Source organism: Uloborus diversus, chromosome 5, assembly GCF_026930045.1.
Source record: "Uloborus diversus isolate 005 chromosome 5, Udiv.v.3.1, whole genome shotgun sequence".
NCBI lineage: Eukaryota > Metazoa > Arthropoda > Arachnida > Araneae > Uloboridae > Uloborus > Uloborus diversus.
The window spans coordinates 71,566,408-71,854,765 of record NC_072735.1 but is presented as its reverse complement, the minus strand read 5'-3'; the positions used below and the strand labels follow the sequence as shown (position 1 = coordinate 71,854,765).

The 288,358-nt window shown below is 33.8% G+C and overlaps 7 protein-coding genes across 9 annotated transcripts in view; 3 read left to right on the top strand and 4 right to left on the bottom strand.

The window, feature by feature from the left end:
* Nucleotides 1–59,623: 59,623 nt before the first annotated feature.
* LOC129222965 (uncharacterized) lies at nt 59,624–66,745 on the top strand. Its single transcript, XM_054857527.1, has 2 exons — nt 59,624–60,423; nt 66,715–66,745. Exons 1-2 carry the CDS (start codon nt 59,624–59,626, stop codon nt 66,743–66,745), a joined length of 831 nt encoding a protein of 276 aa, XP_054713502.1.
* Nucleotides 65,078–111,327, top strand: LOC129222018 (40S ribosomal protein SA-like). The gene is made up of 6 exons (XM_054856433.1): nt 65,078–65,184; nt 66,715–66,881; nt 100,286–100,650; nt 101,561–101,689; nt 101,768–101,887; nt 111,106–111,327. Exons 2-6 carry the CDS (start codon nt 66,749–66,751, stop codon nt 111,286–111,288), a joined length of 930 nt encoding a protein of 309 aa, XP_054712408.1. The 5' UTR covers nt 65,078–65,184; nt 66,715–66,748; the 3' UTR covers nt 111,289–111,327.
* Nucleotides 85,878–87,189, top strand: LOC129222019 (symplekin-like). Its single transcript, XM_054856435.1, has one exon. The coding sequence runs from the start codon at nt 86,235–86,237 to the stop codon at nt 86,883–86,885; it is 651 nt and encodes a 216-aa protein (XP_054712410.1). The 5' UTR covers nt 85,878–86,234; the 3' UTR covers nt 86,886–87,189.
* A 23,263-nt stretch (nt 111,328–134,590) lies between the features above and the next one.
* On the bottom strand, nt 134,591–202,305 carry LOC129222052 (uncharacterized). Its single transcript, XM_054856474.1, has 18 exons — nt 202,221–202,305; nt 200,428–200,609; nt 194,736–194,863; nt 180,950–181,094; nt 180,752–180,863; nt 177,259–177,319; nt 175,146–175,270; nt 172,595–172,708; nt 166,663–166,737; nt 165,311–165,434; nt 163,238–163,333; nt 163,068–163,166; nt 152,597–152,727; nt 147,325–147,460; nt 145,845–145,929; nt 139,516–139,601; nt 135,007–135,126; nt 134,591–134,923 (listed from the first exon to the last, which is right to left on the bottom strand). The coding sequence occupies exons 5-15, from the start codon at nt 180,779–180,781 to the stop codon at nt 145,925–145,927; spliced, it is 996 nt and encodes a 331-aa protein (XP_054712449.1). The 5' UTR covers nt 180,782–180,863; nt 180,950–181,094; nt 194,736–194,863; nt 200,428–200,609; nt 202,221–202,305; the 3' UTR covers nt 134,591–134,923; nt 135,007–135,126; nt 139,516–139,601; nt 145,845–145,924.
* Nucleotides 202,306–202,848: 543 nt separating this feature from the next.
* Nucleotides 202,849–263,391, bottom strand: LOC129222963 (uncharacterized). The gene is made up of 6 exons (XM_054857526.1): nt 263,244–263,391; nt 222,445–222,490; nt 218,241–218,311; nt 213,421–213,520; nt 207,887–208,021; nt 202,849–203,047 (listed from the first exon to the last, which is right to left on the bottom strand). Exons 1-6 carry the CDS (start codon nt 263,389–263,391, stop codon nt 202,849–202,851), a joined length of 699 nt encoding a protein of 232 aa, XP_054713501.1.
* LOC129222051 (translocon-associated protein subunit delta-like) lies at nt 237,927–238,618 on the bottom strand. The gene has a single exon (XM_054856473.1). The coding sequence runs from the start codon at nt 238,507–238,509 to the stop codon at nt 237,997–237,999; it is 513 nt and encodes a 170-aa protein (XP_054712448.1). The 5' UTR covers nt 238,510–238,618; the 3' UTR covers nt 237,927–237,996.
* Nucleotides 263,392–265,740: 2,349 nt separating the features above from the next.
* Nucleotides 265,741–288,358, bottom strand: part of LOC129222050 (uncharacterized) — a 147,409-nt gene continuing 124,791 nt past the window's right edge. For all 3 annotated transcript variants that reach the window (XM_054856471.1, XM_054856470.1, XM_054856472.1), the window contains exon 6: nt 265,741–266,050. In XM_054856471.1, the coding sequence (XP_054712446.1) occupies nt 265,818–266,050 (233 nt within the window). In that variant the 3' untranslated portion in view covers nt 265,741–265,817. The remainder of the gene's footprint in view (nt 266,051–288,358) is intronic.

Genomic DNA, 288,358 nt, shown 5'->3' with positions numbered 1-288,358 from the left:
AAAAACTTGACGACTATCCCAATGTCTGAATTATTGCAAAAGCAAAGCAAAGAGCGAAAATTGAAAGTTATTTTAAAAGCCTTGCTTGAATGAATTACAAATATTTTATTTGTTAACAAACATAAGATGGCAACCGTTCAAAATTTTAAATCATTGAGATAATATTTTCGATCATTTCCATACAATTACTAGTATGTTGTGGCCATCACGAAACTTTCTTCTATATTTTTCTTTTTTTTTTCTGATCCCTCCCCATACTTGAAGAGGAAGCAATATTCCCAACAAAAACAAAATTACACATGCAAAAACTTGACTACCATCCCAATGTCTGAATTATTGCAAAAGCAAAGCAAAGAGCGAAAATTGAAAGTTATTTTAAAAGCCTTGCTTGAATTAATTACAAATATTTTATTTGTTAACAAACATAAGATGGCAACAGTTAAAAATTTTAAATCATTGAGATAATATTTCCGAGATCCGGTGATGGTGCTGCCATCTATCGGTATATAAAATAATGGAGGCAAGGCACTTAGTATGCAGTCCTCGACATAAATACAGTTGAAGTCAGTTGTGACTCTAGAATAGAATAGAATGATATTTCCGATCATTTTCATTCAATTAAAATCACGAGAAATACGCAGACGACAATCTATTACGATTTATCTTTCTTATTGTTGCATTAATGAAGCTATTTTTATTCAAAAAAAAAAAAATCAACACCTCTTGGAGCGATTGGCGTCAAAATTGAACCAAAGCCTGTTTACATATGGATTCACATATATTCCAAATTTCAACCAGAACGTAGCATTACTTCTTGAGATAGGGCACTCATAATGGAAAAAAAGAACGGGCGATTGCGCTACCCCCTTTTTAACTGTTGACACCAAAATAAAATCAGCTCTTATACCCACTAAGGACTACTTGCCGATGAATTTTTCTTTCATTCTGTTCATTATTTCTTGAGATACAGCAGTCACAATTGACGACAAAAAACGTTCTATAGCTCAACCCCCGTTTGAGTTATTGACACCAAAATTGAATTAGCACCTGTTCCTGTTAATGGCAACATATGGACCAAATTTTGTTTGATTCCGCCAATTACTTCCTGAGGAATAGCAAGCACGCGTAACTCAAAAAACATCCCATTGCTCCACCCCCCTTGGAGGAATTCGCGCCAAAAACCAATGGGCACAAGTTCACATAGGGGCACATATGTGTACCAAATTTCATTCGATTTCATGCGGTAGTTTTTGCTGTAGAGCGGCCACAAAAAACTGGTCACACACAGACGTGACACACACACATACACACATACATACACACACACATACATACACACACACAGACAGACAGACATTTTCCAAAAATAGTCGAAATGGACTCAGCACACCTCAAAACGTTCGAATCCGTCAAAATTCGAAATTCGAAAATTTGCACGAATCCAATACTTTCTTCTATGTATTAGATATAGAAGAAAGTAAAAATCACGAGAAATACGCAGACGACAATCTATTACGATTTATCTTTCTTATTGTTGCATTAATAAAAATATTTTTATTCGCAAAAAAAAAAAAAAAAAAAAAAAATCAACACCTCTTGGAACGATCGGCGTCAAAATAGAACCAAAGCCTGTTTACATATGGATTCACATATATTCCAAATTTCAACCAGAACGTAGCATTACTTCTTGAGATAGGGCACTCAAAATGGAAAAAAAGAACGGGTGATTGCGCTACCCCCCCTTTTAGCTGTTGACACAAAAATAAAATCAGTTCTTATACCCACTAAGGGCTACTTGCCGATAAATTTTTCTTTCATTCCGTTCATTATTTCTTGAGATACAGCAGTCACAATTGACGACAAAAAACGTTCTACAGCTCAACCCCCGTTTGAGTTATTGACACCAAAATTGAATCAGCACCTGTTCCTGTTAATACCAACATATGGACCAAATTTTGTTTGATTCCGCCAGTAACTTCCTGAGGAAAAGCAAGCACGCGTAACTCGAAAAACGTCCCATTGCTCCACCTCCCTTGGAGAAATTCGCGCCAAAAACTAATGGGCACAAGTTCACATAGGGGCACATATGTGTACTAAATTTCGTTCGATTTCATGCGGGAGTTTTTGTTGTAGAGCGGCCACAAAAAACTGGTCACACACAGACGTGACACACATACATACACACACACATACATACATACACACACACACATACACACACACACACACACACACACACACACAGACAGACATTTTCCAAAAATGGTCGAAATGGACTCAGCACACCTCAAAACGTTCGAATCCGTCAAAATTCGAAATTCGAAAATTTGCACGAATCCAATACTTTCTTCTATATATTAGATATAGAAGAAAGTAAAAAGGGGGGTAGAGCAATCGCCCGTTCTTTTTTTCCATTGTGAGTGCCCTATCTCAAGAAGTAATGCTACGTTCTGGTTGAAATTTGGAACATATGTGAATCCATATGTAAACAGGCTTTGCTTCAATTTTGACGCCAATCGCTCCAAGAGGTGTTGATTTTTTTTTTTTTTTTTTTTTGAATAAAAATAGTTTTATTAATGCAACAATAAGAAAGATAAATCGTAATAGATTGTCGTCTGCGTATTTCTCGTGATTTTAATAGAATGGAAATGATCGGAAATATTATCTCAATGATTTAAAATTTTTAACTGTTGCCATCTTATGTTTGTTAACAAATAAAATATTTGTAATTAATTCAAGCAAGGCTTTTAAAATAACTTTCAATTTTCGCTCTTTGCTTTGCTTTTGCAATAATTCAGACATTGGGATGGTAGTCAAGTTTTTGCATGTGTAATTTTGTTTTTGTTGGGAATATTGCTTCCTCGTCAAGCATGGGGAGGGATCAGAAAAAAAAAAGAAAAATATAGAAGAAAGTTTCGTGATGGCCACAACATACTAGTTTTCAATTGAAATGAACACTGAAAAGGAAATTAAATCAAAATTGTTTAAAAATAAGAACCTTCAGAGGCGATACAGTGGTGCAACCTAGTCACGAAGCCATCAGTAACTCGATCAATTGTTTATCTTATAGCAATTGCAAATAAATCAGTTATGGACTCCTTGGGGTTGCTGAGGTCTGTTGGCACCTTCTTTTACACAAAGTCCTTCATGAAGCACCAAAGATAGAAGTCGCACGGATTCATATCCGATGAATACGGTGGCCAATGTAATGGACCAGGATGGTTCTTCGGGTATTGGTAAGCAATAACCCTGGTTCCAAATACGATGTTAATGGTATCAAACACTTTTCACCACATAAATACCAATTTTTAACTATGAATATGCTTTGGGAGACATTTTCGTAATGGCAAGAAACCAACGTGAATATCCGTCTGGTATATTGCATGTAGTTCTGCCTTAGTCCTGGCTTAAGTATGGTAACTTACCGATAAATACCCAAGCTTTGCTTTCAATTCACGAGTCGAACCGCGCCATGCTGTATACACTCGCTGGTGAGATAATGTTACAAATTCTATAAATAGTAATTATTTTTGTGATTAATTTGAATAATCTGGTTAAATTAGGCGTTTGCAACTAAAATTATCTTAGCAACGTAACCTGTAAATAGTTTCTTGTAATGTACATACAACCCCCTAACATTCGACTGAAGAATTTGGTCCCCCTATTTTTCATTGGATAAGATTCGTGAATTTTTGCGTATTTTGATGTAAATACGTGGTTGATCGTTGAGTTTACGGTGTTAATCGATACTTGTATAATTGCTATGGTTAATTTAGCAGTTGTAAATATGCTTCCTGTACATAGCTGTAAATAAATCTCCTGTGTTTTCTCATGAACTGTGTCGTCATTCAAGAAAGTTTGAAGTTGTATCGTGAACTCATAACAATACTTTATCTATACCTGTTAACACTTTATTTACCAGTTTGTTGGCACTCTCAGCTTCAATGAGATATCATCTGCCTCCAGCTCGGTTATTCCCTATTCCTGACTGAGGAGCTCTGAAAAGAACGAAACTGCAGTCTCAGGATGGTCTGGTATATTGAATGCAACCTGAAACAGTTTCCTTTTATACCCTCCGCCACTGCATTAATCGACAACGCCATGTAGCGAGTCTCTGCGATGTTATTTCATTTTAAAGTTGTGGGTTCATTACAAGATACCCTGGATAAGTCCTAGTGTTAGACTATCTGCCATTTGTCTGTTTCCCAAAATCAGGTCTGCATCGAAAAGAATAGGATTTCAACCTGTTGAAACTGAAAGTAAGAGTGACATGCGTCATAAAAGATGCAGTCTTCCACTCTGTTTCTAACACTGGAAAATCCGCATGAAGGCTGGGTGCTTAGAAGCACTGAAGGTGGTATTTATTGTGTATTGAATGTTATAAAAACTAAAAGTATGTAAGAACAAGATAAAATATTTTTTAGCGATTTAAATATGTACAGTGGAAGCCCTCTGTCTGAACACTCCCTAATGTGAACACCCCAATATTCTGAACACATTTTGATGGTCCTGGCAAAACTCCACAGATTTAACATAGGCTGACCTCTCTGTACTCTGAACACCGTATAATATCAACATCCCAGTATTATGAACGCTGTTTTTAATCCAGTTCGATTATTGCCTCTATATATACTGAACATGTTCACAACCGGAACTCGGGAATTCCAATGAATCAAATTGGCAAGTTTTAAATACGTCCACTATCACGATAAGGAGGAAGATGAAGAGAGTAAGAAGAAAAAATTACTTTCCTGGATATGACTGCAACACACACAATCATTCAGCTGAGCAATATGGGACTGAAGTTTCTGCTTGTTGAACTATACTTCAAGAATCCAACTTTTGCATCCTGCAGGTTTTATTCAAGAACTTTAAAGTATGGTTACCTTCAAACAAAAAGCAGTTGGGAATCACTCGGAAACATTTTCAGTTGGTTGATAGCAAGTACTTTGTATGAGAATACACAATGCAAAAACTGGTTGAAAATTACTCTTTTTTTTAACTCGGGTACTGTATCGATAGTTGATTGCAACATTTTATTGTTGAATGTTACGTAAAACTTTTTAAATTAAAAAAAAGAAATGCAAGAGTTGTCCTACTGAAAGTTGAATTAGACATTGCACTAGCCACCAATCCAATCTCAGTATCCTCAGTAATCACCTCTATCTCAGTAACCGATATAGCTCGCTAGGCAAAGTACTGAACATAGTCCATTAACGCAATAAAATACATATACATGAATTATCCAGTCACCCTCTATAATGAACACTCAACGCCCCCATAGTCGGAACACTTTTGTTCAGTCCCATGAGTGTTCAGAATAGAGAGTGTTCACTGTATATGTAATAATATAGTGTATCATCTTAATTTTAACACCAGCATGTTTTTTTCCTTTCATTTTTTTTTCTTTTTTTTTTCTTTTTTTCTTTTTTTTTTAATAATTTTAAAGAGGTTGATGGTTATTTTAATCTACCAGCCAAGTCTGCAATGACACCAATCATTCTGTGTAAAACACTGAAAAGAATGAAACATTGCAAGGCTTTTTGTTTTTCTTACCTCTATTTTCTTTCGAAAATAGACTTAAGTCGTCTCAACAGAATACATCTGGTAAAGTTCTATTAAAAAGCTCAAGAAAATCTTTTGGCATTAAATGAGTCTGAGCTGAACAATAAAAATATCCTTTTTCTTTTTAGATCTACTGTAGGGTTTATTTCTGGAAGTTTTAAAATTTGTTCTTTGCATAAGTTAGTTAGAAGACGCATTTTATAAAGAGATACATTCTGTTTATGTAACCTTGGTCAACGTAATAACTGTCAAATATATATTATACTAGTTACAGTTTAGAAATCCCATTTTCGTAAGCTACAGGCAAAAAAAGACACATTTTCATCGATTTAATGTCATAAAGTGTTTAGAAACTTTCTCGGGTGTCTAGACAAAAACTGTTTTGTTACTTTTGAAACAGAAGATGAAATATTTTATCATAAGTCGATATAATGCTGAAGTCATTACTGTAATATTTAGAACACCTGTGGTTCTGGTAATATTACCTTTAATAAAAGTACTTTTGATTAACGGGCCAAATGAAATGTCTACTCATTTTTGGTTTTTATCTAAACGCAGCCTTCGATGCATTCCATCCATATCCATGTGTGTGAAAAAAATAATCAGCTAGCACAGTTCCTGAAAATTCGTTTCAAGAGAAATAAGGAGTTTTTATACGCTAATGTTCTAACTAAGGTCAGTGCGCAAAATAAGGGCAGCCTTAAGGCCGATTTACATGGCGACCGATCCGTCCGCCCATTCCGATTTATCGGAAGTGACGGACGGGGGTGAAAATATTGCAACATTCATACTAGCTCCGTCCGATAGCCACGTGAAGCTGTTCACCCGCTAATGGTGAAGAGCGAGCATCTAATGCAGTTCTTTTGTCGCTCTCCTAATCAAAATAAATTTAACAAGAAGTTATAAGCGCTGTTGCTGTGATTGCAATAAGCCTTTTAAAAATACATTATTGTTTGCCACGAACGTCAAGCAAGAGGTTAGTAGGATCACTTTGAACGTTCAGAAGAATTTGGGCCAGTAGAAATTAAAATGGCCGAACGATAATCAAGTAGTGTAACAGAAAATTTATCAAATTTCTGTCGACAACATTTCTGTCAAAAACGTGACTACACACCTCCCCCCCCCCTTTTATATGAAAAAGAATTTATGAGAGAAATATTATTATTATTATTATTATCATTATACTTTTTCTTTCGGAAAAACTTGTTGGTTGAAGCAAAAACGTAAAAATTGAATGAGAATTGTACATAAATACAGTAGCGGATTTTAGGGGAAGCACAGGGGGCACGTGCCCCCCTCAAAAGGATTAATTAATTTCACTATTTTATTTATGACTTTTTAACTGACCTTTCCTTTGCACTTTTTTTACGTAGCTAATTAAAAAGAACACAAAACACACACACATAGCATATTTTGAATAAAAGCATTTTTGTTTGCTAAAGAAGTATTACTGGAGTCAGAGGCCCAGAGTTGCAGAATACATTTAACTCATTGGCTTCAAATTCAAGAGACCGCATTATCGCGATTCGTCCATTAATTCTTCTTTGATGGAATCAATACTTAACATTTTGTTTAAATGTGTAGGCGCACCTAAAAGAGTCATTTTGATCTAGGAACCTATTTGCTAAACAATAGATTTCTTTTTCAGCTAATAAAAGATGCAAAATGAAAGAAATCATGTAGTAGTTTCTTAGAAAAACAATGATTTTTAATAGAAACGGCATGTAGTATCAATATGTTATCTCAACTGTATCATGGCTTTAAGACAAGGTTGGCTTTCTGCCGGCAGAAACTAGTTTTTGCCGTGCCAGTGGCATAAACTGGTTATAACCGGTAAAAACCGGCAGAAACTGCCAAAAACTTAAAAGTGTCTTTAAGACCTTTAACTTTACTTAACTTTTGAAGTAATTACTAAATGATATTCGTTTAAATAAACTGAGATATCAAACATCATTTCATCATTGTAAAAAATAAAATACTATGCTTGTGCCCTTGATTTAGTTCAAAAAGGGAACTTTTCAATTGCAGATACTTGTAATAAAGGACAAAAATTAGATGGGTTCTTGGAAAAGAGGAGTGACATACAGAACTAAAAACATGAAATTATTGATTGTAATTTGCTCGCTTTATATGCTTCATCTAAATTGCTTGTGATTGAAATTATCACATGCTTCAAGAAGAAAGTGTCAGAATTTTACTTGCCAATATTAACCTAGATTTTGTATGTACCTAATGTCACAGCTTTACAAAATAAATTGGCCCCATTTCTCCAAACTTATTTTTCCAGTCAAATTTTTACCATTTCCCAGTTACTAAATGGTGAACCAGTTTGAAAAAATATACAACAGGTGAAAGTTTCACGAATATTGCTTGTTCTTTGATGCATTGCCTGCTAGCTCTTCTGTTGCAAGAATAGTCCTAAGTTCTTCATTTGTGCACATTAAATTGAGAAAACTGTTTGAATTTTCGAAACCACCTTTTCTAAGAGGCAACTGCAGGGTCCAAACAATGTAACATTTGTTGCAAAGTAACAATTGATTGTGCTTTAGTTAACAAATTAATTATTTTTCCCATATATTTTCTACTGTGTGTCAATAATTAATTTTTTGTCATTTTGTGAGTTTTTGCCAGTTTCTACCGCAAATGTGGCAGAAACTGGTTTTTGCCATGCCGGTTTTAACCGGTTTCTACCAGTGGTTTTAACCGCCTTGGCAGAAACTTGCCAACCCTGCTTTAAGAACAAATCAGCAATTGTTTTGAAATTTACACAGAAATAGTTTCTGAATTCTTCAGTGAAACTTATATACGTTATGAAGTTATGATTAAATTAATTTTAAAAAACTCAAGAGGTATGGGTTTATTTAATAACCTTGCCCTCGTGTTATAATCATTATGACAATGTTCCTAGGTAAAACCGCTCATTGTCTAGCATCTTGGTGACATTATATTGGGTTTAGTATTTAAATGGCTTGAAACGTTAAAGATGTATTCCGTCCACATTCAAAGTATATTAGTGCATAATATTCATGTACTTAGAAGTAGAATCATTGACCTTAAGGAATCCTAAAAAAAATAATAAATAAATAAACACGCACATTTAAAAATAAAGTCGTCAAAACTTGGTTATGAAACATCGAAGGCGCGGGGGGGGGGGGGGGGTATTCAATTTTCCGTGCCCCCTCCAAAAGATTTTTCTGTATCCGCCCCTGCATAAATACATAAAAAACATTTGTACCACATTCCACTCCTCCCTCCCCCCCCCCCTTGATCTTCAATAGAATATATGAGAAAAAGATTAAATGTTCAAATATTTTGAAAAAACTTGCTGGTTGAAGTTTTCGCAAAAAAGTAAAAATTTAATGACAATTATACACATTTTTTTTTTATTTAGTCTGAAAGGAATCTAGGCACGCCACAGATGAAACTTCGACTGGATGCTACTGCAATAGGTGTTGATATTTCATATAAGTTCAAGCTAGAGCACTCTTCGTCTCTTAAAACATTTTTAAAAAATTTTTGGTCTAAGATTTCAATCGTTTAGTAATAACTGAGCGTTATATAATTAGGTCCCGGACTTTGATGGCCTAAAAAGTCTTTAAAAATGCTCTTAACTGAAAAATTGTTGTTAAAAATAGCAAAAAAAATGTCCTTAATTATATAAACATTGTTCTTTAAATAAAGGAGTTTTCTCTATATTTAAACATAGATTTTCACTTGAATTACTATTTATTTATTAAATTTACAAAGAGTTGTCTTAAAATATTTATATTGAGATAAATTTGGGTACAAGTTTCCTCTTTTTACGATTCAGGATGATCGATAAAAAACTTTAACTTCTTCAATTTGTTGTTGGATTCGTTCCCAGTAAAAACGTTGCGTAACTAAATTTTTACTGGGAAGTGAGCTAAAGCATACTCTTAAAATGACAAACGTTACAAAAGAATTCGATTATTAAATTTATCCAGAAATCCAAAAAAGTGTCAATTTTTGAAAATGTCAGGCTATTTCTGGCAAAATAGCACATATTATGTTCATGAATAAGTTCGTGGCAAAGCCTATTTATTCAAAAGTTTGAAAAGTCCAGCAAATGTTTAAGACAGTTTAATATCATTAGGATCTGACGACTTTTGAAGCTAAGTGCCATAATATAGCAGGATTAAACTGAATTTTAACGCATAACCATAATAGATTTAACTTGTATGATTTTTTTTTTTTTTTTTTTTGCTTGGTTAAAATATGAATTGTTTCATAACATTTTGAAACAATGACTATTCAAACAAAGATTCAAAAACTTCTACTGACTAATTTAAATAATAATAATAATAATAATGGGTTTCGTTAATGGTCTCACTGCTAATGTTTAGCGTTAGGAGCTGGTTATGCAAGTTACTATGAGCTGCAGGGTTATTTTTGACCAAAAAAGAAATTGCAAAACTAAATTTTCACGTAATTATATGTAATTAAGCATTCCACGCAAAATAAAGATAATTGAGTAGTAACCCTCATATAACTTCAAAGCATTCTCATTTTGAAAAACATCAGCTGTCTTTTTAAAAATAACCTCAAATTTTGTACGAAATTAGCAGTAAACAAAACGAGAAACATTCCCGCAAAAGTTAAAACAGCGTCTCTCCTTTGATTGGCTATCACATTCGCTCCCCGAATCGGACGGCCGTCAAAATCCAGCATCGCCAGAACGTGACGGGAGCCGAGAAATTCGGCGTGCTGTCATGGCAACGGATTCGAAAACCAGTTTGGCAGCAAAAAAATCGGAACGGACGAACGGATCGGTCGCCATGTGAATCGGCCTTTAGCCCTTTAGGCTTAATATATCGTGCATTAATAATTCAATTAACTCGGTTTTTTTTTTTTTTTTTTTGAATATTCATCAAACTACAAAATCGCTCGTCAAAATATGACGGGTGAAAATTGCTTCTACATTTGAACGAAGCAATTACCTATTTGGTGATATTTTGATGGTTGAAATTTTAACCTAAACTTCAGTGGATTAACCCTAAACTCTAGTAGATAGCTTATCATTGTTGACCACGTTTTCGCTTCTCCATTCCCTTGAAATGAGTACCAGTAAAACAGTTCAGTTACCGGATCCAGTTCAGCCTCGTCAAAATAAAGCCTTTCCCTGCATTTTAAACATTGTCAAAACATATTATCAAATTATCATGTCGTGGAGCGAATTTCATTGTTGATGTCGTCAGGAGCGTTACTCGACATTGGCTATTATATATATGAAGATTACTCCCAAAAAATAAAAAAACATCACTCCATGTGAAAGTTTAAATTTAACTTATGTTTGTTGGTAGTTTAGTCCCAAACAAGGACAACTCTGAAAAACGTCAAAAAAGTCTATCAAGTCAAAAAAAAATTGGAATATCCCTTTATTGTCAATATAAAAACATAATTAACTAAATTTGATAAACTCAGAATAATAATCGAAATTTTCGTATTTACTTCAATGGAAAGGAGAAAAATCAGTCGTCGCCTTCGGGGAACTGATAAGTAGTTAATTTATGTTTTTGGCAGCGTTGAGAAGGAGAGTTGCTACTCAAAAATGACGAAACTCCGCGGCTCCGCAAATAAGTTAGTTTGCTCCGCATTTCCCGCCCGAACGTTTTCAAGCTTATATTTTGCTCTTTTATCATGACAAACATGTAAATATGAGAAAACAAAGATCCTTATACTCAAAAATTGAAATATTGTTTAAGGTTGTTTTCTCAATTTAAAAATAATTGTTTCTTGTTAGTGCTTAAAATGATTATTAAAACTTAAAAACAATTTTAGGTAAGAGGTTTTAGTTATTTTTATTGATTTTTATACAAAACACTGAACTGCTCTGCAAAATTTTAAATTGTTCCTCAAAACCACCACAGATGCTCCTCAAATTGTTCCTCCAAGGTTGGCAGCCCTGTTTTTGGTCACTCCAGGGCAAAGTTCATGCTTATCAAATCATAGGAAAATGCGCGGTACACTGCGACCTTTTCTTTTTTTTTTTTGTATTCGCCAACTCTATAAATAAGACTTTACCGAACAATTAACACCTTTTTTTATTCTAGTAAAATAAGATCAGCAATTTTCACAAGACTATTTCATAATAACAGTTTTTGTGGTTTAATACTTTTGCCTGTTGATAGCAAAATGCTTGTTGATGATACTTTGTCATCAGTTTTCGATAACAATAAAATCTTGCAGGCAGATGCATCCTCCCACCGCACCGGTGGCTCCTTTTTTTTTTTTTTTGTGTGTGTGTGTGTGTGTGTGTGTGTGTGTGTGTAAAGGCGCATGTGGTTGCATCTGTGTGTGTGTCTTCAAAGCCGCGCGTGCATACACACAAATATGTCTTTTTTTTTTCTTTTCTTTCTTTTTTTTTTCCCCCGACCCTCTTGGAGAACTCAGTCCGCTCTTGTTTACACTGTTTTATTTAACGCACCCACGCTATTATTTTTAGGTCAGTTCGTACTAACATTCTATTGGCGAAAATATTGTGCTATTGGGAAGTATATGTTGTTCTAATTGTCGACGATAGAAGAATATTTCGGAACTGTGATAAAGCGCAATAACTAATAATGTAAACTCGGAATTGAATGCTCTTTCTTTTCAGAATATTGTAAATGCTAATTTACATAACTGAAGCGTGGTAGCGTATAACGGGGTAATCAACAATAGCACATCGTCGCTTCAGAGCAACAGTAAGTATCTAATAAACAGTATGTATCTAATAAAAAGTATGTATCTAATAAACAGTATATATCTAATCCCAGAAATAACACTAAGATATCTTACTATTACTCTAAATCGACGACATATTCAACACTTCCTAATTTAGGGGACACTTTTGCGAGTTTTAATTGAAGCAGTAAGAACCAAAGGATGTGACTGGGTTTTTTTAAATTATGAGCAAAACATGTGTTTAGTTTAAACCTTAAGTAGGCTTTCATTGAAAAGTTCTTCTAAATCATGCTGCACCTAACAAAACCACTAATAATGCCATCTCTTGCGGCAAAACATTGAAAGTTTCATCTACCGTTTATTCTATAGTTGAGGCAAACCTAATCTTGTAGCATTGTAATTCGTAATGCTGTGATTAGGATCTGCTTAACGTTCACAATGCTGCAAAGTTAGATTTTCCCCAACTAGTAGTTATCTTCAAAGTTTTAAATTTGACATGTTAGTCTTTGCTTTTACGGTGCGTCAGTTGTAAATTGTTAATTTAACCTGCAAAAAGCAATTAGTAATCATTTTATGTAATTTTTTTTGTGTATATTTCAGAGCTTGACCATAAATTAATAAAAGCAGTGTAATTTAAAATTCTGACTTTCTTCCTTTTTTTTCCCCCTTTTTTTTCCCTCTCTAATGTGATTGTTGCTGGCGAGCGATATGAACCAAAAAACTCAAGCTTCTATTTCAATTTGATTTACTTTCAATAGCTAATCTTCGAGAATAATGAAAATACATGCCACTCATATACACCAAGGTTTTACAACGAAAAATCTTTAAAACTAAACGTCAATCAACCTGCAACATGTTCGCAAAACGTATACTTTTATTTTATTTTATTTTTTGTTTTGTTTAAAGTACGTTGCTTGGAGAAACTTTATCTTTCCCGTGTAAGTGAGCTAAATATGTTTACCTGTTATTCGTAGGCGATTTTTTTAAACCTACGTATGTACAAGGATAAAGTTTAATTACATTTTTAATATATACTGTCAAGATGACAACTCTCAGCAGGAAAATATTACGTAAGAATTAAGAAACCGTAGCATATTTTTTCCCGAACTTCGTGTATTAAAATTTTAATAGAATTCAGAACCAAATATTTAAGTCTGATGTTAATTACGTTCTTGTTTAAAAAGAAGCAGGAAACATAATCTAGTGTGATAACTAACATTGGCGTAAAATTTTCTTACATAGAAGAGACCAATTTTCTTGATTACTTTTTTCTCAAAAGACAGCCTTTGTGAAGATAAAAAATGTAAAACACGTGTGTGCAACAAAATTTTCACCTAAGACATCTTATCCTTAAATTTTCTATTCAACTGAAACTTAATAGTAAGACAAATCTATTTTTTGAATTGTTCTTGAAATCTATAAGGGCTCTGTTGCAGCAAAAATATTTTTAAAAGCACTATATTTTATATGACTATCGACAAATATGATAGTATAGCTTTTTAGTAAGATAGTTTTTAAATTAAAATAACTTAAATTACGTTACGGTAAACTTACGTTTTTAAATTAAAATTAATAGATAGTTTTTAAAATAGACTTTGTGAAAATAAAAATTTAAAACACATGTTTGCAACAAAAAAAAATTCTTTTACATATTAAAACCTTAAATTTTCTATTTAACTGAAGCTGAATAGAAATTAAAATCTATTTTTTAAATTGTTCTTGAAATCTATGTGGGCTCTAAAGTAGCAAAAATATTTTTTAAAGTACAATATTTTATATGACTATTCGACATATATAGCATAGCTTTTTTTAGCGTAGCAATAGCATAGCTTTTTACTAAGATAGTTTTTGAATTAAAAATTACCAAACATAAACCAAAAGTGAGCTTAAAGTTACTAAACAAAAATTAAAGTGTTTGAGAAGTGCGTAAATAAAGATATTTTCTTATTTTAACCTTTAATCAATGGGGTTGTTTCCTTCAGTGAAAAGTACTACTTCTAGTCATTGAAATGGATAGAATGAGAAAAAAAAAATTACATGGACCCAAAATACTTTCAATTTCCAAAGAGGTTTTTTTTTTTTTTTTAAATGTCCGATTTTTCAAACAAGGCGTGGTCTTTATGACGTCACAAATGATGCAATTTGGCGCATCTTTCTACTACGTTTCCACGTTATGATAATCAAGCAACGAATTAAAATTGCGCTCTGCGCTTGCTATCAACCATGTCGTTGCCAATACACGTGAATAAAGATGCGAATTAAATATTTTGTTCTGTGAATGGCAGCATTGAATGGCATTTCATCATTTGTGATGTCACACGACAGAAGTGTAGAAAAAGAAAGCGCGCCGATTTAAGTAATTTTTAAAAAATATTTAACTTAAATAAATTATTTAAAAAATGGTCAGATCCTATGTTTTTGAGCATGCTCTTTCAGAAAAAAAAAAAAAAAAAGACTTTTGAAATTTTGGAAACGACCCCTATTGTCATCGGTAAATCTCTCTGCGCAGCCTCAAAATTCTATTTCGTGTGTCGAATTTTCGTTTCGCGTTCAAACTTATGTAAAAAGTATCGAACGATAATTTTTTTGAATTCATGTATGAATGAGGTTGTTTCCATCAGTCAAAAGTATTACTTTTAGTCTCTGAAATTGATAGAATGAGCAAAAAAAAGCATGGAGCGAGGAAAATCTTTTATTTTCAAAATAATTAATTTTTAATTGATTTTTTAAGAGTTTGATTTTTTAAATAAGACGTGGTCTTTATGACGGCACAAGTGATGAACTTAGGCGCGCAATCCACTGGCGTGCTGAATGTTTACGCTTGCTGTCTACTGCGTTTCCAGGTTATAATAATCAAGAAGCAAATTAAATATTGCGCTCTACGCTTGTTATCAACCATATCGTTGCCAATACACATGAATAAAGATGCGAATTAAATATTTTGCTCTGTGAATGGCAGCAGTGAATGACATTTCATCATTTGTGATGTCATCGGCAGAAGTGTAAACAATAAAAACGCACCGATTTAAGTAATTTTTTTAAAAATATTAAACTTTAACAAATCATTTAAAAAATGGTCAAATCCTATGTTTTTAAGAATGTTTTTCAGAAAAAAATACTTTTAAAATTTCGGAAACGATCCCATTCTTTTGCTCGTAAATTATCGCTGAATTGTTCCAAGAGACCTGCCATTTTAAGTTTTACAAAATTCTTCAGAAAGATTTAAAGCTGTCCCTAAAAATTAAATGAAAAGGATGCTGTTATCGATCGCTTTCGAAAAATAAATAGCAAAGAAATATAAAAAAACAAGAAACACAATGATAAAACAAATTATTTTTAAATGCAGAATAAGCTGAGAGTGGAAAGGAGCGAGAGCTTTTTCGCAAGAATTTCATCTTGAATTTAATGCTAGAATTACGGGAGGAGTCATTTTGACCACAAGCAAACCTTTTTTTGCTAACTACTTCTCTGTATTTTCGCGAAAAGCTTAATCCTTTTTTAACTTTTCTAGCACCATCGTGCTGTGTCATGATATATAAAGTTTTCAAGAAAATTGTGTTTTATTTAAAACCCAAACTAAATGGTTGTAATTAAAATGAGGTCAGGGGTCATTTCGTCCCTTTCGAGCAAAAAAGAAATGCAAGCACATTTACCGATGCTGAAACACAGTAGAAACTTAAAAATCGTCCTATAACATATCATTTCACGAACCTGAAGCATTCATAATGTTTTTGTACATAATAAAATAATAGTTCAGAAAACTAAAAAACACGCTTTCGTAGCAAAATGAACTTAAAAGTGAAAAATAATCTTTGGATGATAGTAGTTGACTAATCACTTAATTTTAATGTAATACAAAAAAACCGTGGGGTGCTGTCTATTTACATTTTTGCATGGACAACAAATGGAAGAAATTCAAGACAACTACTATCATCCAAAGATTATTTTTCACTTTTTAGTTCATTTTGCTACGAAAGCTTGTTTTTTTAGTTTTATAAACCATTATTTTATTTTCTTATTTTTAGTTTAACTTGTTTCACAAAAAAATATTCATTTCAACATTGTTCAAAATCTTTTATATTCATGAAATTTGCCCAAAAAAAAAAGCTACTAAAGGTCTCGGGTGGCATTCGAAACGTGGTCTAACGAGCTCCCAAAAAGAGCAACTGCACCCCTTAAAGTGTAATAGCCGAGCTCTAAAAACATTCAGCTTCGCTGATAAATTGCCTGTGGAGTAATTGTCTAATCCAGCTAAACCATCTCAGTCATCGATGTATGTGTGCGGAAATCATATCTACATTACTTTGAAAGTTTGAGATGCATTTGAATAAAAGTTTTGTTCAACAATGGTCTGATCAGCAATGAATTTCCAATTGAAGGCTCACCTAAATTTTGGCATGAAATTAGTTAAAAACAATTATCTTTCATGTTCTAATTACCTTGAACATTGGAACAAACTTTGTCTGATGCAGAAAAATTAAAGGTTTTTGTATATATTTTTAAATAATTTTTGCGAGCATTTTTTAATGTATTTTCTCAAATTTTTCCTTTTTCATATAGTTGGATTTATGCCAAAATATTGATTAAAATTGGAGGATACTAGCAATTAAAAGAGTTAATTAATTAATTTAATTATAGAATATTGCATTGTCATCGGGTATGTGGTCGTGTGCCAAATTTCAAAAGAATCCGATCGCAGGAAGTGGGCGAAATTTGAGCTGCAAGATTTCGTTACAAGATACATATACATACATACATATATACAGGTGAAGCTAATAAAGCGTGTTAAAAAGAGCTCTGTTTTCAACGAAAGTTTAGTTGAAAGTGTAAAATTGGTGCCATTACTCAGAAAAAATTATATCCCTCAAATTTAGAGCCGCTACATATACATGCCGGTGCATCAGCTTAAGTTTAAGTATTTTGGATCGAATTTTTCATTGTTGCAGAGTTTGGGTTACCAGAACAATGTTTTGGGTATCGCCAAATTGACCAAAAATAATATTTTATATAATAAACAATTCACGTGCCGCTAATAATTGCTCGCAGTGAAAAATCACCAAGCACGACAACTTGCCAGAAAAGGCAACCACTCGAACACGCGCTCCGATCCAAAATGGCTGGTGCATCGGCTCGAATTTTTAGGGGTCTTAGCTCAAATAGCTACCTCCCGAGTTGATGCAGAATTGCGCTCTTTTTACTGCATTCTCAACTGTTGCTCGCAAAACATCTGGCTCCAAATCGACGATTTCTACTTCAATGTAAGCTTTCAAGAATTCCAAGGTTCGTAGTTTGTTGTGCTAAGTCCCTTAACTAATCGAGCGCTTGGGACCCGACGACAGGGATAACGACGACGAAATTCAGGCTGCGTTAAAACAACAGACTTAAAATTTGTCAAAAGAGCCGTAACAGTAAATCCACGTTCTTGATGTGTGTCGCTCCATGGCTTGTTGACAACTAATTCGCTATTTATCTACATCATAAATATCAAAGCACAGTGACATTTGGCACCATCTGCAAAAATGGCGATCAATTCAAATTATGACATTACTTTTGCGCCACCCTGTACATTATTCCCTGTAATTTATGAGCTAATAAGGTAAATGTCCGGCACAAAGATGAAACAAAAACAGTAAAGGCACTCGACAATATTAAGGGCTACTAAGGCACTCGACTATAATGTCAAAACTGCTTTCTGCAGTATTTGTCACAAATCCTTCAAACTCTTGCGCTACGAATAGAAAGTACTCAAATAAGGTACACAAAATAAAAAAAGGATTATCTGCCGTAACTACTAGATGCTATCTCAGAAAATCGACCGCCGCTTGTCGTAAATACAAAAATAACTGATTCCAAAGCACCATGGTCATCGGATAACAACCGCCCAAATCGATACTATACTATTCTTACCTCATAATATAAAGTGAATAAAACTTCGTTGAGAGAGCTTGATTGAGTTGAATGGGCTATTTATAAACGAAAGCGGGTTATTAAATTAGGAAAAATCCAGAATTTGTATTTGAAACATCTATTGGATTTTTTTCAGGATTAATTGCTACTTTAGAAATAAAATATTGAGAAAAATGGAGTCCTTAAGATTCCAAAAAAAAAAAATTGGGATCAAAGACTGATGCAATATACAATTACGAAACATCGGATTAAATACACTTTAAAGCATTTCATGTAGTTTAAAGATAATATTCATTTGTTATCTGTAAATTGCGTCATAAAAAGCATTCATTTCCAAAATATCTAACATGTAACGAATAAATACCTTTGTGCTGAAAATTCAAAAAATCAGTAATCCAACGTCAGAAAGCACAAATATTGCAAAATATTGCAGACACGTGTTTCGGTGTTACAAGGAACACCTTTTTCAATGCAAAGAAATGTGAGCTTCTGGATGAAAAGTCATCCGAGAAAAGCAACACGGTGGAACAGGAGATAGTATAAATATCAAAAACTAGAAATTAAACAAAACAAAAAAGATAAAATGACACCTGGAGGCAAAATTTATTATATAATTCATCAGGAAAAAAACCGTTAAGTAATAAATTTTCCAAGAAAACCTATAAACAATGCAAAAAGTCCAAAAATGAAACCACTCCGAATAAATTAGCAATAAATTTACCAGCGGGAAAAACTATGTATGAAAGCAATGTATCAAATGGAGAAATGCATTTAAGAACAAAGTGAAGGATAAACATATTGGAATTAGTTAATCACAAAACGAAATAAGAAAGCAAAAAATGAAAAAAATAAAAGTAAGAAATGTACGACGTTTACATAAAAAAATAATATAAAAACTAAGCCAATTTTAACAAAGGAGTCCACACAGAAGAAAAATAAGGAATTGCAGTAAGATCATTGACTAAATTAGAACGGTTCCTCAGGATGTGGAAAGATTCCCAAAAATCAAGATCCAACGAATTGGGGCATTTTTGGATAATTTGATAAGAATTAAAATCAAAAGAATGATTTGATTCCCAACAGTGTTGGGCAATACTGGATTTATTCAGCTGTTGTTTCCTCACATAGTTTTGATGTTCTTTTAACCGAAATTTCAAAGAACGGCGGGTCTGTCAGATGTATCCGAGTCCGCAATTGCAAACAATTTTATAGATCCCACAACAATTAAGAGGATGAATAGGATCTTTAAGAGAAGAGAAAGAAAGTTTATTAACATCGAAACACGTGTCTGCAATATTTTGCAATATTTGTGCTTTCTGACGTTGGATTACTGATTTTTTGTATCTAACATGGTTTTGAATTGCATTTCAGAAGTTGTTTTTTTTTTTCCTTCTTATAACTACTTCATACTGATGAAGTTTAAACATACAAAAAATAATGATGTGAAAACTTTTTCAAGCCACGCTTCGGCCAGGATAACGGTATCACAAAATCTACATACACTAATGATGACAAAGTACTAGAATATTAGAAATTCATTGCTTTAAGTATTAATTTTTTTCCACATTCTGAATATTTTTCAATCATGACTTAATATCATAAATAACTGAATAATTTGTTATTCCACACGAATTGATTCACATTGGCTCATTTTCCAGAGAAAAATATATTAAACTAACATAAATTAAGCATGCTGTAAAGAGATATAATTTTCTGAAGTAATAAATTTGATTAGTCTACCTTACGTGAGACATTTCAAATGAAAAGACTTGCTGTAACTTCGCAAATGCATGATAAAATGTTCAACTGGTTTCTCTTATTCAAAGCTTACCATCGTCTTAATTTCTGAGATAAACTGACATAAGTGTTTCATTTTAAAAAAATTAATGCGTAATGAAGCGAAACAATTATAAATAAAAGCTATATTATGGGTGTTGCGTGTTTATAAATATCAAGTGCTGGTTAATAAATATGCATATTTTTCATCTATTGTTTAATATGTGATTATACTGTACAATAAATTACTCGCTTAAAATTGTTAACTGCGGATATATCCTACGTACCATTAAAACTAACGTTGCTTCATACATGCAAAAACATGTTTTTCCACAATAGGGTTGTTTCCTTCAGTAAAAAGTAGTACTTTTAGTCACTGAAATTGATAGAATTAGCAAAAAAAAATAGCATGGACCCAGAAAATTCTTTCATTTTCTCAACAGTTATTTTTTAATTAATTTTTTTAAATGTCCAATTTTTCAAACAAGGCGTGGTCTAAATGACGTCACAAATGATGCACTATGGCGCATATTTGTACCGCATTTCCACGTTTTGATAATCAAGAAGCGAATTACAATTGCGCTCTATGCTTGCTATCAACTATATCGTTGCCAATACACGTGAGTAAAGATGCGAATTAAATATTTTGCTCTGTGAATGGCAACACAGAATGGCATTTCATCATTTGTGATGTCATCGGCAAGAAATGTAAGCAACGAAAGCGCGCCGATTTAAGTAATTTTTTAAAAATATTAAACTTAAACAAATTATTTAAAAAATGGATAGATCCTATGTTTTTAAGCATGTTTTTTCAGAAAAAAATACTTTTAAAATATTGGAAATGACCCCATTGTGTTAATCAAATTGTTTGCTCTTGTAAGCTGTGGTCATGAAAAGGTAAATTTTTATTACGTGATTTAAATATAGTCTATCTAAATGTCTTTTGAGAAATGTGAACTTCTAAAACCTAATTAATATTTCGTTATACTATGTATGAAATTCAGGTTGCATTATTAATATTTTATGCAATAACTTATTTGAGCATCACAGATTAAGTATTAGTTTACCTTGTCTACATTTGATTTTACTAAAGCCCTGTACATTCATTTATGATTTTAATTTGCGCATAAATTGAATATCTAGTCCTGATTATGATTGTGACCCACTAGTGAGTCGATTGTAGTTTTCAGTGGGTCATTACTGCCTAATGATCCGTTGTTTTTTAGTATTAAGATTGTTGTACAACTTATCATGATTTTAAAATTAATTCTGGATCGAAAAATACATTCAAATAATTTGAAGTTCAAAATAATTTTTGAAGTTTGTGTAAAAAATTTTTTAAAAAAAACAGAAAAAACCATAAGCATTTTAGCATTTTAACTTTTTGTTTTTGATCTTAAAACTTTATAACATGCTTGTTTACTAATTTATGCTATTTTCCGTAAAATTTCTTAAAAAGGAATGCCGGAAAAAGTGAATTTTCTAAAATAACAAACTTATGTGGCAAGAAATACATTTTAACTCAAGAAATGTTTACTACTGTCTGACCACGGATTGTATGGAAAGATAAACATCCGTTTTACAGCCGGAAATGGACAAATCTATTATTTTTTTACCGATGTTAGCTTTTGCAGAAGCAGAGTCTCATTCAAATGAGCGGAATACGCTCATCAAGTTTTTACTTTTCTCCTCATTCAGATAGATTCGTCTCATCTGGACGTTTGAAAATTCCACACAATCCGTGGTTGGATAGTATCTTATATAATTAAAATCTGAGCGTGTGTCTCTATGTATGTATGTCCAAGTAACTTCTCCCGAACGCCAATGAACTGACCATCGAGACAGGTATCGATGGATTAGTAATATTTCCGTCTTCATGTTTGGTTATTTAACATAATCCTCCGATAATAATTAGCGGAGATATCAATTAAAAACTATTTATTATGACTCTTAGATTTCAAAATAAAATCCATATTTTTCGAAGGCTTTCCCCAATTCAAATTATTATTCATTGCTTCATCTCAACTTTCCATAACAATGCTTTCATTAAAATTAGTAGTTGTAAGCGTGAAGAGAGAAAAAATCGTTAAATCAAAGATCTGTTGCCCTTTTGATTCTCGAATATAAACAAATAAAATTTTTTTATTGGTTTTGAGGCTTTTCCTGCTACCGGTGGATTTAAAATGTTTACTTTTTCGTTATTTTTCCCACAATCTGCCGGGTTTTTTTTTTTTTTGTCCCCCCCCCCCCGCCCCAAGCCTGAATTGTTGAACTCGCGTTACTTGACATAACTTTTATTTTCGAGGTGGACCGTGCGAAACCGGACGATGCAGCTAGTATTACTTGATTTTTAGAGCAGGAAATATCAGAAGTAGTTTAATATGGGATTAACTGTTATGCTTTGATAGTGTAATAAAGCATGTATTATTCCCCAACAGCATTATTTTTTGATGGCTTTGATTAGCTGGAAAAAATAAATAAATAAAGCGATGCAGCTAGTATTACTTGATTTTTAGAGCAGGAAATATCAGAAGTAGTTTAATATGAATTGTAAATTGAGATAAAACTTTTTATTTGGAATTTTCATATGAATTTTACAAGAGCACAACAATTAAAAAAAAAACTGATAAATAAGAAAAAAAAAAATCTCCGAAACTGTTCAGTGAACTGAATTTCATTGAAGTGAGGCTTCACTCTTAAAAAGGACGTGTAGTATTTTAAAGCGCGCGTACCTCTGACATAGGGCAATTCTCGAAAAAATGTCCCTTGCGTAACGCTAAGTTTTTTATTTTTTCCAGCTAATCAAAGCCATCAAAAAATAATGCTGTTGGGGAATAATACATGCTTTATTACACTATCAAAGCATAACAGTTAATCCCATATTTAATTAATAGTTACTTGAATAAAATAAAAAACTCATCGTCACGCACGGGACATTTTTTCGAGAATCGCCATATAGATGAATAGGAAGAGAGAGAGAGAGAGAGAGAGAAATATTTATTTTAGCTCATTAAACCCTTTAAAGACTAAACAGCATCTCATTATCAGAATGTTGAAACTTATTTTATAAGTTATCGAATTTAAATAATGGGGAGACCGGAAAGTAATGTCGTTTTTTTTTTTCAAACTAAATTTTTTAAAGTTTTAATCTTTAATCAACGATGTAACTATACCCGCGTTATCAACATTTCTTCATTTAATATGAAAAATTTTCACTCCCGGATAGATGAAAATCAATCGATTTTTGGAGAAAAATATCTGGAAATACCATCTTGGATGCATACCACGTTTTCGTCTCATAGAAAGTGTTTTGCGATCAAAAGAAAATGAAATCAATGTTGTGATTTGTGGTAACAATATTTCCAGTATTATCAGTATAAAAGGGGTCATCCTAAAACATGATAAGGCAAGGCTACACTACTCGAGGCAAACCCTGTAAAAAATGCAGGGTGCGGCAAAAAAACTCGGACAAAGTTTGCATCATCGTTTAGAAATAAATTAATATATTATCAATGAGTGTATTTTTTTTCTTTTTGTTTCTCACTTTAATTGGAATAATTATAACTTTTAATGTATCTCCTAATTTATGTATTATTTTGGCTGTTTCACAATGTCAAGCAAAAGATCTGCTAATTTAAAGTTGCTTTAGCTGGGAGAACGAGTTTGCTTAGTGTGCCTCGGCAAGCAGTATCTGATGCAATCTGCCGTTTCAAAAAGCTTGGAAATGACAATCGACTTCCGGGATTCTCGGGATTCCATGAGGTAGATTGATTTTCAAATGGGAATATATGACCGATCAGGGTGGTTTGTGGAAAAAACAGAGCTCAGGCAAAAGTTTTACAACTTACAAAAAGTTCAGCCTTTCACTGGAGTAAACAAGCTCGAGCGGCTCTAAAGTTGCCAAAAACGTTTGATATGGGCCGCAAGTTAGCGCTAGGAGAGATTCCTTTCACTGATGAGCAGCGGGGTTGTGAGGGATGCGTTCCAAGACCCCTCGCGCAAGTCGGAATTTCGCGTTGTGGAACAACGTATGTTTAGAAAATTTTTAAAAGTATACTCAATTATTTCAGACATGTGTTAACACCCCTCAAATTGTTTCAAACCATTTCTTAACTATATATTACCGTATCTTTTATAAAAAACTGACTTTTTACTGTATTTTAGAAAAAGCGTTACTATTTAACATGATTAGTTTTAGAGCACAAAACCTATGATCAATAAGATACATATACTTAAACAGTAGGGTACTTACATTAAGTACATTACTGTATTATAATATCACTGAACAGTAGATATCGTAATTTTAATTATAATTTTTAAAATGATGAAGATGATGGTTTATGCAGAGTGGGAATACTCCTATATCTGTCCTCGCTTCCATTTTCATGATGTTTGTATTTTGCTCACACACGAGCTTCACTATTTAAGATGAAAGTGCTCGTTTGGGAGCCATTCTGTTTTATCAACGTTCATACGTAGAAGGAAAGAGATCCGTTAAGAATCGGAGCGGTTATTTGTATGAAACTAAAGCAAAACGTTGTTTAGACTAAAATACAGTGTGTGAACTTTCGCTTTCAGTGATGCTAAATTGATGAAAGTCCATTCACGAAACCAATATTTAGTGTCAACGAAGCCCATTCTAATGCTCCGCCGCTCCTTTCCAAAAAATTTCGTATTGCAAGCGAGTAATTTGCGTCAGAAATAAAAAATTCATTACTCATGAAAAACTCGCGTTATAGCCATTTCGCGTAAGTCGGATCGCGTTGTAGCGGGATCCGACTGTAGTTATTTTTTAATTAATTTTTTTAAATGTCCGATTTTTCAAACAAGGCGTGGTCTTGTTTCCACGTTACGATAATCTAGAAGCGAATTAAAATTGTGCTCTACGCTTGCTATCAACCAATCGTTGCCAATACACGTGAGTAAAGATGAGAATTAAATATTTTGCTCTGTGAATGGCAACACTGAATGGCATTTCACATTTGTGATGTCATCGGCAGAAGCGTAAACAATGGAAGCGCACCGATATTAAGTAATTTTTTAAAAATATTAAACTTAAACAAATTATTTAAAAAATGATCAGATCCTATGTTTTTAAACATGCTCTTTCAGAAAAAAAAAACGTTTAAAATTTTGGAAACGACCCCATTCCTAGAACGATAGGATCTAGTCTGTAGACACTTCATGCACCTTGACCAATGCTGAACATCGACAAAATCTGAAGTTGGTCTGGGTCTGTGGAGCAATTTGCGGAAGCTACAAATAATCTCTGGACTTTGTGGATGAGGGCGTTAAATGAATCAAAAAGTGTACCAGAACATTTTAGAAGCTGTTGCGACTTATGTGGGCCAACAAGCACTTCGACCATGTTATAGACTCCAGTCTAAGTCTGAAACGGCCAGGGACGTTTCAGCATTTTCCTGACATATTATCTGTAGAGGGGACACCTTCCTCACTCCCCCTCAATCCCATTGATGGCAGTGTATGGTCTATTTGAGAGTCTTGGTTCTACCTTAAACCATACAAGAATTTGAACTCTCTAAAGCAATGTCTTTGGTGTGAATAGGATCTCATCAAAAACAACCCTGTTGTAAAAATTTCCCCGCCAAGAAAACCTTTAACTTTCCCGCACAAAAAAGAAAACCTGCATCCTAAACCCAAAAACCCTCAGCCATAAAAAGTTATGATATCTAGTTCGCCCGCCAAGTATCTGCCAAACTATCATCCTCCCTCTGCTCCTTTTTCATCACAGCTACTTCCATTAGAACCTCCTCCCACCTTCAACTCCTCAGAAATATGGATAGATCTTTTAAATTGTTTATCTTGTTTGGCACTTCACGGCAAAAGGTAGTTGATAACGACGGTAACTACATCGTTGATTAAAAATTAAAATGTTGAAAAAAATTTTTTTTTTGAAAAAAACATTACTTTTCTGTCCCCTTTAATAATTTATGAACTTTTTCTCCATGTTTCTGAGTCATTAAAATCTTAATATTAGCTAAAAAATATATTATTCTTTAAAAAATATTTTGCAATTTCATTTTGAAAACATCTCAAATGTTTCCAACACATGCTCACATCTGACTCATACTGTCACGTTTCTACTTAATTTCAAAAATACTTTTTAGTTCAATAATAAATGAATAATGTCATTATTTTTCTAATTTTTCTAACTTGAACTATAAATTTATGAAAGTTTGGAAAATAGTTGCAAATTTACATTTCAAATGAACCATTTTGACTCATATGTCCCATTAAATAACACAAAATCTTCTGAACCAGTTTTCACAAAACTTACGTCGCCATTTAATGGTTTTATGTATAAATAATGTGTATACAATACTCTCCCGAAAAGCTTAAGGTCTTTAAAAAATTACTACGATTCATGAAACTAAAACATAGGAAATAGTTACTGAATGCTTCAAATAATATTGCCGAAAATAACAATTCGAAAAAATATTTCATCATGTACGTAGAAAATTTATTTAACCTAAAAGTTCAAACACATAAGACATGTTAGTTGCGTTATCAATCAAAGAAGCAACAAAGTAAGATTTTTTTTTTTTTTTTGAAAAATCCGTAATCTCCTTTTTCATAAAATATTCCATGCAATTTTTCAAAGTGCTTATTCTAAGCAAAATATTTCTTGCACCTGCAAGCAAAAACTAGCCGCCGTATTTTTATAATACTTTTCTCCGAGTTTTTACGTATTCTTAAAGCGCATTTAATAAAGCGTTGCAGCAAAAAGATTAAATTACGTTTTTTTAGCATTTCTTACTAAAATTATGTTTTGGTACTGTTATGATTTTCGTAACTAACTAAATGTTTTTCTCATGTGCTTATTTTGTAGTAATCTTGCTGAATCAGGCGTTTATTTCATTCATTTTCGCTATTTTTTGATGCTTTATCTGGATGTATTTTTTCCTTTTTTTGCACCAGTTTTGACATAGTTAAAACATAACATAGGCGTGGCAAGAAATGTAGCTAGCTTTTTATTTGGTGTCTTATTTTTAGCAAATATTACCAAGTTTGGCGACATATCGAAGACCAAATCGGACCCCTAGTAATTTTGGTTATTACTCCATTCTCTAGCTTTTGACTAGGTTGATATGACCTCTCGTCGGCCCAGTTTCGAACCTTGCAGGTAGCCCTGGAATTGCCGGAATATTACTGAATTTTCTTAAAAAGACTGTAAATATAAGCTTCTCTGATGGGAAATTAGGCAGTTTTGGCTTTAAATTTTAGTTGTCTATGAGTGTGATTTTATTAGCAAGGTTGTCTGCGTGCTGTTTAAGCTGCGATTTTTGTCTCAGTGTTTTAACGAATTCGGAAAAAAAAATGCGTGTTTACAATGCTGTTTACTAAGGATGCACCGATTAACCAGCATTGATCGGTAATCGGCCATAGTCGGCTCCTTTGCTTATAAGTTATAATCGGCCAATTTTCACCAGTTAATCGAACGAAATGTTTTATAATTATAATTACTTTAAGTATGTCCAGAACTAGAAATTATTCTCAATGAGCTCAGAAATAATAAATAAATGTAATTTTCTCCAACAAAAGGTAACATTTCTTTACAAGTTATTAATAACAATAATAAAAACATAAAATAAAAAGGTTAAATCATTCATTTTTTTAAATATTTATTAAGCAATTGCATTTTAGTAGGAGGTTATGAAATGGTAACTTTTATGTATGTCTGTCAGTTCCACCACTCGCCCCAGAACGTGTGATCCTTCACACGTTTAGGGAGAAGTTTTAGACTGAAATATTCCGGTTCAAACGCTCAAAGTTTTTTTTTTTTTTTTTTTTCTAGTTACGGTATTCACTGTTTATGCATACAATGACAACATAATTTGATAATTTTCCTTTAAAATCACTAACTTTTTAATTCAACAAAAAAACTATTATTATAAAATATCCTTTTTTTTTCAACACTTGAAGCAGTATTAATTTATTAATTTACATTTTCTATTTCCTATTTATCTGCACATCTATCATGTGTACAAATCGGCACAAATCTCGTGTGCCAAAACTTTTCACAACACCTTACCTTTACCATCGTCCTTTAAGATTGACTTATAATTTTCGCGAAGAAAAAAATATTTTATTAAATAGCAACAAAAAGTAAAAACGTCGATGCCAAACTAAATTTGTCAAAAGATAACTACTAACTAAATATTTGAATTTTCATGTTTAGTTAACAGCATAATATAATTTTATTTAGAACTAGTTGCGTTGCATGGTGTACCTCGAAAAGAAAAGTTGTGATGGATGTTCAACAACCAAGCTTAAATAAAAGAAAATAACAATGTACAATTTTCTGTCAACGTATAGAAAACAGCAATTTTATGACTCAAAGTTTTAATTTAGTCCTCTTTGGATTTTTCTAAAGATTCAGTCATTGGTCTTAAAAGGTGTAAACATTCTGTTTCACAGATTTTCTGTTGAAAACCCCCAATGTGAATTCCTGAACATCAAAGGACTTTTACTAAATTTGTAATGATCTGACGCAAACTATTTGTAAATGGAGGCCCCACCCCCCTCCTATGAAAATCCTTGAGCATCAAAGGACCACTGTGCGAAATTTGGTAAAGATTCAAGGAAAACTGGATTTGTAAAAGGAAAACCCGACTATGGAATTCTTGAGCATCAAAGAACCTCTTTGCCAAATTTGACACACATCCAACGTAAACTGAATTTTTGTAAGGAATATAAACACAAATGCACACACATGCAATCATTGCTGTATATATAGAATGCAATTTGGGACAAGGAATTTCAACTTTTCAAATATAATTTTGAATATTAAATAGAGGATCAAATTCTACGGGAAGTCTTAACAAGAGGAAAGGGTTAAAAAAACCTTAACAAGAAGAATGGATTTCTTCGAAAGATTTATCAAAATAAAAGAAATTATCGAAAAAGACAATTATTTTTAAGAACGTGTTTTTGTTTGCACGAAGATTTTTCCAGCAACAATCTGTAGTTCCTACCATTTTAAAAAGGAATACAAATTGAATGCAAAAGAAGCTCCAAGTTTTCATGCCTTGCTCGTCGAACACATGGAATGAAGAAAAAAAAACGAATATCCTGTTTGAAATTCTACGCGTGAAACATCCACGGAAGCACCAGTAAATATGTATTGATTTTTCAAGTAGTCAAGAAAATAGAAAATGAGTTGTCACCAAACAATTCTCTAGGAAAGTATTCCTGGAATAGTCATGTTGCAAATGAAAAACTGATGCTGCATAGAAAATTTTGAAATTGCGAAACTACTACCATTTCTTAGGAATGCAAATTTGAAACATGGAAATTTTACTGCTGGTATTTTTCTCCGCTATGAAGGATTACATGTGTGTTTCTTTTTTTTTTTTTTTTCATATGAATAAAATAGGGTAAAGAATTATCAAATGGTGAAAAAGAAAATCAAAACAGCAAGAGTTTTTATCATTGGTATCACTCGATGAAACCTTTTGTTTGCACTTCTGAAGAATACTAGTTTAGAGCGTTCAAAAAGTTTTTAGCTCTTTCACATAATACTTATTATTTTGTGCTTTTTTTAAAATTATTATTATATAAATTATTTTAAAATTATTTATTTACTGGCTGTAGCGATAAGATAAAAAGGCGGGTTAAGAAGTCGCTTGTTTCATTGGTGTCAAAAAGAAAACTGTGGAGCAATTTGTCGACTTCATAATGATGGTTTCAATAAGGAAAGTAGTGTCTGGAATCCAGTGAAGCCTTGAAATATTCGAGTTAAAAACGCAAATATCTCCCGCCGTAATTAAGTTAGAGAATTTGAACAATTTTTGTAGAACGCAGTAAAATATGCTCTTTCCAACGGTATTTAATATTAATATATGCAAGTAATCCCCCTCCCCCCATATTCGGGGATTTATGTGAAAATTGGTCTTAAATTGGACAACTGTAGACGACAATTCCACTTCTCCCCCGAATGGTAACAAGACCTTCTCGGTTTTGGTGGGAGATGTGGAGTGACTTTCCATCGCCGTCCAACAAAGAAACCCTGAACAACAGCTAGCTTGATTGATATTTTGACAACACAAAATACAGTAACACCATCAAAATCAGCATTTTGTGTACATAATTAAGGTTAATTGCAATTTGGTCTTAAATTGGAATAAAAAAAAAGAACTCTTTCTCGAACTTTTTTCGAATTGGTCTTTAAGCCTTTACCAGGATCAGAAAAAAACTGAAACTTCAGCGAAATCGACCGAGTAGTTACCTAGTTTTCCGCATTAATTGCATATACCATAATATATCCATCATGACTAGGTCATAAACAGTGGCGCCCTGATAGTACGTTTAGGGATTTATCACTGTGATCTTCCAAAAAATTTCTCTACTCGGCGACTTTTGTCAGACGATTCGACAAATTATGGGACAACAATTTTTAAAAATGCATTTTTTATTACTTTTAACTGGAAAAATTATGTTTGCAATTTTTTTAATGATGCTTTTAAGTCTTTTTTCATCAGATGCAGTGCAAACTCTATGTGTGCATGCTCATATTTCATCATTCCATACAATTCCCAACTTTCAGAAATCGGTTTGGCGCACCCTGGTCATAACAGCAAACATTTAAAACCAAAGAAATGTTTCGTTTTAACTAATTTAGATCACTCTTATGTGACGTATTCATGTCGCGAATCATCCCTGAGTAAAATTCACTAAACAATTACCTTTTGAAAAAAAATAATAAAAACAAGAAAAAAGTCCAGAAAATTCATTTGCAATGCAAAAGTAGTTCCTCTACTTATTTCTCTGTAAAGTGATTAACTTGTACGTCTCCCACTTTGTCTCCTCACAAAATCCTGGTCTTCAGCTTTGGCTTTTAGCCAAACTTTTTTCTGAAAAATGTACAAAGGGTTACCTTAAAACTCTATTGATCTGAAGACAGATACATGCCTTCTTAAAAGTTCGTTGTCCTTGTGATGCGATGCGCAGAGAAATTACTTGCAAATGAGGAGCTCCGATTAAGATAAAATGTATCGATTTCAATAAGAAAGTTTATATTTTTCATGCATATATGAAAACATACATTGCGTGAATTAGGGTGCTTAGCCACAAACAGATATTGTTTTATCTCTGATTGAAATGCTGTTATGTTCAACATTTTAACTCAAACAATAGTTTCAGTGATGCACATTTTTTGTCTTTTTAAGGGATTGATGTAAAGCGATGTATAATCGAAAAGACATATATGATAGAGAATTTAGTTTTCTTCATTCTGATTTTTTCAATTTTAGAAAAGAAAGAAACATTTTTGATAGAGTAGCGATTTTAATGGCCATACAATAATGGAAGGAACGGTTTTAGAATGCCAAAACGTACTGAATCGTTCCAAATTTAATTTTAAGACCCAAAAAGGGCGTTTTTCTATAATATGAGGTTGAAAAAATGCTCACAAAAATTAGAATAAAATATCCACAGAAACCCATGATTTTTCTACATCAGATAAAATTTGTTCCAATGTTCCAAGGCAATTAGAACGTGAATTATAACTGTTTTGAACTAATTCCATACTAAAATGGAGGTAAGCCTTCAACCAGAAATTCATTGTTGATCACTGGTATTATTGAACCAAGCTTCTATTAAAATTTGTAGCGTGAAGAAATCATTGAGAAGAAACATAGAGTAGACTCTATGTAACAATAAGACTCTAATAATTAGTCATTGAGAAAAAAGATATGTTGCCATTTTTTTCTGGAGTATGAACAAACAAAATTCTGTCTTTTGTTTGAGGCTTTTCCAGTAATCGGAGGAATATTTTTTTTTTCCTTTTTGGTTATTTATCCGCATTCTGTAGGGAAGCCTTACGGATTTTTTTTTTCTTTTTTTGGTTCAAACCTGATTGTTGAACACGCGTCACTTGACCTAACTTTTATTTTCGAGGTAGACCGTGCAAAGCCGGACAACGCAACTAATTTTTAATAAAAACAGAAATAAACATTGGAACGGGCTTCAACAAGCTGCGGACTTATCTGATTTTTTTTTTTTTTTTTTTCCCCAAGAACTGCTTATTATTCTCACTTGACCAAAGTTGATGTTGCTCTGATTTTCAGGTAACAAAGACAACGAGAATAAGCTTAGCTTGTTGATTTTACATTTATTCAAAAGACAAATTTTCTTCGCCACAGTTCGCCACAGTTACAAATCGTTTGCGTTCATTCAATTTTAATCGAAATCTTACAACGAGAGATATCGAAGAAATACAATGCAAACAAAAACTTAATACTGAAAACTGGATTATTTCTGTAGTGTGCAATACTTTTAATAAATAAATAAATAAAACTTAACTATCAGCAATTTTTTGCCACAGTCAAAAAGTGAATCTTTCACACACACACACACATGTATCAAAACGAGATTTTACCAAGATCAACCCAAGCATCCACAACTGTATTTAATAAAACTCAGCTATTTCCACAGGAGAACGATTTTAAAAGCTTCAGTCCCTTAATTATTACTGCATCGGTAGTTTACGTTTGCTCTTGCGAGAGTTAATGACATTAGGCAACCCTTGCTACTCATTAGTAAAACAACTCGTCCGGTGTAGCTCCCGGAATATTAAGTAATCCCAGCTCATTAAGTTGCTTTTATATCAAAATCGCACTGAGTCTTTGCTCGAAGCTTGTGATATATATCCCCTGTGATTTGCTGCAAGCAACTAATTGCTGTATTCGATGTATTTACTTATACTCTGTTTTTCGGCAAGTCGTTTTGATCTAGAATAGTTTAAAAACTGAAAACCTGGCAGTATATCCCCCCCCCCCCGAAACAACAAAAAGAAATACGGAAGGTTTTCGCCCCCCCCCCCAATTCCATAATAAAAGCCTGTGTGTGTTTATTTTATTTTATTTTTTAAATAGTTTTTTTTTTTTTTTTCAATACTTACGATAGACCAAGGCGTAATTGCCGACAGTCTCAGTCTTTGTCGGTCAGTTCAATTTTGTTTAGAACTCTATTCGCTCTTTAGCGCCCGTGTTAAATTAATGTAGCGTTAGAAGCATGTGACACAGTTATGAATACATTATGAAGCATTTTACTACAAATCAGACCCGCATTCGTTCGCTTGTTTCTCTCAAGGTCGCGCGGATCCAGTACTTTCGCACTTTAAGGTGTAAAAAATTAAAAAGCGGAACACATTGGTTTGGATCAACTCTTTTCACAGTCAACGATTAAAATACCATTAATAAAACAGTACAATATACAGTGGCTCCCAAAAGTGTTCGTACACTTTGAAATTTTTTAGTAAAACCAAAATAACGCAAAACTGAATTTGAATATGAAGTCCAATATTTTTTCACATAATTCCTATATCATTCTAAATAAAACCCCATAGTTTTTTCAAAATATTGACGGATCTTCTTTTTGAAATGGGTCAAAAAACGAAGAGACAGAGAACTAATACGACACGAAAGTCAAGGTACTCAAATATTTCCGAATAAATTCATGATTAAAATTATCATATGTCGTTTTTTTTTATTATTTTTGCATTGTGTTGACCCTTAAAAGTCATTTGGCTTTGATTTTTTTGTTTTTTATTCCTTAATATTGTGCTTATTAATAAAATGGCTGGTATTCGTAAAAAACCACAAATACCATTCGAAATTTTTTTTCTCACAGTAATGGTAAATTGGTTTGAAATGTCTCTAAATTAGTTAATTTATTCCATTCTATAGTAGAGTACTTGAAAAAATTCTTTAAAGAAAAGAATCTCCCCGAAGACAAGGTAAGAAAAGGTCAACCGGCAAAATTGACAAAGCGTGATCGGAGATTTACAGTTTAAAAAATTATGAAAAACACACATTTGAATGCTGTAAAAGTTTCTGCAGAGTTAAATGAAAATTTTTACCTTTAATTTTCACCTAACATTGTTCGCCAAGTTGTCTGATTAGCTGGATTAAATTGGACCTCTTCCCGCAGAAGTTTCCTTGGCCGTGCGAAAAACAGAAAGCTTACGCTTTTCGTCGCAAAATGAATGATAAATAAGCTCAAAACGTTTTGGAATTAAATATGAATTCAACATTTTTGGTTAAATTGTTGCATAATTGTAAAAAGAAGAAAAAATTAGGAACTTAATCTTAAGAACTTAGTTGGACCAGTTAATTAGGACGGTGAAGGTGTTTTTGTGTGAGGGTGAATATCAGCATCAGGACTTGGTAGTTTGGAATTTTTCGATGAAATAATGAATTACGCTGTTCATTTTAATATTTTAAAAACCAATTTTAAACTCTTAGCCAAAAATTTGGTTATCGGAAACAACTTTGTTTTTCATCAAGATAACGATAAGAAGCACACTAAAATTTAGAAAATACCCCTTCAATCTTCATATTTGAACTTAATGTAACATATCTAGAGATATTTGGAGGCGAGATTACGAAAATAGAGCTAGAAACAATAAGACTCGAAGTGTGGTTGAACACTTACTCAGAAATTACGCAAAAAAAAAGAAAAAAAAAGAATGAAATTTATTCCCAGACGTTTAAGAGGTGTTGTTGGTACTGCATGATATTCTACTAAATAATAACTTAATAAAAAGTTAGATTATTCAATAATATATAGACATTTTTTAAAGTGTACAAAGACTCTCGTGAGATAAAATTTCTGGCACTTTTTAGTCTTTGATTTTTTAAAATTTAAGTTTTAATATTTTTTTTTCAAAAATTCATGTAGTTTTGTTGAAAATTGATCATAGATATTATAATTAAATACCTATTCCGAAATATTAATTCTAACCAATGGATAGGGTCCTATTTCATTGAAAGTCGTAGGTGTACGAACAACTTTTGGGAGCCACTGTATATTTATAATACATTTCATATGTACCACTTAATTAACTGCTTTACCACTGTAGTAACATTCATTAGAATAATTTATTTTTACTATTTCAATAAACAATTATTTTTAAAAAGAATTTGTTGCTTGCTTGCGGAGGAGAAGGATCTGACCATTTTTTAAGTCATCCGCGCAATGATATTTGAAATATATTTGAATTTCTTTACCTTTGAACCGTTACTTTTATTTATTTATTTATTTATTTATTTTATTTTATTTTATTTTTTTATTTATGCTATTATTCTCATATAAATAATAGCCGATGATCGAGTAACCAGTGTGTTTCAACAATGAAACTCGCGTCACGCCATGAAAATTTGATAATTTGTTTTGGTAATGTTTAACATGCAGGGAAAGGCTTAATTTTGACAAGGCTGAACTCGATCCGGTAACTTAACTGTTTTACTGGTAAGACTGTGTCATTTCAGGGGAACGAAGAAACCAAAACAATTAACGCTATCTACCGGAGTTTAGGGTTAATCCACTGGTGTTAGGGTTAAAATTTCAACTATCAAAATTAAGGCCCCTATATACACGAGCCGACGCATCAGCTTAAGATTAGCCATTTTGGATCGGAGGGCGTGTTTGAGTGGTTGTCTTTCTGGCGAGTTATCACGTTTGGTGATTGTTCACGTTGGGCAATTATTAGCGGCACGTGAGTTGTTCATTAAATAAAATATTATTTTCCCAAATTTGGCGAACTTTGCTGTGATAACCCTAGCAGTGCAACAATGAAAAATCCGATCCAAAATGGTTAAACTTAAGCTGATGCGTCGGTCTATCTATATAGCGGCTCTAATCAAAATATCAGCAAACAGGCAGTGGCTTCTCAAATGCAGAAACAATTTTCACCCGTCATACCATGACGGACGATTTTCTGGTATGATAAATAATTATAGCATACTTTTTTTTTTTTTCAGTTTTTAAAATTGTTTACACTGCACTTGGTAGAATAACTCTCATAAAATACGCGTTCCACCAAAAAAAGTTCCTTTTACTGCTTGCAGTTTTGAAAGGTGTAACGTATTAAAGGGGAATTCTTCGAAAGTTTTAAGGGTCCGAACTTATTATTCTACAGTGCTTTTTTTTTATAGAGAAAAAAGAAAATTTTATACCCGATTCTTAATTTTGTTTCTTCTACCGTAAAATGCATGATAAGAAAATTGACAAAAAATTGAACTAAGTGCGTGAATCAAGAAATTTATTGTTCTTAATTTAGTTTTGTTCCATTTAAAGTTTTATCAAATAATCTAACTTTAGATGCAAACAGAGAGAGAGAGAGAGAGATAAATGTATTTGGTCTTGCAATCGCCACCGAAATTTGTGGGCATATTTTGGGGAACTTTATGGCAGCGTTCGTAACGTGTTTATGCTTCAAAGTTCAAAATACATTTCCTGTTTTATATATTTGCTACGTTTTATTAAAAATAAATATTCAAGTCATAGCAGCTTCGGATAAACTTTGCTTCTTTTTATTGAAGTTTAAAATTAGACCCATAAAACTAGCAGATTTTAGTACCAACAAATATAAAAGTTTCTGAATAGTACTTTGAGTAATACTTACTTGGTTTCATCTAAGTGGGGTCGTTTCCGAAATTTTAAATGTATTTTTTTCTGAAAAAGCATGCTTAAAAACACATGAATCTGACCATTTTTTAAATAATTTGACTAAGTTTAATATTTGTAAAAAATTATTTTAATCGGTGCGCTTTCATTGTTTACGCTTCTGCTGATGACATCACAAATGATGAAATGCCATTCACTGATGCCATTCGCAGAGCACAATATTTAATTCGCATCTTTACTCACATGTACTGGCAACGATATGGCAAGCGTAGAGCGCAATATTAAATTCGCTTCTTGATTATCATAAAGTGGAAACGCGGTAGACAGATGCGCCAAAGTATACATCATTTTTGACACCATAAAGACCACGTTTATTTTCAAAATCTCACATTTAAAAAAAATAATTAAAAATCAAGCGTTGAGAAAATGAAATTTTTTCTCGCTCCATTTATTTTTATTTTATTTTTATTATTTTTTATTTTTTGCTTATTCTATCAATTTCAGTTACTAAAAGTAATACTTTTCACAGAAGGACACAACCCCATTCTGAACAAGATGAGTTTATTTAACATTCATGCTTTCAAAACTATTACGGTAATAAAATTTAACTTATAAAAAATAAAATGCTTTAAAATAATATTTGGATAATCTGAGTTCAAATTTTTAATAACCATTGCCGACCCTCTTAGTTTTCTCTCTTTTAACCTTTCGCTGAAAAGGTGAGGTGTCTTTCACACCAGCAGTTGGCATTATCTCAGAAGTTGTGCGAGATATGAGGGAAAAGTCGTCTGCAAAATTGTTTAGAATCATCAAATTAAGAAAACACTGACGTCTTCAGCACAGTACCTATTTCACCTAAACCCCACTTTTATGACTAAAGCAGGGACGTATTTAAGGGGGGAGCCGAGGGGGCCCTGTCCCCTCCTAAAATAAATTTGAAGTCACTTATTGTGAAACATAATTTAATATTTTAAAACTTAAATTTCGAATTTTCTCATAACATTCGGCTTGAGACCCTCCCAAAATAATATTCATATATGCTCCTGGACACAGGGTTGACGTTTAGAAGTTATTGGGGAGACAACGGATTTTAGCCGCACCCTTGTCTTCTTCGCTACGTTCCACAGGGGTGCTCACATGGGGGGGGGTCATGGCGCAGACTACGCCATTTTAGAGGGGGAGTGTTTTGAGGGGTATTTTTCTTATTTTCAGGGGGAACTCTTGCTTTTGGGTGGTCTTCGCGATATTTAGGGGGTTGCGCCCTTAATCTTAGGGGGTGGGCACCCCTGTGTTCCATATTTCCCTCCTCTGGCCGTTTCTTCCTTCCTTTCTTTATATGGTCTTGCCTCAATCAAACAGTGATTTCAAGCTAGGTAGAGATAATCGCATATCATTTAATCTTATTTAATTACCATATTCTTGTTGAAAATGACTGGAAATTTATCAAACAAAGGCATCCTGAGGAACGCAGAAAAGAAAAGGAGCGAAGCAGAGTTACGGTTCGTAATCCTCACATTTTCAGGGTTAGCATAAAAGAATATAACAGTTTTAAAAATTCATATTTCATAAACTATTACACATTTACCACTATAAATGATTCATAAAAATAAAAATTGATTGTATAAGTTTTTTTGAACGTATGTAACTACTTAAACGGGGCCACTACACAGTAGTTACTACACGCATAATAACTACTGTATTAGGATTGGCAACAATAACAATGTTAAAGGCAAGACCTCTTAGGGTGTTTTCCCTCCCCCCCCCCACACACACACACACTTCGCTGCGCCACTGACGTGACGTTCCGCAACGATGGATTGGCCGTGCGGGTGATAATGGTTTACCCTTTATGGCGTTAGCCAGACAGATCCCCAAACCTAACCCCATGTATTTTTTTTTTTTTTTTTTTATAACGGGGTTTCGTCAAAGACAGTGTTTATGCACTACCGTTGCCTACGACATTGCAAGAGCTAAAAAGATCGCATATGTGTTACATTACGAAAAATTGACAGTGAAACACTACAAAATGTATGTTAGATGTGTGTCGCGTTACGAAAGGCGGACACATTAAACATTTGTGAGTAAAAAGAAACTTGGACAGTTTATCTTTTTTTTATGTATTATCTATAGTGCTAAGTGTAATAGTTTATGAAATATAAATTTTTAAAACCGGGATAATATTTTATGCAAACCCTGTATTATAAATGCGGAAGTGAGTTTGTCTGTTTGTAATGATTTCACGCTCGTTAATTACTGAACCAATCATATTTAAATTTTGCATACACGTTTCCATGGGTGTAGAATAGAACGCACGGTACTTTTCATTTGGAAAAACGAATCTGTTCGTTTCATCGTATTCATTAAAATGCACTTTGTCACAGAACATAAGACGCACCCAGAAGAAATTGAGTCACATTCACGAAACTCGGCACAAATGTAATCTGGTCAGAGACATGTACTGTGCGCATATCAGATGCGCAGCTACATGAGTTTGAAAGCATGATTGCTCTTGCTGTTTGGAAATCATGCTTTCAAACAAAATTCTAATGAATGTGTCGACTTGAAAGGACGCTATTGTGATTAGAGGTGTTTTTGAGGCGTACAGGATATAGGTTCTAATACGAACAATTGTTGGGTTTTGAGAGGATCGTACAGTAGGTTACAGAAACGTAGGTTGATTGTAGTATCGAGTTGCTTTGTGTTGGTGACATTAGTGGATTACATAAGCGGTAGTTTAACATTGCGGAGGGTTATGGGCGTCTTAAGAATAGAATTAAGAGGGAGGATCGTGCAGCTAAAAAGCGGCTACTTCTGGCCCAGCTGTGTCACCAGTATCGATTCGATGCCATTTACCACCTTCTAGGTGTCCGGTGCAATCACAGAAAACCATTCGGAGCCAACTGGTCAACGTTGATTTACGAAGCAGCGTCCAATAAGACGCCTACCTACCCGACATCATGGGCAGCGTCAATTTTATATTCGCCCAACTTAGGAAAAACTGGCTGTTACCTACTGGAGGCATGTGATCGTCAGCAATGAATACCGTTCTTTTGAGCAATTACGATTGCTTATTTGCTTTCCATTTGACTGTTTTGAGGTCCTTTCATTCCGCTCAAAACTACTTCTATCCGCCGGGTTCATAGCATACGAAAAGACTACAACCGGGCGAATTGCTTTTCTGGTCGAAAAAGGGAGACGAAACTCGCAAACGGTCGGAATTGCTTGCGTGACGTCATGATTCCGACCCGCTTCGCTTTCCGCCCAGACGAACTTCGGCAAAGTTCTTTCGTTTAAGGACTCCTGTAACAAAATAATCGCTTAAACCGCTGGCTCATAAGATGCAGAGAATTTGAATTCGATCATCAGAACTTAAGCTTTAGGTCATTTGAACTTCAGAAAAGATTTCTGCTTTCAGAAAAATTTTCATTTTTTAAATTATTTCAATGGGTATGTTCGAGTACAGCAACCGATTATCTGGTTGGTTCATTTGCTGACGTCATCGCTGATTGTCCCAATAACGTTTACATTTTCAATCGGCGAACCGGTAGCTGAATCAGAACGCACTAGATAAATTAATGAAGGACGCCGTATGTATCGCTCGTCTGCGACTCATCGGCTAACCATGGTTGATCGGTTGCTCTGTTAGATTATATCCAATGATAGAAGTTTGGCTTCGTTCGCATGGAGCTACCGGTCAACCGCGGTTGGCCATTGATGACGTCAGTGGATGATTTGATAACATAGCGATTTGTGTCCATAAGTTTTTTTTTTTTTTTTTCATCAACCGATAACTCTATGCTTACGTTCGACGAGCAGGACCGGTAGCAACAGGTTGGTTAATCACGTGACAGCAATGACGTCAGCGGTTACTAACCGGCTGTTCACGAACCAATGCTTCATCGAACGCTTTCGGTTGCTCACCGGTTACTTGCGCAGACATGACGCAGACGCCCAGTAAGCAAAATATCTTGCCTCAGCATTGCATAAAGTTTGACATGCAAGAAAAATCATCTTGCATTAATGCTGCCTCTATATTGTTATGTTACTCCATTTATGCTGTCGGCAGGCTGCCACAATATTGACTGACAAAGTGTATGCAGCATAATATCAGGAAAATATCAAGGTAGGCTGCTTTTGTAATCTTGCGTATTGATATGACAGGATAATATCAAGATGTTGTCATGACAGCATGAAATCAAGGTCTAGGCAAGATGATCTTGCTTTTGTAATATTGCATACGTATTGATATGACAGGAAAATGTCAGGATACATTGACGTGACAGTACGAAAGCAGTACGTTTGCAAGGTGTTTTATCCATTCATTTATTTGTATTATTTTCACTTTAAACTCGAGAATTAAATTTCATTCTTTGATTATTTCTGTTATTCTTCAAGATCGTTTTCTAGCCTAAGAATATTTTCTTATAGCTGACATCTGATTGGAAATTCATATAAAGGTTTTAATAGTACTCGCAATTTAATTTAAAAAATGAAAGTTTCTTCGTTTTGCGTAATACTTGACTCTTTTTTTTTAATTCATGCTTCTAATCTTTATACATAAAGGACTAATCTCTGTCCGGATGTACGGGGTAAACTTCAAAACTACTGGAGGATTTTAACCATTTTTTCACCATAGATAGCTACATAATTGGGGAACAACTTAGGCTATAATTTATCGCTAAAAAACTTAGTCTAAGAACGTTGTGATCGAAAACAGTAAATGTCATGTAATTTCCACATCAAATGATTAAAAATTAAACCCATTGTTTCGAAAATTCGTTGCCTAACAACAGCAATATTAAAAGTAATCATAATGTAAATTTTGAATCAAGGCCTCTCTGGAGCAAGCATGACATTGCTTTCTTAGGAATTGCATCCTCATATTTATACATAAAGGACTAATTTCTGTCCGGATGTCCGGGGAAAACTTCAAAACTACTGGAGGGATTTTAACCATTTTTTCACCATAGATAGCTACATAATCGGGAAACAACTTAGGCTATAATTTATCGCTAAAAAACTTAGTCTAAGAACGTCGTGATCGAAAACAGTAAATGTCATGTAATTTCCACATCAAATGATTAAAGATTAAACCCATTGTTTCGAAAATTCGTTGCCTAACAACAGCAATATTAAAAGTAATCATAATGTAAATTTTGAATCGAGGCCTCTCTGGAGCAAGCATGACATTGCTTTCTTAGGAATTGCATCCTCATCTTTATACATAAAGGGCTAATCTCTGTGCGGATGTTCGTGATAAACTTCAAAACTACTGGACGGATTTTAACCATTTTTTCACCATAAATAGGTACATTATCAGGGAACAACTTAGGCTATAATTTATTAATTAAAAACTTAGTTTAAGAACGTCGTGATCGAAAACAGTAAATGTCATGTAATTTCCACATCAAATGATTAAAAACTTAGTTTTAAAAAGTTATGTTGGAAAACAGTAAATTTCATGTAATTTCCCTTATGTTATGATTAAACATAGAGTAAAGAAATATACATAGAGAGGCCCCGTCTATGGTAAAAAGGAGATGAAATTGAAACCGGAATTATGGGATACAGCGGTGCAATGATGAGCGGGGTTATGATAACGTGATCGCTTCGCGGGTATAGTTTTCACCAATCTTGCAAAGAGACCGTATAACGTAGCTGGCCAATTGGTTTGCATTTTAATTCATGTTTTAATGCAATTTCAAAAACGTGCTTCATAAATTTGCACTAATATCTCAGTTTAAATTAACAACCAATTCAGATTCAGTAATGGAATGTTTTGAATCAAGATATATCGTAAAATACTTAGCAAAAAGCTAAGGATCTTGGGATACAGCGGTGCAACTTCCGGCTTCAATTTCTTAGCATAGCAGGGTCTCTCTATGTAATTTCTTTACTCTATGGGATTAAATATAAAATCCATTGTTACAAAAATTCATTGCCTAACAGCAATATTAAAAGTAATCATAATGAAAATTTTGAATCAAGGCTTCTCCGGAGCAAACATGAGTTAAAAGTCATTTAAACATTTGGAAACTCTACTTTTCGCACCCTGATCGAAACATAGTAGAGAGTTTTTTTTTTCTTTGAGTGTGTTTACTATTTAATTAAATGAAGCAAGCGCACGGTTTTTTTTATTGATCTTTGTTTTTGTTAGTTCATATTTTGGAAATTCTTTAAATTTTTATATGCTTAAATTCGCGCTTTCGTTTCTAAATGAATATTCGTTGGTTCTTTATACTTGTTGCTATTTTACTTTTATGGGTAAGGAAGAAGTTCGATTTTTAATCAAGTCAAAGCGATGTGTTTTGAGTTCTTTCAGTTAAAACAGAAAACGAAAGAAAGAAGCGATTGTTTCTTATAATTATTACTGACCCTGGCAACGCCAGGTATTTTTGCTAGTTGTATTATAAAGACATAAATGCCTAGTTAATAATAATTGCGGAAGTTTTTATAGCACATTTAAGAGTAAAAATAGCAAAATAATAAATAAATAAATACAATAAAGTACATTTTCAAATGGATGTCAGCATTGAAAATATCCCATGGACAAAACATATGAATTTATCTTAAAGAATAACATAAATAACCGTTGTATAAAATTAATCTTACTCGTGAGATTGAAGTGATAATAAGAAACTCTGGGCTTCATGTCCTTTGTTTTAAAGTCTAGGGACGAAAAAAGTTATTTTCGGCCATTTCTAACATTGATCGCACATCGTCTGCGATATGTCTTGTTTAGTACTGTATTAATAAACAAATGCAGTTATCAGTCATTCATAAGTTATTCCTAAAACAATACTATTCCACACTAATAACTAAGCAACCAACTTAACGAAGCCTAAAGAATGCAACGCCACGTGCATCTCCTATGAACCGACTGAATGTGCTAGCAATGCGAGGGACGCTGGGTAGAAAGAACTGTGCGCATGCGCAAGTATCAACGAAGGTCCACCTGTTTTATTGTGTACTAATAACCTTCACGGCGACAGCATGAAATCAATATCATCTTGACGGCGTCAACATGTATGCAATGTTGTTATTGTAAGGTAATATCAATATTGATATTTTAAGATGAATGCAATGTTGCATACGTGTTGTTATTGTAATATTGCTTTTTAATCTTTATGCAAGCTTTATGCAGTATGAAACACGTCAATATTGAAGCCGTCAGTATAATATCAAGATCTGTCAAGGTTGATGCAAGAAATTTTGCTAGTAGGGCGAATAACAGGCAGGTAAAAAATACATATTGTAACGGATTCGGTGCGACTTCCACTTTCTTGAAATGAAGACACAGTTCTTGATAAAAACACAGGAAATTTATTTACACTATGTACAGGAAAGATCGTCAACAACTGCTAAATTATTCATCAGCAATTAAGCAATTATCACAAAACACCGTAAACTCAACGTTTACACACGTATTTACTTCCAAATACGAAAACAACACAGCGAAATGCCTCGCAATAAAGAGAGCAAAAATGCTCTCAGTTCGAAATATCAATCGAAACTCCATCGCTAACGGCTTTTCCATCGGTTTATCCATCGGTGTTTCCATCGCTAACGGCTTTTATACACATCGAAGAATTTTCCACAACATTCTTTCTGCTTCGAGAAATGCGTAGACCGTTATCAAATTTTATCAATGAAAAGAAAAGAAAATAGGGGTCGTATACTTTAGCCGAATGAAAAGGGGTTGTATATTCATTACGGGAAACTATTTACAGGTTACGTTACTACAATAATTACTATTTACAGGATTTGTAACATTGCCCCCTTCCTAAGGACTGCACGTCCCGGGCAGTACAATCCCCAGAAAGGGTGCCAAACTTCTATCACAAGTTTACAAATATACACATTAATTAATAACTAACAGATACAGAAAACACAATAATAACAAGAAATATTACTAAACATTAAAAGCAAAAATTATCTACAACTTTTATGTGATCAACCATGGTTGCTTACGTAATACTCATGAACTATGGCCATAGTATGGGGCTAACCGATCATAATGTACAACCCTAGGTTTTGCATTAGGTGATTTTTTGATCCTCACTACGACGTCATTTAGTCGGTTAAGGACTTTGTAGGGTCCATCCCAATGCGACTGCAATTTGGGTGACAGACCTTTCCGTCGGATGGGATTCCATAACCAAACCTTGTCGCCTTCGTTGAATTCATGTCCAGTAGACCTTGTGTCGTATCGGGTCTTCATCTTCTCCGCCGCGATGTTGATTCGCTCTCGTGCGAAGTTATGAACGTCTTCCAATCGGTCCTGGAGATCCCGGATGTACTCCTCAGGCGATGCAGGCGCATCCGGAGGACGACCGAAGACGAGATCACAAGGTAGCCGAAGCTCTCGTCCGAAGAGCATCTGAGATGGGGCAAATCCAGTTGTCTCGTGGACAGCACTGCGGTAGGCCAGCAGGAACAAAGGTAGCTTCTTGTCCCAATCCTGTTGATTTCTGGATACCATAAGCGAGAGATTATTTAGGATTGTGCGGTTAAATCTCTCCACCATGCCATCCGATTGTGGGTGTAGTGGTGTTGTCCTAGTTTTCTCAATTTCGAAAATTTTTCATAGGCCCTTAAACACAGCAGAGATGAAATTCCTCCCTTGATCGGAATGAATCTGCAAAGGTGTTCCGTATCTCGAGATCCAATGTTGAACTAGAGTCTCTGCTACGGTGGTAGCCTCTTGATCTGGAATGGGATATGCTTCCGACCATTTGGTGAAGTAGTCGATGGAAACAAGAATGTATTTGTTCCCATCAGCAGTTCTTGGTAGAGGACCCAGGATGTCGATCACAATTCGTTCGAAAGGAGCTCCAACTTTGTACAGATGTAGCTTCCCTCTGCTTCTTTTCTTCGGTCCTTTACGAGCAGAACAGGCGTCACAAGAGTGGCACCACTTCTCCACGTCATCCTTCGCCTTGCTCCAGAAGAAGCGCTCCCGAACTTTATTGAGGGTTTTCAAGACACCAAAATGTCCTCCAGTCGCACTACTGTGTATTTCTTTCAGAACATCTGAAATCCTTGATCGGGGAAGTAGTAACTGCCACCTAGATGTTTTGCCGTCGTCAGATTCCCATTTTCGGTGTAGCACGCCGTTCCGTAAATGGAGCGAGTTCCATAAAGCCCAGTATCTTTTTGTTGCAGGACTGAAGATGGAAACGTCCTGCCAGCTAGGTCGCCGACTGTCACTTTCCATGAACTCCAAAATTGGTTTTATGTCGGGGTCATCAAGTTGATCTTTTCGAACTTGGTCGTCACTCCATGGATCAGGTTCTGATGATATTGGAGTCACTGTCACCTGATAGGCGGTAGGGTTAGTCGTTCCATACTGTTTCTCGATTCGGGAACAATAGTGGCAGTTCTCAGGACAGGGTCTCCTTGATAAAGCGTCAGCATTACCGTGAGATAACCCTTTTCGATGCTTGATCTCCATGTCATATTCCTGGAGCCGCTGTATCCATCTGGCTATCTGACCTTCCGGATTTTTGAAGTTCAAAAGCCAAGTTAATGAGGCATGATCTGTCCGAAGCAGAAATTTTCGGCCGTAGAGGTAATGATGGAAGTGTTCTACAGCTTTCACTATGGCCAGTAACTCCTTTCTGGTGACGCAGTAATTTCGCTCCGACTTTGATAAGCATTTGCTCCAGTAAGCGATGACATGTTCATTTCCGTCAATTTCTTGGGATAAAAAAGCTCCGATACCCTCGTTGCTCGCATCAGTGTCTAGGATGAAGGATTTTTCAGGCTGAGGATAGGCGAGAATAGGCGTTGATGTTAAAGCCTCCTTCAGTCGTAGAAATGCATCTTCGCATTCTTTGGACCATTCAAACTTTTGCTTGCTCTCCCTCAGCTTATGCAAAGGTCGTGCAATGTTGGAAAAACCCTTTACAAACTTCCTGTAGTACGTGCAGAGCCCCAGGAAACTTCGCAGCTGATGGATGTTTTCGGGACGACTCCAACTCTTGACTGCAGATACCTTTTCTGGATCGGTTTGTACACCTTCAGAAGAGATGATGTGACCAAGGTAGCTAACTTCCCGGCGGAAAAAATTACATTTGGACGGGCTTAACTTCAGATTGGCTTCCTTAAGCTTTCGCAGCACCTTCCTAAGATTTGCCAGATGTTCTTCGAAACTGCGTCCCACGATGATGATATCGTCTAAGTAGACCAGACAGGATTCGTAGGAAAGTCCTCTTAATACTGTCTCCATAAGACGCTCGAACGTAGCTGGTGCATTGCAGAGGCCGAAGGGCATCACTTTGAACTGCCATAAGCCTTGTCCAGTTGTAAACGCTGTCTTCTCTCGGTCATCAGGGTGTATCTCAACCTGCCAGTAGCCGCTCTTCAAGTCCAGTGTCGAAAACCACTTGTGTCCGGAAAGAGTGTCCAAGGTGTCGTCTATCCGCGGAAGAGGGTAACTGTCTTTCTTGGTGATTTCATTCAGCCGCCGGTAATCGACACAAAATCTGGTGGAGCCATCTTTCTTTCGGACCAAGACGATGGGAGACGCCCAAGGACTGGATGACGGTTCGATTACATCGTTCTCCTTCATCTCTTTCAGGAGGGTCTCAACCTCTTTCTTCTTGGCGAACGGTAGTCGTCTTGGATGCTGTTTAATAGGGGGGTGTTCTCCAGTGTAGATCCTATGCTGCGTTAAATTTGTCCGGCCAACATCCTCCGATGTAGAGGAAAACAGATGCTTGAAGTCGTCCACCAATTGTTCCGCAGCAGTTCTTTGATCTTTCGATAATGACGCACTCCCAATTAACTTTGATGTCAAGGACTCAGAAGACACAGTTTCGGGGGAATTGATTCTCCTAATGATGCAGTTTACTGGAGTACAAGTTGCTAACACTTCACCTTTCCGAATATTCCTTGGTCTTTCACTCACGTTGGCGACTCTGACAGGAATTACATCCTTAGAAAGGTCCACAAGCGTAGATGCTACCAGCACTCCTTTTAGGTTATTGCTTAGGTTAGGGTATTCAATGAGTCCAAATCGAAAACTATTGCTTTCTTCAAGGGAGCCAGGTATTAATGATTCTGACCTTGAGGGAATCGATAAATCTGTTTGGGCTATTATTTGATGAGCGGATTTTACATCACTTTCTGCAGGGAAAACCGCTATGTCTTCTCTCATCGAGTGCAGCTCATTAGTCTTGAAGTCGAGAGTGAAGTCATATTTCTTCAAAAAGTCCAATCCGAGAATGAAGGGGTCCGTGATATTAGCGACGAATGCCGTATGATGGTAGGTGGCATTCCCAAACACTATTTCCAGTTCCACTTTACCGTCAATCTCGATTTTGTCACCTGTCACAGTCTGGAGACTTACGTGTGGCGATGTCCACAGCAGTTTCAATCCAAATTCACGAGCCACATCTGTCCTAATGATTGTCACATTGGCTCCAGTGTCAACAATCAGTCTGCAGGGGTTCCCATTTACATGTGCGTAAATGAAAAGTCCATCACTGCCACTACTAGAAGAGGAAATCTGCAGAGCTCTGGTGGTGGTGATTTCCTTCCCTCGTGTAGCTTGGCGAGCCGGACAACTCCTTCGCAGGTGTCCTTCACTACCGCATTTCCAGCACTTCTGCTCATGTTTCTTTTGGGCTGTTATGCTGCTCAGATGTCTTGCCAAGTCACCGAGTTGTCTCTCAAGTTCAGCGAGGTGGGAGTACCTGGAATCAGCCTCATCAGCTTCCTGAGTCCGGATTAGATGGCGATACACACGGGTTGCTTCTTGGGCGGCCTCGTATCTCATCGCATACACAACAGCAGAATTCAGGTCTTTGACATCCGCCATCCGTAGAGCTTTCTGGATTTCCGGATCTCGAACCCCGTCGATGTAGTAGTTGAGTGCCAGGTTGTCTCGAACATCCGCTGGACAGTCGCAAAAAGCAAGATGAGACAGTCTCTCGATGTCCGCCGCAAGCTCTTGCAGGGTTTCCCCGGTTTTCTGGAAACGGGACTTCAACTGGAGTCGGCTGAAATCTTTCTGGCACTTCTCACCGAAGCGAAGCTCCAACGCAGATGTGAGGGCGGCGAAATCCAGGCGCTGGCCGTCCGGAAGGGTCTGAAGAATGTCCGCTGCGTCACCTCTCAGGGATGCTGCAAGATGGCAGGCCTTGGTAGCAGAGTCCCATCCGTTCGCTTCCGCCACTATCATGAATTGGGTCTTGTACACCTGCCACGAAGTTTTCCCATCAAATGTGGCAAGTTTAATCGACGGTCGAGCAACCGATGTGGGAGCGCCGAACTGTACAGAGCTGCTTTCCGCGGTCGCCAATCTCCTTTCCAGGTCTTTAAAGATGTCTTCTTTAAGTTGATGAAATTTTCTATCTTCTTCTTCCAGTTTATTTTCTACAGCATTGCATCGGCCTTCAACGTAACTTAATTTTTCTTCAAATTTTTCTTCGATTTTATTTTCCACTGCGATGAATCGGCCTTCAACAGCCTCAAACTTTCCTTCAATAGCATCAACTCGATGCTCTATCTCATTAAATTTATTTTCCATCACAGTCTTTACCGAAGTAAGATCGTTTTTAATTTCCTCTTGGTTAGAAACTAGGTCATTTTTCAGCACCGTTAAATCACTTTTCAATTGGTTTTGATTAGCCGCCATATCATTTTTTAATTGTTCTTGATTAGCTGCCATATCATTTTTTAATTGTTCTTGATTAGCTGTAAAACTTGCAGTCAAGTCACTTTTTAATTGTTCTTGATTAGCTGTAAAACTTGCAGTCAAATCACTTTTCACAGAGGTGATTGCGTCAAGAAGTTGTTTTAATTGTTCATCCATTGCGTAATCACCATAAAAACAAAGTCTATAAATTCAAACAGTCTTTATGAAAAAAATGTCCAAAGTCACACTTACTCCAAGAAAGTCCCGAAGAAGCCCCACGTTAGGCGCCAAATTGTAACGGATTCGGTGCGACTTCCACTTTCCTGAAATGAAGACACAGTTCTTGATAAAAACACAGGAAATTTATTTACACTATGTACAGGAAAGATCGTCAACAACTGCTAAATTATTCATCAGCAATTAAGCAATTATCACAAAACACCGTAAACTCAACGTTTACACACGTATTTACTTCCAAATACGAAAACAACACAGCGAAATGCCTCGCAATAAACAGAGCAAAAATGCTCTCAGTTCGAAATATCAATCGAAACTCCCCTGTTTATCCATCGCTAACGGCTTTTATACACATCGAAGAATTTTCCACAACATTCTTTCTGCTTCGAGAAATGCGTAGACCGTTATCAAATTTTATCAATGAAAAGAAAAGAAAATAGGGGTCGTATACTTTAGCCGAATGAAAAGGGGTTGTATATTCATTACGGGAAACTATTTAGAGGTTACGTTACTACAATAATTACTATTTACAGGATTTGTAACAATATAATTGGTCAAAAATGTCACGTGGTTCCATCAACCAATCAACCAGCTAGAGTTGCGGTCGACCGTAAGATCAACCGGTGAGGCTCATAAAACCATAGACTAATAATTAAAAATAGACCGAGCTATGGCAACCCTTTTGCTGCTCATAAACCAAACCATGTGACTGGTGGATATCCTAGCAACAGCGGGCGTTGATCGTAGCTGACGATCAACGCCCGCGAGAAATAAAATAAATAGTATCTCATCAAAAACAACCCTGTTGTAAAAATTTCCCCGCCAAGAAAACCCTTAACTTTTCCGCACAAAAAAGAATCACACATCCTAAACCCAAAAACCCTCAGCATTAAAAAGTTATGATATGTAGTTTGCCCGCCAAGTATCTCAGCCAAACTATCATCCCTCTTCTCCTCTTTCATCACACCTACTTCCATTAGAGAAACTTCAGTCATTCATAAGTTATTCCTAAAACAATACTATTCCACACTAATAACTAAGCAACCAACTTAACGAAGCCTAAAGAATGCAACGCCACGTGCATTCCTCTGAACCGACTGAATGTGCCAGCATTGCGAGGGACGCTGGGTAGAAAGAACTGTGCGCATGCGCAAGTATCAACGAAGGTCTACCTGTTTTATTGTGTACTAATAACCTTGACGGCGACAGCATGAAATCAATATCATCTTGACGGCGTCAATATGTATGCAATGTTGTTATTGTAAGGTAATATCAATATTGATATTTTAAGATGAATGCAATGTTGCATACGTGTTGTTATTGTAATATTGCTTTTTATTCTTTATGCAAGCTTTATGCAGTATGAAACACGTCAATATTGACGCCGTCAGTATAATATCAAGATCTGTCAAGGTTGATGCAAGAAATTTTGCTAGTAGGGCGAATAACAGGCAGGTGAAAAATACATATAATTGGTCAAAAATGTCACGTGGTTCCATCAACCAATCAACCAGCTAGAGTTGCGGTCGACCGTAAGATCAACCGGTGAGGCTCATAAAACCATAGACTAATAATAAAAATAGACCGAGCTATGGCAGCCCTTTTGCTGCTCATAAACCAAACCATGTGACTGGTGGATATCCTAGCAACAGCGGGCGTTGATCGTAGCTGACGATCAACGCCCGCGAGAAATAAAATAAATAGTATCTCATCAAAAACAACCCTGTTGTAAAAATTTCCCCGCCAAGAAAACCCTTAACTTTTCCGCACAAAAAAGAAAACCTGCATCCTAAACCCAAAAACCCTCAGCCATAAAAAGTTATGATATCTAGTTTGACCGCCAAGTATCTGCCAAACTATCATCCTCCCTCTTCTCCTTTTTCATCACAGCTACTTCCATTAGAACCTCCTCCCACCTTCAACTCCTCAGAAATATTTATAGATCTTTTAAATTGTTCATCTTGTTTGGCGGGAAGCTTTTTGCTCACCAAGCAACCACTTCACTTTGAAAAGCTTCCCGCCAAACAAGATAAACAATTTAAAGGATATATTAATATTTCTGGGGAGTTGAAGGTGGGAGGTGGTTCTAATGGAAGTAGGTGTGATGAAAGAGGAGAAGAGGGAGGATGATAGTTTGGCTGAGATACTTGGCGGGCAAACTACATATCATAACTTTTTAATGCTGAGGGTTTTTGGGTTTAGGATGTGTGAAGGCCTTTTTTGTGCGGAAAAGTTAAGGGTTTTCTTGGCGGGGAAATTTTTACAACAGGGTTGTTTTTGATGAGATATCACAGCTTTTTGCATTGATATTATGTACACGTAACTATTTAAAAAAATATCACAGTTCGTAACTTTAAACATATGAGAAATAAAAGCAAAGGTTTCCTATTATACTGTTTGTATTAAGCACGTTGTGGGGGGGGGGGAGGACATGACCTTATATATGTGTTAACCACACGTGAGGGAGGTGTGACCTTATGTGAGTCTTCAAAGGGGGTGCAGAGCCTGAAAGTTTGAGAACTCCTGTTCTACATTACTAATTAAAATGATATCTCATCTGCGAAAGTAGAAATTTGATAAGTAGAAAAGACTAGGGTTAAACAAGATTTTTTTTTGGGGGGGGGGGGGGCAGTTTGAAAACTTTCAGAACATGAGAATATGAACTCTTACCCTTTCCCCCTTGGTTCAAAACGGTTTCTGTATCAACTGTTTTTGTTACCATAAAGACTGAACAAAAAAATTGATAAAATTCATGACCGATAAAGATAGCGACTTATTGATCGATATGATTGACAGTTGAATGGTCTATGTTCATTAGAATGAAACTTCGACATATGGACAACGTACGGAGCATAAAATTAAGATTGTAGTTTTGGAAGTAACTTCATCTCAAAACAATGTAAGTAAAAACGTTTACGTAAAAGATTAGCAATCAAAGTCGCATCTAAAACAAAATTTATCATAAAAAAACTATGATACTTAGTTGTGAGCTAACTAGCGTTAGATATGAATATGTTATGTAAGCTCGTCTGTATTTTCAAAGTTTTTTCGGTGGGAGAAGGGCATAGGATTTGAAATTCAATGCATTTTATAGGAAAAAAGCATCAAAATACATAATTGCATTTTTTTTATAGAAAACCTGAGAGGTCAATTGCCCCCCCCCCCCCCTCCGACCGTGATTGCCCAAATGACGGGTCTGTATGTAGGTATATTGAAATTGTGAAATGGGGGCTGTCATGAAGATAATATTAAAGCTTTCAACAAGGATATTAGTAAACGATGAATAAACTGAAATGGAATTTGTAGCTACGTAATGCAATTTTGAAAAAAGTCAGCACCACTTTAAACAAGCAATAAATATTGGTTTCCTAGAATAGAAAACCCAAGAAATTAAATTTTTCGTTATAGAGGCAGTAATAAGTAGTGGTACCAACAGTTGAAATAATTAACCTTAATAAAATACAGGCTTCTTGAACCTTTGGTGAAACAAATAGTTTAGCATATTGAGCAACAGAAAGAAAAACCACAGGTTAACTCATTGAAATAACTTGAGCTAACGGAACTATTGTTGTATCGTATCTCAATACCTTACAATTAGAATGTTTATTGCCGAATGAATACTAATTGAAATCAAATCATTTGTTTAATCAATTTCATTAGCGTATGATAGTTTGATAAGAAAAACGATAAATCGCCACTAAGTAATGACATGTTGACTATTAGAACTTATTTTTCTAAACGCAACGATGGACTAAATTTACAGCACCTGTTTTCGAGAATTCTAAATTAAAATCAGCATTAGAAGCAGTAAAATGACGAAATGACTATATTTGTCGAAAAAACGATAACGCAGAAAATTTAAACATTTTTCAGAAGAAATAACACATGTTAGAAAAGGAATTTTTACTCAACACTGCTAAGTTGTCGCTGAATTTCGATACTTTATTTTAATTACTATTTGATTAACTTAACTGTTATTAAATGATAATTGGGAGTAAGTAAATGAATGTGTGGGAATGCATCAATTCTGATTTCAAGTTATATATACAGTCGGATCCCGACTTACGCGAGGAATGCGTTCCAAGACTCCTCGCGTAAGTCGGAATTTCGCGTTGTGGAAAAGTGTGTTGTGTATATGGTTTTTTTATTGAAATACTCAATCATTTTAGACATTTAAACACCTTTTAAACTGTTTTTGACAATTTTTTAACTATACATGAACGTTTCTAACATAAAAAGCTGAATTTTTACCGATTTTTTAAAAAAAGTTGCATTGTTCAACATAAAATACTGTTACGATGCACAAAATGAATCATCAACGGGAGAGAGCGACATAAAAACAAAACTACGGTACGTACAGTATGTAGTAATAATAAAGCACTGCACTGTAAAAGTACTATACAGTAGATACAGTCTCATCAAAAACAACCCTGTTGTAAAAATTTCCTCGCCAAGAAAACCTTTAACTTTTCCGCACAAAAAAGAAAACCTGCATCCTAAACCCAAAAACCCTCAGCCATAAAAAGTTATGATATCTAGTTTGCCCGCCAAGTATCTGCCAAACTATCATCCTCCCTCTTCTCCTTTTTCATCACAGCTACTTCCATTAGAACCTCCTCCCACCTTCAACTCCTCAGAAATATGGATAGATCTTTTAAATTGTTTATCTTGTTTGGCGGGGAGCTTTCCAAAGTGAAGTGGTTGCTTGGTGAGCAAAAAGCTTCTCGCCAAACAAGATAAACAATTTAAAAGATCTATACATATTTCTGAGGAGTTGAAGGTGGGAGGAGGTTCTAATGGAAGTAGCTGTGACGAAAAAGGAGAAGAAGGAGGATGATAGTTTGGCAGATACTTGGCGGGCAAACTAGATATCATAATTTTTTTATGGCTGAGGTTTTTTGGGTTTAGGATGCAGGTTTTCTTTTTTGTGCGGAAAAGTTAAAGGTTTTCTTGGCGGAGAAATTTTTACAACAGGGTTGTTTTTGATGAGATATTACCTCTTTTTGCAGTGATAATATTACTTTGTATTTTTAGAATTGCGAACTTCAAGTCAGAAAATTTTCAATTGAAACAACGCTGTTTTGTGTTTTTAAGGAACAATAATGGCTAGCCTAATTTTACGTCAAGTTATTTTCTGACTATTAAGATTCTATGTTCATTTTGCGAGAATTGGACGGTTTAAATTTTATTGCAATCCTTGTATCCTCTCTGTTGCAAAGAAAACTTCTTGGATAATAAAATACTATATTTTAAATTATATTGTTTTCGAGTATTCTACAACTTCGCAATTAATTCTACTAGTTTCTTTATTTGACAGATTATTCAACATTTTCATGATGGTTTCTTTAAATGTTTTACAGCTTGAGGGCTATTTTAATCTAGCTTTTCACTTTCTTGTTTAATTACATTTTTTCTTAAATCGTGGATTGTTTTACGTTTTATGCGATAATTTCAATTGTTTGGTGATTGATCTTTTTCTTGATAGAAGTCTTTGTCTTGTTTAATACCTAGTTTTGTTTAAAAGTTCATTTAAAAAACGAAATAACGCATGTTATCATCAAGCAAAAAAAAATACTAATAAAAGCTAAGCCATTAAATATTTTAAATTTAAATGTGTCAGAAGATCTATACAACTTTACTCGATGTCAAATCGCGGATATCCCAAATTTGCCATAGCGAATGCGCATGTTGCGCGCGGACTAAGCTCATTAAAAGTCTTGCTTAAATTAATTGCAAAAATTTTTTCAGCTAACAAATTACTGCAAAGCACGGATATCCACACACGTATTTCTTATATTTTCGATTCATTATGTGTTGTTTGTGAAAAATCCATTAATTTAGAAAATAAGCAAACCATTAAAAAAGTGCTATTTTTCGCTTTCAATTAAAAAGTTATATGTGCCGAATTCATATGCGTACTGTTTCATATAATTTGTCACGTAAAATATTGTAATGGTTTAACCCCAGTTTCGCGCCGACATTTAAAATTTCTTCCCTCCATAAATATATAAAAACTGAAAAACAGGGGGAAGGAAATTTCGTATCGGCAAAACCTCGTTGGGGGGGGGGGGGGGGGGGGACAGCATTCTAATATCATTCATCAACTTGTTTCTCTGCTTAAGTATAAAAAAACAACATGGAATCTGAAAACAGAAAACCCAATGAGCTAAGTCTGCGCGCATTCGCAGTCGCTGTGGCAAATTTGTGATATCCGCGATTTAACGTCTAGTTGCAACTGTTGGATATGTTTTAGTCTTGACTGAATTTCATTTCCTAAGACAACTTTGGAATAACTGTTAGATCTGTTCTAACCTTGCAATTGCAGTCCGAGATAAACAAACCCTATGAGCTGAGAGTAAGTACATAATAATTTAGGGAAAATTAGTGATTTTCAAACTTCAGTTACTCCTGCCCATAATGTCCCGGGGGGTTGAATTTTTGTATATGTACTCAATGGCCCCCCCCCCCCTCCCGCCCCAAGAATATGTATACAAAAAATCATTACCGTAGCCCCCCGGGGGGCTGTGTTAGAACCCCGGGAAGGTACAATTTGGGGGGTAAAAACGAGGAGGGAAGGGGAGGGGGTCAAATGGCACAAAAGGCACATCAGTAGGGCACAAGGAATGTGTGTGCGAAATTTCAGCTTGATTCCTTTTTTCGTCTGGGCTGTAGCCCTGTCAAAGAAAGCGAAAACTTTTTTCAACAGCGATTTTATAAGTTTAATACCTCCTCCCCCTGATGGTCCAGGGGATTGTATTTTGGTTTACGGCATCAGGTGCCACTAGAGATTGAGTGTACCAAAAATCAACTCCGGGGGTTTTCATGGGGCTGAGATACAGAGGGGTGAAAAACCCAAAAAACCCCAACTTGTTCTGTCGTGTAATCTTGGTCTTGTTCGCTTTTGTTTCCTTTTGTCTTTGGCGGTGGATTTGCTTCTGTTGGCTGCTGACGTTTGGTTTCCTTGGCGGGGCGGGACGCTCCCGCGTCCCGTAATAAGTTACATTTATAGCCTTAAAATTGAAGATGATTTATCGTGCGCAATCTGATCGTCATTCTAATATATTTTTTAATACAGTAGCTTCGCGTTTACTTTTATAACATTTACATCTATGGTGACACCCCTCTGGGTCCTCTGGACTTATACGGATTGCCTTCTCCCCTTCTTGACTTTTAATTATACGTATGAATGATTCACCCATACCTAATTGTCGTGCTACCTTCGACCAACTTTCTAGTTGTTCAAGCGTATCAAGAATATTTCCCTTTTCTTAAATTGTCTCAAACTTACACTTTTTGTTTCCATCTTCAAACTTTAGATGAAACAGCTTGCCTTAATGCCACAATATTTCATACCTTTCATATTTAGAATAAATAAATGATAAATGAGGAGCGGGGTGATACATGCAAACTAACAATGCTATGTTTATAGTGCGGTATGTGGGAACTTGCGCAGTTAGTGGTGTTGAAAAGATGAAAGTACATCCACGAATTTTTGTTTAGTACTCAATAACAAAGCCGAAACTTTGCATTACGATTCCTTTCCAAATATTTTCGTGTTGAGAGCGAGAAATTCGCTTTAGCTCTAAAATTCGTTGCTCCTGAAAAACTTGCGTTTAGCCATTTCGCGCAAGTCGGATCGCGTTGTAGCGGGAATCGACTGTATACTATTTATAAGTAGTTTTATGTCCTTGTGGCCAACTACCGGAGACTAGCCGACTACTGGAGCACTTACCTGCTTTAAATTCCCTATTTTAAATGTGTCAGAAGATCTATGCATGGCCACACTTGATTCGCTTACGCTTCAGCGTTAGGGGAAATTAGTGATTTTCAAACTTTATTTACTCCAGTCCATGATGTCCCTGGGGGTTGAAATTTTTTAGATGTCCTAGGGGGCTGTTACAGGGGGAAGGGGTATGCCTGCAACTGTACTCGACGTCAAGTCGTAGATATCACAAATCTGTCACATCGCGGATATCACAAATTTGCCACAGCGACTGCGCATGAACGCGAACTTTGTCGCGATCAAGGTTAGCTTGAACTTTTATTTTTTGAACTTTTCCTTTCGCTCACCGCTTTCCTGATTTGAAGTGAACTGATTGAGATAAAAAATAAATAGAATCGTTAGAACACCGAAGATGATTTTTCAGTACAGTCCGATTTTTAGAGCATGTGCTCTTTGAATTTGTAAATATTGTTAATATACTGATTGTTTTTTCGTTTTGATAGTACTGTGAATTTTTTAGTCAACTTTAACAACTCTTCATGAAGTCAAAAGATGCAAACGCCCAGAAAGAATCGGAAAATGGTAAGATTTTTACCTGAAATTTAAACTCAAGATATCTACATTTTTTGGCGCCCCCGGGTAGGCGTTTGCAATTATATTGAACTAAGTTAAAAAACTAATAGTGTTTGATTAAGATAGTTTTTTCTTAATATAAATGATGGAGAGTTTGAAGAAATTTCGCACTCCATTACGAAGTGGTTTTTCGAGAATCGCTAACCAACTGGAAGAGTACTTAAAAGCTACAGATTGTAGTCATGATGAAATAGAAGTCTTAATTAACCAGTTGAGTGAGAAATGGTGTGCACTTGATATGAAAGAAAAAGAAATTCATGAAATATTAGCTAATGATTCTGATTGTGTTCAAGAGGATTTTCATGTTGAATATAATATGTATGAGTCGTACAAAGAAAAATTCATACGACTTAGAACGAAAACTGATAAAATGCTGCGCAGTACTAATAATGACAGTTCAACTTTTGTGACTGAAACGGAGTTAAATAAACGCCGATTTAAGTTACCGCGAGTAGAGTTGAAAAAGTTTAATGGGGATATTAAGGAGTGGCTCGGTTTTTGGGGTCAGTTCAGAAAAATTCATGAAGACATAAATATAGCACCTGAAGATAAATTCATTTATTTGACTCAAGCTACTGTAGAAGGCTCCCGTGCCAGGGAACTCGTTGATTCGTTTCCCCCATCTGCGGAAAATTACGAACAAGCAATTGAATGCTTGACTGCTAGATTCGGTAGGGAAGACTTGCTCATTGAAGTTTATATAAGAGAATTATTAAGTCTAGTTTTGACGAATTCAGTGGGTCAAAAGAAGATGCACCTGGCCAAGTTATATGATAAAATGGAATCACATATCCGAGCATTAAATTCCCTAGGTGTTACTTCCGACAAATATGCTTCGATTTTGTATCCATTAGTTGAAAGTTGCTTACCAGAATATATTATTAGAATATGGGAAAGAAGCATGACTTTAAAAAATGAAAATAATAAGGAATTAAATAAATTGACCTCTCTAATGAATTTTTTGAAAACAGAGGTTGAAGGGGAAGAAAGAATTTCCTTAGCGAAAGAAAGTTTCAGCTTCGATTCGAAGCGAATGAAGAAACATTCCTCACCACCTCGCCCGAGTAGAAGGGAAGAAGAGAAAATTCCAACTGCAGTCGGACTTTTTGGTTCCACAAATTCGAACACGTGTGTATTTTGTGAGAAGAAAAATCATGAATCATCTGCTTGCCGATATGTGCTGAAAATGAGTTTAGATGATAGAAAGAAGATATTAATGAAAAAGGGCTGTTGTTTTTGCTGCCTTAAAGTGGGTCATAGAACTCGAACGTGTAAAGTTAGAATTAATTGTGAACGTTGTAATGGAAAACATGCAACTATAATGTGCAACGAAAATAAATACCAAGAGCACGATAAATTGAAAACAGACGTGCTGAAAGAGAATGACAGTCAAAATGCTATCAATGACACAGTGCTAAGTAACCGCACTTGTAGTCCGAACATTCTATTGCAGACTTTATACGTCAGATTACGAGGTAATCAGGGAGGGAAAATCGTTAGATGTGTTATTGATTCTGGCTCCCAACGGTCATATCTGAGTAAACGAGTCGCTGAAGAAATGCAGTATGACCGTCTTAAAGAAGAGAAAGTTATACATAATTTAAGATAAAAAAAATACCTTTGTGCTGAATAGTAAAGTCAAACCAAACAACGTAAGTAGAAACAAATTTGTAAAATACAGCAGACACGTGTTTCGGCGTTAAAAGAACACATAGAAAAACATTACCGACACAGAGTATTTCAGCAGTATTAACAAAGAATATCACTGCAATTTTGAGGTACTTGACCAAGAAAAAATATGTTCTAAAATACCAACTTTGAAGTTAAATCCATGTGCGCAAGAATTGAATAAAAGAAATATAATTTTGACAGATCAATTGATTCCAAAAGAAACAGAATCTCAAGACATAGATTTATTAATTGGAGCTGATGTAGCAGGTAAGCTTCTCTCTGGAAAAGTCATAGTTCTGCCATGTGGACTCGTAGCTGTCGGAACACATCTTGGATGGACCTTGATGGGGAAGATGTCGATTGATTATCCTGATGACAATTCTACAATGGTGGTAACAAATTTATTTATGAAAGATTTTACCATTCCAGAAACGTGGAACTTAGATGCAACAGCGATTACTGGTCCGATCGCTAAAAAAGACATGGAAGAAAAAGAAATAAAAGATAACTTTGAATCTAAAAAAGATGAAAATGAAGTAAAAAAGACCACTAATGAAGATCCGGTGGAAGTTGATGACGTGCAATCAAATGAAGAGGATGCTTCAGAAGAAAGTGCAAAACCTGTTACTCCTGTCGAAGAATTGATGGATACTAAAACAGAAACAGATGTAAAAGAAGAAAATATAGATGAGAAAGAAGAAAGTATAGATGAAGAAGAAGATAAAGAAAATGATACATTTTCTAAAGAGAAAATAGTTACATCTGTTGAGCACGAAAATGATGCCAGTGTTGAGCATTTAGATAAAAATTTACCCATCTCTGACCCCGAGCATTTCGATGAAAGTTTACCCATCTCTGATCCTGAGCAGGAAGGCCGAGCTAACCAGTTGCTTTCTTCTGATCTAGAAGACTCTGAAGAAGCAAAAAGGGTTGAGAATCCAGACGACCTTCTTTCCAGGAGCTACCCAGCTAAACAGTTGCTGAAAATGAAATGGTGGGAGAACCCAATTCGGTTAAAGAAGAATGAAGACGAATGGACACAATTTGATTTGGTTTTCAATGATGAAGAAATTTCCCGAGAAAAGCGAAGGAGTGCTGTGATAAATACCCAAGTCAGTGTGGAAAGCGAAGATATGTTTCACAGGTACTCAAAGTATCCAAGACTCATTAGAATCATTGGATGGATTTATAGGTTCTACTTGAATTCGAAGTCTAAAAATTCTAAACAAAAAGGAAATCTAAGTGTACAGGAGATGAAAAATGCGGAAAAAAGTTTACTGAAGATGGTACAACGAGAATCATTTCCAGAAGGAACCTATGCACAACGAATTAGACAACTTAATCCCGTGCTTGATAAAAGTGGTCTCCTAAGAGTAGAAACGAGAATTTTTAGAAGAAAAGATAAAAAGAATTTTCGATTGCCAATAATTTTGACATCGCAACACCGAATCGTAAACATGCTCATAGAAAGTAAACATCAGGAACTTAGACATGCTGGAGTTCAGGCGCTGATGAATCATCTCAGAGAGAACTATTGGATTATCCAGAACCGGAAAACGGTTAGAAAAGCTAAGCCTCCTTCTGTAGGTGAAATTGTTCTCATAGGATCAGACAACCTAAAACGGTTGCAATGGCCACTTGGACGAATCCTTGAAGTCCTACCAGGCAAGGATGGCATTGTCAGAGTTGTCCGCATAAAAACTAAGTCCGGAATAGTCACACGTCCTGTGCAACGTGTATACAGTTTAGAAATAACAGAAAACTATGAAGGTACACTTTTGAGAGATAAAGTCACTACTCGGAAGAACCAGGAACCAGTGGTAACGCGAAGTGGACGAATAGTAAAAGAACCCAAGAGACTAGGCTTCACAGCAGATTGAGTTCTTCATTGGTGAAGAGCTCAAGGTGGGAGGATGTCGCGATCAAGGTTAGCTTGAACTTTTATTTTTTGAACTTTTCCTTTCGCCCACCGCTTTCCTGATTTGAAGTGAACTGATTGAGATAAAAAATAAATAGAATCGTTAGAACACCGAAGATGATTTTTCAATACAGTCCGATTTTTAAAGCATGCTCTTTGAATTTGTAAATATTGTTAATATACTGATTGTTTTTTCGTTTTGATAGTACTGTGAATTTTTTAGTCAACTTTAATAACTCTTCATGAAGTCAAAAGATGCAAACGCCCAGAAAGAATCGGAAAATGGTAAGATTTTTACCTGAAATTTAAACTCAAGATACCGATTATTACAAACTTAGATCATTTCAAAAGTCTTGCTTAAATTAATTGCAAAAATTTTGTCTGTTAACAAGTTACTGCAAAACATGGATATCCACACACATATTTCATAAATTTTCAATTCATAATGTGTTATGTTTGTGAAAAAGGCATTAATTTAAAAAATAATCAAGCCAAAAAATATGTGCTATTTTTCGCTTTCAATTATAAAGTTAAGATGTATCATATTCATATGCGCACAGTTTCATATAATATGCAACGCAAAATATTCTCCCAGTTTCACTGACATTTAAAATTTCTTCCCCCTGAAATATATCAAAACTGAAAAACAGGAAGGAAAAAAATTTCGTATCAACAAAACTGGGCGGGGGGGGGGGGGATTGCATTCTAATCTCATTCATTAATTTGTTTCTGTGCTTAAATATAAACATAGATCATTGGGCTTTCTGTTTTAAGATTTTAAGTCCGCGCGCAATGCGCAGTCGCTGTGGGAAATTTGTGATATCCGCGATTTAACATCTACTTGCAATTGTTGGATCTGTTTTATTAGTCTTGATGGGGGAATTTCATTTCCTAAGAGAACTTTTGAATAATTGTTAGATCTTAGATCTGTTCTAACCTTGCAATTGCAGTCCGAGATAAACAAACCCTATGAGCTGAGAGTAAGTACGTAAGAGTTTAGGGAAAATTAGTGATTTTCAAACTTTAATTACTCCAACCCATGATGTCCCTGGGGGTTGAATTTTTGTATATGTACTCAATGGCCCCCAAGAATATGTATACAAAAAATCATTACGGTAGCCCCCCCCCCCCCCCCGGGGGCTGTGATAGAACCCTGGGAAGGTACAATTAGGGGGGTAAAAATGAGGGGGGAAAAGGGAGGGGGTCAAATGGCACAAAAGGCACATCAGTAGGGCACAAGGAATGTGTGTGCGAAATTTCAGCTTGATTCATTTTTTCGTCTGGGCCCTGTCAAAGAAAGCGAAAACTTTTTTGAACAGCGATTTTTTAACTTTAATGCCTCCTCCCCCTGATGGTCCAGGGGATTGTATTTTGGTTTACGGCGTCAGGGGCCACTAGAGATTGAGTGTACCAAAAATCAACTCCGGGGGTCTTCATGGGGCTGAGATACAGAGGGGTGAAAAACCCAAAAAACCCCAACTTGTTCTGTCGTGTAATCTTGTTCTTGGTCGCTTTTATTTTCTTTCGTCTTCAGCGGTGGATTTGCTTGTGTTGGCTGCTGACGTTTGGTTTCCTTGGCGGGGCGGGACGCTCCCGCGTCCCGTGATTGATGGAACACGGAAGAATGATCTTTTATGGAGTCCGATTTGTAAATTTGTTACTCTAAGTTGTAAATATTTTGTTAATATAGTGAGTTTTTCGTTTAGATAGTATTGTGCATTTTCTTTATTCAATTTCAATAACTCTCTGAGCAATTAAAGATGCAAGCGCCCAAAAAGAATCGGCAAACGATAAGATTTTTACCTACAATTTCAATTTAAGATACCGATTAGTACATTTTTGAAACGTTTATACGCCATTACGTTTACCCCCAACGCTGACGTAGCAGTTGCGAATGAAATAAAAGTTACTGAAAACTGTGATCAAAAATTAAGTACTAATGTCAAAATAATGCATAACTTAAAGAAAAACAGTTCAATCTCGCACCTGGAAGAAAAATATAATAAAAACACATGTCTTAAAATTCATTTCGAGTGCCAAACTATAGATAATCCTGCTATCTAGCAACCATGCTGCCAAAGTTTTCGCCAAGCCTTCCACCAGTCACATGATGTATCCATGAACTAATTTTTTCGATTCGATTCGATTCAGAGTCACAACTGACTTCAACTGTATTTATGTCGAGGACTGCATACTAAGTGCCTTGCCTCCATTATTTTATATACCGATAGATGGCAGCACCATCACCGGATCGAACAGTTAGTGAGAATTTTGAACTAGTCCAGGAGCTAATAGCTACCTAGTACTAGCACCCCCAGAGGTATCGTTTCACTTGGAGGACATTGAGACCACGAGCATATTTAACGTCGCCCAGTCCCCATTAATGACGACGGTGGGTCTTCGACCAGCGAGGATCGAACCCGAGGCCCTCCGGTCCCGAGTCCAATGCCTTACCAATCAGGCTACCACGGCCCTAATTTTTAACCGACTTCAAAAAGGAGGCGGTTATCAGTTCATACCGTATGTATGTTTTTTTTTTTTTTTGTTTGTCCACTCATAGCGTCCCACCTAGTGAACCGATTTTGATGATTCTTTTTTTAATGGATAGAGGATGGCTCAACTTAGGTCCCATTACTTTGTTTGACCATATTTGTTCTTTAGAAAAAAAGTTATGGGCAAAAAACAGTAAATTTCCCTATTAAATGATTAAAATGATATTGTAGCGAAGTTCGCACTTTTCATCCGTGGATAACGGTGGCTCAGTGGTAGAATTCTCGTCTCCCACACGAGCGACCCGGGATCAAATCCCGACTAGGACAAAGTGAATTTTACTAAAATTTCGTTTCTACTGTTTCCCGTATTTTCTCGAATGTTCTATTAATTTCTGTATCTTTTCAAGTCTGGAAAGTTCCAGCACTTTTTCAAGTTGTATATAAGGAGATGTAACGTTCATTCGTGGTTCTGAATAAAGATCTCGAGTTGAGACTAACGAGTATTTGCTTAATTTGGCTTTCACATTGTCTTCGCTATCTTCATCTACGCGACAATATAAAACTCATTGTTATAAAAGTTTGGTGCCATATAACTGTAACATTAATAGTAATTGTAATGATAATTTTGAATAAAGGCTTTTCTAAAGCAATACAGTGATATAGAGCCGCACTTCTTACTAGGTAACTTCTTACTTTTACCGAAATATCTACATTTACACTAAAAAGAATGAAATAAAACAATTTTGAAAAAAAAATAGAACCGACTTCAAAATTGCTCTAAAAAGTGAAAAATAATTTTATTCTTTAAACACCATCGATAATACTTTTAAACATAATTTTTGAAGTTGGCGCAAAAACAAAAAGTAAAATCCATTGTAACCATGCTTCGTTCATATTTTTATCAAAAAATCATCCAAACTTAGGAACGGAACATTTACATCGTTACTCAAATATGCTGTCATCAATGCGTAATGCATGTGGTAGTGAAGAAACTGGACGTGGTTAAATTTATACTTGTAGTTGAGTTATGGCTGTGAATGATTTTATCGATCGTTTTTGCGCCAACTTCAAAAATTATGTTTAAAAGTATTATCGATGGTGTTTAAAGAATAAAATTATTTTTCACTTTTTAGAGCAATTTTGAAGTCGGTTCTATTTTTTTTCAAAATTGTTTTATTTCATCAGCAAGTCTGAGAAAGCTCGGTCTATTCTTTATTATTAGTCTATGCATAAAACGACATCGGAAGCAACCGGTTAACCGGTAGCTCTCAAGAACGCTGCGGTAGCAACTAGAGGGACTCTAGTAGCAACCCATTACTCATCGGTCGACCGGTAAGGTTCGGATCAGTTGTTCTATGCGAACGTAGACATAGATTTTTTTTTTTTTTTTCAGTTAAGCTTAACTAGCACTATTCGTTTAAAAACCGTGAACCGCGGAGTGCTTTCGCCTATTCGCCGCGCTTTATCATCGTTACGGCGTCATCTCCCAGTGGCATTATTGAGGGTAAGTCCAACATATTGCAAAAGAATTTGTAAAAATAGCAAGGAATATTTTGCCAAAATGCTATCACAATTTCTTCCAACGGCTTTGTTTCAAAAAATTACTATACTGATCTTTTCTGCTTAGCATAATCTTAATTTCAACGATGTTACAGCATCCACGTGTACCAATTGCTATGTCTCAATTGTGACATGAATTTTCTATTTGATTTCTTGCAACTTTTAAGTTTCATGATAATCCTTTCGAAATGATTATTTTTAAGTAAACATAATATTTATGCATTCTTGAATGTTTATCAATCTTAAGTAAGAAAATAAATTACTATATTAGGGTTAAGTCAACACGCCATTTTCATAGATCCATTTAAAGAAGTTATAAAAACAAAAATAGTTCAAATGCAAATGAACTCTAGATGCAGCGAAATTGTAAGAGGAAGTGGAAAGATGTTCGCTAAATTTGCGACATTTTGAATGTAGTGGATGTTAAGAAACTTCGTGTGTCCTAAATGATTTAAGGACATACGACATACATTCGATAACTTGAAACTTTTTGAGCTAATTGTTCAAAAGATCCATAAACTATTTAGAAGAGACACTGGACACTATGGATCAATGCACCTTGTATTTTTAAACAAATTTCTGTATTGCTCTTGTTTGGTAAGTTACAAATGCCGGCTGCATATTTTAACGTTCCCTTAGATAATGATATTGAAAAGATGCAAATACAATTGAAAGAACATGCTGGTTTATTGTGGTACTGTACTTGCTTTCAGTTTGAAATTTTTGCTGTTAGAATACTTGAAAAAAACTCAATCTAACTTAGTAAATACCACAATAGTAAGCTTTTTAAAGCTTACTACTGTTTAACAAAATGAGAAGTTGGGAAAGGTATTAATTGCGTACTCTAAGTATAATTAAAGCCCATTTTCCACTGCAAAATTCTTTTGATAAAGCGCCCTTTTTTGATCTTGAGGAGACATTGATTATGTTAAAAATCATCAAGCAAACAAGAAATGCATGTGGTTTCCACCTTTTCTCTCTTACGATTTCAGTTTACATATAATTCAGAATTTTACCAAAAATAAATCTAACGAGTGGAGTTCTTAAAATAAAGGATGTGCCAGATCTACTGTTTTTTTGCCAAATACCAACAAATATTTGGTTTACATTCTACCCGAGTATTTATTAAGTATTGTAAACTGGTTTATTATATGAATTTAAATTAGAGAATGTTTTCCTGTTAACTGTCCTTAACATCTGCATTATGTGTAGTTAAATTGTAATAAATTATTTTAAAGGTGTTAAGCAAATTAATTGTGAAAAATTAACATTCACGTAATTTTCTGCCCTTGAATGCTTATATGGCCAATAAATACTTTTATCAAAAGGGTTAGTGCAGAAACAATACTTAACTTATACTCGGTTTGTGTGAGGGGGGGAGCAACCTCTGGATTAAGTGTTGCTGAAGTTCATTTCAAAGCAGTGATTTTATAACTTCAAGAATTTTTATTGATATTGTTTTACTAATCTTTAGGTCTGCCAACGTAACTCAAACGGCAAACTGAAAGATGTCGGGAGGAATTCCATCTTTAGCATTGAAAGATGAAGATGTTACGAAGTTTCTTGCTTCCGGTACCCATATTGGGGCAACTAATTTAGATTTTCAAATGGAACAGTATGTCTTCAAAAGAAGATCAGATGGTTAGTACGTCTTTATTTGTCCTTAGTCGTTATGTTTTTTCCCAGATTGTTACATCCTTGTTATATTGTGCTTTTTGTGGGACAAAGAAAAAGCTTAATATAACCGAGGTCATAAAAGATAGTTATCCACCCAACATTCAAGTTAATTAGCACTCGGTTTTTTTTTTTTTTTGGACATGATTTGCAATGTTATTAACAGATATACTGTCACACGTAGGTATTAAAATTTACGTAAGATTGAAATTTAATTTTATTTTAAGTGTCAGAAAGGTAGAAAAAGCAACTAAATATGATCTGTCTTAGATACTGTGAGATAAAAATTCCAATACCCTTTTGCTTCAATTAGACTCTCTAATTGTTTCCATTACCTGTAAAAAGGATGCAGGGCTCCGCTCCCAAATGGTTCGCTTTTTCCGCCTAAGTCCCCTTTTCAGGGTAAAGTCTGCTTTTTTACAGTGTTCTTACGCTCCTTCATAACTCCTCCAATACTCCTTCATTTCGGAAATTTTTTTGAAGGGCCCTTCAAACTCCTTCACTTTGGTTTGAACTCCTTTTTTTATTTCAAGACTATAGGCTTCTTCTATGACAGAAACTTAAAATACTTCGGTTGACAAAACTTACCTTCATCACAAGGGCGATTTTGATGTAGTAATTTCGTATATTTATTTTTTCATAAAGATATGATTTACAAATTGATCATACAGGGCTTATAGTCCTCCTATATTTCCTATATTTTCACAATTTGTCAGATATTCTCCTATATTTTCCTACTAACTCCTATATTTTTTTTGTCTGATGTTAAATGCTACCCAAAAACCTTTGATCCATTTTTTTTCTTCTTTCTCCTCTGTACTTTGCACTCTTATATCTTTAATGCATATGTTTTACACTTCTGTTTGATTATTTTTTATAAAACATACAAAATATAGAATGCTTTACTTGCAACTTTTAACTTGTTTTCAATTAATTCTTTTTCTTTTAATGAGTTTACTTTGTAATTTTAATAGTATACATGTTAACTTTAAGTGTACTGCTGTAAAGATTTTTAAAGCTTTTAATTTTGTCACATATAATCTTACATGTAATTCAAATGACCGATTGTAGCTCAAACGATTGTTTTTGAAAATGCCCTGTACAGATTTTGGTACCAATTCAACTTTGAGTACTTCAAATGTTTCAAAGCTTGTAGCTTGCTGAAAAAATAACTATCTCAATGAAATAAGTTTCATTTTAGGCAGTGGTTGCGGCACCGACCGCCGGAAATGCAATGAAGTACCGGCCTCCTTCTGCGCATGCGCAGAGTAGAAATTAATGCCTTGGGGTCGGGATTGTTTTATGAACTCGACCAAGAGGGCGTTACGATGGGCGGGATCTAATTTCAACAGCCGACCAATGATATTCTATGCGGTCGGACAAATTATGTATGGCCGACCACACAAATTAAGATTCTTTCCCAATGACCATGCTGAGCGGTTGGACGAATTATGTATGGCAGACCACCTTAAATTAAGATACTTTCCCAATGACCATGCTGAGCGGTCGGACGAAATATGTATGGCCGACCACACAGTCTAAGCGGTCGGACAAATTATGAGGTCTAGTCTCTGCCCATACGTAAATAGCATACGTTAATCGTGACGTCATCGCACGAGCACATCGTATCGGACGCTAGCAACTTACGCACTCACCGTACGTACGGTAACTGCGGTAGTCTCTGCCCAAAAATACCGGAAGTTCGTTAATACTCGCTGGGATAACGAACGTACGGTAAGCATTAAACCACGCCTTTCTTCCTGTCCCTGTAAGCCAATGGAAAATTAGAATCGTTGACATGAGAACGCTCAGGAGACGAGGCTAGCCTCAGTTGTTTTGTTTTGATTCTCCTTCCGACGTCTGCTTTCAATCATAGAAAGATGGAAAAAAAATTCTTGTTATTACTTACACCACTCGGGTACCCAAATCAGAAAAAAAAGGGGCACAAAAGAAGAACCTTTTGACCTAAGAATCATAATGATAATAAAAAAAAGCATTTTTGTTGGAGTTTTTACCATTTTTTTTTGGAGCATTCAGTAACAAATTCCTAAAATTTAAAATATCAACTAGCAAAGAAAACAAAGCAATGGAAGGTTCTAATTAAATTCATTTTTAATATTTCTTCATTGATCTGTCAATATGATAATGAAATTACAAAATATTCCTAATGTAGCGAAATATCATTCTTTGAAACATTATTTTGAATTGTTTTGTAAATTATCAAAATAGCTTTAACACTATAATATTTTTTAAGAATTTGGCTCAAAGTACTTTTGGACCAACTCTCAAATAAAAAACAGGCATTTCTGGCACCATGGACATATTCACCGGGGGGGGGGGGGGCATTTGTCAATGGAGTTTGAAAGTGTATACATCTTCTTCCAAGTACATTAAAAAAGAAAAATTACTGGTGTTGAGTTAATACTGCTATCATTTCAGAATTGCATTGCTTCCAAAATCTTGGGGGGAGGGGGGGGGCTAAAAGACCAGTCCCCAAACTGTGCAAATTATGGCCCTGCCCAGGAGGACACTGAACTTTAATCTTTGGGAGGAAAAAAAGTCTTGAATTATTTGCCGAATGGAATGCCACAAATATTGTCGCTGAATGAGGATAATTTTACCTAATAAAACTCCTAATTTTGCTGAAGCGGCAAAAAAATTTATCGAATTAGGAAAATTTTGGGAGGTCACAACGACTTTGCATTGGGACTTTCCTGGGCCTGCCCTCCCCTTCCATGTTGAGATGGTGACACCCTTGTCTGGCTCTGATCTATAAATTTTAGGCCCCCCTGGCAAAAAATTAGCAGAGCCCCTAACTGGCTACTGGAGTTCTAAGCCACTGAAAGCCGGGGGCCCATTTAGTATAGTGAGCCGCCCCGCGCTGCAGGTAAGTAGATCTGGAGCAGGGGCTAACTGAGCCCAGGCCCAAGGAGTTTAGAAACCCATTCTCTTTAAGTATCCAATGAATGAAATTTAATTTGTATTTATTAGGCTTTACATATGCAATTACGAAAAGAAAAATAATTGCTAAAATGTTTTTTCGTGAATTTCTTTCTATTTGTAGTTTGAAAATTAAAACATCATTCAGAACAATTTGCATAACAGATTATCTAATAGTCGATAATATTAATTTCTGTGACTGCCTGTCCCTAAACGCATCTCCTCTGAACTGGAAATATCTGCCAAGTCAATACTGGTACTGTTGAATACATCACACTCTAGGATTCCCCGTACCTGCCATTTTTGTTCTAAACTGTTGGATGGGGACCTGAAGACAGCTGTTTTTTGATCCAGGTCAGAAGACGAGTAATCTCTGGTCTAGCACTCCCAGAGGTATTAATTCTTTGAAGGACTTTGACTGCGACATATTTAACTTGCCCCAGTCACCATTAACAAACATGGAAGATCTTTGACCGGCTGACATCGGACCTTGGACCCTTCGGGTAAGCAGGGGTCCTCCCCCAAGAGCAAAAGCACCCCCCAAAAAATACCTCTCAATTTTCTTCCCCCCCCTTCCCTTAGAAATTCTATTGGCGTGGTCTGTACCATGACCCCTTCCAGGTGGGCACCCCTGAGTTAAGAGTCTGACACCTTACGAATCCGGCCAACACACCCCACCTTTGGATACGGGTTGTTAATCTCTGTATTTATTGCACCCTGTCTCACCCCTCTGAACCTTGAGGGGCCAGATATCCAGTACTGATTATGTCTTGAGGATATCCAAGGATGTCATGATACCCTAAAAAGCATAAAATCTTTGAGGCGAATGGCAAACGAGTTGGCGTGCAAAATGGGCAGGGGAGTTGGGCCCCCTAGTCTAAACTATTTATTTCTGTGTTTATCTTCTCCGGATTGGCCGTGTCTACCTGTACCACTGGATACAGGGCAAATAGGGGAAGCCATTTCCACTTTTTAACGCCCCTCTAAACCTTTAGGGGCTTCCATTTCTGAGGATATTCTGGGATGTCTCGACACCCCTAAAATCATTAATAGTCACCTGCTGCAAGTGGCTTTGAGCGCCCACAGGTGGCAACCGGGGGTTGGCGAGCCAAACGAGCAGGAGGCAGAGCCTCTAAAATTCCATTACAACTATACTGCAGTTTGTACAGAATATGTTTTAATATTCCTTTTTATAATAAAATGACAGCTTAAATAAAGAAATTTGTTTGAAATCAGTCGAAGGTATACAAATAAAGTGCATATTGAAGAAACAACAATGAACATTGATGTAAATGTGCATTTATTGGTTCCGCAACTGTGTAAAATTTTGTGATGTGTATTATGGGAATGATGATATGTATAGTGAAGAACAGGAATTCCAGATCCATCAATTGGGTGGTAAGGGAACCCTCTGAATTTTAGAAACAATCAAATTTGGCACTATTGTGTGTACGCAGTTTGTTTTCTTCCTATATAATCTATTGCGCACAAATCTTTAGACCCCCCCCCCCCCCCCCCACCATGGAAAATTGTGAAATGAGACCCTACTGTAGCTTAAGGGAGTCCTACGGAAGTATACATGTGTACCTGAGCTTACAGCTATTATGTGCAAAGTCTATGATGGCTGCTGAGTGATGAATTTGCTGCTTTGAGTGTTCAACACAAAGAAGCAGAAATATTGGAATGCATCAAAAGACAAGTATTTCAGGAGTCTTATACAATGTGTTGAATAGTTTAGATGCAAAGTTTGTCAAACTTTTTTTCTGACCAAAATGTTCAGATTAACCTCACAGCAATGAAACATTGCTTTCCATCAGCAATATTACCAGCTCATTTGCTCATTCATCATTATGGGATTACCAACTAATTTACCTCATCATTCGGCAAACACAACATCATTTTTAATTCCTAGTATTCATTTATATTTACTGATGGGAGTGAAGTAACAGATCTTGCAGCTTGGCCCTAGAAACATTGTTGTTTATTTTATTTGTACAAATTAATATTATTCGACACGCAAATGGATCATATATTAAACCTATAAATAAATAAAATTCTCAACCTGACCGTCTCAAATTTCATGAAAGTTTCAGAAGCCCTACTCTCTGACATCTTAAATGTAACAGTAAAACCCCTCCAAACGGCCACCCCACTGATGTGAACAATATTTTATTCTCCGATTTCAAAGAAAATAACATTGTTAAATCTCTGACCTGCGGACACCCCTCCATTGCCGACAAAAAAATTGTCCCATTAGTGTCCGTATTAGAGGGGTTTTACTGTATATAATTTTTAAAAAACTTTCATACATGATTAGTAATTAATTTCTGAAAGTTGTTAAAAAGCACAGACTTCTTTCTAACTTGCTGGCAGTGCGTAAAATTTTATAATTCAAGCTTTATGAGAGCTACAGAGCTGTATTATAACTCACTTTGAAGAGAAAGACATGCACTTCAGTTAAATGTGTAACTTAAATACTTTACGGAAAAAAAATCCCCTTTCCCAAAATTTTCAAATTAAAAAAAAATTGAGAATAGTGTCATTTTTTAAAAAAGAGTATGATTTTTACTGTATTTTAGTGAATAGGGCCAAACATTTTCAGAGTGGGACTACAACAAAATTTTAAAAAGTACATAATTTTAAAATTATTGGAATAAAAAAATGTTTAACTTACAAATCAGAGATGAAAGATAATGAAATTATCTTTAAAATGCGCTATTGTACAGCTCTGTAGTTCAAAAAAAAAAAAATTTATAACTAGTGATGTGCTGGATCGTTAAAAGTTCAGATCTGCGGATAGGGATCACTAGTGTCTAGATCCGTGAGAACTACTTGTGGGTCAGTACACGCCAGAAACTGAAAGTAGATAAATTTTAAATCGTGGAACAACAAAGAAATTGCTATTACTCGCAAGCATAAAGGTTTAACATTGAACTCAAAATTTTCTTTTATTGTGTAAACAAGATTATAACTCCTACTTGGAAATTCCTAACAAATATTCAACGCAGAAAATTTTATTCTTTCAACTAGTCCCAATATTTAAACGCACCTATATAAGATCTCGCTGTTCAAACTGCGAAAAACACTACGTTGGTTTTTAATTAATATCTTCATTAATTCATAGGTGTCCACCAAGGGAAGGTCAGACTACGGCATTGAAAATTTTAGGAAGGTTTGTTTTCAAGGGTATTTTTCTCTGTTGTATTTGGGGGAAGAGGTGGACACCCCTGAGTAATTAGTGTTACAAAGATGAGACCAAGCTAAGAACACAAAGGTCAAGTCACTTTTTGAGCGTAAAAAAGAATGAACAAAATCGTTTCATCTGTTTGGGAGCTACGATTCCACAAACACACACAAATATACATGTCAAACTTATTATCTCTTTCCTAATAGAGTCGGGGTTTAAAAATTAACTTTTTCAATTTCTGAAATGATACCTTATTTAACAAAATGAAAACACTTAACTTACATAGAATTTAAGAGTGTTTCATGCCTATCTATATTTAGAATTCAAATATGTGTTGAAATTTAAGAATATAAAAGATTTGTTTAAGATCTGGAAAAAACAGATAAGGATACACATCTTTATCTTCCCTCGGACATCCAGCATAACACTAGTCAGGATTTTTTTAAGCCAATTTTTTGTAAAAATTATCCTACAATATTTGTTGCAACTGTTCTGAGCCCACTCTGAACATTTGGGATGCATTCATTATAATACATTACAAAAAAAAAAAAAAAATCCTGAATTTTTGAGACACAATGTCAAAATATAAAATTGTGAAAAAATATTTTTATCTGAAATTATTGTGTTGTTACACATCAAAGTAAGGCATATGCAGTTTTCTTTAAAATGAGCTATTATGCAACTCTGAAGCTCCCATAGAACTTGAGTTAGGTATAAAATTTCAAAACACTGCCGGGAAAATAGTGTTTTACAAACTCAGACATTAGTTACTGATCAATTGTGTAAGATAGATTTTTTTTTAAAGTTTATATACATTTGAGGTGTCAGAGAGTAGTAGGACTTCGCAAAGTTTCTTGAAAATCTGAAACGATCAGCTTGAGAATTTTGTTTATTTTATTGCTTGGTTTAAAATGGAATGACCCACATACCTGTCGGAAAATAATTAATCTGTACAAACAAAATCAACAGCAAATTTCGTAGGGCCATGGAGCAAGATCTTTTACTTCACTCTTATCAATAAATATAAATGAACGCTAGGAATTAAAAATGACGTTGTGTTTGTAGAACAGTGACGAAGAATGTACTCGCAAATTAGCTGGTAATCCTCTATACAGGAGGGAAAGCAATGTTTCACTTCTGTGGCGTTAATCACTTAACTTTTGATCTATTTATATAAAGTTTGACAAACCTTGCATCAAAAATATCCAACGCGTGTGATGATTCTTCAATACTTTTCTTTCGATAAGTTCCAATAGTTCAGCAAGTCTCATAAAACTCATTGCGCGGCGAATACAGCAGCCATCTTTGTTTTGACTCTTAAACGTACGTACGAAAGGTTTACGCCAGAAAAATCATGGCGTTAATTTACCGTACGTTCGCGTTTTGGCAGCTGCCTTTTGCGTCCGGTAAGAAAGGGCAGAGACTAGCGAATTTTGTTGCGTACGTAAAAGTGACATCACGGGTGGGCGTTGCATGCGTTAAATTTTTACGTATTGGGCAGAGACTAGGCCTCTATGTATGGCAGACCACACAAATTAAGATTCTTTCCCAATGAGTCTAAGCGGTCGGACGAATTATGTATGGCAGACCACACAAATTAAGATACTTTCCTAATGACCATGCTGAGCGGTCGGACGAAATATGTATGGCCGACTACGCAAATTAAGATATATACATCGAGCGAAATGATAGTTCTGGAATTAATATAGATATTAAAACGGCATACACGATCTGTAATTATGCTTTAATCATAATTCAATTATTCGATGCGATACATCGACCATCTCCGACCCATGCCCTCGAGTGACGCTGCTTTGGGTCGGACATGATTCAAATAGACCTTATGAAATTCTATGGAGGTCGGATGTATAATATGAGACTTAATATGAATTTCCAGTGAAATACTATATTTAGCGATAATTTAATAAGAATTAAGGTAGATTTACGGCGACTAACCGATGTGTGTCACCGCCGGTCGTATAATACGGCAGGAATTCTTTTCCAGGGTGGCGACAGATCAGGGAAAATTGATTTTGTGAAGAAAAAAAAAATTTTTTTTTGCTTTACAAAATTAAGTACTTTAATTCCCTACGCACTTTCCGCCAATTATCTGTTCAAAAAAAAAAGTAAAATTAATGAGGTGCGATTATACACTGCCGCATATTTGTGCATCTTTTTTCCTCAACATCAAATTATTGAATCTTACTTATTAACCACAGGATGAACTTCCTAGGATTGCTTCTGTGTCTGTTAGGTTGTTTATTTTACCTAGCTTAAAATTTCCTTTTACGCTTTCAATGCTACGTAAAATAAACAACCATACAGGCAAAGAGGAAGCCTTCATTAATGCCTTAGCTCCTTTGCCTTTATTCCATTGTCTCGAAGTAATTAGTGTACTGTAATCACGATTTCAAGAAGAAATCTTTGGTTTTTGAATTAATGCTGATAAAAGCTTAAAAGTTATTACTTCTTCGCGTTTTTAATTTAATTGCTAAAATTGAACTAAACTTTTGTTTTTTGCCGTTATACTATTTTTTGTCACCACAGATTATAAAGGTTTTCTTTTCTTCAGGCTTAAGTGATTCTTTAATTTTATAACCAAGTTGTATTTTTCTTTTATATATTTTGAAATTGTTTTTTTTTTTCTTTTATTTCAAAGTTGTTTGTTCCAAAAGCAATCTAAGATTTTTTTTCATTACATACTGTTAAAATCATTTGAAATAGAGTTAACTTGTGTGCTTAAGTAAATATCTTTTGTCGGATGTCTTGATGTCTTTTCGTTCATAAGCTCATTACTTTTTGCATTGAGAAAGGCTTTCCCTGAAACGCCAAAACATGTGTCTGCTGTAATCGGCAATTTGTGCTTTTTTGACGTTGTTTTTCTTACTTTAAATATCTTTATTTTTTTATTGTTAAAATGTTGTATTCATTCATTAAAACCTATATTCTTGATTAGAGAAAAGTTCTCTATGGGATGGATGTCAAATGGTTTCATCTGTTTTGCATAAATATGTCAATTAGTTATATAAGAATAACTACATTACTTCTATTTTTTTCACTAGTACTTGTTATTATTGCAACAATTATTATACTGTTCGGAAACTTAGTTCAAAATAATTTCAATTACTTTTTAGTTCTATCATAAATACACATGTTTTTGAGGGAAATTTTAATAGTTTCTTAAAATTCTTATGCTAAGTGGTTTCTGGAAGTAAAGTATTTTTTTTTTTTTTTTAATTTTCTCTGATCTTTCCATGTAGAAAAATTTAATATACTGTTTTGTAGGGGTTTTTTTTCCAAAAAAATTGACTTGATATGTTTTTTTTAAATCATTTTATTAAAAAAGTAACATCTTTTAAAAATATATCTTTAGTTCAACAACTTTACACAACTTAAAACATTTAAAATACTGCATTTTATGCAAACATACAATGGATTTCAAGTAGAGCAAAGAAAAAAACCCATTGTTATTGGTAACGTAAATCAGGGAAATTTGGTGAACTTAATCAGGGAAAAGTCAGGGAACTTTTTTTCACAATTCCTGTCGCCACCCTGTTTTCCGAACTCTGACTCATGCCCTCGAGCGCGAAATTCTAGGGAAGAAATCCGTAGACTATTCATTTTGAATTCTTTTAAACAGTTTTCGAATATTCAATGTTCGATTTGAAACTCGCACCGCGTTCCATGATGCTAGCCATTTTTACACGAACCACGCACGCACGCACGCACATGGTCGGAAGTAGTTGGAACTAGTGGCGTCGCTAGCTGGAACCGCCACGCGAAGTGAAGGAGGCGTGTCAATCCGTAACGTTGACGGACCGTTGAAAGTGTCAGATTTGCGCATGCACAAGTTTCTAGGTCGGATACCGAATCCAGCTCCGACGGTCGGTGCCGCAACCACTGCGTTCATTTTATAGGATTTTGTCTGCTTTTTTCAAATATGTATCCATGGAAAAACATTCCTATTATTTTTCCATTTTATGTGGAGATTTTCCAAAAATGTCAGGAATTGGTCCTCATCTCAGAAATTTGGTTTTTTTTGGCTCATTTTTTTTATCTTCTCGGTTACGGTTACAAATTGCAGAGGATAATGGATAGTTCTATGTTCCACTTGGGCTCTTCTAACACTCCTTTCGTCTGGCATATTAGGTCAAATTCAAACTTGATACATGTGTATACATATATATACACACACATTAACTGTAAGTTATGGATAATGTCATTAGAATGAGTGACGGGTAATTGGATCGGCCACTTTAATGAAGCAAATCCTTAAAAAAGAATTAAAATCAAACATGCTGCTTAAATGAATTGAGCATATGAGACTGATCATTTCTCTCTCTCTCCGACAAACGTGATGCATTAGAGCAGTCTTTTTTTTTTTTTTTTTTTTTTTTTTTTTTTTTTTTTTTTTTTTTTTTTTTTTGACTTTGTTTAGTAAAATAAGTTTTTTTTCTGTAAATAGTGGAACAATGTTGCACACTTTTTGTAACGATTGTCTCGAGACATGGAGTCGACGGGACTTTTCGTTAATGTTAGCATTGAAACGATGAGGTACCAATACCAAGGACTACGGGTAGATTGATGACATTGAAAAAAGGGTGTTTAAATTAATTACTACCTAGTTTTAGCAATTAAAAAGAGATGCATTTTTCGAAGCACATAAATTAAAATCTAAATTTTGTAATTGCTTTTTTATACTGTTTTGTGATTAAATTTTTAAAATAATCTGAGAATGGATATTTTGGGTGCGAGGTATAATCTTCTAATGATATCTCGTAAGTTCTCTGAAATTGTATGTAGAATTCCATGTTAAAAAAAAAGAAAACTGCACACACAGTTTTTAATTGAATTAAAATTTTCTTAAACAAACATGATTCTTTTTAGTGACGGTGGGTACAAAAATTCATTTACTCTCACATCTGTGACTCATGCAAAATAAAATTGTATTGATACTGTCGCTTTGTTTTTTTATACAGTGCTCCAAACATATTTGATACTACACTTTTTCAAAATTCCTATATATTTTTCTACAAAACTCCTATATTTTTCCATTTAAACTCCTATATTTTTCCTTTTAAACTCCTATATATTTTGCTATCAAACTCCTATATTTTTCCTTTTAAATTCCTATATATTTTTTCTCACTTGCTATGAGCCCTGATCATAGAAGTTATACAAGTTGAAGGTGAAAATATTATTAGATGACTAAGACATATAAAGTAGACCATGCTTAAATGGTGCTTGGCTGATTTTTCCCCTCTCCATACTCTCATCTGCAAATGTCAGTGTTTCTAATTATTATTTAAATACTTAAAAAATACATAAGCAGATGTACTACATTAAGAAGTGATTGTGTTAAAAAAAAAAACAATTGTTTAGCAAATCGCAGTTATGATATTGTAACGTCCAACAAGTGATGTCATGCCTTGAGAGGGGTGGATGAGTTCATGAAATTGTGACAAGAAGAAGAGGGTGACAAAAAGTAACATCACACAGTTATTGTAACAGTATGTTTATAAAAAATATGACATTGTGACAAGAGGAGGAGTAAGATAAAGTGTGACACTTTGTGACAAAGAAGGAAGGGGTCAAATATTTGAAAAGAAAAAGTGCAACATCATTTAAGGGCAGCCCATTAGTACTCCTTCAAAACTCCTTCATTTTATTTCCGAAATTGAGTACAAACCCTGTTTTAAAGTTTTGGTCCGTTTAGTCCGCTTTTAAAATTAATTGTTCTTAAAAATCAAACTTTAAAAGTTTTAATTAGGTTAAAAAGTACTGTGTCTGTTACTTCCAAACATGCGACAGAGGTACCTTTCTTCTTTTCAACCTGACTTTCCGGTATTATTTTGCTCCAGATTGATGTCATTGCTCCTCCTTTAAACTGTTGCAGCATGGAAATCTAGCAAATGGAGAGGTTTGGGGGAGGAGTTATGACTTCAAATTATTTTTCCAGGGATTGTATGCATTGGAAAAACCTTGAAAATTGCTTGAAAAAGATTAAAAACTTTTAAAAAGAGAGTTTTTTAGTGCTTTAAATTGGCAGAAAATCATTAAATATGCTTTAAAATTTTTTAAGAAGATTTCATCTGTGCATTTTTCTGAAATTGTTTTCAACATGAAGCATCACGAAAAATTGCTTCCTGTGTTTGCGAGTGTAACCTTTCTGCATCTTGTTAATATTTTATTTTGCCAATCAGAAGTTATTTTGAAGTATTTTATGTTTGATTTCAATAGATAACTTTTTTTTTTTTCGGAACCATGGCAACATCAAACTTACCACCGAAAAATGCTTGTCGTTTTTAAGATTTCAATTTCTTTGCAGTTTGTAAATATTTTGATACTTTTGGCAATCAGAAGTTATTTTGACACACAACACCACCTCAGATTTGCTTATTTTCTGTTTGATTTTAATGATAACAAACTTTCTTTCTTTTTTTGGTACCAGCACTTACTCAGACTTCAAAGAAAATTCCTTGTTGTGTTTGAGATTTCAATCTTTTTGCATCTTGTAAATATTTTAGGCAATCAACATATTTTATGTTAGTTTTAGTAAACAATAAATTTATTTTTGGAAAACATGCCAACAGTGAAAGTCAGGGTTCGTACGGGTCATGGAAATCCTGGAAAGTCACGGAAAAAAAATAACAGAATTTCAGGCCTGGAAAAGTCATGGAAATTTTCATTGAAAGTAGTCATGGAAATTTATTTCAAGTCATGGAAAAATTTCTTGGATAAAGAGAAAGGAACAGTAGCTAAAGGAGCATTAGAAATCTTGAGTGATTTGACAGTATAGCGCATAAAAGCTATTAAAGGTGGAAAATTGAATGATCCAAAAATCAAATCTGAATTTTGAAATCTCATTGCATCCACTTCTGTTGCAGCCGCTTTCCATTTTTTGCGATGTGATTTTACTTCCTGGACATCACTTATTTTGAATTTTCTGTTATTTTCAACACTTCTTATGTTTCATATTCTGTAGTAGCAAAATTTCATGTTCTTAGTTTTGCTACTCCCACTCAAAAAAAAAGCAATTCAATTGCATGCGAGTTTGATTCCATCACTCGTAAGGACTTTATTATTAAATTTATCAGAGTTTATCTTAATTTGTTGAATGTTTTAGAAAATAAAGATCTTAAGTCAGGAGATAGAATACAGAAAAAGAAGAATTCTGATGCTCTAAAACAGGAGTGCCAGACATAGGGCATGCAAAACTATTCCATGCGACCCACTGCTAAGTTCAATGTCCGGAATTAAACGTGTTCTGGAATTTCTGAACCTATTAATTTATATGCATTTGAAAATATGCAAATTTGTAAACAAAACAAATATACTTTTGAATCAGAAGATTGATTCATTACTGAATGGTTTTTTCAAAAAAGATCTGGTTTAGAAAAACATAAAGAACTAAACTATGTGGCTTTAGTTTAAAGAACCAAAATACTGTCAAGTTACGTGGATTAAAGGCACTGTTGACACTAAAAGGTAACTTTTGAAGCAAATTTATTGAAACTTAGTGATGACTCATTCAACCTTTTTCACATTCAATATCATTCTGCCTGTTTTTAAAGAAATATCAGACATTCAAGCATCATCATATTCGCTTCACTGCATTTTTGCTTTACTTAAATTTATATGATGAAGACAAATAAGAATAGTTTAGTTTTTTAAGTGTGCACTTATATTTTTTCCATTACGAGTAAGTGCTTCAATGAGGCTGAGGCATTCGTATAGATGTTTTGCTAATGCTCATTTCCATATATTGCTAAGTTTGAGATTAAATAGCAGAGCTGCCAAGTGCTCCGTTTTTCCCGGAGTTTCTCCGATTTTTATTGCGTACTCCGAAAATCCGATTTATTCCAAAAAACTCCGATTTTTCGACTTTTCTTCACTTTTCGTTTTCAGATGAAATTTCCTTATCCTTGAAGGCAGGAATTATGTACAAACTCAACAAAATAGAAGACAATTTGATGCTTTGGAAGCATTAGTATCAGGATAAACACTGTTTTTGATCGAGCGTTTCAGCTTCACGCGTGTAAAACATTGCCGCCATGTTTCGTCATTCACAAGATGGAAGTCGACGGTGCTAAGTGCCTAAGTTTTCAAAGACAGAGGAGATTTGGGTGTTTTCCTTAACTGAAAAATCATTAAAGTAAAGTAAAATGTGCTACATTTTTTTTTTAAATATTTTAAATAATTTTCTTGAGAAATGAAAAAAATCATTCTATTTAAAATTTCATCTTATCCTCACTGCTTTGGAAGTTATTGTGCTAAATATTCTCAATTAAATTGTAGTTTCATGAGGATTTAAGTTATTTGTATGGAACAAGTTCAAGCATTTCTATCCTAATTTTTGACTTAGTCGCCATATTTGGTCATTTTGTGAGATTTAAGCACTTAAGTCTCTTTTAATGACCTAGTTTCCAAAAACGGAATAAGATGCATTTTGCAATGCAAACTATTGAAAATAATTCAAAATGGGCCTTTTTTTTTTCAGAAAAATTCTTAATTATTTTCTTGAAATATTTAAAAAAAAAATTTCAGAATATTATTTTATCCTCATTGGTTTAGATGCTAATCTACTATATACTGATTATTTTGTCTAAATTATAGTTTTTAAGGATTATTAATTATTGATAGTTACTTTTTTGCAACTAACTCAAAAATCTATTACCCTTTTTTTTTTTCGTAGTCGCCATGTTTGGTCATCCGCAAAATGTAAGTAGACGAGACTATTAATCGCCTAAGTTTCCGAAAATAGAATTGTATATTTATCTCAATACAAACTATTAAAAATAACATACAATGCAAAGAAAAAAATGTTTTTTTTTAAGGGAAATTTTATCTGTATTTGATCCTCATTGTCTTGGAGGCTTTGTAGAAGCTATTTCATTTGAACTGCTGTTTCCTGTTGGCTTCTCATTTATTTATTCTTTTTTTGCAGAAAGATCAGAAACCTATTTTAACTTAAATTTTCCATGTGTAAAAAAAAGTATTGAATAATACTCTTTTAGAATGTGCTAAGTCCTATTCATTTATTTATTTATGAAAGTTTTAACCCCCCCCCCCCCATTTTGTATTTCAAAATTTAGCGATAGTGTTGGAAACTAAAGTTTTGGGGTCTAGTGGCCACTTGGAAAATTCCTGAGAATTGATCTTTACTATGAAGTTATACATAAGAACTCTACTTCCAAGCACGAGAAGTAAATTATGTATTTTATTCTTCAATATGTTCTTATGCAATGCATTTTTAATACACGTATATGCATTAAAAATATTTAAAAAAGAGATTGCAGTTTTATTAAATCAAACAGTTATGTTTTTTTTACTTTTCATTATGTAGCTACGTGGACGATGCTTTTTTTTTTTTTTGGTAAAATAATTTTATTTTAATCTTGGTTGTAGCTTTGCTGAAAATCAAACATGAAAATTCAGAAAAGCATCATAGTGGTGTTTAAAACTTATAGAAGGTTGTGGTACAGAAGGAAGGCTTAGCAATGGCTGCGATTTCTTGCTCCTATTTTAACCCTCGTTGCTCCTATTTTTTCCCTTCATTGCTCCTATTTTTTTATCTTGAGGTTGGCAGCTATGAAATAGTGCTATTCTCTTTGTGTAACAAGGTCATGAAAAGTTTCATTGAAGTCATGAAAAAGTCTTGGAAAAGTCATGGAATTTTTTTCATCCAAATAGAGTATGAACCCTGGAAAGTACTTGGAGAAAATTTGATTATTGGAATTATTTTGATACTTTTGGAAACTGGAAGCTATTTTGACACGTGCTATCACAAATTATAATATTTTATTTTTAAAAACTAAAAAAACTAAAAACTGAATTGCTTTAATATTTCCTTGTATCTTTATTATTGAAAATACTCATTGAGTCTTTTCATTTTGAAAATATAGCTGTATGAATCTGAAATTATACATTTGTTGATTACATTAAGTTATTCAGTAAATCAGGTTCAAATTTACATTCATTGTATTTATCACTTAAGCAGCATTTGCATGGTTTTGGGTGTGGTGACTTCGATAAAATATTTTCTTACTCATTTTTATACATACAGACCAGCCCGCTTATTGGAATATTGGATAAAAGAGTATCCCGCTTAATATAATAAATTTCCAGTGCACTACACCGTTAATTTGTTGTTTTTGCCCCGGATAATGGAGCATTCCGCTTCATCGCATTGATGTGCCAAATTGCATATTCCATTAAGTAGGCTCAACTGTACTTGAAGACAGTTACAATAACTTGGTGGCAGAACAACTAAATATATATGTATGAAGAAATGATTTAGACATATAGCATACTAATAAATGATTTGGGCAAACCTCTAATATTTTTGAACTAAGGCTGTAGGGTAGCTAGAAACTACCATATTAGGGTTGAAAATATGTGTTAAAAACAAGCGTTTAGGGTGGAGGGGAACTACCGTATGACTTCTAAGTTATGCATTCTTTATAAACTGGTTTATGTGAAAAATTTTGTTTAATGGCTATGTTAATTGTAATGAATATCGAAAAGGCTTAACTAGGTATGCAATGATTCATCGGTCACTTAGCTGATTATTTATAATCAGCCAGTTTTCACCTGTTAATTAGAAAAACTAAAAATACTTCTTATGGTTAGTTAGCAAATTGTCTTAATTTAGCAGCAGGCAGCTTATTTGCCTTGGGTGCTTCTCTGGGTTTAACTATGAATGGTCTTCCCAAGGTCCTCTTTTTAATTTAAATCCTCTTATCCTTTTTCTGTAGCTGAAAAATCTTTCGCCATCCTGGTCATTCTTCCTTTCTTTGTTGCAAATCCTGAGTTCTACAACCAAGCACAAACCTTTTTTGTTTTAATATGGATGCATTGAAAGAATAATATTCAGAAAACCAGAAAATTATTTTGGGCAGTTTTTAAAAACTTTCATGCTGAGATTTGTGGAAGGTAGTAAATTATTGAAAACCAGGCTTGACTCACTGAAAGCGTTTCATGCAATTAATATACATATGACAGGCATTTTGAAGTTTGGAACAATATTTTTTGGAATTTTTTTCAAATATAAACCAAACCGAACTTTAAGGGGGGGGGGGGTTGAACCCTATGGGGGATCCCCACCCCTTGTATAGAGCCCTGAAGGTATTTAATTTTTTGAAAAATACTTGAATGAATAATATTAAGCCCCCCTGAAAATGGAGTAATAGTTAATTTTTTTTTAAATATTTAAATGAACTCATTATTTTATCAATAAATTCTTAACTACAGCTAACCTGATGCTCATATGCATCCTCACCTAGAACACCTTCACTGTCCTGATTAACTGATTCAACTAAATTCTTAAAAATAAATTACTCAATTTTGCATCTCTGTACAATTTTACAGCATTAGAACGGAAAATGTTGAATTTATTTTTTATCTGTAAATAAAAAGTTGTTCCAAGAGGTTTCGGGTTTATTTATCATAAATTTTACAAAGAAAAGCCTAAGCTCTCTATTTTTATTACAAACTAGTGTCACCCGCAAGGCTCTGCCTGTAGTAGAAAATTAAAAGGTCTTTTGGTTCGCCTGGTATATTTACAAATAATGGATGACGAATTTCTCGCCCATTGGCTATGTTCATTTGCTCTCCCATTCGACGTCATAATTTCGTAATTTACTCGTTCATCTTATTATAACTTTGCTCTGGAAAATGTTAAAATTGAAATAGAAAAAGAACAAAATTGAATTTTCAAAAGATTGCTTTGAGGTGCACACCCCTGTGGCTACAAACTTAACTTTGTGCCTAATTTCATGAAAATCGATCGATGGGTCTAGGCGCTATGAGCGTCACAGAGATCCAGACATCTTCCAGACAGAGAGACTTTGAGCTTTATTATTACTAATGAAAATTTATAATTTTTTAAGTGTTTATTGAACAGCCAACTAATTCAGGTCCCTTCTCTTTCTTGTGGTAAACCTGAGATTTTATAATAAATTTGGAAAATGCTAGAATATTGTGTTTTGAGACAAACAATGCAATATTAACACAATAGGCAATTCCATGGTAACTGAATGCCATTTTGAGGCGCTCATAAATATTTTGTTTTACACACAAAACATTCATTACTTTCAAAATCTTTTCCCCCTGTTTATTGTTCTTTTTAAGCTGATTTTTAAATATTAGTTGAAAACATGTAACTGACTGACATGTTGATTTGCATTCATGTCATTCAGTTACAATGTTATAAATTATTTTTCAAACATAAACCAGAGTATGTTGAGAATTCAGTTACATCATTAAATTCAGCCTAAAAAGAACACTGAAGCAAGTTTTTGAAAATAATGTATATTTTGCATGGAATATGACAATGCTTATGGTTTTGCTTTGAAAAATGTCAGTCAGTTGCCTGTTTAATTGCTCATCTTTAAAATTAGTAAGTCTGACTCATGTTGAATTTTTTTAGTGTAGTCCCCTTCTGGGAATTTTTGATGAGATTTTCTTCTTTTTTTGCTTTCTGGCCACTCATTCCTGAACTAATCTAATATTAATACATTTAATTATTTCTAATTCTTATGTATTGATAAAGATAATTTATTTACAAACCACTGCTTTCTAACAGGGTGCTTCTTATATTTTTATTGATTGATTTGCAGTGGCTGACAAAAGTCTTGGCCATTTTTGTTTTAAAATATATAAATTGTTCCTGCAACCAAAATTTTGGAAAACCGAGATTTTGTCAGGATAAAATTTATAACACCTTTAGGTTGGAAGCAAGAGCTTGGTATATGGTGCAGGACTTTTGTAAGCCCCTGTGTATACCATGTGAGCTTCCATTTTCCTAACAGGTGTTATATCTTTTCAGCTGAAGGTGAATCCTCCCATAAAGGAAAAAAGAAAGCTGTTGATTGTCGTCGTAGCACTGCCGCACAGTTCTTTGTTGAAGAAGAAACTGTTGACGAGGCTGCAACTACCGATAGAATTGTTCAGCTTCTGAATGAAGCTATTGTTCCCAAAGAGGAAGGAGCAGCTTTGAAAAATTTAAAAATTGTACATGAACTGATCATTCACAAGGAGCCAAAACTGCTGGATAATTTTTTTAGATGAAGTAGTAAGTTTTCTAGCATGATCAAAATGCTGAAGTCCGAAAATTTGTTGTTAATTTCATTGAAGAAGCTTGTAAGAAAGATCCCCAAATACTGCCTAAAGTGATTGGAAATTTAAACTTGATGTTGTTGGACAAAAATATTAATGTTCAGAAAAAAGTAATACAAACAACTACACAGTTATATACTGTTGCAATTAAATGGTTATGTGATGCTAAAACTGTTGATGAAGTAATGGAAGCTACTTGGGCTTCTATGAGTGAACTTAAAGCAAAAATAATTTCCTTGTTAGATTCTGATAACGAGGGTATTCGAGTGTTGACAGTGAAGTTTATGGAGAAGGTCATTCTCACACAAACCTTTAAAGACCAATACACAGATCCAAAAGTCAAGGACTTATCTTTGGATGACATTCCAGTAATATTAAAAATATTTAGACCGAGAAAAATGGAAGAAGAAGCTAAAGACATTTTTTTAAAAATTGTTGATTTCCATGGAGCTTCACATGTTTCTTGTGTTAATTTGACTTCGTGCATGCAAGTCTTAGTTACGATTGGAAGAAAAAGATTTGAATTCTTCTCAAAAGTGCTCCAAGCATTTGAATCATTACATGCAAATTTGCCTCCAACACTAAGCCAATCTCAAGTTAGCAGTGTTCGAAAAAATTTAAAATTACACCTTTTCACACTAGTAAAGCATCCCGGTGCTGTTGAGTTTCATTCCACGTATATCAATCATGCTATCAGATTTAGGAGCTTACTCCACAGCAAATAAGTAAATGTTTTCCTGCAGTAGAATTGAGCAAAAAACGGTGTTGCGAAAGATCCCGAGGTTTTCAATAAGAGACCCAAAATGGAGGAAGAAATAATTGGTAAAACTGATCCTAAACCTAAAAGTTGTTGATAAAAGTTTGAAGGCAAAGAATACTGCCATAGATATTACTGCTGAAGGACTTGGTTCCAAAATTTAGCAGTACTAATGTTGCTGATTTAGTCCTGGTTAGCATGCTAAACTTACCTGATATGATGCCTGCTCATTTCCAGTCAACATATACTCCAATTGCTGCTGCTGGTACTGAACCTCAAATACGTCATTTATCTCGCTTACTAGCTACTCAGCTTACTTTAGTTGGTCTGGGTAAAGGTATTGATGAATATAAGCTAGAGATGGAAAATGAAAAATTAGAACCTAGTGATGACGACGACGATGATGATGAAGATAAAGCTTCCACAAAGCAAATTCAAACTGTTCTTGGTCGAAAGACAGATCACAAACCTAAGAAACAGGCTCTTGTTCTGTTACCTAGTGGGGGTTCCCAATCTAAATCAAACAGATTTTCAAAAAAGCTCGACTTGCAGCTCGTTGGCAAGCCTCTTAGTGACACAGAAGCGAATGCCTTCTGCCGGTCTGCTTATGGTAGAATTTTGAATGCTGAAAAAAATATTGCTAAGCGAGGTGCTGCTGCTGTGAGAACAAAAATTCTAACAACATTAGCGACTCAGTTTCGGGGTGATTTAGAAGTGGATTTAAAACATCATATTCTTGAAAACCCACGTGGTAGGTTGGAACTAGCTTTTAGTTGGTTATATCAAGAGTATGCATCTTATAGAGGATTTGAAGGATCACAGGAAGGGCCTATTGATAAATGTGAGGTGACCGTTAATAATCTGGTTGCTGGTGTTCTTGAAAATGATGAGCAAAATCGCGTTCTTTTTAGCCGTTTCTTTTTGGATTCACCTTTCATTACAGAAGGCATGGCTGAATCATTAAAGGTGATATGTGTTGATGAGGGTGCTACTACTTTAGCTTTACAAATAGCTAAGAATATGACGATTCGGAGGCCACCCAAGAAATTGCTTTTCCTAAGTGTTATTTGTGATCTAACTCTTCATGAAAATGTTGATGTACGTTCAAAAGCTGTTGAAACTGGAGTAGAATTGCATGAATCTGGTCACATGCAATCATTTATCGAAGCTTTTGCTTTAAGAAGCTTAAAATTTTTTATTGCTACCTCAACCTCCTGCATCTGATTTCATGTTGTTTGCCCAACCTCCTGTTGCATGGTCAGAAGAGTTGACAAAAGTCTGTTTACATTTATATTTAGCTTTGCTTCCCATTAATCATCGTCTTATTCACGATTTGGGACAAGTGTATGTGGAAGCCACTGCAGATATTAAGAGGACAATTCTTCGTGCGCTAGAAGCTCCCGTCAAGGGAATGAGCATGGCATCTCCCGAGCTTCTGTTGTTTGTAGAAAATTGTCCGAAGGGTGCAGAAACTTTAATCACTAGAATCATTCACATATTAACTGATAAAGCACCGCCATCAGCTGAACTGGTTGACAGAGTCCGTGATCTCTATCATAAACGTGTCCCAGATGTTCGTTTTCTCATTCCTATTATAAATGGTCTTACAAAGCGAGAAGTAATAGCAGCATTGCCTGAACTTATCAAACTAAACCCAACTGTCGTTAAAGAAGTTTTCCATCGCCTTCTTACCAGTAACTTCTCCAGTCCTGTGTCTCCTGCTGAACTGTTGGTAGCCCTTCATAATATTGATCCTGCTAAGTGCAATCTAAAGATCATTATTAAAGCAACCTCATTGTGCTTTGAAGAAAAAAATGTTTATACTCAAGTAGTTTTGGCCATGGTTATTCAACAATTGATGGAACAAAATCCATTCCCTATTTTATTGATGCGTACAGTTATTCAGTCACTCGCCAACTATCCCCATCTTTTGGGATTTGTTACAAATACATTACAACGCTTAATCTTGAAGCAAGTTTGGAAACAAAAGCGAATCTGGGAGGGATTTATGAAGTGTTGTCAAAGAACTAAGCCACAGTCATTTCAAGTTCTACTTCAGTTGCCAGCTCCTCAGCTGGAGGAAGTTTTGCAAACTTGTCCTGATTTACGGGAGCCTCTTTGTCAGCACGTTGAGGCTTTCACTGAAAGTCAAAAGGCTCATATATCTCAGGATATTAAGGATGTACTTGCTGTTTTTCAGCCAAAAACTGAATCTGAAAGTGTTTTTAGATGCTGGTGAACCTTTGCCTCCTGGCCAGGAACACATTTAAATTTTCATTATTATGAACTTTCTAACTTTGTTCCATTTGTAATACATTTATTCATGCATTAGTTAAGTTTGTAGAACCATTGTAGTTGTAATTCTAAATAAGTCATTCAAACGTCATTAAACTTCTGTTCCATTAGAAGCTTAGGATTCCTTATATTTATAAGGTGACAAACTTTATTTGCTTGTGAATAAATTTGTTACATTTAACTAGTTTGTTCTGTTATAAATATTGAATTGCCTAAATTCTACAGTAGTGTATTTAATTCTGCGATTAAAATTGCACATGTATTTGTTATTTAGAAATATATATATGACTGCATTCTTTGCTGGCTATCCCCTTTTTTTAGTGGAAGAACTCCCCATCATCAAGTTATTTTTCACCCTCTTTAAGTATAGATATTGTCCTAAATTATTTCATTTTACTATTTTTCTAATTCCAGTACTAATTATGCATCTGAAGTTTCATAGTCAGCTGTAATAAAAGTTCTTTTTGAGTTCAAGTAATTGACAACTGCGTTCAAATTTGTTAATTTTAGAAATGTGCTTTGTTTTTAGTAAAATAAGAGCTTTAAAACAATAATTACTTTTCTGAACTTTGTGACATTGTTACATAATTAATGTATAAATTTATTAATAAAAAATAATGTTATTGAAATTTTCTGGATAGTGAGTCGGGAATAAGCTCAAAAGCTAAACCCAATTCCAGTTTTATGTTCTTCACTTGGCAAATTTTTCCATTAACTATCAGCATCTTAGCAAATAATGTTTTTACTGGCAAAGGAATGACATTGTTTCATATTGCATAGTAAAGTCCTTTTAAGTTAATACCATTTTCTCTGAGGACTACATAAACTTTCATGGTCATTTTTCTTTCAGGACTTAGGGGTTAAAACCCCTCCCAGAATACAAGCACATTTATTTCTTCCATCAAAATCAAGGGAAAAAAGCAGAGTATTTGAGCTTTTCCAAGCGGAATAGGTTTAAACAAAATATGGTACTGCTTTTAATGATCAGGAAGCAGTCAGAAATAACTTTTCCATTCTTAAATATAAAAAGTTGTATTTCATGATGATCACCTCACTGGTATAAGATAGCTAAAATGATGTCAATAAAGCTCTACAGGGTATCATGGTGCCTCAGCACTTCTATCACTGTGCAAATCCGTTTTAGGGACATCTTGAGAGAGGAGCCTACTGCACCGGATTTTCTGAGGTTCTTAACCAATTCTCATTGAAACAGTTATTAGCTTGCATTTGACATTCATAAAGACGTGAATGTATTTGAGGCGGTTTTAAATGATGTCGTGAAATACACAAAACATGAGTATAAGATTAAAGTAAAACTAATAAATATTCTGTGCTTTTCCCACTTTCTTAGTTTTATAGTGCTATTAATGCAAATTGTTTTTATGCATTTACTTTGAATAATAACTAATCTGTAAAAATTCTTTGATATTGAATAATTACGCGTTGTTGCTTTCTTTCCCATTCATTTACAATTTTCGGTTTTGAAAACCCCTCCCAGAAAAATTTTCTGCCTATGCCACTGGTTTAAGTATTGTTTAAAATATTAGTCTACCTTGCTTATAAAGATAAAGAAACATAAAAGTTATTAAATCTATAAAAATAAACTTTTAATGCCTAAGCAGGCCCGCGCCAAGCCTGATCGGCGCCGTCGTGCAAATGTCTATTGAGCCCCCTTATGCAGTGGTGTTCGAGGAAAATGTAACTAACATCTGGAGTGAGGTTTTGTGGACAAATATGACGTGGAACAAAATACTTTTGGCATTTAATTTATTTAAAAAGCAATGAGTAAATATTTAAATTTGGACACTAGTATATGTTTTTACTTCATGTCTCAAAGTTATTTCGAGTTCAGTAGCTCCTCCGATAATCTAATGCGTTTTGGAAAAAGAAAATATTCTAAATATCAAAGCTCTAAACTCTCTCATCTCTTAATATTAATCAAATGTTTGTGCTTGTCAAAACATGACAACGAGATTCTGATTTTGTATTCAAATTGAAGTATAGAGGATGTTTCACCTCGACATCTGAAACTGAAATCCTTTCCGGTAAAATCGTTATAAAGGAAATGTACAGAATCGTTTACAATGCAATGGTTTGATACCTGATTCTGAAACAAATACATTGTCCAAAGCTGTTGTAGAAAAGGGAGGGGGAATCGAGTAATTATGGTCAAGTCGTTACTTCTGAAACTAAAAAGTTTACTTAAAGTGTTGTCAACAATACATAAATATTACGCACAAGTAAAAAAAGCAAGTTGGCTTACTGTATTATTTTCATGCAGTGGTTGGAAGTAGCGATGCTACTGTAGTAGCTACATTTTTTAGTAGTTTGTAGTGTAGCGCACTACTTTTTTAAAAAAGTAGAGTAGCGAGTAGTTCGCTACAAAAAAAAGTAGTTTGTAGCGATTTCTGGAAACTACTTTTGAATCAAGTTATTTTAAAAAAAAACGCATTTTCATACGAATCTGACTGGTGCAAGTCTTACACGAGTAAAAGTTGCACCGATCAGATTCGTAAGACTGAAAAATTCGAGCTGACCTCTAACATATAATTTTGACGTCATGTCTTGTATCTGTTTGACGCCATTACTTTGTTTGGCATAGAAACTTTCACATTTTCCCAATATTCGCCTTGAATAGAGCATGGCTTGAAAAGAAAGAAACGATTTTTTTCCCGTTTCCTGCAAACTTTGCCCATTAAGCAAAAAGCTTTCGGTATTAATGCTATTTGCACATGCAGTCGAACTAATATTTAGTACCCAAGAAAGAAGGTGATATAAGCCCTGCGCTTGCGTTAAGAAAATGTTCGTGTAGCAGGTGAGGAATTCGTGTCAGCTGCAAAATTCGCTCCTCGAGTAAAACTCGCTCTATATAGACATTTCGCGTTAGTCGAATTGCGTTGTGGCCCTAGTCCACTGTTGTTAAAAATTGCACATTGAAGTAAAGTAATCATTTTTAGTTATGTTTCATGTTTCGGATAATTAGTAGTACCGATTGGGATATTTTTCATTTTTCTTTATTTTGTTTTTTTACTGATTGAGTGTTGATATATTAACATATTAAAAGTCAATTATTAAATGTTGTGAGTTTTTTGAGGTTATTGGCAAAATAGAAAAATGCTGTTATTTCATTTTATCAGGGGCATAAGAAAACAGATGGTGTTCAGGTCTGGAACCCTAGCTTGAAGCTCAAAAGCAATCAATTCCTATGAAATAACTAATGTTATCCTATGAATCCCTAACTATGAAATATAAGTTCCTTTAAAATTAACTCATATAATGAAAATTTAAGTTTTTCTCTTTTGTTGATGCACTTCATCATCTAAATCAATTTCATGTATATGTATGTCTAGTCTATGTAAAATTTAAATTAAATTACGATTGGATTTATCTCAATTTCAAGTAGCCGAGTTGCTCATCTTGAATGAAATACTATTTACTGTCAGGAAAGGATTAAAAATTTGAAGGTTGAACTCCTTCCACTTTTAAATCCTTTCTTGCAGGGAATATTCGTGCAATTGGTAAAAAATGTTTCGATTGACGAATCGTTTCAGTTAAGGAAGAAAGAATAAATAATTTAAAGCTATATTCCATGTTCAAATGAGCCAATATATCAATCTGAAAATTCTGTTAATATTTTCATTCAATCTCAAACGGTGTGTATGTTATTTAATTTTTAAAAAGTAGCGAAGTAGCGACTACATTTCAAAAGTAGTTTGTAGTTGCTACATTTTGAAAAAAGTAGTTGTAGTTAACTACATTTGTGTTAAAGTAGTTGTAGTTCGCTACAAAAAAAATGTAGTTTTTTCCAACCACTGATTTCATGCATGATAACATGAAGTAGAATTGCCCCGAACAATAGTTAAAAATCATGAAAAGACATATTGCACAAATTATAATGCATCCTATTCACCGCGAGAACCAAAATGGAGGAAACACTAATTTCTTCCGCCTCATGTGCTCATATATGTTCAACCTTCAGTGCTATAGACATTTCGAAATAGCATTCATGGCTCCACATTAGGAAGAAAAATTCTAGTATTATACACAAATTAGTATCGCATATTTTCAGGGAAAAAGACTTAGTTGCTTTTGAATAGCATGTTTAGACACAAGGCAATTTTTTTTCTTTTTATATAGGCGGCGAGACGGATAGCTAGTTTTAAGGAGCAGTATAGTTTCAACATAAGAGAAAATGAAAAAGTTCAAATTTATTTTTTTGGTTGGAGGGATTTCCCCCATTTGGAGCATTTTTAAAGGGTAGATCTCGGCGCCGTCGTGCGCCGCCACGACCTTGCACATAGGGACAGCTCGGCCCTGTGCCTAAGCCTAAATTCCTTATCATAAGACTTAATCAGAATTTGTTCAAACTTACAGGATATTTTATTCATGTTTTGGAGTACACTTTGTAATTTTTCAAGTCATTTCCCCCAGAAATAATGGAGTTAAAAGCTGCTGTCCATGGACGGTTGTCATCTGAGCTTATTGTTGGTGGGCATTACTAAAGTCGCAATTTTGGTCTTGAGATTATATGAAATACTTAACTCTCAAATTTAGTGTGTGCGCAAGCAGTATTTAAATTAATGTAACAGATTTCTACTATTATTTATTTGTTATAAAAAGTGAAGAAAAATATTCCAACAATGCATAATTTAATAAGTGTAAGTATCAATAGAAGAAATTGATTAACGCATTACAATTTGGTCTATTGAGGCTTCCGAAAAAGAAATTAAGAAATGGGTGCAAGAGTAATTTCTGAAAGTACAAATTTTCCAATTTTGGAGAAAGTGCTGAAAAAAAAGTTGGTAAGTTATTAATGTGCTACCATCATAAATCATCTTATTTAATAAAATTATTTCAACTGTTTTCAAGAAAATAGCATACTAAATGCTTTTTATTACGAAAGATTACCAAATATAGTAAAGCCTTAACACAGCCATTGCTGCTGGAACGTGGTTATGGTCTCAACACAGTCGTTATTAGGAAACTTGAAGTATAGTTCAGATAGTGGAAATGCACAAGATGCTTGAAAGCAAATGGGTTAAATATACTCCAAAAAAAATCAATCTTGTGGCCGATTTAATTCTGTTTCAAAAGAATTGAGACTGAACTAAATAAAAGTAGTCCACTGACTGAGATAAGATAATGAAAATTAAGATGTGAGCTTTTTATTTAATTTTCATTCTATGATTATGGATACTTGCCAACTCTACTGTTTTTAACGGGAGACTCCCGTTTTTTACGATCTTCTCCCGTTTTTTGCAGTTTTTTTCAGTCAATCATCAAAAAGTTTCACTTTCTTCTCAGATGGCGCCCTTTTCTAGTCTACCAATGTCAGGGAATAAGAATTTTTCCAATTAATAACTCATTTAGTAAAAATTAATTTTTTAGAAGCTTTCCACATTGCATGTTCAACAAAGCACGTGCTTTGCCAAAAATTGCAGCAGATTTCAATCTTTTTGCATCTTGAAATTATTTCAATTATTTTTAATGTTTGAAGTTATTTTAACATGTGCTACCCTATACCTACTACCTACTTATTTTATATTGTATTTTCAATATATATTGATTTTCTTTTGTGTAGGATTTTAGTAAGTAAATTTTTGTAGCTACTTTTCTGGTACAGACTGGAGAATGCACGAAACTTTGAGCAAATTCACTCCTTATTATTTAGTTTTTCCTTTGCAGTATATTTTTCTTGCTGCTACCAATTTGCTTACATCTACAAAAATCCCCATTTCACTTTAAATTTAGTATTCATGTTATTTAAAAGCATAATTTAATACAGGGTTGCCACGCACCGGGAAAACCTGGAATTGTCAGGGAAAATGAAAATGGTCGAAAATCAGGGAAATGTCAGGGAAAATGAGAAATTGCATATTTCCGATCGTTCTTAGCGCGGCCCGCGGTCTATGACGTCAAAAAAAAAAAAAAAAAAAACTTTCAGCCTTGTTTTTTTTCGCCGCCATTCCCTTCCCATTCGTCATTTTGTCATTCCCCTCTTTCTTCTTCCCCCTGCAGTTCTTTTTATCAACTCTCTGCTATTGACACGTGCGCCATAGCAGTCGGCGGCGGACATGCGCAGAAGGTTTTTTTCTTCCTCGTTTGAGCGGGCTCTGTTTAAACGCTGCTTGTTTACGTCAGCAGTTCTGAAGTTGTTATGATGCATAGTACATTGTTTTGTCTGCGAGTGCGACTGAAGTTTTTAATGAGCTGCAATAATCTTTCATATTTTATATTATTTCTTTAAATTAATTAATGAAATCGTATTATTCTAAACAATTTTGTTCGGTAAATTTAGTTCATTAGACAATTTTAAACTTGGAAAGTTTCTTTTTTACAGAAGTATCGCTAATCTTTTAGTATTTTGGTAGTGATATTTAAAGACTTCCTTTGCGCTTCTTTCTTTCAAAATAAAAGTAATCCGATTAAAAAAAATTTTGCACATCAGAGAAGTTTCTGATCAATGCTCAAAATTTAACTTTATGACTGGGTGCCCACAGGAGTGATTATGGCGCAAGTTGCGCCATCAAAATTTTTTTTTGGGGGGGGGGGGGATTTTTTAATTATTTTACTTTTTTTTCAAATTATTTACTCATATTATTTTACTTTATTATTTTCATCTGTGTGTGTGTATTTTATTGGGGAGCGAGCACACTTTTCTTTCAAAACAATAATAATTAAAAATAAATAAATAGGTTAAAAAAATAAATAGGAAAAGAGGGTTAAAAATAAAAAAAGCGCTAAGGCATTCAGAAATATTGGGGGGGGGGGGGGTTGTGCCATTGAACTTGGGGGGGGAGCACTCCTGTTTTATGAGCAACAAACAGGGGAAATATGTGAAGCTAAAAGATGCATGATTTTTTTACAGGCCAAAGTCTAAAAGCACTTTGAGTTCAACGGATTGGAGGGGTAGAAGGCAATAATTGAAAAAGTTTAAGATTTCATAAGTTTTTAGTTCAGATTATTTTAGCAATTAACTTTATTTTTGTAATACAGATATCAGTGGCTCCTCGCTATTGAAAATTTTAGGGTTGCCATTGGCGACTAAAAAGGCGACTTTTGCGACTATTTCTTACCTTAGGCGACTATGGCGACTTTTTTTGGCAAAAAAACAGGCCATAAACGACTATTTTTAAAAAAACGGCGACTCTTTGCTATAAAAAGCGATTATTTTTTCATCTTTTATGAAATTCTCTGAAAAAAAATAGAAAGAACGATTTTGAGCCAATCAGTTGCATTCCAACACACTATGGAGATTGCATCAGACAGTTTTCAGCCAATAGCATTTCGCCGCACGGCGAACGTGTCGATCTACTGAGGTCGAATTCAAATGCAAAATGCATTTTCTGTAATAAAATTGCATTATTAATAATGATCTCCAGTGCTTTGACTTAAGTTATCCTAATATGTACGGCAAAAAACTAAAGCCGTTCTTATTTGTTAACATTCTAGCGTTGAACACGTGCTTCGCCGAAAATTGCATGCCGTGTTTGAAATTGAAATCTTTTAGCATCCGGTTAGTGTTTGAACTATTTTAAAAGGTCTTAGATATTTTAAATTATGCAATCTTAGGGCAATTTATTTTGGTTTTTATTTCAATAATTTCTTAGTTTTTTTTTAAAACTTTGCTCTTAAGTTATTAGTTACGTATTTTCGTAAAAATACGAAAATTAAAACTAGCAAACTTCCTTACTTTTAAATTTATGTCAAAAATAAATATTTTCAAAGCTACTTGAACTGAATTTTCCTGTTTTTAAGTTCACATAGAAATGAAAATATAGAGAACAAACACTCAAGCGTTGAACACGTGCTTCGCCGAAAATGTCTTGCCGCGCTCGAAATTTTAATCTTTTAGCATCCAATTAGTGTTTTAATGTTTTTAAATGGTCTTAGATGTTTTAACTTATGGGGTATTCCAAGGTATTTATGTAGAGTCCGTAACGTGACCTTTTTCGCCATAACTTTTAAATTTACTGTTTGATTAGCATATTATTTTATTTTGATCTTTTCCTACCAACACACCAAATCAAATTAAAATAATTTGCAAATCTAACGGTAAATTAAAAAGTTATGGCAAAAAAAGGTCACGTTGCGGACTCTACATAATGTCCAAAATACCGTGGAATGCCCCTTATGCCATCTTAAAGCAATTTATTTTGATTTTTATTTCAATAATTTCTTATTTTTTTAAAGCTTTGTTCTTAAGTTGTTATTAGTTACGTATTTTCGGACAAAAACGAAATTTCAAACTAGCAAACTTGTTTATCTTCAAATTTATTCCCAAAATAAATATTTTCAAAGCTACTCTAATTTAATTTTCTTGTTTTTTGAAGTTCACATAGAAATGAACGTAACTAAAAATTGAACTCTAGGAGAAATTCATATGAAAATGAAAATTTACTCCTTTTAGCTGGAAACTGCTTCAAGTGATCACTAATAGCACTAAAATATGAAATATAAAAAAATGTAATGAAAATTGATTTAACAATTAACAACTCATAAATTTACTTGAATGTTCATGTATTGGTTTGCAATAATTAAGTTTAGCTTATTAGGTAATTTAAAATATGTTTTCACATGTAGAAGTCTGATAACATTACATCAGCATCTGCTAAAACAAAAAACCTGTCACTACAGGAACATAAACTGGGTCCTTGCCCTAAAAGTTAGGCTAAGAAGTAGAACTGGCCCTGCCATTATTTAAGAATTTTTTAAGATGTTTTGCTTGACGTTGTCATGGTGCCATGTTCACATGTGCCCCCCCCCCCCCTCCCCTATACTAGTTTGTTGTTTACTTGGCTTATTTCAGAAGCCATTTTACCTATTACATTAATTACTCTCCCTATACAGCTATTGCTTAATTATTACATTTAAATAGTAGTATGAAAAAACTGTCTCATTTTAGTTCACAGTTCTTAATTTTTAAAAACGACTAGACTTTGAAATACAGAAAACAACGATCAGCATTGAAAAAAAAAATCAACATTTAAATGTATTGACAATTTAAAATGCATGGGAAAGTGTCGATACTGTCTCCTAACTTAAATACTTTGAAGACTCATGACTATGTTTTACAAGTTCAAACTCAATTTATAATTCCTTTGTCTTGACTTTAAAAAAAAGATCTTCATTAAATTGTATTATTATTAGTACCATTAAAAAATGCTGAATGAACCAAGTTAATCTTGAAAAAAAATATTATGTTTGGGAAAATAAGTTTTTATTTTCTTGTAGTTACTATAGGTAGTCATCTTTTGATTGTGTGACACAATGTATTTTTTGAATTTCTAAGTATTTAAAAAAAATTTAAATACCAACTTCAAAGTAGTAGTTCCAGTAAAAAATGTTGAATGATGTTAAAACACATGTTAGATCTGAGAAATTAAGTTTTGATTTTTTTATTTTTTTGCATTTACTATAAATAGCTATGTTTTAAGATTTTCTGTTGTGTGATTTTGTTACACTAAGTATTTTTTGAGTTAGTAAATAGTTAAAAGAAATTGGAAAAAGCAACTAAATGGGTGAAAAATGCAACTTAATCATTGTGCTGAGGAGACTATTTAGGCAACTTTTTTTTACAAATTAGGCTACTAAAGCAACTATTTTGAAGCAAAATTTGGATGGCAACCCTAAAATTAGATATGCTACATTTACATTAATTGTTTATTACAGTGATTTGCTTCACTTGTGTTAGTACATTAGGGTAGGGGGTCATGGCACACTAACGAGGTACGGGGAGATATACCGTATCTCACGGTGAGCAAGACCCACACATTAAGGGGTAAACTCCCAGCTGGGCTGACGCCCAGCACGGGGACCTTCCCCGGCGCAATAAGTACCAAGCGCGTCCGTAGCATGATACGACTATCGACCGCCGCACTCAACCGTGCGGGGGGCCCGCTACGCGGACCCCCCGGGCGGTGGAACCTAAGGCCTACGGCTAAGAGGTGGGGTGCGTGCGGAGAAAAGTACATTAGGGTAGTTCAAAAATACACTTTAAAAAAAAGGTTTCTCCTAGAAAACAGGACAGCACTCAATGTTTTTAGACTTGTGGATATTAAAATACTGGAAGAATTTTAATTTCCTATTCCAACTGAAAGAGGGTGCTCGACCCCCTCCCTCAAACTTCATAAGTATGAGGAGGGGGTTAAAAAAATACATTGAACTGAAAAAACAATGTTACATACTATAATCTACACGAGTTATATGCATATTCATTGCAATCAAATAATTACTTACATAAAAAAAACAGCTGGGGAAATTAAATGTTTCTAAATTTGTGACTTTTTCTATTCTAGGGCTAATGTTAAATGAAGGGGTCATTGAGCAACCTCTTAAAATTTGAGTAAGAAGCTAAAACTTTTACAGCACAATACTATTAGTAAGTCTAAAAAAATAAGGGGTGTCTTGGACTCGAGCTCAGAGAAAAAAAAAATTGAACCACCGTTAGTACATATTTTTGATTATTTCAGCTTGAGTAAATTAAATTTGGTAACCATTGTTTGTAAGGTTTGAAAATGAGGAAAGTTTTATCAAAATTTGAGATGTATATACTAATGTTGCAAAATGAAGGTGGAGATCGATAACCTGGAATTTTTCTCAAAACCACCTGGAAATGTCAGGGAATTTCATTCTTGAACTTCCGTGGCAACCCTGTAATAATTCTGTAGCGAGAATATGTCGATAGTGAATCACCTATATGACTAGTAAAATCTCCTGTTTTTTTCTCTCCGAAAGTTGGCAAGTATGATTATGTTAATGAACAACTACTCATAACCTGAAAAAAATTTTTTTTTTTAATCAAGTGGAATTATTTTAATTACTTATTTCTTAAGTAATTATTTAGTAAGTTCAATGTTAACACATTCATTTTGGGACACTTTTCAAATAAAGTCTGAAACTCTTATTCAATCATTTTTTTTACTTAAAATTATTTTGAGTAGCACTCATTGTATTTCAATGAAATTCAGCATTGGGAATTCTTGCAACTTTCACCCAAGACTAAACCACTGTTCCAGTACTTACTATAATATCATTAAAATGCTTACCATGTTTAAATCTTGAATTTTTCAGGTGTTTATTTAATAAACTTGAAAAGAACATGGGAGAAACTCTTGCTTGCAGCCAGAGCCATTGTTGCTATTGAAAATCCTGCTGATGTATGTGTCATCTCTGCTAGACCTTATGGGCAGCGAGCAGTGCTGAAATTCGCTTCTGCTACTGGTGCTACACCAATTGCTGGACGATTCACTCCTGGAACATTCACTAATCAAATCCAAGCAGCTTTCCGTGAACCTAGGCTTCTTGTTGTAACGGATCCACGTGTTGATCATCAGCCTTTGACAGAAGCTTCTTATGTGAACATACCTGTAATAGCCTTTTGCAATACAGATTCACCCCTAAGATATGTTGATATTTCAATTCCGTGCAATAATAAGGTAAGAACTTAATTGTATACATCCATGTTTAAATTTTATATAAATCTTTTTTTTTTTTTACTTTGATTTTTATGGTAGACAGGGGTGATTGTGAGTTCATCAAAAAAATACCTGAAAGTTTCAAAGCGAGAAGGGGAGGGGGGTAATCTTTGACCGCTATATTACTTAAGTACACCTTTGCCATAGTTTTAAACAGTTCCGAGTCAAAATATTGTGTATACGGTTAATTAAATTTTTAATGGATAAAAAAGTTACTTTTGAGCTGGTTTTATACAAATTGTCTTGACATTTGTTCATCTTAAAGTGTCCATCTTAAAACTCTTGCAGGCATATTTGATAAGTACTATATAATTCAAAAAAAAAAAGGTAGTAAGATAAAAGCATAACGAAAAAAAACAAACATAATTCCGGTATTTTCGGACATGAAAATACCGGAAATATGTCCGAAAATACCTGAAATTCGGTAAAGTACCTGAACACGATCACCCCTGGGTAGAGTTAAGAATGAAGCTTTTACATTGTTTAATGAATTTTTACTGAACCCAAATCATGTGGAGAGAGTACTAGAAACTGCGATTGAGATCCTTCCCTCCATTTCATAATTTTTGTGAAACAGGATTATAAAATAAATAATCCTTATTTGTAGTAACTGGTTGTTGGAAGAAGATTTTTAAATAAAGGAAGAACTAATTGTATTTGAAAAAGAAATCCTTTTTCATGCTGTTTAAATTATCATTTTCCAAGTTTTTAGTATTTTTCCCTTCTGTTCTATTTACAGCATTTGTAAGAGATAGAAAAATTTTCTTTCAGAGCAAAATTCAATCTTCAATTGAATATTAACAATTGCCTTGCTTCATTTTCTTGTAATATTCTAAATTAACCATTAAAATACTTGATTCTACTATTTCAGGGCTCTCATTCTATTGGTTTGATGTGGTGGATGCTTGCTCGTGAAGTCCTTAGAATGCGAGGGACCATTAGTCGTGAGCTCAAATGGGATGTAATGGTGGATTTGTATTTCTACAGAGATCCTGAAGAAGTAAGTTCTAATCTGTTTTCATCGTACAGAAAAAGTAAAAAAAAAATCCCCTGTGCTTATTAATCATTAATTTAACAGGCTGAAAAGGAAGAACAAGCTGCTGTTCAAGCTGAGAGACCAATGAAGGAACCAGCTGAATTTCCATCTGAACCTTGGGGTGGTGGAGATGTTACAACTGCACCAGCTGATGTGTCTGATGTAAGTGTTTAATAATAATTTGTTAATTGTGCAATTTGTTGGCTTTTCATGTAGAAGACCATTATAGTGCACCAGGGTTATATTGCCTGACATGCCCAGGGCATGAAAAAATTTCTAGCTGGCCGTGTACATGCCCAGCTAGGTATGTAATTTTTTAAAATGTTTTGTATTGAAATGACTCTTGGTTCAGACATAAAGCTGTTAAATTGATTTTTTTGTATGATTAATGCCATAAAAACATATTCAAGTATTTTTATAAACTTCTCAAAATTTTAAAACCCAAAAATGGGCTAAATAATGGGTTTTTTCAAAAAAAAAAAAAAAAACCATTGGGTTCAACCCAGTTGGGTCCAATAGGGCCAACCTTGACTGGTTTTGGCATTATACAGATCATTTCAAATTTTGAAATAATATTCAGAATATGTCTACGTTAGCAGTTCAGATTAAGTTTTGACTGCGATGAGACATAGATAAAATTAAGTCTGTGAACTCAAATAAGTGCTTAAAATTTTTCTGCGAAAAACGCGGCACTCCTGCCAACAGAAAAATTAAAAGGCAGTCGAGTACTACTTTGTGAGCAAAATGTTTTTCAATTATATTTACTCCTTTTAAAATACAAATTGGGGTACCTCAAAATTAGAGATCAACCTTTGTTTCTCATCAAAAAGGAATACAGAAATTTTATTTTAAAAATACCAAAAAGAAATTTCCAGGTTTTTTGGTTGTTGAAATGGAAAAGAAAATCCAGACATTTCGTCAAGCTCTGCGGTTGAGTTTGATGAGGCTCATGGAACTGCTCTGGTCGTGTTGGGTACCGGTTAATGATTTATATTCGAATTTGGAGCAGACGACAGTCTGTTTTCGACCTTCATGGCGTGTAGATATAAGAGCAGGGTGTGGCTTATTTCTTCAGGGTTCATACTTCCTTAAGAAACCATTTCAACAAACAAAATTAAGGTCCCTAAAAAACCCTTTAAAAGTCCTTGATTTTCTAAAAATTTCCTTAATTTTATTTGAAGTTTGGTCTCGGTTTTCTTATTTTTTATATCCCCCCCCCCCCCCCAAACATTCATCCTCTGCGGTATCTACCAAAAACGTATGTTTGGGAAACATGCCAACGATGTCAAACACGTTTCGCCGAAAATTGCATGCTTTGTTTAAGGCAGGGCGCACACCTAGAGGATATTTGTCTGAAACATGCCCGTGACTTTTGACTTGCCTGCTTCATGTCGACGACAAAACATTTTTCAGCGCACATTTGGCAGACAAGCAGCAGGTAAGACGGTATCGAGCGCACATGTGCAGTGCTACATTTATCAGTTGTCAACCAGGGTTGGGTTTTTTTGCCGGTAAAAAGGTATTTTTCCCGGGACAGTGGAGAAAACCATGGAAAAAATGGGAAAAACAGCAAAAACCTAATTGCAAATAAAGTAGCATTTTTATTATTATGAATTATATTATTATGAATTATTATATTATTATTAATGATAATATATATTTAAAAACCATGGAAAAAACGGCAAAAACCTAATTGCAAATAAAGTAGCATTATATTGAGGTCATTCCACAGTATTCACATGTTTAAGTACCTTCAGTCAATTGGACTTTGCTCTGAATTTATCAAATATTTTTACAAATAAATATAGTGAGTGAAAGCAGAAATATACCTGCTAACAATTACCTCTTTAGTTATTTCTGAAAAATGTCTCATTAATTAATAAAAACTAATTATTTTTGTTACGTATGGGACAAGGCTGTTACGTACGGGACATATGAATTGAGATCTCAGTTCTATGAAGATTTTTTATCTAAAATGAGCATAAATCTTGTGAACTTAAAATTTATTATTTAGCTAGTTTAAATAAAAATAAGTAAAATTTTCTTGATTATTTTAATTGTTTTTCTGTTAAAATTAATAAATTCTAGTCTACATTTGAAGAAGAAGAAACATTAAAAAATAAACCAGTACATTTACACAGTATAAATTACTGCAGATCTGAAACATTTTTTTATATTAGTCCTAAGACATTATTAATATGTTCAATCTTTTTGACCTCGTCTACTGGTAATGAAAAATGTCCACGGCTATTAATTGGACTAGGTGCATTGCTAAATTTTGCCAAAATATTTTTTTTAAAAGATTCTATCCTTTTCTTGAACTTGCAGCCAGAAAAATTTGTGTCCCACAGGTTTCATGAAGGATACATACAAATACTGGTTGTCTATATCTTCTACCATCCCTGGCCACCAATTATCATTATATAAGACTGACACCCAGTCTGACTTTTCAATTAACACAGAAACGCTCTGTGATTTCTTCATCAGGAATTTTTTAATGGGAAAAGAAGAATTTATCCAAATGCCGAGAGTGTCTGAGCTAATTGGTTGGGCGAAATGATTCCGGTGAATTCCCGATATTGAGGTGGCAATTTCCCACTTTTCACGTAAACCATTCTTTACAATACACCTTTGAATATCATCTTCACTTATGTATTTGATATTTATATGGGGTGTCTCCTTTTTGGCAGCTTCAAAAAATTCCATTGCTATATTTATTATATATTGCTTCCGTAATATGCCGAGCGAAATGTTCCTTTTTACCACAGCCCCTAAACCATCCGCTGCACCTTTTCCATGTGCAGTTCCAAAAAAGTTCCAGTCTGCTGAAACACCATAATAATGCATGTGGAGCATTAAATTTTGCATATTATATCTGTTTTTAAATTGTGCCCCACAGCCATCAGACCAAAAATGAATATGACTAAATGTCAGGGTCCATTTAATATATGCAATTATTGTATAATTGAAAGCAAATACTGCATCCTTGGTGTGGTTTAAGTCATCAGAAACAACAACATAGTTTTTATGTTCCAGTTCCAGAGTTTCGCTGTTTTTATAGTATATAATACACATAAATATAGTCACTTGGGATGAGTTCCAATGAGCTGCCAAAATCTCTTCTTGTTGCTTCAAAGTAAAATTTTCAGCGAAGTCTTCATGAATAATTATATTTTGAGCTTTAAGATTTTCTTTTAGATATCTGAATTTGGCAAGCTGCTTTTCAGCGGTATAAACATGCATGGCAAAAGGTTTTAAAAGGCTAACCAGTTCTTTTGCCTGGAGTAAGTCACAAACAACTAGTTCTTTTTTCATTTTTCCTTCAATTCGCTTCCATTGATAAAATTGGATATCCATTTCTTCGTCCAAGTTATCACAATTTATTGTCTTGCTTGTCCAAGAGTCCACACCACATTCTTTGCAATTTCTGCTGCAACAATTCAATGGTTTGCTGTCATTTAAGTTGAAGCAGCATATTGTTTCTTTCACTGCAGTTTCTGCATTAGTTGGTAATTTTATTGAGATCTTCTAACAGCATCTCAACATTTTCATGTTGCATGCACATACAAACTTCGTTATCTCTCTGGGATACGGAAATACTTTAGCAGTTCGAAGTTCCGCAAATGTACTAAACCCTATGGATAAATTGGCTTCTTCTTTAAACAGTTGATATGCTTCCTTTAGTTTCATTATTAATATTCGTTTTTGATACTTGGTTCTTTTGCCTGAAACAAGGTCTTTTACAGAAACATATTCATTTTTTTCTGGCAAGATTCTACTTATGGAATATTGTCTGTAAAAATCTATCACTTCCTGTTTTCGGTAAGTGCATCTGTCTTTTTTTTTCTAACATCCTTCTCTTTATTAACTCCCTCAAGACATTTAATGTTAATTTCCTTTGAAAGTACCTTAATTTTTCCTGGTGACCAATTTTTTTATACATTTTTAAGAATTGGTATTTGTTTGGTTGGTGTTGATGGTAGTACACTTTTGACACGCTTTAAAGCTTTACCTGAAACTTGGTGTCATCATCGTAGAATTTAAAGGTTGTTCTTCATGTACAGTCATATTTTGACATCTCTTGCTTCTTTCAATTTCTTTTTTCTGAGCTCTTTTTCTTTCAGTTTCATATTTCCTTTGTTGATAAAATTCTTTTTTAGTCATAGTGGACTTTTTCTTCTCCCTGTATCTTCTAATTCTTTCCCTTTCTTTGATTTTATCAGCCAAACAGTTATCTACATCATTTTTTCTTTTCAGTCTGTTTTCTAACTCTCTCTTTTGAAGTAGGAGCCATAATTAACTTTTATAAATTATAATTATTCTAATATACTTTATATTAAAATCAAAAATATAATCAAGATGTATTTAAATACCTATTTTGTAATAAATAATCATACATATATAACTTTTTGAAGTTAAATAACTGATCAGTTATGATTCCTAAGTTTCTTTTCCAGTTTTTCAAGCATTCTATATTCCAACTAAAAATTATATTTTATCCAAATTTGAAATTAAAATTCTGCTTTTTGTCCCGTACGTAACACACTTTTAATTATTATCTCCTGGTTCTAAATTAACAGTTAGAACATTTTAATTGAATAAATTAAGAAGTTGGTTCAATAATAGTTGAAGAGAAAACAAAAAACTGTTTTGTTGTCATCAGTATTATTGGTAATAAGATTAAAAATAAGCTTAAAATTGTTACGTACGGGACAAAAAAAAATTGAAAATTTATAACTAAATATTTTTTAAATATGTTTCTTATTACTTCATTTAATGCTACTATTGTAGAGGTTTAATAAATTATAGGAACTTTGAATTAAAATTAAATATTTTTTGAGTTATGGTTAAAAATAAAAATGTCCCGTACGTAACGGACTTTTCAACAAGTCCATAATAAAAGCTCAGTAAGTTTTTTGGGGGTAAAAATAATGATATTATTTTAATAAAATTTAAATGTATAGATTTTAAGCTTTAAAATGATGTATAACACTTCAGTAAAAGTTTTTTTGAAGCTCTGAAGCCAAATACTCTGGAATGAACCATTGTTAATCAAGAAATAGTGACAATATAATATAAATAATGCACTTTAATATTTTAGTTATGTCTCTCCATGTTACTTCTAATTTATAAGGTGAAAAATAAATAAACAAATGTTGGGATTGCAAAACTTAAGATTTTAATTGTTTGCTGAAACAATTTTTTCAGAATGAGCAAATTCCTTCAATGCTAAAACAAAGAATGTTTACTTAAGCTCAGTAAATTAATAAAAAGATTGAATTCTAATTATATATATACATATATTTAATTAATCACTTTTTTTTTTTGATCCCACTAAGATTTTTAAGCTATTTAATTAATAACAGAATATTTGGATACAAATGAAACAACATTTAAATGCACAGAAAGGATAAAAAGTTTATAATATGTAAGATTGGAGAAAAATGCAGAACAGCAAAAGATTCATTGCAAAGATTATTTAAGTTTTTATGAATGTAAAAGGATTCCAAAAAATCTAATTCACCTACTGTTGTATTTCTGCTAATGATCTTGGCTTCCGAAAAGAGAAAATTGTGCCCTGTGTCCCAACAATGTTTAGCAATTGAAGATTTGTTCAGTTCCTGTTTTTCAACGTGGTTTTCATATTCTTTCAAATATGACGTGTTAGAATACGTCATATTTTGCCTCAGCATTCGCTGATATCTGATGGTCAATGTTTTTCCGTTTATGCAATTTAAACTTTCCCTTGACCTTGATTCATCCATTTGTACATTTCGCACTGAGGAAGGAGGTTATTGCCTCCGAAACATGTCTGCGTTTTTATAAACTTTTTATCCTTTCTGTGCTTTTAAATGTTGTTTCATTTTTATCCAATTTACCTGCACAGAGCTATCGCTTTTCAACAGAATATTTACTTGAATATAGAAAAATATTAACTTTTCCTCACTAAAGAAATAATGCATTCTTTCTTACTTACTGGGAACATGGATAGCCAAGAGAAGAATTTAAAAAGAAGGAAAAAAAAGCTGATCAATATGTGCATTCTATATTTACTCTACTTTTTAATAATGCTTACTAACTCACTCTACAGAAAATGGCAAAGCCTTTTATCAGTAAGAAGTTACCCCTTTTCATTGAGTTAATTATTTGTCTTAGATGTTACAAACTGAAATTTTATGTTAATGTTTAAAAATTTAAAAGAAAAATGCTCCATAACTTTAAAAGTAAGTTAAACCTTAATTTTTAACTATAAAAATAATTAAATTAAAATTTTATTAATCTTTTCATGCTTTTACTTTTATATAAAAGGAAAAAAAACTGTCCGTAAGTTGTTAACTCAAAATCTATTTTTGCCACTTTGCCAAAGACTGGCTAAAACCTATTTTTGCCTGGCGGTAAAAACCGCGGTTTTTTCTGCCCCCAGCAAAAACTTGCCAACCCTGTTGTCAACAAACATGGCGACGTTTCGCGGGTGAGATAATGATTCATCTGATGATGAAGCTTTGTTTTAATTGTGTTTCGCAGCCGAAGAAGAAACTAATATAAATTTCAGACTGAGCTTTTTTTTATTGATGTTTTCATTTTAAGGTTTTTTCGTGTTAAGTACCTAAATTAAACTTAATCAAAACCTTTTGTAATATCCTATGAATTTTCAAGAACTAATCAATTGTGTGTTGAATGTGGGTCAAAGTGAAATAGTTGAGAAAACTTTCAAGATGAACAAATTGGAAATTTGTCCTGAAAATGGCGATACATAAGAACAAACAATAAATTTTACAATAAAACTTGCACCGAAACATATTTTTTTTAAATTTTTGGCAGTAAATTTGTACCTCTAAAAAAAAAAAATTTCTGATGGGCAAAGAGAAAAATTTAATATTTTTCTCAGGAAACGTTTTTTATTTAATTATTAAAGTTATTAAAGCTATCTTTTATTAAACAAATATGGACATAAAAGAATGCATCAATAAATGAAAAGAAAATGAAACAGATGAGTGAATAAAATAATGAATGAATAAATAAAGGAATGTAAATGAAATAATTACGCAAGTCGCATGCACTTAACTAACTGTACGAGGTATTTAAAGTACTAATTAACTTAATATTAAACAAATAAATTCGGCACCGAATATTAAATATTTGAAACGTTGATAACAAGAACTTTATCATTTGATAATAACAATAAAAATGTTTGACTTACAAACAACGCAATACATTACAATTTGAGTATCAAATTTCGAAAATTACTTTTATTTTAATGAATTTTCAACACTTATTACGCAATTCATTTAAAGATATGAAGGTGCTAAAACGTTTAATATTAAAAACATTTAGGACAATGTTATTAACATTTAATAGTTATTCATGTAAAACCATATCAGTTATCTATTTAAAAAATATTATTATTCAATAATACAATGATTTTAGTTAGTTTTCAACATTTTTGATAAAAGAGATACTAAATTAAGCGCAGAAAGATATTTTTCTCTAAAAAGTGTGAAAAATTGATAAAATTGAGTGATGTGGCCAAGATTGAATTCTGGCTCCCTCAAAGCTTTATTCGAGGACTCAAGGGTTACAAAATGCTTCTCTTTATATAAAAGTAAACAAACGTGCAAAAAATGGTGCAATGCAGCAAATTTGTACCAACTAGTATGTTAGTAACAATAACAAATGAAAAGCAATGGCAAAACCATAGTCATAGTTCAAATATCTTGAAGAAAAGAGATTTTTTAGTTCTTTTCAATTTGCCTCTGACTCAAATAATGTGTGCGGAAAAAATAATGCTTTAATTTTAATATACAAATGATTTTCCACAGTTATCCCCATTTTCCTGATCTTTTTTATCAATGAAATTGGAGAAATAAAAATTATGCGTTGAGAACAATATGAGCCATGTATTGTATTTAGGGTTGTCCTATTTTGAAATGTGATTTTGTCCACTTTTTCGGTAAACTGAAAGTTTTTAGTTAAAAGTTAAAAGTTTGAAAATGATAGATATCTTATATAAATATAGTATTTAAAATAATAATTATGTAGAGTCTTCCTATTCAAGTAATATTTCAATATAAAAATAGCATACATAAATATGTATATAAACAATTTATTGAAAAATATTCTAAAGAGAAAATGAAAAAAAAAAAAAATCTGTTGAAGTTTATGTAAGTATGTAATTCAAATGAGTGTTAATAAGTTATAATGCATGTAATAGCATTTAGTGAAACACACATCAGCTGTACATTTTAAGATGTTTAACTGATGTGGAGGTTTATTGCCCATAATAAATGCATTTATAAAATTAAAGGTTGTAGTCTCAAAACATAAAAAATCATATTTAAAAAAAGGGAGTTGAAGGATTATACTAGATATTAATAAAGGAAATGTTGACCTGAAGTGAAATCTGTTCTTGTAATACAAATGTGATGATCAGCAACAGATTCTGAACCCAGCTAGACTGTTCCTAGTCAATTTATTAGTCCCCAATAAAAATTAATAGCCAGACCAATGTGTAATTAAAATTTTTTTGGATTAACTGAATTCTAAAGAAAACTATCATTCTATTTAAATTAAATGATTAATTCATAAACCACTTATCCGTGTGATGTATGAAATTTTAAAATGAATTCATTGATAATGGGGGCATTGCAGTCAATTGTGCCTCTCCCTGCATTTTGGGAACCATGTTATGCATTTGTGTTTGTGTATATATAATATGTATGAGGTACTTTACCCCGCCCGCCTGGAAAACTTTGGAATGATGATCCTGAAGTTACCTAATTACTTTCAATGAGTCCTTTAAAATTTTTGAGTCCTTAATTTTCACTTTTAAAAATGGGTATGAACCCTGTTCTTAAGTTGCTCCAACATATAGGATACTTTCATCCAAATTTTTTTCAGACCTCAATTAGAACAAAAGCTAATGACTCATTGAATATTAAAGACAATCTTATGTATTCAGTAAGTTACCGCCCTAAGCCAGGGCTAAGGCAGAAATACGTGAAATGCACCGCCAGCTCAGTCATTTCATCAGTTTGTTTGGCACTCTTGGCTTCCTTAAGAGGTTTTCCATCTCCAGCTCAGTCACTTTCCTATGCCGGGCTGATGAGTGCTAATAAGCACGAAATTGCAGTCCTCGGCTGGAAATGACTGAGCTGGCGGTGTATTTCACGTACAATCTTATATGTTCCTTTTTTCAAATTTGGTTTTTTAACTTTTCATCATACATACATCCAATTCTCTGCTAATGGATTGTTTGTTTTTTGTGTTCTTAAAGTTTACTTCCTTATTAAAACCTTTTTTGACAAGAATTTTTGTGCATGTGATTTAACTTTTTCATAAGAGTATTTATTGCATGTTTTTTTTCTTTCCTCATATTTTAGTGGGCTGCAGATCCACCAGCTGTTGGTGGTTACACAGATACTACTGATGATTGGGCTGCAGCGCCAACAGACTGGTCAGCTCCTGCTCCTGTAGCACCAGCTGTTGGAGCTCCTACACCAGCCGCTGGAACTATTCCTCCTGTAACAAACGACTGGAGTGCAACAGATGCTAGGTGGCCATGAGTGTACTTGATAGAAAATAAATGATTACTTGGACTGAAACTTGCCTTTTCTGTATGTAACTGATTGCATAGGATTTGATTCAGTGAAAAGCAAGCATAACATGGCTGTTGTTTTGAACATTTTTTCCACACTTTAAAATTTTAGTATAGAACAGATAAACAATAAAATGAATAATTAAATTTAACTGTTCTTTTGGGACTGACTTATTGCAAGTATAGGAATTTTTTTCTTTTTTTGAAATGTTATAAAAGTGAATGCATTTAAAATCGCAAAAAAAATGATAAAGATTGTCTAGATGAATTAGCAAGTGCTTACTTTATATTTTCCTCAAAAAAATATACATTAGGTAGGAAATAATTAAAATGCTGATGTAGTCATTTAAACAAGTTTGTCCCCCCCCCCTTTTTTTAATTATGAGAAATACATTTCTCTACACATGTTCAATAGTGTTTTCTAGGAACAAAGCTAGTGTCCGACCTACGAAGTCTGATAATAAATTGTAAAGAAAATTCTCTTTTCTGTAAAGCCTTTATAAAAAAATCAATCACCATGCTATTTCTGTTGTAATGAATTCTTTATTTCCCGTTACTTAGTATTTTTAACCCTGTAATGCAGCGGTTCCCAACCTTTTTAACTGTACGACCCGCCTGTTTTATAGAAAACACGATTGAAGTCCACAAACTACTTATACATTACTTGCACAGCCAAAATTTATTCTCTGGGGGGGGGGGGGGGGGTTACCTGTTCATAACTTTTAAAGTGTAAATAACATATGGTATTAGGACTGAAAGTGCGTTAAAAACTAGTTCTGGAGATGTAAATCCCCTTCACCTCTCATGCTGCATCACAGATACAAATATACTGTACAAGAAAAATTTTCAAAGTCATTTTTAAGGAAGAAAATAACTTAATTGCATTTACTTAGCTGGCATAGCTGTAAGAAAATTTAAAGAAAAGTCATTGAGGTTAGTTCAATGGGATTTTTAGCGTTGTTTTTCTTTTACGAGAGAGTTGATATTTAGATTGAAACTAGATAGTTTCTCAAATAATTCGCATCATTCAATGCATTTCTATGTTGGTTCTTTTTTAACTGTAATGAAAAGTCGCATTCAAATGGGTAGGTTGTCGATAGTCATGCCAGTACAACTAAGGAGAAGCATTTTAATTTTAAGCTTGATTTTAGCACTAGTTTCTTAGGCAATTTTCATTAAAGGAGTTTCAGATTCATTAATTTCGTTTTCAATTAAAATGAAAGTTCGTAAGAAATATGAAAAGGACTTAATCCTAAAGTTACCCATTATCGATGAGCCAGGGAGAGCTTCTGAGTGTCGGTATATCCATAAATTTTCACAAAAAGCCGTAATTAATGCCCCAAGATTAATCTTGATTCAGATTCTGGACCATTGGTTGGGAGCCGCTGCTGTGATGAAACAATCGGGATGTTAATGTTCGTTTTCAAACTGGTGTTCCCTTGCTTGTAATGCTGTGTAATACAGGGAATATTCTTTCCAGAATTGAGCAGCAACCCTGATGATTCTCATTTGACTTCTGAAACTTTTCCAGCTAAAAAAATTTGACCTGATAATGCATTTTCCTTTTCATCTTCTTTCAGAATATCAATTGCATTTTTTTCTTCTTTTTTTTTTTTTTTGGCAAATCTTTTCATTTGCCATTTCAACTTGAAATTTTACTTCAGACTGAATCGACTTGTTTTTAGAAAAGCTACACAAGGATACTTTTACCAAGCAGCTGCAGTGCAAGAACAGGGTTGCCAACTGCTCCGCGTTTTGCGGCGGTTCTCCGCAAAAGTAGCGAAACTCGACATTTTCTGTTTGGTTTTAATTGTGACCAAGCTTACCAAAGATATAAAATTAATTTTTATTATATTTTGCTGGTAAATTAAGACAGGCATGCAAATGTGGGAAATTAAAGAAGCTTATACTCAAAGCGGGACATAGTGTTTAAAGCTGTTTTATTAATTTAAAAATAATTTTATGCCAGTGCTTAAAATGATTATCAAAGCTCAAAAACAGTTTTAGACAGACATGTGATTTTTCAGTATTTTTACTGAATTATGTATTTTTTGAGAAAGCAAAATACTGTATGCAGAAAAAAGAAAGGGGATTGGAAGCTAAATTTAACCTGTTCCCAGTTAATTTCATGCGTCTAATAAAAAATATTCTGCTATATAGACACAAAAATTCATGGGAGAGCTTTCAGGTGTAATACAATATACAGTGTTGTGTTAGTTCACACAGCCATGATTTCAGTATTTTTTATCCTGTTTGGATCACATGTCTGTTTAGATATGAGGTTAATTTTTTTTACATTGATTTGTATACAAAACTAGCTGCGTTGCCCGGTCTACCTTGAAAATAATTGTGTCAAGTAATGTATATTTCACAATCAGGCTTAAATAAAAGAAAAAACATGCAAAATTTACTTTCCAAACAATGACGACAGATATTGAAATACGTTTAAAATGAGAAAGATGGATTCAAAAAGCGTAACCTTGGAAACGCGAAAATAAAATGGTTAACTTGAATGGATATGAGACTTTCTGAACTTGATTTAAAATGACTAACTTTTTCCCCCCTTGGAGATAGCAGCTTAAATTTTCGACCATAGGTCGAGATAGATCTGGAGTAAAAAAATCTCTTTCCAGTGCTGTCAAAAAGAAAATTGTGAGATAATTCTTTCACTTTTTATTGATAGATTTAATGAAGAAAGAAGTGCCTAAATATCAGCTAAGCCTAAACAAATTCGAGCTAAAAAAAAAAACCAAATAACTCCCGCTGCAAGTAGGTTAGAGCATTGAAACAAATTGCGTAGAACGCGGGAAATTTTAATCTTTCCAACGGTATATAATATTAATATGTGCAAGTAATTTTTCATCCCCATAGTCAGGAATTTATATGAAAATTGAGCCTAAATTGGAATAAAAAAACTATTCATCGAATATTTTTCGAACCGGTCTGCAAACCTTTTCAGGACTAAAAAGAGCAAACGGTGAAAATTTCAGTGAAATCTTCCGGGTAGTTCTCGAGTTTTGGAGTTCAAACACACAGATGCGTTTTGTAGACTTCATTTTATACTATGTAGAGATACCGAGATGCTCCTCAAATAGTTCCGAGAAAGTTTGCAACCCTGCAATAGACAGATTTAAATAATGAAGTGGGGAGAAAATCGGAATATCCGAGTATGAGGTTGACGAATAGGAATTGTAAAACTACTTTGTACACTGCTTGACAATTGCTAAGGAACAAGTGATTTATACAAATTTGTACCTCAACCAGCTGGCCAATGGAAACAAATTCAAGTTCAGATGACGTAGTAGATCACGACTCGTTATCTGTATAAAAGACTGCATATAAGCTCAATGTTCGTAAAAAAAATTCACGCTATTTGGTGTTTAATAAAAATAGCGCTGGGGGTTGAAAAAGTTTTTTCTCAGAAATTCTGTTTGGTTCTTAAAATATTTAAAAGTAAAATGTCAGAAAGACATCATTTGAGTACCTACGATCGTGGACGAGCGGTTGGACGACTAGAAGCAGGTCAAAGTGTCACCATTGTATTGTGCGTTTATGAGGAGAAGAGACTTCGGAACGCCTTCCCGAAAGCAAAGCTAAGTTTAGCGCGGGGGTGATCGCTACCGCTTTCAATTGAGACAACCCTAAATTTGGCGGGCATTTAAATTTGTAAAAATGTCTTTGTGTTCTTTCCTTTTGTTTCTAGCTTCGCGTAATTGTCGTCTACGGGGAATCTATACTTTTTAAACTGAAAATTTCAGAACAAAAATATTGTATTTCCAAAAAAAGTAAGGTATTTTGTTTTCCGAATGAAACATTTCTATTAAGGATAGGCTTTCTGAATTTTGAACGATATCCTTTTAAACATTAACGTCCTATATTCGAAATTGCAAGTGCGCTGATGAAAAAAAAAGGGAGGGGGGGACAGGAAAACTTCATTGCCACACAGACTGTGGCATTGAAATGCTTAAGGGTTGCGTTCGTTATGAAGACTTAATATCTCTCTCCATCTCCCTTTTCTTGAGGGGGGGGGTGACTCAGTAGCTCTTACGGGTTGGGTCTTTTTGATGCATCTGTATGGATTGTACAAAATTTCAGATCATATAGAGCGGATATACAGTCAGTAGATCTACAGTAGCAGTTATTTTTGAAAAATGATGAAACCATTATTCGAACAAAAGTTGCCTCCCCCCTCTCCCCCCCCCCAAAAAAAAAGAAACTTGGTTGAACCAAAAGCGAGGACTGGGCAATTGTTCCAGAAAGGATTTACATGTGAGAAATAAAAGTAAATGAGAAGACAATAAAAAATCAATCTGAAATATTTAAAGCAATTGACTATTAAAATCAAGGCTATTTCTCTAAGTATTGCATGAATATTAATGTTTAGAAATATGTAATAATTTGCGATGCGTTATAAAAAGTGTCTTTGGTTTGAATACTGTTTTAAAATTATAGGTTCATCGGTTGGGCCGGCTTAAGAGATGACGACTACCCCCAGGGCGAGTATTTTCAAAGCGGGGGGGGGGAGGTAACCAACTTCATTTCTGGGGGGGAGGCAGAAACGAAGTTAGTTATAACACTTCAGTACACAGTAGCCTAACGTAAACACGGATTGTCCATAAAGGACGTTACACTTCACCTTAGCCTCTCCCCTCGTCACATCTCACGCAATGTTCGATGAACATATTGCTATAACGAACGCTTTTATTTGGACCAAAATATGTGAAGTCATATTTTTTATGATCTCCCTCCTTCCCCCTTGAGACCAGGGGCGTAGCTAAGGGGGGGGTTTCGGGGACAAAACCCCCCTCGAAACGTTAGTCTCAAAAAAAAAAGGAGAGAAAAAGGGAAGAGAAAGAAAAAAAAGGAGAAAAAGAAAAATAATCAAAACGACTTTTTCCTGAGTAACAAAGGTCAAAAATTCATTTCGCTCCCCCCCCCCCCCCCAATGCCATTGAAAATCTGCTCCATGTGTGACCCTCAAGCATAAAGACGCCTTCCTCTGCTGCGACAATTTTTTGATAATTGAGTGAAAGTTGACCACTTCGCTTTAGAAATGAGATTGATTTGTTAAATCCACGTATATGCAGCCTTTGTTTGTCATTGATTCTGCAAATTGTTAAATATGTTTAATTTTATGAGCCGCGCAGTGGGAATATTGCATACAGTCGAATCTGTATATTTCGAATTTCACATTAAAGAAAAAAAATCGAGATAAAGACGTTTTGAAATACGGGGGCTTTAAGAGACTTTTTATAGAAATTTGAAATATGATGGTGAAAATTTGAAATCGATACTAAAGACAACGTGGGCTCTTGATTAAAATTCCTCTTTATTAGTTTTGTTAGGTATTTATTCTATTATTACATTATTTAGTGCTTTATTGAGAGTTTAAGGAATCATTTTGACAGTAAAAGAAACTTTAAGCATATCTTTTTCAAGAAGAAGTCTTTTATTGCTTTTTGGTCCCTGATTTTTTTTTTTTTTTTTTTGGATTCATTATTTATGCTCTTGAGGTTAGCAATTGCAGCAAATCTAACTTGGTCAGTATTCTACAATTTCCCTTTTTTCATCACTTAAAAAAAACTTATACTTTCTATCAAATGAACCTATCATTTCGGTTTTCTAAGGAATCACAATTTTAAGAAAGAGAGCTACCAAAGAACAGTACTAATCCGGATAACAGAGCGAAATGGTTTTTAACTTGAATGATCTTTAAACATGAAATTGAAATGTTCATCTTAACATTTCAAACCTGTGAATTTCACCCCTTTACTCTTCTTCCAAGAAAGTGCGCGAAACGACTGTCCTTTGGTTAATCTTCCTGGAAAGCCTATTCGTGGAACGCATTTCTCCCTTTTTTCCACTGCCTCCTCAGCTCTTCAAGACAATTCCTCTGTTTCTGAGTTGAAGAAAATGTTTTTGCTTACTGCTTTAAAGATCATTGGGCTTTGAATCCGAAAATGATAGCATAACCGGAATTCGAGACGATAGAGGTTTTTGTTGGTCTGATCTCGTGTGTGTCATAGGTCATAGTCAAAACGACCTTTGCTAACCAGAGTATCCATTGCAATCACATTGATTTTTCATCCAGTATTTACTGCATATTCTTTTGGAAACGTACAGTCTGTTTAAAATAGTACATTCTAAGTGAAAATTGTTGCATAATGAAGCGAGCAAGACCGATAACAAGCTTTTTTCAACCAAAAAAAAATTTAAATGACGAAAAGTATTGCTCTAATAAAAAAAATTTTGAAAAAAAAAATAGAACCGACTTCAAAATTGCTCTAAAAAGTGAAAAATAATTTTATTCTTTAAACACCTTCGATAATACTTTTAAACATAATTTTTGAAGCTGGCGCAAAAACGATCGATAAAATCATTCACAGCCATAACTCAACTACAAGTATAAATTTAACCAGGTCCAGTTTCTTCACTACCACATGCATTACGCATTGATGACAGCATATTTGAGTAACGATATAAATGTTTCGTTCCTAAGTTTGGATGATTTTTTGATAAAAATATGAACGAAGCATGGTTACAATGGATTTTACTTTTTGTTTTTGCGCCAACTTCAAAAATTATGTTTAAAAGTATTATCGAAGGTGTTTAAAGAATAAAATTATTTTTCACTTTTTAGAGCAATTTTGAAGTCGGTTCTATTTTTTTTTTCAAAATTTTTTTTATTTCATTCTTTTTAGTGTAAATGTAGATATTTCAGTAAAAGTAAGAAGTTACCTAGTAAGAAGTGCGGCTCTATATCACTGTATTGCTTTAGAAAAGCCTTTATTCAAAATTATCATTACAATTACTATTAATGTTACAGTTATATGTCACCAAACTTTTATAACAATGAGTTTCATATTGTCGCGTAGATGAAGATAGCGAAGACAATGTGAAAGCCAAATGAAGCGAATACTCGTTAGTCTCAACTCGAGATCTTTATTCAGAACCACGAATGGACGTTACATCTCCTTATATACAACTTGAAAAAGTGCTGGAACTTTCCAGACTTGAAAAGATACAGAAATTAATAGAACATTCGAGAAAATACGGGAAACAGTAGAAACAAAATTTTAGTAAAATTCACTTTGTCCTAGTCGGGATTTGAACCCGGGTTGCTCGTGTGGGAGACGAGAATTCTACCACTGAGCCACCATTATCCACGGATGAAAAGAGCGAACTTCGCTACAATATGATTTTAATCATTTAATAGGGAAATTTACTGTTTTTTGCCCATAACTTTTTATCTAAAGAACAAATATGGTCAAACAAAGTAATGGGGCCTAAGTTGAGCCATCCCCTATCCATTAAAAAAATAATCATCAAAATCGGTTCACTAGGTGAGACGCTATGAGTGGACAAACAAAAAAAAAACATACATACGGTATGAACTGATAACCGCCTCCTTTTTGAAGTCGGTTAAAAAGAGAAAGTTAACGTCGTCTGAAGAAAACGAAGTACAGTCTGCAAAGCAACATCAGTCCCATCGGACCCTTCTGAAGGTAATTTTATTTTAATTCAAAAAAAGAACTGCATAGCATTACATGAATAAAATGTTTAAAAACGAGATGAATCTAGATTATTTCTATTAGCTTGGTTCGGATTAAAAAGTAGAAAAAAAAAAAAAAAAGACTTCTGTTTATAATACCCGAAAATTGCTGTTGCACTCTCAAATAGATATTTATGTAAATTCTAAAGCGGCTAATAAAATTAAAAATAAAGACTTGAGAGGAGAACAGATGGTATGCACTTAAGCGAATAACTTTCTACCGCCTATATTTCTTCCCTAACTTTTACTCAAATTTTATTAACTGCTTTAGATTTAGCATAAATGTAAATACATAAAAAGCAACATATAAATATAACGATATGAAAAGCAATTTTATTTTTTGTGGGTTATAATTCAAGAAGTCTTTTTTTTTTTTTTTTTTCATACTTTTAGTGCAAACCAAGTTAGTAAAAATAGTCTTTATAGTCTGACCACCGATGAGATTGAAAGTGAAACATCCAATTTACAGGCAGAAATGGAAGTATCTATTAGCTTTCAGGGATGCCAGCTTTTGTAAATGTGTGTTAGCCTCTAAATTAAGCAGTCACACTGAAATGAACGGAACACGCTCATCAGATATTTGATTTCCCCTTGATTTGGAAAGACTGGTTTTGACAAGAGAATGCTAGAAAATTTCACTTTAAATTAAAGGAAAAAGAAAAAAAAGTTGAATTTTCCACAACATTAAAAAAATAAAAAATTCCTTGCTTTTGTTTTGTTTGACACAAGTATCGGAATAGGGTCACCCCTTTCCAAAAAGTATGTAAGATATACCTCCCTCTCATTTCTTTAATACTAAATATATATATATATATATATATATATATGTAAAAGAAGAACCCCCCCCCCCCGAAAGTCGGGTCTAGCTACGCCCCTGCTTGAGACTAACTGTCCGAAGTTCATGAACCCCGAACCCTCTCTCCCTACCCCTTTCAAGCGTTACATCATTTGTGAACGACTCCTTAGGTTTGCTCTAAGTCACCAAAATCGCAGTAACAATTGTTTTAAGGGAAAAGATCGGCTCCCCCCCCCCTCCTTCCTGGATAGCTCTAGTCACAATTTGTTTATGATCATGTATGTTTTTAATAAAGAATCATATCGCACTCCGGCAAGGAAAGTGACACAATTCAAAATCTGGGAAAACCGTACCGGCTATTGATTTAAAATCTAAATTTAGTGCTTTTTCTCGACACAAAAACCGCAAAGTTAGCTCACCTAAATGGTGTGGGGGGAAGGGGGGGGCGTAGAAACGATTTCATCAATAATGACACATCATTAAAATTTCATAATTTGGAAGAATATTTTTCGAGCTTAAAATATGCATTATGTATCTATACTTCAAAAACTAATTAATAAACATCACATAATAAGTTGACTGCGCATATTGTAATGTTTGAGACTAAATCACTTAAAATTACTATTGCGTCAAACCTTAATTTTCTCCATTGCTGTTTTTTTTTTCTTGTGGTTGAATCAGTTTCCTTGCCAGTGTGAGATATGTTGAACAACTTAATAGGTGACTATAGCAACGTTTCTTGATAAAAATAACGCATTTTACATTCAGAGCCAAGGACAGATCCAGAAACTATTCAAGGAGGGGGCGATTGATTTTACACCCTTACCCTTTTATAAATTCGCAAACCTCCGCCCCCCCCCTTTCCAAACATCATGAAAGATCGTCTCATTTCAGTTATTTTGGGAAGGGGAAGGACTTCCTTTTCTACAAAATTGCGGAGGAATGTACCAAACCCCATCCCTTACATTAACGCCATCAAAGGTGTCCCATTAAAGTTCCTCTTTTTTTTGGGGGGGGGGGGACTTCAATTTTCCAAACTTTCCTGAGAAGAGCCCTTGAACCCTATAACCCTATTTAATATCATTTAAAATCTTCTAAAATTGAGTTTTTGGAACTTTGAAATACTTCCTATACAAAGTTCAGATCTCTATCAGTAATGTGTTAAGAATAAGATACAGTGGCTCCCAAAAGTGTTCGTACACCTACGACTTTCAATGACATTGGCCATTATCCATTGGTTAGAATTAATATTTCGGAATAATTATTTTATTATAAGATCTATGATATATTTTTAACAAAACTACATGAAAATTTTTAATAAAACATAAAAACATAATTTTTAAAAAAACAAAAACCAAAAATTGCCGGAAATTTTATCTCACAAAAGTCTTCGTACACTTTGAAAAAATGTCAAAAAAAAAAAAAGTAAATAATCTAACTTTTTACAAAGTTATTATTTAGTAGAATATAATGCAGTATCAACAACAACTTTGAAACCTTTGGGAATAGATTTCATTGTTTTTTCTTTCTTTTTTTATGCATTTTCTGAGTAAGTGTTCAGCCGCTCTTCGAATCTTAGTGTTTCTAGTTTGCTTTTCGTTTTAATGGTGTATTTTCGTAATCTAGCCACCAGATATTTCCAAATATGTTCCATTAAGTTAAAATCTAGCGATTGAGGAGATATTTCTGAGTTTAAAGACAATTTTTAAGGCACCAAACACAAACGTGTACTTTTTATCGTTATATTGATAAAAAACAAAATTGTTTCCAAATACCAAATTTTGGGTTAATTGTTTAAAAAATTTAAATGAACAACATGATTCATTATTTCTTCTAAAAATTCTAAATTTCCAAGTCCTGTTGCAGTTATGCACCCTCACACAAGAACACCTTCACTGTCCTGATTAACAGATCCAACTAAGTTCTTAATATTAAATTTCTCAATTTTTTTTCTATTGACAGATTTACAACAATTTAAGCCAAAATATTGAATTTATTTTCCTCTATAGGTAAGACGTTGTTCCAAAACGTTTTGAGCTTATTTATCATTGATTTTACGACGGATAGCGTAAGCTTACTGTTTTTGCACGAACAAGAAAATTTCTGCGTAAAGAGGTCATCTTTAATCCAGCTAATCCGAGAACTTTGAGAACAATTTTAGGTGAAAATTAAACACAAAATGTTTCCTTCAATTCTGCAGAAGTTTTTTCAGCACTCAAATGTGTATTTTTCATATTTTTTTTAACTAAACCTCCGATCACGCTTTGTTAAGTTTGCCAGTTGACCTTTTCTTACCTTGTTTTCGATCCGTTTCTTGTCTTTAAATCATTTTATCAAGCACTTCACTATAGTATGGTATACATTAACTAATTTAGAGACATTTTAAATCAATTTATGTCTATTGTGATGGAAAAAAATCAAATTTCGAACCGTGTTTGTTATTTTCTACGCATACCTGCCATTTAAAAATAATAAGCAGAATATTAGGGAATAAATAAACAAAAAATTAAAGGCAAATGACTCGACAGTGTCATTACAATGCAAAAACAATAAAAACACCACATATGATAATTTTAATCATGAATGTATTCGAAAATATTTCAGTGTACGATGACTTTTGTGGCGTATTTTTTCTCTGTCTCATCGTTTTTTGACAAATTTCAAAAATAAAATCTGGCAATATTTTGAAAAAAATTGCTGGGTTTTATTCAGAATGGCATAGGAATGATGTGAAAAAAAATTGAACTTCATATTCGAATTCAATTTTGCGTTATTTTGGTTTTTCTACAAAATTTAAAGGTGTACGAACACTTTTAGGAGCCACTGTATGTGCAACACTTTCATTTTCCAGACAGCAAGAGCTTCGTCAAACTATTGAAGACAGGCTAAAACAATTTTCAACTTCAGTATCAAAGACATGCCGTGGAAGAGTTCTGCATCTCGACTCAAGGAAGGGGCGGTCGCCCCATCGCTCCTCCCCTGTGTCCGTCCTTGTTCGGATCTGTATTAGAATACGGGCAACAAACTTTTGCCTATTTTATGATCCACACACGTAACGCTGTTCCGTAAAAGTACTGGAAGAACTGAATTACTTTTAGAGTAATCGAAAAAACTTGAATAAAAAAAGCATGTATATTTTTTCGTATTTACAAAAATAAATAGGTTAAAACAGTAACATAAAACGTTGTTTCAGGCACTTATTCAATTATTCTGTAGATAACCATATTGGCATGTGAAAAGCTTTAATTTTTGTTTTGTTCCTTTTTTCATTTCTGAAGAATAAAAGCCATATTGGAAAAAAAAATAATACTAAAGTATTGAAATGTGTCACACAGAGTGCAACTTACCTACTGAGGCTTCCAAAATTGTTCGTAGGCTTTAAATGTGTACGGTTAAAAATGAAGTGCCTAGGAATCGAAATAGTAGTTCAATACTTTTTCATACTGTCTCCACATGATTACATCAATTCAACATTTTTTTTACAAAATATTGACTGTTTGAAATGGGCCAAAAATGAAGTGACAGAAAAACATTTTCAGAAAAATTCGAAATTAAAGTTATCGTCTGTCGTTTTTTTTCTTTCTTTTCTTTTTTCTTTTGTTATCTTTTCAATGCGGTGATAGTTAAAAAATCTTTTGGCATTAATTTTTGCTTGTTCACTTTACAAATCTACGTATTATTTTAAAAATGACTCGTATTCGCAAAGTAACAACAAACACAATTCGAAAACGCATTAATTCTTCATTATATTTGAAGTAAAACAGTTCGAAATATTGCAAAAGTAGTTCATTTATCCCTAAGCACTGTGTAATATTTAATAAACGCTTTAAAGAAGAAAATCGGATCGAAAATAAGGTGAGAAATGGTTGACCAGCAAAGTTAACAATATGCGATTAGAGATTTATAATTAGAATACCTATGAAAAACCCACGTTTGAGAGCTGTGAAAGTTTCAGCAGAATAGAAGGAAAAATTTTCCTTCCAATTTCACCTGCAACTGTTCACCGTGTTTTCAGAAAATGTTTACTTAGCGTGAAAAACAGAAAGTTTAGGATTTCCTTCGCAAAATCAATGATAAATTAACCCAAAACGTATAGAAATACACTGCAAATCTTAAAATACTTTTAAGTCGAACAATTGTCTTAGTAGCACACCTTTTTTTCGTGAAAGAAGGTGGGAGGTAATTTCTTAGAAAATTATAGAACACTCGTCTTCTTACAGCGTGATAATGATGGCCAATTGCAACCTTTCTCAGTGTTGGTCTGAAGCCTATTCCCCAAACATGCATATAGAATCTTCCGATACCACGTATTGGGGGCGTGGCCAAGTCTCAACTAGTGAAAAACGGACAATAGCTACTACATTGGGTGTATCAAAAAGTGTCATCTCGCGATTACAGAAGGCCGCTGAAGGTGGAAATGCTTTGCGAAAGCATGCCGGGGGGTCGTGGTAGGAACACCACACCTTCAGAGGATTGCTATGTAGCCCTCGTGGCAAAAAGGAACAGAAATTTCACTCCAGGAAAGATAGCTGCAGATCTTGCAACCGCTACTAGTACGTATGTTTCACGGGGATTGAATAATGTTGGTTTGTATGCACAGAAGCCCGTACGTTGCATCCCACTGCAACCATACCATCGTCGCGAGAGATTACACTGGTGTAAGAAACATGTTGGTGGGATCATCAAAATTGGTCTAGAGTGATGTTCTCTGACGAATCTCGTTTCAGTGTGACAAGTGATTCTGGTCACCAACTACTGTGGAGAGAGCGTGGAACACGTTATGCACAAAAATTTGTTTGTGAACGTGATCGGTACGGCCCAGACGTGATGGTCTGGGCAGGCATCATGCACAATGGCGAACACCGCTTCACATTTTTGAACAAGGAAGCGTTACGTCGCAAAGGTATTGCAGAGAAGTTATACTGGATCATGTTCGTCTTTTTAGGGGAGCTGTAGGTCCAGACTTTCTCTTTATGGACGACAATGCACGGCCACACAGAAGCATTGAAGTATCAGACACTCTGCAAAGTGAAAATATTCTTCGTATGCGGTGGCCTGTTTACTCTCCCGACTTTCAATAGAACATGCCTGGGATGCTCTTGGCAGACGTGTTGCACAAAGAACCGTCCCTCCCAGAACAGTACAAGAACTCAAATCCGCTTTGAGAGAGGAGTGGGAACAAGCACTCATCGATAGTTTAGTGAGGAGTATGGAAAACAGATGCAAAATGTGCATTAGTGTCCATGGTAATCACACATCATACTAAGGTACTCATGTCTCCATCATTTTGACCTAGATAAATTTTTTGTGGTTGTTTGATAATCATCTAAGTAGCCATTATTTTTTATTTTAAAGTTTATACTTCATCGATGTGGTATTATCTGTACTATTTTGTACTTATAATAAGGGCACATCCTCCCTACTATGTACTTAGTTCTGTTTCTTTAATCATTGTCTATTCTTAGCAATTCCAAAAAACGCAATTGTCAAGCAGTGTATATGATTAGCTTATAGAATATTTTGTCAAAGCAATTCCACAAAAATATTTTCTGTCAGGTAGCTGTCCGTTACTCTGAGTGTCCGCTATTTAGAGTTGATTAGAAAGAAAAATTCAAGATCGAGGTTTTGATAAAAATTAGCTACTGGAACAAAGTCAAAGTTTAGCATTTTCTTTTGCATTGGTAAGTGTTCAACGTTTTACAGTAAGATGCTTTAAACACACTTACAAATTTTAATCATTGTATCTTTCAAAAATATTGAGATTTTTACTTTTTCATTAATAAAAACATTTTAAACATTTGTAGGATATAAACATGGAGAACACAAATAAAAAATTATTAAATAAAAACAAAAAATCCAACTGCGTAAAAACCAAAAAAACTAAAAAGGAAAATGTATAAGCCCAGTAGTTTAGAGTGTATTAAGTACTACTGAATAACTGCTCCGCTGAAATAGTTTTATAACCGTACACAGATAAGACAATTCATAAATTCAAAAGCAGAATAGGATCAACAGTCGGGGCCATTCAAATTTTACGGGGTTCCTTGAATCAGAAAGGAATGGGCCCCGACTGTTGATCCTTCTATTCTGCTTTTGAATTTATGAATTGTCTTATCTGTGTACGGTTATAAAACTATTTCAACGGAGTAGTTATTCAGTAGTACTTAATACATTCTAAACTACTGGGCTTTTACATTTATTTTCCTTTTTAGTTTTTTTGGTTTTTACGCAGTCGGGTTTTTTGTTTTTATTTAATAATTTTTTATTTTACACTTTTTAGTTAACTTTCATTAACTTAGTTATTATGATTACAGTGGTGGACAAAATTATAGACTCAATTTTTTTTTATTTTGTTTCAATTACAACATGACTCAGTTTAAATTATTTTCATTGAAGTAAAGATGAATAGTTGAAGAAATAGTTCTAAAATTAGTACATCTTATCAATTAAATTAAAAAATTCATAAAATTAGAAAATTTGCAAATTTAATATTTTATCATTACGTGAAACCTGGACAAAAGTATAAACTCAAAGGTAAAAAATCCAGGATTACGAGAAAGTTTCGTTCGAAAATGTTAATTTAACGCCATAGAATGAATAAATGTTGCCATCAGTGATTGCTAAAAGTTTTGTTTTTGGAAATTTATGAGAAACATATAAATGCATTGCTGGACAAAATTATAAACTCATTTTTTTATTTTTTCAATCAAAATTTAATTCAGTTAAAACAATTTTTGTTCCAGTAAAGATTAATAACTCTCTTAGCATGGTAAAGCAGGATTGGCATTTCTTAATGGAAGATAGAACGCTGAAGATTACCAATTAATACTGGAAGATCATCTCTTACCTTTTGCTCATCTGATTCCTGGAGGTAACTGGTTATTTCAGCAAGATAACGCGAGTGTACACACAGCGAAAAGTACAAAAGAATGTATTCGGTAAATTACCGCCATTAGCCAGGGCTAAAGCAGAAATACGTGAAATACACCACCAGCTCAGTCATTTCAAGCTGAGGACTGCAGTTTCGTGCTTATTAGCACTCATCAGCCCGGCATAGGAAAGTAACTGAGCTGGAGATGGAAAATCTCTTAAGGAAGCCAAGAGTGCGAAACAAACTGGTAGCTAATAAAGAATTAGCAGACCAGACGAGTGACCGAAGCAATGGTTTGGTTCAACTCGAAGATTCAACGCAAGGCAATGTATATTCAGTAAATTACCGCCCATTAGCCAGGGCTAAAGCAAAAATACGTGCTCTTGGCTTCCTTAAGAGGTTTTCCATCTCCATTTATATGTTTCTCATAAATTTCCAAAAACAAAACTTTTAGCAATCACTGGTGGCAACATTTATTCATTCTATGGCGTTAAATTAACATTTTGGAACGAAACTTTCTCGTAGTCCTGGATTTTTTACCACTGAGTTTATACTTTTGCCCAGGTTTCACATAATGATAAAATATTAAATTTGAAATTTTCTAATTTTATGAATTTTTTAATTTAATTGATAAAATGTACTAATTTTAGAACTATTTCTTCAACTATTCATCTTTACTTCAATGAAAATAATCTAAACTGAGTCATGTTGTAATTGAAACAAAATAAAAAAAAATTGAGTCTATAATTTTGTCCACTACTGTATAAGACGGTACATTTCGGAACCTTGTCATTTCATTGAGAGAGTTTGTATCGTGAGGTTTATTAAGTAACTTGCGGTTGTCTAAACTACTGATAACTAGTCTCTCTAGGGACCTAACTCGACTTAAAGCTGCATGTGCTTGACCTTCGGCTAAAAAAATAAATACATATAAAGAACACATAAAAGAATTTATATCAGAAAGAGGGGAAAGTACATCCCGAAGCGAGGCTGTCTTGACCCACCGCCTCAAGTGGGAGAAGCAATCGCTTAGACCACTCGGCCATTGAGACGCTAATTAGCAGACTTGGTAAACAAAAAAATTGAGGCAGCGAAAACTACCTGCATTTGTCATAAGCAGGTAGCGTGCGACACAGTGTGCAACACCCAATGTTCGCTGATGCCGAACTGACAAAATGGCAACCGGTTTTTGAAATGGTACTTTTGATTACTGTAATGTGTTTAGTGACACTCCCAAGGTTAAGACAAATCGATTGACGTAAGAATTACCGAAATTGGTCAAGGCGTTTAGCCTGTAGAACGCCACATAGAAAGTGACATACATACATAGACTGATAAACACATTACCCTCCTTTACATCGCGCACGCGCAGTCAGGTAAAAATAACCAAGTATCAGTGGAAGCATTTTCACTGTTCAATAATATCCCCTTTCTCTCAGTTCTTGAGTGGATGAACTTTCTTGAAAAGTGATCCTTGAGCTATGTCTCACAAGATTTAGAGGATTTTATGACTGCCTATATCTGCACCTCGAAATTAGTTTGTTATGGAGCTCTACTAGTGGTCCTAGCATGCAATAGAGCAGTGGTCTCAGTGCTAGCTTCAAGCGCCCCCCTTTTTCACTTCACATATCTAGCTCGGAGCCAAGCCGACTCAAGTCTAAAAAATTGAGTTTTTTTTGTTTATAGTGTATGTTCAGTAAATTACCACGCGTTATAGTGTATGGTATAGTATGTAGAAGCCTATTCCAAATCGAGCCATGTGAACATAATTCTTAACACAAATACTTTTTTAATTATTTACCAGAGTTAAAATAAGAGCGAGTGTCATATCCTTTGCTTGAGCCAGAAAAAGTTTTCCCTCTCTCCTGTAAAATTACCATAATACGACTTAAGTCCTTATGGCTCTGAGGTACAGATATTAGGAAAAATGCTTTCTTAAGTTCCAAAGCTGATACATTTCTGGGAATGGAATTTAATATATGTAATGCAGTCTGAATTCGAGATTAAGAGGTTTTCAGAAAATTAACTTTGGGATAAACGTTGGTGTTTTCAATTTCAGGAATAGCAAAAAGGATTAATTATTGGTTAATTCTCTGATAGTTTTATTGACTAAAACTTTTACCAATCTTTTTTTTTTTTTTTAATTTCGGCTTTTTATTGCATCACTTGTGCATAAGTGTTTTTTCAGTTTCTATTGTTTTTTTTTTTTACATTTAGGAACTAATTTACAGGGTTCATATACTTGTGGTCAAAAAAAATTCCATGACTTTTCCAGGTTGTTTTTTAGAAAATTCGAGGTTACTCGCTTCATTCAAAATTAAGTTTAAATAGCAATTTTTTCAAAATAATTAAAATTGTTTAGAGTAGCAATGTTAAAGAACTGAAACTTGAAATTTTTAAAAAAATTACAGATTTTTTTTTTCTTTTTTCTCTCAAAATTTCAAGTTTTTTTAAACATTTTGTTCAAAATCGTTTTAATTTGTTTACTACTTGTTGAAAATAGAGTGCTTTCAACTTATTTTAGCGTTTCTTCGATGTCACGCATCATGCAATCTTTTAGCATCTGCTGTTAGTTTACAATACTTCATTTTCTTATTAGTATATAACACAAAACATATTGAGTAAAATACAAAACTAAATTTCAGTATAAATATGATTAACTTGTTGCATCGATCGGCATACCATATAATGCATAATAACAAAAATAAACATCCGCCAATCATAGGCCAATGCCAATAATCATTTTTGTTCTTTCCTTCCGCAAATTACAAGATACTTACATTAAAATTTCAATTTTTCTTTCCCAGAAAGTAATGGTTCATTTTCAAAACTTCATAACTTTTTACACATGTTTTTGCTTTCAACAATTTACATTGATATAAACATCCAATTCTGTTTTTGGAAGTTAACGTCTACTTCCATCAGGGCCGATCCTAGGGTGTCTGCCGCCTGCGTGCAAAGACCTGATGTGCCGCCCCTCAAGAGTAATTTGCATATTTTGACTAATCTTTAACGTGTATATAAATTTTTCTTCAAATTTCTGTACCAAGTTCTAATTTAAAAAAGAAAGGGGGGGGGGGGGAAACAGAAGAATGATGAACTTATAAAAAGGAAGAAAAGTTTTATAATAAAAAACTCCTTAGGTACAATTTATATCTTTGAAGAAAGTAATCGATACCGAAATTTACTAGTCTTAAAAACGCATTTTATAGTCTGTCTTCGGTGACATCAGAGGAAGGACGGAAGAGGGGGAAACGAAAAGGGCGAGGGGATTGCTCCGAGAAAATTATCGAAATTAGCGTATGAAAAATAGTTTTAGTTAATCTTTGGTTGTGTTCGGTTGCAAGGACAAAAGAGTCCGGTATATGCAGGGTGCTTGGAGAAATTTTTGAAATTGACGTCAAATATCGCAATTTTAGGAACTTTTTCGAGACTTCAGGTAATAGTAATGTTGGAGTTCTTTCCTAAAATTCTTCAAAATTGAAATCAGTTTGAAGCTATTTTTGTGACCGTAACGTAGGAAAGATTGGCGCTCTTCCCGAAAATTTTCCGAAGCTGAAATTTTAAACACGCAATTTTGAGTTACCTTTTGTTGACGTTGCTAGAGGGAGGGAGATTCAATCGTCTCCCATCGAAAGTTTTCGAAATTGAAGTTCGCAAATTTAGGCTGTCTTTGGTGATGGTAGGGGATCTAGCGGCTTTCCTCCGGTAATTTATCGGCACTATTGTTTCAAAAACCCATTTTTAACTATATTTGAAAACAGTAGGGAAACGTGAAAATATTTCGAACCGAAATATCTTTCAGAACTAAAATCCATTATAGGCTATTTTTTAGAAGGAAGGGTTTTGGGGCTCCCAAGCGGATGTTTCTAAAAGCGCAATTTTATCTACTATCTTTGGTGACGTTAACGAAACTGGAATGCTTCGGCGGATCTTAACAGATGTTTTTCGATATTAATATCGGAAAAATACAACTATAGACTTTTGTTCACCTCACCTTGACGATTGATGGGTATAGCCTACTGCGGTAGAAAGTTACATAAGCCAAGCGGTTCTCCTCCGGAATTTTTTAGAAATTGAAGTCCCAAAAAGGCATTGCTTGATAACGATGGGACTAAGAGCGGGCGGGTGCTCGGTGTGCTCTCACGAACTGTTTTTTGAAACTGAAGTCAATTTCAGGCTAGTTTAGGCAGGAAGGGTTCTGGGGCTCCATGGAACCGTCTAAAAACGAAATTTTGGGGTATAGTGATTGCATTGGAGAAAAGGGGGATCCGGGGTCCTTCCCCGAAAGTTCTTGAAACTGGTGTTTGAGAAACATAATTTTAGTTTGTTTTTCAATAAATTAAATGAGAGGGGGTGGGATTAGGGGCCTCTCTAAAAACGCTAGTTGAGACTGTCTTCAGTAATAATCGCAAAAAGTTCATCGCAAAAATTTCGGAAAAAGAAATCCGATAAATGTCATTAAGCAATTTTTGATGACAGTAGGAAGGGCTGTCCTCTAAAATCATATTTTGGATTTTGGAGCAAACATTTTTAGGCTATGTTTGATTAAGTTAAGGTGGAAGGGTTAATCAAAGACTTAATAAATAATTTTAATTGTGTATCAGACACTTAAGATCAGTCCTAGAAACACAATTTTGAGCCTTCTTTAGTCTCGTCAAGGAGGTCATGGCATCTTTTTGGATCTTCGTTTAAATTTGCTACCCAGGACAAGAGACATGTCCTCCTACCTGATCTAAAACCGAGCAGTTCATTCAGCATTATAATAAGAAAAAACTGCCGTAAAGGGGGGAAATTACAAAATTTTAGTTCGTCATTCATATGTTTGACTCTCAAAGTTGTCGCAATTTTTCACTTTCTTTCCACGCATCCACGATTGTTGAATTCAGAATTTGTTGTTTGAAATGCTTTCGAGAGTATCTAATCAGTATAGCTTCTTTTTTTTATATAAATAAAATATGCCTTCATTGTTTATGTCTATAAAAGCTTGGGGGGCAAACATTAATGGCCGCCCTCGGTGCTCCTTTTAGAAGCCACCCTTTCATGCTTCAGGAGGAGGCCATTTCCCCTCCCCTGTATCCATGCCTGTTTACCGGTTCTGTCACAAATTTTGAAGCCAAATGAAGCATTTGTGTAAAGAGTAAATTAATGGTTACTGAACCAACACAATATTCCCAAACATTCTATTTTTCTTAAACTATGCTATGCTGTCGGGAAATCGACACTTACTTTGATAATTGAACATTTAAAATTCAGCATATTTATTCGACTTATTATAAGTTATCTTGTGAGAAATTCTTGAGGAATTTTTCTTGCTTATAAGAACTACATGATGCGGCATGAGGCCGCCCCTTGCTTTGGCCGCCCTTGTGCGGTGCACACTCTGCACACCTGCTAGGATCGGCCCTGACTTCCATCGTGCAAACGATCAAATATGGTGACTAAGTAAAAATTTTAATAAGTAGATTTTTGAATTTGTAGCATAAAAGTAGTTATAAATAATTAATAATCCTTAAAAAACTACAATTAAGACAAAATAGTCAGTTTTTAGCACATAAGCGTCTAAATCAATTAGAATAAAAAAATGTTCTGAAGATCAAATTTTGTATTTTTCCAGAAAATAATTACGAATTATCCGGAGAAAAAAGGCACATTTTGTGATGTTTTCAATAGTTTGAATTGCAATTAACATCCATTGCCTTTTTCGGGAACTTGGGCACTTAAAAAGTGTTGTGTACTTCCATCTTGGGAATGACCAAATATGGCAGCAACGCCCAAAAATAAGAAATAATTTTTTGAATTTTTCGCATGAAAACAATTAAAAAATAATAAATATTCATGAAACTACAATTCAGTTGAAAAGTTTTTATCACATTTGGGCCCAAGGCAATGAGGATAAGATTGAGTTTTAAGAACACAAGTTTTCATTTCTCAAGAAAATTATTTAAAATAATAATGAAAGAATTTGCTGCTCATTTGGTGTTGTTTTCATTAATTTGCAGTTAAAGAAAACATCCAATTCTGCTTTGTTTTTGGAAACTTAGGCATTTAAGTTCGTGTCTACTAACATCTTGTGAATGACCAAAAATGGCGACTACGTTTCACACGTAGCTGAAAAGAATTTCCGATAAAAAAATTAAAAAAAAAAAAACGATTTTTCCTGATCGACCCTCCCATCTTCAGGTTGTGCTTCTGAAGCAGTAAGTTGTATTTTTAACCGACTTCAAAAAGGAGGCGGTTATCAATTCATACCGTATGTATGTTTTTTTTTTTTTTGTCCACTCATAGCGTCTCACCTAGTGAACCGATTTTGATGATTTTTTTTTTAATGGATAGGGGATGGCTCAACTTAGGTCCCATTACTTTGTTTGACCATATTTGTTCTTTAAAAAAAAGTTATGGGCAAAAAACAGTAAATTTTATGTAGTTTCCCTATTAAATGATTAAAATGATATTGTAGCGAAGTTCGCACTTTTCTTCCGTGGATAACGGTGGCTCAGTGGTAGAATTCTCGCCTCCCACACGAGCAACCCGGGTTCAAATCCGGACTTGGACAAAGTGAATTTTTCTAAAATTTCGTTTCTACTGTTTCCCGTATTTTCTCGAATGTTCTATTAATTTCTGTATCTTTCCAAGTCTGGAAAGTTCCAGCACTTTCTCAAGTTGTATATAAGGAGATGTAACGTTCATTCGTGGTTCTGAATAAAGATCTCGAGTTGAGATTAACGAGTATTCGCTTCATTTGGCTTTCACATTGTCTTCGCTATCTTCATCTACGCGACAATATGACACTCATTGTTATAAAAGTTTGGTGCCATATAACAGTAACATTAATAGTAATTGTAATGATAATTTTGAATAAAGGCTTTTTTAAAGCAATACAGTGATATAGAGCCGAACTTCTTACTAGGTAACTTCTTACTTTTACCGAAATATCTGCATTTCTTCTTCTTCTTCTTCGTGGGTTTAATAAAAATAACATAAAATGATGAGGGCTGCGTACGTAGCGCTTTGCCTCCATTACATATAATCGTAAAATTTCATAACATTTAGTGATAAAAGGAAACACTTTTATATGTTAATGCATTTATATATAATTTTTTTTTTCCTCTATTAGTAATATATAAAACCAAATAAGTTCATTTTGAAACAATATCTGCATTTACACTAAAAAGAATGAAATAAAAAAATTTTGAAAAAAGAAAATAGAACCGACTTCAAAATTGCTCTAAAAAGTGAAAAATGATTTTATTCTTTAAATACCAACGATAATACTTTTAAACATAATTTTTGAAGTTGGCGCAAAAACAAAAAGTAAAATCCATTGCAACCATGCTTCGGTCATATTTTTATCAAAAAATCATCTAAAGTTAGGAACGAAACATTTATATCGTTACTCAAATATGCTGTCATGAAGAAACTAGACCTGGTTAAATTTATACTTGTAGTTGAGTTATGGCTGTGAATGATTTTATCGATCGTTTTTGAGCCAACTTCAAAAATTATGTTTAAAAGTATTATCGATGGTGTTTAAAGAATAAAATTATTTTTTACTTTTTAGAGCAATTTTGAAGTCGGTTCTATTTTTTTATTTTATTTTTTTATTTTTTTTCCCTGTTGAGTTTGTGCATATTTCCTGTTCACCCGAGGAATTTTTTCCTTGGGAACTATTGAGGGTCAAAAATGGCGGCTGCGAAAGTTTTTTGGGTCGCCACTTTTTTTTTATCGCTAGCATCATTTTGCCTCAAAGTTTTAAAGTTTTTTTAAAAGAAACATCGATAAAAGTGAAGATTAGATCGCATACAATAAAACTCCCTGGGAAAAAATTGTTGAAAAAATTTTTGGGGGCACATTAGGAAAATTCCCTGACTTTTCCCTGACATTTTTGACTATGTCATTTTCCTTGACAATTCCCGGTTTTCCCCGAGCATACGAACCCTGTAATACCAGCAAATATACTTCTTTCCAGGCAGTTTGCTAGTTACATAAATGAGCTTGTCGACATTTTTACCAAAAAATATTTTTTATTAAAATTTCATTTTGTAGCAAAACATATTTTAAATTTTTAGCACATTAATTATGGATATTGAGCAATATAAAAAATGGTCTATAATTACTTTCAAAAACATTGCAAATTGGCAGTAATAACACTTTGTTGATATATTTTATCTTCCAGGACAATTTAGACCACACTCTTTTTTTTTTTTTTTTGAAACTTACAATGTATGTCATGAACTATTCTGAACATAACTAGAAACGAACTGTTCGACTTGAGACAATAAGTTGGATTCTGTTGCTTCTACTACATTTCTTTCAACGTGAAGAGCTTCAACAGTTTCTTTAACTTCTTTTGAAATGTAATTTTCATATGCTCCCTTACATAGCTAATAAGTAAAACAAAAGTTACATCTTTGATGAAAGAAAGTGAAAAATAGAGGGGGGAAAAAACAATTCATGTGCAACTTACTTTACTTAAGCTTTCTTTCATGGCTTCCTTTATTTCGGTTCTTGGTTTCTTGGCAACTGTATTGGCAAATTGTTGAATTACTCCTATTAGTGATTCATTTACTTTTCTGTAACTAAACCACTAGAAAAGAAAAACAATAAAACATAACTAACTTAACCAATAAGAATTAGCTATAAATAAATGCAGGATAAACGACTGAGAAGATTGTCTTTCTGGCTTTAATTTAGCAAACTATGAAATGCTTTTTTGCAACATCATTTGTGAAACTAAAATGTCTATAGCCCAGTAGCAGAAATAGCACGATACTGCAACAGCCATCACAGATCCTTAGGAAAGGCAGTTGATACTATATTGATTAGGACTGATAAAAATAATTTTTTTATCTTAATGTGAAATAACATCTGAAAGCTGTTAATTTAAATCCAATAAATTTCCAATCACTTGTGTTTTTTTCTTTTCTACATTCATCCCAAGTATTTCAATATTGTTTATTGCTACTTTGTACATGTGTTATCTGCTCTTAATCATCTCTAATCTTGCAATTGATTACATTGTGCACAAACATCAATAATTGTGCCAACATTTATTATCTCTATATATTAAAAAAAGTAATGTCAAAGAAATAGTGAAAGGAAGTCTGTGTGTGGGGGGGGGGGGGGGGTCTATTAAGGGATGAAAGATTTACCACACCTATTAACATTTTATGTTGTTCGAAAGAGACTTTCTCTCTGCATCAAATCAAGTTTGTTCCAATTCTAACAGCAGATATCAAGAGGATATCAAACGAGAGAAATTACAGGACATCGCAATAGCAACCGTCAATGCTACTGGAACTGGTTTTTCGGACGGAAAGTTGCCTACAGGGTTGCTGCTGATTGTGCGTAAGGTTGCTCGAGTTGCTCAGAATCGAGGCTACCATTTTCTAGTCTATATCCATGGGGGTGTGCTTGTTCATCGCTTTTTGTCAGTTCCGCATTTGGTTATCACACTGTGTCTCAAATTTCTGCATTTATGGATGAAATTAGTAAACAAGTACTTAATGCAACTCTTGTAGCTTTAATTGTAGTGGAATTGGTCAAGGCAATGATTATTATTACATGCAGTTTCCAAGGCTCCTCCTGTTAAATTCTTATTTGAGTTTTAACAATAACTTGTAGAACTCTTAAGGTGAATGTTTCATTTAAAGTGTGATTACTCTTGTTACATTTTAAGACGCCTTGAGACTTCTCTTCATGCTTTTAAAATCAAAGGCGATATCCCAATAATTTTATGGCTCAACTTCAATTTGTCTAATCTATTCAGTGGAATTAAACCCCAATTAAATTAACTGCAGAATAATATGATTTGGAGTGTGGTTCGAATATGGTTCTTACCGCACCAGCAGCAGATCAGTTGGCTCAAAAATTTCTGCATTTCAGTGTTACCTTTTCCAATTTAAATGATTACAATATCCCATAAAAATTTCTTATGCCATCTCCATAATCAAACATACAACTATACGATACGTAGACATTTACATTAACTTTACATTAGGGGAGATTGTTTTGTTCAGTATCAATTATATGTTGGTCTCTCTTGATCAGGAAATGAGGTAAATCAATTTGTTTCAAATCTCATAAAGACGAAACAAGAAAATATTGCTTATTATTAACTTTCAAATTAAAAAGTACCTTTATAATATTTATTTAAGATAGATATTTTTTAACCCGAACTAGGTCCAGACGGGTCTGTCCGAATGTCTGTAGGATGTCTGGATCTCTGTGACGCGCATAGCGCCTAGATCGTTCGGCCGATTTACATGAAATTTGGCACAAAGTTAGTTCAGCATGGGGGTGTGCACCTTGAAGTGATTTTTCGAAAATTCGATGTGGTTCTTTTTCGATTCCAATTTTAAGAACAAAATTATCATAAGATGGACAAATAAATTACGAAATTATCATAACGTGGAACCGTAACATGAGCACAAGCCAATTGGCGAGATACGAAATTATCATAACGTGGAACCGCAACATGAGTACAAGCCGATTGGAGAGAAAATTCACCACACATTATTTGTAAATATACAGGCGAATCAAAAGACCTTTTAATTTTTGTATTACGGGCAAAGCCCGTGCGGTTACCACTAGTTGTTAATACAAAGAACTTTATCTTTTAATAATACCAAATGTATTTTTTGACACACAACAAAATATTACAGTATGCATATTATTATTATTTTTTCTTGAATGGAATAGACTACAAGTGTTAATACGTAGTTAAAATATTACTAAGCCAAACTGGTGCCCAGGTCCTGAGTAGATGTTGATGCCCCCCCCCTCCCATGAGAATATCCGCGCAATTTTAAAGTCAATGTTTCATACTAGAGATCTAATTACTAGAAACTACGTTTTAAAGGAACATTACTATATTTGGAAGGAAATCTGGGATTTGAATACCAAACACTTGATAGTCACCAAACTAATCACAGTTAAAATTGCCTCTGAAGGCGAAAAAGAGTTAAAAAACAATTAAAACTGCAAAAAAAAAAATCTTACTAATTCTGACATCAAGCTTTAAAAAAGCCTCTCTCTGGCTTTGAAAGAGGCAAATGTGTTGATCAAATAATTGAAATCTATGTTTGATGTCACAGAATTTTCAATGGTTAATAAGGAAAATGCCTGTAAATCATCCTGAGAAACATAGCTTCTCAAATGATTTTTTATTCTTTTCAAAAATGAAAAGGAACATTCACTGGAACAGCTGCTGATAGGCAAGGTAAGAAGAAGCTGCAGGGGTGAATCCACATTCGGAAATGTATGTGTTAATGTTTAGTGATCTTATCCTTTTAAAACATTCTCCAGGAGAAGGGTTACCTTTTGCAAAAATTTAAAAGTGTGTTAATTCTTCTGAAAAATGTTCATTTATGTCATCCGAGTAATTATTTTGAAATTCCAGAGCTAAGGGACAACGACTTCTTTATGTGAAATGTTTTTAACTTTATGAGGTTTTGAGCTGATTTTTAAAAAAATTTGAGCCTCCTCTCCCTTAAAGTTGAGAAAAAGTAAAATGAGCTTTAAAAAAAAAAAGTAAGTAAGTAAATAAGTGAATTTAGGCTAGGCTATTTTGGTGCCCCTAAATTTGTGGTGCCCAGGTCCGCTGACCCGCCGGACCGTGCGTTAATCAGGCCCTGATTACTAGGTGCTAAAAGTACAGTAAATATTTCACCATTTTGCTTTGCCTCACATTTCTTTACATTTTAAGTATTTTTAAATGGTAAATACTGCATGTACCCATCAGTTTGAGTTTAAAAAAAAAAAAAAATCAGCTTCAATACCATGATTTTTAAAATGAATTTTCACGTAACGTTTTCAAGGAAAAAATTTACTGAATTGTTCAAGTATCATAATTATAACATTTATGCAAAACAATTTTCAAATAACCCAATGAAAATATATATATATATATATATATATATATATATATATATATATATATATATATATATATATATATAAAATTAAGAAATGCATAAAATATGCATTTATGTTAACTAAGACATAAGTAGCAATTTAAATCAGATGCAAAACCAAACATTAAATGTCGCTCATCCGTTTTTTAAAGTGTAACTGATAATTTTTGAAACATACAACCCACAAAAAGACAATAAAAAGGAATTCCATTATTTCTGTCACCACAATTGCAAATGTATATACAGCGACAGTGCTTGACATCATGAAATTCCAGCTTCCTGATTGGTTCTTTTGTAACTTGCCTAAAATAAGAGACAATTTTTTTCTAGCAGAGGAAAAAAAAATCCTCCTATAGGAGCAACTGCGAATATTTTGGAGCAGTCGTTGGTGAAAGTGAGTAGAAAACCGGTTAAAGATAGCGATGAAAGTTGCTATCACGGTTGCGATGTCCTGTAATTTCTCTCGTGTGATATTCCCTTAAGGGTTTCTATTTCAGCGAAAAGTTCTAGGTTCAACTCAATTTAAACTCATAGCTAAAGAGCAAAACATGTTACTAAAGACCATGAATTAACACAACTTTTCAAGCATACAAAATTGCTGTTTTGCTATGCTCAGGAGCCCCTTGGCACCTACAGTTGTACACATTGGTACAAGTTAGTTTCGAACCCGGGAAAAAAGTACTCTTCAGGCAGCTGCGTTTTTTTTTTTAAATATATTGGTTATGTATATTTCAGTCAAGTTCTTTTTGTCTTTGGGTGAGCAGGATTGTGCTCTCATTATGAACTCTTCACTTAAGTTATATTTTTTACAAGAGGGAGGGGGAAATTTCCATTTTGTTCGAAACAGAACTCAGAATGCTGTCTGTAATCCGATTCTTTCTAATCGGCAATTTAAATCTTTGAGAATCAAACAAGCAGGGGTTGGTGAGCATCAGGGATCAGGGGGCGGAGTCCCCTAGTATGATAAAAAAAAATAATGCTTGTATTATTTTAAACATACATGATTTAAAAAACAAAGTAGTTGAATTTGTCATGTTTTCAGTTATTTAAAACTAATTTACCTTTTCAAATAAAATAAATGCTTCAGTCATATCCAGTTTAGATTCCAGCACAATTTTTATCCATGGTTGAAGCATTACATGGTCCTCTGAAAATTCGAATAACATTAATTAATTAAACAGTCTCGAAGAAAGAAAGGGAAAACAAGTTCAATACTCTTAAAATTAATTAGAAATATACAGTACTAGCTGTACCCAACGCGCGTTGCTAGGCCAACAAAAAAATACTACATTATACTGATTTTCATGACAATCGATTGAACAGGGCAGAAGTTGCTACTCTGCAGTGCCACCTGGTGGCCAGTGGCTTCAATGAGCATATTATGCACCTTCTCCGTGGAAAAATACATATATATAGCAATTTTCATAATAATCGGTCCAGGTATCAAGTGAAGCCGTGACTATACTCAAATTTTGTACTCACGCAGTTTGCAAGATCAATCAATTGCTAAAAATATCAAATAGAAAAGTTTTAAATCCCCCCGTTGCATGAAAAGCCATAAAACAATAAAGAAAGAATTTATTTGTTCAAACTCAAGAAAAATGGCAACAGCTAACTTCTTATCAATGAGGTCTTTCACGCGAATTAATTTCTTCAGCCGATAATTTTATTCGTATTTATCCAATGGATTGTGACTTAAATTGGAATAAAAAAGGGACTATCGATCGGATTTTTTTCGAACTGGTCTATAAACATTCCCAGTACCAAAAATAACAAACAGTGAAAGTTTCAGCTAAATCTGCTGGGTAGTTTTTGAGTTCATGGATGACATACAGACAAACATTCATTTTTATATATATGGATGTCGCTTAACGTGCAAGACCACTATTTTTGTAAACATTAGATTTTATTTTAATGTTTACATCTCATGTTCTCATCTCATTCCGCCGATAGAGGGCGCTAGTGTTGCTGGGGTGATATTTTGCTGCTCCTGAGATAAGTGATTTTTTACTGTAATTGTTTATTTTACTGCTTTAATTTCAGTATTTTTCTTGTATTTTATCATATAATTAAGTATTTTTGTGCTTTTATGTCTTATTTTTGATTTACTTGCTTTCTTAAAGTGTTTTTCTATTCTTTGTAGCTAAGCCTAAAATGTGCTGATTTCTTGTTGTTAAGCCTAAATGCTCTGTTAAGTGTGTAACTTGTTTATTTTAATTTACTGCTTGTCTTAGGATTTTGTAATTTTTGTAACTTTTACTTCCAATGCTTTCTAATTCTAATAATTAGTTTTATTTCTTCACTTTTGCATTTTTGTATTGACTTCTAAGTATCATTTTGAGCTAGAATGGGGGTTATATGCATAATGAAGGAGGTTAAAAGTGGTAAAGGGGACAAGTGGATTTCTTGTGACCTATGTCAGAAGACCTTCTGCTTGTTTAAGGGAAAGGATGAGTCTGAGAAGGATTTCATGTGCACAAACTGTGTTGAACTCTCAGAAATCAGAGTTAGAATGCTTATTTTGGAGGGTGAGTTAGCATTAGGCTGTAGGAGTGTAGATGGGGTAAACACTCCAGAGGGAAAGGGGGAAGTTAGTAAAAAGGAGGTGGGCATTAGCTGTGCATTAGATAGTGGGAATATTCCAGAGGTAAAGGAGGAAGTTAGTAAAAAGGAGGTGGGCATTAGCTGTGTGTTAGATAGTGGGAAAATTCCAGAGGTAAAGGGGAAAGCTATTGCTGAGGTGACAGACTGGGAAACTAAGGGTATAATTTTGGGAGATTCAATGCTGCGTGAGGTGGGAAACTCAATAGGCAGAGTTAGACGTAAGGTGGCTAGATGTTGTTTGTCAGGGGCTCGGGTGAGAGATGTAAATAGGGTTGCTGAAAAGAAGGGGGTATTTAATAAAGAGGATGTAGTTACTTTGTGGGTGGGAACTAACGATGTAGGCCATAGTAACAACGATGAGTTTACAAAAGAATGGGATTCCCTGTTGGTCAAAGCAACCAACTGTTCGGCAAATGTCCAAGTGGTTGGTTTGCTTCCCAGGTATGGAGTGCATAGGAGTTAGTTAAACCAACGGGCTAGGTGTATGAACCTGGTACTCAAGGAAATTTGCGTTAAGCGTAGTATCAGGTTTATTGATGTGTGGAGTAAATGTAAACGTGATTGGATTGCTAGGGATGGCTTACATCTGAGCTCTACAGGGGTCAAAATGGTTAGTGGTTTGGTTTTAGAGGATTCAGAATCAAAAAACTAAGTTGGAATGGGGGGCATGCTTTAAGGAGCAGAATTCGAATATGTACTAACCATTGGGATTTTAGTAGAAACGGAAATAGGGGGCTAGTAAGAGAAAAGATTTTAACAGTTGGTATTCAAATAATCGCGCAGCATTAAATAAAGGTAAGATGGGTTTACTTAAGGTTTTTTATACAAATGCTCGTAGTATTAGGAACAAAATGGAAGAATTGAAAAGCATAACAATAGACGAGAGGTTGGATATTATTGGAGTTACCGAGACATGGGCTACCGAAAGTGATGATGATTTATTATCTATTGCTGGGTACAATTTGTTTAGACAAGATAGAGTAGGTAAAAGAGGTGGTGGGGTTTTATTTTATGTCAGAGACACTTTAACCTGCAATGAATTGGTAATTAATGATAAACCTAATGAGATTGATATGATTTGGCTAGAGTTGATGAGCAATAAGGGCAATAAACTACGTTTAGGGAACATTTATAGGCCACCCAACTTAAGCCAGGGTCAAGATGAACAGATGTTTAGTATTATTTGACATTTCAAGCAAGGGGTCAGTCATTATAATGGGAGATTTTAATTTTCCAGGAATTGATTGGAATAATTTTTACCATAGTAATAGCAGAGAATAGGAATTTTTGAAAGTAATTGGTGACTGTTTTTTAGATCAAATTGTAACTCAAGGTACTCGACAGGACGTGATTTTGGATCTAGTTTTCTGTGATATGGAAGGTTCTGTTCAGGGGTTATGTGTAGGGAAACACATTGGAGACAGTGACCACAACAGTATTAGGTTTGGGATTAAATTTGATACGCACAAAGTAGAGAATTTTAGGTTTGTGCCCAATTTCAGAAATACTGATTTTGTGGCACTTAGGCAGAGTTTAAAAGCAGTTTTTTCTCCTGGATTGGACAATAGCGATGTGAATCTTCAGTGGGCAGAGTTTAAGGAAAAGCTAGCGAAAACGGTTGGGGATCATGTTTCTTTAAGAAGAAAGGGTGTCAACACTAAAATTTGGCCAATGTGGTTCTCCAGAGAAACTAAAGACGCTCTAAATTACAAGCAAGCTGCTTTTCATAGGTTTAGAGAAACTGGTCACAGTGCAGATAGGCTCCAATATTGTAAGGCAAGGCGTAAATTTAAGTATTTGGTACGGATTCAGAAAAGAGAGTTGGAGCAAAGACTGGCAGATAACATAAACAGGAATCATAAGAGGTTTTTTTGCATACGCTAATTCGGGGAAATTCCGAAATAGTCATATTGGGCCACTGGTTGATGAGCACGGAATTTTAATTCAAGACGATAGTGATATTGCTAATGTTCTTAATAACTTTTTTCGAGTGTTTTTAACGATAACTGTATTTCAACAGTTGACACCAACAAGACACAAGCTATAGTACAGCTCGAGGACTTTGTATTTTCCAGGGATGATGTTTTATTTCATTTGAAAAAATTAAAGAGACTAAGGCTCCGGGACCTGATAATATTTATCCAAAAATTTTAGTTGAATGTGCGGAGGAATTAGCAGATGTAATCGTAAGTATTTTCAATGCTTCTTATAACTCGGGGACAGTGCCAGAGGATTGGAAGCTGGCTAACATTACACTGCTCTTCAAGAAAGGGTCTAAAGGGAGTGTGGGAAATTATAGACCTGTGAGTCTAACTTGGGTTGTTTGCAAAATTTTTGAAACATTGATAAAAATTAAGATATTAAATTTTCTAGAGACTAATAATCTATTGACTAGTTTTCAGTACGGTTTCAGGAAATGTAAATCTTGTGCAACTAATTTATTATATTTCTATGACAAAGTTACCATGGCTTTGGACAAGAAGAAGCCTGTAGATGTTGTTTACATTGATTTTCAAAAAGCTTTCGATAAGGTATAGCATGTTGCTCTACTTAGCAAATTAGCTGATATAGGAATAGGAGGGAAAACTGTAATTTGGGTTAAAAACTGGCTGACCGGAAGGAAATAAAGGGTAGTTGTAAGGGGAAATTATTCTAATTGGAGTGAGGTTTTAAGCGGGGTTCCTCAAGGATCAGTATTAGGGCCTGTTTTGTTCATTGTTTTTATGAACGATATTCACAAAAATATTTCTGGGAACATGAATTGTTTTGCTGATGATGTCAAAGTTATGGGGACTGTAGAAAATGAAGAACAAGCAAAACAGCTGTAAGAGGATCTAGATCATATTACGGAGTGGGCTGATAAATGGGGTATGGCTGTTAATGTTGGGAAATGTCAAGTGCTACATTTAGGGCATGGAAATAAGTGTTGCAAGGTTCACTCATTAGTCAGGCAGACAAAGTTACTGATCTGGGGATCTTAATAAGTCAGGATTTAAAATTTAGCCAACAGTGCAGCATTGCTAGTAACAAGGCCAATAAGATGCTTGGGTTTATCAATAGATCTATTTCAAACAAATCTAAAGAAGTTCTTCTGCCCTTATATAGAAGTTTGGTAAGACCTCATTTGGAGTATGCTGTTCAGTTTTGGTCTCCTTATCTTAAGAAAGACATTAATGTATTGGAAAGGGTTCAAAGGCGAGCTACAAGGCTAATAAATGGACTTTCTCACTTAGACTATGATTCCAGGCTTAGAAGGCTAAAAATGTACAGTCTTGAGCAAAGAAGAGACCGAGGGGACATGATTCAGTTGTTTAAATGTATTAAAACGAAAGATGTTACGGGGCTGAAGTTTAGCACTGAAAACAGGACAAGGGGTCATTGTTTTAAGCTATTTAAATCTCAGGCTAACATGGATGTTAGGAAAAATTATTATTTTAGCAGGGTAGTAGAACCTTGGAACAGTTTACCGGAAGAGGTGGTAATGATCAAGGGAGTAGATAGTTTTAAGAGGGCCATTGATCTTCACTGAGGATTGTAAATTGACTAAGACCAGTCTAGCTGGGCCCAGAGTCTGTTGCTGGTCGTCACTTTTGTATTTGTATTTATTTGTATTTTGATCATTTTTGCAACATGAAGTATGCAACCTAAGCAGGGGTTCTCAACCTTTCAGGTTCTGCGCTCCCTTCGGACACAAGTGTGAGGTTACCTCTCTCCCCGTTAGTATGCACAACCTGAGTAAGACTACAAAAATTTGTGTAAATAAAAATAATTTTATAATTTTAAAATTAGGAGTCAAATGGTACTTTCTGTACCAAATTTGGTGGAGAATTTAGAATATGTAAGGAGCATATATGCACATGACTATATTTAAGGGGTGTGTTTTTTGGGTTCAAATCTTCCTTCACTGTTTCAAAGCTGCCCCCCCCCCAAAAAAAAAAAAATTTCATTATATACTATAATTTGCTAAAAAGGTTATGCTATCTTTTATTTATTTTTCTCACTCTTTTTTTTTTCAATTTCATTCATAAAAGGAAACATTTTTTTTAAAGCTCACGTGCCTTGTCTGTTTATCTGCAGTATTTGTTTGTACTGGAGTTGTTAGGAACATCATTTCTTACAAATAATACCTGTAGATTTTGAATAGTTAGCGCTAACAAAAAACGGTTTCTACATTTAACATATAAACAATGTCAAAAAATATGAATTTAAGAAGTATTACTTTGAATGCTCTTATATGAGTAAATCCATTGTTTCTTTTGAGTTGTCAAAAATACATTATATATTTAACAGGGATGAAGTTATATAGTGTGCTTATGAGATTTATTTTCTTGATTTAAGAGATACATCATCTTTTTCATTTGCACATGTTAATGCCTGCAGCACTCCCCCACCCTCATAATATCATAGTAACAAAACAAAAAAAATTAATATACGAATGAAATCAAATATTAGTAATCAAAAAGATATCACATGTAATGTGTTTGGTAAAAAAACTCCCCAAAACAAAAATCTGGTTACTTCCCTGTAAATGCACATATGCTTTCAGTGCTATTTATAAAAATGGGATTGAAAATTCAAAATAATAGCAAATGTTCAGCTTACGAAACTTTTTATGTTTTTACGTTACTTAAAGCTATGTGTTGCTCAATAATGGGTTATAATTTTTTTTTTAACGTTTTGTACATAAATGTAGTTGACTGAGATACAGTTGGCTAAGATAGTATTTATGACTTGATTTATAATTAAAAAGAAACAGTTACTTGTTCTTCGCAGAAGACATGCTTACCTAGTTGAACATTATTCTTGCTGATGAAGCTTAAAAACTTCAAGTAGTTATTGATTAATTCATCATTATGACTTGTAGATTCAGTCTGAAAACAGAAAAATGTGTTTTTAAACAATTGTGTAAAACAAATGTGATTACCAGCAACAGGCTCTGGGCCCAGCTAGGCTGGTCCTAGTCAATTTATAAATCAATAGCCTGCAAAGTCAACTACACCCTTTCTTGTTATAACCTATTCTGGTAAATAGGGAAGTTGTAACATATTAAATGTTCATATTTTGACTATTGGATATTGTTAATTGACCCTCAAAACTAAAAAATTCACCATCGCCGAATTTTAAAACACCGTGATTGATTTTTAAAAATCCACGCGCAAAAGTGTGCTCTTTTGAAACGTCACGAGCTTACGTCACAGGGCACTAATGGGTAGCCTTCTGCCGAAGATCCCTTGTTTTCGCTACGGACATTTTGAGCGCGCTGATATTTTTATTTTTAGAAATTCAATAATCTTTTTGAACACTCTATGGAGGCCGGATTCATTAAAGCACAATCTAATAATCTTCCTCAAGTAACATCAATGATGGTATTCGAATATTTCCGAGAGGATGAGAGGTTTAATGTTCCAGAAACACGAGGAGTTAAATGCGAGGAGGTAAGCCTTACGTTTCGCCTTCGAAGCCAACTGAACGTCCTTCGGCTTCTCCCACGGAGGAAGAGCGCATGACGTCACTTCCTGTGCCATTTGACGTTACAACGCTTGAAAGTTAAAAATTAATTTAAAAAAAAACTACTTATCGTATCGCAAAATTTTTTTTACCTATGATGTTCATACATGTTACTCTATCATATAAAAATAAAATTGAAAAATTGAAAACTTCCCTATTGTTCCAAGAACCCACAACCCTACTAAAGCAGTTATCACAATTCAAACAAAATTTGAATGGATTACTAATTAAATGAGTTGAAATGGCTAGATTTTAAACAAAAAATACTTTTCAGGTTAGAAGAAAAAATTTATATGCTCTAAATATCATACTATGATAAGAGACTTATTAAATCTACATTCATTAAAACTTCTGATGAAATTTAATGCATTCTTTTTGCTGAACATATCAAAATTTTTAAAAAATCTAAAGATTTACCCATAAAAGTATTGTTTAAAAAAAAATCACATTTAGAGATAAGTTTTTTCAGATATAAAACTGTAAGATTCAGAGAATTAGTTTGTTAGTATAATTAATAAAGAAAATAGAGACATTTTAATGGACCTTAAAAAAGCGTTATATAGTGACTAAATGTACTCTTAATTCTATGAAACCTCTTTTAATGGCATTAAAAAAATACTAGTCAACATGTATAGATTTAAACAACAAAAGCAAATTTAAACATACTAAAAGCATGGAGTTTTGTAAGTACATAATTATTAATCTTGTTTCTATTATAGGAAATGGTTTATTAGGTATCCAAAGCACATTTGCTTTACTTGTAATCAAAACAAATGCATCTTTGAACTCAAATTTTATCAGACTGCTGAGCAAACTGTATGCAGGGTGTCTACTTTTTGGGAAGTACAGCCATTTCAAAAATCTGTTGAAGGAAATATTTATGTGTTGAGAACTCTGAAAAATAAGAAAACCAAATCAATTTAATAACATTTACAGAAAATATCATGCATCAGAAAATAATACATTAAAATCCTGCAACAAATACCAATACAATGAAATAAATTTTGAGCCCCAATTTAATTCCCATCACATTGCTTGAACTCCATTATAATGAAATTCCCCTTACAACGAACAAAATTTATTCTCCCTTGAAGTTCGTTGTAACAGGATTTCGTTGTATTTTACGATGAAACAGAGAAATAAGTTACTGTACTAGATTTTAATGAAAAAAAGTTCTCTTTTTTAGCATATTTTACTCTGAATTTTTCTCAAACACAAGATAAATGAAAACATAAAAATTCTTTTTATCATCCTTTTTAAAAATCATTAAAATATAGCTGTACCAAATTTCATTATGAGTTGCTTAATAAGACTATATTCTACCGATGAAGGATAGTAATTGAATGCCTCCATTGCTAAATTGATAAACTCCACTTTTTAAAAAAATCCTCATTTCTGCTTTAATAGTGCTTTATCAATGCTTAGCATGTGAATTCATATTTTTGGTTCAGTACATTACTGACCATGTGATGGCAAAAAAATGTAACGGGTATTCACTCCTACGGATAACACTATCTTCTTCATAACTTCACTTTTTGTTTAATGGAATTGATCGATTTGGCAAGTCCAATTACAACAAATAAAGAGCTATGATTGCAACTTTGTAAAATCATCATCATCTTTTTCATTCATGATCTGCATCAAATGATATCTGATGCCTTAAGTAAAATGCAAATGGAGAGTCTTTTTTCTTATAATTCATTCAAAATGGTCGAAAAATGGCAGGAAACTCAATTGGACATTCTTGCGACCGTTATAAAACTGGTAAAGTAGAACACTTTTTTAGTAGAATTTAGTAAATTGTAAGTTGGCATTGGCATAGCAACTATAACAGAAAAAAAAAGAAAAAACTATTGGTTAAATAAGGAAAAGTAGCAGAAAGATTTAACAACTCATTGTGTATCACCCATAAGAAGGTGACAGACAATTGTGTGCAGTGGGTTCCAAGATAATGCAGTCAACATATAAATGTCCTTCAAAAAATGCAAAAATCAACCACCATAATGACTTTTTTCTTCTCTCAATGTGAAGAAAAACTCTTGTACAAAAGTTAACTTTAGATCAGAACTGGCAGAAAAAGCTGCAAATGTAATTCAATAGCACTTATCAAAAAATGGTTTCAATTTAAAAAAAATCAATAGTTTCAAAATCGAAAACTGGAATGTAGTTGTGACAAATGTATTTGCATTGGAAGTTTGTGAGATTTTACTGAAAATTGCTTTTATTACTTTTTTGAAGTTTGTGACATGCATTGATATGAAGTACACATATGCACATACATTAAATGAAGACATTAAAAAAAAATTACTTAAACATTTCTCCTAAATGATAGTATTGTTCTTACAATTCTGCTCTGCGCAAGGTTCCCATTAGAGGAAAAAATGTTGGTAAGAAAATCTCACCCTCTGTTGAAATTAGAGTGAGATTTTTTAAAAATGAGAGGTATCTTTTATTCAATTGAACAGACGTGACAAACACGCAAGAAAATATTTTTAGAGTGAGATTTTTTTTTAAAAAGTGCGTGATTCTATCGGTCTCACGCTCCTTGTCCAGTGCATACATTTGCACCATAAGTGAGAAAAGTAGCAAATAATTACTTAAATGTACAAGGACAGTAAATTATCCTACAGGCTTTCAGTATCAGAGTTCGTTTTCATGTGGGATACTGAACATAAAAAAAATATTCAATGACCAAAAACTTCATATACCTTAATGTGACAAAGCACACCAACAAACATAAAATTACACTCATGTTTGTTAAAATTGCAACAACATGAAGGACTCACTGGAAAGAAATAAAATTTATTGCATATATTACTCATAGTGCTACAAATAAACGATCAAAACTACAGATCAATGAAATAAAAATAACAGGTGTGAATCAATATTCAATGTAGCTACCACGCAAAGGTGGGAGAGCCTGTAAACATTTTGGCATCAAATCATAGAGGTGCTGAATGTCACATGTGGGAATAGCATCCCACATTGCTTCAATCTGAAGCCAAACTTCATCCGTACACATTGCCAGACGAGACATATTGGCGATTCTCCGACCAATGCAATTTGAGACTTGCTCGATGGGCGTCATATCAGGAGAATTCAAAGGACTAGGAAGTAGCGTAAACTGTTGCCCATCGAAGAATACTTGTACGTTACGTGCAGCATGTGCATTGCCCTGCTGAAACACTCCACCAGGTATGCTCTGAAGAAAGGGTAGTACCTCTGGCGTTACAGCATCCCTGAAGTAGCACTCGCTATTAAGGTTACCCGTAATTCGGAGTAGATGGGACTGCCCCTTGATATTCAATAGTGCTCCAGACCAAGACACCAGGCTGGTATAACATTGGATTACACACTCTGGGAAATGACGTTTCCATGTGTAATGCCCGACGCCTACACTTCCATCGTTATAGTGCAGATTAAATCTGGATTCATTTGAGAAGAAGACCTGTTGCCAGTCCGCATGCCATTGGGCGTTTTGGCCGACCTATTGAAGCTGGAATAAACAATGGTTGAGGGTGAAGAGAATTTCCATCAAGGATTCCCTCTATAGGGAATCCTTGCATGCAGACCCTGGTGCAGCAGACGTTGATGAACCGTGGATGCAGCTAGTGTGACATCTGTAGCCATATTCCAACGTTGTGCTAGGATATTAAAGGAAGCTATATGAGCCATCACAGCTAAGTGGGTGAGATGTTGATAATCCCATAGCATCGTTCAGTTTTGTGGGCTGGCGAGAGCTCTTTGGCTAATTTCATCATTCTCTGTCCATCTTTTACAAATACTAATCACAGTTGAGGCATTAAGCCCCATCCCTACTAGCAAAATTTCTTGCATCAACCTTGACAGATCTTAATATCATACTGACGGCGTCAATATTGACGTGTTTCATACTGCATAAAGCTTGCATAAAGATTAAAAAACAATATTACAAAAACAACACATATGCAACATTGCATTCATCTTAAAATATCAATATTGATATCACCTTACAATAACAACATTGCATACATGTTGACGCTGTCAAGATGATATTGATTTCATGCTGTCGCCGTCAAGGTAATTAGTACACAATAGAACAGGTGGACCTTCGTTGATACTTGCGCATTCGCACAGTTCTTTCTACCCAGCATCCCTCGCATTGCTAGCACATCTTCGACCTACGATTCAGTCGGTTCAGAGGAGCTGCACGTGACGTTGGCGTTGTGTTCTTTAGGCTTCGTTAAGTTCGTTGCTTAGTTATTAGTGTGGAATAGTATTGTTTTAGGAATTACTTATGAATGACTGATATTTGCATTTGTTTATTAATATAGTACTAAACAAGTCATATCGCAGACGATGTGCGATCAATGTTAGAAATGGCCGAAAATAACTTTTTTCGTCCCTAGACTACAAAAGAAAGGACATCAAGCCCAGAATTTCGTATTATCACTTCAATCTCACGAGTTAGATTAATTTTATTCAATGGTTATTTATATTATTCTTTAAGATAAATTCATATGTTTTGTCCATGGGATATTTTCAATGCTGACATCCATTTGAAAATGTACTTTATTGTATTTATTTATTAATTATTTTGCTATCTTTACTCTTAAATGTGCTATAAAACCTTCCATAATTATTCCTAACTAGACATTTTATGTCTTTATAGTACATTTAGAAGCATGAATTTAAAAAATAAGTCAAGTATTACGCAAAACGAAGAAAGTTTCATTTTTTAAATTAAATTGCGAGTACTATTAATATCTTTATATGAATTTCTGATCAGATGTCAGCTTTAGGAAAATATTCTTAGCCTAGAAAACTATCTTGAAGAATAACAGAAATAATTAAAGAATGAAATTGAATTCTCGAGTTTAAAGTGAAAATAATACAAATAAATAAATGGATAAAACACCTTGCAAACGTGCTGATTTCGTACTGTCATGTCAATGTATCCGGACATTTTCCTGTCATATCAATACGTATGCAATATTACAAAAGCAAGATCATCTTGCCTAGACCTTGATTTCATGCTGTCATGACAACATCTTGATGTTATCCTGTCATATCAATATGTATGCAATATTACAAAAGCAGCATACCTTGTTATTTTCCTGATATTATGCTGCATACACCTTGTCAGTCAATATTGTGGCAGCCTGCTGACAGCATAAATGGAGTAACATAACAATATTGGGGCAGCATTAATGCAAGATGATTTTTCTTGCATGTCAACCTTTATGCAATGCTGAGGCAAGATATTTTGCTTACTGGGATGCGGACACTGATTTCTCTATACGTAAGATCACCCTCATGTATGCCAATCATGTGGCCCTATTCGAGCTCCGTTGTTGGTTCAAATGCGCTCTGAGTTTCAGACGAAACATAATGAGTACTAGAGAAACATCTACTATCGGCAGAAGATCATATACTGATTTCAAAAAACCTTAACAGGCCTTTATATACCGAGTCTACGCCACAGTTCAGAGGGCGATTCTCGGTCCATGCATTCACGAGGTTTTTGTAATTTCAATCATTTGCATATCTTATCCTGCTATATATTTCATGTGAATTTCGATGCTTTTGCATAATTCCTTCTTGGTGTTGCAATTTTCATAAACACGAGTGTATACACATGTAGGCTGTAGGGCCTATACTGATAACATTTTAAGGAAAAATCATAGCTAAAAAACATTTAGTAGCTTTGTGAAGTTCATACAATTTTATAAAACTTAAGATCATTTGCATCTTTTATTGCACAGCTTATCAATTTAATGATACTTCAAAAATAATATTGCTTAGTAATATTTTGCAATTTTTATGTTAAGTTTCTATTTGAGAACATGCTAATTTATTATTAAGTAAAAAACTGTGCATATAAAAGGGATAAAATTGAAAAATTCATTTTTAAAAACTTGAAAATTATCCTGAAACCAAACACATCACTAAGTCTCTAAACTTATATACAAAATGTGAAATTGACATCAAAAGTTCTTTTAAAGCAATAATTTACTAAATTTAATCAAAAAAAAATTTGGTAACACTTACTTTTAAATTTTTGTTTACTTGACAATGTAAAATAGACTCCAGCAAGCATAGAGTTTCAAGTTCAACTTCTGATTTAAATGTATAGTATAAGAATTTGGATATTTTGGAATTCCCAGTTAGAATATGCCATGCTATAAATTGTGGGGGGAAAATGGATTTTCAACTTAAAGAGTTTTACAAATATATTTTAAAATCACAATAAAATATTTTCTGCAATAGTGAAAAAATAAAATTTTAAGTCTAGACTTCATCCTCATTCACCCATACCTCCTGTTCTATAAAACACAGTCTGATCTATTTCAGTCCCAAATCTATAAATTTTGGGCCCTCGCAACAAAATCTATAAGGCCTATCTCCAGGCCAGCAGTGTATATTTGCAACATTAATAAGTCTTACGGCTGTAGTTTTTTTTTCAATTTATTGGGTTGTTGGGCCCTTTAACAACATGTTCCCCCAACCCCCTCCCGCAGAGCGGATTTTATAGAAAATCACAGAGTAAAAAAGTCCATCGAATGAGATAAACAACTATTTATTAGGTCTGGGCAATATCAGCATTTTAATGGGAATAGTATATTTGCTTTCCAGGTATCCTTAATTTTTATCTATCAATATATTTTAATTAGTTTGTTGTAAAGACATTTCCACTTATATTCTGAAGTGGGTAGCCAACAGTATGTATTGAGTTGCACTGGGTGGCCATTACCATCCTGTATTCTATCTATGTGTGATTAAAAGAAAACTAGTATGTTGTGGCCATCACGAAAATTTCTTCTATACATCTTTCTTATAATTTTGATCCCTCCCCACGCTTGATGAGGAAGCAATATTCCGAACAAAAACAAAATTACACACGCCAAACTTAGCGACCATCTGAATTCCCAATTTATCTCAAAAGCAAAGAATGAAAATCGAAAAATGCCTTACTTAAAATAATTACAAATATTTATTTGTTAAAAAACACAAGATGGCAACAGTTAAAAAGTTTAAATCATCGTGATTTTCTGGTCATTTTCCAACAATCAAAATCACGCAAAATACGCAGACGACAGTCTATTATGATTTATCTTTCTTATTGTTGTAATTATAAAGCTATTTTAATTCACAAAAATAAATAAATAAATCAGCCCCCCATGGAGCGATTGGCGCCAAAATTGAACCAACGTCTGTTTACTTATGAATTCACGTTTATTCCAAATTTTATCAAAAACGTAGCATTACTTCTTGAGATACGGCACTCACAATGGAAAAAAAGAACCTTCGATCACGCCACCCCCCTTTTCAGCTGCTGACACCAAAATAGAATCAGCTCTTATACCCTCTAAGGGCTGCTTATCGAAAAAATTTTGTTTAATTCCGTTCATTATTTCTTGAGATACAGCAATCACAATTGACGACAAAAAAAAGTTCTATAGCTCAACCCCTGTTTGAGCTATTGACACCAAAATTGAATCAGCACCTGTACCTGTTAAGGGCAACGTATGGACCAAATTTTGTTTGATTCCGCCAGTTACTTCCTGGGAAATAGCAGGCACACATTACTCAAGAAACGTCCCATTGCTTCACCCCCCTTGGAGGAATTTGCCTCAAAAACCAATGGGCACAAGCACACATAAGGGCACATATGTGTAAGAAATTTCGTTCAATTTTGTGCTGTAATTATTGCTGTAGAGCGGTCACAAAAAACTGGTCGCACACATATGTGACACACACACAGACATTTTCCAAAAATGGTCGAAATGGACTCGGCACACCTCAAAACGTTCAAATAATTCCTATTTCAAAAATTTGATGAATCCAATACTTTCTTCTATATATTAGATATAGAAGAAAGTAAAAAAACTAATACCACATACATTTTTTGTGCTAGATGTTTCCAAATAAGTTGCTAATACACTTTCACTGATACAAGGGAGTTTATGAAATTCCATACGATCCTGGCAGCGGTTAGGTAAAAGGGTATACACCCAAAATGTCGCGGCCAAAATGTCGCGGGACAAAATGTCGCGGCCAAAATGTCGCCGGTCCAAAATGTCGCCGTCCCAAAATATCGCCGTCCCAAAATGTCGCCGTCCCAAAATGTCGCCGTCCCAAAATGTCGCCGTCCCAAAATGTCGCCGTCCCAAAATGTCGCCAGTTCAAAATGTCGCTGTCCCAAAATGTCGCTGGTCCAAAATGTCGCCGGCCCAAAATGTCGCCAGTCCAAAATATCGCCGGTTCAAAATGTCGCCAGTCCAAAATGTCGCCGGTCCAAAATGTCGCCGGCCCAAAATTCGCTAGTTCAATTGGTACGAAAAATTTAAATGTACGTCGATGCTTTTCAGCATAAAAGTTGCGAAAGAATATTAATTGCCTTTCAAAGTAAGTTCCTTCAAAAATTCCAAACGTTTTCTCCTGTCTTAATTCGTAAACATCAGATTAATTCCAGAAAATTAATAGTTTTCAGAATAACATACGTTTTTCTGCATGTTTTCTACGTTTTTCTACATGTACAAAGGTAAACATGCGAAAGGCTGCTGCATCGGAATTCTCTTTCTCGTTTAATCTGATTAATAATATTTAAGATGTAACGCAAAGGATCAAGACGTAACGCAAGGATTCAGACAAAAAATTGGTATAAAGAATAGTGAGGCGCAATGTGAATATGACAAGAGAATAGGCGGTTTGTATTTTTTGGCGTAATGAAGTAAAAACAAATAACTCCTTCACTCTAGCATATTATTACGGTAGCGACAGGTCAGTCATTTAGGGGATCAGGCGGAATGATCCCCGACTTTGAATTTTTTTTTATATACAAGTGGAAGTGGTTTTTATAGCAATCCTATGAAATTTGCATTGGTTATACGCCCGTTATCCTCCCTCTCCTCTTTCACTGGAAAAATTCGAAAACACGGGCCAGGGTGGAAATTAAGCAGAAAAGTATCTTAATGAAATTTAATTTTCTCATAGATTTTTTAACATCACCCTAAGAACTGTAAAAAAAAAACCTGTACGTTTTCAGTGAGATATACGTTGGTTAAAGTAAGATCAAAACTGTTCTGAGACTTTTTCTGGAAATGAAACTGAAGAAGTTTAACAAGACTGCTCGAGACCTTCCTCTGAGAGGACATTTGTATGTCCTTTGCGACCGGGATTTGGGGACAGCAAAACAAATGTTTAACAGAGATGACAGATTATTGTCGTGGGAACTCCCATGTCTTATGAGTAAAATTCTGAAATTACGTCGAAATGTTCACTGTGAAATATTTTGAAATCAATGAAACCTGTAACTGCTAAAACAGATGTCTTTCACTCAGATTTTTGAAAAACGACTCTACGCGATGACAAATATTTTCAATTCTCAACATTCATGAAATTTATATATTCGATAGAACATCAAGGGGGACAATTTCAGAACAGCTATTTTATTAGAGGTTTTCAAGAGGATACTTTCATGCTTGCGAAGTAGCGCTTGTCAGCTGAATCACATTTTCCAATTTTAAATAGAAAAGAAAAAATTTCATAATGTAGGGTGAAATAACTGATATCAATGAGATTATTCAGATCAATTTTGACCTAGACTTATTTTTAAAATGAGTTTCAAAAAGTAATAGTTCCAGCTCAATATAGCTTGGTAATTCAGAAAGAAAAGAATATTGATAATAATAATAATAAATAAATAAGTTTTTCCCTCTCAGAAAAAATTGCTGTTTTAATTAGTGAATTTTTACTACGCAAATTGTATAAGAATGGAAACTCAGTTTTTATTTAACACTCACGCTAGTTAAAGTGCTACAAAAATGAGAGGAATACACGGCTAATTTAGATTTTATTGATATCTTGCTCAACCTCTAATATTTAAATTCAGTATATTTTTCATTGTTTATTTGATTACACTGACTCACGTAAACGATTGCGAAACTCAACTTAGAACGAAAATAAGGTTTGTTTTCGTTTGATTTCACTTGCATACTACATTTTTGTATGAATTCTCGCATTACTTCTTGAGATATAACAGTCACATAAAACGATAAAAAATATTCGGTGATCCATCCTTTTGGGATGACTAAAGCCAAAAATAAATGAGCAACTCTTTAAGATGTACCTGTATCTCCCTTTAAGATATACCTGTAGACCAAATTTTGTCTTAACCCCTGTACAGTAGACCCTCGTTTTACGCGGGTGTAATGTTCCACGGAAATGCTGCGTAAATCAAAACCGCGTAAATTGAGACCTAATATTAGTGTCAAAATAGGGATTAGGTTCCGTAGATAAAAAATACTTCATTCTAGTGATGACTAATTGTATAATAAGTTTAATGTGTACTTATATCGATTTTTATGCATAATATGCATAAAGAAAACAAACTAATTTCGTGTTCTGTTTATGAAGAAGAGCTGGCTATAATAGTCTTTTGGTAGTCATTAAGAATTTTTCCTCTAATTCTTTGCGGAACATTAACGCATCCATGATCACTTGCGTCATTTCCTTGATAAAATCTTCCTTTACTAACAAATCAGAAAAAAAGATCATTTCTATTGTCTACGAATGGTTCAAAATCTTCAATGTGAGCGTTTTTGGTTGTGTGTCACCGGAGTCGGTATCCTCGTTGGTTTTGACCTCCTTTGTCACTCCTAAAAGCTCTTCTTCCAGTGAGTTCTAAACTGTGTGAGTTTAATCACTTTACTTCTGATGGAAAAAGCTCTGGAACCAATCGCATAAAATGTCTCCAAGGACCCAAGTTCGATTATTAGCACGCCAAAATGCGTTAGTTACGAGTAATCTGCAATCTATAGCGGCTTGGGTTTTGAAAGAGAGGAAAATGTTACCTGTTTGCATTGCCGCATCAGCGTAAAACCGAAACTCATCTGCTTAAATAAAATAAAGGTGTCAAATCTTCAACCGCGTATAATCGAAACCGTGTAAAATAAACCCGCTGAAAACGAGGGTCTACTGTATTACTTTTTGAGACATATCAGTCACAGATAATAAAAAAGAAAGGAAAGAAAACATTCGATTGCTCCACCCTCTGGTGTTATTGGCCCCAAAATCTGTCCCCCTGCTGCTTCCTAACATTTTATTTGATTCCGTTCATCATTTTTTGAGCAATGACAGTCACGCATATCGATGAAAACGTTCAGTTACTCCACTATCTTGAACGAATTGACGCAAAGAAACCACGCAGCCCTAAATCATATATGGGTACTTGCGGGTATCGTTCGAATTCTTACTACAGGTTTTGACGTAGAATGGCCCCAAAAAATCGGTCATACAAACGCACACTATTCTTGAAGAAAAGTTTAAAATAATTTATCGAACGTCAGAACTGAACGCCGTCAGAACGTTTTACAGTTGGTAGATAGCGAGTCACAAGAAATAAGCTAACGTAACGCTTGTATTCTATCTGCTTGCTGAAAAACAGCCGAGAGTTGCGCATCAAAACGGAATAATCTTTTTAGAATTTATCAAGAAACTCAGTTAGTCCAGTCACATTTTTAACGGAGACATTCATTAAAGGCAGTAATTATTTATTCTGCAAATTTAGTGTTAAACAGCATTTTTGTACATTTGCATTTTTCTTACCAACTGAATGAGCGAATTTTGGATCTACGACATTTTGGACAGGCGACATTTTGGCCCGGCAACATTTTGGATCGGCGACATTTTGGATCGGCGACATTTTGGCCCGGCGACATTTTGAACAGGCGACATTTTGAACCGGCGACATTTTGGGCCGACGACATTTTGGACAGGCGACATTTTGGACCGGCGACATTTTGGACCGGCGACATTTTGGACCGGCGACATTTCGGCCCGGCGACGTTTTGGGCCGGCGACATTTCGGCCCAGCGACATTTCGGCCCGGCGACATTTTGGCCTGGCAACATTTTGGACAAGCGACATTTTGGACCGGCGACATTTTGGCCGCGACATTTTGTCCCGCGACATTTCGGTGGCGACATTTTGACCCTAAACCAGGTAAAAGAAAGGTAATTATAATTTTCATACAAGAAGATATTGGCAATTAAGAAAACTGTTTATGTTTCTAGAAAAAAACAGATACCAATTTCGTTATTTGATATAAGGAAGCACTAAAGCGAAAGTAAGTGCTGCTGTGTAATCAAGTGATTGTGTTGGTATTAAGCAGGGATGTGCCATCTGCGCCAATCGCCGATCCTGCGCCAAACTGCTACAAAAGACCGCGAAATGCACTTTTCTGCGTGAAAACCGAACAAACTAGCGCCAAAAGTGCGATTTTGCATTTATTAATGCATTTTCTTCATCATATTTGACAGTCTTTGCAAATTGGCATAAAGTTTATGCATTTTGGAGCGGTTTTTTATGATATTTTGCGTTAGTCCTGAATTTTTTTACGCATTTCAAAATCCGTTGCATCCGCTTTTGAAAAACTTGATCGTTTTAATTTACTATATGATTCTGCCACTTTGATATCAGTTATTTTGTATTGACCATTATTTTCAACCATTCCTTTTTTTGTTTTCAGTAGATGAGGACTTGTAAATTTGTCTTCTTGCCACGCCCACTCGAAAATGTCAACCCAGTTGCATCCAAATTGATTTAAGGCAATGCCATCTTTAAAAATCAATATTGTTCACCAGTTTTTATCTTGAGTTTCTTAAGATTTTGGGACAGAAAATTGATCTCTAATTTTGGTTGGAGACATTTAAGATGGTAAAAATCGGGGAATTCTAATGCTCTGGTAATGAATATGCAGACATTTCAAGTTTCTCAAATTCAGAGGCAATTTTTCCATATTTTTAGAATTTCTTAAAATTTTGGCTGTCATGTAAATTATTAAATATACACTCATCATCTAGTTCAAAAAGAATTTTTGTTATGAATGTTTTTTTCAAATGAAATTTTATTTATTTATTTTTTTATTTGCCATTATTTTTTTTCACATGTATTTTAAATTCCTTTTCTTATGACATCATTTCTCAAAATAAATTTTTTTCATTGTAATGCCATCATTAAATTTGAAAGTTTAAAATAAAAGGTTTTAATGTTGCCTTTGCAATATCTTCAGATTTATTAATCAAGTAATTCAGTACAACAAAATATACATATAGAAATATATATAAGGTCAAATAAGTAAATAATTTACACATACCAAGAAAAAATAATCGCTCTTTAAAATTAACTTGAAACTTGTTGAGGTAAAGTTTTTAAATTTAACTATTCATTTTTTTAGCCTTTTTGAGTATGTTTTTGAGTTTTATATGTATGTATTATCTTATGTGGTTTACTTTTATATATAAACTACATAAAAGCAAACAAATTTTAAAAATAGGTAAAAAAGCACTAAAACTAAAAAGTGCACTAAAGCAGCGATTTATTATGTAAAGGAACTAAATTTAAATCAGAAGAAGCATAAGAAAAAAGTAGAGTAGGACAGGACCTGTCAGTTATAAAAAATATTAGACAAGTAAAATAATAAAAAATGTGATTAAGAAAGATTCAATTGTTGTTGGAGTTAAGATGTTTTTACATCCCAAATTTTGTTTTTTATTATTTTATCATGTCACACATGTTCTGTGTGTGAGATATACAAAGTTGCTCCAAATTGATGCAAAATTTAAATTTTTGCTGCTAGAAGCTGCTCCCAATTTGCAATTTTACTGCTCCAGGCTGCTCCAAATTCACCATTTTACTGCTCCCAAGATTGCTCCAAAAGCGAGTTTTGGTTGGCACATCCCTGTATTAAGAGTGTAATAGTAGTTGATTAATGCTGAGTTGTTTATTACAAGTTGAATGGATTTGGTGTTTTAAATTTAGATTGTTCATCTTGAAATTAAAAAAATAATCAAATGGATTATTCTCTAAAACCACCAATTTCAACTTTGACGCTTGAAGAGAAGCTTGAAATAAAGAAACTGTAATAAGGACTATTTTATGTTGTTCAGCATTACTAACTTCATTTTACCTGTGTAAATATAATTGCAAAAACTTTACACAGCGGGCCCACCAGCTAAATTAAGGCATGAGCTGCCACTGTTATGTTGGTACTTGTGATTTACCATTTTAAATGGTATATAGGGATTAGGGATTGCAATACTGGACCAAAAATGCAATACTGGAGTTCGGTATTTTTAAAATGTGATACCGGAATACCGGTATTTGAAATTTCTCAAGAAATACTTGAAAACATTGTTTATAATTTTTTAGAAAATTGTATTATTTATGAAAACACATTGTGAACAAATATAAAATCAAGGAACAAATGTCGTATTAAAAAAATCAATAACAGTAAAAAACGTAATGCATCTATTGAATTGTCTCTGTGCATAACTTTCCTGTAGTTGAAAATATTCTTTCTGGATTCACATAGGTCGTGATACTGTTAACAATGCGTGATACACATACTCTAATGGTCTCTGGAAGTCCATCTTCAAATAGTTCGGTCTGTCGCGTGTTATTTTTGAAAAATCCCTTTTGCGTGTATGTTTTTTTTTTTTTTTGTATTGTGCGATACAATATTGCTTGTTATTATAATATATAAACAATAATTGTGCATTATTACGATAAACTTGACTAAATTCAATATTGTTAGTTTTTCTTATTCGTTTTAGAGTTCTTTTCAAAATTCTTGATAATTACAATTTTGTTAATACGTGAAAATATGTTTCAAATGACTATGATTTACCTCGAAGCAAATTTTCAAGGCACTATATAATTTCGAAATATTATCTAGCCAAGTATAAAGCGAAACATGACAACAAACCAATAACAATGGCAACAAACTACTATTTATATATTCAGTAAATTACCCCCCATTAGCCAGGGCTAAAGCAGAAATATATGAAATACACCGCCAGCTCAGTCATTTCCAGCCGAGGACAGCAGTTTCGTGTCTATTAGCACTCATCAGCCCGGCATAGGAAAGTGACTGAGCTGGAGATGGAAAACCTCTTAAGGAAGCCAAGAGTGCCAAACAAACTGGTAGCCAATACAGAATTAGCTACCAGTCCTCGACTGGAACAAAGCTGCAGTCCTCGGCTGGAAGTGACTGAGCTGGCAGTATATTTCATGTATAACTACTATTTGTTTATTATTACTAACAAGAAAAGGTTTTTTGCCAAAATTCAGTACAGTTGAGACAAATTCTTAAAGAAAATATCATAAAGTATTACTGCAATTGATGGTAGGAATAAATTATTTGTAGAACAAATATATCCGTAACTTAACTTGAAATTAACTTTCACAAAAAGGAAAGCGAGTGATAAGGGAAATAGAAAAAATAAAAACACGGTGCACAAAAACGCACAAAACTGCGATTCATTTCACCATTTAGCAATGAAAACCCTCATTTTGCAATATTTCCACTACTTTTGTTTAATGATATTTTAACAGTTTGTGATTTTGAAGCCAATTTTTTTCATCAATAGATTGATTTTGGTTCTGTATCATGGAAAAAGAAATGTACATTTAAAATATGAGTACCTATTTAATAAGTTAAATTAAAAATTATTTAATTAAAACTATTTATTGTTTTCAGCTAATACCGAAAATACTGGCATTTTACCTCAGCAAATATCGGTATTGCAAAATTCTCGAAATATCGATATTGGGTATACCAGTATTGCAATCCCTAATTGGGGTGATTGGTCAGAATATCTTTGAAAAAGTATCAAATATACAAAGATAAATGTCAATATTATATTTATTCCTTCATACCCATATTTATTTCTATAAAAATGTTGATATTTGATATTAGAGTTGATGTATTCATTAATCAAACTGAAAATAGGCTTGAACTACTGGAAATGAGGCTTCATTTTTCATTTTTTTCAACAATGAAATCATAATCCAGGGGTGCCTACCTGGGGGGGGGGGGAGCATGGAGCAGACTGAGCCATTGAAATTTTTAGGGGGTGTTTTGAGGGGTACATTTCTCTTTTTTTTGGAAGGGGGGGTGCCCTTGCTCTTAGGGGAGGGGTGGGCACACCTGCATAATCATCTCAAATTTATCTTTTCATCAGTGATATAAGATGATATTAAATATTCATATCATTAGTTTTAAAAGTTTTAATTTCGTACTTTGCAAAAAAAAAATTTTTTTTTTAATTGTTTTTTCTAGATTTTGAAATTTTCTCAAATATTGCAAGCAACATAGTGTTGCATATCATAAGAAAGAGCAGACCGTTTAGCAGATGTTCAATTGGACACCTTGATTCATCAGCCTATAAAATGAAACCTATTTTATGACTCTATTCAATTAGGAAAGCATTTTCAGTAATTCAAACAACTTCCTTTCCTTGTTTTCTGCTCTTTCAATGAATTATACAGCCCTATAAATCAAGAGCGAATGCACATATCTTAATAAAATTACACATTATACCAATAAAGTATCTGGGCTAAATTCCAAGAAAATCTGAGACAGTGAAGATACTTTTGTGTTGAATTTGCACAGAATCACCCAACAATATTTAATTGTACGTTTCTAATTTTAAATGCAAAAATCTAAAAACCTCACCTCTTTGATCAGTCTCTATTTTCACTGAATGTTTTAAATACCTCAGGCTTGAAACCATTTCTTTAGCACTTAACGTAGATGAAGAACACAATCCTATAACTAACATATTTCTTAAATGAGCAAATATATTTTTTGTTTTTAAAACTTCAGATGATAAAGGGTACACTTACTATGCATAAGAAGCTTAATGTCAAGCATCACATCACTTGGATTTATCCTTTCATAACACCAAAGTAAACAATCCAGCCCAGTGCAAAGCATTTCATCTGAAAAAAGTACATAAGTATTACTAATTATTTTACTGAGGCAATAGCCTTTTCCTGGATATAACAACCAAATAATGTTGAAAAGTTATATTTAAGAGAAAGGATTAAGAGAGAACAGAGGCAGGAAATAGGTAATTCTTAAGTGAACCAGCAAACCTTCCAAAGCATGTCCCAACAGTAAGGGTATATTTAACACATTTTTAGTTGGAAAATATGTAATAATTTTGTCAGATACTGCTCAAATAAAGTGGAGTATTGAAGTGGTAAAAATTTTGGGCCCTCAAACATTAGTTAGAAATAGAAGTTGTAAATATATATAAATGTACAAATTATAAACTATTAACAAAAGATGAAAGCAATGAAAATTTTTATACAGTTGTACACTAAATAATTTCTATAAAAGGATTTTATATGAATTTCATCTCCTTTCTTACTTACAAAATCATCAAGCATTTTTTCAGTGTCAGTGCAGCTTAAAATTTCCTGCTCTGTATGCAAAATAGAAAAGTTATTGTGTCTTGCTCGAGAACCATCCTTTAAGGGGTCAGGAAATGTCAATTGCTTTCCTCTCTTCCCTCGACCTTGGACAATCAATGTTTTTACATGTAAGTGGGTGTAGAGCTTGCTTTCTTTTGGTATAATTTTCATTAAGTACATATTTTTTGCCCTCCCCCCCCCCCCCTCCCCTTGAAAAATTGTAAGCAACGAGACTGTCTTTCTCCCATTTTATTTTGTGAATAATTTTGGACTCTTTCTCATTTTTAATTCTGCTGTGCCTAATTCACAGTATTTCAGTGTACATTTTTTGAAAAATGAAGTAATGTCCATTTATGAAATATTTCTGATAGTTTTGGACAGTTGATCTAAAAAAATGTAGACAAATTTCCATTTTAAAATTGTTTTTATTAAGGAAAAATATTCCAAGAACGATACATTTTAAATTATTAAAAAAGCTTCCAACCTTATATTTTATGATCCGTGAATGAACTAGGCGACAAGTGTGCATAACCCCCATTAAATTCTGTTTGTAACATTCAATTACAACGTATTTGTGCTTTAGACGCTAGTAGAGCACCGAGGCCCCATTACAATGGGGCACCACGCGAGTGGCGGATACAAGGGGAGATCATGGAGACCCTAAACTGTCAACAATGCTATCAGTCCACATTGTGTTCAAGCATTTGATGAATAAAGTAAACAATTTCAGTAATCTTTTCAATTCATTAATTGTATATAAAAAAATATTTGAAATATTGCTCTTTGTTTCGTTACTTAATTAGTAACTTTAATGACCTACTAAGTGATTTATTCCTGCCCAATTTGGTGCTTTTTATTGACCTCCCAAGCAGTTTTGGAAATTTTTTGTACCAAAGCCGTAAGTTCATCCATGAAGGGGGGGGGGCATTCTTCAGTATACCCCCGCCCTAAAATGATAGTTTGTATACGCCCCTGCACCACGTTTCTATTTTATTCCACTTACCATCAGATTTGCCACCAACTTTTGCTTTGTTAGAAAACACAAACATGGAGATTAATGTCTGTTTTTGAAAGCTGCACCCAGCACTTGCGAATGATTCTATGCTAAAAAGGGGGAGATAGGTTGAGGAGGAGAACTTCTTGCAAGAGCACATGGCTACTATATGAAAAGAACTATGAACAATCAAAAAATGAAAAAAAGGGGGGGGGGAGACTCTTGTGTGTGCCACTGATCTTCTAGTTTCAGTTAAGTAAAATAAAAGAAAAACTCAAAGAATTCCCAAGAAAACTACTTTGAGCAATGGGCTCAAAGTAAAATCTCAAAATTAGAAGAAGATAGATGGTATTAAATATTTGAAAACTAACAAGTTTTTTTTTTTTTTTTGCTTGCTAAATAGTGACTATTGTAGTGAATTATTAAATTTAGAAAATTGTTTAAAGTACAACTTAGAAACTTTTAAATTGCATTAATCTACTGCTCAGTGAAATGTCTGGACTCACCATCGGATATTTTTTCCTTTCTCATTATGCATAGTTTTACTAAGCCAACTTGAATGTGCTGAATTAAAAAAGCAAACATATCTTGAAAGTTTATCATAAGAACTTTATTTTCATGCTTCGGAAGCTAAAAGACAAAATTTCATTGATTACTTTAATTATTTTAAAAAAATAAATAAATAAAAATTGAAAATATATGTATATATATAAAACTTTTGCATTTTTAAGTTTTTTTTTAAAGTATTATTTCAAAAACAAGCAACTGAAGTCTTTTTACAAGGAACAATTTAATTAGTATTTTTGACAAAGGTTTACAACACATTTGAAAGTTAAAAGAACTTAAATTTTAAGTCATATAAGTTTGCAAATAATGACTGCATAAGATCAAAAATATTTTCAGAAAAAAGAGTTGACTGATGATGAGATGTTTTACTAAGAAGTTTGCATTCAGGTCTAAGTACAGAACTAAAAGTGGATGATTAAAGGATCAAAATGTGTCATTTATCAGTCAACTCTTCTGTTTTTGACTGAAAAAATATGTTTTAGTCTTTTTCATGCATTCGTTTTTAAACTTGTTCCTCTGTTTTAGATGCTTGTACAAGGAGATGAAACAAGAATTATCCAAAACCACTCCAAACACACATTAATCTACAATTGATCTTAATTTCAGATAAACAAATAATTGTATAATAGAATACTTTAATACACACAAGTTTAGAGAATACTGTGCTTATAACTTTAAAAAAAAGTAGTTACACAGGTTCTGGGCCCAGCTAGGACCAGTCTGGCTGGGCCCAGAGCCTACTGCTGGTCATCACATTTGTATTTATTTCTTTATCTTTTTAAACATGGAGCAATTATCAACCCAAAAGTAATTTTGATTCAATACTTTCATTTGATATTTGTGGCTTCGATAACTTCCAATCGTCTTTCACCAATGTCTTAGGTAAGTGAATGTGGATACTCACTGGTTAATGTTGACATTTACCAGATTAAGGACTTTTACAAGTAACATATGTAAGCTTTGGAGATTTTTTTTTTGTAACTTTGCATACGTTATATGAAGTAGTGAGAAGCAAAGATATGTAAGTGGACATTTTCAAGTTTCGAGTAAATCAACTTTAAAGATAACATCCTACGTAGGCTTTCGTTGATTTCTTTTTTCTAAATCACGTTGTACAGCAGCACCTACCAGGGCTACTAGTACTATCTCTTGCCCCAAGACAGAGGGGGGGTTCCCCTACCATTTGTACTAATTATCTCCAAATTTTTAATTTTGCCACTTGCATCCCTTTGCTTCTCACTGCCTCATATGACATTTACTTCATCTATCCCTTAATATGAAATATACTTACGCTAAATTCAAACACTTGTTGAAGGAATGAGAAAACATTTTTTGCTTTCATTTCTGAATCAAAATCAAATAAACTCTGAAAAAAGAAAAAAAAATGCATTGAAAATAAATGACAAAACAAAAAACAAATTTCAAAAACATTTAACTGAAAGTTCAATAAATAAAGTGCTTATTTGTTTCTTTTGAGGCTATTATAGGCTAATTGAAATGAAGTGTAGATAGCGTTTACATTGACTTACAAAAAGCTCTCAATAAAATCGTACCTTGCTCTACTAAGCAAACTGTCTCGTATTGGAATAAGGGTAAACTTTAAACTGGATTAGAAACTGGCTTACTGGGAGAAAATGAAGAGTAGTGGCTAAATATTTTTTTTTTCAATGGTCTGATGTTTTAGGTGGGAATCCACAAGCTTCAGTTTTAGGGCAATAGTTGCTTATTATTTTCATCAATGATATAAGTGAAAGACTTTATGGGAACATTAATATTTTTGTCGATGATCACAAAGTTATAGGGGTTTTTAAGAGCGAAGAACAAGTGTAAAAGCTGCAAGAGGATTTAGATCAAATGCCTTAGAGGGCATGTAAGTGGGGTATGTCATTCAATGTTGAAAAATGTCAAGTGCTTCATCTAGGACATGCAAATAAGCAGGTAAGCTATTATTTACAGGAATCTACAGGGCATAAAACTGGTCAGTTAGTATTTTAAAAATTGGTCAGTATTTACAGAATTTAGTCAGTAAAGTCAGTTTTTTTTTTTTGCAAATTTACTAAATAATTAATTTTAAGATAATATTCACTGTCAATTTTGTTTTCATTTTCTGATAACTTTTAAAAAATGCCGAAAAAGCAATCAATTGTTAATATAGCAGCCCAATTTCGGCAGCCTGATAGTCTGTTTTACTTGATAAAAATCTTTGCTATTCTTTTATTAAATTGGAGTGATTTAGTTTTATGGAAAACCCAGCCCCCCCCCCCCCCCCTTGATATTGGGAATATTCTTTGAAACATTTTCCTGTTTTTGCTCAAAGTACAAGGTAAGATGAAGATTTTTTCGGACAAAAAGGTAGGGAAGGTGGGGCACCTTGGTACACTTTTTAGATAACGATTTTCAGAAATTTTATTTTCAAACCAATTTTCACCAAACTTAGCTGAACATGCAAATTAGACATATTTGCTTCAATAAAAATTTATTTTACTCCATTATTTCATCAAATTAAATTTTCATTAAAAAAATTAAAAAGTCATTGCAATGTCCTAACCTGCCCCACTAGGTGGTGCATCTTGGGACACCAGCAATAATCCTAGTAATTGTCATCTCAAATAATTGAAATCTCATTACTAGTAACATTTTCTGCTGTTACTTTAATATTTTAATACCTAGGAAAAAAATCAATTTTCTGTAAAACAATAGTCATTTTCTCAATTTTAGTTCATTTAAACTCATTAGATTTATTAAGTGCAATGAAATAGGCTTTTTCTGTACTGTACATTGGTGGAGCAACTTGGGACAGTGTCCAAACCTGCCCCACATTGCTATTATATATCAACCTTTTAAAAGTTAGACTTCCCAGCACAATACATCTTTTAACCTTAAATTATTATGAAAGGACATGTTTTAATTCCCACATGCTATGATTGAAATTATTTTATTTCCTACTTAAATTTTTTAATAATGAAACCACCTATTAATGTAACTCCAAACCTTTCAAAACAAAGAAAATTAGATAAGTCTTTTTCTGTTCATGAGAGAAATTCCAAGGAAAGGAATATAGTTCAGATCTCCCTCGCAGAAACTGTTTGAAAGAAAAATTTCAAAAGGGCGATTTTAAACGGTCTTTGGTGACATCTGTAAGAAAATCAACATAATTATAGCACAATATATATTTGTGCTATAATTACATTGGTTTTTTCCAGTTATTTCTCAACACAGGGTTATTTCTCGATCTTTGGTGATGTTTGGAGGCCTTCCACCAGGAATTTTTCAAAATTTAAGTCTTGAAAGACGGGATTGTATGTATCTCGGTTAGTGTTAGGGAAAGGAATGGGTTCAGTGACTTTCCTGGACTGACTCCTCTGGTAATTTTGCAAGTCTGAAGTTCCAAAAGGTGCAATTTTAATCGACCTACAATGATGTTAGGAGGAGGGGTATCCGAAACATTTCCCTGGAATTATTACGAAATTGAATTTATTAAATGCAATTTTAGAGTAGATGTAGATCAGATATGTTGGAGAGGTAACAGCAAAAAAAAAAACAATCGCCCGCTCCCTGACAAATTTCTGGATCCGGCCGGGCAACATTGGGCATCAAAATTATATGAAACTGGAAGCGAATATTTTTCAGCACAAGAATAACTTGATACTTATGATGGAAAACCATGAGAAGTAACTTCTAGACTAGAGGTAATGGAAACACAATTTCATATTTTCATTTGTAACTGTTTTTCAACCTTTAAAAAAATCATAAATTAAAAAGTGTTTGTAATTATGGGACACCCTATTTTCTAGTTTCCTTAATGAATTCAACACATGGTGTTTTTTAAAATAAATCACCCTAACTTGTGTTTCTCTCTCTCACATACTTGTTATCATACACATATGTGATATAAATCAATCCATTTGTATTTTTACTGTGAATTGTGTTTTATACTTGTGTCTATATTTTGGGGACAGGGTGTAGTTTTTGTACATGAAAAAATATTTGCTTATTAGTAATTAAAACAATCTTCTAAATGTGTTCTGAGTTTTACTAAAAGATGTTTTCACTAAAAATTAACTTTATGTTTCCCAATTTCAAAAAAAAAAAAAAAAAAAAAAGTTGTTTTCTACTGAGTTTTCAAAGAGAAAAAAAGTGAATGAAAAACGGCTCCCAATTACTTAATACTATTTTAAACACAGCTGCAAAATCTTCTAATTTATTCTCCTAGTTTCAGAAAAAGTTTTATTCATTGTACAATAAATAACTTTCATAAACTAAACTTTCAGTCAAAATGTGTACCAAATTAGCTGTATGTTATGTTGCTGCATATTACAAACAAAGCTAGTATCTATTTCACTAAGTATGATACTCTTTTTTGTTATGCCAAAGTTTGTTAATTTATTAAATTTTAGTCAGTATATGGCCAGTATTTAGTCAGTATTGGTCAGTATTTTATAAATTTTGGTCAGTAAAGTCAGTATTTTTGACCCTCTAAACTGTTTTACCCCCTGAATCTATCTTAAGCAAAGAAGAAAGAGTTGTTGATCTGCGTCTCTTAATTAGTCAAGACTTGAAGTTTAATCAGCAGTGCAGTGAGGCAATTACAAAGTCAACAGAATGTTGGGTTTCAATCAATAAATCTATTTCACAAACTTCTAAGGAAGTTCTTCTACCTTCATAGTCTGGGGTTTTCCCATAGAGTATGCTCCATATATGCCGTATACTCTCAAACATTTAATATAAGTTCTGTCTATATCTTATTAGTATTAATAAACTGTTTAATTTTGTAAAAATGTTAACTAACAAAGTCATTTGTTACTTTGGCAAGAAAAATATTATTCAATAACAAATAATTTTATAAAAATTAAATTAAAACTATGTAAATATTTAAGCAGTAAGTTACTGCCCTTAAGCCAGTGCTGAAGAATTTACCATAGCTATTCAATAAAGAAAAATTAAACTTACATTTTTTATTTAAAAGGGACCAAAAACAATTTATTTAAAAGTTTAATATGAACGAATCACAGTAACAATGGTTTGCTTTCTGATTGGAACTAAATGGGGAAATTTAGTTTTGTTGCAAAATAAACCTCGAATTATCCGGCATATCGGCTAATGTGGGATAATATGTATATGATCACATACACATATTGTGCACAACAGATTACTGGGAGTATTCCCTCAGAAAAATTGGTGGGAACACCACTGTTTATAGTAAGACCTCATTTGGAATATACTGTTCAGTTTTGGTCTCCTTTAGAGAGATATCAATTCATTGGAAAGGGTTGGACAGAGGGTTACGAGGTTAATAAATTGACTTTTTAATTTAAATTATGATTCCAGGCTCATACCCTTGAGCAAAGGAGAGTAAGAGAGGACATGATCCAGTTATTTAAGTTTATTAAAATGGGGATGTTTATGGGTTGAATTTCTGCACAGATGACAAAAGAAGGGTCATTGTTTTAAGCTTTCAAATCAAAAGCTAATCTTGAAATCAGGAAAAATAACTTCTTCAACAGGGTTGCAGGCAAGGGCGCCCATATGCAAAATTTTAAGGGGGGAGGGCTCAGATATTTTCCCCATATTTTAGCAGAATATTTTCCCCATAGAAACTAATTTCAGTACAGATTATAGTTAATAAAGTTTGACATTTTTAATTAATTATTCATTAATAGCTGGAGAAGAAATGTTTTTACATTTTTGCAAAAAAAAGTACTGAAAGCAAGGAAGTTCTAATTTCTAAGGGGGGGGGGGCTTGAGCCCCCCCCCCTGCTCCCCTATATGGGCGCCCTTGGTTGCAGGCATTTGGAGTAGTTTACCAGAAGCAGCTGTTACTTACAACAGAGTGAATAGAGTTAATAGGTCTTGATCCAAATTTGGGGATTGATAAATTGAACTAAGACAGGCCTAGTTGGGCTCAGAACCTGTTGCTGGTCGACACATTTATATTTGTAGTTGTGTAATGATAACAATACTGGCAGTTGAAACATTCCATACTTACATTTGATAGCAAATTTTCAAATAGCTTATGGGATAACAACTTTTGTAGATTTAAAATTCGAGCAAGTATTCAATCAAATTAACAAAAATAAATGAAAAAATAGGTTTTTTAAAACATAGAATTTAGGAACCTTTTTATAATGGAAGTAAATAAAATGCTTAAACAGTACATGTGAAAGATTGAAAGTTCTAAGATTATAATTTTTTTTTATAGAAGTTCTTTTTAAACAATGAAACTATTGCTTTTATTACCAATAGAATTATTGTTTTCATTACCAACAAAAATATTGTATAGTTTGTGTCTGCATCAAAATCACTATCAACTAGAAAAAATAAATGAGAAAAAAAAAAGATAGTCTAATAACTTTGTTTTCATGAACGTTACTTAATTTGTAAGATGTAAAACATACATCCAAAGATCAAAGAAAACAACTGAAAAACAAGAAGAAAAATTTTGGCAGGTTGTTACCCAGAGATAATTAGACAGGAAAAATATTAATGGAATAAGTACTTTACTATTCCTATGACTTTCAAGGGATTGATGTCAAACAAGGTATTGTGGGAACTAGCTGACAAGCCCCTACACAACTACATGACAAGAGATTGCGCGGTGGCGCTGCCAGAGTCTATGTGGCAGCGAGAGTATCACCATAACGTGCGGGAAACAGTACAGTGCAATTGACTATGGTCAAGAGAGGGGACCAGTGTGGTTCTTGCCCTTTGAAAGACTTGGCTGAGGTTGAGCACCGTTTCAAGTACCAGAGCTAGAAGGTAGCGTGGTACCATGTGCCAGATTAGGACCGGATGCTGTGGTATCCAGAAGTAACAGGACATTCATATTCTTGTGTAAATAGATCCTCATCATCGTTAAAGAAACATTTGTAGATAAGCACCTAATAAATAATTACTCAGTTAACGTCAAAGTCAATGTGTCCCCCACAGTATAGTCGAAATTTTAACAGACAGTTTGATTACTATGTCAAAATTAATTCAACTAGGGGTTTTAAAGCAAGTATAGAAACATAATACTTGGTAGTATTTTTTTTTCTATCAATTTACAAACTAATTAGTTATGAAAAAACGTAGCTTAATTATTTTTACTACACGAGGTTTTCAAATGTTAATTTAAAATACATTTTCTTGATTAAAACATGTTCCAGAGCTTTCAGATGGGGAATATAAACAATAATTATTGAAACAAATTTTACTGGTGCATTGAAAGGTAAGTAAATACTTACCACAAATATTTGTTTTGCTAATTCATTATTTTGCAGAAGTTCAATGACAATTTTCATACTCTCATTTGAAGCATTGGAAATATCTTCAAGGCCACATTTTATCCACAAGTAAAGCTAAAATAAATTTTAGAAAATGAACTACAAATCATTTTTCTGAAAAGCAAATTAAAGAAAAAAAAATTACTTCAAAAATTTGTGTACTGGCCAATCATTTTGAACACCTCTGAGCCAATAAACATGAGTTTCCTCGTTATGTCTGTCTGCACATACATATGTGTGCATGACCCAAAAATGGTATGCCATATACGATTGAAATTTCATGTGTAATGGGGTGGGGGGTGGGGGGGTAATTTCATGGTGTACCATAAAATAATAAACATGCAAAATATAACATTGAAAATAGGAAACTCAAAAATTTTAGAACATTTACAACTCCCTTACCCCCCAGTTCCCCCCAAAAATAATAAAAGCAGGAGAGAAGGGGATATACAGGGGAATAAAGACAAATAACACTGTGGTGGGAAGGTAAAGTGCAGTGACTACAAATTTTTTCATTTTCCACTTTTTTTTTTTTTTTTTTTTTTTGCAATTTTGTCATCTATCATACTTTTACTTTACTGTATAAGCTTGCTTATTTGGTTGTTGCTGAAAGTAAAACAAGAAAAAAATGTCAAATTCTAACATTTCTCTATTGTTAGTATGGAATACAAAACACGTCTCATTTTTGCTAATACTGTACTTTACCTTCCCACAGCATACATACTACTTCTTTGAACTACTTCTTCAACAAAAGATTGTAAAGAGGGAAAAAGCAAGATTTCTCTAAAAAAAAAAAACTAAGCATGTAAAATATTTAGCCATGTGAGAGGTGACCAATTTTTCATTATTTTCAGAGCAACCTTTTAATATGTAATATTTTGTATCAACATATGAATTAAAATACTATGTTATACAGTCAACCAAGTCTCAACTTATGCGAGAGATACATTCCTAGACCCTTAGTGTAAGTCAAAATTTCATGCCGTGGACCCCCCCCCCCTGAAAGAAACTTAATGTAATTATGCATTATATTGTTTTCCCCTATGAGTTGTATTGAGGACAAGCCCTTTGCTCCCCCCTCCCTATAAAAGGTCTGAAATTACAGGCCTGGTTAAAACTATTTCTAGATAATACAGATGCAATGTGTGCGGATTCATTTGCTGCTGTTCAGAAACTTTTGCTCTAGATAAGTGCATCGCCTGATTTTTGTTAATTAATACTAATATTAAACATTGGTTATCTTTAAAACATGTTGAGAAATTTATGAATAAAATTGCCCTTTTGCTTTCATGGATACTTGCTTGAAAGTAAATGTTATTTCTCACTAGAAATTTTCCCTACCTTCTTTGAAATGATTTTCATGCTGCAGATAGTTTTGAGTTGAGTGTGCAGAAAGTTCATATTTTTATCTTAGCATCGTTTAGACTAGTACAGGTAGGGAACTAGCTTTCAGCGATATTTAGTAGCCAATAGCGGAGGCAATAATTAAGTCCCATGATCCTTTCCAAAAATGTTCTTACTGCGGGCAAGAAATTTAATGTAAGCTCTCAAATTCCTCACTCGTGAAAAACTAGCGTTATAACCATTTCATGTAAGTTGAATCGCATTGTAGCACAAGTCCACTGTACTATAAAAAGTACATTCATTTTTAAAAAAGCTGTCTAACAATATTCATTTATATACAGTTGAACTCGGTTAATACAAATTGGCGACAATTCAAGAATTTGTTCGTATTAACCGTTATTTACAACAACAGTGAATAAGTAAAATGGGGAAAAATTAAAAATTCATATGTAAATTTAAAACAGAATTGCTCTGCAACTCATTGACAATGTCGATCTTCTCACGAATCGATAGTGCTTTTCTTTTTACACTCCCCATCTTCAGCTTTTAATGGGCTACCAAATGAAGCAAGATTCAGTTTATAAGAAATGTAAAATGGAGAAAAAATGGTGAAATGAGCGTTAATTCTTTCAGAATAGCAGAGGCCTTGGCTACTCACAATAGCTCAATGCAGCTAAGAATATTTTCAACCCCTAGAGAGCAAACAAGTATGAACTGGGAGGGAGGTATTCTAGATTAAGAGGCAGGTGATATAAAGGACAATTGGGAATTAAATGCCGGCATTGACAGCAGTTTCACTTAAAATTTTCAGTACCACCCGGAAAAGATAGAATAGCTGTCACTACTTGATGACTAAAAGAAAAGGGTTGGACTCACAGGATTAAGGAATACATGGAGAGCTTTCTATAGTGACACAAAATTGCTGAAAAAGAAAATTGAAGCACTCAATCGCGATTTTTTTCCAGGAAGAGGTCAGAAGTTTTGTTTGTCTTAACTGAAACTTTCATTTTGATCTACATAATATCCATGACACGTTTAATGTAAATAAATAGTTAACCAAACTTAACAAAATGTTCATTTTAGCCGTTATTTCGTATTAACCCTCGTCATATTAACAGAGTTCAACTGTACATTCTCATAGCATTTTATGACAAAGAAGAAAGCTTACTACAGATGAATTCATGGAGTTTTGTTCATTAGTTGCAACACACCACCAAAGAAATACTTTATGATGCGTATAAACATCCAGAGGTACAGGTAATTTCAACAAAACATCCCAAATGATTGAGTTGGCTATAAAAGAAAAAAATGCTTTAAAAAAAAGCAAATATAAAATTACAAAAAAAAAAAAACATTATCAGATAGTTATAGATAATCTATATAAATAGGAAAATTTCAGCTACTTCCCTCTTTTTTGCCATCAATTACAACCCTTGCAGTCCAGTTAGTTCTTTTATGCATTTCATGTCAAAGAAATTTTATGGGGTAGAAATGTATTTTGATTTCATGCTTTTGCTGAGTTTTATTTATTTTTCTTTTTAATAGCAAGTAAAAACAAAAAAGACTGAAAATGATGATCTTCTTTAAATGCAGAGGACAGATAGAGGAAGGGGGTAATACTTTGGAATGATTGCTGTAATTTTAAATACACAGCATACCTTTAGATTCAAGTTTAGTAATTTTGAATTACTGCACACGGGGCAGTCCATAAATGATGTCACACTTTTTCTCAAACATTTTTGACCTCATCCCCTCTTTGGCACAAATTATCACACTTCACAGAACCTCCCCCCTACATATGTCATGCCATTTTTTAGAAACATATTCTTATAAAAATGAGTGATGCCATACTTTTTACCCCTACCTCTCCCTTGTCACAAACTGTTGCAATTTCACCAACGCTCTACTCTCTCAAAGTGTAACATCCTTTATGTGAACAGCCCCTTATTTGTACAAATGTTTATACCCTTCAACTTTTCCATTACTTTTTTTGTTTCAAAACTGAATCATTCTTGTTCAGAATTTATAACATTCTAAAAGAGTTTACAGCGTGCTACACAAAAACCAATGAGCTCAAACTCACAAAAATACTAGAATGTATTCATAGCCAAAAGTGCTTTATGATCCTAGAATTTCAAACTTTCAGTGTAAAATTTTTTTTTAGCAACCTGAGCCTAAACGTGGCACACCGTTTCACAAAACTGATTCGTCATTTTGGAGCACTTTTTGGGAGATCCTAAATTTTAAAGATTTGGACTTAGAAAGCTGAAAATTTACATAGGTTAGTTTCAAAGGTATCTCTGCACCTCTATAAAATTTCACCCAATTTGGAGATGGTTCGGTGGGGACAGTTTGGAAAATCAGGCCAGTTGACATGGAATGACTCACACAATGCTTTTATTTGTAATTATTATGTTTTTAATTCCGAATATATTAGTCAGTATAAAAATATTTTATTTCCTAACTCTTGTCATACAGTGCCACAGCACAGCAATCCTTATGCTCAAAGGTACAAAAGGTGGAGAAAAGTATGAAAGAATTCAGAAAATATAAATGTCAAAAAAAAGAGTAAATACTAGGGACATATCCAGGGAGTAGGGATTGGGTATATATATCCCTGAAACTCAGATTTTTTTTTTCTTTTCTGTTTTGATTTTTTTTTTTTTTTTGACCGCAAATATTGAATTAAAATGTGCTCCTTGCTAAATACATTTGACCAATGCTGTTCAATTTTAATCAATAGACTACAGTTATTTTAATTTCAAATATTTATTATGCTTTTGTAAGAGGGTAAACTACTGCAAACTAAACACAAGATGATAAAAAATAATTAAAAGAAAAAAAGTAATCTAATATTAATTAAAAGACTACTTAACTGAGGGGGGAAAAATCTTTTACATACTTTTAAAGACAACAAAAACTTGAAATCTTTAACAAAAATTTCATCCTTTTACAAAAAGAAGAACAAAATATAAAGCAAGAAAATAAAAAACTTCAGACTTCTTCCCAAGAAGTTTTTAAAACTAGTTAGACTTACTTCAAAGCATAAAAAATCAGCACAGGATAGGTTTTTTCTGACATATGAGTGTTAAATACAGAAGATGTCAGTTAGAATAACAATACAGTAACATGTTACAGTAATAATAATGTTATATGTAAAATGTTTCAAACAACATGACATGTATAAAGACACAAATTACATTTTCATTTGTAAGCAAAGTGCAATAATATAGCTTAAATTATGAACAATGCATTGCATGTTACTGCTTTGGGAAAATTACCTTCTTCAAATCCTGCATGCAATTTTGTGTTGCTTTTCTTATAGCATTCATACATACATATCTAACAAAAGAGGAACAGTATTACATGAAGTATCAAGCAACTTGTATTACATTCAAATAATAAGGAATTAAGCACAATTCCTTAAAATAACACTCTACAGAAAAAGAAGAAAAAATATAAGTGAACAAAAAAAAGATAATGAGTAAAATTACTCTAAAAATGAATGATTTGATAGACCAGTCAGAAATAAGAATTTTGTACTTGTGTAAAAATTCAGAACATTATATTTTTGAAAAAGTTTCAAAGAGGCAAGGGTAAGAGCTCAAAGATTTAACTAGAAAAGACTGACTGAAGAATTTAAAATTATCAGGGGCTAAAATTCAAGGGAGAAAAAGACAGAAATTCTAAACAATTTGATTGAAAAGAGACTTTTATTGCAACTTTTACAGACTAAAATTGGTAATGCACTCACTAATCAGCCACTTTGCCGAATATTTATAATTGGCTGATTATCAGCCGAAAAATTAGTTGATTAAAATTACTTTTGTGTAGAACAAGAAAATATGTTGAATGATTTTATTATACCAAACCAACATAGTAAACTCCCAATTATCTACAAGGGGTTTATCAGCAGGATGGATTGCCCTGCTGATTTTCACGCTTTAAAAAAAAACTAATCGGAGATGATCTGTGTGAATGCAGATAAATACACACATTTTAACTTAATAAGAGCTAAGCCTATTTTTAAACATTCCTATTTGTTTCTTCCCTCTCCCTTCCACTGACATCAATCTTCCAAGGTCACCGAAATCTGATTAGTTAAACTTGATTTTTAAATCTTCACTGCTTACTGATTTGGGTTTAAACTAGACTTAGATCTGCACTACTTCCACGCATAAACAAGTGACGGGATCAGTCTTGAAAACATTCTCCACCCCTCTCCTGTGCATTTTTGGTGTAACCTACTTTTATTTTGGCAGGTAATCTATCTGTGCGATTTGCTCACGTATGTGTGTATTAGTAATGAGCTATCATTTTTTCGCTTTTACATGCGTTTTTTATATACTCTATTATGGTTTTAGCTATAGTTTAAGTGTATGCGGTCGTTATTGGTATTTTTAAGCTATTGCATACACTAGTATTGTTTTTACAAAGTTTGTGGATTATCCTCGAATTTGCTTACTCCCGATAACTGTGCCACTCTATTTTGCGGATTAAAGTGGGTTTGCTGTAGTTTCAAACTCTGGCTATCTTGTCCCAATATGATTCAAATTTTAAAATTATTGCGATAATGTGTGAACAACAAATTCATATTTTGTAGAAAAAAGATGCAAATAGACCAAAGACTTAATTCAAAATGGTTAAATCCAAAGAGTTAATTCAAAATGCATTGGAAACTTTAAAGCAAAAAGGAACTAGATTTAGGAAAAAAAACTTTTAGGGACTTGAGATTTTTTTTTTTTCCAATATGGTTGCAATAGGTTCAACCATTTTTAGACTTACTGCCATACCCAGATATGGCATCCATTCTTTCATGTGGCATCACTATCAGTGGAGTGCCATTACTACAGTGAAACCTGTGTAAGTTGACCACTCACGGTGCAGTACTTTGGTGGTCAACTTAGACGGGTGGTCAACTTAAAAAGGGCGGCAATGATTTTTTCTATTTTTTGTCATTTCTGGCACCATGTATTCATTTTTTGAGTAATTCACCCTTATTCTTTCTGTTCAACTCACTTTCATTGTTTAACATTATTGAAAGTGAAACAATAATTAAAAATACTATTCAAATAATTTTGTTATTTTTTTCCTTGTTTTTAACTATATTAGACACTGTAGTTTTAGAAATTCCATATGTGCTGGCTAATTTTCCCCGTCTTTCTCCATTTTCAATTAATTTTAATATAATATTTCATACTTTTTATTAATCTCAAGTTCAACTAATTTTCTTTTTCAAGCCTTCTTTGTACAACTTATAGCACAAAGAGCAATAAGAACGACTCTCCCAGTTCATAAAGGCAAAATTAAAATGTCGTATCTCTTAATCCCTTGCACCAGAAGCATGTAACTTTACTCATTAGCAGGTGTACATCTGCGTACCAGCAGAGCGAGGGGCCCGCGTCCTTAAACGGGCTAACGGCCCTAGAAATTGAAGAAAAAAAAGGGAAAAAAAAATAGCACTAAGACTTATTCACTTCACAAAAATACACTGCTGGCCACTAGGGAAGGGCCCTACATACTTTGTTACAGTAGGCTCAAAACGTATAGATCCTGGCCTGCTCTTTTAGCACAATTCCTGTGTTGCCACAACATATTGCAACTGAAAGAAAAGACTGAACTTTTCTACTGACACCTATTTTCATTGAACGGAGTACAAAAAGCTATCTCAAATAGAAAAACAAATGAAAACAAGTTTGGAGAATGAAGAGCAGCATAAGCTTTATGCTGCTGTTTAGTTAGTAAAATGCTAGTCTCTCATCAAAGCATTAAAAACATTTTTGGAAAGCTATCAAAAAAAAAAAGAAATAATAATAATAATAAATAAATAATAAAATAAAATAATTTGCTGAAGAAAGTGTAAAAAAATAAAACAAGTGGTCAACTTACAAAGGTTTTTTTTTACAATATTTCAAACCAAATTTGGTGTACATTAGTGGTCAAGATAGAGAGGTGTTCAAGTTACAGAGGTTTTTCTTTATTATATGAGATAGGACTAATTCCGTTCCTGACAAAAGCGGTCAACATAGACAGGTGGTCAACTTACAAAGGTGGTCAACTTTACAGGTTTTACTGTATGAGAATTTGACATCCAGTTTACCTGCTAGACCGAGGCACCTGGGCTCTTATTGATGCAAAACTGTACTAAGGATTAAACCCTTTTCAAAGCCAAACCAAATGCCCAAGAGGTCTTTTACTTGCCTCATAATCACATGACATGAGCGCTGACGATTTTCTGGATTGTTAAAAATCCACCGACTGGCCTCCATGGGTCAGAACCCACAGACCAGGGCATGGAAGACCAGCGCTTTACCACCATGCAACCAGCGGACACTTGAGACTAAAGAAGGCACTTTTACAGGGAAAAAGACCAGTTGAGAGCATTTCTTCCAATTTTATCACCCCTGCAACATGCATTAAACAGTTAAGTTTAATTTTGCAGCTGTGGTAAAAGTTTTGTTTGCTGCTAATTAGTCATAAGTTATATTATGTTGATAACAGTAGTTCTATAAGAACCATCTTTTTTTATTCTTTTTAACTTATAGTCCTAAAACAATGTTTCAACATGATCTTTTACGATAAGACCCCTTCCAACTAACAGGATGATTTGCAATTATTCTACTTTTTTATGTATAAAAATATTTCAGGCTTTAAATATGAGGATTTCAGGAGATTTTAATACTTCAGTAGTTTACTTAAGTTTTGGGGGAAGTTAGTAGTTAAGCTATCAATTAAACTAAAAAAATTAAAATATATAGAAAAATAGTTACTCACAGCCCAAAGTAAAACCAAATGCTTTAACATAACAGATGAAGATGAAAGTTTTTCAGAATTGCAAGAAATAAAATATATTAAATGAGGTATCGCAGACTTGACTTCCACAATTCTAAGAGGAGGAGAAAAAACAGATGAAAAAAAATATCAAAAGTTTTCACTACATAAATAAAAATAAAGATACAATTTAAATCTTACAAATTTCCATGCAAGTAAGATATGTAGCATACAAAAAGAAATGCAGCTTGAGCAGATGAAGCACCACCTCCATCAAATTCGAAATTTGTATCTTCTATTAAACTGCATTTCTGAGACAAAATACTGGCACATTCTTCTAAAGGGGCTGAAAAATAAATACAGTCAACCCCAGATTAACCAGAGATAAGTAAATTTCACAGAGTAAAATGTGTAAAAAAGACATGCTTTCATATGCAATAATGTAGCAGAAAATGAAAAAGGTCACCAAGGATGGAAAGAAAACTTATTCGAATGGTCAAGGCCAACAGAAGAGCAACTAAGTAAAAACCTTGTTAACAGTCTGAAACAGTATGGTGTGGAAGTGGACCCACCATTGGTCCAAGGAAGACTCATCACCAATGGGATGCCTGGTCAAAGGCCATGCGGGAAGGTCAAAATCACTCCAGATATGGTAAAGAAAAGGATTCACTGCACCAAATATGCTCAAGAAATGTTTTAAAGAGTAAATCCTGACCAGTGAATCCTTTTCTTTGCCATATCTGGGGTGATTTTGACCTTCTTGCACGGCCTTTGACCAGGGATCCCTTTGGTGATGAGTCTTCATTGGATCAATGGTGGGTATACCTCCACACCATACTGCTTCAGACTGTTAACAAGGTCTTTACTAGTGGCTTTTCTGTTGGCCTTGATCATTCGAATTGTTAAATTATGATACATTTATCTTTACCATTGTGGCAACACATTAGTACTTTTACTATTTTTGAAATGGTCGTTGCTGTAGTTTCGTTATATTTTCGTTGTTGTCCATTTCTAAATAAATACAAGTAAAAATGCATCTGGATCCCTAATTATTCTTCAAGCAACATAACAAATCCACGGAGCTCACTTAACATGGTAGCAGAAGCAGTAGTTATTGAAAACTATCGAAGATCAAGAAGATTTGTTAGTAAGTTGCTTTAGAAACAGTGATATATAAGAGAAAGAAACCTAATATGGCGTATGCAAGAAGTAGTGATATTGGTATGCCGCTTTTCGATGGTTCAGATTACTTTAATTGGAAAACACGAATGATGAAATTTTTGCAGTTCAAAAAGTGTAAGGAAGTGGTTCAACGGACAGTTAATGCTAACGATGATCGAGCAAAATGGGTAGAAAAAGATGTTCAAGCAACAAATTATATTTATGGCGCTATCACAAATAAGCAATTGGAATACATTCATGAATGCGATTCTGCTTTTGAAATTATTGCCAAATTTGACACAATGTATTTGAAAACTTCCACTTCTTTGCAAATTGTATGTAGAAATAATTTAGAAAATGTGAAGTTAAAGAATTATCCAGATCTAAGTTTATTTTTCGATGACTTTGAAAAGTGTGTGAACGACCTTAAACAAGTCGGTGCTACCGTAACGGAACAAGAGAAATTGAATTATATGTTAAGAGCATTACCATCAAACTATAGCCACATTGGCGATTTAATTGACGTTTTACCGGAAAAGGATAGAACAGCTGAATATTTGAAAAGCAAAATTAAAGCGAAATCGCTCGAGGAGAAAAATGATTGTGACGAACGTGCGCCAATGGAAAGATCAAATGCTTTTAAAATTGAAACAAAGAAATTGGGTCCACGAGGAAATATTTGCTACAATTGTGGAAGAGCTGGACATATTAAAAAGAACTGTTGGTATGGCAACAGCAAAATGAATTATCATGGCTCCTACATATACTATCATGGCTGTTTGGCTCCTACTTTTAATATCGCTCTCTAAATGAATAAACCAACTGACATGGTGTCAGGAGTTAAAACCAATATAGTAAGTGGATTGCAAAACCATTAGAGACGTTTTGGTTTTCTTTAAATGAGCGTTTAATTTTCACAAAGGAAATTATTAAACGTTGAAGATCCTACAGTGGATAAATTTTGTTAAGAAGTAATCAACCACAATTAAAAATGGATTCGTTCTGTGCTCCTGGAGAACTTAATTTCTCATCAGGAAATTTAAAAGAATCATGGAAAAAGTGGAAACAACAGTTAGAAAATTACTTGGTAGCGACAGAAAAAGACGCCAAATCCGACAAAACGAAAATCGCCATTTTGTTGAATTTATTGGGAAATCAAGGCTTAGAAATATTTAACACGTTCAATTTTGACGGCAATTCTTCCAAAAGTGATAATTTTGAAGATGTTATTGCAAAATTTGAGGACTATTGCTCGCCAAAGCAGAACGTAGTTTTTGAACACTACAAGTTTTTTTCATGCAGCCAAAAAGGGGGACAGTTATTCAATGACTATTTAATTCAGTTGAAAACCTTAGCGTCGACTTGTGAATTTGAAGAACAAACAGATGGACTAATCCGTGACAGGATTGTACTTGGGATACGTGACCAAGGACTTAAAGAAAGATTGTTAAGGGAGCCAAGCCTAACTCTAATCAAAGCAGCTAAATTTGTCCGCGCAGCAGAAACGAGCCAAGAGCATTTAAGGTTGATGAAAGGCGCTGAAGCACCGATATTTAATGAAACTAGCGTGGATGTCGTCCAGCGGAAAAAGTTTACTAAGAAAAATATGCCTGTTAAATCGTCACAAAATGCTGAGTTTGATTGCAAGAAATGCGGAAGACGTCATAAAGCGAGACAGTGACCGGCATATGGAAAGAAATGCGCCAAATGTAAAAAGGAAAACCATTTTGCTATTGGTTGCCAATCACATGGAAGAAAAGTTCACGAAGTTAAAGAACAAAGCGAACTTTGTGTTTTTATTGATTCAGTACACTCCGCAAAGGTAAAAGAGACAAATTCATGGAATAAGAATGTAATCTTGTCAAATGATAAGCGAAGTTTAAGTATGAATTTTAAGTTTGATACTGGATCTGAAGCCAATATAATTTCTTATAGGGAAATTAAAAGCCTAGTGAGGAAACGAGATCTTAAGCCAACGGGCGTTACTCTACTGTCATATGGGAATCATAAAATTATTCCAGAAGGAATTGCTTTATTTAAATGCTCTACAGATAAGCTTAGAGACATTGAACTAGAATTTTACATTGTGAATTTTGAGTCAAAACCTATTTTGGGATTAGATGCATGTAGAAAGTTAATGTTAATTGAAAGAGTTGACGTAATGAAAATTGAAAGTAAACAACAGGTTATTAACCAATTTAAGAGTGTATTCAGTGGAAATGGTAAATTCCCTGATGAACCATACAAGATTGTTTTAAAAGATGATGCTGTTCCAGTTGTACATCCTCCTAGACGGGTACCACAAGCGCTACAGGGTAGACTGAAAGAGACTTTAGAAAAATTGGAACATGATGGAATTGTTTCAAAAGTCAGCAAGCCGACTGATTGGGTCCAAAGTCTGGTAATTGTTGAGAAGCCAAATGGAAGTTTACGGCTTTGCCTTGATCCAAGAGATTTGAATAAAGTCATAAAGCGGGAACATTATTTAATTCCTTCATCTGAAGATATAACCAGTAGGTTAGAAGGTACAAAGGTATTTTCAGTACTTGATCTTAAAGATGGTTTCTGGCACGTTCCTTTAGACGATAAGAGTTCAGAAATTTGCACTTTTAACACGCCATTTGGGCAATACAAGTTTAACAAGCTACCGTTTGGTATTTCTTTGGCACCCGAGGTCTTTCAGAAAAGAAGCCAAAAATTGTTTGGTGACATCTCAGGAATTGAAATATATTTTGATGACATAATCATTGCTGGTGCGAATGAAAAGGAACATAATGCTACATTATTAAAAGTTCTAGAGAGGGCTAAGAGATTTAATGTCAAATTTAATGCAGAAAAGTTTCAATTCAAAGTCCCTGAAGTAAAATATATGGGCCAAATCATTTCTAGTACTGGATTAAAAGCAGATCCAGGTCACATTCAAGGCATTCTTGACATGCCAACTCCCACAAATAAAACTGATATTAGACGGTTACTGGGTATGATAAACTTTTTGTCGAAATTTTTGCCGAACATATCGACTATTACAGCGCCTCTAAGAGAAATTATCAAAGAAAATGTTGAATTTTATTGGGGAAAAGATCAAGAAAAATCTTTCATGAAAATTAAGTCTTTACTGAGTTCAACACCAGTTTTGAAAGTGTTTGCGAGTTCAGACCCAATAGTAATTCAATGTGATAGCTCCAAAGATGGACTTGGAGCGTGTTTGATTCAAAAAGGACAGCCTGTGCCATTTGTATCAAGAAGCCTTACAAATAGCGAAAAGAATTATGCACAAATCGAGAAAGAATTACTAGCTATTGTATTTTCCTTTGAAAAGTTCCACAATTTGGTGTACGGTCGACATGTAACAATACAGAGTGATCATAAACCATTAATAACCATCGTAAAGAAACCAATGCACAAAATTTCATCACGCATGCAAAGAATGTTGTTGAAACTTCTAAAATATAATTTTAATATAGTCTATGTACCTGGTACGCAAATGTACTTAGCAGATACTTTGTCTCGTGCATTTTCTACTGACACTTGCATCAAAGATGATCCAGAAATGTTAAATGTCATTCATCAAATCTCAAAATATTTACCTATGAGTGAAAGGAGAAAAAGCCAGTTCGAACAAGAAACTAGAAATGATCCAGAATTAAAAATAGTTCTTCAACATATAAAAGAAGGTTGGCCAGAAAGCACAAAGAAAATTCCACAGAATATAAAATGTTATTACAAGTTAAAAAGTGACTTACATACTAACAACGGATTAGTTTTTCTTAGTGACAAAGTTGTAGTTCCAAAAATTCTGAGAAAGGAAATGTTACAACTTATTCATGAAGCACACTTTGGACTGGATAAGTGCAAAAAGAGAGCCAGAGAGATCATGTACTGGCCTAAAATGAATTCTGAGATTGAAAATTTAATTTCCCAATGCAGGGTTTGTGAAAAATTTAAAAGAGTCAATAGCAAAGAGCCACTGCATCCTCACGATATTCCTTACAGACCATTTGAAAAGGTTGGTGCTGATTTGATGAGTTTTGGAAACAAGTCTTTCTTAGTTTTGATTGACTATTATTCAAAGTGGTTGGAAGTTTGTGAACTTAATGATAAGTCTGCAAATGAAGTTATTGACAAGCTGAAGTCTATTTTCGCAAAATTCGGTGTTCCAGATAAAGTAGTCTCAGATAACATTCCATTTAATAGCTACTTATACAAGCAATTTGCCAAAGAATGGGATTTTGAATACATTTTCATAAGTCCACACTATTCACCTAGTAATGGTATGGTGGAAAGAGGAGTAGGAATAGTCAAATCTTTATTCAGAAATGCAAAGGAGGATAACAAAGATTATCATGTAGGTTTAATGGAGTACCGAAATACCCCCATTGCAGATATAGATCTCTCTCCTGCTCAAATGATGTTCAACCGAAGGCTCAAAACTAAGTTACCCATAACCAGTAAATTATTAAACGCAGAGCTTTTCAGTAATATAAGAGAAAAATTAGTTCACAGACAGAATAAGCAGAAGTTTTATTACGACAAAAATGCTAATTCGCTACAAGATCTCAAAGCAGGAGATAATGTGACAATAAGAAATTACGCAAATAAGACTTGGGAACCAGCTCAAATAGTACATAAGTTAAAATCTGTTCCAAGATCCTATATAGTTAAAAATAGTTATGGTAAAACGTTAAGAAGAAACCGTAGAGACATCAGGAAAGTAAATTTGCAGCTTAAAGAACAAACATATAAAAATATTTCCGCATCAAATGATAACATCAATGAAATTCCTGATAATAACAGCAGCGTTAATGATGATGGAGATACTCACACTGATGTCAGCAATAGAACAACTGTGAACAATGATAACTGTATTCGAACCAGAAGTGGACGAATATCAAGGCGTCCTGCTTATTTAAAAGATTATGTAACTTAATCTTATTTTGCTTTTGTACTTAAAATTTCAAATAACTTATTATCTTAAAAGGGGGATGTCAGATGTAACTGTGAACCGCACGCAATAGTAATGCACGTACGGTCGCTTTCCAAATGTTTAAATTATTAGTTGGTTTTAAATAAATGTATTGTGTTGTTTTGTACATGTTTGGCTCCTACTTTTAATATCGCTCTCTAAATGAATAAACCAACTGACACAGGGGTTACAAAAATTATCGTGGACGAAGCCTTGCAAATAATCAGGAACGAAGCCAAAGTTTTGATAATCATCGCGCACGTAGAGCGAACTTTAACCACAGTGTAAACAATAATCAGTTAGAAGAAAGTTTCCATACTACAATAATTGAAAGCCAGAGCCGTGTCCAAGGGGAGGGTTTTAGGGGTTAAACCCCTCCCATTGAAAAAAAAAAGTATGTCAAATGAAGAAAACGATTGGCTTAAATTAACATTAATGCGCAATTCTGCGTTTAACGTCCCCCCCCCCCCCTTCTCTCTGAAGTTTTTCTGTAATTTTAACTCAGTAATTATGTATTTTTTTTCCCTCTAATTCAACTCAGGTGGACCTAGACACTTGCATTTCTTTCTCTTATAACTTAAAAAAATTTGCATAACATTCAAATGTTATGTATTACAACTGTTAAAGCTTTGCCGACTGAAATAATGTTTTGGAAAAACTGTGGTGGTAGAACCGTTGAATTATCAACCGATACAAAGCACTAATATTGCTTATTGTAAGGAGGTAATGATGAATTTGGCATGTGTTGCAGCTATGAAGCTGTATTAGTGATGGTGTTTAGTAATGTAATTTTGCATCTACAATAAGCTCGTTCTAAGCATTATTTCAGAACATAAAATCTGATATACATTCTCTTACATAAAAAGAATTCGTGGAGAGTTTTTAATACTTGTTAATAAACCGCATAGTTAACAGATTTAATTAAAAAGAAATAAACAAGGTTTGATAAAAGTGAACCTGTAAAATGAAGGAATACTTTGGTCACGAGCAGCCAGAATTATTCTTCTAAGGGAGGGGGGGGGGGTACAGCAGTACTTACAGGTGCATAAACGCCATACTGGGATCGATAATTTGTAGTAAAACTACTAAAGGTTGTGAGGGATTGAATTTCCCCTTCCCAGGTAAGATTAAAACCCCTCCCTTTATGAAAATCTGGACACGGGCCTGTTGAAAGCAACATGTCAAGCTCTGATGAAAGTATTATGACAAATAGAAATGAAATTAACTGGTTGCTGGACAGTGGGTGTACCGATCATATAATAAATAATGATGAATATTTTGAAGATCAAGTAACATTGAAGGACCCAATTAAAGTAAAAGTTGGAGACGGAAGGTTGTTAGAAGCGACAAAGGTTGGAAATATTAAAGTCTCTTTTCCTGTTTATGACACTGAATCGAAAGTAATTTGAAAAATGTATTTTATGTTAAAGAAATGAAGGCAAATTTATTAAGTTATTTGAAGATTACAGACAATCATAAAATAGTTTCAAAAGGACAGTTCTCAAAAATTTATAATTTTGATGGCACATTATTAGCAATAGCGAAGAAAGAGGAAAGATTATACAAAATAGTAAGTTACGTTTCAAATAAAATATTTGCGAATGTTGACAATAAAACACTAACATTAAAAGAAAAGCTGCATTGTACATTTGGGTATGTAAATTCTAAATATTTGGACATTATGTGTAAAAATCAGTTATTAGAAGGGATACCTAAAGAAATAGAAACAGAATTTATGAAGTGCGCTATATGTATTGAAAACAAGATGCATAATTTACCCTTTAAGAATAATAGAAGAAGAGCTGAAGATATATTGGAGATTGTACACACTGATGTAAATGGACCTCGCAGAACAACTGGATGCAATGGGGAAAAATACTTCGTTACTTTTACCGATGATTATAGCAAATTGGCAAAAGTTTGGTGTATTAAGACGAAGGATCAAGTCTTTGATTGTTTTATGGAATATGTAAATGAAGTTCAAAATTTAACTGGAAAGATAATAAAAGAGTTGAGATGCGATAATGGTAAAGAATATATGAATAACAAGATATATAGCTTTGCAAAAGAAAAAGGAATACAGATAAAGCCATGTCCACCATATGTACATGAATTGAATGGCACAGCTGAAAGATATAACAGAACAGTAATGAATATGGCTAGATGTCTCCTAGCAGAAGCAAAAGTTGATCGGCGTTATTGGCCGGAAGTAGTTAAAACAGCTGTTTATCTGAAAAACAGGACATTGACAAATACTGTACAGAGAAAGACACCTTATGAAATATTTTTTGACAAAAAACCTTCTGCAAAAGAATTAAAACTATATGGCAGTAAAGGGTATGTCAGAGTACCAGATGAACTAAGAGAAACCAAATGGGATAAAAAGGCTGTATTTGGAATTTTGCTTGGATATACGGAAGTTGGATACAGAGTTTTGGTTAATAATAGAATAATAGTTGCCAGGCATGTTGACATTATTGAAGAAAATATTATGTGTATAAACTGTGGTGATGAAGATGACAGTCATGATACAAATAATATGACACTGTCTGAAGAAGTGTCAAATGGGCAAAGAAATAAAAAGAATTTCAAAGACAATGCGAAAAATGATGATGAAATAAAAGGTGAAACGAGACCGAAAAGGCAAGTCAAACCACCCGTTCGATTCCATGAAGAATTCGGATATTATTGTGTTGATGCGAATTTTTGTGATGCTACGATTCCAGATAACTTCAAGGAGGCGATAACATGCAATGAAGCTGATCGATGGAAAGAGGCAATGGACAGGGAGATGAACAGTCTTTTCAAAAACAATACTTGGACACTAGTGAGTAAACCAGAGGATAAAGGCACTGTATATGTGAAATGGGTGTTCAAAAGAAAACCAGGAGATACTACTGATAGGAAGTCAACTACCGGATTTGTAATTGAATTATTTGGAAATCCCATTTATTGGAGATCTAAAAAACAAAATTGTGTAACTAAGTCATCTACCTTTGCAGAATATATTGCAATACCTGAAGTTGTGACAGAAGCAAACTTTGTAAGAAATGTTGTTAATGATGTTTTTGTTGAAATTGTTCAACCTATTAAAATTTATGAAGATAATTCTGGAGCTCTTGCCATAGCTAAATACGGAAACTTTACGAAAAATTCTAAGCATATTGAAGTACAATATCATTATGTTCATGAAAATGTTAAAACTGGAGTTGTTGAAATTCTTAAGATGGATTCAGAGTCAAACATTGCTGATATCTTTACTAAGTCGTTAGGAAAAATTAAATTTACCAAGTTCAGAAAAATGTTGAAATTGATATAAATTTTGTTTTTGGTAGAAAACTAAATTGTATTTATGTTTAGTTCAACGCTTTGGATTTATATGTTTAAAAAAAGTATATTATTCAATAATTTGGACATTTTGTACAAAAACGTTGAACGTAGTAAAAAAAATTACATTTCTGTTATGTTTGTAATTGGTAAAAATAATTGTAAGGAAGCGTGTTAAATTATGATACATTTATCTTTATCATTGTGGCAACACATTAGTACTTTTACTATTTTTGAAATGGTCGTTGCTGTAGTTTCGTTATATTTTCGTTGTTGTCCTTTTCTAAATAAATACAAGTAAAAATGCATCTGGATCTCTAATTATTCTTCAAGCAACATAACAAATCCACAGAGCTCACTTAACACGAATAAGTTTTCTCTCCATCCTTGGAGACCTTTTGCATTTTCTGCTACATTTTCCCAGCCTCTTTGGGACAACTAGTACATTTTCTTTGACAGAAACATTGATTCTGCTGACAGTTTTTTGGGAAATATTAAGTGTTTTCGCAATTTCTTTTTGTACAAAGATTTTTTGGTCTCACATCCACATAACCAATGCTTTTTTGCGTGGTGGGAGGTCAGGCAGCTTACTTATTTCACCAAATTCACCAAAATCGATGTTCAAAGTAAAAACATGAAAACAAACACTAAAACTGTTCCCTGAAACCAGTGTGCAAAACAAAATCACTCATAAACTTGTTATTTTGGTGGTCCTAGTGCAAAAATACATGAAAAAATACTGTACGCCATTCACAGCTGTAGAAAAAGTTTTGGAAACAACAACAGAACATAATAGTGGCTGTTATCAGATAAGACTCAATGCTGCCAGGGAGGGGAAAATCAAGGAAAGCAGGAAATTTTGCAGCGAAATAATGTATATAGCACTTCCACTATTCTTGAAAAACATAATTAGGCTTTTAGAAAGGATCTAGAGGTCGATTTTTAACCGGAATAATCAATTTTCCTGTTTTTCGCTCCTTGAGTCTAAAAATTTCACACTTCTGTATATGCTGAAATCAGTGACAAACATTTTACTTGTTAACAAATAGAAAATGGCAAGAGATACAAAGTTTTAAATTGGTGAGATGTTTCCGTTCATCTGCCAACAATGAAATCGTTACCAAATGTGTAAAAAAATTAGACTTGTACTTGAAATGGACTTAAAAAACGTTATAATTTCAGTTCTATACGACTTGGTAGTTCAAAAAGAAAATTATTTAAATATGGTAATAAATAAATGATTGTTCTTTTGATCAGTAAATTTTCTCCACAAAAATTGTGGAAGTTTTTATGCATCTCATAAAAATCATGCTTTTTACCCCCCCCCAGTAAAATTTCAAATCATTAGCCTGGGGTTTTTACCCCTGGGAGGGAGAAGTATGGTAGATAAGTATCGGAATGAAATTTGATTTTCTCATGGATTTATTAACATCACTCTGGGAACTGTAAAAAAAAAATGCATATGCTTTCAATGACGTATATGCTGGTCAAAGTACGATCAAATCTGTTATAAAGACTTTTTCTGGAAATACAACTGAAGAAATTTAACAAGATTGCTCATGCCTTTCCTCTGAGAGGACATTTGTTTGTTCTTTGCGACTGGGATTTTGAGATAGTAAAACGAATGTTTAACAGGTATGACAGATTATTGCTGTGTGAACTCCCATCTTTTATAAGTGAAATTCTAAAATTGCATCAAAAGGTTCACTGTCAAACCCGTTGAAATCAATGAAATCGGTGACTGCAAAAACAGGTGCCTTTCATTGACATTTTGGAAAAACAATTCTACGGGATGACAAATTTTTGCAATTCTCAACATTCATGAAATTTAAATATTTGATAGAACATCAAGGGAGGCTAGCTATTTTTTTGGAGCTTTTCAAGAGGATACTTTTATGGTCCCAAAGTAGTGCTTACCAGTTGGACAGCATTTGCTAAAACTAAATAAAAAGAAAAATCTTCATAATGTAGGAGGAAATAACTGATATCAAGAAGATTATTCAGTGCAATTTTGACCTAGGAGTTATTTTTTAAGTGTGCTTTAAATAGTCGTTCCAGTTCCAGCTTGGTGGTTCAAAAAGAAAACAATATTGATAATAATAATAAATAAATAAATTGTTCTCAGAAAAAATAGTTCTTTTGATTAGTAAATTTTTGCTACCAAAATTGTAATAAGAATGCTAATAAGAATGTTAATTCAGTTTTTATTTTTAAATAAAAACTGAAGGTAGTTAAATTGCTACAAAAATGAAATACATAGCTAATTTAGACTTTATTGATATCTTGCTCAACCCCCTCTCTCTCTCGAGTGATATATTTAAATTTAGTTTATTTTTCATTTTTAATTTAATTACACTGACTCACGCAACCAATGACAAAAGTCAACTTAGAACGGAAATAATGCCTGTTTTCGTTTAGTTTCACTTGCATACCAAATTTTTGTATGAATTCTTGCATTACTTCTTGAGATGTAGCAGCCATATAAAACAAGAAAAAGTATTCTGTGCGCCATCTTTTTGAGGTGATTAAACCAAAAATAAATAGGCAACTCGCTCTTTAAGATATACCTGTAGACCAAATTTTGTACTTCTTGAGATATATCAATCCCAAAAAACTATTCAATTGCTCCATCCCCTGATGTTCTTGGCCCAGGCATCTGCTCCCCTGCTGCTTCCTAACATTTTATTTTATACAAATACAAAAGTGACGACCAGCAACAGGCCCAGCTAGACTGGTCCTAGTCAATTTACAATCCCCAGTAATGATTAATGGCCCTCTTAAAACTATCTACTCCCATGCCCATCTCTTTCTGTAAGCTGTTCCAAGGTTCCACTTCCCTGTTATAATAATAATTTTTCCTAATATCCATGTTGGCCTGAGATTTAAATAGCTTAAAACAATGACCTCTTGTCTGTTTTCAGTGCTAAACTTCAGTCCCGTAACATCTTTCATTTTAATAAATTTAAACAACTGAATCATGTCACCTCAGTCTCTTCTTTGCCCAAGATTGTACATTTTTAGCCTTTTCATCATTTCTTGAGAAATGTCAATCACGCATATTGATGAAAACGTTCATTTGCTCCACTATCTTGAACGAGCTGACGCAAAAAACCACTCAGACCTAAATCATATGTGGGAATTTGTGGGTACCAAATTTCATTCAAATTGTTACAACAGGATTTGAGGTAGAGTGGCTGCAAAAAACACACGCACAGGCACACACCACATACACATTATCGTTGAAGAAAGGTTCAAAAAGAATTCAGCACACATAAGAACTGAACGCTGTCAGAACGTTTCACAACTGGTTGATAGCGAGTCACAAGAAATAAGATAACGTAAAAAAGGAAACGTGAATTTGTTTGTATACTATTCATTTGCTGAAAAACAACCGAGAGTTAGCAATCAAAACGGGAGAAATTTTTTTGTATTTATCATGAAACTTATTTAGTCCAGTACTATTTTTAACGGAGACCTTCATTAAAGGCAGTCACCATTCATTCGTAAATTTGATAATAAACAACGTTTTTGTGCATTTACATTTTTCGTACCAATTGAATGAACCAATTTTGAACCGGCGACATTTTGGACTGCCGACATTTTGGACCGGCGACATTTTGACCCCAAACCATGCATCACGTTCAGAAAGTCTCAATTCTTCTTTTTATTATTTTTAATAAAAACTCAAATAACTACAAGAGGCAAGACTTTATGTCAAATCAATTTTGCACAGTATATTTCCCAATAAATAATCATTTTTGGTATGAAAATATTCTGCAAAGCAGAAAATCTTTTTTTAAAAGGATTCTCATATGCATAAATATTGCAGCAATTAGGCTTACAGCCAACTGACAGTAACCTTTCTCATGCAGCCAGGCATTGTCTGGCAATGTTTGAAGTGAGCTGCATACTTGACAGCATTGAAAACCATCAAATGCATCCGATACTTAGATTTTTGCTCCCAAACTAAGCTTTAACAAACAGAATTGTCTTGACAAAAATTTCTCGCATCTGTCTTAGAATGTAAATGTGAGCTGAATGCCTCTTTTGCTTTCTTAAAAAAAGTGGTTTGATTTCTGCTGGACATGGGGTATGCTAAATACAGGAAGAATGATTTGAGAGTTTGGAGCAACCCAACAAGTTTTTCATTTATCAACAAGTTCACACTTTATCAATGTTTTCTGTTTCTTTATATTTTATTAATTTTTCATATTTTATTATTTGAATTGTTAAGATGCTTGAAGTTTCATGCATTTATTTATTGTAGTGCTCAGAGTGAAACCTTATTTGAATAGTAATTCAGTTTCTATTTGAGAGCTTGTTCACCAGTTTATTTGATTCGTTCTTGTTCCTTGCCCTTTAACACAAATAGAAAGAGCATGTTTAAACTTAAAATCATGAGTACATAATTTATTATGTATAAAATTAGAAATTTATATTAAAAATATTAGAATCTCTAAGCTGTGCTTGAATAACTGTTTTAATCATCAAATTTTTAAATACCTCAAAAATGAAAAATTTAAATGCCAATCTTACAGTTAAGGAGCTTGATTCCTGATTCTATATGTTTCAGATATACAGCAGGACAATCTTGTTCCAATACGAAATATTTGAATATTGCACACAAACATTGGTTACTGGAATCTTGCACTTCAGCAATATCACTGAAAAGGTGTTAAAATATAATATTAGTGTCAAAGCACAGTATTCAGATGGTAATATCAATAGTGTTTTCTTCTTTGGATAAATCACTAAACAGATAGAATTTTAAACAAAATTGCTGAAAAAGTGCAAGTGAAAAACAAACAGAAGAAAAGAATGAAGTTACTAATTCTTGTAACATTTTCCCTCTAGTATGTGATCACTTTTAAATCTAAGTATTTCCATAACTAATTCAAAGCAAATGATTAACTATGAGAGCAAGAGATAAACTCCTGCAACAATTATGAAAAATAAATGAATCTATTATAGCTTTTGTAGGGATGGGCATTTTGCAGGGAAAATGGTATATTTGCTGGAAACAGGCAAAAAATGAGAAAAACCAGTAAAAACTGTAGGAAAATTGACAAGATTTCAAAAAATGAACTAAAAAACAACAAAAAAGCTTAAAGTTAAAATATTAATCAGAGATTTCATCAAAATTAGATAATTAAAACTTAAATATTCTTTTTGAGGATAGCAATTAATATATATGCATAGTTTTTTTTTTTTTTGAAAATATATTACTAGGATAGAGAAGGAGACATGATATAAGAATTTTGTTTTTTTAAATTCCCAAACTTAATGTAGTAAGTAATGCAGTCTTTTGTAGTAACTAAAAAATCACCCATCAAGATATGACAGGTGAAAATTGCTTCTATATTTAAATGAAGCAATTGCCTGTTCGGGGATATTTTGATAGTTGAAATTTTAACTGTAACTCCAGTGGATTTACCTTAAAATCTAGTAGATAGCATGTATTGTTGACCACTTCTAAGTTTCTTCATTATCCTAAAATGACAGTATTACCAGTAAAACAGTCACTTTTGTCAACAGTCAATTGGCACTTCCAACAAAAATGTCCTAAAATAAGATTTATATCCAATCTTTTGAAAGTAGAAGGCTATATATTAACTGAATGTACATTTACTTTAAAGTTTATAACTTTAATTACTAAATGGTAGCAGTGCATAGGAAAGAGAAGCAGTTGTGTCGAATCCGCCATTTTTGTTGCAAAAGCTTCTTCTCCGGCTTAAGGGAAGTATGCACCTTAGTTCATTAAAATCTGACTTAAAATTTATTTTAAATTTTGGTTGTCAAAAGTTTCGTTTAGTTGAAAGATGTTACTTTGAGGGGGTAGAAGTAAATTTTTGTCTCTTTTTGGGGTTTCTGAAGAAATGATGAATGTGCCATTTAGTGGTGCTTCAGTTTTGCTAGTCCCCAGTAAATGGAACATGCACTTATAGTCTCTAATGTGTTGTGCAATGTGTCACTAATTTGATTTCTGATATTTTTGCAGCAAAAATATTATATGGGTTCTACTATTGATTTAAATCCTCCAGAATCTAATATTAAATTTAAAAAAAAACAATAAAAAACAAGTATGTTTGGCCATCACAGTCAGATATTGCGACTGTAGAGAACTGTTCCATTTTTTGTGGTCCCTTTGACTCATCGGTTTAATGTTCCTTTTATGTGAAAACAGTTATAATTCTTAAAATCAAAACTGCATGCCAACTGATGAAACGGCAATCATCTCGATACTTTTTTTTTGTGCAAGATTCCAAATTTTTATTTCTCAAAAATACATTTTTAGCGTCAAGATGTGTGATTTAACATTAATGTATGTAAAATTACTTACTTTAAATTAACATTAGTTATGTTTCTTATGATGATGAAATTTGTATGTAATTTAAAAGTGAAAAATAAAGTGATTTCCAGTTTTATTAACATGTGCCAATCACTGGATCACAATGTGCCAATTACTGGTGAGTTTGGTAACTTTTTATGCATATATTTTTATAAAAATATCTATTCAAATATTTTTGCATTTAGTGAACTGAATAGATGCACAGATGTGCATTCTTTGACACAAAAGTATTTACAAGTAAATATTTCTTTTCTAAGAAATGAAAACAGAGGTAAGTTTAAGGACAAACTCTTAAAGTGCCAATTACTGGGGTTGTTACTCTACGTTTCTGAGTATGGCTCAGTGAAGCTTTGAGAACACCTTTTATAAGCAACTTTCTCATAATTTCTTTTTTATAGAGACACTAATAAATTACTTCTACTTCTTTTTACTAAAAGTTATTTATTAGCGAGAATCATTGCACATTTATCTTCAGGGACTATTATGACTTTTAAGGTGAAAATAAGCAATATGTGTATTAAAGGAACAATTAAAATGGACAGTTGATTCCTTGCAAAACTGAGCATAACTCACAGATCTGTGTTTCTTTATTTAAATAATAAAAAAAAAAAAACTAATCTCGCCGATATCTATAGGGGAGAGGGGGGCACATGTAAACATGGGGCACATGTGAACAAACCATATTTTACCCAGATAACATGAGGAAAAAAATCTGAAAAAAATTCATGTAGATGGCAGCAGTAGTACTGTATGCTGCCTGAAATTTCAAAGAACTCAACCATTTTGTTTTTCAGTTATCATAATAACTTCTGTTTTGGAAGGTGCCAGTATACTTTCATGTTCCAGTTCTCAGAGTAAAAACACATTCAACACTATCTTTATTGTGATTTGAACTTTATTCATTTTGAAGCGGAATTTATAAAGTAAGTTTTTGTACTTTATTTTTGTAAAAAAATTTGAAAGAAATATTGCTTTTTATCAGATTAGGCTTAAGTTGTTATATGGGGCACATGTGAACACACTATGTAGGGGCAGGTGTGAACTGTTTACATGTGCCCCCATACTGTTTTTTTTTAGTTATTTCAATTTCAAAAATTGTTTAATTTTTCTATTTGATTAGGCTAATTAAGAAACATTGAATAATTAAAAATTTTAATAATTGAAGTTAGTATCAGCTGTAATTTGTATATATGTAATAAAGAAATATTTCTAAATACAATATTTTTCCTAACAAAAAATTTATTACCATTTCTTTTAAGATTCCAATAAACAATGGTGAGGACATATAAGAAAAAGACCAACAGGGCTATGATAGTAGAAAAAGATGTTGAGGATGCTATACAAGCTGTCATGAAGAATAATATGTCAATTAGGAATGCGGCTGAGAGTTTTGGTTTGAAACCTACAATGCTGTACAAAAGAGTTTTTCAAGCTCGAAGAGATTTGTACAAAGTTGGTCCACTTGGAATGCCAGATAAATTTTCAAACAAGTATGCAAGTAGACAGGTGTTTACTGTTGAACAAGAAACACTCCTTGAAAAATATCTTATGAAAAGTTCAAAATTACAGTATGGTCTGACATATAAAGCTGCAAGGGAAATGGCATATAGTTATGCAAAGAGTTTGGGCAGAAGTTTTCCTGAATCTTGGGAAAGAGACAAAACTGCAGGTTTAGATTGGATAAAGGGATTTATGAAAAGACACTCTATCTTGTCATTAAGGAAACCGGAAAACACTAGTCTAAATCGGGCCTTAGGATTTAATAAAGCAAGTGTTCAAGAATTTTTTAATAACTACGAGTCTCTACTGAAGAAATTCAATTTTTCTTCTTCCGCGATATATAACTGTGATGAAACAGGAATCGCGACTGTGTTGGAGGCTCCAAAAGTGATCGCGGTTTGTGGAGAGAAACAAGTTGGACAAAATGTTTCAGGCGAGAGAGGTGAACTTGTATCATTTTGTGGTATAGTTAATGCAATGGGAAACACTGTACCTCCTGTTTTTGTATTCCCAAGAAAAAGATACAAAGATATTTTCTTAAATGGAGCACCATCAGAAAGCTTAGGGTTAGTATCCAAAACTGGATGGATGACAGCAGATATCTTCCTAGAAGTTGTAAAACACTTCCAAAAGTACTCCCGCTGTACCGCAGCAAATCCTGTTTTGCTTCTACTTGATAATCATGAAAGTCATATCAGTTTGGATGTAATATTATTTTGTCGTGAGAATGGAATAGTACTCCTTACATTCCCCCCTCATTGTTCACATCGCTTACAGCCTTTGGATGTAGGTGTTTATGGCCCCTTTAAATCTGCACTGAAAACTTCTTTCAATGACTGGTTGACATTACACCCAGGAAAAAGAATAACTATATATGAAATTGGTCAGTGTTCTTCACCAGCTTTCACAGCAGCCTTTACATCCAAAAATATTAAATCGGGTTTTTCTAAACCAGGGATTTGGCCGTTATCTCGGCTTGCTTTTACTGACGCTGATTTCATCCCAACTCAAATAACAAGCCTAATGCCAGTTAATCCTGAGGATGCCTCCACCAGTTGCAATGCACATTCAAGTCCTACCCCAGAATGTGTGAGACCATTGCCTAGAATAGAATTTCGCGATTCCACTCTAGGGAAAAGTAAGCAGCGTCAAAAAAGAAAATCAAGAATTTTAACAGACACCCCCGAAAAAGACATTGTTGTCAAAGCTATGGAAGAAAAGGCAGAGAAAATGAAGATAAAATGTGAAAGAGTTGCAAAGAAAAGAAAGTTAGAACATGCTGAACTGTTGAAAAAGGAGCAGTCAAAGGTTATAGTCAGTGACTCGGAATCCAGCATTAGCTTTGAAGAGAGTAGCCATCCAGAAATTTGTGCTGAAGTCAACCTTGCGCCAGAAAATTTAGCTGTGAATGACTTTGTCCTCGTAGAATTCACTACAAAAAAGACAAAAATTCACTATGTTGGCCGTATCGAGAAAATGGAAAGTGATGAAGCAAATGTTAAATTCATGAGGAAGCAGAAGAATGAAACCTTTGTATTTCCAGAAACAGATGATACATCGATGGTGAACACGGATGATATTCTGCTAAAATTACCCCCACCTACAATTTTAGGTAGCACATATCGAGCTGCTTCTTCAGTTTCTTTTTCTGTAAAACTTGAAGGCTATAATGTTCGTTGAATCAAGTTAATTTATTATGTACTCAATATTTATATTTTCATTGTGTTTATTAATGTGTAATAAAGAGTACTTAAAGATATGCTTAGGTGCATTTTATACCATTTATGTATCTGTTCACTTGTGCCCCACGTGTGTTTACAACTGCCCCCCCACCGGGGCAGATGTGAACAAAATGTAACATATTTTAGAATTAATTTTTAGGTTGAAATTTCCTCTTGTAGATGGGGGATAACTGCATGAAAATATTAGCAAATGTTTGATTTATCATATTTAGCACCTTTTTCTTTTTTATCTCAAATCAATAATGAAAAATATAGAAAAATGTCATTTTTGTTCACATGTGCCCCCCTCTCCCCTATATGTAAATTTATGTTCTAATGAATTTTATTTTCCATTCAGCCTTTTTTTGTTTCATTTTATAATGAGTCTTCGAATAAAATAAAGACTGATGAGCTTTTATATTCTGCAAACTTGAACAAAGTAAATGCAAAATTTATGCCAGTTAAATAAGAAGACTTATAAACAGGAATATGCTATTAATTTTCTTTTGATGCTATATTTGTAACAATGAATACTTTTGATTGATTTGCAATGATAATAATTGAGGAATATTGTTTTATGGTACAATAAGACTTTTTGTTTGTACGAAACTATATCAATGTTCAAAAATTGGATTAGTTTTAATCCGAAGAAACATACCACTGATTTGAAATGTCAAGTACTTTAAGTTTCCAAATATGCCTGACAAATCTAGCTTTTAACAATTTATCTGCCAATTGTGTAGCCAAAGGATGGTGATGAACCTCTTCAAAAACAGCCTGAAGTGCTTGAACAAGATGAAACCAACAGTATTGTCCAACAGTAGAACAGGAATCAACTTTCTGTAAAACATATTTTGAAAATATTAATTGTAACATTAAAGAGAAAAGTATAATGCATCCAACAAAATGGTAAAAAAATACACAAGTTATATTCAGTTAAAATAAACAAATTAACTAGTTTTTATTCAATCATTAAACCCTTAATCATTTACTTAGAAAATTTAGAAGTAGACTAGGAATCATAGATATCCATTTTCCATCATACTTTATCATCTCTGACAACTGACAGGGAAAATGTAGGCATATAGTCCAGTTCCCTAAGCACAGCCTTCCTGATGTATTGAACCTCATTCTTTTAACTAATTACAGGAACAAATTTTAGTTTGAAAGTCAGATTAGATTGAATTTTATGCTTCCCAGACCACACCATAAGGAGGTTCCTATTACGGCTCCATAAAACAGAGGCATCTATGAAAACATTATATCAAAATTTAACATTACTGTGTTATGACAAAAGACCGACTCAAGTACATTTACTAGCACAAAGATAATGCATGGAAAGGTTTGTTCTGGGCTTCATTATCATAACCGATAGATAGAAAAACCTTGCCAGGTAAGATGCCGATTTATTCTAGTTGATAAAAGCTGATGGTAGGGTTTGAGTGGGGTTCAGATCCCATACAGGCTCAAGTTAATAAGACATTTCGAAAGCTGGTAGCAAAACTATAGCCAAGTTTTTGCTCCAGTGGAAAGAGAGGCCTCTTTGAATGTTGCACAGAGACATAGGCAAAGTCTCATGGTGTGATTTCATTTCTGCACTGAGAAATAAAGAGGGGAGGTGATTGATGTGACGCGCTTGAACATCCTTAGTTGTGCAACATGGAGTTTTCCTGGTTTCTCCTTATTTAATTTAAACAAATGTGGTGCAGCCACATTGGAAGCCAGCTTTACTGCAAGTGCTGTGGAACAAAATGAACTTAATATGTTGAAGTACTACAGCCTAGTCTGTTGAGACTCTTGAAAAGTGACACTCAATCTGAGGCTCACTAAGTTTTTGTGAGTGTTCTGTTAAAGGCAGACAACAAAGTTTAAAAGTCAAAAATTAAGCTTATCCTACATATGTACAGCTAAAATGGGCACTTTCTTCTTTTCTACAAACAACTGCCAATTTGGTTTGTACATGAAAAGGGTCATTTATTGGATGAATTCAGCAATACAGTGAAATACTGTTACAACGAATACCAATACAACAAAATTTCCATTTCAAAGAACTACATTTTCAGCCCCTATATAACTGCCATTACATTATTTGAATTCCGTTACATCGAACAAAATTTGCAGTCCCTTGAAGTTTGTTGTAACGGGATTTCACTGTATTATGAAAGAAAATAAGATTAATTTGTATGCATTGGCTGGTGTGAAATCAATGTCATTTGCAAGCAGCCCATGAGAAAAAAGTGTTGAGTACTGTTGCCCCTGAGCCTTAAGAGACAAAAAAAAAAAAAAAAAAAAAAAAACCTTGATTTTTTTCCTCACAAAATAAATCTTTCTAGATCAAGTATTATAGCCAGGTGATTACTCTGGTATACATTTCAAATGCTCAACTTTTAGAATATGAGAAATATGAACTTGCTTGAAAACATTTTGTTAAACAAATATATGCATACTAACCAGACAAAACGGGATGAAAATCTTTTCCAAAGCAAGGAAGGGAAATTTAACTGTTTTTTCCAAGGTTTCATTTTCATCAGGTAAACTTTGAGACTTGATCCCATCTGTGTTGGTAGGGTGAATAAATTGCTCTTCCAATGTGTCTGTGGTGCTAGAGCAATGCTTTGCTATTCTATATACATATATTTAAAAAAAGAACAATACATATGTGATACATAACATACTCAAAATTATGAAAAAATATATATCGTGCTGAAACAGATCTTGGACTTAGAATTTAATACAGAACAATATTTGTAACAGTAATTACAACAATAATTTCATGATTTCAAAAGTAGATAGCTTAATTTTTGACACAAATTAAATAAATGAGATGATATTTGGGATGAATTAAATTTAAAAATAAAAACCTAAATATGTAGGAGCATGCGTAGGAATTTATTTCTGAAGCAGCAGCAAGCCAAATGTTACAACAACTTTCCAAATTTAAGTTTGAAAATATTAAAATCCCTATTTAAAGTGATCATTTTAAATTTATTTCTTTGGGACACGGGAATCTTTGGCTCCCTTTAAGCATGCCTTTGAGAACCATAAAATTTGGTTGTTAGATGGTGTTACGAACTGTGTCTTACCTAAGACATGTAGACACAAGATTCAAACCGGATGCTAGAACTTTCAGCTCAATAGGCACTGATGAAGCAGATGCATTTTTCAAACTAAGCGATGCATGGGACTGAGACAATAAGAATTTTGACAGACTTCTGAAACATAGACTCACAGTATCTAAAATTTGTGTTAAAGGCAAAGGTGAAGGTAAATTTTCTTTCCTAGGAGGGAAAGAAGAAAATATTAACTAAATTAAGAATTTCTAAACTAATACACAGTAGGAAAAACATTAAAAAAATTATTGTATAAAACTGTCGACATTTTAAGAAAAATATCCAGTGGATCATTGTTCCAGTGGACCTTTTCCCCCCCATTGTTACTACTGACTAGGACCAGCCTAGCTGGGAGCAGAGTCTGTTGCTGGTCATCTTATTTGTATTTGTATTTATCTGTATTTGTATTTTACAGAAAATTAAAGATTTTTAACTTTCCTTCAAAGTACAATCACATAAAAGTCTTAATGTTATAAACATAGAATAATTATTTGGAAGATAAAACAGAATAGCAAATGAGAAATTAGCATCTAATCATCTTTCTTAGAAGAATACTTTCAGGGTTCATACTCTATTTGGATGAAAAAATTCCATGACTTTTTCGTGACTTCATAAAAATGTTCATGACCTTTTTACATGTAGAGAACAGTACTATTTAATATCAAACTTGCCAATTTCTAAAATGAGCACTGGCAAAACTTCTACGTGAATGCCACTACCTCATCGAAGCAATTACTTGTGATTGAAAAAAAAAAAAAAAAAATCAGTGTACACCAAAAAAATTGAACTATTCTTATTTTTCTTCATCATATAAATTTAAGTATAGTAAAAATGCGGAGAATGGAATATAATGATGCTTAAATGTATATTTTTTTTAACAACAGGCAAAATGATAATGAATGGGACAAAGATTGAATGAATCATTACTAAGTCTCAATAAATTTGCTTCAAAAGTGGCCTTCTAATGTCCCATAACTTGACAGTATTTTGGTTCTTCAAAGTAATGCCACATTCTTTAGTAAAATCATGTTTCTAAACCAGAATATTTATGCATAAAAAAAAAACATCCAATCTTTCAATTTAAAACTGGTGGCTTACTTATGTGCATATTTTCAAATGCATATATATTAATAGGTTCTGAAATTCCAGAACATAATGTTTGAATCCTGACATTGAAAAGCAGAAGGTCGCATGGATTAGTTTTGCAGGCCATAAGTTGGGCACTACTGTTTTAGAGTATTAGAATTCCCCTATTTCTGCATTCTATCGCCAGACTAAAGTTCTTTATTTTCTAAAACCTGCAACAATTTAAGATAAACTCTGGTAAATTTAATAATATTGTTCTTATGAGTGATGGAAACGAACTCTGATGCAATTGAAATGTGTTTTTTGAGCAGGTGTGGCGTAATCAAGAACCTGCAAGTTTGCTACTACAAAATAGAAAATATAAGAAGTGTTGAAAATAATGGTAAATTCAAAATAAGTGATGTCCAAGCACAGGGCTGCCACAAAAGTTCAAGAATGAAATTCCCTGACATTTCCAGGTTTTTCAGTTGCTTTTAGAAAAAAATCCAGGTTAATTAATTTTGACTTACGCTATTAAATACCAATACAGCATATTTTTATTGTAACTAAATCTCCTTTATGAATCAAATATTGCTTTAAAAGTCATCAATCATTGTAATCAATATGTAGGTTAAATTAATATAAACTAAAAATTTAGTTACATTGATTACAAATCCTTTAAAAGATTAGAAATTTCCAATTAATACTTTTTTTTTTGGAAAAAAGACTGAAATATCAAACACACTAAGCAGTTTTTGGCAAAACCAGTTTCAATGTTGGAATGTTTCAAAAAAAGTTTTAAACCATAAAAACAAAAATGTGGAGACTAAATTTTTATAACCGTTGCTCATTTTATGAGAAAAAAAGGAGAATGAAGGCAAACAAGACCATGCATTACAGAAAATAATAGTAATTCTCAGTTAAGCATGGCTTGGATTTATTTTATTTATTTATTTATTTATTTTTTCAGAAGAGGCAAAATAAAATGTAATACCAATAATAAATTAGAGCTTTATGATTTTTGCATGGATATTTCTTTTTTCTTTTTTTTTTAATTTTGTAATCTTATCAGATGCAGTCTTCAAAAATGAGCTTGAATTTTCTTTCTCTCAGCTATCGGTAAAATTTGTATATCCGGAACACAACATTTACCGTACACCAGCATCTTTGCTTGAATGGCGCAGCAGTTTCACCCATCAGATGGAAAAATTGAAAGAAATTCCCTGACATTTCCAGAAATTTCAACCAATTTGTGATACTCCTTGACATTTCCCTGACTATTTTAGGTGATTTTCATTTCCACTGACAATTCCAGGTTTTCCATGTTTTCCAGGTGCGTGGCAACACTGAAGCAGTAAAATCACATTGCAAAAAACGATGAGCGTCTGCCACAGAAGTAGATGCAATGAGATTTCAAAATTCAGATTTGGTTTTGAGATCGTTCAATTTCCCAGTTCATATGCATTACTGTTAAATCACTCAAGATTTCTAATGCTCTTTTATCTACTGTTACTTTATCTTTACCTGGGACATTTTTCCATGACTTTAAATAAATTTCCATGACTTTGAATGAAAATTTCAATTTTCCATGCTTTTCCAGGTCTGAAATTTGTTTATTTTTTTCCCATGACTTTCCAGGATTTCCATGACCCGTATGAACCCTGACTTTTAAGTTTGTTCAATTAAGGTTTTTATTATATTAACTGCAGCAGTAATTTTTCTTGCAATGACTTATATCATAAAAATACCTCATGCTATTATTCTACATTGACACAACACCTAATAATACTAAGTAAATAATCCAAAACTTGTATCATGTAAATATATAAATAGTTAAAATATGTAACAATGCTATGTTCTGATAAATGCTGCCAGATTTCAATCACTATGATTTAAAGCTTAAAGAGAAAACTTTCACACTATGTAGTAAATCCATGATCTGTCTAATACATAAGTTAAAAAAAAAAAAAAACTTTAAAATTATGTGTTCATGGATTTTTTTTTTTTTTTTTGTTTTCCTCTGCTCAAAACTCCTTATATGAAAAGATTAACCCTAAAATTGATAAAATCTTGCTAAAAACTAAAGTAGAGTTTGCAGGTATATAAAGAGTATATGCACTCAATTTCTACAACTTAGGTCATTTTAATCTCATTTATAGTGTCAAACAATTAATATCACAAAATTTTCATTATTTACATTAAATTTTGGATTCATTTTGCAAAACAATTTTCATGTTGAATCTGACTTAATATTTTGAAAATATGTAATAATTTTGATATTCATCATTTCAAGGTAAAATTTTATTATTTGATTTTCCCCCATAAACTTAGCTCAATTTATGTTACTAAAAAGATAATTTGTTTCCTTCACTTGATTGTAGACCATACTTTTTTCTCTTTAAAGGGATTAAGGCTCCGGGATCAAATAATATTTATCCAAAAATTTTAGTTGAATGTGCAGAGGAATTAGCAGATGTAATTGTAAATATTTTCAATGCATCTTATAACTCGGGGACAGTGTCAGAGGATTGGAAGCTGGCTAACATTACACCGCTCTTCAAGAAAGGGTCTAAAGGGAGTGCGGGAAATTATAGACCTGTGAGTCTCACTTCGGAGGTTTGCAAAATTTTTGAAAGATTGATAAAAATTAAGATAGTAAATTTTTTAGAGAATAATAATCTATTGATTAGTTTTCAGTACGGTTTCAGAAAAAATAAATCTTGTGCAACTAATTTATTACATTTGTATGACAAAGTTACCATGGCTTTTGTTTAAATTGATTTTCAAAAAGCTTTCAATAAAGTACCGCATGTTGCTCTACTTAGCAAATTTGCTGATATAGGAATAGGAGGGAAAACTTTTATTTGAGTAAAAAACTGGCTGACTGGAAGGAAACAAAGGGTAGTTGTAAGGGGAACTTATTTTAATTGGAGTGAGGTTTTAAGCGGGGTTCCTCAAGGATCAGTGTTAGGACTTGTTTTGTTCACTGTTTTTATGAACGATATTTATAAAAAATATTTCTGGGAACATAAATTGTTTTACTGATGATGTCAAAGTTATGGGGAGTGTAGAAAATGAAGAACAAGCAAATCAGCTGCAAGAGGATCTAGATCATATTACGGAGTGGGCTGATAAATGGGGTACGGCTGTTAATGTTGGAAATGTCAAGTGCTACATTTAGGGCATGGAAATAAGTGTACAAGTTATTATTTGCAAGGTTCAGTCATTAGTTAGGCAGAAAAAGTTACTGACCTGGGCGTCTTAATAAGTCAGGATTTAAAGTTCAGCCAACAGTGCAGCATAGCTAGTAACAAAGCCAATAAAATGCTTGGGATTATCAATAGATCTATTTCAAACAAATCTACTCCAAAACAATACTCCAAATCTCCATTTGGAGTATGCTGTTCAGTTTTGGTCTCCTTACCTTAAGAAAGATATTAATGTATTGGAAAGTGTTCAAAGGAGGGCTACAAGGCTAATAAATGGACTTTCTCATTTAGACTATAATTCCAGGCTTAGAAGGCTAAAAATGTACAGTCTTGAGCAAAGAAGAGACTGAGGGGACATGATTCAGTTGTTTAAATTTATTAAAATGAAAAATGTTACAGGGCTGAAGTTTAGCACAGAAAACAGGACAAGGAGTCATTGTTTTCAGCTATTTAAATCTCAGGCTAACATGGATATTAGGAAAAATTATTATTATAGCAGGGTAGTGGAGCCTTGGAACAGCTTACCGGAAGAGGTGGTAATGAGCAAGGGAGTCTATAGTTTTAAGAGGGCCATTGATCTTAACTGGGGATTGTAAATTGACTAGGACCAGTCTAGCTGGGCCCAGAGCCTGTTGCTGGTCGCCACTTTTGTATTTGTATTTGTATTTAATTCTATAGATTTAGCTGCTTCAACTCACTTATTATAGTAAATTATGATTAGAAACCAACTTACTTTAGAAATATTTGAAAAAATTGACAAACAGTAAATAAAACTGAAGGATTTTGAACAGTAACGCATTTCACAATGAGCTGCATAGATTGTTGAAAATGGGTAGCAAGGAAATCAGTGGACATAAGGCATTTATCACTAAAAGTAGAAAAAAAGATCAATTAGTAATGGAAACTAAGTTTAATTGACAGCTATAGTGAACATAGTTAAGTTTATGCTGTTAGCAAGAATAATTTATGACCACTACATTATGAATCAGTAACTATTAATAAAAAAAAAAGACAGTGAGGAACTCTAGGCTTCTATTTTTTAAGCAGGGCACAGTTTTCTCATCTTTTTTAACATCTTTTTCATCTGCTGTTTCAAGTATTATTTCTCATATAGTCCAAAACATAAGTTAATAGCATCAGTGCAGGCCTGCTCCAAGCCTGATCGGCGAGGTCGTGCAAACGTCTTTTGAGCACCTTAGTGCAGTGGCGTTCGAGGAAAATCTAGTTAACACCTGGAGTGAGGCTTTGTAAACAAATATAGTGTGTGAAAACTACGTTTGAAATTTAATTTCATAAGAACAATGTATAGTTCATCTGATATGTTAATGCGTTTTGGAAAAAGAAAATATTCTAATATTAAAATTAATGCTGCTAAATATCGCTTTAATCTCTAATTGATAAATAATTGATCAAACTTTTATGCCTGTCAAAGCATTACCACAGGGTACTAATTATATTTCTAAATTGAAGCATATTAATACAGAGGATATTCCACCTTGAAAACTGAAATTAAAATGTTTTCCAGGAAAATAAGTAATTCTAAAGCTCTTTTTAAAATTTAATACACAAATAATTGAAGAAAAAGGCGAGGGGGAAAGAATCGAGTAATCATGGTCAAGTTGTCATTTTACAAAACTATAAAAAGAAAACCGAAGTTGTTGCCCACAATATGTAAATGTTAGGCACAAGTAAATATCATGCAAGTGTGCTCACCATTTTTGTGTATGTTATAACATGAAGCTGTCAAATTTGAACAATAGTTAAAAATCACAAAAATATGTATCGTATTGCACAAATTACAATTCAACATATTCACCACAAGCAGAGGCGTAGCCAAGGGATGGCATCCAAGGAGGGGGCATCCAGGGAGTCGGGATCCTCCCCAAAATGAGTGAAACTTCAAAAATGGAAAATATCGATATTTTACAAGTAGTTTTCCTTGGATAGTATAAAAAAAAACTTGAATTTAAGTGCAGAGAATTCTATATATTTCCTCTACTTCTTATAAAGTGCAAGGATCAATCAAATTTGAAAACACAAACACTTTTTCCTCCTTTTTTCATTAAAAAAAAAGTGAGGATTTAAAAAAAAATGGTGTTACAACTAATGACAATTATTCCTCCTGGTAAGAAGCGACTTCTAAGTCAAAGCAAAGTCTAAGAACGTCTGAAAAACGTTTAAAAATTCAGAAACATTAGCTTCTTACAGGATTTTTATCAAAATCGGATTAGAGGACATCTGGTATTGGATATAGGTTTTTCTCTTTTTTTAAAACTTTATATAAAAATCAGAACCTCTCCAAAAGGAAATCCTGGCTACATCATTGACCACAAGAGCCTAATTGTGGAATAGCGAAGTTCTTGCGCCTCGTATGCTCGACCTCCTGTACTATAGACATACCGAAATAGGCTCCACATTACGAAGAAAAATGCTAACGTATGCATTAATTAGCATCACGTGCTGTCAGTGTAAAAGACTGAGCTTTTGAAAAAAACGTTCAAATACAACACTTGTCGTTTTAGATAAAGGCAGCAAAGCGGATTGCTTGTTTCAATGAGCAGTATAATTTCCAGGAGTGCCCCCCCTAAGAGCAAGGATGCTCCCCCCTCTGAATATCACAAAAACCCTCTCAAAACCAAAAGCCTGCCATCAAAAAAAAAAAGAGAAAAAATACCCGTCAAAATCAGAACCCCTAAAAATCCCCCCCCCCTAAAAATTTCAATGGCACAGTCTGCACTATGAGATCTCTTTCCCCCAGGTGGGCACTTATATCAGATATCATAAAAAGTTCAATTTTATTTTTTTGGTTGGATTTTTTTTTTCTTTCTCCAAGTGGAGCATTTTTTAGCGGTCTCGGCACCTATTTATCTGTGGCACCATCGTGCACCGCACGACCTTGCACATAGGGACGGCGAGGCCCTGCATCAGTGATATCCATTTCTTCAAGCAACTACCCCCTTTTCACAAAAACTATTTCCGGCATTATCATGCTTCTTTCCTTCTTTTGTTTTTCTTTTAATCATTTGTTCTTGGAAATTATTGACAGTAAAGAGATTGGAGCTCTCTTTAAAAATTGATAATTCTACTCAGTGTTCAAGATCATCAAGAATTTTAGTATTTTTATGAATCTCAAAACAAATCTTTTCTCAAAATTTACTATAAATGTCCTCTTAGAGAAGAAGGTCCATTTAAAAATTTTACTTGGTCCACGGTTCATGTTTTAAGAACAATAGAAGGGTATAGTAACTTTTTTGCTTTTAAAGGAATAATATTTTTTGTTCCCTATGTTCAAGTGTTCTTTATTTTTGTGTAGGGAATTTATCAGGACTTACACTAATTTAATGGAGCACGTACCTTTTATTTCTACTATTTCTGTTCCAGTGTTATTTTTTTTATACACATTGAATATTTGACCACAGTGAATAATCATATACCTGATTCAGTCTTGAACAATAATAAAAAAATGAGTAGAGGAAAAGGAAAAGCTGTTCGATTATATGTTTTACTTATTATTATTTTTCTTGTCATTAAAGTATTTGCGCATTGTAAAGTTTCTGTTGTTAAAACTTAAATAATCTCAAATAGTCAAACACTAGCAGACCCCTGCGAAACATTCATGCTCAACAGCAGTAATTCGAAAATTTGGTTTTTAAGAGTAAACGAGCTGTTGTGTGCATCACATGATTTCCTTTTACTCCAAATTAATGTCATTTTCTCATTATTAGCAGTTTTAATGTGATTCAATAGTTTACTTTCTAAATATCACCAACAGTAGCCAAATTGAAACCAGATTTAAAAAAAAAAAAATTAATCGCCAAATTTGTTGCCAAGTTGGCGAAAAAACTTGGCGACTAAAAGACTGGCAATATATCGCCAAGTGTCCGCCAAATTATAACACCACTTGAGTTTACATCGAAATTAACAATGATTTCCCCCAAAAAAGGGGAAAAAGACCCCTTTGGAGCATCCGAATGCAACCAAAAAGGGAGGAGCACAACCAGACCCCACTAGGAGTCTAAGTACCAAATTTCAACTTTCTAAGACATTCCGTTCTTGAGTTATGCGACATACACACATACATACGTACATACAGACGCGTAGAGAGAAAACTCGATGTAAATAACTCAGGGATCGTCAAAATGGATATTTCGGGTGTCTGTACGTTCCTAGGCATCTATCCACGTGTGGTCGGGTTGAAATATAAACTCAACATTCATTAAGGGGTGAGCAAAATAGAAAATAAGGCCGATTTTTGAGTGAAAATTTTTTCACGAATACACTACGTCCTTTTTTGTAAAAGGAAGTAAAAAATCTAGAAAGGATGTTTTACTTTTTTAGTTTGAGTAAGTGTTATGAAAATCATGGTGTATTCACAAAAAACATCAACAAGAAGTAATACATGGATGCCTTACTTGCCAAATCGATTAACTCCATAAAACAAAAAGCCGAGAAAAGTGATGAAGAAGATAGTGTTATCCATAGGAGTGAATAGGCCCTTTTGTTACAATTTCTGCCATCACATGGTCAGAAATTTACTGAACCTAAATTTTAATATAAATTCACATGCTAAGCATTGATAAAGCACTATTAAAGCAGAAATGAGGGTTTTTTTTAAAAAGTGCAGTAAATCGATTTGGCAGTTGAGGCATTCATATGTGTTTAGACTGTGATTTACTATGTTAAAATAATCAGTTTTTTTTTTTTTTTTTTTTTTTTTTTGATTTTTATGCAACAACACAATTGTGGCTAAAATATCGTACCCTCAATGAGTTAAGACTGGTAATTCATGGAAACTTGGATCAGAATCTGAGGAAAATTAGTCATTCAAAAACTACATTTTCTGGCCTATAGGAGAATCAAACCCATGGTCTTTGTGTTATTAGCATGACATTCTTACTGACTTTGGGATGGTATAAACTTAAGCAATGCATAATAAAGTAACTAAATATATTGAAATCAATGCAACTATTTTGTTAAAATATTTTTCAAAAGTTACACTATGATTTACCATGTTAAAATTAATGTTTTTTTTTTTCCTGATTTTAACAACAACAGAACTGTAGTTCAGAATCTTGTTATGAGTTTAGATTATAAATTCATTGACAATTGATCAGAATTCTGCTGGAGGAGAAAATAAGTTATTAAAACAAAATTTTTTGGCCCATGGGGATTTGAACTCACAATCTTATGCTCTAACTCAGGGGTTCTCAAATTTCTCCAATTCGGGGCACCCTTTTCTTTTCCTGTGGCCCCACAGGATGCTGGGAACCCACTTTGGAAATCCTTTCACTAACTCACTAAACCAATGGAACCTTTATTGGTGGCTAAACAAAAGTTTTTTTTTTTTTTTCCGACAAAACTGCTTAAATGTGGTTTGTCTGTTTATTTTTCTCTGAAAATGGAGGAAAAAATCTATAAAATGGTGCTTTACTTCTGAAGTTTGATGAAGCATTAAGGAAGTTATGGTTCAAATATTTCCGCACAGAAATTACATTTCTTATTTAAGTTGACAATTCACAAAACATTTTAAAAACACACAAAAAGTAGCTTGAGAAACAAGAGATAAAAAGTAAAATACAGTAAAACTCCAACTATTTGAATTGCTGTTAATCCAAATGGCTTTCAAGAATTGCAGGATGCCCAACTTTACTTGAGGGCTGCACCGCATATTGCAATCATTCTCATTGCCCAGAAAATTTTTAAAATTTTGAAATGTTTAACCTGTTTTGAAATAAAGTGGGAAAACAGAAAAGGAAAAAAAAAAATACTAACAAATAAATAATATTTTCATTACTTAATGCTTATTTTATTAATTGCATATGTTTTCTTGAAACCAACTTTTGAGTATTTGGCTCCAAATTTGAGACATTGTGAGTACTCATGGTTTTAGATTTACACATGAACAAAACAACGATTCACATGAGTCAGCTGCTCTGGATGCGAGTAGCCTGCCAGCCATAGGCTGGGTACAATGGATTTACTGTAACATTGTTTTAATGTACAGCACTTGTAAGCGTTACCTTTCTATTTGATAATTAAAAGCCCTTTTCTTCATTTATTTTTCTTTCATTTTCAACAGATACATTAATTGACCAAATGTTAAGGTGACTAAATGTTGACAATTGGAGTTCTATTTTACTGCTGAATACTGTTGGAATTTTAAATACACATTTGAGTTTAATTTCTTTGAAAAATGTGTAGATTGCTTATTTAAATTTCAGTAATCAATCTATAAAATACTGATTGCTTACTTGAAACAGTACATACCTTGTAATCATAGAAGTCAACAAATTTAAGTTCTTATGAAATAATCTCCAGTTCTTAAGTTTTGATAAAAAGTATGCAATATCAATGAGAACTGGAACACCTAAAAACAAAAAATATGACACCATTTCCATGTATTTTGTATAAAATTTAATTATAAAACATTTGCTTAAATTAACTTTTTTAATGATGAACAGAAGTTTAGGCCAAATATTGTGTCTGCTGCCACTACTTCTTAGTCACGTCATAACAAAACATGTATAAAAATAAAAACAATAAGAAAAAACAAAAGTATAATATACAGTGAAATCTTGTTACAACCAACTTCAAGGGACCGCAAATTTTTTTCGTTGTAAGGGAATTTCCTTGTAACAGAATTCAAGCAATGTATTATAAATTAAATCGGGACTGAAAATGTCTTTTGTTTAAACGGAAATTTCATTGTATTGGTATTTGTTGTAACGGGATTTCACTGTATAAAATAAAAAACAAATACAAACAAAAAAAATCTTCAACCTCAAAATGTACAAAGCAGTAATAAATAAAGTACAGTATTAACACTTATAAAACCATTCTAAATATACCCATATATAATTACAGTTGGATCTCAACTTACGGGAGGGATGCATTCCAAGACTCCTCGCGTAATTCGAAATTTCGCGTTGTGGAAAATTGTTGTGTATGTGACATTTTAGAAATTTTTAAACACCTTTCATAAAGCTAAATTTTTACCGTATTTTTGAAAAAGCTGCATTATTTAAACACTGCACTGTAAGAGTACTATACAGTAGATACAATAAGTTTCATTTATAACTTAAAAATTGAAGATGGTGATTTATGCTGCGTAAGCTGATCGTCATTCTAATATATTTTTAAGTACACTACAGTAGCTTCGCATTTGCTTTTATAACATTTAAATCTATGGTGACACCCCTCTTTCAGGGTCTCTATTCTCTACAATACAAGAGCAGTTTCCATTTTTATATTGTTTCCATTTTGCTTAAACATTACTCTGCGAGCTTCATATTAAAACTAAGGTCTGGACTTATATGGATTGCCTTCTCTTGACTTTTAATTATATGTACGAAAGATTCCTAATACTTTATTGCCGTGTTACCTTCGACCCACCTTCTAGTTGTTAAAGCGTATAAAGAATCTTTAAGTTTTCTCATATTGTCGCAAACTTTTGCTTTTTGTTTCCATCATCGCACTTAAGGTGAAACAGCGTGCCTATGTGCTACAATATTTCATCACCTTTCATATTTAGAATAAACAGATGAAAAATGAGGAGTAGTGATTATACACACGAATAAAGCTATGTTTATAGTGCGGTGCGGTGTGTGGGAACTTGCGCAGTCAGTGATGCTGAAAGGATGAAAGTACATTCACGAAGTCAATGTTTAGTAGTGAATAACAAAGGAAAAACTAAGCATCATGATTCCTTTCCAAATATTTTCGTGTTGAGAGCATGAAATTCGCTTTAGCTCCAAAATTTGTTGCTCCTGAAAAACTCCCGTTATAGCCATTTCGCGTAAGTCGGATTGCGTTGTAACAGGAGTCAACTATACACTTATAAAATCACTCGATTATCTTATCTGGGTATCTTAATAAATCAGGACTTCAAATTTAGTCAACAGTGTAGTATTTCAAGTAACAAAGCCAACAGAATACTTGGGTTTATCAAAAGATCTATTTCAAACAAATCAAAGAAGGTTATTCTGTCTTTATATAGGAGTTTAGTTAGATCCCATTTGGAGTACGCTGTGCAATTTTGGTCGTCTTATCTGAGGAAAGATATTTCTGTATTGGAAAGGGTTCAAAGAAGGGTAACTAGACTAGTAAGGGGACTTTCAGATTCAGATTATGATACCAGACTTAATAGGCTTAATATGTATAGCCTGGAGCAAAGGAGAGTCAGAGGAGACATACAAACACAAATACAAATACAAAAGTGACGACCAGCAACAGGCTCTGGGCCCAGCTAGACTGGTCCCAGTCAATTTACAATCCCCAGTGAAGATCAATGGCCCTCTTAAAACTGTCTACTCCTTTGCTCATTACCACCTCTTCCGGTAAGCTGTTCCAAGGCTCCACTACCCTGCTAAAATAATAATTTTTCCTAATATCCATGTTAGCCTGAGATTTAAATAGCTTAAAACAATGACCCTTGTCCTGTTTTCAGTGCTAAACTTTAGCCCCGTAACATCTTTTGTTTTAATAAATTTAAACAGCTGAATCATGTCCCCTCGGTCTCTTCTTTGCTCAAGACTGTACATTTTTTAGCCTTCTAAGCCTGGAATCATAATCTAAGTGGGAAAATCCACTTATTAGCCTTGTAGCCCGCCTTTGAACCCTTTCCAATACATTAATGTCTTTCTTAAGATAAGGAGACCAAAACATGATTTAGTCGCTTAAATTTATCAAAATGAATGATTTTAACGGATTAAATTTTTGTACGGAAAGTAGGACGAGGGGTCATTGTTTTAAGCTATTCAAATCTCAGGCTAACCTAAAAGTTAGGAAAAACTACTACTTTAGTAGAGTTGTGGACACTTGGAACCGCTTACCGGAAGAGGTGGTAATGAGTAAAGGGGTGGATAGCTTTAATAGGGCCATTGATCTTCATTGGGGACTAATAAATTGACTAGGACCAGCCTAGCTGGGTCAAGAGCCTGTTGCTGGTTGTCACATTAGTATTTGTATTAAAATCAGCTGCTTTTTAAAATCAAATCCGGAAGAAAAGAATTATTACAAAACTCTTAAATGCTAAAAACCAACCTTTAATAAAATCACATAAAATCAAGTTCAATAAATATTGTAAAGGACTGTTATTATGTGTTGAAAATTGCAACAGACAAAATAAATTCCAAAGCTATGTCACACAAAAGTCTGACATAGTTACATTAATCAATCTCAGAAGAAAAGGAATTCGCAGTGCCAAATTTGCTTTTAATAGAGCTCTGAAAAGAGCTTGATATCATAGGATGAACTTAAGAGCAAACTGATGTAATGTTGGAAGTTACAAAATTTTTTATGCACTTTCAAATCTTGCTGAATCTTTACTTTCTAATTCTGTTAATCAAACAAAAATACTCCAATACTTTAAGGTTCTTTTGTCAATAACACCAGTATCTTGTGGCTATCATAAAACTTTCTTCTATAACTAGCTTATGAGTTCTTGTATCTAATGTATAACTGCTCAAGTAATTGCTACTCCACAAAATTTCCATGAATCCAATAGATTTTTCCATATATTGGGTATTGAAGAAAGTAAAACTGTACCTCTTGTTTAATAAAAATGTCAACTGTATTTTGATGCACTTAAAATTGTACAAAAATATAGATAAATCGGATCCCAACTTAACCAATTGATTGGGAATGCAACTTTCATGCATTAAATTGGGGATATTTCTAATATCGGGATGCTCAAAAGTGTAATTGCACTAAAGTAAAATTGCACTTACCCTATCTAAAAGTCTTAATAAGCAACCGCACAAACATATCCATAATTAGAAAGTGTACACTTTTTATTCAGCATGCCGAGACTTATTACACTTGTTAATTGAAAATTAAGTACTTACTAAGTAATACATGTTTGAGAATTTCCTTGACAGTTGACTCGAAATAGTTTCTTTCGATTTTATGGAGAGGAGAAAATATTGTATATATAATGAAAATATAATAATAACCCATTTACAACCTGTTGCATGAAAAATGTTTATAATTTCCAGGCCATGTAAAGCATTAGAAAAGTAAGTTTTAGCGGGAGTTTAACTATCGCTTTATGCGTCGGAATTGCTACTCATTGGTTGCCCCTTGCCCGTCACAAATTGCCGATTCCAAGAAAAGTTTTTCTACTTCGGGCAATATATATATATATATATATATATATATATATTACCTGGAAAACAATCCAATATTTCCTAACTCAAATTTAAAAAAAAAAAATCAGCTGTTAAAATAATTTGTTATTTCAGGGTTTTTTACTTGGTAAATAGGAGTTTTGGCCTTCATTTTAGTTGGGGAAAAAGAAATATTCGCTAAATCGCGAAGTTTGTTAAATAGAGGTTCATTAAACAGGGTTCCAACTGTAATTCCATTATTTCTTATAGAATTTAAACATTAAATCCTTTTATTTTTTTAAGTGTTGGTATGCCGGTTAATAAAATCAAATGTTTTCCAAGTGAATGTGATTTTGATAAGCAGCAAGCACAGATGTTGTAAAAAAAAAAAAAAAAAAAAAAAAAAAAAAAAAAAAAAAAAGTTAAGTACCAAAAAACAAGAACATTTAAAACAAATTTAAAAAGTGTTATACACACAATTTCTCAAAAAAAAAGTTTTATCTTAAGAGTTCATTAAGACTTTCGACTTTTTCTGTTACCCTTTTCTTCAAGGTGTCTTAAGACAAATATTCTAACCTTTCAGCATTTATAACCAGAGCCAGATCTAGGAAGAGCAAGCCGCCGTGGCCCTTATCGTGGGCGACATATTCACTCTATTTGTGTGGGGAGTTTTGTTGAAATTCAAATAAAAAAACTTAAAAGACAGGTACGGGCAGTAGTTTGAAGATTTGCCTTGGCTCTGAAAAACTGAAGATGTGGCATTGTTTATGACTTTAATTTTTTATTCTAAAGCAGAATACTGTTTTAGTATCAGAAAACACAGCAGAATTCCAATATGAAAATACAATCTTGCCTGTTTACGTTATACATAAACTGAAATCATAGAGGAAAAACAATATGCAAAAATCTTGTCATTGAATTTCTGATTACAATAATTTATTCATAAAATATTTAATTTCAAATTGCAAATTTTGTTCTTACCAAATAATGCATAATTCTTTTCAAAAAATATTGAATGATGAGAAAATAGTTCAAGGCAGCACAATATGGATCTGTAAATGAAAAAACAAATTCACTAACCAACTATTGTGGGGAATAATTAATGCAAAAAATCATATCTACAATTTCCTAATCTTCATGTATGAATACTTAGTTACAATTTTGAAAAAATCTTTTAGGATTTTGTTAAATATTGTGCATATATGCAAATTTATTTGCATATTTATTTGCAAATTTATTTGAATATTGTTTTACAGTTGTAACACTCTCTGTACTGGTAATTATAAGAGTGGTCTCTGTGAAGCAGAAAGAAATAGAAAGACTGAAGTATATGATGATTGCAATTTGAATTTACAAATTAAATGAATTTAAACTTAATTCAAGTTATCCTCAGTTCATTTCTCAAACAAACCATGTATACAGGGTCGATCCTAACAGGTGTGCACCGCACAAGGGTGGCCAAAGCAAGGGGGGCCGCAGGCAGCATCATATAGTTCTTTTAGTCAAGCAAAATTTCTCAAGAATTTCTCACAAGAACTTATAATAAGTTGAATAAATATGCTGAATTTTAAATGTTCAATTATCAAAGTAAGTGTTGATTTCCCCTGACAGCATAGCAAAGCTAAAGAAAATTAGAATGTTAGGGAACATTGTGTTGGTACATTGTCCATTAATATCTAATCTTTACAGACATGCTTCATTTGGTTGCAAAATTTGAGACAGAACCAGTAATCAGGTATGGATACAGGGGAGGGGAAATGAGGGGAATGGCCCCCTCCTGAATCATGAAAGGGTGCCTTCTAAAAGGAGCACCAAGGGCGGCCACTAGTGTTTAACCCCCAAGCTTTTATAGACCTAAACAATGAAGACGTATTTTATATATACAGTAAAACCCCTCCTAACTGACACTCCTCTTATGCGGTCAATTTTTAATTCCCCAGTTTAAATGCAAATAACATTATTAAACCCCTGTCCTGCGGACACCTCTCTATTGCGCACAAAAAAAATGATTAATATATTAATTTTAATTGGTTCTTCAAGTATTAACCATGAAAATGATTTGGCATTTGAAAATAATAATTGTCCAGGATTTTTCCAAGAAAGCACATAAAATAAATTAATAAATCACATGTTTCACAGCTTTGTTGCTGTTAGATCTAAAAGAAACAATTAAAATTGTCGTTGGTTAAGATAAAAAAAATAATAAATAAATAAAAAAAAACACACACACACAAAAAAAAAAAGGATTCGGAAATATTCAAAGATGTTGTTGAAAAATACGGAGAGGATTTCGTCTTACCCGGAAACGTTTTTGAAAGTTTCATGAACCACAGCTGCACAGTGCACAATCTATTCAGAAACGTTTTTGAAAATTTCATGTACCGCAGCTGCCCTATATATTCAGAAACGTTTTCAGATTTTTTTTTACAACGTAAAGAAGCCCCTAATAACAGCCCCTCTCACTTAACGTATGAAAAACAAACTAAAATTGCATTTTTCAAACATCAGTTTCAAGAACTTTCAGGGAAGGACCACAGATCCCCTTTTTCTCCAACGCAATCACTATACCTCAAATTTTCTCTTTTTAGATGGTTCCATGGAGCCATAGAACCCTTCCTGCCTAAACTAGCCTGAAATTGACTTCAGTTTCAAAAAATAGTTCATGAGGGCACACTGAACCTCTGCCCCCTCTTTGTCCCATCGTTATCAAACAATGCCTAAAATACGATTCTGGGACTTCAATTTCTAAAAACTTCCGAAGGAGAACTGCCTGGCTTATGTAACTTTTCATGACGCTAGGGCATACCCATCAATTGTCCAGGTAAGGGGGACAAAAGTCTATGGTTGTATTTTTTGGATATCAATATCGAAAAATATCCGAAAGATCCGCCGAAGCTTCCCAGTTTCGCTAACGTCACCAAAGAAAGGATAAAATTGTGCTTTTAGAAATATTCGCTTGGGAGCCCCAAAACCCTTCCTTTTAAAAAATGGCTTAAAATGGATTTTAGTTCCGAAAAATATTTCAGTTCAGAACATTTTCACATTTCCTCTATCGTTTTCAAACATAGCCAAAAATGGGTTTTTGAAACAATAGTGCCAAGAAATTACCAGAGGAAAGCCGCCAGATCCCCTATATCATCACCAAAGACTGCCTAAATTTGAGTTTTAAATTTCAATTTCGAAAACTTTCGATGGGAGACGATTGAATATCCCTCCCTTTAGCAACGTCAACAAAGATAACCCAAAGATACAAATACAAGTACAAAAGTGACGACCAGCAACAGGCTATGGGCCCAGCTAGGCAGGTCCTAGTAATTTTACAACCTCCAGTGAAGACCAATGGCCCTCTTAAAACTATCTACTCCCTTAATCATTACCACCTCTTCCGGTAAACTGTTCCAAGCTTCCACTACCCTGTTAAAACAAAAATTTTTCCTAATATCCATGTTAGCCTGAGATTTAAATAGCTTAAAACAATGACCCCTTGTCCTGTTTTCAGTGCTAAACTTTAGAATTGTAACATCTTTCATTTTAATAAATTTAAACAACTGAATCATGTCCCCTCGGTCTTAAAACTATAGTTTCAGAAAATTTTCGTAAAGAGCGCCGATCCTTGCTAAGTTACGTACCGTAACTTAGCAAATAAAAAGCAAAAAAAAAAATAAAATGGAAATTAAGGTCGATTTTTGAGTGAAATGTTTTTTGCGAATACAATACTTCCTTTTTTGTAAAAGGAAGTAAAATGGCTTCAATTTTGAAAAAAATTTAGAAAAGAACTGCAGCATTACTTTCCCCTGAAGTCTGGAAAAAGTTCCTAAAATTGCGATATTTGACTTCAAGTTCGAAAATTTCTCCATGCACCTTGAATATAACAGACTCTTTTGTCCATGCAACCACACACAACCAAAGATTAACTAAAACTATTTTTCATATGCCTATTCCAATAATTTTCTGGAAGCAATCCCCCCTCCCCTGATCCCGTCCTGCATACTTCCTCTGATGTCACCGAAGGCAGACTATAAAATGCGTTTTTTACGACTAGTAAATTTTGGTATCTATTACTTTCTTCAAAGATATAAATTTTACCTAAGGAGTTTCTAACTATAAAACTTTTCTTCCTTTTATAAGTTCATCATTCTTCTGTTTTTTTTCTTTTTCAAATTAGAATTTGATATAGAAATTTTAAGAAAAATTTATATGAACGTTAAATATTAGTCAAAATATGCAAATTACTCTTGAGGAGCAGCACATTAGGTCCTTGCACGTGGGCGACTGACACCCTAGGATTGGCCCTGCATGTATAGACCACTATCGGCAACCAACATGTGTCTATTGCTTTACACAGACCTAACATGTAATTGTGTACAGTGCTATCTCATCAGATTCTTTTGGAGAAGGAGGTTTAAGTGCCTTATAAATACAATACAAATATACATATAACTTCCCTTGTATACTTTTCCATTCCATTATTGCCTTAAAAAAATTTATATTGTAAATATAGGCCATTAACAAAAAATATATGCAATAAATATGTACCTCAAAGCCAGACTTACGTAAGTCCCATTCAACAGGGTTGTTGGCAGTTGAAATAGTTTACCAGAAGCAGCTTTTACTTGCAATGGTGTGATGTGGTTTCAAGAGAATTCTTGATCTTCATTAGGGATGGATAAACTCACTCAGGGGTGCTCCCCCCTTAAGAGCAAGGGTGCACCCCCTAAATTCCCAAAGATTCCTCCAAAGAACAAGACCCCCCCCCCCCCCCCGAAAAAAAAAATACCCGTCAAAACCCCCTAAAAAATTTTAATCTTCATGACCCAACTTAGGTGGGCGCCTCTGAACTGAATAGGACCAACTTAGCTGGGTCCAGAGCCTGTTGCTAATTCTCACTTTTGCATTTGTACTATCACTACTTTGCAGAAAAGTAAAAATGTTTGTTTGGTGCATAAAAAGGTTGAAACTAGCATTTTTATAATAGAGGTAAATAATTATAAAGTAATTTCTTTTTAAATAGAATTTTATTGTTAAGGCTCAATGGTACTACATACAATGCTGAAATAGCCTGAAAATTGCCACTTTTGAACTTAGATTAGTCTGGTCCTGAAGTACAAAATGATCTACTCTTAATTTTATAAAGAACAAATATAAGTTATTATAAAACTCATACAGTAAATAAACATCAGCTTACTCTATCAGTAGTTCATTCTTTGTACTAATAACTTCAAATAGTAAATCTGAAAATAAAAATAAAATAAATACCATAAAAAAGATACTATTTTTAAAGCTCACATCTGACATCTTATACCTTCAGCTTAAACATGTTCAAAATAATTATTAATTTAACAAAAGAAAAAAAAACATTTTGCTTTTATTTTTTAACAAAAAATTATTACATTAAATTTAATGTAAAAATGTTTATATCTGCACCAAAAATTACAAAGATCCATACAAGGGGGAAGTTACAAAGTTTTTTTTACCAAAGTGCAAAGTAGTTTCGGGTGTCCATTAACTGACTGTACTAGCCACAGTTGCCTTAGAGATGCTGGAGTGAGCAGATTGCTGGTGGCAAGAGTGCATGTCAGTGACCTCTACCAAAAACTCAGAGAGTTGAAAACACAGGAGTATTCCGCCGTTTGAAGGAGAGAGTTCAAAGTGTACGCTTAGAGTTCAAAGATAGATGCGTTCTCCTGAGGGATGATATAGCCTTCTTTCCCGTTACTGGCAAAATGTTGGTCAAGTTTAACGCTGCAAACACTTCTGCAACCATCTCACAGCTCTTACCTAGCTTCTAGCGACTTCTTTTCGTCTAATGTCATAAGATACCTGAAAGGTAAGCAATTTGACACAACTCTAGTGGTCCCTTGACAGCTTTCCACGAGATGAGTTCTAGGAAGCTTATAAACAATGAAAAAATGCTGGCAGTGTTATTTTGATATCCAAGCAGGGTCCCGTATCTTAAAACGTTTTTTTAAATCATGGTTTTTATCAAAAATTTAAAAGTTGTCTAAAATTTATAAATTTTTTAAAAATAAATTTATTTGAGTAAATTTGTAATTTTTATGAAATATATAATACAGTGGTTGGAAAAACTACATTTTTTCATAGCAAAGAACTACAACTATTTTTTTTTTTTTAATGTAGCAACTACAAACTACTTTTGAAATGTAGCCGCTACTTTTCAAAAAATAAGAAAACAAAGAGATGTGCACTAAGGTGTCCCACAAAAATTGAAAATCGATTTTTCAAGTCGCATACCTTCTTATATTTTTTCTCTTGTGTCAAAACGATTGTGAAAAAAAGGTTTCAAAAATTTTGAACAACGGCAACCCGTGCCGACTTGAGTCTGAAAGTGTAAACCAACAATGTATGGAAGACAAAATTAAAATTAAAAAAAAAAAAAAAAAATTTAGAAACTCAAATTTTCTGTTGATAAAACGCTGGCCCTATACCCCACACTCTATACATGTACCACAAAAAGTTATTCCAGTTAAAAAACCATTTAGATACCCCACACTTAGCCTAAAATTTGTGATTTTCTTCAAAAAATTGATTTTTTATATTTATCTTTTAAAAAATTGCATATAAATTTAAAAAAAACATAAAATTCAAAAATTATTAGCAAACACATTTTCAGATCAACATTTGCAAATAAATAATAAAAAAATAATGCATATAAAATGAAAAATTTAACTTAACCTTGATAAAATCCATCTATATTGCAGGAGAGCAAAAATTTCTATTTAATGCTAATTACCTACTTTACTGTTTATATTTTTCAGCTTGATAAATTTTGTAAAATTTTCCTTACATTTTTTAAAATATATATCGAAAAAAATCAGTTTTAAAAAAGATAATAAGTTTTAGGCCAAGTGTGGGATACCCAATTGTTTTTTAATTTGAATAAATATTGTTACAAATTCTGTAAATAGTAATTATTGTAGTAACGTAACCTGTAAATAGTTTCCCGTAATGAATATACAACCCCTTTTCATTCGGCTGAAGTATACGATCCCCTATTTCCTTTTCTTTTCATTGATAAAATTTGATAACGGTCTACGCATTTCGAGAAGCAGTAAGAATGTTGTGGAGACTTCTTCGATGTTTATAAAAGCGTCCTGCGTGATAAAAAGTGGAATTTCGAACTGAGAGCGTATTTGCTTTGTTTATAGCGAGGCATTTCGCTGTGTTGTTTTCGTAATTGGAAGTAAATACGTGTGTAACCGTTAAGTTTACGGTGTTGAGTGATATTTGCTTAATTGCTGATGATTAATTTAGCAGTTGTTAATGATTTCTCCTGTACATAGTGTAAATAAAGCTCCTGTGTTTTTATCAAGAACTGTGTCTTCATTTCAAGAAAGTGGAAGTCGCGACGGAATCCGTTACAATATTTTTGTGGTGCATGTGGGGTATAGGAGCTTTATCAGCAGAAATTTTGAGTTTCTAATTTTTGATCTAGCAATGACGGAAATTGGCACTCTGGTTGTTGTCATTCAAATTATATGAAACTTTTTTTTTACAATTGTTTTGATTTATACAAATACAAACGTGACGACCAGCAACAGGCTCTGGGCCCAGCTAGACTGGTCCTAGTCAATTTACAATCCCCAGTGAAGATCAATGGCCCTCTTAAAACTATCTACTCCCTTGCTCATTACCACCTCTTCCGAGAAGCTGTTCCAAAGTTCCACTACCCTGCTATAATAATAATTTTTCCTAATATCCATGTTAGCTTAAAACAATGACCCCTTGTCCTGTTTTCAGTGCTAAACTTCAGCCCCGTTAGATCTTTCACTTTAATAAATTTAAACAACTGAATCATGTCTCCTCGGTCTCTTCTTTGCTCAAGACTACATTTTTAGCCTTCTAAATCTGGAATCATAGTCTAAATGAGAAAGTCCATTTATTACCCTTGTAGCCCGCCTTTGAACCCTTTCCAATACATTCAGTAAATTACCGCCCATTAGCCAGGGCTAAAGCAGAAATACATGAAATACATTAATATCTTTCTTAAGATAAGGAGACCAATACTGAACAGCATACTCCAAATGAGGTCTTACCAAACTTCTATATAAGGGAAAAATATAAGAAGGTGTGAGACTTGAAAAATCAACTTTGGATTTTTTTTGCGACACCCTAAAATACACACACACCGTGAGAGGATTGAACAAAAAAAATGTTTAGATTAATAAATTAGCTCATCTGAACATGGAATATAACTAAGAATGATCTACTATTTCTTTTTCATCTTTTTTTCCAAAAAGGTCCCTTATCATACTCTTATGTAGGGGAAGGCAGAGCAAGATGGAATAGCGGGGTAAGATGAAATACTGAAGCTCCTAGCAAGGTGGGTGCTAATATCTAGCGGAAAAGTAGTCAAGTAGTTGCGTTGGGTGAAGCAGAAACAGGGGTGATTGTGAGTTCATCAAAAAATACCTGAAAGTTTCAAAGCAAGACGGGTGGGGGGGGGTCATCTTTGACCCTTATTACTTAAGTGCACCTTTGCCATAGTATTAAATAGCTCTGAGTCAAAATATTGTGTGTACATGTGATTAAATTTTTAATGGGTTACAAAGTTACTTTTGAGCTGGTGTTATACAAATTATCTTGACATTTATTTGTCCATCTTAAGGGATAGGTGTCCATCTTAAGGCTCTTGCAGGTATATTTGATGAGTATTATATAATTTAAAAAAATTGCGGAGGTAGGGAGATAAAAGCATAACAAAAAAAAACATAATTCCGGTATTTTCGGACATAAAAATACCGGAAATACGTCCGAAAATGCCGGAAATTCAGTAAAACACAGGAACACAATCACCCCTGCAGAAACCACGTTGGTCGAAGCAACCTGGTTGTGCGCTGTATTTGTAGTGCATAAAAATTTTCTCTCAATTTTCTTGCATTCCGCCGTGCTCTTATTTTGTTGGAACACCTTTCCAAGTGTAGTTTGGTGAGTACGATTTTACTAATCGTTTGTACTCTCATATAATCATAATCCGCAACTCTAAAGGATAAATTTACAGTTATTTAATGTAATTTTATTTATAACCTGAACTTGAGTCGACCGTGAACACGCCGAATGACGTCAGTGGGGCAAGACGAGATATTATACGAGGGGCATGATGGAATACTATCTCATCTTACCCCCCACATTTATTGCGATTTGTTTTTTATTCTTTTGAGATTTCTTAAGATAGTGAAAAGAAAGACGAATATGGGAATTTGGTCACTAGAATCGATGCAACATGCTATTGAATGTATAGTGAGTGGGGAAATGGGATTTCAGAAAGCATCCCGAACTTATACCACGGGCTACACTTCATAGAAAAGTGAAAGAATCTAAAAAACAACAATTGGACAGAGGTATTCTTACGGTTTCGACAACTGGAAAAATGTATTCAAATAAAGAAACCACAAGTTTAGATCTAGTTTAGCCTTTTTCCCCATGAAAACTATTTTTTCTTGGGAAGAAGGAGACCTTCTGGCGGACTAAAAGAAAGGAACTTTTTGTGGTGAAGGCTCAAAACGAACGAAAGAAAATAAAAAAAATCTAAGCAGAGAGAAGAGAATAAAATGGAAAAATATAAGCAGGAAGAGGAGAAAATCGAGGAAAAAAAGAAGAAACAAAACGTGAAAAAGGGATTTGGATGATATTTTTTCATTTACCCCATCAACTCGTACAGCAATGAAAGTTGGCCAGTCAAAAGATAAAAACAAAAGAATACAGACTGGAAAATTAAAAACAAAAAACTGTACTTAAAGGGAAACCATCCGAGTCTTCATCGTCGTCTGAGCCTTCTGATGTCGAATGCCTTTACTGTGGACATTTACTATATTCCCAATCAAAAGAAGGATTTATTAGGTGCTGCGAATGCAAGAAATAGGCCCATTGATCATGTGCAGGAGAGGAGGATGAGGACGATGAAGCTGCTCATCTTTCTGACTTATGGCAAACATTGAATCTCATCTTACCCCACCTGGTAGGGTAAGATGGGATTTTGACTCATCTAATTTAAACATGCGTCAAAATTTTTCTGTTGGAAATAGGATATCGAGTCAAATTTTATACTTTTATAATACTTGAGAGATAATAATGACATAGTTTTCTAATTTATTTATGAGTTTAATTTGCCCCCACAACTGTTTTTTGGTTAAGTGTCTCATCTTGCCCCACCCTCCCCTAATACTGTAATGATCATATTTATTGTAAGCAGGCAAGGGCAGTTCAATATCTTTCTCTGATATATCATTTAAAGTATCTTCTTTATTTAATGAATACTGTAAAAGCAGTTATTTTTGCGAGACTTGAAATTTTGCGTGCCTGTCGTAATCACGAAATTTTATGCCTCGCGAAGTTATTTTGTTTCTCAACTTTCCTTCTCACTATAGAAAATTCACGAAATTTTCAACTTGTGAAATCACTGATATCTTCATTTTTGTGAAAAAAAATGCTTTTACAGTATTGGAACAATAATCTCTTTGAAATCCAAAACGTTCATCTACAGGACATTCTTAGCAGCCAGAAAAAACAAAGAAGTTACTTACTTGGCACTTATCGCTAATTCATATACTTTTCTTTTTAAGTGAATCTCTATTCAATACAAATATTAGCTAAATATTTGTATATTAGCTAATATTTGTATTGAATATTGTTATGAGAGAAAACAAACTAATGGCATCAAACAGATAGAAAGTATTGCCAGGGAAGTGCACAGTAATTTTGGGGCCCAAAACAAATGACTTTTACGGGTCCCCCTTCATATTGTTTATCCTGCGTCTCTGCATATATTTCACCCCTCATTTCAAAAATGTCAGGCTTGGGTCCGGGCCAACAGGTGTCGCTCCCCCCCCCCTCGCTCTGTGCACGCCTTTGCGCACAGCGTCTTTTTTTTTTTTCTTTTTTTAAGTTTATAAAAGTAGTTTCCAGAAAAAGTAGTGCAGTGTAGTGCACTACTTTTTTTAAACAGAAGTGCGCTACACTACAAACAACTAAAAAATATAGCTACTACAGTAGCGTTGCTATTTGTAGCACAATACTTCCAACCACTGGTTTAATATAATTATTAAACTATTTAAAATAACTGAAATAAAGTGGTATAGCTACAACATTTCCAGAAAATATTAATTTATTTTTCTTCTAAATTATTTTTCTCTGGGATTTTAATTGAGCAATCTCTTACAGAAAGTTTAGAGCGATTGAGTGGTGCTTTCAGAGTACCACTCAAGAGAGCGATTGAGCGTGCTAGGGATGGCCTGCATCTGAGCTCTACAGGGGTCAAAATGGTTAGTGGATTAATTTTAAGGGCTTCGGAGTCAAAAAACTAAGTTGGAATGGGGGGCATGGTTCAAGCATCAGGTATCGAGAGAATGAAATTTTTTTGGGTATTGCTAGAAATGGAAATAAAGTGACGAACAAGAGTAGTAATGTTAACAATTGTAATTTAGGAAATTTCAGGGTGTTAAATAAAAGCAACTTAGGCATGCTTAAAGTTTTCTATACCAATGCAAGCAGTATTAGGAACAAGATGGATGAATTGAAAAGCATAGTTATGGATGAGAAGTTGGATGTTATTGGAATTACAGAGACATGGGCTACCGAATCTGATGCAGAGTTATTACATATTGCTGGGTATAATTTGTTCAGACAGGATAGAGTAGGTAAAAGAGGTGGTGGGGTTTTATTTTATGTTAGAGACAATTTTATTTGCAATGAATTGGTCATAAATGATAAGCCTACTGATATTGATATGGTTTGGCTGGAGTTGATGAGCAGTAAGGGCAAGAAGCTACGCTTTGGAAACATTTATAGGCCACCTAATTCAAACCAGGGACAAGATGAACAGATGTACCGTATTATTAATGACATGTCCAGTAAGGGATCCGTTATCATAATGGGAGATTTCAATTTTTCGGGTATTGATTGGAATAATTTTTACCCTGGTAATGGCAAAGAAGAGGAATTTTTAAAAGTAATTGGTGACTGTTTCTTAGTTCAAGTTGTAACTCAGGTAACTCGAGAGGAGGCGATTTTGGATCTAGTTTTTTGTGACATAGGTAGTTTTGTTCAGGGGTTGAGTGTAGGGGAGCATATTGGAGATAGTGATCATAACAGCATTAGGTTCCGGGTTAAATTTGAAGTGTGCAAAGAAGATAATTTTAGGTTTGTGCCCAATTTCAGAAACACTGATTTTGTTGCACTTAGGCAGAGCTTGAAAGAGGTTTTTTCGTCAGGGTTGGAAAATAGCGACGTAGATCAGCAGTGGACGGAATTTAAGGATAAACTTGCTAAAACCGTTGGGGACTATGTTCCATTTAGGAGAAAAGGTGTTAGTACCAAAATTTGGCCCATGTGGTTCTCCAGGGAGACTAAAGAAGCTCTTAATTATAAGCAAGCCACTTTTCGTAAGTTTAAAGAAACTGGTCAGAGTGCGGAGAGGCTCCAGTATGGTAAGGCAAGGCGAAATTTTAAGTATTTGGTACGGATTCAGAAAAGGGAATTGGAGCAAAGGCTGGTAGATGACATTGATGGGAACCCTAAGAGGTTTTTTGCTTACGCTAATTCTGGGAAAGCTCGAAACAGTCAAATTGGGCCTTTGGTTGATGAGTATGGAAATTTAATCCAAAACGATAGGGATATTGCAAATGTTCTAAATAACTTTTTTTCCAGTGTGTTTAACGATAACTGTACCTCAACAGTTGACACTAACAAGACACAAGCTATTATACAGCTTGAGGATTTGGTATTTTCCAGGGAGGAGGTTTTATTTCATTTGAAAAAGATTAAAGCAACTAAAGCTCCGGGACCAGATAATATTTATCCAAAAATTTTAGTTGAATGTGCAGAGGAATTAGTGGATGTTATTTTGAATATTTTCAATGCTTCTTATAACTCGGGGATGGTGCCAGAGGACTGGAAGCTGGCTAACATAACGCCACTCTTCAAGAAGGGGGTCTAAAGGTATTGCTGGGAATTATAGACCTGTAAGTTTGACTTCGGTGATTTGTAAGATTTTCGAAACTTTGATCAAAATTAAGATCATGATGTTCTTAGAGACTAATAGTCTGTTGACTAGTTTGCAGTATGGTTTCAGGAAAGGTAAATCCTGTACTACTAATTTATTGCATTTCTACGACAAGGTTACCTCAGCTTTAGATAACAAAAAATGTGTGGATGTTGTTTATATTGATTTTCAAAAAGCTTTTGACAAGGTACCGCATGTTGCTCTTCTCAGCAAGTTAGCTGACATTGGAATAGGAGGAAAAACTTTACTTTGGGTTAGAAATTGGCTTACTGGTAGGAAGCAAAGGGTAGTTGTGAGAGGAAATCATTCTAATTGGAGTGATGTTTTAAGTGGGGTTCCTCAGGGATCAGTTTTAGGGCCTCTTTTGTTTATTATATTTATGAATGACATCAATGAAAATATTTCTGGAAGCATGAATTGTTTTGCTGACGATGTAAAAGTTATGGGGATTATCGAAAATGAAGAACAAGTAAAACAGCTGCAAGAGGATTTAGATCATATTACTAAGTGGGCAGATAAATGGGGTATGGCAGTTAATGTAGGGAAATGTCAAGTGCTACACTTAGGTCATGGAAATAAGCGTATGAGATATCGTTTACAGGGTTCAGTCATAAATCAGGCAGAAAATGTTATGGATCTGGGTGTCTTTATAAATCAGGACTTCAAGTTTAGTCAACAGTGCAGTATTGCTAGTAACAAAGCCAACAAAATGCTTGGGTTCATCAATAGATCTATTTCAAACAAATCTAAGAAAGTTCTTCTGCCTTTATATAGGAGTTTAGTAAGACCTCATTTGGAGTATGCTGTTCAGTTTTGGTCGCCTTATCTGAAGAAAGATATTTTTGTATTGGAAAGGGTTCAGAGAAGGGTAACTAAATTAGTAAGGGGACTCTCAGATTTAGATTATGATACCAGACTTAATAGGCTTAACATGTACAGCCTGGAGCAAAGGAGAGTCAGAGGGGACATGATTCAGTTATTTAAATTTATCAAAATGAAAGATGTAAATGGATTAAATTTTTGCGGGAAAAGCAGAACAAGGGGTCATTGTTTTAAGCTATTTAAATCTCAGGCTAACTTGGAAATCAGGAAAAACTACTACTTTAGCAGGGTCGTGGGCACTTGGAATAGCTTACCGGAAGAGGCGGTAATGAGCAAGGGAGTGGATAGCTTTAAGAGGGCCATTGATCTTCATTGGGGACTAATTAATTGACTAGGACCAGCCTAGCTGGGCCCAGGGCCTGTTGCTGGTCGTCACATTTGTATTTGTATTTCTTTTGTCACTGTGAAGGAATATGTAAAAGAGAGAAACAGAAATCATTCACCATATATTGAGTGCAAAAATTTTATCTGCTGGAATGAAACTGAATTTTTTTTAATAGAGTGAAACCTCATTAATTTGGACTAACAGGGAATCCAAGTCATCCGAATTACTGAGAGTACAGATCGATAAAAAACTATAAATTGAGCCAACGTAAATAAACAAACTACTGTACACTGCAAAAATTGTATCTTGAATTCGAGAACGAAATATAAAACTGTATAAGAGAAAATTACAAAAATACAAAACACGACCTAGAAAAAGACATAATTGCACTAATTAGCCTTTTACTAAAAGAGGCTGTCGTCCTGATTAAGCAAAGTCCAGTTTAATAGTCTGGGAATTAATAAGGGTTTTCTGTATTTAACTTAATATCATTCTGAACTTGCAGAACAGATTTTGTTCAATAGGCTTCAAAACTTGTTTTTTATGTCAATCACAATCACAAATGGATATGTGAATATATCATTCATTGCAATATGCAAAACATATGCTAATCCATTAATTAAACTGCTTCGAATTCTCAAAGATAATTCTTAACCGTACCGAGTAGCACTTTGGCCATGTAGCCGAGTACCAAGTACTTAGCCTTTCACTACTCGGCCGAATACCAAGTTAGAGTACCAATTATGTTTTAAGAACAACCACCAATACACACACGATGAATTTTGAACTCATTGGAATTGTAGTACAGACCACATCATAATACCATACAAGAGTTTTTAAAACAAAATTCCAGATAACATTTAATTATGCATTATTTAAAAAATTTTGTTTTGTGTCAAAAATTTTACAAAAAAGTTATTTTTAAAATTAAAAATAAACAAATAAATAAAAGGTATGATTAATCAAGTTGAAATTAATACATTACATTAATCTATTATAGTTCTAGTCTGCCAAGCATTTTTAAAAGCAAAAAAAAAAAAAAAAACGTTAAAAGCACAAATGTACAGGAAAACTGTAGACACGTGTTTCTGCGTTACAAGGAACATCTTTTTCAGTGCATAAAATGTGAGATAATGAATGTAAAGACATCCGGCTTTTGTCGGATGGCTTTAAATCTATAAGCTCACATTTTGTGCATTGAAAACGGCATTCCTTGTAACACCAAAACACGTGTCTGCAGTATTCCTGCACCTTTTTTACCTCATTTTTAATAAATAAGTTTGATTAATTTTGGAGACATTAAAAAAAATATTTACGCCATTGAAGCATAATAAATTTCATTATTCCCAAAATTTAAATTTGACTTGTAAATAATTGCAATACAATATATGCTTGTATTTTTTTATTATTTGTAAGTTCTCTCTAGAACAATATTAATTTTTTTACAACTACTTAGCATTGGCCGGGTATCTGATCAAAATTTGGCAGAGTAGTTACCGAGTATTCGGTACCTCTCTACTTGTTAGAAAAATAAGGACTTAATATAATGCCTAAATTTTTATTTATATATAAGCGAAAGAACAGGTTATTTACTCCTTTCTTCTCAGGAGCACAATTGAAAAATGTGACTGAAATAATATACTTTGGTGCTTTTTCTTCTCACTTCTTGTACACAATTGCTAAAATCAGTTGTTTTTCAACACCATTTATTCCCTCACCATGCAAACGTGCATAAGAAGGTTTTAGTAACAAGCAAAAGCTCTGTACAGTCAACTCTTGAAATCTTGAAGCCTTAATAACTCGAACACTCCTTTACCTTGAAGCTGTCATTAGATCCCCAAATTATCAGTTTCCAATGCTAAGTTGTCTCTATATATCGAATGCGCAACTTTTCATTTCAAATACAAAAGTGATGACCAGCAACAGGCTCTGGGCCCAGCTAGGCTGGTTCCTAGTCAATTTACAATCCCCAATGAAGATCAATGGAACCTCTTAAAACTATCTACTCCTGTACTCATTACCACCTCTTCCAGTAAGCTGTACCAAGGTTCCACTACCCAGCTAAATTAATAATTTTTCCTAATATCCATGTTAGCCTGAGATTTAAATAGCTTAAAACAATGACCCTTTGTCCCGTTTTCAGTGCTAAACTTTAGCCCTGTAACATCTTTCATTTTAATAAATTTAAACAACTGAATCATGTCCCCTCAGTCTCTTCTTTGCTCAAGACTACATTTTTAGCATTCTAAGCCTGAAATCGTAGTCTAAATGAGAAAGCCCATTTATTAGCCTTGTAGCCTGCCTTTGAACCCTTTTCAATACATTAATATCTTTCTTAAGATAAGGAGACCAAAGCCGAGCAGCATACTCCAAATGAGGTCTTACCAAACTTCTATATAAGAGCAGAAATACTTCTTTAGATTTGTTTGAAATAAATCTATCGATAAACCCAAGCATTTTATTGGCTTTGTTACTAACTCGGCTGCACTGGTGACTAAACTTTAAATCCTGATTTATTAAGACGCCCAGATCAGTAACTTTTTCTGCCTGATGAATGACTGAACCTTACAAATAATAACTTGTACACTTATTTAAATGCCCTAAATGTAGCATTTGACATTTCCCAACATTAACAGCCATACCTCATTTATTAGCCCACTCTGTAATATGATCTAGATCATTTTGCAGCTGATTTGCTAGTTCTTCATTTTCTACAATCCCCATAACTTTGGCATCATCAGCAAAACAATTCATGTTCCCAGAAATATTTTTATGAATATCGTTCATAAAAACAATGAACAAAACAGGCCCTAACACTGATCCTTGAGGAACCCCGTTTAAAACCACACGCCATTTAGAATAATTTCCCCTCAAAACTACCCTTTGTTTCCTTCCGGTCAGCCAGTTTTTTACTCAAATGAAAATTTTCCCTCCTATTCCTATGTCAGCTAATTTACTAAGCAGAGCAACATGCGGTATCTTATTGAAAGCTTTTTGAAAATCAATGTAAACAACATCTACAGGGTTCTTATTTCATTCATGAAAATCCAGCAAAAAATCTTACAAAAATAAACCATTTCTAATTCTTTTTACAGTGCTTTGCTCCATTAGTTTGTAGGAGAGAGGAATTCCTTCACAAACAGCGCAACTGTAATTCTCCTCCCTCCCTCTGGACATGATTAGGAACCGGTACAGTATTGTCAGAATGAGTGAAAACTAATGGACTGGGCAACATTTTGCACTGACTCAGAACCGCAGCCAAGTACTTTTTGATAGACATCAAATCTTGCCAAAAATTAAAAATTTACCTCTTTTAATATTATCTCAAGTTTTAAGTTTTTTATTTGAAATTTGGTACAGACTGGCCTTAATACTATCAAAATTGTTTCCACATAGAGATTTTTTTTTTTTTTTTTTGATTTCTTAATATTTTAAAAAAATTACCGGAAATGAAAAAAGGAACCAAAAATAACCTTTTTTATTCCAAAAAAAATGCTATTTTGTGCAATTTTTTTTTCTCTCAAATCAGCTACTTCTAATAACTCTGCATCCTTGTTTAAAAAGAATGAACCTTAATTTTATGTTTCAGATCATCAGGAGGATTGGAATCTTGTCAATTAGTAGACACCTTTTTTTTACTGAATCCCCACTTTACCAGCTTCTACTTATTTCAATTTTGATTTTTTCCCCCACTACTGTACATTTTTATACTTCTCAAGTATCAATAAAAAACCGATAGTAAAAATGGGTGCTGTTTCTTCTTTTTTTTTATTACAGTTATTATGCCTGCAAAATGCTTCTCTGGACCAGGGCTCTCCAACCTACGGCCCGCGAGCATATTTTTCCCGGCCTGCAAGAAGCTTACAAACTGAAAACAAAATTCATGGGACAGCTCCTGATGTCTGACCAGTCTTCTATCATCATCAAAGATATCCTAAAATGTATTTCATTCCCAAAATGTTTTTGAAAAATAAATTAGAAACTTCATTTTCTACAAAACTAGTTTGTAAGGAGGAAAAACTTTTTACTTCAAAGATAACCTAAAATTGACTTCATTTTGAAAAATAATATGGGGGAGAGAATTCCAACCCCTTTTCCCCTCAATTTGACTGAAAATGAGAATTTTGAAAACTTCTCCCAAGGAGGATGCTGAAAGTTGTCCCCCAACCATCTCTAACTCACGAAAAATTTACTGAAATTTGGAAAAAAAAAAAAATTCAGAGGGATACGGCTCGAACCTGTCATTTCCGTCCATCGTCTTATTTAACGACAGCATAAAAAGTTAAGGACTTATAACTTTCGATATCTATCTTTTCTTCAAAGCAGCAAAGTGCACATAAAGTATTTCTTAGTGCTAAATACATTTCATTCATTTTAGGAATTTTTTTCACTCATTCATTTTAGGAAATTTAAGCAAGATGAGTAAAGGCAGCAGCATCAAATCTTTGCCTGGCCCCGAAAAATGGCATTGGGGGAAGGCTGAAAGGCAGCTAAAAACCCCCGTCTCATTGTAACTTGGCTTGCCCATTCCTAACTTGAATCCTAACTACACTCATGCTACCACACAACAAATTGTGGGTGGGTGGGTTAGAGTCAACTAAATATGATTTAAACTGGATTGTTAGTCTGCCTTGTCTCCAAAACTTTACAATGTAGCCCTTGAACAAAAAAAGGTTGGAGCCCCTGCTTTACACTAAACCTCTTAAAAGGCATAGATCAGAGGCAGGATAAACAAAAGCAAATACTCAGTTTCATTTTAAATTCTATGCTATTGTTATACCTTAGATTTTTATACATTTTGTTTTTCTCATGAATGTTTTCAAAAAAGTAATTTGAAAAAAATTACAGACCTTGTTAAAAATATTCCTGCTGCTGTATTTTTATTTGAAGTGGTAATTACGTATTTAAATATGTAACCTAAGTTTAATACAGAAATTTTGCTGCGACATCAATGTAAAATATGATAAATAATTAATTTAGCTTTTTTTTTAGTTATAATTATTTCTATATTTATAATGCAATAAAATTATAAAACTATGACAACTGCACAAAAGTTGTACTCCTAAATGTTTCTCAACTAATTCAGCTTTCTTGCTGCACTTTGTGACAGAAAATAAAGAAATTAAATAATTATGAACTAAATAACTTATTTAAGGAGAGGAGTTTGATCCACTACTTCATTCTTCACAAAAACCAATTGAGAAATTAAGTTGCAAACTTGAGAAAATTACCCAGCACTGAAAAATAGCAACATGTTTCTGAAATGAAAATTTTCAATACACCTATACCACAAGATTTTGTAATAGGATTTGTAGAACTATAGGAGCTATTTGTAGGTCATCAATTAAAATTATTGAGACTGGTCCAAAGAGCCCCATCATACCCTAGTTTTAAAAATTATAGTCGTTTCATGGCTATTGTTTTTAAAGTAAAAGAACTGAATATCAAGTTACTTTAGTTCAGACAGAATTGCCATTTTACCTTTACTCTTGATATCTCGAAAACCTTGATATAAAAAATATTTTTCCCCTGGATTTTGTGCATTTATGTAATGTTATTTTGCATTCTTATGTTGAAGAGCTTTTAATCAAAACCTTGTTATGTTGAATATTTTTCGAAGTCAAATATATAAATTTTCCGAAAAACCGCAGTTTGTCTTGAAGCAAATCGAGGAATGTTTCCAAAAATTTCTCATGCCCTTCATTATTTCTCTTATGGGTTAGGAATGATTCAGAGAAGCTTATCTATTGTCACTTTCGTTCTAAAGCCCGGGGGCGGGAGGTCAGAGAATGGGAGTCAGGGAAGTCCTGAGAAGCCAAAAAACCTACCTAAAACTTTTCGCCTGCTTCTCATGCCATTTTGTTGGACCTTTGGACTATTTCCACCTCCGTAAAAAAGGGAGATGAATGAAAAACCCCTTAGAGGCACAGGGAATGGTTCAATCCTTTTGTTCCAGGACACTTGAAACCATTCTGTAACTTGATAATCCAAATTTTTTATAAGTTTAGGCCTGGTAAATCACTACATTTTGCTACTTCACTAGAATGTTATTTTTTATTCTTTTCCTCTATTTTTTTTAGCTCATTTCAAAAATTAAAATTTTTGCCATTGGATCAAAACTTTTTTCAACTTTCAAGACATGTTTCCACTTATTTTGAATATTGTGACCAATTTTTAGAATATTATTTTTTTAAATTATAATCTTGTTATCTCGAAAACTCATTTTTTTAGTCTCTGTCTCTTTGGCTTCGTGATATCGAGAGTATACCGTATTTCATTTCTGAAGTGGTATTGAAATATTCATAAAAACTTATTTGTTCTACAGCGTTGAAAACATGAACACAGAAACAAACAGAGAGGGATCTATAGCTTAACTAAACCTGAGGTTTCAAAAATGCAATATATTTTATATTTAGAACAACACATTCTGAAACTGCAAAAATCAATTCTTATAAAATTTTATTGAATGATTTTAATCGATGTTTTTTTTTACAAAACCACTTAGTAAATGATCATGCTACAAGCTTAGACCTTTCAGAAAAGGCGATGTACCACAAAACTATGCTGAAAGCAGCTGCCCAAAATTCACTTTGAACAGATGGTCCATAATAAGAACCTGCATGATAAACAGAAATTGAAAATGCAGAAGGAATTCCAGAAATATCCTCCCCGTTTCGCTGGGCCTTCCTTAGATTTGCAAAACCTTCTTCATCATATATTTTGATGTTATGCTGACCACTTGAAATTTTAGCGGCGTCTTCTGACCAACTAACTTGATACTTGGAGCTATCTGGAGATTTGACAGCCAGAAGAGTTTTTCCATTTACGTCTGCATAAAGAGTTAAATCCTTAACGCTAGAATCACATTTGACTGAGAATTCTGTGATTAAAGCAACATCAGAAACTACTATGCCATCTACTGTAGTATAAGAAGTCTCTTTGACCGTTGGATTTCGGCATATTTCACCCATCACTGAAGACACAAAGCATAACAAAATCGAAGAAATAACAATTGTTCGTATCATTTTGAAAAATTGTACACGTATTAGTTCCGCTCTAGGGCAAAAAAACAGAAAACTTTCTCCAGAAATCGTATCGTCAGTAGTAAATTATATTACTTTCAACGCCTGTGGGTTAGTCTTCGACGAGAGTTCAGAAATCAAGTCCCTTCGCTTCAGATTTTAGGAGATGCGTTCGCCGACCACGACTGGTCGACCGATATCTAACCGCAGCATTCTATGATCTACCGGTAGACCGCAATTTATGCTGGTTGATCGGTTGATTGAAGCACGGAAAAACGCAAGGAAATAAAAGCGACCAAGAACAGTTTACACGACAGAACAAGTTGGGGTTTTCTGGGGTCCCTCTGTATCTCAGCCCCATGAAGACCCTCGGAGTTGATTTTAGGTACACTCAATCTCTAGTGGCCCCTGACGACGTAAACCAAAACATATTCCCCTGGACCATCAGGGGGAGGGGGAATTTAAGTTATAAAATTGCTGTTCAAAAATATTTTCGCTTTCTTTGACAGGGCTGCAGCCCAGACGAAAAAAGGAATCAAGCTGAAATTTCGCACACACATTCCTTGTGCCCTACTGATGTGCCTTTAGTGCCATTTGACCCCCCTCCCCCCTCGTTTTTACCCCACAAATCGTACATTCCTGGAGTTTTGCAGCAGCCCCCTAGGGGGCTATGGTAATGATTTTTTGTGTTCATATTCTTGGGGGGCCATTGAGGACATATACAAAAATTTAAACCCCAGGGACATCATGGGCCGGAGTAATTATAGTTAAAAATCACTAATTTCCCCTAAATTCATATATGTACTTACTCTCAGCTTATAGGGTTTGTTAATCTCTGACTGCAATTGCAAGGCTAGAACAGATCTAATGATTATTCAAAAGTTTTCTTTGGAAATAAAATTTAATCAAGACAAAAAAAAAAAAAGTTAGATATAACAAAAGTCTGTTGGCAACAGCCGGACTGCTGTGTGATGTCGAGAACATGGCGATGGCATCCGTCGGTGTAAAGTAACAGCTCATAATTTATGTCTTGTAAAAACCCATTTTTCGTATTTGTTGCATCCGAATTAAACCCACTCGACACACCTCAGGCACGGATATAACAAAAGTGGCGACGAGGATTTTCAAGAGTTATGGACTATTAAATTGAATAGAATTCTGCAAGCATAAAAAAAATGGCTAACACTGATGAATTATTGAAGCAACTAACACAGCTGGCATTTACAACAAATCAACGGCTGGAACTTTTGGAAGAAGCACTTCGCCAACATCAAGGTCCATCAGCAACTACAGCGTCCAATGGGCCTGATAACGTTGAATTTTTAATGGAAACATTGGCGAAAGGTATTAGTGACTTTATTTACGACGCAGATCGCGGACTAACATTCGATAAGTGGTACACACGGTACGAAGAAACTTTCAATACCGATGCAGCTAAATTAGATGACGCCGCTAAAGTTAGGTTACTTTTAAGGAAATTGGATCTACCGTCGTATAATAAATATGTCAACTATATTCTTCCAAAGAAAGTCAAAGATGTATCATTTGCCGATACAGTGAGTCAATTGAAATCCATTAGTCTTAAACGGTCAGTATTTCACAAAAGATACAACTGTCTTCAAATAAAAAAATCAGACTTCGATGATTTCGCCTCATATGCAGGCATTGTAAATAAAAATTGCGAGGATATTGAATATAATCAATTGGACATTGAACAGTTCAAATGCCTAATTTTCATAAGTAGACTAAACGCACCAAAGTATTATGAAATTCGTGCTAGACTGTTACAATTAATAGATAAACAATCCCCTACATCACGAGTTGATATTCGGAAACTCGTAGAAGAATGCCAAACTTTCACTTCATTAAAAGAAGATGCAGCCATGATACAACAGTGCAGTTCATCAAAATCATCAATTAATAAAGTTTCGAACGATAAATTAGCAAAATTTGGCGAGGAAAAATGTCAAGAAACCCACAACAAAAGATCGTCTACTTCCAAGTTTGATAAAAAGAAAAGCGCAAAACTTGGTGAATCATCGCCAAATCCACGTAATGATAATCCAATTATGCCAAAATATCCTTGTTGGTTTTGTGGTGAAATGCATTTTGCAAAGAATTGTAATTATTCAAAACATCATTGCCAAAAATGTCACAGAATCGGGCATAAAAATGGATATTGTAACAGCGGACGCCAAGCTACTGCGGCTGGACGGAAGGAGGAAGGGAAGAAATTTTCGCCTAATACAGAAGCAGTTTTAGCCATAAATGAAATTTCTGTTGAAGATAAAAGAAAATACATTTCCGTGCAAATAAATAATGAAATGGTCAAACTTCAATTCGATACAGCTTCTGACATTACTATTATTTCCGAAGATACGTGGAAACAAATAGGAAAACCAACGGCGAACAAAACAAAATTTTCCGCCAACAGCGCATCTGGAAATCTCGTAAAGTTAACCCATAAATTTGACTGTCAAATAACAATAAATGATACTACGAAGACTGGAACTTGTTTCGTAACAGAAGTAAAAAATCTGAATTTATTTGGAATTCAGTGGATTGAACTGTTTGATTTGTGGGACTTTCCGATTTCAAGTATATGTTGCAGTGTTCGCTCTGTTCCGGACATTAATTTTACCCCGCAACTTATGAAGGAACTTCCTGCAGTATTTTCAACAGAATTAGGTCACTGTACAAAAACAAAGGTGACACTACAATTAAAGAAAAGTGTTCGACCAGTATTCAGAAACAAGAGACCAGTGTCCTATGCCGCACTTCCCAAAATTGAAGAAGAGTTAGATCGGTTGGAAAAGTTAGGAATAATTTCGCCAATTGATTATTTAGCATGGGCAGCTCCTATCGTAGTCGTCAAGAAGCCAAATGGGAAATTACGAATATGCGCTGATTATTCAACAGGACTAATGATGCACTGGAAACGAACAAGCACCCTTTACCCGTTCCAGATGATATTTTTGCAAACTTAGCTGGAAATTGCATTTTCAGTGTGATAGATTTATCTGAAGTATATTTTCAAATTGAAGTAGATGAAGATTCGGGTAAATTGCTCACTTTAAACACTCATAGAGGACTTTATAAGTTTAACAGATTACCCCTAGGAGTGAAACAAGCACCTGGAGAATTTCAGAAAATTATTGATGCAATGATTTCTGGCCTTAAAAACACAAGTGCTTATCTTGATGACATAATGGTTGCAAGCAAATCTGTTTCTGAGCATAAAAAGCAATTAAATGAACTTTTTGGAAGGCTTCAAGATTACGGTTTTGTCGTTCGTCCCGAAAAATGTCAACGATTTTTACCGAAAATTGAATTTTTAGGTCACATAATTGATGGCAACGGTCTCCCTCCAAATCCAAAGAAAATTCAAGCTATTAAGGAAATGCCTCCCCCAAAGAACATTTCAGAATTGAGATCTGTATTGGGAGCTATAAATTACTATGGAAAATTCGTGCCCAGACTTCAGAAAATCAGACAACCATTAGATAATCTGCTTCGAAAAGATGTTGAGTGGAAATGGACAAACAAATGCGAGCGAGTTTTTGAAGACATAAAGAAAATTTTGCTAAGTAACCTTCTTTTAACACACTACAACCCAGAATTTCCAATCATTGTTGCAGCTGACGCTTCATACTCTGGAATAGGAGCTACTATATATCATGAATTTCCAGACGGTTCCAGAAAAGCTATTTTCCACGCTTCAAGAACTTTGTTGGCTACAGAACAAAAATACAGTCAGATAGAAAAAGAAGGACTTGCATTAATATTTGCAGTAACAAAATTCCATAAGATGATATATGGGAGAGAATTTACCCTAGAAACTGACCACCAACCTCTCTTACGCATCTTTGGATCCCCAAAAGGCATTCCAACCCATACTGCAAACAGCTTGCTGTAACTGCTTGCACATTATTAGCCTACAATTTCAAAATTAGATATATTTCTACTTATTCTTTTGGCTACGCGGACATTTTATCAAGACTAATTTATTCAAAAATTCAACCCGAGGAAGAAAAATTGTCATCGCTTCAGTTCATTTGGAAACAACAGTAAATCAAATTTTGGATAACTCAGTTGAAGCAGTGAACATAACACACAAGCTTATTCAAGCTGAAACTAAAAAAGATAAAATAGCTCAACAAGTAATAGAATTTCTTGAACATGGTTGGCCTTCTCAGAAAAATAAAATTCCACAAGAAATGAAATCATATTTTAACAGAAGAGAGTCCCTCTTAGTTGTAAAAGGATGCCTAATGTTAGTTGAACGCGTCTTTATTCCAGAGAAATTCCGATGCAGAATTCTAAAAGAGCTGCATAGTGGACATCCTGGAATGGAACGCATGAAATCATATGCTAGAAGTTATGTATTTTGGCCTTCTTTGGATAAAGACATCGAAAATTACGTTAAGAGATGTCATCCATGCCAAATTTCTAGAAAATCACCCACCAAAACATTACTGCATTCTTGGCCATTAGCAAAAGAACCATTTGAAAGAGTACACGTCGATTATGCAGGGCCTATAGAAAGTTATTATTTCCTGCTTATTATCGATGCACATAGCAAATGGCCAGAGATTTTCACGACAAAATCTATTTCTACACCGGCAACTGTAAAATTTATGGAAGAAACTTGTGCCAGATATGGAGTACCGAAAACAATAGTCTCTGACAACGGTAAACAGTTCACCAGTCATCTTTTTGATCATTTTTGTAAACAAAATGGTATCCAGCAAAGTACAACACCTCCTCATCATCCTCAATCAAATGGACAAGCAGAGAGATTTGTAGACATTTTCAAAAGAGGAATTAAGAAAATTCAACAAGGAGGAGACCTTCAATCAGCTGTAAATACATTTTCGTTCATTTACCGGTATACACCAAATAAATACATTGGAAACAAATCACCGGCCGAGTTGATGCTGGGAAGAAAATTAAGAACTGTTTTGGACTTGGTTCGTCCATCTGAAAATACAGCTGCCAGGATCAATGAAAAGCAAAATTCGCAATTTAACAGGCACCATGGAGCAGAAAATAGAAACTTCAAGGAAGGCGATTTAATGTATGCTAAAGTGTACCTAAATAACACCTGGAAATGGGAACCAGGGAAAATAATCGAACGTAAAGGGAATGTACTTTACAACGTATTTCTCGAATTAAATGACAGTACGACTCATCCGTTCCCATGCTAATCAGTTACGCCTCCGGTAATGACGACACAGTAACACGTTCTAACTCCAATGTCTTAACTGAAGAGTTCAGAACCACCGAACGGCATGATCAGGACACGTGGTTCAATTTCGTTACTGCCGACCGATCAGAAATTGATGAATCTCTCCTGAGTGAGTTTTCATCTTCATCTGACACCGGGAGAGCTGATCATCTGTAGCGGCAGTACCGAACAGAGCCAGACCACAAAGAGCCAGAAAACTGCCTCAAAAATACAAGGACTACGTCATGTCCTAAACGAGGGAGATGTTAGATATAACAAAAGTCTTTTGGCAACAGCCGGACTGCTGTGTGATGTCGAGAACATGGTGATTGCATCCTTCGGTGTAAAGTAACAGCTCATAATTTATGTCTTGTAAATAAACTCATTTTTCGTATTTGTTGCATCCGTGTTAATTAAACACACTCGACCCAACTCAGGCACGGATATAACAAAAAAAAAAAAAAAAAAAAAAAAAATTGAATTTTGACATCTTGAATTCAAATTATGTTTTTCGCAATCACGAGTGTGTGTATGTAGGCGTGTGTGTTTGTGTGTGGGGGTATGTGTGTTTGTGAGTAGGGAGTATGTGTATGTGTGTAGGCATGTGTGTTTGTGTCTGTGTGCAGGCATGAATGTGTGAGTAGTTGTGTGCATGTGTGTGTGTATGTTTGTGTGTGTAGGTGTGTGTGCGTTTGTGTGTATGTGTGCATGTGTGTGTAGTTGTGTATGTATGCGCGTGTGTATAGGACATGGATGCAACTTGGAGATGACTTTCTCTATAGGAGCAGCATCGTGAGGAGCCAGTCGACGGTGATGGTGTGGAGGGTGGCGGTGGGAAAATAAAATGATAGCACGCCAAAAACAGTCAAATGAAAGCAATAAGCAATCGTGATTGCTCAAAAAAAAAAAAAAAAAAAAAAATATCATAAATATTCCACAGCGACTGCGCATGCGCGCGGACTTAGCTCATTGGGCTTTCTGTTTTAAGATTCTATGTAGTTTGTTTATATTTAAGCAGAGAAACAATAATGAATAAGATTAAAATACAGACCCCCCCTCCCCCCAGTTTCGCCGATACGAAATTTCTTTTCTTCCTGTTTTTCAGTTTTGATATATTTAAGGGGGAAGAAATTTTAAATGCCGGCGAAACTGGGGGAAACCATGAAAATATTTTGCGTGACATATTATGTGTAAGAGCCATTGTCTGTAAGGATCAGGCAGGTTGTGATTGTTGACATTTTTAATTTTCTTTATTTTTGCAAATGTTATTCCTTATCATGAATGTAATGTTTGTGCAAAATATGAGCTTTGTCTGCCTTACCGTTTTTGGGAAATTAATTTTTTTAATTTAGGGGGCGTGGCACATTTTTGCGTGTTTTTCAAATTTGCAGATTTTAAAGTTCTCGTTGCTTTTAGCGCCCCTATAATGACATGGATTTTAAAATTCTATACTATTATATGGTCTTCTTAGATACTATTACAGCTGTCAAATCGGTGTCACTACGAGGGCGACGGCCACGAACTCCGTTTAAAAATGACCGAAAATGAATTTTTTTCTATATTCAAGGCTAATTTTCTCAAAGCGCCTTCATGATGACACCAACATTTTTAGATCATTTTCTATCCACACTTACATACATCAAAAATATGTATCAAAATCGGTGTCACTATAAGGGCGCCAGTAGATATTGGAACTTTTATTCGATAAATTTCACAAAAACACAAATATTTAAAATCTAACTACAACTGTCGCCCTCATAGCAGAGATCTGATACTAAATTAGGTTGATAACCAACATGTTTGTCCAGAGGCGTAGGAACTTTGTAGAAGTAGGGGGAGCTGGGACATAGTATAAGAAGTGTCTGGAATCTAAGGGGTAGAAGCAGAGGCGCAACCAGAAAATAATTTTTTTAGGGGGGGACGGGGGGGGGAGGCTTTCAAACGTTTTTCCCCATAAAAAATTGGCTTCGAAGCTTCCATCACTTATTGAATATTGTATATATACAATTGTTTATGGAGAGAATGAGGTGATTAAACTTCTGGTTTTGAAAAGGAGTCGATTAGTACTCGAAGATGAGTACGTAGAAATAGAGGTGTTTCGGGGTCTCTCCCGGAAAATTTTCAAAATTCTTGTTTTAAAATCGAACTTATAGGTGATCTTTGATAATGTTAAGAAAAGAAAAGATTTGAAAACCCTCCCTGAAAAATTTTCGAAATTAATGTCTTAAAACGCGATTATATACCATATTTGTTGCCTTTAGTGAAAATATGACTCGAAGGATTGTCCTCGATCGATTTACATCTCCGTCCCAATATTTCGAATTGGAAGTCCTAAAAACGTAATTGTAGACAACCTTCAACGATGGCAGGGGAAAAGGCTGTACTAGGGCTCTACTCTGGAAATTTTTCAAAATTGAAGTCCTAATAAAGAGCGTTTTTCAATGATGTAATCAGAAAAAGTTCAGAGGTTTCTTCTTCTTAATTTTTTCGAAATTGTAGTTGCTGAAAAACGCGACTGTGGATCATATTTGTTGGCGTTAGGGGTCCAGCAATTTTTTTGAAATTGAAGTCCCAAAAACGGAATATTACATAATCTCCCATGTTGTTGGAGGGCAAGGCATTCAAAGGACTCTCTTCCGGAAATTTTCAGGGAATTGAGAATTGAAAACAAAATTTGAGGCGCTTTGTAATAATTTTGGAGGAAAGGGGAGGCTTCGACAGAGTAGCATTTAGAAGACTTTCTTATTTTCTGAGAACTAGAAAAAAGGGAATGGATGAAACAGGAGGGAGGAAAAACAGAACGTTGGATATGTGTTAAAATGAATTGTTCACTATATATTATATAGTTCAGATAAATTTTTAGTTTAAAGTCTTTGAGTCTTTGATAGAAACTATAAAATATTGTTGGCTTTTTTTCTGCAATAATAGATGAAAGGTAACAATTTTGGCATAAAAATATATCTGTAAGTGATGAAAAAATCGTAATTTTGAGAAAGCAAAAAAAAAAAAAAAAATAATTTGAATTTTGACATCTGGAATTCAAATTATGTTTTTCGCAATCACGAGTGTGTGTGTGTGTGTGTGTGTGTATGTAGGCGTGTGTGTTTGTGTCTGTGTGCAGGTATGAGTGTGTGGGTAGTTGTGTGTATGAGTGTTTGTGGTAGGGGGGGGGGGAATGTGTATGTGTGTGTAGGCATATGTGTATGAGTGTTTGTGGCAGGGGGAGGAATGTATGTGTGTGAAAGCTATGTGTATGAGTGTTTGTGGTAGGGGTGGAATATGTATGTGTGTCTATAGGAATATGTGTTTGCGTCTGTGTGTAGGCATGAGTGTGTGGGTAGTTGTGTGTATGAGTGTTTGTGGTAGGGGGGAATGTGTATGTGTGTGTAGGCATATGTGTTTGTGTCTCTGTGCAGGCATGAGTGTGTGGGTAGTTGTGTGTAGGTGTGTGTATATATGTCCGTATGTATGCGTGTGTGTGTATGTGTTTGTGTATGTATGTAGGTGTATGTGTTTGTTTGTACGTGCGTGTATGTATGCGTGTAAGTGTAGGACATTGACGCTACCTGGAGATGGTTTTCGCTAGAGGAGCAGCATCGTTAGGCCGGTCGACGGTGGTGCTGCAGAGGGTGCTGGCGGGAAAATAAAATGATAGCACATCCAAACAGTCAAATGAAAGCAATAAGCAAACGTGATTGCTCAAAAAACAAGAATAACTGTAACTTCTTAAAGTATAATCTGAGGGGTCAGATAACTTAAAATGAGATACAGTGGCTCCCAAAAGTGTTCGTACACCTTGAAATTTTGTAGTAAAATCAAAATAACGCGAAACTGAATTCGAACATGAAGTCCATTTTTTTTTCACAATATTCCTATGCCATTCTGAATAAAACCCAGTAATTTTTTTCAAAATATTGCCAGATTTTATTTTTGAAATTTGTCAAAAGACGAAGGGTCAGAGAAAAAAATACGCCACAAAAGTAATCTCACACTGAAATATTTTCGAATAAACTCATGATTAAAATTATCATAAGTTGTTTCTTTATTATTTTTGCATTGTGATGACACACTGTAAAGTCATTTGGCTTTAATTTTTTTGTTTATTTATGCCCTAATATTCTGCTTATTATTTTAAAATGGCAGCTATGCGCATAAACCAAAAACACAATTCGAAATTTGATGTTTTTTCTCTTTCAGTAGCCGTAAATTGGTTTGAAATGTCTCTAAATTAGTTAATTTATACCATTCTATTGTGAAGTGCTTGATAAAATGCTTTAAAGACAAGAATAGGATCGAAAACAAGGTAAGAAAATGTCAAATGCAAAGTTAACAAAGCGTGATCGGAGATTTACAGTTTAAAAAAATGATGAAAAATACACCTTTTGGTGATGAAAAAATTTCTGCAGAATTGAATGAAGCATTTTCGTTTAATTTTCTCCTAAAATTATTCGCCAAGTTCTCTGATTACCTGGATTAAATGGGACCTCTTCCTGCAGAAATTTTCTTGTTCGTGCGAAAAACAGAAAGCTTACGGTTTCCGCCGTAAAATCAATGATAAATAAGCTCAAAACATATTGGGACAACGTCTTACTTAAAAATAAAAATAAATTCAACATTTTGGGTTAAATTGTTGTATAATTGTAAATTTAAAAAAAAATGAGAAATTAAATCTAAAGAACTTAGTTGGGATCAGCTAATCAGGACAGTGAAGGCGTTCTTGTGTGAGGGTGCAGGACTTGGAAGTTTGAAACTTTTCGATGAATCATGCTGTTCAGTGAAATATTTTTAAAAACAATTTTAAATTATTAGCCCAAAATTTGGCAATCGGAAACAACTTCGTTTTTTTTAAAATCAAGATAACGATAAGAAGCACACGTTTGCGTTTGGTGCCTCAAATATTGTCATTAAGCTTAGAAATATCTCCTCAATCGCCAGATTTAAACTTAATAGAACATATTTGGAGATATCTGGTGGACATATTACGAAAATACACTATTGAAACGGAAAACGTATTAGAAACAGTAAGACTCGAAGTGCGGCTGAACACTTACTCAGAAATTGTTCAAAAAAAAAAAAAAAAAAAAAAAAAAAGGAAAGAAAGAAAGAAAAAAAAAACCAATGAAATCTATTCCCAGACGTTTAAAAGCTGTTGCTGATACTGCATGATATTCTACTAAATAATAACTTAGTAAAAAGTTAGATTATTTACTAGTTTTTTGACATTTTTTCAAAGTGTACGAAGACTTTGGTGAGATCAAGTTTCTGGCACTTTTTGATTATTGATTTCTTAAAAATCAAGTTTTATTATGTTATTAACAATTTTCATGTAGTTTTGTTCAAAAATAAATCATAGATCTTATAATTAAATACCCGTTTTAAAAAGTATTAATTTTAACGAATCGATAATGGCGTATTTCATTGAAAATCGTAAGTGTACGAATACTTTTGGGAGCCACTGTAAGTTTTTGGAAAGTTGAAATTATTTGAACAAGTTCAACATTATTTGAACAAGTACAAACAATCTTAGTAACCTTTTTTCAGTCATGTCTGGAGCACCTTCCATGTTATTCATATTTAAATGCCAAACTGGCTTATTATTATCCCTTTTTGTGATCATTGGACTAATGGCGAATCCAGGGGGCTGGGCTATGAGGCTGCAGTCACCCCCATACCAGAAATATTCTTTCACCCTCTGTCTTTGCATCTTAATGTTAAAAAATATATGTATAATTTCCTACATCAATTCTATCTTTATCAATTAATTTGTTTTCGCTCTTCTTAAGGTTGATACACAAATTTGCGATAGTAACAGATACAGGAGTGTTAGTTTTCCGAAATTTCCCTTCAAATTTCTGAACTTTTTCCCTACCTGTTCTAAATATTTATACATTTACTCACTGAAAGAAGGAAAGGAGAAAAAAGTGTAGATATAATAGCTACTTGTTTTTCTTTCTTTCTCTCTCTTTAATTTTCGTGTTTAATATCAATTCTTAAAATTTTGTCTTCTTTCTCGCTGTTTTTCACTATTTGTTTAACATCTTTCAGCTTTTCTTTCTTCTATTTCATTTACATCACCTTGTCAGCGTAATTGTTTTGCATCCTTAACAAGAATTGAAAATTTTGCCTTCAAATTGCATAACAAATATGTCTGAACGAATGAAAAAACTTTGAATACACATTTAAAATTTAGAATTTTAACACTGAATACCAAATTTTAGATAATTTCAAATGTAACTCAGAAAGATTCATTAGTCATTAACACCCCTGGATAACAGATAATGATACAAAACGCTTTCGTTTACATCGATAAACTTTGGTAATGACAAGGAGACCTCAGCAAGAATTTTAACTACCTCAGCCGCCCCCAGAACAAAATTCTGGATTCGCCACCGCATTGGACAAAAAAACCGCATGCAAAATTATAAGAATATGAACTGAACTGCAATGCCGCTCTCGAAAGCAGAAACACGAGCTCAAGGTGGGGAGCAAATCCATATTGGTACTGGTACTGATTTTCGCAGGCCGCGGGGTAAAGCCCACTTTTCCGCATTTCTGGAATCAAGCGATGTTTTAACAGTAAAAAAGGGGTGAAGGTGAATTCAAGTGCACTGACCACTCCGTCTGCCCCCTGCTTTTGTTGTTTATTGGGTGGAAATTCCGAAATTCCTAGAAAAGGCAGATCACATTTTTGAAATCAGGTTTGAGGAAATGTACGGCAATAAGCTGCAGTGCTAGAATTTTCCGGGGGAGCTGAGCCGGTTTGAAATATTCCAGGGGGAGCTCAAGCTCCCCCAGCTCCCCCGGTTCCGACGCCTATGTGTTTGTCTAACATTTGCACAAAAAAAAATCGGTGTCACTCCTATTATTTTTGGAAATATAATCGTTCGAAGTTAGTATGTTATGGCGTTTTTTTGTATTTATTTATTTAATCTTTTCACCCCCAGATAGTTTTTTTGAACATATTCATTTTTAATTTAATACAAAAATGTGTATCTTTTAACATAAATAGCTTTGGGCAGTAAGAGCGTCTTTTTCTTGAATAAAAAATGCCCGTTTTGATATAGGTACAAGCAGATGTATTGTGCATAATATATCTAAATTATCATACCAATACTCATCTTGTTTTTTTTTTTTTTTTTTTTTTTTTTTTGACCAAACAAATCTATTTATTCCAATTGTTCTTGACAATTGGAATAACCAAAAAACCAAAAAACCCTCAGCCTTAAAAAGTCATGATATCTAGTTTGCCCACCAAATATCTGCCAAACTATCATCCTGCCTGTTCTCCTCTTTCATCACACTTACTTATGTTAGATCCTCCTACCATCTTCAACTCCTCAGAAATATGGATAGATCCTTCAAATTGTTTATCTTGTTTGGCAGGAAACTTTTCTAGTTGAGGTGGTTGCTTGGTGAGCAAAAAGCTTCCCGCCAAACTAGATAAACAATTTAAAGGATCTATCCATATTTCTGAGGAGTTGAAGGTGGGAGGAGGATCTAACGGAAGTAGGTGTGATGAAAGAGGAGAACAGGGAGGATGATAGTTTGGCAAATACTTCGCGGGCAAACTAGATATCATGACTTTTTAAGGCTGAGGTTTTTGGGGAAGAGTTAAAGGTTTTCTTGGCGGGGAAATTTTTACAATAGGGTTGTTTTTGCTGAGATACCAGATGACTCAAGAACGGTATGTCCTAGAAAGTTGAAATTTGGTACGTAGACTCCAAGTGGGGTCTAGTTGTGCACCTCCCTTTTTGGTTGCATTCGGATGTTCGAAAAGGGGTGTTTCACACCTTTTTTGCGGGAAATCATTGTTAATTTCAATGCAAACTCAAGTGGTGTTATAATTTGGCGGACACTTGGCGATATATTGCCAGTCTTTTGAAACTTGGAGACAAATTTGGCGATTATTTTATTTTATTTTATTTTTGTTTAAATCTGATTTCAAATTGGTCACTGTTGGTGATATTTAGAGAGTTGAATCACATTAAATTTTCCAATAATGGGAAAATAACATTAAATTGGTGTAAAAGGAAGTCATGTGATGCACACATCAGCTCATTTTTTTACTAATCTCACGGGCTGTTCTAGACGCTGCCACGAACAAAAAAGGGCAACAATATGTGGAAGTACTCGACAGGATGTAAGGTATCGCCTCTATGTTTTTAGGAAGCACTGGAGTAAATCCTTAAAAGCACGTTGAGCTCCCCTACTATAATAAGATAGGCCGACGCATCAGCTTAAGTTTAGCCATTTTGGTTTCGATTTTACATTTTTAACATATTGCTATAAAAAAATGTTTCATTTAAACAAAACTGGGTGATTTCCGTAGAGGGGAAATACTTGGTTAGAGAGCACGGAGCAACCCCATATACCCAAGCCGTGCTCAAGATAAAATCATGTGACCTGTGGACGAAATTCTGCTTAGCCGTAACCGGTTCTGACAACTGCATAGAATTTGCATTGTGATGGTTGCGCACGCTTAGAAATTTTAACTGTTCTCGTTATTTAAAGAGCTTTTTAGATTGTACAATCCTTGTTGTACTTTTGAATGTCAAGATAAATATTCGAAAGACATTGCTGAGTTATTTCGCAGTTACGGGCGACAATTTTACTTGCTTTTTACTTTCTTCTATATCCAATATATAGAAGAAAGTATTGGATTCGTGCAAAATTTCGAATTTCAAATTTGACGGATTCGAACGTTTTGAGGTGTGCTGAGTCCATTCCAACCATTTTTGGAAAATGTCTTTCTGTCTGAGTGTGTGTCACACATCTGTGTGACCAGTTTTTTGTGGCTGCTCTACAGCAAAAACTAGAACATGAAATCGAACGAAATTTGGTACACATATGTTTCCTTATGTGAACTTGTGCCCAATTGGTTTTTGGCGCGAATTCCTTCAAGGGGGGTGGAGCAAGGGGACGTTTTTTGAGTTATGCGTACCTGCTATTCCCCAAGAAGTAACTGGCGGAATCAAACAAAATTTGGTCCATACGTTACCCCAAACAGGTACAGGTGCTGATTCAATTTTGGTGTCAATAGCTCAAACGGGGATTGAGCTGTAGAACGTTTTTTGTCGTCAATTGTGGTTACTGTATCTCAAGAAATAATGAACGGAATCAAACAAAATTTTTTCGACAAGTAGCCCTTAGAGGGTATAAGAGCTGATTCTATTTTGGTATCAACAGCTGGAAAGGAGGTGGCATGATCGAAAGTTCTTTTTTTCCATTGTGAGTGCCATATCTCAAGAAGTAATGCTACGTTCTGGATGAAATTTGGAATAAACGTGAATCCATATGTAAACAGGCGTTGGTTTGATTTTGGCGCCAATCGCTCCAAGAGGTGCTGATTTTCTTTTTCTTTTTTGAGCAATCACGATTGCTTATTGTCCTCACTTGACCGTCTTTGATGTCCGGTTCCTTTTTCAGCTTGGACCAGGAGCCTCTGCAGCACCATCGCCCACCGTCCTCTGCAGGCGCGGCTCCTCCGGTCTTGAGCTACCCGCTTCTCCTGCTCGGAGGCGTCCATGTCCGACACACACGCACGCTCACACACTCACACACATACACTCATACACGCCTACGTGCATACACACAGGTCTACGCACACACACAAACACACAATTATGCACGCGTAACCGCCCAGGAGGAGTGGCAAGCTTGGGGGGACAGGAGCCGTTTCTAGAAATAATAACGGACAAGAGCCGTTTCTAGAAACAATAACTTCAATGAGTAGGGTCCTGTCGCAGTTCGTGATTGCGAAAAACATAATTTGAATTCAAAATGCTTATTATGCTCATTTGATCAAAAATGTTTTTTTTTTCTTTTTTTTTTCTTTTTGAACAATTACGATTGCTTATTGTTCTCATTTGACGGCCCTTGGCGTTCCGGTTCCTTTTTCAGCTTGGATCAGCACCACCGCCCACCGGCCTCTACAGGTGCGAATGTCCCCCCGGTAGCCGCTTTTCCTGGTCGGTGGCGTCCATGTCCTACATACACGCACGCTCTCACACACGCATTGTTACGCAAATACACACTCCCACACACGGGTCTACGCACACACACAAGTCTACACATGCACGCACGTGCGCCTGCACACACATACCCAAATATACACACGTAACCCTTAACCCCCAGAATGAAGGGCAGGCTTGCAGGCTTGGGGGGACAGGAGTCGTTTCTGGTAGCAATAAGTCTAATGAGTAGGGTCCTGTCTCAGTTCGTGATTGCGAAAAACATAATTTGAATTCAAAATTTCAGAATTCAACTTAATTTTTTTTTTCTTTCTTTTTTCCTCTTCTTCTTTTTTTTTTTTTTTTTTTTGCGAATAAAAATAGCTATTTTAATCCATTAAGAAAGATAAATCGTAATAGACTGTCGTCTGCGTATTTTTCGTGATTTTAATTGAATTCAAATGATCGGAAATATTATCTCAATGATTTAAAACTTTTAACTGTTGCCATCTTTTGTTTGTTAACAAATAAAATATTTGTAATTAATTCAAGAAAAGCTTTCAAAATAACTTTCAATTTTCGCTCATTGCTTTGCTTTTGTGATAATTCAGACATTGAGATGGTCGTCAAGTTTTTGAAAGGGATGGGGAGGGATCAGAATTATAGGAAAGATATAGAAGAAAGTTTCACACATACTAGTTCTATTTAAAAATGATTTTTAAATGTTGCAACACTCGCTGACATAATGATATATTATTCTCTGTTTGTTTATATAATCGGGGGCCAATCTAGGATTATTTTCTCGCTACCTATTTTTGTGAAAGTATTGCATCATTCTATATTTTTGTGAAAGTTTTTTTTTTTTTTATCAGCATTGTTTTTGGGAATTTTTAGAGGCATCCTAAGTTTTGTAAAAAAGAAGTAGAATAAGTGAAATCTTAGTTCCAGAAATGTAAATGTCATTTAGTATTATTTTTAACAGGTTTCGTTTTTTGAGGAGGGGGGGGGGAGCTAAAAACGATCGTAATTCCAGCTTAATGGGCTATGTACTGTACAATATAGGAAATAATTATGAGAAAAACGGTTCCCCAAAACAGATGTTAAAGGATTGCGATAATATTGCATAAATATACTTTGGCGAGAAACAGCTAAAAATTAGTTAAAATACTACAAAAAGGTTACTATTTAAGCGATTGTTCATATAAACCTGATTAGAATTTTATTTTATGAGTAAATTTTGTTTTAAACAGAGAAACAAATTTTATATTTTAAAATGTGAATTTTCGTGAAATTTTCAATGTTTTTGTGTAGCTACTGATTTTATTACTTGATTTTTGTGAAAATACCGATTTCAAAACAAGATTTTTGTGAAGGTACCGAAAAACGGTAGCAAAATCAACCTATATTGAGCCCTGATAATTGATTGTTCTTGTTTAATTAGTGATTATTTTTGTTTCAATGTTGATTTTGATTGTTTTGCTCATTAAAAACTATTGGAGATTAATTCATCTATTGATATTTGTTATTTTTCACGGCGAATAGAATTTAGGCTCTTGGCGAGCAATTTTATCGCCAGGGCTATCGAAAACAAAACAGTGTCGTTTCACATTATAATTGTTTTAATGGTCATTAAAATTCCTTGTTATTCTAACATTGACTTTTAAATGTTTTTAATAAATTTATAGGAAAAATGTTTCACAGAAATAAATAAAAGATGTTTTTACAAAAAGCCCCGAATTAAAGGATTGCATGAGTGTTTATGAAAAATTTACAAGTTGTATAATACAGTATATCATCTCATTCACTAATGAGTTATGCACCCCACTTCTGTAATGTGTATCGATTAAAATTAGAGAAGCACTGAATACCATATTTTGCCGAATACCGAACATTCGATAAAATTCGAACCAAATATTCGGTCCAATTTTCGGAGCATTCTCCAGAAAACATAACTTTTGAACGCAAATGTTTTTCAATTTCGAAACCTTTTTTATTTATTTTTTTTTTTTCGTTTTTACATGAAAGTTTTACCAACTAGAAGTAACCATAAACATTGACCCAGCTAAGTTCCAATTATTTTACTCATAAATAAAATTTAAAAAAAAAGAAAAATGCCTTATTCAAAGAAATTAAAAAAAAAATGAAAAAACTTTTAATATTTAAAAATCGAGGCCACTTTAGTATCAAAGAAGTAATTTTGTTAATTATGCAAACAATCAGTTTTTTAATGATTAGTGGGCATATAATATTAAGCCCTCTTATTAAAAGTAAGGCTTAATTACTAGTTTCAAATGTATGTTAAAAAATAGCATTTAGTAAATTTGAGGATATACTGGTAATTTATAATTTTGGTAGAATGCCTATTATTGATGTATTTCTCCTTCATCATTTATTTTCACCTCAGAAATAATGACATTGATAAGGTCTGTCACGGAGGTGAGGAATTGTCCATTAATATAAGCCTAATCCATACATTTTTCAGGGATTTTTTTTTTCTTTGTTGCTACAATCTGCACATATTTGGCATATGAAAACATGTTCACTTTTTTTTTACACTAATTTACATCCCTGAAATTCAAGTTCACGGAGGTGAGAAGTCACAATAACCATACTAAGTTTTTGAAGCAAAATCTATCTTTTGTTTTTCGACAAAAAACTCAGAACTTCAACTATGGCTGAAAATTAACAAAGGGTAACCCTTGTATCTTGGAAAATTAAATTTGATGTCATTACTGCCACGTGTTAACGAGGAATGGCATTTTGTGTTTAGGTAACGGAGGTGATAATTTATTGTGTGACATGACTTCTTGTTCTACTAAAACGAACTAAAACACAATATTAAAAAAATAAATACAGTCGGATCCCGCTACAACGCGATCCGACTTACGCAAAACGGCTATAACGCGAGTTTTTCATGAGTAACGAATTTTTTAGTGCGGACACAAATTACTCGCCTGCAACATGAAATTGTTCGGAAAAAAGCGGCGGAGAGTTAGAATGGGCATCATTGACACTAAATATTGGTTTTGTGAATGGACTTTCATCCCTTAAGCATCACTGAAGTGTTGCCAGATGGTCAAATCCAGATTTCCCCAATTCCCTTCCAACTTTTCCCCAAAAAACGATGATTTCTATCAAAATTCCCCAAATTCAAAAATTATTTTTCCACTAATATTTTCATAAAATGAATCGACTTCCTTTAATATTTTTGTCTCTTGAAAACTTTTTTTTCCCCAAATAATCAAATTTTCTTATAAATTTCCCCAACTTTTTTTCCTCCCATTTTCGCGGGTTTTTTTTTTTGAGCAATCACGATTGCTTATTGTTCTCATTTGACCGTTTTTGATGTTCCGTGCCTTTTTCAGCTTAGACGAGAAGCCTCTGCAACACCACCACCCACCGTCCTCTGCAGGCGGCGCGGCGCGGCTGCTCCGGTCCTGAGCTATCTGCTTCTCCTGGTCGGAGGCGTCCATGTCCTACACACACGCACGCTCACACACTCACACACATACACACACGCCTACGTGCATACACACAGGTCTACGCACACACACAAACCTACACACTTACACACACAACTATGCACGTTATTACACACACGTAACCGCCCAGGAGGAGAGGCAGGCTTGGGGGGGGGGGGGGGGGCAGGAGCTGTTTCTAGAAACAATAACTCCAATGAGTATTGTCCTGTCTCAGTTTGTGATTGCGAAAAACATAATTTGAATTAAAAATTTCAGAATTCAAATTAATTTTTTTTTGTCTTCTTTATCTTTATCTTTCATTATCTTTACTTATAATAAAGCTGAAAGTCTCTCTGTCTGGATATCTCTCTGTCTGTCAGGATCTCGGTGACGTGCATAGCGCCTAGACCGTTCCGCCGATTTTCATGAAATTTGGCACAAAGTTAGTTTGTAGCATAGGGGTGTGCACCTCGAAGCGATTTTTTGAAAATTGGATTTTGTTCTTTTTCTTTTCTAATTTTAAGAACATTTTTCCAAGCAAAATTATCATAAGATGGACGAGTAAATTACCAAGCTATCATTACGTGGAACCGTAACGTGGGGAAGCCAATTGGCGAGAAATTCATCATGAATTATTTGTAAATATATAGGGGAACCAAAACACCTTTTAATTTTCTACTGCGGGCAAAGCCGTGAGGGTGCCACTAGTCAAAAATACAAGCGCCTGACCGAGAGATAAGAAATAGCCAAATGTTTTTTTTTTTTTTCTACTTGCATTTACTACTCTGCTTCTGTATGTACATTTAAACTATGATTTTTGTATATATTTATCTAAGAACATTCTTCATCACACTTATTTTTACCTGTTTCACGTATCAACTAGTTACTCACGCAGAACATTAATGCGAATTCCGTACATAATGCGAAATGCGAATTCCATAAAGTTTAGCAAAACTAAACCAACGCTGTTTGATACAAACAATGTAACTACTACTTCTTGTCGTGAATCTAAATACGAAAAAAATTCTTTTTTCCCCGGAGGTTTTTTCTTTCCCCAGGTTTTCCCCAAGAAAAAAAAATTTTCCCCAAAGAATTCCCCTCAAAACTCATTTCCCCAAAATTTCCCCAGAGAGCACCAGATTTCCCCAAAATGGGGAAATTTCCCCCATCTGGCAACACTGCATCACTGAAAAAGCGGAAGTTCACCCACTGTATTAGTTTAAACAACGCTTTGCTTTAGTTTATACAAATAACGGCTCCGATTCTTAACTTTTTTTTTTTTCATTTTACATATGAACGTTCATAAAAAATACATTCTGATAACATCCTGATCGCGCTGCATAAACCTTCTTCATTTTTTAAATTATAAATTTAATACAGTATAGATATATTTACTATATCTATACTGTTAAGTGCTATAATAAAGCTGTAAGGTACATACTGTAAGTACCATACTGCTTTATTTTAAGTTTCTCTCCCCATTAGGCATTGGTTTTGTGCTAAATTACAAAATTTTATGTCAAATAATGCTTTTTTCTAAAATACAGAAAAAGTCGGATCTTTGTAAAAGATACTGCAATATATATTTAATAAATGGTTTGAAACAATATGAGAGGTGTTTACAAACGTCTGAAACATTTGGGTATGCTTATAAAAAATTACTAAACATATCTTGTTCCACAACGCGAAATTCCGACTTACGCGAGGTGTCTTGGAACGCATCCCTCGCTTAAGTCGGGACTCGACTGTATACTTAAACAGTATTTGAGACACTTGGTGAAAGTAATAATCAATAAATAAGAATATATTTTTAATGAAACAAGTTATTGAGCAACATAAACAGCTACACAAGGTGTGTGACATGCCACGGAGGTGAGAATTCACATGTTGTGAACCAAAAATATACTAAAATAAAAAGTATTATTCAAAAATTGGTGGGAGGTTTAAATAGATATATTTTTGATGAAATTAAAAATCATTGTTCAATGAATTGCTCCTTAAAGTTTTTACTGTAAAACGCGTGTGACAGAAAAGTTACACTTTTTGAAAAATGACCCATACTGAATATTTGCAAAAAAAAAAAAAAAAAAAAAAAAAGTCATTTTGGAGTTTTATAGCTATAGAAAATGTTTATCTACTTTGTAAAATGAAATTCCATTTAACATCGTAAACTTATCAACATAAAGTATAGTTTGAAATTTGAGATTTTTAATCCAAGTTTTGCTTTTTGCAGTCAGGAATTGCGATAGAATCTTACTCCTGGGGGGTCTTGTTTCCACCATTGGATTTTATCGCTACCATAACTTAAATTCAAGTCGTTGAAATTCAAATGAATGCCTAATGCCAGGGGCTGGATGTTATATGCAGGATACTGTTTTCGGGTAAAAATCATTGTGTAAAGTCAAGAAAGCTGTTTATAAATAATTCGATTCGAGGCACATAGATGTCACCGCGCAGGGGAAGGGACATGCTTGCAGAGGCCCGTGAACCAGAGGACACGGACGAAACTACCGAGGAGGAGGGACATGCTCGTAGAGGCCCGTGCACCAGAGGAGTTTGCATTAAAAGCGTAAAAAAACAAAATCAAAGGGCATCATAATTACTGTCAAGTGAAAACAATAAACAATCGTTTCTGCTCAAAAATAAAATAAATTCAAAAAAAAAAACTAATAATAGATGGCTAATTCGGTTTATGTTTGTCTGTAATTATGCATAAATGTATAATTAATTTCTTTCCTGATATATGATTTGATAAAATTTATAATCATGGTAACTCATTACGTGATAAATAATCTTGCATGCATTTACCTTACATACAAGTATAACCCCAAACTGCTAAAAATATCATTACAAATTACAATTTATTCAAGCTACTTTTTCCTATCTTAGTTCCTTCAGTAACTGATAAATAATTTTCTCATTAAAATTGGGTTTCTTCCTTTAGTCAAAAGTATTACTGAAATTGATCAGTCACTGAAATTCTTAGTCACTGAAATTGATAGAATAAGCAAAAAAAAAAAAAAAAAAAACATGGAGCCAGAAAAAAACTTATTTTCCCAACAGTTATTTTTATTTAATTTTTTTCAATGTCCGAGTTTTAAAATAAAGCGTTGTCTTTATGCCGTCACAAGTGATGCACTTTGGCGCGCTACTCCGTTACCGCGCTAAATTTTTATGATTTGCTGTCAACCGCGTTGCCAGGTTATAATAATGGCAGTGTGCTAATACGGTAGTGTGCTAATGGCATCAGTGAATGGCATTTCATCACTTGTGATGTCATGTGCAGAAGCGTAAAAAATGAATTTAAATCTGCGCACAAATTAAAATAATTGTTAAACAAATATTAAACTTTATTTAAAAAATGGTTAAATCCTGTGTGTTTTAGCATGCTTTTTCAGAAAAAAAAAATACTTTTAAAATTTCGGAAACAACTTCATTGAGAAATGAAATTCAGTACCACCCAAATATTCGTTGCATCTTAAATTAAAATTTAATTATTCAAAAACCATGCAATGTTTTGCTTAGTCCTTCGATGTCTTTTGATATTTAATATGAGACAAAGATAATAAAGTATATAACAGTATAGTAATTGATGCGAATTGACTTTTTCAAGATGAATAAATTATTGAAAATGTGTTGTTAATTACAAACATCGATTATATTTTTAGGGTAAATGAGCTTGAGAGACATGACATGAAACCGCTATACGAAAAGCAACAGTCTTTTATCGAACTGAAAAGTTGCGATGGATGAAAAAAGCTGATGAGACATTCGCGTGCGCCAAATGTTGCAGCTTTCAACCACGTGGTTTGTGGGGAAGCTTTGGTATGTTTCTCTTTCACTCACATTTCTAATCACTCCTTCCTCTTCCTTATCACTGCTCACAAACTCGCAATTTTACAACCCCATCCCCTCAAATCGTGACATTATATGTGGAAGAACCCTTTTGCAAAATGGATGCAATTGATTTTTTTCCATTATATCCTAACACCATTAAGTGCGCGTACGTTAAAAAAAAATGTTTATACATTTCAAATAACACAACAAAGTTTCATTCAATTTGAAAGCCCATTGAAAGCTACACAAGAATAGTAATAGAAGTTCATAACAATAGTGAAGGTTAATTAAATGAGATACAAACTGGGGAATTCGAGTTCAAAGGGTGTGAAGAGATTTTTAACTCGTTTTTTATCTCACAATCAACGTTTGTGCAGCACGATTTTGAAGGAAGTTTAGCAGGTGTTGATTTTAGTATGTTATTATTTTGCTCCAGTGTTGGCGGAGCTTTCTAACTTCGTTATTTTTTGTTGCAGTACTGAAAATAGCTTTATTTGAAGGGTTAGTGAAAAGGGAAGCATTTTGTGTTAAAATAACGTGTTTATCCGCCCAAAAATGTAACTTACATGTCACTTAACTTTTTCTATCCAGTAAGCTCTTCCTTCTCCCGGGTTAAGTGTGAGGAATAATGGTTTGAAAAAATCTTTTTGAAGGAAAGATCAACTAAATCTCTTCTTATGTTTGCGTCGTTGGGTTTTGTTGTTAATTGTATACATGCATCCCTCGTATAACACAGTACTTCTACAACACGGTTTCGATATTACACGATACGAAACTTGAATTTAATACCTCGTGGTTTTCATATAACTCGAATGTTATATTTAAAACAGATGGAATTCTATTTTTGTTTAATACATTCTGTTAACGTTTGATAATTCATATAAGTTTTTACTTTGTTTTTATGAAACTTGGTTTCGATTTAACACGGTACACATCCCTTGATTTACATTGTTTTTAAATATCGTATAACACGGTTTCGATATAACACGATACATCTTCACATTAATTTTTCTCATGCACATACATAATTAGTATCAAAAATAAGTAAAATTGTAATTTTTAAAAAAGTCTCGTATAACACGGTTTTGATACTACAAGGAGCGAATTAACCGTGTTATACGAGGGACACCTGTAGTTTGATTTTCGGAAATTATAGTTGAAATTGTTTTAAAAAAAAAACTTTTTAAGGACCGCTGTCGAGTGCGTATGCATCGCACGAGTCAGTTAGCATTTCTAAATAAGCTTCATTTCTAAATCCTTGTGAAAAAAAAAAAAAAGTCTCATTCCTCGTTACCAAATCCAAAGGCATTCGAGTCCAAAAGCCCATGAGGGCCAGAACTACAGGCCCAAAAATTTTTTGCGTAAGAACATCACAGCAGCTAAGAACGGTTCGGTATTATTAATGCTTAGTCGCGCTGGGTTTGGCAGGAAATAGGTAGTAAAAGGGAGTAAAATGGCTGCAAAAACTAAACATCATAGATTCATTCCATGTCACATGTGACTTGGTGACCCCCATCCAATCATCCCCGATTTTGGAGGACGTTTTAAAGAGGCGCAGACATGCCTTTGAATGAAACTAACTTATGAAAATTTTCAGCTTCCAAGAAACAAGTCATGAGTATACTACAAAAAAAAAAAAAAAAAAAGTGTGTTCCAAAGTGGGTTTCAAAATGGTCTCTAATGAAGAATTAGCCTGAACAAGGTATTTCGTTTCACAAAGCAGATCCGCCGTTTTGGAGCCGTTTTTATATTGATAATAAATCCTCTGGATTTGGGTCTTGGAAGCTGAAAATTTGTATAGTTCAATTTCAAAGGCATGCCTGCACTTCCATAAAATATCGTTCAAATCGGAGATGATCGTGTAGAGACGACGAGGTCACTTGACATGGAATGACTGAATGTTTAGTTTTGATGCACTTTTTGCCACCTGTTTTCCTGCTAAAGGTAGCGCGACTCAGCTTAAATAAAGGAGAAGCATCCTTACCTGCTGCGATGTGCTTACGCAGAAAAAGTTTGAGTCTTTATACAGTAAAACCTGTAAAGTTGGTCACCCTTGTAAGTAGACCACCTGTCTTAAGCACCTGTTTTTAAGTTGACCACTAAAGTAGTGCACCGCAAGTGGTCAACTTACAAATACAGGTTTCACTGAGCTATGACGTAGGGCTGGTGCTCACGGGTTCTTGCTCTAATAAGTATAGCAAGCAAAATAATAACTAACTAAATAAATAAATAAACAACTTGAATAAAAGGAAAATATCTTACCAGTAATATTTGCATTCACAAGTTGAGTAATATGATTCTCAAGCAGTGGAGAGTTCAATAACAGATGACATAAAAATTGTACTATGTAGATTTGAAGTGAAGATTCAGTGGATAAAATAAATTTTTTTATGATGATTGTTATGTTCATTCCATCGACAGAATTTTCAAACAATGAAATGTATCTATTCGGGTTTTGAGTAGTGAAAGTTTTTAATAAAGCTAAAAAAAGAGAAAAAGATAAGAATATCAATTTTTTACTCAACAACACTTTTATTAAAGAAACTAGGTGTTTTTTTTACGATTTTATTACAACTCGCATAACACTGAAATAAGTAAATAAATGCCGTTTATAAAAATGCCAGATTCAGCACAGGACATTTCAACCCAATGTGAGTAATACCCGGTTGAGTAAAATTGAAATATAAGCCGAAATTAGAGGGTTTTTTTTTTTTAGCGAATATAATGCTCGAACTGAAGGAAGTAACAACAAGCTCAACAAAGTTACAACGAGATGAATTTTGAGTCTTAAACATATACATTTAATAAAAGTAACTTTTGTTGCTTTAAATGTCTAGTTTATAACGCAGAATATGATGAAGTAGCGAAAATAATCGTTAAAATGGAAGATATAAAAGAGAGAGCCGGCAGGATGCTGTAGGCAAATATTCAAGGTAAAAAGATAATCGAAATAAGTTTATGTTAATTGGATTAAATTTACTATGCAATATAAAAAGGATTATAAGTGTAAATTGCCTCATTTAGTTTACCAATACATATAAAGTGGTTGCATATATACAAAACAGTTTTCTAAGCATAAATTAAGGTCAAAATCGTTCGGGCAGAGACATAATGCAAAATAATGCAACACATATAACGAAAAAATAATCGAATAAATACTATTGATGTTGAATTATCATGCTTTCAGCTTTTCTACACGTCGCTAGTTTGTTCAGTTGTGCATTTTAAAATAAAAATGCTAGAAACTAGCAGCTGTGTACCTTGACTTTTACATTCCATTCTCTCCGGTAATTTTACAGAACACAACAACTGACTTTAGTGCCTGGTCATATTCCATTAATAAATTAAAGGATTATCAAAAGGATTGCAGCGGGGGAAGGAAGGATGTCTGAAAATTGATCTGGCAGCATTTAAATTCGACGCCGCCATGTATTTCAGTTACGAGTTGATACACTTCATGCAACTAGTTCCCAACAATCATTTTTTGTAGTGTTCCCACATTTTCACATCAACTGCGACGTGCAATCATAAACTTTTTTTTTCAAAAGTTGTTTTGTTGTTGTAAATTGCTTATGTAATAAAGCTCAGGAAAGTGTTTTTTTCCCCCAGTAAATAAAGAGCTCTTAACACTAGAACGACAAGAGAGAAGAAGAAAAGAAGAGACAATACAAAAGCATGAAAGACACCTTAATAATCTTAAAAATAACGCTGAAAACAAGAGAAAAAAGTCAAAAATGTGTCACAAAATTAGTTTGTAGCAAAAGAGTGCACCTCGAAGCGATTTTTCGAAAATTCGTTTTTTTTTTCTATTTCTTTTTTACTTAAAGTTCATTTTTTCACATAAATTGGAAAAAAAGGCGGGGGGGGGGGGGGGGGGGGGAGAAATATTACATCTACATTTTAAAACTTCAGGTCATTCAAAAGACTGAAATTTTCTGTTGAAGATGAAGTTTGACGTTTTTACGAGTGTTAGGGGAGTTATAGAAATTGCTTGTAGAAAATCGGAATCCAAGGCTTTCCTAAAGCAAGCCAAACAATTCTAAATGATTCAGCTTGAGAATAAAATCAAAAATGAAAGATAAATGAAATTTATTTTCGAAATGGAAGTTAACTTCTTGTTTTGTTACCATGGTTTTGTCTGAATTTCTCACTTACTTTTGATCTGAGTCGAAATGATACACGTCGGTGTTCTAGTGGGAGAAAAAGTTCTGGCGTTCGTACACTTGCTCCAAATTTCTTTTTGCTACGTTCCTTCATTTTCAAATTAGGTACAAAAATTATTGTGCTTGAGCTTTAACTTAACTATTAGAAGCAAGTGTACTCTATCAAGTGTCTTTGACTTTATGTTCAGTGGTTAGAAACTAAGAATAACCAGACTGCATAAGCTTAAAATAATAGGAAAAAAATGAATTGACCAAATTAATTAACTTTAAAGTAGAAATAAAGGGGGAGGGGGGCTTAAGATGAGTTATCTAAAATTTATCATCATTAGCTATTCGCTGATGTTGAATTCTTGCGAAAATGTAAACAGAACTCCCCATGCTCTTTTTTTTACACTAAATGAAGTGTGTGGTCAATTATTTTAGGCTCGTTTAAAAAATTGAGTTTACTTAGTTATAGGGGTGCCCTCTCCCTGGCTGAACATACATGTAGATACGTTACATTCACTTTTTATTTTTCAGCTTATATAGCTACAAAAGCATATTTTTAAAATTTATTTTACCTGTTATTATATTATTTACAACAATCAAACATGCTAGGTTAGCTATGAAATAATAGCTAAGTCAAAAACAAACAAATGAATAAATTGAAAAAGTCGTAAACAATGTTTGTAAATCATAATTGAAAGCGACTGAATATACCTAAAGAATTAATCATCATAGCTTTGCTTTGAGAGCTTTTCAATGCTGAAAGTATTCCTCTGGAAAACAAAGGATCCGAGATACTTAGGATTTGACTCTTGTGGGAAAATTCTGTGGAGAAAATTTGAAGAGCTAAAAATATAACAGCCGACTTAACATCTTCAGAAGGATATGTCATTCCATTCGCTAAAATGGGAAGCAATTTGTCTGAAAATAAACCGAAAACAAAAGCAAATGAATTATTAAAAAACTACATAATGACAAGTTATGTAGAAACGAAGACAGAAGTTATGTGTACACGAAGTAACACTTTAGTGTGTTTTTTAATTCAAACTACTTATAAACCAGCTTAGAATAATGAGATGATATACACTCCAACAGCTGTTGCAGTCTTGTATTGACAATAATTGTATGTGTTTCTATTAAACATTTTAAAAATATCTGTCACAACTTTTATTTTCTCCCTTACAGCTGGATTAATGCTATTGTTGCATCTAAATATTAACAACATTCAGGAAATCAGTTTACTGAATGTACTCTCAAAACTGGCGACGAAAAATATTGTTGAACAAATTGATAAATAGGAATAAAATTTTTACCGATATGAATATAGTAATAACAACACGATGCTGAAAAAAAGATGCAGAAGCGTGTTTCAGGGTAACAAAGAAACTCTTTTCAATACTAAACATGTAAACTTACAGACGAAAAGATATTCAACAATCTGACTTTTGAACCCCCCCCACCCTCGGGTTCCATTTAACTCCGAAATAATTCTCCGAAATTTAATTTGCACGTAAATGCATTAAAACGTTTTTATTACTACATTCAAGGTATCTGCTACATTTCGAATTTGAGATCCGTGACTTTTCATCATTTCTGCTTGAAATTTCCCATGACTCAAGGGATGCAATTTTTCCAGATATTTTTTTTTTCAAAAGTATCTAAACTAGTGTTTTGTAAAAATTATATTGAAACTATCTGATCTATGCTGTTGATATAGGTTTCTATAATTCTTCTCCTATGTTTCTAAACATTCATGTTAAAAAAATGTAACTTGCTCAGCTACTGTTATAACTAAAAAACAATTTATGCAACATGACTGAATTTATACGAAACATTAATTCATTTTTCTCCAAAAAATCTAATATGATACACAATAATTTTTCACTAAAATTATTCACTAAAAATACTAAAAAAAAAGTTCAAAATGATTTTTTAAAATAAATGAAGCTTTAAATATGCAACGATAATGATGCAAAACTACTGGAGAGAAACTTATAAGCTTGATTTTTACTGAGCAATCACGATTGCTTATTGTTCTCACTTGACCATCCTTGGCGTTGTGATTCCTTTTTCAGCTTGAACCAGGGGCCTCTGCAGCACCACCACCTGGCGGCCTCGGCAGGGGCGGCGTTAATACACACAAACGCCTTTATACACATACATAGACGCCTACGTGCATACACACAGGTCTACGCACACACACAAGCGTACACAAACACGCATGCGCCTACACACACACGCGCACACCACTTGCACGCACGTAACCTTCCAGAAGGAGAGGCAGGCTTGGGGGGATTGGAGCCGTTTCTAGAAACAATAACTCCAATGAGTAGGGTCCTGTCGCAACTCGTGATTGCGAACAACATAATTCGAATTCAAATTTTCAGAGTTCAAATTAATTTTAAACATTTTTTTTCTTTCTTCTTTCTTTTTAATTTTTTTAAGAAAATATTTTATTTAATCACCAAATAATTAAACTAGAACTTATTTTAGTATTTTTTCTAAAGCTAGTAGTTTCCTAAAAAGTCTGTGACTAGCAAAAACTTAGTAAGTACTAAAATTAATACTACAATAAATAAAATAAATAAATAATCAGTAAAAACAAAATATTAAATTAAAGTACTCAATAATTAACTTACAAGACATTATCTGATAGATTACAGCCAAAGTTTTAGGACAAGCTGCAAATATTTAAAAAATTTCAAAAGCTGTGAATTTTGCAACATTTTTGGACTTTTTAAAAATTTTACCCTTGAAAATTCCCTAATTTCTGTATTTTATCGATGTCCTAAACATCCTTAATTAAATTTTTATACCATTTTTTTTTCTAAAATCTTCCTTACCAGGAAACATCACGATCAAGGAAATTCAAAAAAATTCCAAATTGGTGGCATTCGAAAGAGCATTGGAAAACATGTTTATGGCACTGAAACTACGTGCCCTCGTGACCACGTTATCGATATATGAGATCTTAAAAATTGCCCAAATTTTTAGTAAAGTCGCCAAATTTAGCGAGTTTTGTTCAGAAATGGAAGGTACGGCGCGAATTCAACATCTGCATCTGACAAGACATTTCACTTCCATATTTGGTCACCACCAAAGCGCGTGAGAAATAGCGCATTAATTCTTTATTCGGGGTGACTACCATGGCGCGGGGTGTCGTGGCACAGATTGCGGCATTGAAATTTTTTGGGACTTGTGTTCCGGGATATTAATTTGCAACTGCATAGGGGAAAACGCCACCGCCCGAAATATTTGTTTTATTTTATTGTAAAAACAATGGAAATATAATGTATATTGACTTCAAATCATATTTTCTTTTGACGAATCCCTTAGACCCCGAGGGGAGTTCCTTCAAACATTTGTTTCCAACTACAGAAATGTGAATGTGGGTGTGTCTTTTGTTGCTTTTCGAATAACTAAAAGTAATTTTCTCGAATTATTTAATTTGAACCTCCCCTCTGTGAAATGTTATGGAGAAGGTCAAGATAAAAATGTCTTTTAGCATTTTAGGTAGTAGTAGTAGATGTAAGTAGATTTTTCTTCACTATTTTTCGTGGTTATTATTATTGGTGAAATATATTTTATTTCTAAACAAGGTTCTCATAAGTATTAATTATTTTTTCTTTTAGGTTCTGTGCAAAGCTAATTTGTTCTGATTTTTGACATTTTACTGTAGTAATAAAGCAAATTAAAATATACTGCAATGAGAGGTTCCCCGAGCTTAAACTTTTGGGAAAGCAAAAATTCTCAATTTACCTAAAGAAAATTCAAAATTTGCCGAGCGATAAAATACGAGTATGCGCAAATAATAATGTATGAAAAGTGACTTTCGGGAGTTAAAAAATTGTAATTATGTCCTCTAATTTGCCCTACTGTCAGACGAACTTTGTCGAATAAGGAAAATTTTTGGGAGGTCACAGTGCAATCCCATAAGTGCGCTCCTAACTGCAGTCAACAAGAACGACCTCCTATTACTGCGACCGATCTGTCATAGGGTTCGAGTACAAAATCTCGTTTAAAATTCCACAGATGTAATGATATTTTAGCATCCAATAGAACGTATTAACTGAATACATTTGAATATACCGTTCAAAGTTTAAACTTTTTTGTTATTCTTAAGACTGTCTGTTAAAAAACTGATGTTTAAAACTTTTATGCTTCTGCGGGCGAAATATTTCCACTGAAAGAGTTGATTCGATGATGAAACTGTTTTGAAAAAAATATGATAACCGTAGAGAAACGATAAACACACTTTAAAGTCTTTTTTTTTTGAAAAGTCGTAAATCTGAAGTCTTCAACAGTATCTAAATACGAAGAAAACGACAATTTTAAAGATTGCAAACCATGTTCTCAAATTAAAAAAAAAAAAAAGATTTCTGTCAGTTATTTCCAGTGTGTTTTTCGTTATGTGTATCGTTTTCAAGTTATGTGTAAGCCCTCTAACAAGTCAAAAAAAAAAAAAAAAAAAAAAAAAAAAAACTGTATTAATTTTTATTTTGCTCGTATTTGAATTCCCTTTTAACTTGAAACATAATTGGTAAAAGTGACTTCAGTATTTTTAAAAATGACTAAATAACATGCAATATGATGTGCATTTACGTTATAGCGACTTTCAGTTGCAGTGACAGACTTTTTCGAACTACAGGGGTTATTGTAATGAACGTAGACTATAAAATTTTTGATAAAAATCTGTTGTGAAGTAATTTCTGACATCGTTAGTTTTGCTGTGCAAATTTTTGACATTTACTATCCGTTGTTTTCTTTTTTTTTAAATTATTTTTTTTTATTTTAAATTAAAAATTAAACATTTTCGCTAGCAGTGGTCAGACAATAAAACTTCATGAATAATAATAACTTTTGAAAAAAATAAATAAGAGCTGGGATACTACAATCCATGATCATTTTCTTTCAACATCAAAAACTATCCATTTTATTTTCAATATATAAGCTTTAATAAGCATGTTTTTTTATCTTATTCATTTTAATTCTTGTACATAATTATTAATTACTTACAACACATTTCATAACAAGAGTACAAATTTAAATTAGTTAAGTAAAACACACTTGAAATGCACTTAAATTCTGAAATGCATTATTATCACGATTACAAAGTTAAATCCTACGTTCAATTTCGTTATAAAGTTGTAGCTCCTCTGGATAAAGCTCTCTAGTTTTCATTTCACAGGCTTCATAGTTACTTTTTAATTTTACACACACAAGTAAAGGGTTAATTCGAAACATCGTTTACGCGCTTTGCAGATGACCAGAAATGGGAATGAGAGTCTTGCTAGACGCAGGCGATGAAATCACGTAGTATTTTCCATTTCTTGCCAAGTCTTTAAATTTGGCGAATTTTCGTAAGATTTCGACAAACTTTGACCCCCCATATCTCAAAAACTAAAGGACGAGGGCACACAATATTTGGGTCAAATTTTTTTCTAAAGATACTCTTTCGAATGCGACCATTTTTAACTTTTTTCATGATTACTGAGCTCGTAATGTTTCCTGGTTAGCTTAAGACATTGCTGAAAACTCATCATAATTTTTATGAGTCTCTTGATCCTTGAAACAACACGGGTGCAAATGACCTAAAATTCTCGAGTCAAATGAGAGCGGCAAAATTAGAAGTCTACTACAGAAGTCCCTGTACTACACAATTATACACTGCTGGACATTAAAAATGCAACACCAAGAAGGAGTAGTCAGAAAGTGATGAAATTTGAAAAAAAAAAAAAAAAAAAAAGACAGAGACAGCAAGGAATAATAAATGATCTTAATTTCAAAATGATAGGCAGAATACAGAGCGAGAACGGCGTCGGCTCAGTAGGATGTAGGACCACCGCGGGCAGCGATACACGAAGAAACACGTCTAGACATAGAGTCAATAAGGGTGCGGATGTGTCCAGAGGGATGGCTCTCCATTCCTTTTCAACCATTTGCCACAGTTCGTCTTCTGAACGAGGCAGGGACAGAGTCTGTAAACGGCGTCCAATCACATCTCACACATGTTCGATTGGTGACAGGTCAGGAGAGTATGGTGGCCAGGGAAGCATCTATGTGCCTTGGAGAGCGTGTTGGCAGATGCGAGCACTGTGTGGTCGGGCGTTATCCTGCTGAAAAATTGCATTAGGTAGCCCTTGAAGGTAAGGGATTGCCACCGGCTGCAGCACATTATCCAAGTATCGTTGGACCGTCATAGTGCCCTGAATACGAACTAGAGGTGATATGGAATTGTACGCAATTGCGCCCCAAACCACTATGCCACGTTGTCGTGCGGTGAGACGTTCCACAGTTACTGCCGGATTAGATCTGTCACCACGTCGACGCCACACACGTATGCGGCGACTATCACTGAAGAAACAGAAGCGGGATTCATCTGAGAGCATGACATTTCGCCATTCTGTCATCCACGTCGCTCTAGTCCGGCACCATACTAAACGTTGCTGTCTATGTTGTGGGGTCAATGGCAGTCTTCTTAGCGGATGCCGTGACTGCAGACCACGTGCGACCAAACGACGGGAAATGGTTCTGGTTGACACGGGAACATTCAAGGTGTCTTGCACCTGCTGCAGAATCGAGGAACAAGTGACTTGTGGGTCTGCTACAGCTTGTCGGTGGATGCGTCGATCCACGCGTTCTGACGTTAGTCTGGCTGCCCCTGCACCCCTCAATCTTGCCACATTTCGTTGTTCCAACCATCTTCGGCACAGCCGATGCACCGTGCTCGCATCCATGTGGGTATCAGCTGCGATTTGACGTACGGACCAACCTCCTCTTCTCAGTCCGATCACCATACCCCTCGTAAAATCGTCTATCTGCTGGAAGTGCCTTCGTTGACGGCGGCCTGGCATTCTCTCGTGTTACACGTATCCTCCAAGAAAAAAAAACATTTCTTCAATAATTCTCCAGTCAGAAATAACGACACGAATATTGCCCATTCTGCAAGTTCCTTCCCTTGCATCTTACTTCATGTGTGTCGGAGAGCTGCGCATTTCACATCATTTACATAACTCAGTGATGTACGTCTACTCTAAAATTTGCATAAATTTCTGAACACTCCATCTTGGTGTTGCATTTTCAATGTCGAGCAGCGTACATATAAGGAGGATTAAAAATAATGCTAAACAGATAATTATAATTGTCTAAATGGTAGTATCACATAGTAAAGAAAAACAAGCGAGTATTTTAAAAGTGGATGCAATCGGATTTCGAAATGTTTGAAAAATCGGGACTGCCTAAGAAACGGCTAAGATGTGAGTTTTGCAGCTAATCTGTACCATTTGATAAATAAGCATATCCATGACCAGCAACCAATGATACAAACATCAAAATCCATTACCAGCTGTCAGTTTCCATGATTTTTGAGCATTTTTTGCTGAAAATCATGACTTTCCATGACCTTTTTCGTTCATAGTCGAAATCCATGACTTCCCTGACTTTCCAGGTGCGCGCACACGGGCATCCTGAACATTCACATTATTAGTAATTTAAATTGTACTATTCACTGGGACTTCTTTTTTTTAAGGGGGCGGGTGATTGTTTTTTTCCCCGTTGATAGAGATTATTCTAAAATTGCATTTTAGAAATTCAATAGCGCAAATATTTCTGGGAGAATGTTTCGAAACTCCCTCCCACTAACATCGTCGAAAGTCGTCTAAAATTACTCTTCTGGAGCTTTAGTTTCCAAATATTATTGGAGGAAAGACACTGAATCCATTCCTCCCCCGAACACTACCAGAGATTTATATAATCGCATCTTTAAGACTTAAATTTTAAAAAACGCGGGGGAGAAGGCTCTAAACTCCTCCTAACATCGCTATAGAGTGTCTAAAATTGCCTTTTTGATATTTCAAATCCAAAAAGCTTCTGGGAGGGAGATTCGAACCAGATTATTTTCCTTAACGTCACATTATAGATGGCCTACACTTCAGGGTCTATTCAAGGGGGTGGCGGTAAACCGTAAAAGCCACCCCCCAGACCTGTCGGTATTAATTGAATTTTTATTAACATTACCTTGTCTTTTGAATACTAATCCCCCCTATCACCCTCATGAATCTATGGCCCCCTTGAACTGCCAAATCCCACCTTTGTGGGCGATCACCCCTAGGATTAGGAACCACTGTTCTAAATCATGGCAATGTCTTATCCTACCAGTATAGTGTAGACCTGGAAGAAAGAGGTGAAAAGACACATATACAAATATAAAACTTATTAAGTTCAAAAAAAAACGAAAAAGGTGGAAACGAATTTAGGTTCAAATTAAAAAGTGGGTAATGCTATCCATTCTTGACTTAACTGTCTAAAGTTAATTTAAAGCAAATTTGTGGAACTTACTATATTAAAAATAGTAGCGATTGCTGGTAATTTCTTCTATTCCACATTATTGGTTTCAGAAAATAACGGTCATGGAGTGGCCGGTCGCCCCCCATCGCCCCCTAGTGAATCCGCCACTGCTACACTTTCGTTTTAAGACCTCACTTAGGAAAAAATTGCCGGGACACAGTCGCTCAAGGGAGGAGCGATCGCCCCACAGTTTTAATAGCAATATCCCAGATATTGTTATTAAAACTGTAGTATCTCAGTTCACCCTCCGCATACCACGACTTCAATGTTTACTGATAACTCAGATAGCCCAGCCATTTTTATTATAATTTTGATCCCACAGTTTACTACGCGCAGCACTTGAAAGACACTCATATTTTCTTCAAAACATGTACGCTCGTGGGAGATTCGGTATAAATATAGGCAAAACAAAATGAACTTATTTCATTAAAATTTTAGCAAATATTATTTACCACCCCAATAAATTCTTCTTATACGTGAGTTCGTTTATTCGGATGCAGTGAAATACTTGAGTGTAGAGCTAGATCATAAAATTAATTTTTAAGCAATTACCGACTCGAAAATCATCCAGTATACAAATGGAAAAGTTGCTTCACACTATTCGCTGCTTAAAAGTCCATATTTTATTCCTTTTTGTAAAAGAAGTATAAAAATATAAAGGATCAAAAGAAACTTCTCCACTCTATACTCTTTTGCTAAATTTGGATTTATGTAGCAAAATACCTCATCCTCAACTATCAAATCTCCCCCCCCCCAAAAAACCCCCCTTAAGGCTGATCATTGATTATGCCTAACTATGTTTGAAGTAGTATCTACATAAATGTTTGACTATTTAATCGAACTTTAAATTATATCACTATAAATGCAACGAGTTTCTAAAGTTCACTTATATGGAAATGCAGACACTTACAGTCAAGATAATGATGTAACGAATAATCTAGCTATGGAAAATTTCTTATAATACAATGGTTCTTCCATTTAAGTAGATAGTAAACATTCAACAGATGATAAACACTATTCTGATGAATAGTTAAATGAAAGGAACTTTAAACTATTTTCGTCCATTAGCTATTTTGTAGTGTATTTGAAACAAGGGGGAGGGGGAAACGTTATGATGAAAAAAAATAACTGAGTAAAGAATAGACTTCGAAAATATGACAGAAAAAGAGTGGAACCAGTGGAACCACGTTCATCTGAAAGAAAACAGAAAGAAAAAAAACGACAAAAAAAAAAAAAAAAGGGAAAAAAATCACGAAGGGTGGATAAGTTATTTTGGAAAGAGCTGCTAGGGCAAATTTGAAGTAGAAAGGCGTTTGAAAGATGTTTTGAAAGGATACAAAAATAAAGCTGCAGTAAAGGTATTGTGCAACATATCCATGACCCACTTTGAGGTTATTACGTTAGAATTTGAAAATAACTAAATTTAGCGATCAGTTTGTCACTTTTGTTATCTAATGGCGGAAGTTAGCTCATATCTATTGTTTTAAAATCGAAATATCGTCAAGTAAGCCGTAATATGCTAATAAGCTTAGTTGTTAAAAACTTATTAGAAGCATTAACGAATCATATAACACCTAAATTAGGTGTCATATGATTCCTTATGCCTATTGGGAATGTTACCGACACGGAAAGATAACAGAGGGATTGATGGTAAACCTCTTCAGATCTAGGAACAATTATGTTTTCTGTAAAACAATTTGAAAATTTGTTTCAAAACTTTAAAATATGCCCAGTGCATTTTTTCCTTTTTTTTTGAAATTAAAATTTTTCATTTCACTTTTTCTTGTTGTAGGAAATAGTAATGGTTACTTTACAATATTCTCATGAAATAAAAAAATGTGCATTTCTTTTAATAGCAGAGGTGTTTAATTAATTGAAACTAAAATCAGCAATGAAAAGAAATACAAATCGCAGAATTAATGATGAAAAGAGACAAAATAAATTTTACCTTTTTAATTTTTAAATCAGTGTAAGTCAATTTAAAAAATTTACTTTTGACGGTACCATATTTGTTGATACGCAAAATTTCACCGCAAGAGGGATACGGAGTCGAAGGGAAAATTACCAACTCTGGCTCCGACTCTTTGAATTTTAAAGCCTTCGACCCCCTGACTCCGATTTTTTCGTCTCAAAATCAGTAACTCCGACCCCCACAGCCCTGCCAGTAACACATCTACCTGTCTACAATACTGTAGGGATATAGTCGTGTGGTTGATAAATTTAGTGTGTCTAATGTTCATTAAGCTCTCTGCGCTCAACGTGAATACTCAGTGCTTGGAACTGCATGTGCCGACATGGTACCCCAGCCAATTCTGAAATTCATAAATCGCATCTTTGGCTCTTGATTGGCAACAGTTCAAACGTTCCTCACGAGTAACTTCAGATTTCAAAATGGCTCTTGTCATGAGAATGTCAGAAAACTCTGGAGACCAAATAATAGTCATGGCTGGGATACGGAATAAGAATCTTTTTATATTACAACAGAAAGAAAGAAACGCACCCCGGCAGCATTTGAATAAATTTTGTCTAAAAAAAAAAGTTTTGTGTGAGATGTTCAAAATCCTCATATACATAATAGCGAATGATCGAGTAACCTCCTTACGTCATCAACAACGAAACTCGCTCCACGGCATGCTAATTTGGTAACATTATTTTTGGTGATGCTTGACATGCAGGGACAACTTTATTTTGACAAAGGCTGAACTGGATCTGGTAACGTGACTGTTTTACTGGTAAGACTGTGTCATTTCAGGGGAATTGAAGAAACGAAAAAGTGGTCAACAATGAACGCTATCTACTGGAGTTTAGGGTTCATGCCTTGGCCGCACTATTTGCAAAAATCTACTGGAGATAGGGTTAAAATATCAACTATCAAAATATCACTGAACAGGCAATTGCTTCGTTCAAATGTAGAAGCAATTTTCACCCGTCATATCTTGACCGGCGAATTTCTAGTATAATAATAGTAATCATGTTAGGAAATATAATACAAAGTATTGATATTGATATTAGCTGACCAGTGCGAAGAGTTTGCACTTGACAGTAGCAATTAAAAACCCGGTTTTTTAAAGTGATTTTTTTAATAAAAGCAAAAATGACACTGTGATTAAGGTGGAAAAACAACGTAAAAAAAGCAAATATTGGAGAAAATACAGCATATAGCTATTTCAAGGCTAGAATGGAGCCTCTTCATCAGTGCAAAAAGTTCACCAACACAACCAGAAGTTGCGAGAGAACTGACAGCTACCAAGTGGACACCGGTATTTATACCAAAGAGGGTCAACCAATAAGAATACAGGAACAAGACATCAAACAATCAATCAGCGAACAGCATGTACACTCAGGGCTCAAAGCAGGGGGAGAGACAACCAATCAGAAGCCAGGAGACAAAAGAGTACGAGACACCGAAGAAACAGGAAAGGTAATTATAAAATTGCTTCCAAATATCATGAAAAAATGGAGTGCTGGAAAAATCATTGACAAGAGAATGAGAATTTTTCCAAAGATAGTAAGCTTCCCAGAAATCGAGGTCATAAACCGAAGAACATTTACAAATAATCTTTGCAGATGAAAAATCAAAACAGTGACCAGAAGTCCAACAATGCTGAGCGACGGAAGAACGAGCAAGTTCTTTATGTTTAACATAGTTTTCGTGCTCTTGCAGACGGTGCTTGAGGACACGTTTAGTCTGTCCAACGTAACCAAGTCCACACTTGCAGGAGATGCTATAAATACCCCAGTTGCTATGGCAATCAATGGGGTCCTTTAAGTTTGTAAATTTTATCTTATTAACTGGAGAAAAAGCTATATCGAAACCAAATTTCTTCAAAATCTTTGCAACTTGATGACTAACTTTTGGATAATAAGGCAAAACAATAGTATATGAAGCATTGGAAGCAGAAACCTTTTCCAGAATGAGAGGGCTTAATTAACTTATTAAAAACTGAATCAATGATGCTAGGAGAATAACCACGATCGAAACCGACTGCTTCAAGGTAAGAAAGCTCAGCATTTAAAGAATTGGAGGAAGAACAGATGTTTAAAGCACGAAACACAAAAACCTTGAATGAGGCCAACTTTTGGTTTGGAGGATGAGAAGAAAATTTGTGAGGAGGTAGTGTAACAGCAAAATGCTTACGAAACACCGAAGTCATAAAGTCATCATTACTTTTAGTAATAAAGACGTCCAAAAATGAAACTGATAGTTATCTTTCATTTACACTACCTCCTCACAAATGTTCTCCTCATCCTCCAAACCAAAAATTTGCCTCATTCAAGGCTTTTGTGTTTCGTGCTTTGAACATCTGTTCTTCCTCGAATTCTTTAAATGCTGAGCTTTATCTTAAAGCAGTGGCTTTCGATCGTGGTTATTCTCCTAGCATCTCTCTCTCATTGATTTTATTTATAATAAGTTAATTAAGCCCTCTCATTCTGAAAAGGTTTCTGCTTCCAATGCTTCATATACTATTTTTTTGCCTTATTATCCAAAAGTTAGTCATCAAGTTGCAAAGATTTTGAAGAAATTTGTTTTCGATGTATCTTTTTCTCCAGTTAATAAGATAAAATTTACAAACTTAAAGGACCCCATTGATTGCCATAGCAACTGGAGTATTTATAGCATCTCCTGCAAGTGTGGCAAGTGTGGACTTGGTTACGTTGGACAGACTAAACGTGCTCTCAAGCACCGTCTGAAAGAGCACGAAAAATATGTTAAACATAAAGAACTTGCTCGTTCTTCCATCGCTCAGCATTGTTGGACTTCTGGTCACCGTTTTGATTTTTCATCTGCAAAGATTATTTGTAAATGTTCTTCGGTTTATGACCTCGATTTCTGGAAAGCTTGCTATATCTGGAAAAATTCTCATTCTCTTGTCAATAATTTTTCCAGCACTCCATTTTTTTTCATGATATTTGGAAGCAATTTCTATAATTGCCTTTCCTGTTTCTTCGGTGATTCGTACTCTTTTGTCTCCTGGCTTCTGATTGGTTGTCTCTCCCTCTGCTTTGAGCCCGGAGTGTACATGCTGTTCGCGCTGATTGGTTGTTTGATGTCTTGTTCCTGTATTCTTATTGGTTGTCCCTCTTTGGTATAAATATCGGTGTCCACTTGGTAGTTGTCGGTTCTCTCGCAACTTCTGGTTGTGTTGGTGAGCTTTTTGCACTGATGAAGAGACTCCATTGAGCCTTGAAATAGCTATATGAAGTATTTTCTCCAATATTTGTGCTTTATTTACGTTGTTTTTTCACCTTAATCATATTGTAGCACAATGCTTATATGATAATTTTTCATTTAAAAATGACACTGGTATATTTTTTGCTGGTTGCAGTGAAAAAATCTTTAAGTTAGTGACTTATTTTTGAAATTTGATAAACTTGTGATAACAAAACCAGGAAGAAAGTTCTCTGATAATTTCCTGATGTTTTCTGATTTAGTTCTAAAAATGTATCTGATTTTATAAACGTAACTATCACACAGATCTGAACGATAAAACCGCATTAATAAAGCACAAAATCTGCAAAAAAAAAAAAAAAAAAAAAAAAAAAAATAGAAGCGTTTTGAGAATACAGGTAACCTCTTTTTCAGTGCAAAAAGGGGGAACCTACGGATTAAAAACATTTGACCGACAGAAACAAGCACTGATTGAATTATCGGAATCCATAAGCTCTATATCTTTATGCAGAGGATAGGAGTAAATTGTAAACCAAAAGCATGCATCAGCTTTTTTTTTTTTTTTTTTAAACTTTTGAATCTTTTCCTTTTTTGAAAGCAAATTCAAGAATCATTTGTCCACTAAAGAAGAAAAATCCTAACTTGATCAAGAATTGGAAAATAATTTCATTAATCTATCATCACAGCCATAAAAATTTCCTTTTAAACAACTTTTCTTAGGTATCTTGATCATACACATATATTAGCTAAGTTCAAAACTGCTATGGTTCAAGTTGGTCTTTAAGTGTAAATCATGCTTCCCATTTGATGCTTATTACTTTTTTTTTCTAATAAAAAAATTATGCAAACAAGTCTGTCCACGGTGACTGACGTTAAACTTTGACTCAGTGGTTGGAAGTAGCGCGCTACAAGTAGCGACGCTACTGTAGCAGCTATATTTTTTAGTAGTTTGTAGTGTAGCGCACTACTTTTTTAAAAAAGTAGTGTAGTGAGTAGTTAACTACAAAAAAATAGTAGTTTGTAGAGATTCTGGAAACTACTTTTAAATAAACTGAAAAAAAAAAAAAAAAAAAACAAGGTTCAAACGAATTTGACTGGCGCAAATTTTACACAAGTACATCAGCAGATGCAATGAGAAATAAAGACTCATAAAAATACGAGCTGACCTCAGGCATTTCATTTTGACACCATAAGTTCTATCTGTTTGACGCCATTAGTTTGTCATCGTAATTTTCATATTTCACTAATATTTATATGAAAAAAAAAGCACTTATTTTTGCGAAAATGAAGATAGCGGTGATTTCGCGAGTTGAAAATTTTGTGAATTTTATATAAACAGACCGAAGATTGAAAAACAAAAATATTTTAGCGAGGCTTAAATTTTCGACAGTATTCACCAAATAAAAAGAAGCTACTGAAAATGCTATAGAAAAGGAAAAAAATTGAACTCTTCTAGAGGACTTACAATAAATACAGTCAGGTATGTACTTACATACATTACAGATTATAGTGTATAAAAGTATGATAACGGGCATTTTTTCTTAGTGTCTTCTGATGAGCTAATTTATCAATCTTTTTTGTTCAATCCTCTTACGGTGTGTGTGTGTGTGTACGGGTGTCCCCCCCCCCAAAAAAAAAAAAAATCGAAAGTTGATTTTTCAAGTCGTACACTCTTATATTTTATCCTTTTACGTCAAAAAAAAAAAAAAAAAAAATCATATGATTTGAACAACGGCAACAAGTGCCGATTATGTCTGAAACTGAGAACCAGCACTTGTAATGGTAGGCCAAATTAAAATAAAATGTTTTTTTAGAAACTCAAAATTTATGTTCATAAAACGTTGCTCCTATACCCCACATATGCACTACAAATATTTATTCCAATATAAAGCCTTTTAGATATCCCACACGTGACCTAATATTTATAATTTTCATTAAAAAAATTAAAGTTTTTGATACATATTTTCATAAATGTAAGATTTTACGAAATTATCAAGCTGAAAAAAATAAACAGCAAAGTAGAAAAGTGGGTAATTAGCGTTAAATAGAAATTTTTGTTTTCCTGCAATTTTTAAGTTTCGCACATAGTACTCAAAGATATGGATTTTTTCCAGGTTGAGTTAAATTTTGCATTTAAAATATATTATTTTTTTATTATTCGTTTGTAACTGTTGATCTGTAAATGTGTTCGCCAGTAATTTTTGAACTTGATTTTCTATTTAAATTTATATGTATTTTTTAAAAATATAACTGAAAAAAAAAAATCCATTTTTAAAATAAAATTATAAATTTTAGGTCAAATGTGGCATATCTAAATGTTTTTTAATTTGAATAAATGTTCCTGTGGTACATGTGGGGTGTTGGGTACAGGGGAAACGTTTTATCAACAGAAATTTCGAGTTTCTAAAAAAAAGTTTTTTTTTTCGAATTGGCTTAGCATACAAGTTTTGTTTTACACTTTCAGGTGCACGTCGGCACGGGTTGCCGTTGTGCAAATTATATGAAACATTTTTCGCGATTGTTTTGTCACAAGAGGAAAAATACAAGAGGGTATGCGACTTGAAAAATTGACTTTCATTTTTGAGGGACAACCTTTTGTGTATGCTTTTTATTTACTTAATTTTTAGAAAGTAGCGAAGTAGCGACTACATTTCAAAAGTAGTTTGTAGTTGCTACATTTTGAAAAAAGTAGTTGTAGTTATAGTTAATTACATTTGTAACAAAGTAGTTGTAGTTATAGTTAACTACATTTGTAACAAAGTAGTTGTAGTTGTCGTTCGCCACAAAAAAAATGTAGTTTTTCCAACCACTGATTTGACTCCATTTTTAACTTACAAATTCCGCACTGTCTTGAAATCAAATTTTGTTTCTTCTGAAATTGATTTAAAATATCATGATAGGGTACATCGCTGCCCCCATTCAGACTTGAGGAATTTTTTTGTGTGAAATTAAAGGGAGTAAAAAACTGACTGATGTTCGCAGAAGGGTCATTCCATGCAAAATGAGCAAAATTCGCAAAAAAGTGGTGGCCGCATGGTAACAGATTTTTATGAAATTTGGTATACAGGTTCCTTTTATGCCTATATAAAAATATCTAAAATATTTTTGCTTAAAATTTTTTATTTAAATAGTTACATGCGATTGAAAATTGGTCAAATTGAACAGCATTCTCATCAATGCTAAATGTTGCACTTTTGAAGGCTTGTATCTTGTTAACTATTTAATGAAAAAATAAAAGTTATATGTTTTTGCAATCTATGGAGTAGGGTAATCAATCTGATATCAGTAAAATTTTCAAAGTTATTATAGTTAACTTTTAACCGAGTCTCAAAAACTGAAAATATTTCAATTTTCTCATAATTAAGCATTTTATTTTTTAATCTCAATCTTTAAGGAATGCATTAGCTTTGATGAAATTAATACACAATAATGTGCTAAGCATCATAAAAGAAATACCTTACTTTTGAAGTTGTATTTTAACTCATTTGTCTTCAAAATCAGTTTTAAACTTAGTGACATTTTGTAAAATGATGATTTTCCCCTTCACGTACACACAAAAATTCAAATGAGGGAAAATTCGGACAACTTTAAAATTTTTCAAGAATATAGAGCTGTGTTTCTACTATTTGCTTGAAGAAACTCGAAATTGGTTTTTGATTTCCAAACGTAAAATAAAATTCAGAAAAATAGCATTTTCTTTGTGTTTTTATGGGTCAATCTATACAGGTTCGACGGATGGTTGCGCTCGACCATTTTTAATTTTTTTGAAATTCATATCCCTAAAAGCTGCATATGAAAGATGTTTAAAACCTCTTTTATTTTTTATCTCAACTTTGATTTTTTGGAGGTCATCAAAAGTGATTTTCGTATTCAAAAATGGGACTTTTAGACCTTTGCATTTTGGCCAAAATCTATTTGAATTACATTTATGACAGTTAATTTAACGCTTTGATATTAAAATGCATAAGTTGATAATCTTACATGCTGAGTTACGTAGCTGTACGTTAATAATTAAAATAATGGCAACAGGTTAGTTCAAGACCAAATGTAAAAATTTTACTCATTTCAAAGGGGGATAACTCGCGTAGGGGACGGAAACACAAAATGAAATACGGCAAAAATTAATCACTGGAACCATGCTAAAAAGAATATGTAACTGTTGCTGTGTGTTTGTGCGCCCTTTATGGATTACAGCCCCTCAAAAATCGGAAAAATGACAAAAATGACATTTTTAGACCCCTGTAAACCAAACGGAGATGGAATTAAAAATAAAATTTCTTGGCCAATTGAACATTCCATTCAAGTACTATACATGTTATACATATAGTTTTTTGTATTTGGTTTGTAAGAAAAGATACAGGTCTTTGAAATTGAGCAATTTTGAATATTCTATTCAAGTACTATACATGTTATATATATTGTTTTTTGTATCTGATTTGTAAAAAAGATACAGGTCTTTGAAATTGAGCATTTTTGCTAGTCAATTCACACACTAAAACAGAAATTAAAAGTGTGAAAATTTCATTGCACCTTCTTAAATTACATATATTGTGCCCTACATAATACATTATACTGAAAAAACATATTGTAATTTTCAAAATAATTATTTTAATTTTATAACTTAGAAATATTTGAACATGAATGAGTAGTTTACATTGTATGAAACCTGTATGGATTGACTTTTATGCGAAATTACGAGAATTCAAAACGCTAGATAAAAGACTCAATGATGCAAAAGCAAGTATATCTAACATTTATTTCGATTTTTAAAAAATGTACATTTTAGCAAATACTTCATAAACATGCTTTTGAGAAAATGAAACACGAAAGAAATGGTTAGTTTTGCTAAACTTACAATAAAAAGAACTAACTAATGAAATTTTGCCTAAGTTCAAGTTACTCTAGTAACAAAAATACGCTGATACCAATGATTAAAATTTAATAGCATCTAAAAGACACTTCAATATATTACATAAAAAAACTTGAGTGAATTTAGATCATTCCCTTATCTTCAAAAAAACATCTGCAATAAAGGAAAAACTTAAATTTTCGATTTTTTAAAGTACGATTTCGTCATCAAGAAATTCATAAACAATAACTAAATTAGAGCAGATAGTTAGTTACATATAGTTTTTCAATCTGAAACATTTTTACTCTTATATTTTCATTAAAAGAGCTAGAAGAGTGATTTGAAATCTGAAGTAAATTGGCAAAATTTCAATATTTGTTAATATCTCAGATTCAAAAAAAGATCCGAATAAATTTTACTTTGCTCTTTCCCAATAGAGATTTGTTTATAAAATGCGAAAATATTTATTTTTTAAGTGTACGTTTATAACTTATTGAGTTATTGAGTCACAAACTGGCAGCAATGAACTCTGAAAATTTAGGCTTAGCATAAGCATCAACTTCTAATGTCAATAACAAAGCAACAAACAGTTTTTAAACTTCCATACTTTGCATTCCCTCATAGATATGCATGGTTTACCTAAATAAAAATTTTCATTAAAATCTGTGACATGTCAGCCATAGCTGATTTGCTCATTTCGCATGGAATGACCCAGAAGAGACATTGAGAAAAGTGACTTTAGGGGAAGGTTGCCGTCAATGAACCACATAACAGTTTTCGATTTTTTTAGAAAGGAAATCCAACTTTAATTCCACGTTAATCATAGGAACAATTTCTCAGCATGTTTCTCTTTTAACAATAATATTTACTTTCATGATAAATATACGCAATAAAGAATGAAAATTAAAAATAAATATTTTAGCTTGTAGTTCATTCATGGCTACCGGTTGCTATGGATGGACTATCGAGTTTCCATCGATGGACCACAGTCTCAAGTTAAAAAATCAATGCGTAACTTACAAATATTTGTAACAGGTGATAAATAAACACTACAAATAACAGTAAGTGATAGAAAAATAGATTTATATTCTAAAATGTTTTATTTTTGGATAAGGGTAACATAAAAAAAACCCAGCACTTACACAACACACGGTGTCATCATATCTGGTTCACTAGTTGATATTATACCAACCTGTGCAACACTATTCTTAGCTAATATCTTTTCAACCTATTTTGAACTGTTGAGAATTTTGTTGAATCGATTTTGAAAATTTTCGTTCGAAGCAAGATTGAGCATGCTCTCTAAAACGTCAGAGAACATTTTTGAGCATTTTATTGCTGAAACCAGAAGCTTAAGTCTCAAACTACCAGAGAATATAGTACTAACAGAGTTTTTGTCTTAATTAAATCTGTGGGACATGTTATTTTTCTCAGCTTCTTGAAAGGCCAATTCCCCCAATTTTTCGAAAGTAATTCCAAAAACCTCTGCTCTAGTTTCAAAATATGATTCACTAATCATATTCCTATTTCGAAGGGCTTATCTCTTAAATTTTTAATAAGTGACGAAGGTAACAACAAACCGGTTTTATTTTCCATGCGACTGTTTAAAGTTGGTTTCAGGACTCTATATTGTAGGCAGACTTCGCTAAGGCCCATACTACCATTTCTATAAGCTACTGTAGCACGTTACATGCTCTTACTTGTCCACTGGCCACATTTTACTTACTTTGGAAGTTTTTTTTTTTTTAGAATAGCAAAAGTATTTGAAACTGTATTATTATGATTTAAATTTTTAATCAATTTTATTTTAAAAAAATGCCTTGAAATTATAATTAAGAATAAGAATTTTCATGAATTACTGAGATTATTTTTTTCATTGTCATATTTATTTTAAAACAATTGAACAATTTTCAAAGGTAATTGACCTGAAGTTACAGCAATATTTGAGATTGTCCATGAATGAACCACTTTCTCCGGTGGTCCATTCATGGAAACACCTAGAGGTCCAATGATAGCAACTGCGTCATTTTGAATATTCTTATTGGTGTTACTGCTGTGACGATTCATGATGAAACATGAAGTATTTTATGGGGAATTTTACTTGAAAAAGCGCTCTTTTAAGTCAATGTTCACGTTTAGATGATCAGTGATATTCAAAGCATGTTATAACTAAATGAAAATCTCAATAATTAGTAAGACAATGGTAGAAATCTTTTCTACCCGATTAACAATATGACTAAATAATTTTAGCTATTTGGCGACTCTGCAGTAGATTGTTTTCAGACAAAGGAAGGTACTAAAACTGATTACGTGTCTGCACAAACTCTGGTACGAGAAATATCTTCGCGGTCTAAACTTGGAACCGGTTCATTGACGGCAACCTTCTCCTACGATTTGAAATTCTCTTCAAACTACTAACGCAAAATCTAAACAGATTTTTTCCCCTTAAAGTAAATTTTAGGCTTGATGAAAACACTTTGTTTTATTGGAAAAACTTAAAAACGGAGAGTACAAAAATTATTTAACACCCGTGACTGACGATACAAAGATTTTGTGACTGATGTTACATTTACAATAAATTGCTGCAATTATAAATTATTTCTCCTTAAAAATGAAATTAGCACATGTTTTGTTTAAAATTGTATTTAAATTACAAGAAAAGTACATTTATAAAGTTTTGAAAGATATATTTTTGATGTATTTCATAAAATAAAAAGTCATCTTGCATTTATTACATCTAAGTGTGCTAAATATTTTATTCCTTTCTCGTGAATAATAAATTTCGTTCACATTGACAGGCTATTTCCAATGTTTTTCTGCTGGAATCTTGACAGTCACTAAATACTCTTAGTTCTTAATTTCAATGAATCTAACTTTTCGTGATACTATTATAAGTAATATTCTTCAAGAACCCGTTCTCCAGTTGCAATCAACAATTTCGGAACATGTTCTGCTGGAAGTGATTCCCTCCTTTTACTGCAAAAAAAAAAGTGTTGTTGCTAAACACCTGCTGCAGCTTATAAATTAAAAAAAAAGTCTGTCAGTATCTCTGTGACGCGCATGGCGCCTAGACCGTTCTGCCGATTTTCATGAAATTTGGCACAGAGTTAGGGGGTGTGCATCTCGAAGCGATTTTTCGAAAATTCGATTTTGTTCTTTTTCTATTACAATTTTAAGCCCATTTTTCATATAAATTTGATAATATGGGGAAGAATTTGTTTTCTTTATCTTTATCTTTATCTTTGCTAATAATAAAGCTGAAAGTCTCTCTGTCTGGATCTCTGTGACGCGCATAGCGCCTAGACCGTTCCTCCGATTTTCATGAAATTTGGCACAAAATTAGTTTGTAACATGAGGGTGTGCACTTCGAAGCGATTTTTCGAAAATTCGATGTAGTTCTTTTTCTATTCCAATTTTAAGAACAAAATTATCATAAGATGAATGAGTAAATTACGAAATTATCATAACGTGGAACCGTAACATGGGCACAAGCCAATCGGCGAAGTACGAAATTATCATAACGTGGAACCGTAACATGGGTACAAGCCAATTGGAGAGAAAATTCGCCACACAGACGAACCAAAAGAACTTTTAATTTTTGTATTACGGGCAAAGCCGTGCGGGTACCACTAGTTTTATATAAATTAATGCTAAATCACTCTTCTTCATGTTGGAAAAGTATTTTAGAGAAATAAAAACATAAATTTGGAATGTTCCATGGAAAAGATATTGAAATTAATGCTGTTTCATCCTTCGGTTTACAGTTTTGATTTTACGAATGCTACCAAGTTAGGTTTGCCCCAAGTATTGTTAAAAACTCATATAGCATACTTTTTTGCATAAGGTTTCCTCTTTTTTATTTATCAAATGCAACAAGTCGGTTTTCTTTCTCTTGAAAAACCACCCGCTGCAGGCGGCATTGAAATACCGTAGGTGGCGAACGGGGGTTAGCGAGCGAATCGAGCAGAGGACGGAGCCCCCAGTATAAAATTAATTACTGATTAACTTTCATTTGGATTTTTTTTTTCTGGTGAAAGTCACTCCAATTGACAAAAAGCCGCAACTTCAAAAATTGATGATTTTGATTCTTTTTTTTTTTTGACAATTACTGTACAAAAGCTACCGATTTCAATTTCCGCTTTATCATATTCGTAATCTACGTAAAAAAACTGAAGGTAATGACACTTCACTTAGCTTTGTCGCGGAAATGACGCTATTTCCCCAGTACTTGGCACACATGCCAATTACTGGAGACTAGCAAAATTGAAGCACCAGTAAATGGCACCCATCATTATTTTAAAATTCCAAATAGGGGCGAAAATATACTTCTGCACAATTAAAGTAACACCTTTCAACTAAACAAAACTTTTGACAACGAAAATTTAAAATATATTTTAAGTCAGATTTTAATGGATTTATGTGCATGCTTCCCTTAAGCCAGAGAAGAAGCTTTTGCAACAAAAATGGCTGATTTGACACAAGCCACAATTTTTTCTCTTTTCTACGTACTGCTGCCATTTAGTAACATGAATTGAAGTTATAATCTTTAAAATTAATGTACATTCAGTTGGTATATAGCCTTCTATTTAAAAAAAATTGCATACGAGTCTTTTTTTAGGACATTTTTGTTGGAAGTGCCAATCACTGGTGCCGTGCCAATAGGGAAGTTTTCGATTTTTCAGTTTTATTTTTATATGATAGAGTAACATGTATGAACATCATAGGTGAAAAAATTTTTGCGATACGATAAGTAGTTTTTTTTTAAATTAATTTTTAAAGTTCAAGCTCTTGTGACGTCAAATGGAATAGGAAGTGATGTCATTCCGAGGGGAGAAGCGAATGTCACGCATTCGACTTCGAAGAC

Excerpts from the sequence above, each read along its gene's own strand:
- LOC129222963 (XM_054857526.1), bottom strand. The coding sequence starts at position 263,391 with ATGAACATAACAATCATCATAAAAAAATTTATTTTATCCACTGAATCT. Across the intron at positions 222,491-263,243 it reads TGTGAATGCAAATATTACTG|ATTTACTATTTGAAGTTATT; the intron begins GTAAGATATTTT and ends TTTTATTTTCAG. Across the intron at positions 218,312-222,444 it reads AAGAATGAACTACTGATAGA|ATCCATATTGTGCTGCCTTG; the intron begins GTAAGCTGATGT and ends TTTCATTTACAG.
- LOC129222052 (XM_054856474.1), bottom strand. The coding sequence starts at position 180,781 with ATGTTAAAGCATTTGGTTTTACTTTGGGCT. Across the intron at positions 175,271-177,258 it reads GCATGCAGGATTTGAAGAAG|CCAACTCAATCATTTGGGAT; the intron begins GTAATTTTCCCA and ends TTTCTTTTATAG. Across the intron at positions 172,709-175,145 it reads ACTCCATGAATTCATCTGTA|CTTTACTTGTGGATAAAATG; the intron begins GTAAGCTTTCTT and ends AATTTATTTTAG.
- LOC129222018 (XM_054856433.1), top strand. The coding sequence starts at position 66,749 with ATGTCGGGAGGAATTCCATCTTTAGCATTGAAAGATGAAGATGTTACG. Across the intron at positions 100,651-101,560 it reads CAATTCCGTGCAATAATAAG|GGCTCTCATTCTATTGGTTT; the intron begins GTAAGAACTTAA and ends CTACTATTTCAG. Across the intron at positions 101,690-101,767 it reads TCTACAGAGATCCTGAAGAA|GCTGAAAAGGAAGAACAAGC; the intron begins GTAAGTTCTAAT and ends TTAATTTAACAG.
- LOC129222051 (XM_054856473.1), bottom strand. The coding sequence starts at position 238,509 with ATGATACGAACAATTGTTATTTCTTCGATTTTGTTATGCTTTGTGTCT.
- LOC129222019 (XM_054856435.1), top strand. The coding sequence starts at position 86,235 with ATGTTGTTGGACAAAAATATTAATGTTCAGAAAAAAGTAATACAAACA.
- LOC129222965 (XM_054857527.1), top strand. The coding sequence starts at position 59,624 with ATGTCGATTGATTATCCTGATGACAATTCTACAATGGTGGTAACAAAT. Across the intron at positions 60,424-66,714 it reads ATGTTTCACAGGTACTCAAA|GTCTGCCAACGTAACTCAAA; the intron begins GTATCCAAGACT and ends ACTAATCTTTAG.